Raw genomic sequence first — 288,358 nt, 5'->3', positions numbered from 1 at the left:
AAACTCTCGACGGGCTCCACTACAGCCCCGTCGATGTTAATGGGGGCCTGTTTGGCCCGTCTTTTCCTGTAGTCCACGATTTGCTCCTTTGTCTTGCTCACATTGAGGGAAAGGTTGTTGTCCTGGCACCACACTGCCAGTTCTCTAACCTCGTCCCTATAGTCTGTCTCATCGTTGTCTGTGATTTGCCTCTACCACTGTTGTGTCATCAGCAAACTTAATGATGGTGTTGGAGTCTTGTTTGGCCACGCAGTTGTGGGTGAACAGGGACTACAGGAATGGACAAAGTACACACCCCTGAGGTACACACCCTTGATGTGTTGTTGCCTACCCTTCCCATCTGGGGGTGGCCCGTCAGGAAGTCCAGGATCCAGCTGCAGAGGGAGTTGTTTAGTCCCAGGGTCCTTAGCTTAGTGATGAGTTTCGTGGGCACTATGGTGTTGAACGCTGAGCTGTAATCAATTAACAGCATTCTCACATAGGTGTTCCTTTTGTCCAGGTGGGAAAGGGTAGTGTGGAGTGCGATTGAGACTGTGTCATCTGTGGATCTGTTGGGGCGGTATGCGAATTGGAGTGGGTCTAGGGTATCCAGGAGGATGCTGTTGATGTGAGCCATGACCAGCCTTTCAAAGCACTTCACGTCTACGGATGTGAGTGCTATGGGGCGGTAATCAATTAGGCAGGTTCACTTCACTTCCTTGGGCACAGGGACTATGGTGGTCTGCTTGAAACATGTAGGTATTACAGACTCGGACAGGGAGAGTTTGAAATGTCAGTGAAGACACTTGCCAGTTGGTCCACACATGCTTTGAGTACACGTCCTGGTAATCCGTCTGGCCCGGAAGCTTTGTGAATGTTGACCTGTTTAAAGGTCTTGCTCACATCGGCTACCGAAAGCGTTATCACACAGTCATCCAGAACAGCTGGTGCTCTCGTGCATGCTTCAGTGTTCAGCTTGCCTCGAAGCGAGCGTAAAAGGCATTTAACTTGTCTGGTAGGCTCTCGTCACTGGGCAACTCGCGTCTGGGTTTCCCTTTGTAGTCTGTAATAGTTTTCAAGCCCTGCCACATCCATCGAGCATCAGAGCCGGTGTAGTAGGATTCAATCTTAATCCTGTATTGACACTGCTTGTTTGATGGTTTGTCTGAGGGCATAGTGGGATTTCTTATAAGCACCCGGATTAGTGTCCCGCTCCTTGAAAGCGGCAGCTCTAGCCTTTGACTCGAAGCGGATGTTGCCTTTAATCCATGGCTTCTGGTTGTGATATGTACGTACGGTCATTGTGGGGATGACATTGTCGATGCACTTATTGATGAAGCCGATGACTGAGGGGGTATACTCCTCAATGCCATTGATGAATCCCGGAACATATTCCAGTCTGTGCTAGCAAAACAGTCCTGTAGCGTAGCATCCGAGTCAACTGAGCGAGTCACTGGTACTTCCTGCTTTAGTTTTGCTTGTAATCAGGAGGATATAATTATGGTCAGATTTGCCAAATGGGGGGCGGGGGAGAGCTTTTTATGCATCTCTGTGTGTGGAGTAAAGGTGGTCTAGAGTTTTTTTTCCCCCTCTGGATGCACATGTGACATGCTGGTAAAAATTTGGTTAAACTGATTTAAGTTTGTCTGCATTAAAGTCCCCGGCCACTAGGAGTGTCACTTCTGGATGAGCATTTTCTTGTTTGCTTATGGCCTTATGATTGGTTGAGTGCGGTCTTAGTTCCAGCATCGGTCTGTGGTGGTAAATAGACGGCTACAAATAATATAGATGAGAACTCTTGGTAGATAGTGTGGTCTACAGCTTATCATAAGGTACTCTACCTCAGGCGACCAATACCTCGAGACTTCTGTAATATTAGACATCGCGCACCAGCAGTTATTGACAAATAGACACACATCCCCACCCCTCGTCTTACTAGACGTAGCTTCTCTGTTCTGCCGGTGCATGGAAAAAAGTGTGTGCGAGTGTGTGTGTGTGTGTGTGTGTGTGTGTGTGTGTGTGTGTGTGTGTGTGTGTGTGTGTGTGTGTGTGTGTGTGTGTGTGTGTTGTAGTGTCAGTTTAGTGTGTGTGTGAGTGTGTGGGTAGAGTCCAGTGAGTGTGCATTAAGCCAGTGCAAGAATGTCAGTGCAAAAAATTATCATAAAACACATTTTTAAAAAGGGGGTCAATGCAAATAGTTTGGGTAGCCATTTGATTAACTATTCAGCAGTCTTATGGATTGGGGGTAGAAGCTGTTCAGGAGCCTTTTGGTCTAAGTCTCTCCAAGACTGCTTGCCGTGTGGTAGCAGAGAGAACAGTCTATGGCTTGGTTGGCTGAGGCTGAAGCTATCTGACATTATCCCCTTTTCAACATTGTTTTGTGTTTAGTCATGACCATGTCCAATTGGCTAGCTAGCTAATAACAATATGACTAGTTAACAAACTTTCAGTGGATAAACTAGATGCTATATCCAAATATTGTTAGATTTGCTTGCCATCTATAGCCAGTAGTCCGAATGACAACTTTACCAGGACAAGGACTTGCCGAAGTCAATTGAGCTCTTTCCAAAAGCCTACCCAGCTAGCACAGCAGATATGGGGTGATTCGATGGCATTCGGCTGAGAGTCAGACTCGGCCGACGTCATGTGGCCCGAGTCTTGGCCGCCTTCAGCAGTATCACTTATGGCTAGGATTTGGGGATTGAGCTTGGGCCGATTCCAGTGTGAGTTATCTGGTCCAAATCTATTACTTGGGGCTTGGGCCAATTCTGTTGAGAGTTATCGGGCCCAAATGTATTACTTGGGGCTCAGGCCAATTGTGGCTACTCTCTGGCAGATGATTACACGGGCTGCTTTATATAATTAACATTTCATTACTTATTTTTCCATATTTTCCTCATTGTTTCTGTGATAAAAAAATACAACTAACATTTAAATGAAATTCTTTAAGAGTCCTGTGTAGTATTTTGATACTTGGTGCATGTAAGGGGTGCGTACTGGCGGCAGAGAAGTCAGACGCAGGAGAGCAAAAACTGTGTTTCCAAACAGCGCAGTTTAATAACAAAAAACCCACCGGAAAACAGAACAATCAAATAATGGGTACATGACCCGCCGCACACCAGGACAGACGTGCACAAGCACTTACAAAAAACAATCACCGACAAGCACATGAGGGGGAACAGAGGGTTAAATACACAACATGTAATTGATGGGATTGGAACCAGGTGTGATGGAAGACAAGACAAAACCAAAGGAAAATGAAAAGAGGATCAGCAATGGCTAGAAGGTCGGTGACTTCGACCGCTGAACGCCGCCTGAACAAGGAGAGGTATCAACTTTGGCAGAAGTCGTGACAGTGCAAGGCAATTGATAAGCATTAAAAACTTTGTGGATGGAACTTCCCGAGTGGCGCAGCGGTCTAAGACACTGCATCATAGTGCAAACTGCGTTTCTACAGATGCTGGTTCGAGACCCATGAGGCGACGCGCAATTGGCCCAGCGTCGTCCGAGTTAGGGGAGGGTTTAGCCGGCCGGGATGTCCTTGTCCCATCTCGTTGTAGTGACTCCTATGGCGGGCTTGGCGCATGCACACTGACGCGGTCACCAGGTGTATGGTGTTTCCTCCGACACAATGATTTTTTTGTGGATGGGTATAATGTGTATGTATAAAATGTATAATAGTAATATTTAAAATGACTAAATCGGGTAATTTTGAATACATTTATTAAAATTAGCATTGGGACGCTTTTGGGGGGATTCTGGTAAGATGCCGGCAATGTCGGCTGAATTCTGGTAGACGGAAACGGCCTGATCTATTTGGGCCGATTCCGGGCAGTCATTCATTTTGATTCCGGGCCGAGTCCGACACCGATTCCGCGCCGATTCAATCAGTTCCGGCCCCCCGGAAGAGGGCCGCTTCTGGGCCGATTCCTCATTGCTAGCTGGATAATCTCTGATGAAGTAAGCTAAATGACCCGTTGTTTGCTTAGCTAGCTACATGCCAAATTAACAGACTTCCCTCACGTATCTGAAAATACATGATGAATTGATGTTTACTCATCCTGAAAAGCATGCATTTACTTGCTGTATAAATGTGTAATAATCGTATGCCCTTCAAGAGGTGATGATATTAAAAACAAATAGTTCTAACATTTACATAACTATCCCTTGAAAACAGCATGTGGTTTTAAAGGGGCTGGGGGTCAAAAGCTCTCCACCATATTGTGACGTTTTATTGATAACGACCTATAGGAACATATAACAGAATGTAGGGAATGGCATGTAGGGGAGACCGGGTGCAAATGTTTTTTGCTCAGAGATCACTTGAACTAGGCAAGTCATTTTTTATATAAGAAACTTGCATCTGTCTCCTAATCATTCATACCATTTATATGTCTGTACATAAGACAGTCAGATCAAAATATTCATTTGAATCTGTAAAGTCTGGACATCACATTTGCTGCCATGCCAGGGGCAACTGTACCAGCAGCTGCGGTCAAATGTAGCACCTAAAAAATAAAGCTAATAAACTCACTTAACTTAAAAAATATTCACGTTCATGAATTATCATAGACATGTGTTATGATTTTGCAAGAAATATAAGTATTTTTATGTACGTACCCAATATTTATTTACCCCTGTTTGTGCATGACCATTCGGTTCCTCTCAAAACATTATGAATAGTCTGAAGGTGCCCAGATCATACATGTTTACAACTTATTTGGCACTCTACAAGACCCTGAGGCTATTTAAAGTTAGTATTTGTATAATGAATGTATAATTCATACCATCTTAAAGTTTAAATCACTTATTTTCATAATTTGGCTGCAAGGCTCATTGTGTTACAATTGCCCACAACACTAGCAGCCATGACAAAATCTAGCAAGACATAAGAATAGTGACACATGTCAATGTTTAGCCAACATATAGTGATGAAATGTATGCTAGTTTGAATTCTTGGACATTAATGCTAAGGACAGTATAAAAAAATATACAGCCGGTGGAAAAACTCCCTTCACCTCTAAAAAACTAACATTTGCTTATAAAATTGGCAAATAGTGAAATATTTGGCTGATCATTGTCAAGCAGGGAGAGAACCTAAATGGGCATGTACTGAGTGAGTTTCCTGAGTCTAGCTTGTTTCTGTTTGGAGAGATTCAAGGTGTTACAATTGCCCCGGTCTCCCCTACAGTCTTTATAACTGTTGTATTTCCTTAATAGTATAAAATGATTATCCATGCAAAACAAATGTGCATATTTAGCTCTATCATCAGAGTTATACAGCAACTAAATGCATGCTTATCATGATCAGTAAACATCAATTGATCATGTCATTTCAGATACGTGAGGGTAGCCTCACAATATCTCTCAATATTGGCCACCATTAAATGGATATTTGAGTGATATAAAATAAAAGTGAACTATACCTGTCAAGTATGAGTGGTTTAGGTTAATTTCCCATCCTTTGTGGGCTCCGCCTGTCAAGCAGCAGAAGGGCACATTTTCCAATATACTGTTAGCTAATAATGTTTACTTTGCAAGCTACTGGTAGAAACTTTGTACAGTTCGTTAAACATAGTGGTAAGTAGACCTAATATACTTTTTTCACCAAGCAACTGTCACGTCCTGACCAGTATAAGGGGTTATTTGTTATTGTAGTTTGGTCAGGGCGTGGCAGGGGTGTGTTTGTTTTGTGTTATCTGGGTTTTTGGGTATGGTTCTATGTTTTTGTATTTCTATGGTTTTTCTATGTTGTGTATTTCTTTGTGTTGGCCTGGTATGGCTCTCAATCAGGAACAGCTGTACATCGTTGTTGCTGATTGGGAGCCATACTTAGGTAGCCCTTTTTCCACCTGTCTTTTGTGGGAAGTTGTTTTTGCACTGCTATGGTTAGCCTGCAGAACTGTTTAGCTGTCGTTCGTTTTTTCGTTTTCTTGTTTTGTGTCGTGTTCTCAATAAAGTAAATATGAGTATTCACGTACCCGCTGCATTTTGGTCCAATCCTTACGACGGCCGTGACAGCAACGTAGGCCTACCTAGTGAAGTTAGCTAACATTAACCCCTTTTCAGCATTGTGTTTAATTACGATTTATGCTGACAGACATGATAGGCTACATTGATTGATGGACCACGTGAAATTGGCTAGCTAGCTAATAACAGATCACATCAATATGGCTAGTTAACAAGCTACGTTTCAGGGGATAAACTAGATGGCTGTATATGCTTGCCATCTATAGCGATTAATAGTCCAGTAGTCTGACTGCCAACTTTACCAGGACGAGGACTTGCTGATGTCAAGCTCTTTCCAAAAGCCTAATCTCTGATTAAGCAAATTAAAAGACAGATAGCTAGCTACCCTCACGTATCTAAAAATACATGATCAATTGATGTTTACTGATCATGAATGTTTACTGATCATGAAAAGCATGAAGTTACATGCTGCAATACTCTGATGATAGAGCTAAATGTGGATCAATCGGAAATGTGTAGTTGTGACTATGCTCTTCAAGAGTTGATGATATTACAACCAAATAGTTATAACATTCACTTAACAATACCTTGAAAACGGCACATAGTTGTCAATGGTTTTAGCGGAGCTCCTGTCTCCTTGCCCCCCCAGCAGCCAAATCCAACGCTTTGCACTGTAATGTGACGTTTTATTGATAACGACCTATTGTTGCTGGTTTAGAACAGGTCCCAGCTAAAATGGCTGACAAATTCTACCATTCTGATGAATAGGGGCTCTATGACATCACCCTCTCTATTGTTCTCTCTATGTGTGTAACAACGGGATGGTTAATGTGATCTGAATGGTTACCATGACCTATACCACACATTCTAAAAGCGTCTCTCTTTTTAAAACCTTGGGAAAGAGAAGAATAATGACAGGTTGAAATAGGATGGGCCTCTGGATGATTATTTTTATTGGTGCATGACAATGTAGTAAATAGAATACAAACTGAAGCCGTAGCCCTGTAATATGGTTGTATTTCTTTCTACTCCTCAATCTGTTCTGTGTAGGTTAACCACATGTGATATAATGGCCAAACCTCATGTGAGGGAATGTATCAATGAGACAGACATTAATCAAGCTACACCGCTCCAGCTCTGTGTGAGGTTCACTGCCTCAGCTTCAAATGAAAGGAGAGATCACTGAGCCCAGGGAGCCAGTGCCAGCATGAGAAACATCAGAGGTTTTGGGAAAGCTAAAAAGTAGCGCGCTGTGTCACCACAAACCAACATTTCATCTATTAATCCTTTTCCATTTGGAATGACACAAAGATATTAATACATCTCAGAACAGAAGATAATTATAGATGATGGTGTTTGTATTTCTGTATATACACTTGTTTTTGCTGACCATGAAGCTTTCAGATCTGAAAATATCTATGTTTTGGGAATCTGTTAAGGAACTATTGTAACAACAAGTATGTTATTTACAATTAGTGGTCATTTTTATGGCTTCGTGTTCCTAGGGATGAAGGATCAAGATTGATGCAATATATTGTAATGTAGGGCAATCCAGTGACATTACTTGTTAGGACTTTTCACTTTTTCTTTCTTTCTCTCTCTCTCTCTCTCTCTCTCTCTCTCACACACACACACACACACACACACACACACACACACACACACACACACACACACACACACACACACACACACACACACACCCTATGATCCTATTGGTAAGCTGTCGGGTTTGGACGATGGTCGTCTGATCATGAGGGAAGCCCTGGGAAAATGCGGGGGACATGAACCGACCCTCATGCCCTCATCACCTGCATCCAGCTCACGTTAGTCCTTCTTTAGTCTTTCCACAGGTGATCATCCCCTCTGAATGAAAGGCGTTAAACCCTTTCACCCTCCCTCTACCTGTGGGTTCAGTGTAGATGGGGTATGGCAAACAACTTTGAATCTGCACTTTACCTATAAGCCTGTACTGTTATGACAAGCGGGACTGATCTTTAAGGTGCTTCAATAGCATTTTTCTTTACTTACTATGGTATGGTACATCTAAGGGCCCTGTCTGAGAAAGGAAAAGCCTTGTGACTAAAGCTCATCCACTTTATATCAGCCATTTCAGTGTGTATATTGTGTGCAGATGATTGTTCATTTTCACATTGAAACAGAGCAGGAGCACTGTTCAGAAATATTACTTCATTTGTGGATGAATGTTGTGACAGCTGTCCCAGTGATGCTGACGGGGTTAGTGGGTGTAGGGCAGGAAAGGCTTTACAGGATCTCTAGACAAACGTTCCCTCAGGCAGCTCTCTGAGTAATGGTGGATGACAAAAGCAACCCTGACTACGTTCAGAGCATAGCTAAACGCTGAAGTGGCGTGAGCTGGCTGAGATTGGCCACACACCTGCACTGAGTGAAAATGATGCAACATGGGGCTGCCTGGATATCTGTCTGTGTGGTTCTCCTGTCTCCTTAGGGGGGCGATGAATAAACCTTACCCTACTAGGACAGGCTCACTGGGCTGGGGGAGTAGACTGGGAGGTCTGGGGAAAGGTCTGAGTCTGGTTCTGCTGACCTACATCATGCTGATATATGATGATGAGAAGGCTTAAGAGAATCTGCACAGCTGGGCTAGGGGAAAGGAGTGAGGTATGGGTATCCAGTGAAACCATGTTGTATTATCAGTGTTGTGACTGATGTGGCTTGGGGAAAAGATTGGGGACCAGCTCTAAGTTAGTGAGACAAAGCTCTGCTACATCATAATGAACAAAAACATTTGCTCAATTCTTACTGAGTTCAGTAGCTTTAATCAGTCTATAAAACAGCAATACACATTGTTGTGAGTAATAATAGCAATTAATTAGGGCACGTAAAATGTGTATTTCCTTTAATAAAACAGTGTAATTAGTTTATTTACAACCAAAATGACTGGCGGGAGATTCAAGTAAAAAAAAAATTGTGTGACATACACTCAGAGTTTGTTTTGTGCTTGTAAACAAAGAGAAGATACTTGTTTTTTAAGTCAGGGGGAAGCCCATGGTGACTCATTGCTCTGAGTAATGTTTTGTAAACTCATATTTACAATTGAACTGCACTTGAGTGGCTGTTTGTACCATGTTTTTACCCTAGTGGAACTCTGAGACACATTAGCTATTACACTATATATACACAAAAGTATGTGGACACCCCTTCAAATTAGTCACTCCTGTTGCTGCCAGGTGTATAAAATCCAGCACACAGCCATGTAATCTCCATAGACAAACATTGGCAGTAGAATGGCCTTACTGAAGAACTCAGTGACTTTCAACGTGGCGCCGTCATAGGATGCCACCTTTCTAACAAGCCAGTTCATAAAATGTTGGCCCTGCTAGAGCTGCCAACTGTAAGTGCTGTTAGTGTGAAGTGGAAATGTCTAGGCGCAACAACGGCTCAGCCGGAAAGTGGTAGACCACACAAGCTCACAGAACAGGACAACCGAGTGCTGATGCGAGTTCCAAACTGCCTTTGGAAGGAACGTCAGTACAAGAACTGCTAATCAGGAGCATCATGAAATGGGTTTCCATGGCCGAGCAGCCGCACACAAGCCTAAGATCACCATGTGCAAAGCCAAGCGTCGGCTGGAGTGGTGTAAAGCTCGCCGCCATTGGACACTGAAGTAGTGGAAATGTGTTCTCTGGAGTGATGAGTCACGCTTCACCATCTGGCAGTCCTACGGACCAATCTGTGTTTTGCGGATGCCAGGAGAACGCTACCTGCCCGAATGCATAGTACCAACTGTAAAGTTTGGTGGAGGAGGAATACTGGTCTGGGGCTGTTTTTCATGGTTCAGGCCAGGCCCCTTAGTTCCATTGAAGGGAAATCTTAACAATGACATTCTAGACGATTCTGTGCTTCCAACTTTGTGACAACAGTTTTGGGGAGGCCCTTCCTGTTTCAGCATGACAATGCCCACATGCACAAAGTGAGGTCCATACAGAAATGGTTTGTCAAGATTGGTGTAGAAGAACATGACGGCCTGCACAGAGCCCTGACGTCAACCCCATCGAACACTTTTGGGAAGAATTGGAACACCGACTGCAAGCCAGGCCTAATCACCCAACATCAGTGCCCGACCTCACTAATGCTCTTGTGGCTGAATGGAAGCTAGTCTCCACAGCAATGTTCCATATTCTTGTGGAAAGTCTTCCCAGAAGATTGGAGGCTGTTATGTCAGCAAAGGGGGGACCAACTCCTTATTAATGCCCATGATTTTGGAAGGAGATGTTCGATGACCAGGTGTCCATTTACATTTACATTTACATCATTTAGCAGTCCACATACACTACATGACCAAAAGTATGTTAATCTCTATTCTATAACACTGCTTTGGGTTGGTCAAACAAAACAACCATTGTAACTTGTTATGACATATCACCACATGACATTACCACCACATAATAGACAGGAAAATAGTAAATTGTTTGTCCATATTCTCCTGAGATGAAACACAAACAGTTTCTGTTTCGAAGTGAGTTTCAAATCAGGTAGACAGAATAACAATTTCATTTGAAGAGTAGCAGTACAGAGCTGGGCTCATGGTGTAAATGTCTATCATCAGTGTCTCTTACGTCTTCCCCCTTTTTTTAAGCTCTATCCAAAGATTGTGATTAAATGTTTGATTATGAGTTATGCACATCTAGGTAGAAAGAAAACAAACAGGTGAAAGTCTTTACAGAAGGGAATTCCCTATGGGAAAATAGAAACAGGACTTTGCCAATTTCTATTTTTGACCCTCTGAGAGAAAACCTTTGGTATTCAGAGAGTCAAACTTTATGGTATTATTCCATACAGAAAATACACTGGACAAAAATATAAACGCAACATGTAAACTGTTGGTCTCATGTTTCATGAGCTGATTTGTTTACGTCCCTGTCAGTGAGCATTTCTCCTTTGACAAGATAATCCATCCACCTGACAGGTGTGGCATATCAAGAAACTGATTAAACAGCATGATCATTACACAGGTACACCTTGTGCCGGGGACAATAAAAGGCCACTCTAAAATGTGCAGTTTTGTCACACAACACAATGCCACAGATGTCTCAAGTTTTTAGGGAACGTGCAGTTGGCATGCTGATTGCAGGAATGTCCACCAGAGCTGTTGGCAGAGAATTGAATGTTCATTTCTCTACCATAAGCCGCCTCCAATGTCGTTTTCGAGAATTTGGCAGTACGTCCAACCGGCCTCACAATTGCAGACCATGTGTATGGCGTTGTGTGGGCGAGCTGTTTGCTGATGTCAACATTCTGCATGGACTGCCCCATGGTGGCAGTGGGGTTATGGTATGGGCAGGCATAAGCTATGAACAACGAACACAATTGCATTTTTAGCAATTGACAATTTGAATGCACAAAAATACCACAACAAGATCCTGAGGCCCATTGTGAGGCCCATTTTGTTAAGGTATCTGTAACCAACAGATGCATATCAGTATTCCCAGTCAATTGAAATCCATAGATTAGGGCCTAATGAATTTATTTCAATTAACTGATTTCCTCGTATGAACTGTAACTCAGTAAAATCGTTGAAATTGTTGCATTTATACTTTTGTTCAGTTGACATTTTAAATTGCGTTAATAAAAAAGCTAGTAGACAGACTAGACCGTCTAACTGATTGTAAAGAAAGCCAAATCCAGCTAAGTTTGATGGAGAATAAACAGAATGAGAGGGTGAGTTTTGCATAGAGTTCCGTACAGCCAAGAAGCAAACCATGAAGTGTTTTTACCATCCACTGCCCTCTGTATCTGTTTGTCAATTATCTGAGTATCTAAAACAGCTATTATGAAATGACAATCTATACCCAAACACCCCAGACTGTAATTTAAAACAAACAAAGAAGCAGACTGTGGACAAACTCAAGTGGCTGAGCTCCTGCTGAGCTGGCTTTCAACAAAATGCTGTTTCTCATGATAACCAGTGGTAAACATGATAAGACTCCTGCATCACCAATTGAGAAACAATTTGGTCATAGCAATAAATAGTGTCAGACAACACTGTCAGACATAATACAAAACGAGGAATGTAGACTAAACAAAGACACAGTTTCATGAGATTTGTCAAACCCTCGTTGCCTCCAGACAGAGTACGACCAAACATATTATATCACAGGGCCACTACATCTGTTGAAGGAGGAGCACTAGGCACACTAAAGGCCTACAAATGTCCAATATGTCAATGTTATCTCTAATGCTTGATGCGTAGGGGGAGGGGCTTCTGATTTCCATTGGGGCCCATAGAGTACTAATTTCCTAACTTCCTAACTGTTTTCCGTAAACACACACACAATTGCATGGAGCTGATTTCCCTGAACAGTGTTCCCACATGTGAGGAGTGTAACCTGACCTTGATTCCCATTTGAACCTCGTACGCCTGAGTCCTGAGAAGCTACAGCTACAGCTCCGGGTCCACAACCACTCCCTCCACTTTAGAATTTGGCATTACATTGGCACACGAACCTCTGAACTGTAAAATAAAAATTACAAAAATGTATTCAGCTAATAATTATTTAGTAACTGGTTCCACAGCCTTTTTAAGTTTACTCAACTTTTCAGTCAATGTGTTAGCTGAACTTAAAATGTTTAGTTGGCCCATACTTAACTCCAACTTGAGAAAAAAAGCAAAAAAAAGGGACACCAGACAGTGATTTTAACATACTGTACAATGTTTTCAAATTACATATTTGACACAAATGACAACATTGTGCATTTAAATAGTAATTATCATTCAACACTTCCTCAACTGGGATTTGAACTCACAACTTGTTTCACGGCATTCCGATTTTCCTGCTACTTCACCATGTCTGTGTCAGGTTACCAGTTAATCTGTCTATTCTCTCATCATTGATTTGATTTACTTGTTTTCTTATTTTAGGGTTTTCTGTTTTAGTGTTACTCCTTAATCACTATGATAAATAAAATAGGCTAGTTTGTCTTGAGTGTACTTTTAGGTGCAAAGTGTAGCAACAAAGGTGAAATTAGTAATGACACAGACATGGCGGCATAGCAGGATGATAGGAATGCTGTGAACCAGGGGTTTGTGAGCTCAAAACCCAGTTGAGGATACATTGAATAAAAATGACTGTATAAATGAACATGCATAATGTCAAATACATTATGTAAGTTGGAAATGTTAAATTCACTGTGGGTTTCCAAAGACTTCTTGTCTTCTCAAATTGGAGCTAAATTTGGGCCAACTGAACATTTTAAGTTCAGCTAACACATTGCCTGAAAAGTTGAGTAAACAACAAAAAAAAGGCTGTGGAACCAGATGCTAAATAATGATTAGTTAAATCACCTAGATTTCTTTTACAGTGTGTGGAAGGAAAAGAGGACTTGGAGGAAAAAATAAATGAACTAACTTTACCAGAGGTAAACATTCTACAACCATCCCCTTTACCCCTCTGCCCTACCCATACCTTCACTACAAATTTTTAACTACAAGTCTATTTGATCAGTGATGGGGAGGGGTGGGTTGCTTCTCTCTGTGGTTAAACTATGTCAGAGAGATGGAAGGAAGTAGGGAATAACAGAGAGCAGGAATAAGGAGGAAAGAATGCTCAACATGGTCAAGGATGAGAGGCGTAGAGGAGGGAATACAGGGCCTTCAGAAAGCATACATACCCCTTGACTTACTACAGATGTTGTTTTACAGCCTGAATTCACAATGGATTGAATATATGTTCTCTCACCCATCTACACATAATGACAAAGTGAAAACATGTTTTTAGAAATTTTAGCAAATTTGTTGAAAATGAAACACAGAAATATCTAATTTACATAAGTATTCACACCCCTGAGTCAGTATTTTGTAGAAGCACCTTTGGCATCGATTACAGCTGTGAGTCTTTCTGACTTAGTCTCTAAGAGCTTTATACAACATTTGACCATTATTATTTTCAAAATCCTTCAAGCTCTGTCAAATTGGTTGTTGGTCATTGTTAGATAACCATTTTCAGGTCTTGCCATAGATTTCCAAGAAGATTTAAGTCAAAACTGTCACTCATCCACTCAGGAACATTCACAGTCTTCTTGATAAGCAACTCCAGTGTATATTTGGCCTTGTGTTTTAGGTCATTGTCCTGCTGAAAGGTGAATTAATCTCTGTGTCTGGTGGAAAGCAGACTGAACCAGGTTGTCCTCTAGGATTTTGCATGTGCTCCATTCCGTTACATTTTTATCGTGAAAAATTCCCCAGTCCTTAACGATTACAAGCCTACCCATAACATGATGCAGCCACCACTATGCTTGACATTATGAAGAGTGGTACTGTCACGTCCTAACCATAGTACGTTGTTCTTTTCTATGGTAGAGTAGGTCAGGGTGTGACAGTGGGTGTTTGTCTGTTTTTTGTATTTCTAAGTTCAGTTTCTAGTTTTGTATTTCTAGGTTGGTTTTTGTTTGGCATGACCTCCAATTAGAGGCAGCCAGTTGTCGTTGTTTCTAATTGGAGGTCATATTTAAGTTGATGTTTGTCCCACTTGTTTTTTGTGGGTGATTATATTTTGTGAGTAGTGTTTGTTCCTCCTGCGTCACGGTTTGTTGTTTTGTCCTTCAGTTTATTTTTTGTATTGCATTTAGTTTCACAGTTTAATAAATATGTGGAACGAAACAGACGCTGCATTTTGGTCCGATCATTCAAACAGCCGTGACAGAATCACCCACCGTAAAAGGACCAAGCAGCGTGAGAGAAGGTACCTGGAGTCGTGGACGTGGGAAGAAATCCTGGATGGGAAGGGACCCTGGAGCCAGGCTGGGGAGTATCGTTGCCTGAAGGAGGAATTAGAGGAAGCCAAGAGGGAGCGACGATATTATGAGGCGCTGTATCCTCCAATAGGCAAGGCGGATAGGCAGCCCCACATTTTTTGGGGGGTGGGGCATACGGGGAGTTTGTCGAGGTCAGGGGGGAGCCCTGACCTAACTTCCCGAGCGTATCGGAGAGCACCATGGAGTAAACCGGAGCCAGTCAGGGAGTCAAGCGCGGAGCTCGACGCTAGATTCCGGAGAGAGGTACTGGCGGAAAGGGCACTGCGGAGCAGGCGTGCAGAGGGGCGAGCAATGCAGTATGGTGTGATGCCCACTGTCGCCCATACGCGCTCACAGTCCGGTGCAGTCGGTACAAGCTCCTCAACGTTGCCGTGCGTGAGTTGGCCGGCAGCCAGGAAGAAGTGTGCCGGCTCAAAGTATCTGGTCTCCAGTGCGGCTCTTCGGCCCAGGATATCCTACGCCTGCTCCACGCACGGTACCCCGCAATCCCCAGCACAGCCCAGTATGTCCTGTGCCAGCGCTCCGCCCTTGCCGGGCTAGAGCCAGCATCGAGCCAGGACGGGTTGTGCTAGCCCTAAGCGCCAGACCTCTAGTAAGCCTCCATGGCCCAGTACGTCCGGTGCCTGCTCCGCGCACTCTTCCTCCAGTGCTCCCCACTATCCCAGGCAGCCCGGAGCCTCCAGCGGCGCTCCTCAGCCCGGGGCCTCCAGCGGTGCTCCTCAGCCCGGGGCCTCCAGCGGCGCTCCTCAGCCCGGGGCCTCCAGCGACGCTCCTCAGCCCGGTGGCCTCCAGCGACGCTCCTCAGCCCGGAGCCTCCAGCGACGCTCCTCATCCCGGAGCCTCCAGCGACGCTCCTCAGCCCGGGGCCTCCAGCGACGCTCCTCAGCCTGGCGCCTCCAGCGACTCCTCCCAGCCCGGAGCCTCCAGCGACGCCTCCCAGCCCGGAGCATCCAGCGACGCCTCCCAGTCCGGAGCCTCCAGCGACGCCTCCCAGTCCGGAGCATTCAGCGGAGGTCTGCTGCCCGGAGTCTTCAGCGGCGGTCTGCAGCCCGGAGTCTTCAGCGGCGGTCTGCAGCCCGGAGTCTTCAGCGGCGGTCTGCAGCCCGGAGTCTTCAGCGGCGGTCTGCAGCCTGGAGTCTTCAGCGGCGGCCTTTAGCCCAGAGTCTTCAGCGGCGGTTGGCGGTCCGAAGCCTCCGGCGATGATCCATTGTCTGGTTCCTCCAGACATACAGAAGCGGGGGGATCAGCGGGCGGTGGGGGTACTACGCCCGGAACCAGAGCCGCCACCATAGACATTAGTCACCCACCCTACCCTCCCTTTGTGTTTTTTTTTGGGGGGGTGTTATTTGGGGGGGTTTGTTGTTTTTGTAGGTGCGGTCGGAGTCCGCACCTTTGGGGGGGGTACTGTCACGTCCTGACCATAGTAAGTTGTTATTTTCTATGGTAGAGTAGGTCAGGGCGTGACAGTGGGTGTTTGTCTGTTTTTTGTATTTCTAAGTTCAGTTTCTAGTTTTGTATTTCTAGGTTGGTTTTTGTTTGGCATGACCTCCAATTAGAGGCAGCCAGTTGTCGTTGTCTCTAATTGGAGGTCATATTTAAGTTGATGTTTGTCCCACTTGTTTTTTGTGGGTGATTATATTTTGTGAGTAGTGTTTGTTCCTTCTGCATCACGGTGTGTTGTTTTGTCCTTCAGTTTATTTTTGTATTGCATTTAGTTTCACAGTTTAATAAATATGTGGAATGAAACAGACGCTGCATTTTGGTCCGATCATTCAAACAGCCGTGACAGGTACTCAGTAATATGTTGTATTGGGTTTTCCCCAAACACTTTGTATTCAGGACAAAAAGTGATTTTTTTTGCCACATTTTTTGCAGTATTAATTTAGAGCCTTGTTGCAAACAGGATGCATGTATAAAAAATAAAAATAAATCTGTACAGGCTTCCTTCTTTTCACTCTGTCAATTAGGTTAGTATTGTGGAGTAACTACAATGTTGTTGATCCATCCTCAGTTTTCTCCTATGACAGCCATTAAACACTGTAACTGTTTTAAAGTCACCATTGGCCTCATGGTGAAATAATTGTTTCTTCCTCTCCGGCAACTGAGTTAGGAAGGTATAAGGGCACAAGGCGAGACCCAGATGCAGACACAGGAGGCAGATGGTTTGAGTCTTTGATATTTATTACATCCAAAAGGGGTAGGCAAGAGAATGGTCGTGGACAGGCAAAAGGTCAAAACCAGTTCAGAGTCCAGGTGGTACAGTGTGGCAGGCAGGCTCGAGGTCAGGGCAGGCAGAATGGTCAGGCAGGCGGGTACAGAGTCCAGAAAACAGGCAAGGGTCAAAACCGGGAGGACTAGAAAAAGAGAATAGATAAGGCAGGAGCGCGGGAAAAACACACTGGTTGACTTGGAACATAAAAGACGAACTGCCACAGAGAGACAGGAAACACAGGGATATATACACCAGGGATAACAAGCGACACCTGGAGGGGGTGGAGACAATAACAAGGACAGGTGAAACTGATCAGGGTGTGACAGAAGGACGCCTGTATCTTTGTAGTGACTGGGTGTATTGATTCAGCATTGACAGTGTAATTAATAACTTCACCATGCTCAATAGGATATTCAATGTCTGCACCTACCAATACTGTAGGTGACCCTCTTTTCCAGGCATTGGAAAACCTCTCTCGTCATTGTGGTTGAATCTGTGTTTGAAATTCACTGCTCGACTGAGGGACTTTTACAGGTAAGTGTATGTGTGAAGTACAGAGATGAGGTAGTCATTAAAAAATCATGTCAAACACTATTATTGCACACAGAGTGCATCCATGCAAATTATTATGTGAATTGTTAAGCAAATGTTTACTCCTGAACGTATTTAGGCTTCCCAAAACAAAATGGTTGAATACGTATTGAGTCAAGACATTTCAGCTTTTCATTTTGTATTAATTTGTAAAAAAATAAATATATACACTACCGTTCAAAAGTTTGGGGTCACTTAGAAATGTCTTTGTTTTTTAAAGAAAAGCAAAAAAATGTGTCAATTAAAATAGCATCGAATTGATCAGAAAAACATTGTAGACATTGTTAATGTTGTAAATGACAATTGTAGCTGGAAACGGCAGATTCTTAATGGAATATCTACATAGGCGTACAGAGGCCCATTATCAGCAACCATCACTCCCATGTTCCAATGGCACGCTGTGTTAGCTAATCCAAGTTTATAGTTTTAAAAGGCTAATTGATCATTAGAAAACTATTTTGCAATTATGTTAGCACAGTTGAAAACTGTGTTCTGTTTAAAGCAGTCTTCTTTAGACTAGTTGAGTATCTGGAGCATCAGCATTTGTGGGTTCAATTACAGGCTCAAAATGGCCAGAAACAAAGACCTTTCTTCTGAAACTTGTCAGTCTATTCTTGTTCTGTTTAATGAAGGGTATTCCATGAGAGAAATTGCCAAGAAACTGAAGATCTCATACAAAACTGTGTACTACTCCCTTCACAGAACAGCGTAAACTGTCTCTAACCAGAATAGAAAGAGGAGTGGGAGACCCCGGTGCACAACTGACAAGTACATTAGAGTGTAGTTTGAGAAACAGACGCCTCACAAGTTCTCAACTGACAGCTTCATTAAATAGTACTCGCAAAACACCAATCTCAACGTCAACAGTGAAGAGGCGACTCCGGGACGCTGGCCTTCTAGACAGAGTTCTTCTGTCCAGTGTCTGTGTTCTTTTTCCCATCTTAATCTTTTCATTTTATTGGCCAGTCTGAGATATGGCTTTTTCTTTGCAACTCTGCCTTTCTAAGTGACCCCAAACTTTTTAACGGTAGTGTTTTTATAGATATAAACATAATTCCACTTCGACGTCATGGGGTATTGTGTGTAGGCCAGTGACCAGAAACATCTCAATTTAATCAATTTTACAATAAAATGTGAAAAAAGTCAAGAGGTGTGAATACTTTCTGAAGGCAATGTAATTGAGAGAAGGAAAAGAGGAGTAAGGGATGTCCAACTAGAGAAACAAATACTTAAAACATTTTGGAGGTGGCGGAGGAGGTTCTGTGTTTGAAATTGCTTCTACATCTGCATTGCTTGCTGTTTGGGGTTTTAGGCTGGTTTCTGTGTGGCTGATGTAAAAAGTGCTTTATAAATACATTTGATTGATTGACTCAGTTGGCATCTCAACTTACTGTTGAGAGTTAGAATAGTAGAATAGAATACACAAGGTGCAATTTAGAAATTTCGTTGTGCATTAGTAGTTTCTCTCGTGTTATGTCAGTCGCTGACAGTCACTAAATGTCAGCTAAACATTTTTGGATTGGAAAATTAGTCTAGCCAGCTATCTAAACTTGTAGTATTCATGGTCAAATTGTTGACATATTACTGAGATATCATATTAAAAACTGCAAACATTTATCTTATGGCAAAATAAGTAGAATTGTATTAAATTAGTTATAAAACATTTTCTCTATGCCACATGGCAAAATTCAAGAAAAACTCAAAAACATTTTTTTTCTTTCTATGCTGTCAAGAGGTGGACCATTAAAATGTTTTCCTCGCAGGAGGGGCCCAACGAAAATGACACTTAGTGCCCCCAAAAAGCTAGAACTGCATGTGTGGATGTTGGTACGCAGACCCGCGAACCGATGAGGCCTCTCAAAATGAGTTCCGATTTTTGTGGCCTCCACCCCCATCAAAGTTGCCCATCCCTGAACTAGAGAGATTGTAGCACAAGGGTCCTTGGAACATAAACCCCATTGAAGAGAACAAAGGTCACGACTCAGAGGACAAGCCCTCAGCCCCTTCATCCCTTTCAGCCCTCCTTTCTATGCCGCTTTTTCTTTCTTTCCCCATTTCTCTCTTTGCTACTCACTGATCCCAACAACCTCCTCCCTCCACACAACGACATACGTAAACAAGGAGAAACTGCACAGCGTTCCATGGTGGTTCCTCTACCACGGCCAAACTTCCACATTGACTCTCCCATTCAGATTTTGTTTTTGGCCTCGACACCCCCTGCCGCTGGCTGAATTCTGTCAGCGCCACATACCATACCTCTATCATCACATACTTCAATCGTCGCATACCATACTTCTGTCTTTGTTTTATCACTTCAAAAGACTGCCTCCTCCCACATAAAACCCCAGCTATACCACTGGTTAAAGGGATAGTGCGAGATTTGGGCAATTAAGCCCATTTTCTTTTTACCCAGAGTCTGCATGCTAGTTGTTCCGGGAGACTTCCAGTCACTGCTCTAACACAATGGCTCGCGAAGCTAACTTCAACTTCCTTCAACTGCACACAGAGACATAAAAATGGTATCCATGAGTTCCTCGGACTCTGGCTAAGTATAAAAATGATAAATTATTTAAAAAATCACACTATCCCTTTAATACAGCAGACATCGATGGGTTGTTCCATACTTTTAATATTCAATATAAAAGTTCACCAAAATGCAATATTGGTGCACAATTTATACTTAAAAATATTCAAGGTACTCTTTCGTGGAACGACCCAGATACTGTTCATCTTATTTGGTGGTCCAACAACAAACACAGGCATTGCCAAATCTAGTATAATAGGATTCAGTCTGATTCAGTCATCTTTGATCTGATACCTGTCACAACGGTATTTGGTGTCATTAAGAACAAATTTATAATAGTTTAGAAATTTCAGCTCAGCAAACCAACTCAGCCACATTATGGTGTCAACAAAAATGACCTTAATCCGGAGTTTCCCTGAAGAACAGAGGTAGTGTTGTTCTGGTAGTAATTCACTTTGAATACCAACTTTGATATGATGCGCTAATGATTGTTTACTGTTTAACTCTCCTCCCTTAATGGAGGGTATTATTGGTGAAAGAACAAACAACAAAGGATGGAAGACATCCAGAGGATAAAACAAGAGAGGAGGTGCGACAAGGAGGGACTGCCCTAACCAACAGGTGTCCGAAATATCCTCTCCACTTTTATTGTATTAAAGACATCAAACTGAAATGTTAATTATTTTTCCCAATATCACAGGCATTTCATGACAGGCATTTCTTTCTACAGCAGTGTTTAGTCAGTGTTACTTTGGATAACAAGTTTTCTCCATTCATTCTCATTGACTATACCAGAGTGTTGGTCTGTGTTGGGCTGTGAGGAGAACACAGGAAGCACTGCAGTGTTGCTTATGAGTTCTCCCTGGTCTGCCCTTATCTCAGAGCCTAATCCGATGAGCTCACACTCAGCGTGCTCACTCATGAGTTCTGCATGACTTACGCTGCCCCCGGAGATAAAGGAGGAGAGGAATGGTGTGCCTGCCTGTTCTCCTGGAAGGGGGGAGGAGGTTGGGGAAGGAGGGGAAGAGAGGGGAGGTAGAGGAGAGGAACGGGGTGCCTGCCTGCCTGTCCTCTTGGAAGGGGGGAGGAGTTGGAGGAGGAAGGGGGAGAGAGGGGGTACATTCCGCCCTTGGACAGTGACCTCTTTGTACTGTTTATATTATAACTCTGGCTCTGGAGGTGACCTGGACCACTAATCCCTTGACCTCCAGCGCATTAAAGTGACCGTTTGTGGACATGCAAGGCCAGTCTGTACCTCCACTCCTCCGGTCTGCGCCGTACCCCCAGTGGAAATGATGGGGGGGCTAGGTGGTAGTGAAGGTAAGGTGATATTGGGGGTATTGTGAGTGTAGTGGTTTTGGGAGGTGTTGGGGGGGGGGCAGGCACGGTCAATGCAGAAGGCCAGGCACGGTCAATGCTCAATGTGAGAGTCTAAGGTAGATATTGTTTGGGGAGGGGTGGACTTGAAGTTGCTCTCCCAGGATATCCGCTCCACTCCCTGTCCTCATGATTCCAATTGAACATGTGTGGCGTGCTGCGTAGCGTGCTGGCTTTAGGTTTGTGTTGTAGCTGTGAATGGTATTTGGGGAATAGTTGATTTATTTGATATTTAATTGATAACTTTGAGTCAGCTTTTAACAATCGGTAGTCCAATAACCTTTATAATATTTTCGTAATCTTTCATAAAAAAAAGTATAAAAATAAGCATAAATGATTTTGCTCTTTAATTTAAAACACACAAAACATTCCAAATGCTTTCAGACAATCCCTTGTTGATTCAAGTCAGAGTGGCTGACTTATTTTAGTGTTATAGATTGCAGGGTGTTTGGTAGGTAATGTTTGTAGGGTGTTTGAAGATAGGTCATGTTCAATGACTGACTTACTCACCTCAAAGCACCGGTTTGTTGTCTCTGACCTATGCTCATCCTCGCAGGGCTCTTAGGGACAGTTTTTGCAGTGATTAAAAAGGTACAATAAAACCATGTTTCAGAGCAAGATCAACCAGATCCTCCAGATCCTCTGGCAGTGGGGTGAGGTCATTGTTATTAAACACAGCAAACAGTTGGAGCTCCCTCCTTTCAAAGGGGATTTAGATTAGCGTCAGGTGCATTCAGACCTTAATTGCCCTTGACATAATGTTGGACCATTCTGTTGCCTCCCAGCAGTGTTGGGGAATCTACTCTGAAAATATAGTTTATGAAGCTACCAATTACTTCACACTGGAAGAAGTTAAGCTACACTAAAGCTACCCTTAAGAAATATATAGTTTACTGAACTAAACTTAATTTGAAAAAACAGTTCACTAAATACAATCTAGTTCTTGATAAATTATGATATACAAATCTGAAAAGTCATAAACAATGTTTCCATCCACAGTTATGCGAGTAAAGTCATGGCATTTATAAAAAATTATCACGCAAAGTGTTTTCATCCAACCCTTTCATTCAGATTAGTTACCTGATGCATGAAAAAAGTCACGACCAGGCTGATGGAAACAGGAAATGCTGGTACAATCTTATAAATGTCGACAGACAACTTGTTCAGTCGACATGGTGGGATCTTTTTGTGTCTGTAAAGTTAACTATGTGTGAAATGGCAGTGTAAATGCCTTTATACAGCGCATTCGGAAAGTATTCAGACCCCTTCCCCTTTTCCAGATTTTCTTAAGTTACAGCCTTATTCTAAAATGTATTTAACATTTAACATTTTTTCCTCATCAATCTACTCACAATACCCCATAATAACAAAGCGAAAACTGTTTTTAGAAAAAAAAACTGAAATACCTTGTTTACATAAGTATTCAGACCCTTTGCTATAAAACTCGAAATTGAGCTCAGGTGCATCCTGTTTCCATTGATCATCCTTTGAGATGTTTCTACACTTGATTGGAGTCCACCTGTGTTAAATTCAATTGACTGGACATGATTTGGAAAGGCACACACCTGTCTCTGTAAGGTCCCACAGTTGACAGCGCATGTCAGAGCAACAGTGGCGACCTGTCATTCAGGGCAGGTGGGGTAGAGCCCCACCTGTTTTTAGCCCCACATTTCTAGCAAAAAAAAAAAAGTATATATGTATATAGTTTTTTTTGAGGGGGGGTGGGCTTGCCTATTTTGCATGTTATTTTGTCATTTTATACGTGTCACGTATCAGTTTGCAAACAATGTAAAAAATATATATTTCATTGAGTTAATAAAGCCACATACAAACATGGTCTCTTTTTTGTTTTCTTGAGTAAGGCAGCTCCAAAATGCAGGTGTTTCAGCCTTGCTCAGTGCTTTCTGTCGTGGTGGGGCAAGCCAGGAAAAAATAGGAGCATTGCGCCATGATTGGCTCAGTGTTCTGTCACTCATGGGGACACTACGTCATAGGCCAAGTCTAAGTCCTTAGTAAGGGTAGACATCGAACATTTAAGCCCTTTGGGTCCTGCCATGGAGTTACATTAGAAGAGACCTTCAAAGAAGGCTCAAGGTCATTGGCCACAGATAAAAGGACGTCAAATCCAGTTATATGTACAGTAGCTTGCACATGCAAATTCAGAACACACAACATTCTATAATGGTATTGTGTTATTTGACGTGTGAAATTAAAAGCTTATTTAAACATGTCAAAAAGTGTTATTTGACATGTATCTTTTTTGACATGCAAAGACCCAAATGGCATTCAATATGCCTCACCCTAATAATTTTGTCTATTTTCCCCTTTTAATTTTGCCTACTGTTCTAACTTGGTGGTGCACATGTAGCCTATAACCTGTTTTAGAGAAATGTAATCACTGAATATTGTAAGAGCTTTTATTGTCTGTTGATATGCCCCCTTTATTTATCCTACGGTTCTGACTTGGTGTACAGGGGGTACACTGTAAGAACGGCCAAACTGCTGTTGGGACTCGGCTGTTGGAAGAGCTTTATGTAGGCCTAACAGTTTGTGGGCACCGTTTGTCACCGTTATAGTGCAATTAATGTATTGTTTAGTGTTGTATTGTGTAGTGGGTTTGCTGGCATGAATCCCACTTTTTTTGGGGCCCCACCAAGATTTACATGCTAAAATCGCCACTGTAGAGCAAAACTAAGCCATGAGGTCGAAGGAATTGTCCGTAGAGTTCCGAGACAGGATTGTGTCAAAGCATAGATATGGGGAAGGGTGCCAAAACATTTCTGCAGTATTGAAGGTCCCCAAGAACACAGTGGCCTCCATCATTCTTAAATGGGAGAGTCTTTCTAGAGCTGGCCGCCTGGCCAAACTGAGCAATCGGGGGAGAAAGGCCTTGGTCTGGGAGGTGACCAAGAACCCGATGGTCACTCGGAAAGAGACCAGAGTTCCTCTGTGGAGATGGGAAACCTTCCAGAAGGACAACAATCTCGGCAGCACTCCACCAATCTGGCCTTTATGGTAAAGTGACCAGACAGAAGCCACTCCTCAGTAAAAGGCACATGACAGCCCACTTGGAGTTTGCCAAAATGCACCTGAAGGACTCTGACCATGAGAAACAATATTCTCTGGTCTGATGAAACCAAGATTGAACTCTTTGTCCTGAATGCGAAGCTTCAAGTCTGGTGGAAACCTGGCACCATCCCTACGGTGAAGCATGGCAGTGGCAGCATCATGCTGTGGGGATGTTTTCCAGCAGCAGGGACTGGAAGACTAGTCAGGATCAAGGGAAAGATGAACGGAGCAAAATACAGAGAGATCCTTGATGAAAACCTGCTCCAGAGAGGTTCTCAGACTGGGGCGAAGGTTCCCTCTTCCGACAGGATAACGACCCTAAGCACACAGCCAAGGCAACGCAGGAGTGGCTTCGGGACAAGTGTCTTAATGTTCTTGACTGGCCCAGTCAAACATTCCTCCTTTTGATATATTTTTTACTATCTGTTTTGACATGTATGAATGTTATTCAATGTGTTTCTATGGGATAATAGCAGTAAGACCAAATCCACCGACTGGCGCAGTGGTCTAAGACATGGCATCTCAGTACTGGAGGTGTCACTACAGACCCTGGTTCAGTTCCAGGCTGTATCACAACCGGCCGTGATTTGGAGTCCCATCGGGCGGTGCACAATTGGCCCAGTGTCATTAGGGGTAGGCCATCACTGTAAATAAGAATTTGTTCTTAACTAACTTGCCTGGTTAAATAAAAAAAGTATATATATTTTTTGATACCTACAGGGGTCCTAAAATTCCAAATCAAATAGCTAAATGATCCATGGTATGACCATCTTCAAACAATTACATATGTTAGCTTAGTAGAACCCCCCAACCCCAAGGCTTAGATTCGATAGGTTTTTAAGGGGGCATGAGCCAAGAGGTCATGCAGGGTCGACAAGGTCAACACGGGAGGCACACCACCCTGCGTTTAGTCCAATGGCTGCAGAGTTGACTGTTGACATCGCTATGGCAGCAAGGAGCATGCGAGCGAGATGCGTCCCAAATGGCACCCTATTCCCTATATACTGTAGTGCATTACTTTTGACCAGAGCCCTGTGTGCACTATGTAGGTATTAGGGTGTTATTTGGCACACAGTCTGAGTGAAGTGCTAGGAGGAAGGAGCCATTCCAGCGACTCCAGTGAGTGGTCTGGTTCCATTAATTAAAGTAGAGACAGATTGGATTGGAGATGCTTATCATGATGTGGACATTCACAATTGGTTGGCTAGTTTCTCTGTGACAGCACCACTCTTCCATGACATGCAGTACTGGTCAATATTGATTAAATATCCATGATTGGGTCTGTGTGGTGCCAAATATACCTAAATATTGATGAAAAATGTGAGGCTAAACCAGTAGGATATAGACCATCCAACCATCCAGCAGATTTATACCATAAAATACCATGAGTCCTTTGAGATTGAAGATTTTATATTGAGAGAAATGTACAGAAATAAAGAGAGAAGTTAAAGGACTGAAAGGATGATAGAAATATGATTTCAGTTATTGCTGACCCTGCTATTCGCTCTGTGTTGTGGGAGACTGTTACGCAAACAAGCATGTCCTTCAACAAAGACAAAACACAAACGATATGGCATACAGTATGTCAAGGAAAGCAAGTGTTTATGAAAGTATGCATCTGCACAATCTGTGCTCTCTCACACTCCTGACTATGTGTTTTTATTGGTTCACTGTAGGGATGTACGCACACGTCCCTCCCTACAGTACTTTTGCTGCAGCCATGCAAGAAGTCTGAATTTCTCTTTTTTCTCCAAACAGCAAAACAATGTGTGAGATAGTTGATGGTAAAAAAGCAAACATGTGGACAGCACAGGTTCTGACCAACCAACATCTGACCATCCTCTCTTTGATTTGACCATAATAGGTTAGAAAAACATGTTTAAAGTATGACAAATATCCAATAAAGTCTGTTCTCTGCATTCATATATACTAACTACAGGGCCAAACTGTTCCCTTGACCAGACATACTCCTCTAATCTACAACTTCCACAGAAACACAATTGTTGTAATGCAATAAACCTCTGTCTGACGCAGGTCCACAGGGCAGACAGCCAGCCCCTGTACATTCCCACAGATTACACTTATATTGTGTCTTCAGACAGATACACAGACACAAAACTAGCACTAAAAGGTTTACACATTATTTCAGAATTGTGCGTGAAAAATAGTTGGGTTTGCACTCACTACTATAACATGTAAGGGAAAGTTGGAGAGCTATTGGAGTGTGGTGTGATTTTTATCAGTTTGTTTTATACTACTGTATGAAAGCATGAGATACATGGCACACAGTCAAAACATCACTTCAGTAAGAGGCCCGATATAGTCCCATATAGCTCATTTGGTAGAACATGGTGCTTGCAATGCCAGGGTTGTGGGTTTGATTCCTGTGGGGGACCAGTATGAAAATGTATGCAGTACTGAAGGTCGCTCTGGTTAAGAGCATCTGCTAAATGACTTAAATGTAAATATGCAGTAGGCCTATGGCTTTCAAAGTTATGCCTAGTTGCACACTGCAGATTTTGCCAATGCAACATGTTGTCCTGCTGTTGCTGTTTAATTAAGGACCTAATTTACCAACCGTTATGTCAGTTTTAGCAACCATTATATATATTTTGTTTACCATTATATCAATGAACTGTTCCATCTCTGTTATGTATAGAGGGAATACGGAGCTGGTGGTCAAGAGTCTGAGTGAAAAATTATAGTAGGAAAGAATTAAGGAAAGGAGGGATGTATGCCATGTAATTATGGTGTATTATAAACTGGGTCGTTCGAGCCCTGAATGCTGATTGGCTGACAGCCATGGTATATCAGACCGTATACCATGGGTATGACAAAAACATGTATTTCTCTAATTATGTTGGTAACCAGTTTATAATAGCAATAAGGCACCTCGGAGGTTTGTGGTATATGGCCAATATACCACGGCTAAGGGCTGTTTCCAGGCACTCCGTGTTGCGTCGTACATAAGAACAGCCCTTAGCCGTGGTAAATTGGCCATATACCGCACCCCCTTTGGCCTTATTTCTTAAATAACACAGTACAAACTGCTCTGAGCTATTATGACTTGCATGAAGATATTAGTGAGTATTTCAAGGAGAATTTCTACTTCTCAATATTATAATTATTTGTATTAATTCATGTCTAGTATCTCTATTAACTAAATGGCTAGATAGACATTGAATGACTCACTGAGTATAGCAGTACATAGATACCAACACAGTATCCTTGCATGACATACTCCATATCATATCTGACCCCTGGTCAGCTAGTTATTTGTCACAACAGCAACTCACTGACCCTGTCACCATGTCTGTGTCTCAAATGACACCATATTCCCTATATAGTGCACTACTTTTGACCAGGGACCATAGGGCTCTGGTCAAAAGTACTGCACTATAGGGAATAAAGCTGGCATGGTCTGGCATGAGAGAGGGGCCACCAACACAATCACTTCACACTTCATATCAGCAATATAATACATCATACTGACATGTCTCTTATCATACACTTTTTTCCAAAGCAACTTTCAGTACAGTGAGCTGAGCCACATAGGAAAAATATTGTAGGTCCAGTCTGTCTCCAAACCATTATTGTGTTTAATGCAGTCAAACAAGCCTGCCTGAAAGTTGGCATGAAGGTTTGGGTTGAGTCAGTCGACACCACTAGAGAAATCCGTGGATGAAAATGATGAGACGGATTGCAATTTATTGGGGGGAGGGATGGTCCAAAATTGGGGAGGGTTGTCAAACTTTTTTTTTGTTTTAGGGAGGGTTGTGTGTTTTTTATGGGGCAAAGGACATGGTAGTGTGTTTTTTTCCTGGTTAACATTCGCTCTTTGCAGGTTTTACATTATAATTTCTTCCATCCTAGCTACATTTCCTTATCTGCTTGCATGCGCCTCCTCTATATCAAGGTGTTTTGGTACTTCCCTTACGTACTACGCTTTTCCACATGCTAACTTTTACTATACCACAGGTCAGTATATTCTACCAGTCTAACTGTTTATCCTGCCCAGGTCAGTATAGTCTACCAGTCCAGGACCCAGTTGCATAGGGAGGAGTTCAGACTTAGGGCAGTGAGCTTTGTAATGAACTTATAGGGCACTATAGTATTGAAGGCCGAGCTGTAGTTGATGAACAGCATCCTCACATATGCTTTCCTTTTGTCCAGGTGGGTAAGGGCAGTGAAATAGAGATTGCGTCATTTGTGGATCTGTCAGGGCAGTAGGCGAATTAGAGAGGATTGAGTGTATCGGGGAGGGAGTAGGTGATATGGTCTTTGGCTCTCGAAGAGCTTCATGATGACGGAAGTGAGTGCTACTGGCCGGTAGTCAGTTACTTTCCCTTTCTTGGGCACGGGATGATAGTAGACATATTGAAGCAGGTGGGTATAGTGCCTGAGCAAAGAGAACACAACAGCCAGCTGGTTTGCATATGCTCTGAGGGCATGGCTAGGGATGCAGTCTGGGCTGGCAGCCTTGCAAGGGTTAACACGTTTGAATGACTTACATACGTTCTCAGTGGTAGCTGAGTGTGTAGCCCACGTTGTCATCGGGGGCTCTCCTCAGCAGCTCAGAGTCATTGTGCTCGAATCGTGAGAAAAATGGTACTTAGCTCGTCTAGTAGGGTGCCATTGGTGACCGCGATGTGGCTAGCTTTCTTTTTGTAATCCTTTAGAAGCCCCTGGCACATATGCCTTGTGTCCAACCCGCTAAATTGCTCCTCCACTTTGTCCCTATACTTGTGTTTCACCATATTGATCGATCTGCGTAAGTGAGACACCAGTCTCAACATCAACAGTGAAGAGGCGACTCCGGGATGCTGGCCATCTAGGCAGAATTCCTCTGTCCAGTGTCTGTGTTGTTTTGCCCATCTTAATCTTTTCTTCTTATTGGCCAGTCTGAGATATGGCTTTTTCTTTGCAACTCTGCCTAGAAGGCAAGCAGCCCGGAGTCGCCTCTTCACTGTTGACGTTGAGACTACTGTTTTGCGGGTACTATTTAATGAAGCTGCCAGTTGAGGACTTGTGAGGCGTCTGTTTCTCAAACAAGACACTCTAATGTACTTGTTCTTTTGCTCAGTTGTGCATCGGAGTGTCACATTCCTCTTTCTATTCTGGTTAGAGACAGTTTGCGCTGTTCTGTGACGGGAGTAGTATGAGATCTTCAGTTTCTTGGCAATTTCTCGCATGGAATAGCCTTCATTTCTCAGAACAAGAATAGACGGATGAGTTTAAAAGAAAGTGCTCTTGTTTCTGGCCAACACCTCCACTTTGCTGATCCTCAACACTGGGGCCCCACAAGGGTGCGTGCTCAGCCCCCTCCTGTACTCCCTGTTCACCCATGACTGTAGACCACGCACGCCTCCAACTCAATCATCAAGTTTGCAGACGACACAACAGTACTAGGCCTGATTACCAACAATGACGAGACAGCCTACAGAGAGCAGGTGAGGGCCCTGGGAGTGTGGTGCCAGGAAAATAACCTCTCACTCAACATCAACAAAACAAAGGAGCTGATCGTGCACTTCAGAAAACAGCAGAAGAAGTCCCCCCATCCACATCAACGGGACAGCAGTGGAGAAGGTGGAAAGTTTCAAGTTCCTCGGCGTACACATCACTGATAAACTGAAATGGTCCGCCCACACAGACAGTGTGGTGAATGATAGCAGGGTGAACAGGCAGTGGCTCGGGTTGTCCTTGATCATCTTTTTGGCCTTCCTGTGGTATCGGGAGCTGTACGTGTCCACGAGGGCAGGTAGTTTGCCCCCGGTGATGCGTTGGGCAGCCTCTGGAGAGCCCTGCGGTTACGGGCAGTACAGTTGCCGTACCAGGCAGTGATACAGCCCGACAGGATGCTCTCAATTGTGCATCTGTACAAGTTTGTGAGGGTTTTAGGTGCCAAGCTAAATTTCTTCAGCTTCCTGAGGTTCAAGAGGCGCTGTTGTGCCTTCCAGAAGGCGAGGTCAGTACAGGTGCATCAAAGCTGCGACTGAGAGACTGAAAACCAGCTTCTATCTCAAGGCCATCAGACTGTTAAATAGCCATCACTAGCACATTAGAGGAATCTGCCCTATATACATAGACTTGAATCACTGGCCACTTTAATAATGTTAGCATATTTTGCATTACTCATTTCATATGTATATACTGTATTCTATTATTCTACTGTATCTTAGTCTACACCGCTCTAACATTGCTCGTCCAAATATTTATATATTCTTAATTCCATTCCTTTACTGAGATGTGTGTATTGTTTGTATTGTTGTGAAATTGTTTGATATTACTTGTTAGATATTGCTGCACTGTTGGAGCTAGAAACACAAGCCTTTCACTACACCTGCAATAATATCTGCTAGACACGTGTATGTGGCCAATACCATTTGATTTGATTTGATTTGAAGGCAGTGTGCACCGGCTCTCAAACTGACTCCGACAGTTGAACTTGAGGTGATGAAGAATGTTTCAGGCCTACCAGAGTAACTCCTATAATGTAACAATATAATGCTTATCTTTATACCAGATATTCTGATAAAAAAATGTACACATCTGTGTACACATCTGCCTTCTGTGTATCTCCTTCTGTAAGTCTAAATCTGTATAGCAAACGCAGTAGCCAGCTGTCATAAAGAAATGCATGTCGTTGTCGTAGCATGCCACTGGTATATCTCTATCTCACTCTCTCTCTGGGGATTGGCCTAAGCTTCTGTTATTTTATATAGTCTTTATTTTTTTTATGTTAATATCATACAGCCTATAGGCCTACTTTATGCATGCAATGCCCTGATGCTTCGGGCGCCAAATTTTCCTAAAATGCTCATGTTGTTTTTAGATTTGCATGAAAATCTGTCGCCAATTGAATGTAAACCTAGCTATAGACACCCTAAAGACTGCGGCAAGTGTGCTAGTCCAGAGTCACTTTGATTATGGCTGCTCATCATGTTGCACCAGCAGCCACAAACATCTAAAGAATAAGCTACAGATTAGGGTTGAATATATTCCGCTGTGTTTTACAACTGTTCCATCCCGAGAATAATTCCTTTTCTTCCAGGTAACCAGGTATTTCCTGTCGAAACCGGAAGTGTTATTCTAAAGCATATAAAGCATGCCTGGATTTGATTAAAGCTTTGATCGGCATGAACATTCAAGTCTGATACTACCTGAGCCTGATGAGCCATACATTAAAGCCCTTTAATGATCCATACATTAAAGACATTTTATGAGCCCAAGCCCAAAAAAGTTACAATTATTATGCCATTATCCAATACGTGGTAGGCTACCGCACATTACACACGTCAGAAACACATAAAAGCCCATAGATGTAGCGATGCTGTCTTGGGTATGTAAATGAAACAAGCTCCAGTAAGCTAATCTTTTTGAATATGGACTGTATTACTGTACTGTATTATAGTGTATTATATGTACTGGAATTATGCACGTCTTTCAAACCATGAAACTGGGAGAGAACATGTGATGCTGGTGCCGGACATGCGGCCAACAATGTTACAATTACAGGCTAGTCTCCTGGAATGCATTTCAATTAACCGGTGTGCTTTGTTAAAAGTTAATTTGTTGAATTTCTTTCCTTCTTAGTGCATTTGAGCCAATCAGTTGTGTTGTGACAAGATAGGGGTGGTATACATAAGACAGCTGTATTTGCTAAAAGACCAAGTACATATTATGGCAAGAACAGCTCAAATAAGCAAAGACAAACGACAGTCCATCATTACTTTAAGACATGAAGATCAGTCAATAGGGATAATTTCAAGAACTTTGAAAGTTTCAAGTGCAGTCGCAAAAACCATCAAGCTCTATGATGAAACTGGCTCTTATGAGGACTGCCACAGTAAAGTAACATACACATCTCAACATCAACTGTTCAGAGGAATCAGGCCTTCATCGTCGAATTGCTGCAAAGAAACCACTACTAAAGGACACCAATAATAAGAAGAGACTTGCTTGGGCCAAGAAACACGAGCAACAGACATTAGACCAGTGGATATCTGTCCTTTGGTCTGATGAGTCCAAATGTGAGCTTTTTGGTTCCAACCGCTGTGTCTTTGTGAGACACATGTGTGGTTCCCACTGTGAAGCAAGGAGGAGGAGGTGGGATGGTGTGGGGATGCTTTGCTGGTGACACTGTCAGTGATTTATTTAGAACTCAAGGCATACTTCTGTAGCGATATGCCATGGTATCTGGTTTGCGCTTAGTGGGACAATCATTTGTTTTTCAACAGGACAATGACCCAACACACCTCCAGGCTGTGTAAGGGCTATTTGACCAAGAAGGAGATTGATGGACTGCTGCATCAGATGACCTGACCTCCACAATCACCCAACCTCAACCCAATTGAGATGGGTTGGGATGAGTTGGACTCCAGACTAAAGGAAAAGCAGCCAATAAGTGCTCAGCATATGTGGGAACTTCTTCAAGACTGTTGGAAAAGCATTCCAGGTGAAGCTTGTTGAGAGAATGCCAAAAGTGTGCAAAGCTGTCATCAAGACAAAGGGTGGCTACTTTGAAGAATCTAAAATCAAACACTTTTTTGGTTACTACATGATTCCATATGTGTTATTTCATAGTTTTGATATCTTCACTATCATTCTACAATGTAGAAAATAGTAAAAATAAAGACCGTTGAATGTATGTATGTTTGTATGTTTTTTTTAATGACTAATAAAATAAATCACTAAATTAATCCAAACATTGGCAGTTTGAGGAATGAAAAGACACATCTGTTACAAAACACCAAAAAGTTTAATGACAAATTCTGAGATTGTCAAGACAAGACTATAATGTGTAAGCCTACAATGTAGGGAGGGATGTGTTTTCTGTTTGTCGAGATTGGCATAGTCTATTTATTGTGGCGTTGAAAATGCAAACCATGATATTGATGTGCACGAAGCCAGTATGTTTTGTTTGTTGGTTGTTTGGTGCATTGGCACAGAAACCTGTTGGTGGAAAATTTATTGCATATATTTTATATAACTATAAATATGCCATCAAAATATCAGATTCCCCTAGCTGATCATTGTCTGCAACCAGCTCTGATCGTGAAGTAATGAAACAGGCAGGGAGAGTGAGCTCCTCTGTGGTGGTCGGCGAATTCTCAGCGTTGTGGCCCGTAGCCCTGCGTTGCATTGACTGTGCCACAAAAGCATTGCTGAAGTGGCAAAGTCGATATCCAAATTCGCTACAGTTAGAAAAATTACAGGGTAGCCTACTCTGCTGACACTGATAAACAGATCAATAAAAACAAATTTGTTTGATCCATATAACCGGCTTATGAAAAAGGGAGACACAAATACAGTATGATCTCCATCTAACCTGGAGGAGGAAATTATTGTCCAAAATCTAACAAAAGTGTCCCTGAGCCAATGATAAAGACAGTGAATTGTAACGCCCTGGCCATAGAGAGGGGTTTTTGTTCTTTGTTTTGGTTAGGCCAGGGTGTTACATTGGGTGGGCGTTCTATGTTCATTTTTCTATGTTTTTGTATTTCTTTGTTTTGGGCCGTGTGTGGCTCCCAATCAGGCACAGCTGTAGTTCGTTGTTGCTGATTTGGAGTCACCCATAAGTAGCCTGGTTTTCCTTTGGGTTTTTGTGGGTGATTGTTTTCTGTTTAGTGTGTATCCTGACAGGACTGTTTTGCTGTCATCTTTTGTTTATTTTTGTAGTGTTCTCTTTTTCAATTAAAATTCTAAAGATGAACACATCCTCCGCTGCACCTTGGTCTAATTCTGACGACGGCCGTTATAGAATCACCCACCAAAAACGGACCAAGCAGCGGAGGAAGGAGCAGCACAAGGAGGGGATGAAGCAGCGTGCTCGGGAGGTCATGGCATCCTGGTCGCTGGAGGTGTTGGAGTCAAGGATTGACTGGACATGGGTTCAATTATTTGACCACTGCAACAACCTGCCGAGGGAGAGCAACGGACACGGGAGGCAGCCCCCCCAAAAATGTTTTGGGGGGCACACGGGGAGATTGGCGGAGTCAGGCGGTAGACCTGAGCCAACTCCCCGTGCTTACTGGAGGCAGCGCAGTACTGGTCAGGCACCGTGTTATGCGGTTAAGCGCACGGTGTCTCCAGTGCGCGTTCATAGCCCGGTGCGCTATAGGCCAGCCCCCCGCAAGTGCCATGCAAGGCCCACCCGGACCCTCCCCTTCAGAGTCACCACCGACAAATCCGCCGATAATCGCAACCACTAGTACTAGTATGTTCAACCTCTCTTTCGTATCGTCTGAGATTCCTAAAGATTGGAAAGCAGCCGCGGTCATCCCCCTCTTCTAAAGGGGAGACACTCTAGAACCAAACTGTTACAGATCTATATCCATCCTACCCTGCCTTTCTAAAGTCTTCGAAAGCTAAGTGAACAAACAGATCACCGACCATCTCGAATCCCACCATACCTTCTCTGTTTTGCAATCCAGTTTCCGAGCTGGTCACGGGTGCACCTCAGCCACGCTCAAGGTCTTAAACAATATCATAACCACCATCGATAAAAAACAGTACTGTGCAGCCATCTTCATCGACCTGGCCAAGGCTTTCGACTCTGTCAGTCACCGTATTATTATCAGCAGACTCAACAGCCTTGGTTTCTCAAATGACTGCCTCGCCTGGTTCACTAACTAATTCTCAGATAGAGTTCAGTGTGTAAATTCGGAGGGCCGGTTGTCCGGACCTCTGGCAGTCTCTATGGGGGTGCCACAGGGTTCAATTCTCGGGCCGACTCTTTGCTCTGTATATATCAATGATGTCGCTCTTGCTGTGGGTAAATCTTTGATCCACCTCTACGCAGACGACACCATTTTGTATACATCTGGCCCTTCTTTCGACACTGGGTTAACAAACCTCCAGACGAGCTTCAATGCCATACAACACTCCTTCCGTGGCCTCCAACTGCTCTTAAACGCTATTAAAACGAAATGCATCCTCTTCAATCGATCGCTGCTCGCACCCACCCGCCCACTTAGCATCACTACTCTGGACGGTTCTGACTTCGAATATGTGGACAACTATAAATACCTAGGTGTCTGGCTAGACTGTAAACTCTCCTTCCAGACTCACATCAAACATCTCCAATCCAAAATTAAATCTAGAATCGGCTTCCTATTTCGCAACAAAGCCTCCTTCACTCATGCTGCCAAATATACCCCCGTAAAACTATCCTGCCAATCCTTGACTTCGGTGATGTCATTTACAAAATAGCCTCCAACACTCTACTCAGAAAATTTGATGCAGTCTAGCAAAGTGCCATCCGTTTTGTCACCAAAGCCCCACATGCTACCCACCATTGCGACCTGTATGCTCTCGTTGGCTGGTCCTCGCTACATATTCGTCGCTAAACCCACTGGCTCCAGGTCATCTATAAGTCTATGCTAGGTAAAGCTCCGCCTTATCTCAGCTCACTGGTCACCATAGCAACACCCACCCGTAGCACACGCTCCAGCAGGTATATTTCACTGGTCATCCCCAAAGCCAACACCTCACTTGACCACCTTTCCTTCCAGATCTCTGCTGCCAATGACTGGAACGAATTGCAAAAATCACTGAAGTTGGAGACTTATATCTCCCTCACTAAATTCAAGCACCGGCTGTCAGAGCAGCTTACCGATCACTGCAGCTGTACACAGCCCATCTGTAAATAGCCCATCCAACCAACTACCTACCTCATCCCATATATATATTTTTTTTTCTGCTCTTTTGCACACCAGTATTTCTACTTGCACATCCTCATCTGCACATCTACTTCTGTGTTAATTTCTAAATTGTAATTACTTCGCCACTATGGCCTATTTATTGTCTTACCTCCTTACTTCATTTGCGCACACTGAATACAGATTTTCTATTGTGTTATTGACTGTATGTTTGTTTATCCCATGTGTAACTCTGTGTTGTTGTTTTTGTCACACTGCTTTGCTTTATCTTGGACAGGTCGCAGTTGTAAATGAGAACGTGTTCTCAACTGGCCTACATGGTTAAATAAAGGTGAAATAAAATAAATAAATAAATACTGTGGAGGACCAACAGTGATGGGGGATCGTCTGAAAGGGACTGACATGCAGGGAAGTAACATAGGGATTTTGAGCACTGGCCAACAGACCACAATTTCAACATTAAGGTCCTAAATCTGTAGCATGCAATGTTTGGCACATTTTCTACTAGCCATTTCACTACTGTGTCAGGCTATTTTGGCACATTGTGTACTAGCCCAGTCTGAAAAGTACTAGACTCGGGCTAGCTTAATTTCCATCCTTGCTAACATGTATAACTGACTTCACAGGTCATTTGATTAGTCATGTACAGCAGATGCACTAGTTGAACAAAACCGTTCGTGTTTTGTATGGGAAAACATGAGTCCCTATCAAGTCCTTTGTGAGCTAGCTAGCCAGCTAATTAATGTTAGCTCATGTTCGTGTAGTCACTTTTACATGTGGTGACATGCTAGCAAATGTTAGCCCACAAGGGCAGGAATATTTAGTTAACATTTAGCTACCTAGTTACGTTAGCTCATCATTGGTATAGTCAGATTCCCCAGACCCCACGGTTGGTTACATGCTAGCTATTCCACAAGGGCAGGGATATTCAATGTTAGCTAGTTAGCACTAATCATTAACGTTAGGCACATTTGCTAGCATGCCACCATCTGTCGGTAAAGTACAACTACACCACGATGAGATACGGTGCAACCAATTATTTTTAATAACTAAACCTCTGTGGTGCAACGTTAGCTAATGTAGCCAATGAGCCAATCAAGGTGCCCAACTAGCTAGCCCACCAAGTGAAAAAGTATGACTACACAAACCCTGGGCTAATGTTAACTAGCTGGCTAGCTCACAAAGGACAAGTCAATAATAAGGTCACAATTCATTACACTGGTTTTCTTTTTACTTTTAAGGAAGGTAACGTGCGTTGTACATGTAACTACAGTTGGTGGTTATCTAGCTAGCTACTTTTCAGAAGCACCAGATAACCACATGTCTTTGACCTAACCAAAATACCTTGTTACCAGCTAACAAACAGGACATACCTTATCACACAACTCCAGCAATGCCTCTCGATTACAGGGGCCGGAAAACGCTAAAATGCACGTGTGTTTATCGGACTAGCAGTTACAATCCAGTACGTAGCACAAAACCATCCTGCTTCAGAGACCTAAGATTAGCTAGTTCGCTACAAAGGCCAGAGGAATGACGTCAAAGCTTGCGACATGATGTGTAGTTCTGTATAATAGCCACATTAGTGGCTAATTAACGTTTACTTTTTGGGGGGGTAGTTACAGGCAAATATATTAATAAAAGTTACCTTGTCCGAGAGAGATCTGTGCGGTTATTAAAACGTTATGCCAGGGTAAGTCTACACGAAACACAGACCTTATATGAATTACTGTAGTTCTAAAATCCTTGATGCAAAAAGTGTATGTGAAAAAACGATTGGAATATACATTGAAGTCACTTAGCAGACGCTTTTATCCAAAGCGACTTACAGTAGTGAATGCACACATTTTCATACTTTCCATACTGGTCCCTCATGGGAATCGAACCCACAATCCTGGCGTTGAAAGCACCATGCTCTACCAACATCTTTAGGCCCACCATCTCCACAGCCCCTTCCTGAGAGATGTGAACAAAAACCCATACATTTAGATGTCAGGCCTGACATGACAGACAGGTTTAGTGCAAATTCGCAAAATAAATTAAAATAGAAATGTGTTATTTACATAAGTATTCAGACCCTTTAATATGAGACTCGAAATTGAGCTCAGGTGCATCTTGTTTCAATTGATCATCCTTGAGATGCTTCAACAACTTGATTGGAGTCCACCTGTGGTAAATTCAATTGGACATGATTTGGAATGTGCACACCTGTCTATATAAGTTTCCACAGTAGACCGTGCATGTCAGAGCAAAAATCAAGCCATGAGGATGAAGGAATTGTCCGTAGAGCTCCGAGACAGCATTGTCTCGGGGCATAGATCTGGAGAAGGATACCAAGACATTCTTTGTGGCGTTGAAGGTCGCCAAGAACACAGTGGCCTCCATCATTCTTAAATGGAAGAAGTTTGGAACCACCAAGACTCGTCCCAGAGCTAGCTGCCCGGCCAAACTGAGCAATCGGGGTAGAAGGGCCTTGTTCAGGGAGGTGACCAAGAACCCGATGGTCACTCTGACAGAGACCAGAGTTCCTCCGTGGAGATAGGAGAAACTTCCAGAAGGACAACCATCTCTACAGCACTCCACCAATCAGGCCTTTATGGTAGAGTGACCAGACGGAAGCCACACCTCAGTAAAAGGCACATGACTGCTCGCTTGGAGTTTGCCAAAAGGCACCTAAAGACTCTCAGACCATGAGAAACAAGATTCTCTTGGTCTGATGAAACAAAGATGAAACTCTTTAGCCTGAATGCCAAGTGTCACGTCTGGAAGAAACCTGGCACGATCCCTACGGTGAAGCATGGTGGTGGCAGTATCATGCTGTGGGGATATTTTTCAGCGGCAGGGACTGGGAGACTAGTCAGGATCAATTTACAGATGAACGAGGCAAAGTACAGAGAGATCCTTGATGAAAACCTGCTCCAGATCACTCAGGACCTCAGACTGGGGTGAAGGTTCACCTTCCAACAGGACAATGACCCTAAGCACACAGCCAAGACAACGCAGGAGTGTCTTCGGGACAAGTCTCTGAATGTCCTCGAGTGGCCCAGCCAGAGCCCGGACTTGAACCCTATTGAACATCTCTGGAGAGACCTGAAAATAGCTGTGCAGCAAAGCTCCCCATCCAACCTGAAAGGTGCTTGAGAGGATCTGCAGACAAGAATGGGAGAATCTCCCCAAATACAGGTGAGCCAAGCTTCTAGCGTCTTACCCAAGAATACTCAAGGCTGTAATCACTGCCAAAGGTTCTTCAACAAAGTATTGAGTACCGTAATTTCCGGACTATAAGCCGCAACTTTTTTCCCACGCTTTGAACCTCGCGGCTTAAACAATGACGCGGCTAATATATGGATTTTTCCCGCTTTCAATTTTTTTTTCTCCAAAAAAACACATTCTGTGACGTGCTCAGTTTTTTGGCGGCATGAAGCTTTCATTAGACCAATGAAATTGCCGAACTGGTTAAGGTCAAACAACTTTTTTGTTTACTGTTTAGATTAAATCGAGCGCTCTCAAACTTCCCATCATTCTGATTACGGTAGTCATTTTGTCACCCTCATCATGGCAAAGACACGGAGAAATGCATATGATGCAGCTTTCAAGTTGAAGGCGATTGATCTGGCTGTTGGAAAAGGAAATAGAGCTGCTGCACGGGAGCTTGGTCATAATGAGTCGATGATAAGACGTTGGAAACAGCAGCGTGAGGAATTGACTCAGTGCAAAAAGACAACTAAAGCTTACTGCTAATTTTTTTATTTTTGTTACAAGCCGTGTTTCGTTAAAGCCTATTTATTTTTGTTACAAGCCGTGTTTCGTTAAAGCCTATTTATTTTTGTTACAAGCCGTGTTTCGTTAAAGCCTGTGTAAAGTTAATTTGTTTCAATGTACTGGTAGGCACCTGAGGCTTATTTATGTTCAAAATAATATTTTTTTTAAATTCAGTGGGTGCGGCTTATATTCAGATGCGCTCAATAGTCCGGAAATTACGGTAAACGGTCTGAATACTCATATAATTGTGAAATTTCAGTTGTTGTTTTTTTGCAACAAAAATAACATGTTTTTGCTTTGTCATTATGGGGTATTGTCTGTAGATTGAAAAAATCTATTTAAATCCATTTTAGAATAAGTCTGTAAAATACTTTCCGAATGCACTGTAGGTCTTCATGGTGTAGACTCTGTTCTCTCCACTCTTCTGTTTTGTTTTACACTGTCTTTAACATGTCAGATCAGCCCCAGATTAGATATGAGTAACCAACTCTCCACTTTACTCTCTACATAATGGAAAGGTAAAGGAATTACAGACCCCTTTAGGTTTTCTTTCATAAAAGGTGTTAGCTCTGATTGCTACCGTCAAAGTGACAGCATCTTTTATGAGCTGCTTGATTTGAACCCCAGCCTGGTTTGAATAGCCGGGCAGTTAGGCTGCAGGGGAAGCAGCAGATCCTATTGAGAGGGTGGGGTTTGGCGCAGTATGTAGGGTGAATAGACAGCTAGTGTGTCCATGCCCCCCAGTGCCCTTGGAGTTGTGGGAAAGTTGGTACAGAAATCACCTGTAGCGTCTTCTCATGTCTGTGAGCTTTGTGTCAGGGTTTTGAAACAGAACAAATTCACACTGAAATGGTTGTACAGTACAAACTAACACACAGAAACACATATGGTACAGTGCAAGCATGCAAATATGATAAGGCTATGGATCCGCAAGCAAATAACTGTATATACAAGACATATACACACACAGAGAGAGACACGCATATACACACACACACACACACACACACACACACACACACACACACACACACACACACACACACACACACACACACACACACACACACACAGACAGTAATTAAAACACCACCTGTTGCCAAAGTGCAAAGATAACCTATAGTTACACGCCAACACTCCATGTACTTTATTGATGTTACATAGCATGTCTATAGAGCTCAGATACAGTGATACCTCCTCCCTATCAGAGTCACCAGGGGAATTAAATGTCTTTAACACTCTTTAAAGTGGAACTGACAGCTTTATCTACTTTGCAGATATAATACAGACAATCATAATATCAGTCAAAAATATAAATGTCCCAGTTTATGCTACAAAACCAACTTTATAAGAGGTTTTAAAAATAGGTATATTTGACTCAACATTCCATTACATACACTAAGGCATTGATGGCAGAATAAAGGGATGCAGTTCAATGCATGATTAATATAATTCACCAATACTGTTCTTGGTATTGCGGAAATTATTGCTATCAGGTTGTAAATCACAGCTGGCCTGGTACATTGTTTGCTGCCTCCATTCGGGATGCACTGTTTCAGTTTCCATGACCCAATATTTTGGACAAAAACTGAAGAATGTGACTAAGGCTGGGAATGTCAATACAATCAAACTTCTGTAGCAAGGGCAATGATCCCAAGTCAGTCATAACGTGGCTAATAGGCTAGCGAATCCATTTATGTAGCAAACTCAAACACGGAGCCTAATGTTAGCTAGTTGCTCAGAGGATGTCATGTCATGTCATGTCATTGGAGGAGTGGGTGAGTGAGTGTGTGACTTTTTCCCCTCATATCATTTTTTCGGTGCTATACACAGCTAGAGATGCAAGTGCCATTTGGTTACCTAGCAAGAACTTGAATGAGATGTATCCAGTTAGCATATCTTTTAAGTTTGCAAATTCACTCTGGCTTTCTACTCCGATTTCAGAGCACTCTCGCCTGAGAATAACTGATGAATTTATGAACACGCAACACTGACTGAATATGACTGGTATCAGTTAACGTAAGCAAAAAAGTAATAGTCAAGAACGCTCTAGATAACATGTCAACAGCCTTGCTAACTAGCTCTGCTAGGGCGAGTAAAATGGTCAGAGTGGAAGTAGCTAGCTAACAAGCTAGCCAACTTTAGCCAGTTAGCTTGGTTGCAGACAATCTGCAGAAGGACGAGTAGGCTACAATTCTCCATCATTTATCACTGCAATTTTGACGGCCAACTACCTGAAACAGTTTGAGGGTTTCTCTAATTATAAGGGCACTGGTGGCTCCCTGCAGGGAGACAGCGTGGCAGAGCTGGTCCAAGTCTGCCGGGTCTGTCATGGCCAGTTCGTACTATAAGGGCACAAAGTGAGACCCAGATGCAGACACGGGAAAAACACACTGGTTGACTTGAACATACAAGACGAACTGGCAGAGAGAGACAGGAAACACAGGGATAAATACACCCGGAAAAATAAGCAACACCTAGAGAGGGTGGAGACAATCACAAGGACAGGTTAAACAGATCAGGGTGTGACACTAATGTTCCTTCATTAGATTTTAGCTCATCTTGCTCTATGGCTCACATTATTTGTTGATCTTGTTGTTGTTGATTTTGCATAACTGAGGGTGAGAGAGTCTTCATGGTTATTTGATCAATAGGACTGTGAAGTTCCCAAATGTAAGAGGACTTATTTGCAGAAATCCATTCAGGTGGCTTTTCAAATCAAATCAAATTGTATTGGTCACATACACATGGTTAGCAGATGTTACTGCGAGTGTAGCGAAATGCTTGTGCTTCTAGTTCCAGCAGTGCAGCAATATCTAACAAGTAATCTAACAATTCCACAACAACTACCTAATACACACAAGTCTAAGTAAAGGAATGGAATAGGAATATATACAAATAAATATATGGATGAGCAATGACCGAGCGGCATAGGCAAGATGCAATAGATGGTATAAAATACAGTATATACTGTACATATGAAATGAGTCATTCAAGATATGTAAACATTATTAAAGTGGCATAATTAACATGACTAGTGATCCATTTATTAAAGTGGCCAAAGATTTCAAGTCTGTATGTAGGCAGCAGTGATGGCTGTTTAACAGTCTGATGGCCTTGAGATTGAAAATTGCTTCTGTCTCAGTCCCAGCTTTGATGCACCTGTACTGACCTCGCCTTCTTTGGCAAATGCATTCTAATGATCTAAAGTAGCACTGTTGCAACTACCTGTAAACCCACAGTCCAGTTCAAAGTGAACGATGGCAGGCCTTTGTGGCAAATGGCTTGTTTGCATAAAGGCCTACTTTAGCTCTGATTAGCTATGGTGCACCAATCTGCATCGACTCTGGTCCTGGACTAGATGCATGTTTTTAATCCGGTTTTATTTATTTACTACAGTGGCTATTAATTGTCCAAACGCATGTCTCTTTCCCACTCTATATTGCTATAGAATTTTCACAAATGCTTCTGAGAATTTCTGAAAATGTGAAAATTACCATATCTAAGTGCACGCTTGTATTTAAAAAATGTCACATTCTTCCTGGGGGTGTATATCAACAGATTTTAATAATATTTTATGTTGCTAAAGACTTTAGTGCATCAATAATTATCTCATTTATTGCAGTGTCAAATGTGATGTGTTTGATGTTTTCATTTGGACACTACAAATGGGAGGACCCCATGAAACATGGACCAACATGGGAAAACACAGCAACATTTTAACAAATAATACATTAGTTAAGCATGGAACAAAGCAGCACATGGAATATACTATAATGAGTATTGCTGCAGTCAACTAGAATCAACTCTAAGGCATATGAAGGTTGGGGACCAAAAGTCCTCGACTAAGTAAGGCCATATCAGAGGGTACATTCATATTGTCATTCAGTCAACTCACAGGCTTCTGAATTTAATATTTGTTATATGTTTATTAGACACAGGACTGGAGCGCAGGCCGTAAGGGAAAAGGCACAATGACTAGTCGATTTGGTTTAGGGTAGGGTTGTAGTTAGGGTTAGGGTTGGAGTTACTGTAGGGTTATGCTAATCTTGGTTAACCCAGAACTACAATCTCGCATAATTTGGTCAGATGCACGATTAAGTTCTTGGGGAAGACGTGTTAGAAAAGGTGATAAAGCGATTTTGCGAAGTCTCCACCCTTGCAAATGGAAACTATTGGTTTTGGCCCAATAGGCCTGACATATTACCTATTTCAAGGAGCTTTCCGTTTTGATAGGGTTATTTTGCTTAAAACCCTTTAGGCCTGCCTATAGAAAAAATAAAAAACAACTCTGCATTCCTGCCCAACCTGACAAGAGTGGCCCGAAGGGTGTTTAGCATCCCCAGTGGCTCTGTAAGCACTGATAGGGTATTCTCCACTCCTGGCCACCATCACATGAGCCTGAAGCCACAGAGTCTGTCCTGACTCGTATTTCTGAAAGTGAATTCAAAGGTACTGTAGACTGAGACTAATAAGGCATTTTGTATTTCATTTTTATTTGATTTTAAGTAAGTCACAGCCTATATGCGCAATTTAGTCCACTATTACATTGACCCCCCCCCATTTGTTTTGTACACTGCTGCTACTCACTGTTTATTATCTATGCATAGCCACTTCACTCCTACCTACAGTACATGTACAAATTACCTCAACTAACCTGTACCCCCACACACTGACCCGGTACCCCCTGTATATAGCCCTGTTATTGTTATGATGTTGTGTTACTTTTTATAATTTTTTTAATTACATTTTTTCCTTTAGTTTATTTGGCAAATATTTTCCTAACTCTTCTTGAACTGCACTGTTGGTTAAGGGCTTGTAAGTAAGCATTTCACGGTAAGGTCTACACTTGTTGTATTCGGTGCATGTAACAAAGTTTGATTTTAAATGCTGAGCCCTGTCACGTCCTGACCAGTATAGAGGATATTTTGTTATTGTAGTTTGGTCAGGACGTGGCAGAGGGTAGTTTATTTATGTATTACGGGGTTTTTGGTCACTGGTCTATGTTTGTATTTCTATGTGTATATTCTAGGTTAGTTTTTCCATGTGTAGGTTGGGTGCTGGACTCTCAATTGGAGGCAGGTGTTTCTAGTTGCCTATGATTGGGAGTCCTATAAATAGGTGTGTGTTTTGTTTGTCACTTGTGGGTAGTTGTTTGAGAGCACTGCTTTTGTTGAGCCTGCTTCTCTGTCCCTGCTTCTCTGTCCCTGTTGTTAGTTTGTTTATTGTTTTTCCGTGGTGTTCTCATTATTATAATAAATATGTTGAGCACGCAACCCGCTGCGCCTTGGTCCCATTCTCTCTTCCACGACAGCTGTGACAAGCCCTTAATGTTCCTGCCAGCCTCATGTGCTGCACTTGCAAATGCTTCACAATACATTTTCTTGTAGGCTATAACCTTGTAATAATTTAAATAATAGGCTAATAATATAGACTACATCATTCATTTTAGTTCCTTTTTAGGATACCTGTCTGGCTTCTGACCTAGTGTATTTAGAGTGTTTATTTGCTGTTTAATAAGACATGTAGCATATATGAAATGATGAAAGCTTCTTACAGTCACCTTTTCATGTTTTTGAAAACACTTTTCACTGAAATCATAGGGTTTGGTTTCAATACTTCAAAACCAAATGGTAGGTCCAGGTAGTCACAAAAAATAGATGGGTGTTGGTTAAATGGTGCTTTTAATGAATTAAGCAAATTTAGAGAAGCAGTTTTTTTGGGCATGTGAGCTAGGAGAGGTTTTTAGAGCAGTGGTTGGAAAGGATGTGTAGTGCCGGAGCGATGCTCTCCTAGAGCGATGAGCGGGATTTCTGACCTCTCAACTCGGCTCACATACTTTGGTTGGCATACACAAAGCAGTTATTAACATAATAGTTTAATTAAAACTTTGAAATGATTTACAAATAGAACATTCTCTTACGATCAAGTTTATATGGACATGTTTCATTGGTTATTTTCAACATTTTTCAAATAGCCTATCAAAATGAAAAATGAACGGCCCATCACAGCGGCCGTATCATTTTTGGGAACCCTATTTGATTCTGAGTTCAGACATATTTGTATGTGAAAACTTTTTTTAAGATGCTGCATACTTTCAGATGTTCCGAACTTACTTTCATTCTCTCTTAAAGAGGGAGACTCATGAGGATGTGACATGTTTGGAACACTGCTATTTCGAATCGAGCCGTGTCCATTTCATCCCTTCGTTTAAGCCATTGCAACGGTTGTATTTAAAAATGTTTACTGGCAAAACAGCGGTTATAGCATGCCTGCCAACTGGAAATGGCAAAGGTTTGATATATCAAGCGTGGTTTGTGCAGTTTGCTCTCCGAGGAACAGTATATCCAGAGCAATGGCTGGAGGATGCTATGCTGTTGGTGGTATGCCCAGCATTACTATCGATAATGGAGGAGCAAGTATTGCATCTTCCTAATTCCATCAAAAGCAGATCCACAAACTCGACACACTTCCAGCACTTTGGATGGGGTTGTTCGCAAAGTATTTTTTTTTTATACAAAAAACAGCTATGAGAGCTTGTTGCCTGTAGTCTTACACCACAATGTGTCTGTTGTTCCAGCCCCTGTGAATTACTGTTAACTGGCCACTTCTGGTGCTGCAGGGGGCTTAATGACTGAACAGTGGCCAAAGCCTTCAGCATGGAAACTTCCTAGCCAGTGGCACTTAATTGGTTATGGAAGGGCAGTCTTTGGCCCTTATCTCTTAAAAGGGCATAATAACATGACAGTGACAGAGGAAAACGTATGAGGAGTATTATTTAATAGCTAGGCTAATCTTACTGTGTTGAAGAACATGTAGGCTATGCCAGCCAGTGTTGTTGTTTTTATCCATGAAGTGGTGGAATTGATGTCATTACAACACATTTTACATCCAGAATGACCTCGCTTCAACCATGCAGCATTGCCCACTGGGATCTTGCAGATTTCTTTTATGGACCCCAACACTCGCTGTGTTCAGCTTGAGGTGTACGTAGCCTAAATGTTTCTAACATCCGATAAAAAATTCACAATTAGCCTACAGCCTCTTCATGAATTAAATATTATCTTTGTAAAAGCATATCATAACGCTTTTCATGTTTGTGTGGGCACATGTTGTGACATACACTGTAGATGAAAATGAATTCATATTTGGGATGAAATGGCAAGATATCCGTAAGGGTTTTTTAGAATAGAATCTTGCTAACATACACTACCGTTCAAAAGTTTGTGGTCACTTAGAAATGTTCTTGTTTTTGAAAGAAAAGCACATTTTTTGTCCATTAAAATCACATCAAATTGATCAGAAATACAGTGTAGACATTGTTCATGTTGTAAATGACTATTGTAGCTGGAAACGGCAAATTTGTAATGGAATATCTACATAGGTGTACAGAGGCCCATTATCAGCAACCATCACTCCTGTGTTCCAATGGCACGTTGTGTTAGCTAATCCAAGTTGATCATTTTAAAAGGCTAATTGATCATTCGAAAACACTTTTGCAATTATTAGCGCAATTATTAGCGCACCTGAAAACTGTTGTTCTGATTAAAGAAGCAATAAAACTGGCCTTCTTTAGACTAAACTCAGCAAAAAAAGAAACCCTTTTTTAGGACCCTGTCTTTCAAAGATAATTAGTAGAAATCCAAATAACTTCACAGATCTTCATTTTAAAGGGTTTAAGAAGGCCAGCATCTCGGAGTCACCTCTTCACTGTTGATGTTGAGACTGGTGTTTTGCGGGTACTATTTAATGAAGCTACCAGTTGAGGACTTGTGAGGCGTCTGTTTCTCAAACTAGACACTCTAATGTACTTGTTCTCTTGCTCAGTTGTGCACCGGGGCCTCCCACTCCTCTTTCTATTCTGGTTAGAGACAGTTTGCGCTGTTCTGTGAAGGGAGTAGTACACAACGTTGGACGTGATTCTCAGTTTCTTGGCAATTTCTCGCATGGAATAGCCTTCATTTCTCAGAACAATAATAGACTGACGATTTTCAAAAGAAAGTGCTTTGTTTCTGGCCATTTTGAGCCTGTAATCAAACGCACAAATTCTGATGCTCAAGATACTCAACTAATCTAAAGAAGGCCAGTTGTATTGCTTCTTTAATCATCTGTTTTAAGCTGTGCTAACATAAATGCAAAATGGTTTTCTAATGATCAATTAGCTTTGATGTTATTTTAATGGACAAAAAATGTGCTTTTCTTTCAAAAACAAGGACATGTCTAAGTGACCCCAAACTTTTGAACGGTGGTGTATGTCCAAGCTGGGAGGTGATGGGGGTTGGGGGGTTTTGGAGAGGGATTTAGGAAACCATCTGTTGACCAAAGCTTTTGGGAAGAAGAACACTCATATGGATTTACGATATTCTCTCCGCGGGTGGGACTGGTATAAGGACTCCTTGGGTTTCTCTGAGGGGCAGTTAAGGAGATGGGGTGGGGAGAGGAGAGGAGAGGGGGAGTGTTAAGAGGGAAACAAGAATGAACAAAGGTGCTTAATTATTGAGTTTTTCCTAATCCCTTCCCTCCATTCATATCCAAGACGCAGGTATGTGGCCACCCTAAAAAATCAATACAATCTAAGTTCACTGCAAACACTATCCACATAACTATCCACAGAGCATTCCATTTGGCATTCCACACTGAATCGCAACAACAACAGTTATGTATGCTTTGGCCAGGGTTTGGTTGGATTTTGTATGAACTGAGACCCTATAACAGATGTTGGCTATTCTTATATGAGGCTGAGCAGTAGATATAGTGGAAGTAGAAAGAGAGTTCTTCTCGCCAACCATCCATAAGCCAGGTTTATTCCTGCAGCAGAAGTCTTGTCCTGGCTTAGGGGTGATTTCTCTCTTTTGCTTACTTGTTTGTTTCAGGCTTGTGCAGCGGCGGAGCTTTAAGCCGTGTGCTGCGTTCACTGTGTCTCACTGGGACTTAGAGCCGAGCAGGACAGGCGGTACAGCTGCTCTCACCTAAAGTATTCCGACTGGCTGGCTGGCAGATACAGGACACAGATAGCACATAACATTCTGAGAACCATATTTTTTAAGAGATTGTTGAGAGCGTGGTCATCCTATGTTTTTTGTTGTTGTTGCATACAACCTTCCCACAACATTCTGGAAATGGTGCAAGATAGTTAGCAGTGTTATTAAAAGTTTTATTGAAACATTCAGTGAACATTTTAAGGAAGTAAAAAAAAAAAAACTCAAGCTAACCTGGAATTTTGGTTCTCAGAACGTTAATAAAACCTCCCAGGGAAATGTTCAGGGAACCATAGCAAAACGTTCTCAGAACCTCCCTGACACTAAAGGTGTTAACATTTCCAGAACAGGCGAAATGTTCCCTTCCGTTTTACCAGTCAGGAAATGTATGGCTTCGTTTCCAATGGGAAACCAAAAACGTACATTCCTACAACTTCCAAGGAACCAAATGTGGTAGTTGGAAGTATATATATACGCACATACAGTAGATTTACATCAAACACCTAACAAGTATGAGATTAACGAGAGGGCAGTTATCTTCTTGACAAGAGATCAATATTGTTCTCACTGTAATGTGAAAACAACACTGCTTAACAATATAAATTAATTAAAGAGACAGATGTCTCTTGACCAACAAGCACTCTTAAAATACAAACAGATTTACACTACAGATTTACATGAAGCATTCTGGCCCAAATTAGGTGGATGTCCATAGATGATGGGAAGGTCCTGAAACTAGCTCTTTTCTGGCTCGGCTCCCGATAAATTATACTCTCCCACTAATCCTGTTCCGAATCCCGGGCCATTCACTGCACCAGACCCTCCTCCTTCCCAATCGGAACTAACGAGGGAGCGATCTGATATTCCAGGAAACGCCGATGTTGAGGAACAGATTGCGGCATGGTTGTTGACCTGTCAGATTGGGTAGAAACATGCCACGGGATTGGGATTGGGATTCAGCATTGAGTTAAGCATCGGAGGGGAGGGTGAACATATGCGGAGTCTGTTTTGGACTGTTGCCTCCCTCCTCGTCCTCACAAATCCTCTTAAATTAGATGGGGTTAATGGGTTGAGGGGGGAGGGCTTTCCTTGACCCCTTTCTGTTAACTAAGAGATGTAGAACTTTAGGTCAAGTAACCACACTCCAAGTGAGCTACATGAGCACATTTTGAATATACAGCAGTACCAAAAAACTGATGCTCATTCATTGAATATTATGAGTTGGAACTTGATGGGCACTACAGGCTCATGGTTGGTTGATTGTTGCCCTTTCAGTGATGGGCACGAAAGGGTGATGCTTGTTTGCTGGTTTGATTGTTTGATGCCCTCTTGTATTTAAAAAGGTTCAGACTGGGCACCCCTCCCTGCTCACACTTGTAATTTAAAAGCGTCAGGGATTAATTGATTAATTAGGATAAGGCCCTCAAACAGTTACCCCCCCGCCACACACACACACCAGCTCAGTACCCCCCGTACCTTCTAATCAAAATAGTACCCAACACACCGGCCACAATCAGAGCCGGGGAAAATTCTCCAAGATTAGATTCATTGCTGCAACATTAAACCATTAAAAACTCTGGCAAATTATTTGAAGGGGTCTTCGAATGTATTAATGCTCAGTAAAAAGAGTCTAAAGCCCTTATTAGTGGACTTTAGCCTCTGTCCGTTAGGCGTTAGATAGAAATCCGGTTTGCGGTTTGAGAATCTGTGCATGTGCGCGTACATACACACACACACATAAACATGCCTCTGAAGCCACCGCCCACTTAAGGTTCCGCGATCTGGCTGATTAGTTGTGTTCCTTCCTGATGCTGTCGGATATCCTGCTGTTTTCCTGTAAACCACATTTCTCACACACACACACACACACACACACACACACACACACACACACACACACACACACACACACACACACACACACACACACACACACACAGTCTTGTATAACTAACCTTGTGGGGGGACACAATTCAGTCCCATTCAAAATACTATTTTCGCTAACCCCTAAACCTAACCCGTACCCTTACCCTAAGATTAACCGAAAACCCTAGCTCCTAACACTCTAGCTCCTAACACTAAAAATAACCCTAGCTCCTAACCCTAAACCTAATTCTAACCGTAACACTAACCTTAACCCTAAACCCCCTAGAAATAGCATTTGACCTTGTGGGGACCAACAAAATGTCCCCAGTTGGTCAAATTTTTGTTTGTTTACTATTCTTGTTGTGACTTTTGGTACCCACAGTATAGTTAAACATGTCCACAAAGAGTTAGCTAACGCTAACTACACTGGACAGCTCAACTTTTCCTCAAGCCCTGTTTCCATGAACACAAGATTCAATTGGATATTGGCAAATTACCTGATCATACATCTCTGTTGCTCGTCTTCATTTAAACACATCAAAGTCAAATATGAATGCATTACCAGAAGGGGGGAAATCTTCAATGCACATGCTCATCCGAAGCATATGTAATGGTAATGCTACACAGCATTACGACAACCAGCTCATTCCAGTTTAGCGCTGTAGAATCAGACAAGGAAATACAGTCTCTCACTGTAATTCAAAATAATAGGCTCACTTCCCGTCTCTCAGAAGTTCTTTGATTGTTTAATTGTTTGCAGATAGACTATGTGGGTGAATTGACTGGAATCCTATAACCATCAGTTAGTTATATTTAGTCTTGGTCGACTGGAATTGTATAGCCGTCAGTTATAAATGCTTTACAGGGGATTAACTAAACACACATTGGACTGGAGGAAACGGAAAAACGAATATCCTAGCAGATCTGACAGTCGTCTGAATAGTCAATTGATTTAGCAGTTAATCGATTGATTATTAACTGATTCTTTGTAAGGGCTTGTCCAATCAATTGTCAGATTGATCAATAAATCAATACATTGATTTATACTGACAAGGCCACACGCCGAACCATGATGTATCACTTCAGTGTTACCTCATGAGTAATCAGGCTGAGTGTACAGTGATGAGATAAAGTGAGACAGTGTCAATCTATGTCCCAAAGGGTAATTCTGTCACATGTTCATTCTGTGTCACAGGGATGTTGATGAACATCCACTTGATACAACAAGAGCTTACTTATTGTAAAATTACTCCGATTCCAGGTATGAGTCAATACCAGGGATGGAAATTAAGATAGCCCACTAGCCCATGACTAGTACTTTTTTGGACCAGGCTAGTAGAAAATGTGCCGGCTAGTGAAATGTTGTCTTTTCAAATATTGTATGGCACATATTTTGGACCCGGGCTAGTTACAATTGAATCTACTAGCCCTGCTGGCAAGTGCCCAAAATCCTTAAATTCCATCACTGGTCCCTACCATCATCCCTGTTCTCAAACATTGTGTTCTACCTCGTTAAGTAACATATTATGTCGTTCAACTACAGTACAGAGTAGCCATACAGTATGCAATGTTTTAATCACGTGCTTCTGTCCACATAGAACTCTTTGGCGAAATATTTTGATGTGACCTCATGCATTACAATGTATTATGAGAACATTTAAGCCTATTGAATCAGTGCTTTCACCTTTGAAAGTGAGTACCTCATGCTGGTCATCTGTTGTAACCAACCTGGACCTCACTGTGTGTGCTGATATGGCATCACACTGTAATCATTGTCACTATACGGTAATAAAAAAGGTGACAATACTTGACAAGACAGCAATACAAACTCATTACTTTGAAATTACTAATGTCGGTCACACTTTATTTGCATAGTCACGATAGTCCATCTGTAGATGTTCTACTATCATATTATTATTATACTTTCATACTATCAACAAACTATCTGTTGATAAGTAACTGCTTTCTATGGTTACGGTTAGGGTTAGGCTTAAAATAAGGGTAAGGGTTAGGGTAAGGGTTAGGATAAGGGTTAAGGTTAGGGCTAGGGTAAAGATAAGGGTTAAGGTTAGGGTTAGTAGATAGTTAGTTGAAATGTTACTGATCATCAGTATATAGTCTGTAGAGCATCTACAGATGGACTATCCAAATAAAGTGTTAACCTAATGCATAAGGCTCTTGGGGATCTTTTTTTGATGGGAAAAACATCTGGGCTATACAGATACATAATGTTGGGTCATCTTGTTTGACTATACAGCTTGGCTCTAAAGAGTGGATAGTAAAGGATCAGAGACAAGCATGTAAATGTTAGTATAGCTGTAATTCATGTTGGTTGCATATAGGTTGACTGAAAATAGTTACACTGCATCTCATATACTATTATTTTGCAAACACACACACACACACACACACACACACACACACACACACACACACACACACACACACACACACACACACACACACACACACACACACACACCACACACAGACACAGAGAATGACAGACACAGACACAGCCCACCATAATAATGAGAGATATTGCACTTTTGTCATTGAACCAGATGTGACTGTATTAGATTACTTCTCTGTGCTGTGGTGGAGAAGAAGATGACCTTTCTAAAGTCTCTGGTTGAGTTTCATAAAAGTTATATGAGCAGTAGCATGAAACTGGATATGGACTGGAATGTGGGCACTGAGCATTCCTGTCAGCTACCACAGGGCCCTGGTCAAAAATTATGTACTACATAGGGAATAAGGTCCCGTTTGGGATGCAATCATTGATATTGGCTGTTTTATGACATGATATTCTATTTTAGGCTAGTTGCATATCAAAATATTAATAAAAACCAACAAACTGTACCCCCCCCATCCATTCTGGGTATGGTGACAACAAGCTACTATTTCCACTGAGATATGACCGTCTTGTTGCCACCAAAACATCCCCACTGAGAGCGGTTAACAAGAGTGGCCTAAGGTATCTCACGTTTGATATTTGGCTTTCAAAGAAAAAGGGCATACATGGATTCCTAGAAATAGTATTCCACCATTGGAAGAGACAAAAGTACAACAGCCAAAATACAGTATAATGTGTACTGACTGACTTACAATTTCTCTTTTCAGCATTTCAAAAAACATCAACCGTCCCGTAACTGTACAACTGAGTCAGCGCTCGAGACAGACATAATTACTGCTGTGAGATTTAAAGCTTGTAATAAGTATTGCCTTTTGGCAGTTTCCCCCTCTCTGCCCAAGGACTCAGTCAGAATAGTGGAGGATAGTCTGTAGGGGCTACATTGGCTGTGAGAGAGGTCAAGAAGTCATTTCTGGAGTTTTTGGAGGGAATATTTTTACCTTTTTTTTCAGAGGGGCAGTACCAAGATTTACAAGGGATGATGCATGCCTGCACTTCTTAGCATTCCCTCCTGATATTAAGCAGCTTTATTTTTATAGTCTAACTCATAAACAAAGGCTTTAAAAACATTCTGATGTTATTCTCCTCTGGCCTGGCAGCGGCAACACACTAAAGGCTTACATTTATGACTGCGCAATTTATTTTCCTAAGCAGATTTTTCCCTCATTCCCTATCCCTTTGAAGTGTGAAACAATATAGTTGTTGTACATTCATAATACCATCAGTTCTAGTTTGGTAAGTTTGAATAACAGCTGTTTGTGTAAACAGCTCTTTGCCACTAGTCGTTTAACAGCGGAATAAAACAGGCTTTGGCCTTCATGTTTTTTTATAGCTGCCGTGCAGGCAGGGGCTGATCCCAAGCCCCTGGATTTCAAAGCCCACTGAGCTGTGCAAAAAACTCCCTCCTCAACCCCTCAACCCCTGCATAGGGGCACTCACAATAGGCCCTCATTCAGGCTATCTACTTTTAAATGCCAATAAAATACTTTACATTTCCTCACAAGGCAGTTAAATTCAGCTGACTGCTGTGTCCCACCCCTCTACCCCTCTAACATTACCAGAACCCCCCTTGCTACCTGTCAAGTTTGCGTTTCCTTATTTTATGTCCGTTGCTTTCTCAGCTCAGGTTTTGTATTCCCTTGTATTCTGTTAACCCCAGTATCTCCAGTATCATCTGAATATGTAACTGAACATGTTAATTAACACAAATCGGATAATCATTAATTAATCATGAATAATGATGATTGGGAAAGTTACAGAGGCAAAAAGATTATACCCCAAGACATTCTTACCTCTCACCATTACCAATAACAGGGGAGGTTACCATTTTGGGGAAGGGAAGGATATTAATGGCACTAACTTTCTCACTCCTCATTATTTAGGATTCATTCATGATTGTCCATAATCATGGTATCGTGGCAGGCCCTGCAAACCATTACAGACTACAAAGGGAAACAAAGCCGAGAGCTGCCCAGTGACACGAGCGTACCGGACGAGCTAAACTACTTCTATGCTCGCTTCGAGGCAAATAACACTGAAACATGCATGAGAGCACCAGCTGTACCGGAAGACTGTGTGATCACGCTCTCTGCAGCCGATGTGAGTAAGACCTTTAGACAGGTCAACATTCACAAGGCCGCAGGGCCAGACGGATTTCCAGGACGTGTACTGCGAGCATGCGCTGACCAACTGGAAAGTGTCTTCACTGACATTTTCAACCTCTCCCTGTCCGAGTCTGTAATACCAACATGTTTTAAGCAGACTACCATAGTGCCTGTGCCCAAGAACACTACGGTAACCTGCCTAAATGACTGCCAACCCATAGCACTCACGTCTGTAGCCATGAAGTACTTTTAAAGGCTGGTAATGGCTCACATCAACACCATCATCCCAGAAACCCTAGACCCACTCCAATTTGCATACCGCCCCAACAGATCCACAGATGATGCTGTCTCTATTGCACTCCACACTGCCCTTTCCCACCTGGACAAAAGGAACACCTATGTGAGAATGCTATTCATTGACTACAGCTCAGCATTTAACACCATAGTGCCCTGGGACTAAACACCTCCCTCTGCAACTGGATTCTGGACTTCCTGACAGGCCACCCCCAGGTGGTAAGGGTAGGTAACAACACATCCGCCACGCTGATCCTCAACAAAGGGGCCCCTCAGGGGTGCGTGCTCAGCCCCCTCCTGTACTCCCTGTTCACTCATGACTGCACGGTCAGGCACGACTCCAACACCATCATTAGAATTGCTGATGACACAACAGTGGTAGGCCTGATCACCAACAACAATGAGACAGCCTATAGGGAGGAGGTCAGAGACCTGAATGTGTGGTGTCAGGCCATAACCTCTCCCTCAACGTGATCAAGACAAAGGAGATGATTATGGACATCAGGAAAAAGAGGACCGAGCACGCCCCCATTCTCATCGACGGGGCTGCAGTGGAGCAGGTTGAGAGCTTCAAGTTCCTTAGTGTCCACATTACAAACAAACTAACATGATCCAAGCACACCATGACAGTCGTGAAGCAGGCACGACAAAACCTATTCCCCCTCAGGTGACTGAAAAGATTTGGCATGGGTCCTCAGGTCCTCAAAAGGTTCTACAGCTGCACCATCGAGAGCATCCTGACTGGTTGCATCACTGCCTGGTATGGCAACTGCTCAGCCTCCGACTGCAAGGCATAACAGAGGGTAGTGCGAACGGCCCAGTACATCACTAGGGCCAAGCTTCCTGCCATCCAGGACCTCTATACCAGACAGTGTCAGAGGAAGGCCCTAAAAATTGTCAAATACTCCAGCCACCCTAGTCATAGACTGTTCTCTCTGCTACCACAAGGCAAGTGGTAGCGGAGCACCAAATCTAGGTCCAAGAGGCTTCTAAACAGCTTCTATTCCCAAGCCATAAGACTCCTGAACATCTAGTCAAATGGCTACCCAGACTATTTGCATTGCCCCCACCCCTCCACACCACTGCCACTCTCTGTTGCATCTATGCATAGTCACTTTAATTAACTCTACCTATATGTACATACTACCTCAACTAACCGGTGCCCCCGCACATTGACTCTGTACTGGCACCCCCTTGTATATATTGTTATTTTTTACTGCTGTTCTTTAATTACTTGTTACTTTTATCTCTTATTCTTATCTGTATTTTTTGAAACTGCACCGTTGGTTAGGGGCTCGTAAGTATGTATTTCACTGTACGGTCTACACATTTTGTATTCGGTGCATGTGAATAATACAATTTTATTTTATTTTGATTTGATCCTTCACATTAATTTTATATTCTTATTTGCAATAAAAAGTGACTTGAAAATTACACAATACTTTATTCACCATTCATTTTTATTAGGGACAACATCATCTGGAATACATCATCTGGAATACAACCAAAAACAAACTGCAAATGCATCCAACAAGTTTGTAGTCATATGGGACCAAATACTAAACTTTTGACTAATTTAATATGGGCAAATGTACTTATATCATTGCACATGTCTGAAATGATATACAGTTGAAGTCGGAAGTTTACATACACCTTAGCCAAATACATTTAAAGTCAGTTTTTCACAATTCCTGACATTTAATCATAGTAAAAATCCCTGTCTTAGGTCAGTTAGGATCACCACTTCATTTTAAGAATGTGAAATGTCAGAATAATAGTAGAGAGAATGATTTATTTCAGCTTTAATTACTTTCATCACATTCCCAGTGGGTCAGAAGTTTACATACACTCAATTAGTATTTGCTAGCATTGCCTTTAAATTGTTTAATTTGGGTCAAACATTTCGGGTAGCCTTCCACAAGTTTCCCACAATAAGTTGCATGAATTTTGGCCCATTCCTCCTGACAGAGCTGGTGTAACGGAGTCAGGTTTGTAGGCCTCCTTGCTCCCACACGCTTTTTCAGTTCTGTCTACAAATTTTCTATGGAATTGAGGTCAGGGCTTTGTGATGGCCACTCCAATACCATGACTTTGTTGTCCTTAAGCCATTTTGCCACAACTTTGGAAGTATGCTTGGGGTCATTGATCATTTGGAAGACCCATTTGCGACCAAGCTTTAACTTCCTGACTGATGTCTTGAGATGTTGCTTCAATATTTCCTCATGATGCCATCTATTTTGTGAAGTACACCAGTCCCTCCCGCAGCAACGCACTCACCCCACAACATGATGCTGCCACACCCGTGCTTCACGGTTGGGATGGTGTTCTTCGGCTTGCAAGCCTCCCCCTTTTTCCTCCAAACATTATGGTGGTATAACAATGGTCATTATGGCCAAAGAGTTCTATTTTTGTTTCATCAGACCAGAGGACATTTCTCCAAAAAGTACGATCTTTGTCCCCATGTGCAGTTGCTAACCGTAGTCTAGCTTTTTTATGGCGGTTTTGGAACAGTGGCTTCTTCCTTGCTGAGCGGCCTTTCAGGTTATGTTGATATAGGACTCGTTTTACTGTGGATATAGATACTTTTGTACCTGTTTCCTCCAGCATCTTCACAAAGTCCTTTGCTCTTGTTCTGGGATTGATTTGCACTTTTCGCACCAAAGTACATTCATCTCTAGGAGAAAGAACACGTCTTCTTCCTGAGCGGTATGACGGTTGTGTGGTCCCATGGTGTTTATACTTGCGTACTATTGTTTGTACAGATGAGCGTGGTACCTTCAGGCGTTTGGAAATTGCTCCCAAGGATGAACCAGACTTGTGGAGTTATACACATTTTTTTCTGAGGTCTTGGCTGATTTCTTTTAGCCTATCAGAAGCTTCTAAAGCCATGACATCAATTTTCCAAGCTGTTTAAAGGCACAGTCAACTTAGTGTATGTAAACTTCTGACCCACTGGAATTGTAATACACTGAATTATAAGTGAAATAATCTGTCTGTGAACAATTGTTGGAAAAATTACTTGTGTCATGCACAAAGTAGATGTCCTAACCAACTTGCCAAAACCATTGTTTGTTAACAAGAAATTTGTGGAGTGGTTGAAAAACGAGTTTTAATGACTCCAACCTAAGTGTATGTAAACTTCCAATTTCTACTGTATTTATGACACCTTCAAATGGGGGGACTAGATACATAAAGTGCTTTCATTTCTAAACGGGCAAACAGATATGTATGAAAATACCTTCAAATGAAAGGTGACATTCTGTACTGTTGCCTCATTTTAAAAAAAATCCTAAATGCTCTAGTATAGAGCCTAATTAAACATTTTAGCTTCACTGTCTAAATAAATATGTAGGGGAGTGAAGCTATTAAACTCACAACCAGAGATCAAAAGGGAGGATATTGTTATTTTACAAGCCAGAGAGGCTTTGTGTGCATTGTTTATGTTCTCGGCTTGCCTTTTGGCACGCCCAGGATTCTTTTTGACATGTGAGAAGGGTGCCAGGCCTTTCACAGCTTCGGGGCCATTTGTGCTGCACTTGGTGTTATGAGTGGAATGTGCATGCTGTGCCTCTGTTCCCAGCCCAATCACGAGTGCAGCGCCTTCATGACAGCCAACCTTGCCATGCAGGTGCCCATTTCATACCCATGACCAACTGTTGGGTGATAGACCAAGATCGGGCTATAATATCCATCAACTCGCTCTCTCACTAGGCTGCTGCTGCTCTCTATCCTTAGTATCTACAATACCTGTTTTTACCATTTTTTACAAGGCTCAACTTCCCATTCTGCTGTTCTGTTCACTAGCCCCATCTCACAGTCTTACTAGCACTATCTCAGTCTCAGTCCTCAAAAACTCACATGAGGCTTTACTCTAATTCTTTACAATACCCTATGTGGCTAAAGCCCATAACTTCACAGAACCTTCACACGGGATGGGGTGGGGATGTAATAAATGTTAATGACCTGACATGGCACTTGGACGTCAAGGTCAAGAGCAGGAGTGGATGAAGAGTTGGGGACTGAGAGAGGAGCTAGGCAAGATGTCAGTTTTGAGCACCTCTAATGGTTATTTTGTTCCATAAGACATCCAAAATGACCAGTTGAACATAGCGAAAATAGTTTTACCTGAATCCTTTTAATCCTCTCAGACAGACAGCAGAGATCCTGGACACAGTCATGGAGGTGCTTGACAGGGTGTTGGAGGATTATTTCTCCTCAAGATGGACCCATGACATCTTTTATGACAAGGTCAGGTCACATGGTTGACCTCTGACCCATCAGTGAAGAGATTTGCTGCTGGACTGAGGCTGGCTTCTAGAAGCTTCCATGGGTGAGGAGGCCTGAGGATCAGTTTAGTGTCTGTCAGACTCACCCTATAGATACACATAATCACTGCACATGAAGAACATTGTGGGCCTTGAAAACCATTTTACCCTAGACACTTTGATGACTATCCCAGAAAAACTAAAAAAGGAAAAGAGGCATATGTCTGCAATGATCACATTTTGTTGTGTTAGAAATAATGCATGTTAGGCTGTCCATTGTCAGGGAATGACAGCGCACTTCTCACCTCATGTGGCACAAACTGGTTGAATCAATGTTGTTTCAGTGTAATTTATCAACGTATTGTGACATGGGATCTAAATGGAAAATACATTGGATATGAAAAAAGTAATCAAGGTAAACTGTTGTTTTGAGGGTGAAATTTCAAGCCCAGGATAATGTAACCGTTGTAACCAATTTTCAACATAGACAAACCTTGTATAAAATATGTTGAATTTGTACCTTTGAAACAAATGTCAGATCTTCAAGGTTAGTTCTACTATCCGAAAAAAATAGGCTGGGTATCACCTCCTAGAGAGTTGATCTACAACTATTAATTTGGTTTACCATCCAGGGTTTTAACCAAGCCCAGCATTGTTTAGCTTTTATATTTGTCACTGACTACTACCAATGTGCTATCATGAGAATGATTATTAAGGGATCTCTTAATAAGTAAATATATTCACTGTTGCTATCGAAGTCATTCCAAAGGCCTATAAAGCATTTGCAAAGTCATCAACAGCTATTTTTTTATTTAACTAGGCAAGTCAGTTAAGAACAAATTCTTATTTACTAATGACAGCCTACCCCGGCCAAACCTGGACAATGCTGGGCCAATTGTGTGCCGCCCTATGGGACTCCCAATCACGTCCGGATGTGATGCAGCCTGGATTCGAACCAGGTACTGCAGTGACGCCTCTTGCACTGAGATGCTTTTAAATGGTTGAAAGTGCAGCGATAACACATTTAGATGACAACTAAACCAAAAATCTGACATTGTTTTTCCATTGGAATTTGGTTGTGCCTTTAAATGGTTGAAAGCATAGTGATAACACATTGGTAATTCAACAAACTTCTGTCTTTTTGAGTGGGTGAATAAAGGTTGAAATCAAATAAATCAATGTCTCAACCAAATATTACCCAAAATTCCACAATTAATTTATGTTGTGTTCCCAGTGGGTTATCACTCATATCAAACTAGGATATCATATGTTGATCAAGCATTGTACTAGACATATGTATATTTACATTTAAAATTCCCGATAATGGAAAATGATAATACAAAGTTAAGCCTGAAACAAAACCTATAAGATGAACATGACATGTATTAAGTCTTGGCACTTACTGCCTCGACAATCCAGGGGCGCAACTTTCACTGGGACATGCCCGATTTCCCCCCCCCCCCCTCCTCCCCCACATTCTGAAATTGCAGTTTTGTCTCCCCCGAGTTTTGTCATTGGAATGTGATACAAAACGAGGCAAAGGTTTGCTTTAGGACCATGCGGACGCCTCCGAGCGGTCGGGTAGGCTGTTCGCAGTGTTCATCTGACTGGATAAGAAAATATAATAAATATGTCCCCCCACTTCTAAAACCTAAGTGGCTCTTGAACCATTGTTTTGTCTTTGGACCAGTGGTGTGTATTCACGGATGCTAAGGGAAGCCAGGCTTCCCAAAACAAAATGACAAAGAAAAAAAAGAAAAACTAAATAATTTATCTTTTGTCTCTCTGTGTTTCATACATTCAGCCTCTTGCAAATTGAAGGAAATGTATCTCACTGGAGAAAGCATCAGAGTGAACAATGTAACCCTCAGTGGTTCTAAATCAATAGTTATTTAGTAGTCCGAAAATGTCGGAAACATTAACTTGCTTGAACATGCTGTAGTTCATGTAACAGTTTATTACATGCAATATGTTTTGTGGAATTCAGATGTTGCTCTCTGGTTTTGTGATGAAACAAAGGTGTGGTTGAATGTATTCTGGCACTGTGTCTTCTTATTGTCTCAGCCTTTAGGCTTATATATCCCAGTGTCAAGACATATGAACTAACAGGTTATAGACCAAACAACGCAATTTTTTACCCTCAGAACAGCCTCAGGTCATCAGGCATGAACTCTACAAAGCATTCCACAGGGATGCTGGCCCATGTTGACTCCAATGCTTCGCACAGTTATGTCAAGTTGGCTGGATGTCCTTTGGGTGGCGGACCATTCTTGATACACACCATCTCAATTGGGTTGAGGTCGGGTGATTGTGCAGGCCATTTCATCTGATGCAGCACTCCGTCACTCTCCTTCTTGGTCAAATAGCCCTTACACATCCTGGAGGTGTGTTGGGTCATTGTCCTGTTGAAAAAATGTATAGTGGGACTAAGCGCAAACCAGATGGGATGGCGTATCGCTGCAGAATGCAGTGTTAGCCATGCTGGTTAAGTGTGTCTTGAATTCTAAATAAATCACAGACACCAGCAAAGCACCCCCACAGCATCACACCTCCTCCATGCTTCACGGTGGGAAACACACATGCGGAGATCATCCGTTCACCTACTCAGTGTCTCACAAAGACACGGCGGTTGGAACCAAAAATCTCCAATTTGGACTCATCAGACCAAAGGACAGATTTCCACCGGTCTAATGTCCATTGCTTGTGTTTCTTGGCCCAAGCAAGTCTGTTCTTCTTATTGGTGTCCTTTAGTAGTGGTTTGTTTGCAGCAATTCAACCATGAAGATCTGATTCACACAGTCTCCTCTGAACACTTGATTTTGAGATGTGTCTGTTTCTTGAACTCTGAAGCATTTATTTGGGCTGCAATTTCTGAGGCTGATAGCTCTAATGAACTTATCCTCTGCAGCAGAGGTAACTCTGGGTTTTCCTTTCCTGTGGTGGTCCTCATGAGAGCCAGTTTCATCATAGCGCTTGATAGTTTTTGCGACTGCATTTGAAGAAACTTTCAAAGTTCTTGACATTTTCCGTATTGACTGACCTTCATGTCTTAAAGTAATGGACTGTCGTTTTTCTTAGCTTTTTTTGAGCTGTTCTTGCCATAATATGGACTTGGTCTTTTACCAAATACGGCTATCTTCTGTATACCACCCCTATCTTGTCACAACACAATAGATTGGCTGAAACGCATTAAGAAGGAAAGAAATTCCACAAATAAACTTTTAACAAGGCACACCTGTTAATTGAAATGCATTCCAGGTGACTACCTCATGAAGCTGGTTGAGAGAATGCCAAGAGTGTGCAAAGCTGTCATCAAGGCAAAAGGTGTCTACTTTGAGGAATCTCAAATGTAAAATATATTTTGATTTGTTTAGCACTTTTTTGGTTACTACATGATTCCATATGTGTTATTTCATAGTTTTGATGTCTTCACTATTATTCTACAATGTAGAAATAGAAAGAAAAGAAAACCCTTTGAATGAGTAGGTGTGTCCAAACTGTTGACTGATACTGTATATAAAATGTAACATAAGAATGATTGTTTGTGCTGGCTTACATAGCTCAATAGACTGTCTGAATAGCCCAGGGAGAAGTCGTCCTTCTACAGGTCTGACAATCAATGTGTGGGCGGTGAAACTGAAGACCTTGATGCTCCCACACCATAATGTAACTCCCTAAAGCAACAGACAGCCCTCTCTCCCTCCCTCTCTCCTCTCTCTCTCTCTCTCTCTCTCTCTCTGGTTAATATCTTTTGGATAATATTTGCTTGAGCTGATTGCAAAAATAGAGGAGAGTGAATATGAAAATGTTCCATTATATTTAACTTGCAAATTGAGAAAATAAATCAATACTTTCTTTTTAAATTACAGATATCAGCTTCCCATCAACTGTTTCAACTGTCAGTGTTGTTAGTGTTACATCGTAATTTAGTGAGAGAAATAAAATAAATGCACCCAACATATTAAAAGACAATATATATCCAAGCTTCTGTGATTGTACAGTTTGGCACCACCATCACACTGCATGCTTTACCTCTCCTTCCCCTGTTTAAAGTATAAACAGGGTGACAGCCAGAAAGGAGTAGATAGTACATAGTGCGGACAGGGCCAGTATGGACCACAGCTGGGACTGCTCACTGCTAGTCAGCTACCTCAGTACATTTAAACACACAAAGTAGCAGCCAAAAACTTCAAAAGGCAATGGATATGTTCCAATTGCTTTTAGGAAGTAAACAAATTGTGACGCAGCCGTTCCAAGTTCCAAAAACAAAATGACCATGTTCCTGTCATGGGTCGTACCTTGCATGGTCTTTAGCCAGGAATGTGTAGCAGAAAAAATTACTTTATGTTGATATAAGCTTGGCCTGGGAGCAGCATGCATGCTAGTAGTCTGCTACCTGGTGCCATTGTCTTGGTGAGTGTTGAGTGAGTGTTGGTGTCTTGGAGATATGTTATAAAGTATTTTACAAATAAACTATTCATAACTAACTAAGAATTCAACCCAAAGTGAAAGCTGGAACTGTCTTGTATTACATATACCGTAGAGTTTTTGGAAAAGGCACAGTTAGCCAAAGTGACGTTGCATTTACACTGAAACCCTAATAGAAACCATCCCTGTACTACATAAACCATTAACTTCAGAAAGTATTCATACCCCTTAACTTTTTCCACATTTTGTTGTGTTACAGACAAAATTCAAAATTGGTTAAATATATATTTTTCTAACCCTCCCCGATACACTCAACCCTCTCCAATTCGCCCTGACAGATCAACGGACGACACCACCCTCACCCACCTGGACAAAAGGAATGCATACTGTATGTGAGGATGCTGATAATTTACTAAAGCTCGGCCTTCAACACCATTAGTGACCTCTAAGCTCCCCACAAAGCTCACGGCCCTGGGACTGAACTCCTCCCTATAATCAAATCAAATGTTATTGGTCACAGACACATATTTAGCAGATGTTATTGCGGGTGTAGCGAAATGCTTGTGTTCTTAGCTCCAACAGCTCCGTAGTATCTAACAACAATACAGAAATCTAAAAGTAAGAAATATCTAAATATTAGGACGAGCAAATGTCAGAGTGGCATTGACTAACATACAGTAGAATAGAATAGAATACAGTATGTGTGTGTGTATAAATATATATATATACATACATACATACATACATACATACATACATACATACATACATACATACATACATACATATACATATACATATACATATACATACATATATGTATATGTCTATGTGATGAGTATAGCAGTATGTAAACATTACTAAAGTGACTAGTGTTCCATTATTAAAGTGGCCAGTGATTCCATGTCTATGTACACTACCGGTCAAAAGTTTTAGGACACCTACTCATTCAAGGGTTTTTCTTTATTTTTACTATTTTCAACATTGTACAGTAAGGGAAAAAAGTATTTGATCCCCTGCTGATTTTGTACGTTTGCCCACTGACAAAGAAATGATCAGTCTATAATTTTAATGGTAGGTTTATTTGAACAGTGAGAGACAGAATAACAACAAAAATTTCTAGAAAAACGCATGTCAAAAATGTTATAAATTGATTTGCATTTTAATGAGGGAAATAAGTATTTGACCCCCTCTCAATCAGAAAGATTTCTGGCTCCCAGGTGTCTTTTATACAGGTAACGAGCTGAGATTAGGAGCACACTCTTAAAGGGAGTGCTCCTAATCTCAGTTTGTTACCTGTATAAAAGACACCTGTCCACAGAAGCAATCAATCAATCAGATTCCAAACTCTCCACCATCGCCAAGACCCAAGAGCTCTCCAAGGATGTCAGGGACAAGATTGTAGACCTACACAGGGCTGGAATGGGCTACAAGACCATCGCCAAGCAGCTTGGTGAGAAGGTGACAACATTTGGTGCGATTATTCGCAAATGGAAGAAACACAAAAGAACTGTCAATCTCTCTCGGCCTGGGGCTTCATGCAAGAGCTCACCTCGTGGAGTTGCAATGATCATGAGAACGGTGAGGAATCAGCCCAGAACTACACAGGAGGATCTTGTCAATGATCTCAAGACAGCTGGGCCCATAGTCACCAAGAAAACAATTGGTAACACACTACGCCGTGAAGGACTGAAATCCTGCAGCGCCCGCAAGGTCCCCCTGCTCAAGAAAGCACATATACATGCCCGTCTGAAGTTTGCCAATGAACATCTGAATGATTCAGAGGACAACTGGGTGAAAGGACCCCACACTATAACACTTCCTCCTCCATGCTTTACGGTGGGAAATACACATGCGAAAATCATTCGTTCACCCACAGCGTGTCTCACAAAGACACAGTGGTTGGAACTAAAAATCTCCAATTTGGACTCCAGACCAAATTTCCACCAGTCTAATGTCAATTACTTCTTGGCCCAAGCAAGTCTGTTCTTCTTATTGGTGTCCTTTAGTAGTGGTTTCTTTGCAGCAATTCAACCATGAAGGCCTGATTCACATAGCCTCATCTGAACAGTTGATGTTGAGATGTGTCTGTTTCTTGAATTCTGAAGCATTTACTCGGGCTGCAATTTCTGAGGCTGATAACTCTAATGAACTTATCCTGTGCAGAAGAGGTAACTCTGTGTCTTCCATTCCTGTGGCGGTCCTCATGGGAGCCAGTTTCATCATTGCGCTTGATGGTTTTTGCGACTGCACTTGAAGAAACTTTCAAAGTTATTAACATTTTCCGTATTGACTGACCTTCATGTCTTAAAGTAACGGTGGACTGTCATTTCTCTTTGCTTATTAATTGAAATGCATTCTAGGTGACTACCTCATGAGGCTGGTTGAAAGAATGCCTAGAGTGTGCAAAGCTGTCAAAGGCAAAGGGTGGCACTTTGAAGAATCTGAAATATAAAATTAATTTTGATTTGTTTAACACTTTTTTGGTTACAACATGATTCCATATGTGTTATTTCATAGTTTTGTCTTTATTATTATGCTGCAATGTATAAAATAGTAAAAATTAAGAAAAACTCTTGAATGAGTAGGTGTTCCAAAACTTTTGACTGGTGTATATAAGGCAACAGCCTCTAAGGTGCAGGGTTGAGTAACCGGGTGGTAGCCGGCTAGTGATGGCTATTTAACAGTCTCATGGCCTTGAGATAGAAGTTGTTTTTTAGTCTCTCGGTCACAGCTTTGATGCACCTGTACTGACCTCGTCTTCTAGATGATAGTGGGGTGAACAGGCTGTGGCTCGGGTGGTTGTTGTCCTTGATGATCTTTTTTGCCTTCCTGTGACATCGGGTGCTGTAGGTGTCATGGAGGGCAGGCAGTGTGCCCCCAGTGATGCGTTGGGCAGACCGCACCACCCTCTGAAGAGCCCTGCGGTTGTTGGCCTAGCAGTTGCTGTAATGTAGTTCTGTCAGTGTGGTCACTGGGTTCTTGGTCACCTCCCTGACCGAGGTCCTTCTTGCTCGGTTGCCCAGTTTGGTCAGACAGGCAACTCTTGACAGAGTCTGGGTAGTTCCAGATTTTGTAATTTTCCCAATGTTGGAGGCCACTGTGCTGTTGGAAAATTTCTATTAAAATTGTTTTATACCCTTCCCCAGATATATGCCTTATCACAATTCTACCTCAGAAATCTACAGACAGTTCCCTGGGCTTCATGGTATAGCTTCTGCTCTGACATGCACTATCAACTGTGGAACCTTATTTATACACATGTTTTTTTCTAAATCATGTCCAAACATTTGAATTAGTTACAAGTGGAATCCAATCATGTTGTAGTGACATCTGAAGAATGATCAAAGGAAATTGTGTGAATACTTATATACTTTATATTTTTGTAAATTAGGTATTTCTGAATATCATTTTTGATAAATTTGCAAACATTTCTAAAAACATGTTTTCACTTTGTCATTATGGGGTATTGTGTGTAGATTGGTGAGAAATTGTTTTTATTTTATCCATTTTGAATTCAGGCTGTAACACAACTGAGAGTAAGTAAGTCAAGGGGTGTGAATACTTTCTGAAGGTGCTGTATACGTTTTGTCACAATGGACTGCGGAGTGGGAGGCAGAAACTGCCTGTGTCCTGAAAGCATTGTAATGTTACAGTACAGGAGTTTCTTTAAGGAACCGGAAACCCCAGGGCCAAATCCATAACTACAGCTCTCTGAGAAACCACAGAAATGGCAAGACCCATGGCAATAGTAACTGAGCCAGAGACACAAAGATACCCTGGCTTTTACCTACTTAAACAAGAAGAAAAAACAGTAAAAACTGAAAATAGCTAAAATAGTCTTCATCCAAAATTTAAGAAAGAGGTTTTAAATATGAATATGGCTCATGATTTAACTAAAGTACTGTATCACCAGGGTTGGTAAGTTGCTGATTACAAAACAACTGTAACTGTAAAATTACAGTTAAATTACCAGCAACAATATTGTAATCAGATTACAGATACTTTAGAAAAACGTGATTATTACTTTTTGGATAACTTAAGTAATACATTGACACCTTTCTGTTTTCTCAATGACATTCAATTCAGCATTGAAAAAAGGCGCAAGTTTAAGTTTGTTCCACTTTGTCAAGTGTCAATGTGCAGCAGGTGGGACGGAGTCAGGCGCAGGACACCGAGAATGAGTAATAAAGGTCTTTACTCAACAAAACAACAAAGCATTCCACGTAGGGAAACAAACTCAGCTCACAAACATACGCGACAGCTTAACACGGAACTATCACGCACAAAACCAATGGGGAAACCAGAGGGTTAAATAGGGAACAATAATTAAGAAATGGAAATCAGGTGTGTACAATGAAGACAAAACAAATGGAAAAAGAAAACGTGGATCGGTGGCAACTAGAAAACCGGTGACGACGACTGCCGAACACCGCTCGAACAAGGAGAGGGACCAACTTCGGCGGACGTCGTGACACACTTTGTCTTCTTCTTCTGCCTCTTAAGTAATCCAAAAGTAACTGAAAGTAATCAGATTACTTTACTGAGTTTGGATAATCCAAAAGTTATGTTACTGATTACTATTTTGGAAAGGTAACTAGTAACTAACATTACATTTAGAAAGTAACCTACCCAACCCTGTGTATCACATTAACAAGAACACATATCAGGAAACAGAAAACAAAGACACCAGTCAAGGATATACAATACCATTTTAGTTGCCCAACTGCTACATCAGAGATGTGTCTTCTGAACTTGTCAGTCTCACCCCCCCCCGACCCCCACACACACACACACACACACACACAACACACAAATTACTTGTTGAAGAGAGCCATGAGCACAATGAGTAATCCCTGTGCTTTATGCTGAGTTGGACCAGCAGTTTGCTGTGGATAACATTTGTGTTGTGACAGGGCATAATAGCTCCCATGTCTGCTCCCTGCTCCCTGAGCAGAACATCATACAGAAATCAATATGAATATTTACACACACTTATCTTTGTATTTGTATTTATTATGGATCCCCATTAGCTGCTACTCTTCCTGGGGTCCAGCAAAATTAAGGCAGTTTATACAATTTTAAAACATTACAATACATTCACAGATTTCACAACACACTGTGTGCCCTCAGGCCCCTACTCCACCACTACCACATATCTACAGTATTAAATCCATGTGTATGTATTTTCCGTATGTTATTGTGTGTGTGTGTGTGTGCATGTGTCTGTGCCAATGTTTGTGTTGCTAAACAGTCCCCGCTGTTCCATAAGGTGTTTTTTTAATCTGTTTTTTAAATGTAATTTTACTGCTTGCGTCAGTCACTTGATGTGGAATAGAGTTCCATGTAGTCATGGCTCTATGTAGTACTGTGTGCCTCCCATAGTCTGTTCTGGACTTGGGGACTGTGAAGAGACCTCTTGTGGCATGTCTTGTGGGGTATGCATGGGTGTCCGAGATGTGTGCCTGTAGTTTAGACAGACAGCTCGGTGCATTCAACATGTCAATACCTCTCACAAACGAAAGTAGTGATGAAGTCAATCTCTAATCCGCTTTCAGCCAGGAGAGATTGACATGCATATTATTAATATTAGCTCTCTGTGTACATCCAAGGGCAAGCCGTGCTGCCCTGTTTGTGGCACCTGACCACACGACTGAACAGTAGTCCAGGTGCGACAAAACTAGGGCCTGTAGGACCTGCCTTGTTGATAGTGTTGTTAAGGCAGAGCATCGCTTTATTATAGACAGACTTCTTCCCATCTTAGCTACTACTGCATCAAAATGTTTTGACCATGACAGTTTACAATCTAGGGTTACTCCAAGCAGTTTAGTCATCTCAACTTGCTCAATTTCCACATTATTTATTACAAGATTTAGTTGAGGTTTAGGGTTTAGTGAGTGTTTTGTTCCAAATACAATGCTTTTAGTTTTAGAAATATGTATTGCTAACTTATTCCTTGCCACCCACTCTGAAAGTAACTGCAGCTCTTTGTTGAGTGTTGCAGTCATTTCAGTCGCTGTAGTAGCTGACGTGTATGTTACGGAGTCTAGTTGATAGGTAATCAACTAGCCGGACTGTTCCCCGGACTCCGCGTGTAGGGATTTGTACAATGCATGAACAAGGCTATTGAACTTGACATTGGTGTCTGTCTTTATTACTTTATCCAACATGACATTATCCAACTCTGGCTTTACTCAAAGTCAGTGGCATGTCGTTAGTAAAAATGGAAAAAAGCAAGGGGCCTAAACAGCTACACTGGGGAATTCCTGATTCTAACTGGATTATATTTGATAGGCTTCCATTAAAGAACAGCCTCTGTGTTCTGCTAGACAAGTAACTCTTTATCCACATTATAGCAGGGGGTGTAAAGCCATAACACATACGTTTTTCCAGCAGCAGACTATGATCAATAATGTCAAAAGCTGCACTGAAGTCTAACAAGACAGCCCCCGCAATCATTTTATCATCAATTTCTCTCAGCCAATCATCAGTCATTTGTGTAAGTGCTGTGCTTGTTGAGTGTCCTTCCCTATAAGCATGCTGAAATTCTGTTGTCAATTTGTTTACTGGTCAAACACCAAAAAAAAAAAATCCTGAAGTTTTCTAAGGGTTGGTAACTTAGTAAACCATTCTTTTTTTCTCTCGTTCACTCTCTCTCATTCACTCTCTCTCTCTCACATACTATTACTTTTCTCTCTCTATCTCTTTCTCTTTCACTTTTTCTCTCTCTGCCTCCCTTCTCTCTCTGTGTGTGTCTCTCTCTGTGTCTCTCTCTCTCTCTGAAGGAGAGAGAGGAAAAGACTTGAGTCTTAGTTACACCATGCTGTAACTGTCCACCTCATGCTGACTGCGAGTTCACTCAGCGCAAAACACAATTAACTCTGAATGGGACAAGGCCCCTCGTTCAATACCAGGACAATACGTTGCTCAATGCACAGGATATGCTAAAGAGAAGGAGGATGGTAAGATACACACTACAGACATGCATGAATGAAAACATATCATTGTGGGTAAGCATGCATACAGGCACTCACACATAATGCACACAATCATTTCTGAAGACTGCATCTCTGTGCGTCTGTAAATTAAAGTGTGTATGTGTGTAGGGTGGGCATAATTAGAAGGATGGAGGGGGGAGGGAGGGTGGTGGCATAGCACAGAGGGCTTAGTGGCAGCTGCCTGGAGTGACTGCAGGAGTGGGGAGTGGGAGAGATGGAGGGGCAGGGAGCAAATGAGGGAGGGCTTGCAGGAAGGAGGGTGGGAGCGTGGAATGGAGGGTGGGAGCACAGGAGGGAGGTAGGGCTGGAAAGGGAGCGAGAGGGTCGGAGAGAGGTTTGCAAGTGCAGGAGCGAGTATGGGGCGGTAGGGAGGGAGGCTAAAGAGGGAGTGAGCACAGAGGAGGGAGCGCAGGGGAGGGAGAGCTGGAGGATAGGGTGTGTGGCGTCCGAGCTAGGGCCCCAGCTGCCCGAGTGACAGGGTTAGTGGGTCTTGAGCCTCACAATAATCAGCTTTATTAGCGCTGCCTGCCGCTAAAACCAATTTACCAGCAGACTGAGGGATCAGACGGACCAGCTGGCTGGGCCAGTGCCTCCCTACAGCACACACACACACACACACAAAGAGCTATGTTTTAACTATACTTGTGAGGACTTTTTGGGGACCAACAATTGAGTCCCATCCAAAATCTTAGCTTAACCACAAACCCCTAACCTTAACCCTTACCCTAATTCTAACCCTAACCCCAATACCCCATAATGTCAAAGTGGAATTGTGTTTTTTTTAATTTTTTTACAAATGAATAAAAAATTAACCGCTGAAATGTCTTGAGTCAAGAAGTATTCAACTACTTTGTTATGGCAAGAATAAATAAGTTCAGGAGTAAACATTTGCTTAACAAGTCAAATATTAAGTTGCATGGACTCTGTGTGCAATTACAGTGTTTAACATGATTTTTGGATGACTACCTCATCTCTGTACCACACACGTACAATTATCTGTAAGGTCCCTCAGCCAAGCAGTGGATTTCAAACACAGATTCAACCACAAAGACCAGGGAGGTTTTCCAATGCTATTAATAGATGGGTAAAATAAAAAAGCAGACGTTGAATATCCCTTTGAGCATTGTGAAGTTATTAATTACACTTTGTATGGGGGGGTATGACCATTGTGATCATTGTATGACCATTGTTTTATGATGGTCATACCATGGATCATTTAGCTATTTGATATTGAATTTTAGGACCCCTGTAGGTATCAAAAAACATTGCTATTATAGCCCATAGAAACGCATTGAATAACACATTCATAAATGGCAGAGTAAAAAAAATGTATCATAAGGAATAAGGTTTAAGTGTCTTTCCTATATCAAGGAGATATAAAAAAGATAGGGAATATTTTTGTTTTTTGGACACATTTAACCCCTTTGTTAGGGGGGACACGAAACTACCCCCATACCTTTTTTTTACCAGTACCAATTCAAATCAAACTTTATTTGTCACATACGCCATGAAACGCTTACTTATAAGCCCTTAACCAACAGTGCAGTTCAAGAAAGAGTTAAGGAAATATTTACCAAATAAACTAAAGTAAAAAATAATAAAAAGTAACAATAACGAGGCTATGTACAAGTCCGGTGGCGATTTGATTAATTGTTCAGGAGTCTTATGGCTTGGGGGTAGAAGCTGTTAAGGAGCCTTTTGGTCCTATACTTGGCGCTCCGGTACCGCTTGCCGTGCGATAGCAGAGAAAACAGTCTATGACTTGGGTGACTGGGGTCTTTAACAATTTGTTAGGCTTTCCTCTGACACCGCTTAGTATATAGGTCCTGGGTGGCAAGTAGCTTGGTCCCAGTGATGTACTGGGCCTTACGCATTACCTTCTGTAGCGCCTTATGGTCAGATGCCGAGCAGTTGCCATACCAGGCGGTGATGCAACCGGTCACGATGCTCTTGATGGTGCAGATGTAGAACTTTTTGAGGATCTGGGGACCCATGCCAAATATTTTCAGTCTCCTGAGGGGGAAAAGGTGTTGTCGTGCCCTCTCACGACTGTCTTGGTGTGTTTGGACCATGATAGTTCGTTGGTGATGTGGAGACTAAGGAACTTGAAACTCTCGACCCGCTCCGCTATAGCCCCGTCAATGTTAATGGGAGCCTGTTTGCCCCACCTTTTCCTGTAGTCCACAATCTGCTCCTTTGTCTTGCTCACATTGAGGGAGAGGTTGTTCTCCTGGCACCACACTGCCAGGTCTCTGACCTCCTCCCCATAGGCTGTCTCATCGTTGTTGGTGATCAGGCGTACTACTGTTGTGTTATCAGCAAACTTAATGATGGTGTTGGAGTCATGTTTGGCCATGCAGTCGTGGGTGAATACAGGAGGGGACTAAGTACACACCCCTGAGGGGCCCTAGTGTTGAGGATCAGCGTGCAGACATGTTGTTGCCTACCCTTACTACCAAGCCTGTCAAGAAGTCCAGGATCCAGTTGCAGAGGGAGGTGTTTAGTCCCAGGGTGCTGAGCTTAGTGATGAGCTTTGTGGGCACTATGGTGCTGAACACTGAGCTGTAGTCAATGAATAGCATTCTCACATAGGTGTTCCTTTTGTCCAGGTGGGAAAAGGCAGTATGGAGTGCGATTGAGATTGTGTCATCTGTTGGGGCGGTATGCGAATTGGAGTGGGTCTAGGGTATCCGGGAGGATGCTGTTGATGTGAGCCATGACCAGCCTTTTAAAGCACTTCATGGCTACCGACATGAGTGCTACGGGGCAGTAATCATTTATGCAGGTTACCTTCGCTTCCTTGGGCACAGGGACTATGGTTCTCTGCTTGAAACATGTAGGTATTACAGACCCAGTCAGGGAGAGTTTGAAAATGTCAGTGAAGACACTTGCCAGTTGGTCAGCGCATGCTTTGAGTGAATGTCCTGGTATTCCGTCTGCCCCTGCGGCTTTATGAATATCGACCTGTTTAAAGGTCTTGCTCAGATCGGCTACCGAGAGCGTTATCACACAGTCGTCCAGAACAGCTGGTGTGCTCATGCATGCTTCAGTGTTGCTTGCCTCGAAGCGAGCATAAAAGGCATTTAGCTCGTCTGGTAGGCATGCATCACTGGGCAGCTCGCAACATGGAGAACACCATTGTGTTCGTGAGAATCTCCACTTTCCATATTCGGGTCATATCAGTTTGTAGGCTAAACGGTTCAGATGATACAGACAGAAGATGGCTTGTGGGGGCCGTAGAGCAAAATCGAGAACACCATCGTGTTCGTTAACAGACGTTACAGATGTTTTCGGGAGAAGACTGATTTTCAGGATGTCTCATGGTCTGACAACACCACTGTAGCTCAGCCACCTTCCACTGCAGAATCAGGCTGACATAGGCGGATGCAGTGGATTGAGAGGCAGCCCACACAAAAAAATAGATATTTCTAGCTTAAACTGACAGATTTTGATGGGAATTGTTTTATTATGTTACTTAGATTGACGCACAGGTTCGTCAATAGACTCTTCAGGATTAATGGCTGTGATAGGAGAAAACTGAGTATGCATCAACAACATTGTAGACACTCCACAATACTAAACTAATTGACAGAGTGAAAAGGAAGCCTGTACGTAATACAAATATTCCAAAACATGCATCCTGTTTGCAATAAGGCATTAAAGTAATCCTGCAAATAATGTGGCAAAGCAATAACTTTTTGTCCTGAATACAAAGTGTTATGTTTGGGGCAAATCCAATGCACACAGTACTGAGTACCACTCTCCATATTTTCAAGCATAGTGGTGGCTGCATCATGTTATGGGTATGCTTGGAAGCATTAAGCAGGGTAGCCTAGTGGTTAGAGTGTTGGACTAGTAATCGAAAGGTTGCAAGTTCAAATCCCAGAGCTGACAAGGTATAAATCTGTCGTTTTGCCCCTGAACAGGCAGTTAACCCACTGTTCCTAGGCCATCATTGAAAATAAGAATTTGTTCTTAACTGATTTGCCTAGTTAAATAAAGGTAAAATGAAAATTAAGGACTAGGGAGTTTCAGGATAAAAACAGAATGTAGGCAAAATCCTAGAGGACAACCTGGTTCAGTCTGCTTTCCACCAGACAGTGGGAGATTAATTCACCTTTCAGCATGACAAAAACACAAGGCCAAATATACGCTGGAGTTGCTTTCGATGAAGACAGTGAATGTTCCTGAGCGGCCGAGTTACAGTTTTACATAAATCTACTTGAAAATCTATGCCATGAGCTGAAAATAGTTGTCTAGCAATGATTAACAACCAATTTGACCGAGATGGAAGAAATTTGAAAAGAATAATGGGCAAATGTTACACAATCCATGTGTGGAAAGCTCTTGGAGACTTACCCAGAAAGACGCACAGCTGTAATTCCTGCCAAAGGATTAACTCATGGGTGTGAATACTTAAGTTAATTAGATATTTCTGTATTTCCCTTTCAATACATTTTTAAAATTCTAAAAACATGTTTTCACTTTGTCATTATGAGGTATTATTTGTAGATGGGTGAGAGAAAAAAAATATTGAATCTATTTTGAAGGGGTATGAATACTTTCTGAAGGCACTATATATAGTAAAACATACACACACACACACACACACACACACACACACACACACACACACACACACACACACACACACACACACACACACACACACCCTCCACCCTAAAGTCCAGTTCACCACACAAAACACCACAACAACCTACATTACCTGCCAATTAATGCCCTCATTGTCATACATTAAGTATCAGGCAGGTCCAACATGGTCCGGCAGAAACATACATACACTACTAATCATAATTACTCATATTAATTTACTCTAATGATTGTGATTTACTTGAAGAGTTTGGAAAATAGTGTTCCTTATATTAATTGTCACTATGCGAGACATGTCATTATTATTTCATGAAATTATTTACATCTTTATAGCCTATATTCAATGGTAATTATGAAGTGAGAGTGCTGACCATCACCAATAATATGTTTGGGAACACTAGATAGCCTTGTCCTCATTCAAGCTGCCCAGCTACAACTAAGTAGTTCTAGCTCCAGATCTCCCATTTGACCAAACAAACACACACACACACACCTTGAGGTAATGAGCCCACGATCCTGACAGTGACCCCACATGGGATGACCTCACACTATTTCCTTGAGCGCTGCCAGCCAATTAACAGTGTTGTAGAGAAAAAAAGATAACGCCATATTAGCGAGAGAGCCCAGTAGGTTACATGAGACACCAAGACAGTGGCCCAGAACTTTACCAAGTCTTAAGTCATTTTCCTGTCTGAGAGAAAGGGAGAGAGAGAGCAAAAGAGAGAGAGGTTCATTTCTCTTTACTGCTGCTCTGCCATCTCAGACTCAACCTCAGCTTCAGCGTCAGCCACAACATTTAGATACAGAGCTGCCTCTCCTCTCCCAAGTGGGCTGCAAGGCCAGATTAGCCAGAAAGGGCAAGTGAAAAACAGGACACACATGATCATTCGATAATGGACTAGACTTGACTGTCTGGGACTGGGAAGTTTTCAACACTAGTGTCTGGATGCTGTTGACTCTTATAACCCCAAGGATGAGTAACCCTCTCCTGGTACATGATATATAATGTCAAAGTACAATCATTAAAAAGTTATTGTGGGGAAAGAACGTCATGTTCCCATCCCCCACTCAACCCCAACTTTGTGAAGCAATATACTGTTACAGATCTTGAATATATCCTTGCACAGCTCCTCTGTGTGTGTGTGTGTGTGTGTGTGTGTGTGTGTGTGTGTGTGTGTGTGTGTGTGTGTGTGTGTGTGTGTGTGTGTGTGTGTGTGTGTGTGTGTGTGTGTGTGTGTGTGTGTGTGTGTGTGTGTGTGTGTGTGTGTGTGCTTGTGCGTGTGCGTGCGCGCGTGCGTGCGTGTAATCCCTTGCAGGCAGGGCGCTGCTGAACTGAACAGAGATCCTTAAGGTCTTCAGGAGACCAGATCCCACTTAATCCACAGTTAACGGCTGTTTAAACAACCTCCTAAATGTAACTGGGCTGACTATACCTGTTTCAATGGCAGGCATTTAGTTCATGCAAAAACAGGCTGTGTTTGAGAGCCTCTGGGGTCTCTGAGACAGGACATTTAACGTGTGTAAGAAGGCAGCCATAATCAGCCACAGCACAATGACACAATTCACACTGCAACTACACTGACCTGTGTTAGCCCATTTGGTTCACATCAGCTTCAGTCTATGTGCTGCTTGCTGATGATTATTTGATTGGAATACATTGTTAGTTGAGGCCCCGAAGAGTTTCCCTAGAGCCTAGTCTAGTCAGATTGAGGCAAACTTGATAGCGGTTTTGGTTTCATCCTTCATGATGGTGACTGTTTTGTTATGATTGTGTTATAGTCAGATGACTCCAGTGAGTACACAGTGCGTGAGCAAGGGTAAGAAAGAAATAGAGAAATGCGTGTGTGTGTGTGTGTGTTCACGCTTGGGTGCGCGTTTGTGCTACTCTCTCACCCAACATATGTGTGTCTGCCATCCTCACGCAGCGTGGGGTCCAACCATGACGGCAGCTAGGCCTTGGAGGAGGTCAGGAGGAGTGACAGCAGCCGTAGCAGCAGCAGACACATTAACACGTGGGGAAAGCAAACACAACACTCTGTAACAGTCTGTAACACACACACCTACACTCTGGCGTAACCCCTGCAAGGCAGAGGGGCTCATGCACCTGTCATCTCACGCCTACAGTATGTCTGATTTGTTTTATAATGTTGACAGTTACCCTCCTTTTTTATTTCCACATTTAGGAAGCGAAGTATTTGCGTTGTCCAATCTACATGAGTAGTAGGCGAGTCAGACAGACAATATAGTTGTCATGCATCTAATTAGTCTATTTCTCAGCGGCACACTAATTGGCTATCAAGTTCAAAAAAGTTAGGTTAATCAGCTCGGACTCAGATGGAGAGTGAGTACGTTGTTCAAGATGGATAAACAAAAGGCAACTGCCACCAAGTGGTGCACAAAGATGCTGCAAAAAAGCTTTGTCTGATCAAGCTTGTGCCAAATTACTGAAGAAAACCACATCAGCAAAGCTACCACCTCATCCTGGACTGATGAAACACCATCACAGGTGGAGGCTAGTGGGCCTATTTATGTAGCAGCTAGGACTAGCTGCCTCCCAGTCCTGACAGAGACCTCACTGCCCGGGACCGGCAATGACAGTAGCCTTGCTCCTCCTATTCTTCCTCCCCTCGAGAATAGTGACAGTTCCTTTAGTGAGTGTGCCGGCCCTCCTTCTCCTTCTCCTCCTCCTCTCCCAGAAAACCAAGCTGACGACTACCAGAGACCCAGCTGAGCTCATGAGAGCGACCCCCCTTCTATGAACACTGGTAAGTCTACAAGTGATGAGAAGGGTGATGAGACGTATAGCCCCGACAGTGGGGAGTCCGAGTTCCAATGTGTGTTATAAATAGGCTACCAGCTAAATACTGTATATAGCTATAGGTAGGCTAGTAGACTAGACGGCATTGTCTGCATAATTAAACAATCCCTAGTAAGCTATTGGAATGATTGTAATATGTGGCATTAATAGACTGGTTTTTACACAGCACAAACGTTCTATTTATGCTACGAGAGGACGGCTAAGGTAGGCTATAGGCCTACAGGACAGTTGTATATTCAAAAAATATATAGATTGGTTATTGAGTATCCTGTCGCATTGAACATTCAATTTCCAATCTGCAGTGTTTGAATTTACCACTTTAATTACTGAATAAGTAAATACATTATTGCTGCCAGCCAGCATTCTAAATAGCAACAATGCGAAACCGTTGGCCTATAGCTTGGTGAAATTTACACGTTAGACTTAACATCAGAAAATGACTACCAAATAAAAATAAACACGTATCCATTAAAGCAAAGCTATAGGCTATTACAAGCACTAGCACCACATAATCTGATAGCCTAATGATAGGCAAATGGTCCGCGGATGCTTTGCAAATTCGGACTCCGACTTTGCGGCAGGGGGGGTATTCAGACCCCTTTTTCCACATTTTGTTATGTTACAGCCTTATTCTAAATTGATTACATTGTTTTTTTCCTTCATCAATCTACACACAATACTCCATAATGAAAAAGCAAAAACATGCTTTTAGAAAATGTTGCAAATGTATTAAACATTTTAAAAAAGGAAAATATTTCATTTATATAAGTATTCAGAACATTTACTCAGTACTTTGTTAGAAATACCTTTGACAGCGATTACAGCCTCAAGTCTTCCTGGTTTTGATGCTACAAGCTTAGCACACCTGTATTTGGGGAGTTTCTCCCATTCTTCTCTGCAGATCCTCCCAAGCTCTGTCAGGTTGGATGGGGGGCATCGCTGCACAGCTATTTTCAGGTCTCTCCAGAGATGTTCGATCGGGTTCAAGTCCAGGCTCTGGCTGGGCGACTTAAGGACATTCAGAGACTTGTCCCGAAGCCACTCCTGCATTGTCTTGGCTGTGTGCTTATGGTCGTTGTCCTGTTGGAAGATGAACCTTTGCCCCAGTCTGAGGGCTCTGCAGCAGGTTTTCATCAAGGATTTCTCTGTACTTTATTCCGTTCATCTTTCCCTCAATTCATCTTTCCCTCATCCCCACAGCAAGAGGATGCTACCACCATGCTTCCCCATAGGGATGGTGCCAGGTTTCCTCCAGACGTGACACTTGGCATTCAGGCCAAAGATTTCAATCTTGGTTTGATCAGAACAGAGAATCTTGTTTCCCATGGTCTTAGAGTCCTTTAGGTGCCTTTTGGCAAACTCCAAACGGACTGTCATCTGCCTTTAACAGAGGAGTAGCTCCATCTGGCCACTGTACCATAAAGGCATGATTGGTGGGGCGCTGTAGACATGGTTGTCCTTCTGGAAGGTTCTCCCATCTCCACAGACACACTCTGAAGCTCTGTCAGAGTTACCATCGAGTTGTTGGTCACCTCCCCTGATTGCTAAGTTTGGCCAGGCGGACAGCTCTAGGAAGAGTCTTGGTGGTTCCAAACTTCTTCCATTTTAAGAATGATGGAGGCCACTGTGTTCTTGGGGACCTTCAATGCTGCAAAACATTTTTGGTACCCTTCCCCAAATCTGTGACTCGACTCAATCCTGTCTCGGAGCTCTAAGGACAATTCCTTCGACCTCATAGCTTGGGTTTTGCTCTGACATACACTGTCAACTGTGGGACCTTATATAGACTGTTGTGTGCCTTTCAAAATCATGTTCAATCAATTGAATTTACCACAGGTAAGTTGTAGAAACATCTCAAGGATGATCAATGGAAACACGATGTACCTGAGCTCAATTTCGAGTCGCATAGCAAAGGGTCTGAATACTTATATAAATAAGGTATTTCAGTTTTTTATTTTTAATACATTTGCAAAAAATTCTAAAAATCTGTTTTCTATTTGTCATTATGGGGTATTGTGTGTAGATTAAAGAGGACATTTTTTATTTAATCCATTTTGAAATATGACCAACGTAACAAAACGTGGAAAAGTCAAGCGGTCTGAATCCTTCCCGAATGCACTGTATGTGACTGATGCATCTGTCCACAGCTCTCCCTTCACCCCAGCCTATCCCATATCTCTCTCATACGAACGGCCAAGTTGGACACATGAGTTAGAGTGACAGATAGGCTACAGTACAATGCTGTAACCACTGGCAGAGTGTGAGGTGTGCACAAGTTTGGCAACAGACAGGGAGGCAGGGCAAAGCAGGGCAGGGCTGGCACGGAGGGGGAGGAAAGTGTCAGGGAGGGGGCGGTGGGGCTCACTGCTTACTTAATAAGTATTAGGAGACTGTCGGTGGGGATTGACCTCGGCTGAGGATCTTAATTGTATCTGCTAGTGTGGGTTAGCTAGCAGCTCCAGGAGCTGGGGTACACTGCTTTCCTAGACTGGCCAAGGCTGCATCAAAAAATGTCTCCATACAAAGTGAAATACTTTTGACCAGGGCCAATAGGGTGACATTTGGGACACACCCCATGCCTGGCCTGACCAGTTGTCCTATGGAGTTATGAGGAGTCAGGAGGGTTGGGTCTGAAGGGATAAGGGAGTATTACTGCCCAACATTCTCACTACACAACAATGGAGATTTATTGCTTTCTAGGTAATAAGGGTTTGGTCAAGTTTCCAATTACAATAACTTTGTAAAGAGATGAGAGTGTATCCTATATAAAGCTGAATGAAATACAACACAACTAGCACATTTGGTTCCTTGGAAGTTGTGGGAATTTATGTTTTTGGTTTCACATTGGTTGTGGAAATGAAGCTATACGTTTCCTGACCGATAAAACTGATTTTTTTTTTTAACGTTCTGAGAATAGAAGTGAACGTTTTACTCTGGTTCCTTGAAAGTTTTCCTCTGAGAACTGAAATTATAGGTTATTTGGAGGTTTTTGAATAACTTCCTTAAAACTCTCACTGAATGTTTCAATAAGAATTTTAGTAACACTGCTAGCTTATTTTGAGTTAACTTTTTTGAACTCCAAGCACAAATAGGACACATGGAAATGTATTTCCTTAGGCATTAATCATGGAAACACATACAAAAAATGATTGCCACTCATCAGAATCTTCTGTTTTTCATCCATAGAATTAGTCCACTGTGCCCCTGGGATGGAGCAAGCAAGCCAAGTCTATTCAAACAGATCCCATTTAAAAGGAAACAAGCGGTCAATAAGATCAGGTGTGGCCAATTAGTTGGCGGGGCCACTAATTGGAATGTTGGAACGTTTTCTTAATGTTCTCGGAACAATTTGAGAACATGACTTTAAATAGAACTATGAGAAAAACTGTAGGAAACTATGCTGATGTACTGAAATTCCCGTGGAAGATAGTGTTTTCTTAACATTCTCTGAACTATTTGAGAACATTCCCAATGTCAAACTAGTTGGAGAATGTTCCTAGAACATTACCAAAATGTTTATTAAATGTAACCATTTTTTTACTTTTAGGAAATGTTCTGTTAAAGTAATGAAATACCAAGAAAATAAATGTTTTTGTCCAGTTTCTTAAACGTGCTGAGAATGTTCCAAATCCAAGCAACTATCCCAGAAGGTTGTGGGAAGGTTGTATGCAAAATAACTATAGGACAAACACTCTCTCACCAAGCTCCAAGACAGGGGTTCTTAAACCTTTTCAGCTCGGGACCCAAATGAGAAATTGACCGTCCTCCAACGACCCAAATTGAGAAGAAATAGTGTTTGATTATAGATGTATTCTCATAACTCACGACGCTCCTCTCACATGCCCAGGGCCCGCTTTGGATCCTGACCCATAGTTCAAGAAACCCTGCTCTAAGAAACATATGGTTCTCTGAATGTTATGTGCTAGCTGGGAAGTGACCGATTCCATTCATAGAGGGCACAGATTCAGGCTCCTCTCCTCTCCTGCAATGAAAGATAGATGTCAAAAACATAAGCCTACATTGTATAACACTGTTTGCATAACACTGTTTGTGCCCCAAATGGCACCCTATTCCCTATATAGTGCACTACTGTTGACCAGAGCCCATAAAGGCCCATAGGGTTCTGGTCAAAAGTAGTGCACTATATAGGGAATAGGGTTCCATTTGAAACGCATGAACTGTTTTGTGGATAGAACATAAACTGGGCTGTGTCGACTCAGCCTAGTGTTGGTGTAGTGATACCCCAATGTCCTCAGGGAGGTAACACACACTAGCATGACACATCTCTCAGAGGAGTTGCAGAGTTATAGAAATCCGAAATATGCAGCGTGTCATGACTAAAACCTGGGACAATACCTTTATAGTTCACATGTTATCGATACGACAGGGAAACACAATGGGATGAGTGGCCAAATCACATTATGGGGAGATATAAGCTGGGCGCTGGTTCTCTGCAGGGAAGACCTTTTGGCCTCTTGTACCATTGGAGCAGAGCAGAGAAAGAACACAGTTATTGGAACATAATTTACCATTCGCTAAGCCATGCCCCCTTGGTTACTGTTGCAACCTCTGCCAACATTTTCCCAGGATGCCCAATTCCCATGCAAAACCACTGAAGAACACCCCTCACAATGATCTCAATCTGTGTATGTAATACGTAGAACCTTAGAACCTCTCGGGGACAGAGAGGTCAAAAGTAGTCAAACTGCCTAAGGCTACATTTTAATTGATCTCCCTGTTGTAGATGAGAAACACTAAAAAACACTCAGAAATACTGAGGAACACTGTAGCTCTACCCCACTATCGAATACAGGGCCAATAGATGGCAGGTGAAGATGGAGCTATGACAACATTGCAATAAGAGCCCACCCCTGGCAGCTGGCCAGATCTCTCTCTTCAGTCCCGTTCTGCAAATAAAGTGGTGATACTTAATTTAGTATTCTGCAATGTAAACACCCTAAAGGCATCTGGATAATAATCGAGGGCCAGGGGTACCCTTTCAGTCTGTTCTCAGCTATCAATCAAACAAAGCATGGTGATGAATTGCAAAATCATAAACATGTAAAGAATATAAATACTTTAGGCCTACTTGTTATGTTGTGAGATATTTTGACCTGACTGCATCTGTAGCCTACATCACCATGTGTTGTCAGTGCTTAAGATGGCCTGGCTCCTCGTAGAATATTGGCTATAAAATGTTACATTAAAATGACCAGCACCAAATTGAACTTATTTACCCATATTTTACGAGGTAAGTTGACTGAGAACATATTCTCTTTTATTTCAATGACCTGGGGAAGAGTTACAGGGGAGAGGAGAGGAAATTAAAGATCCAATTGGAAGCTGGAGATTGGGAGTTTAGCCAGGGGTTAATTGCAATGTGATCTTCCTATGATAAGTGCAATGGGATCTTTAGTAACCACAGAAAGTCTGGACACCCATTCTTACGTCCCATCAGAAAGATAGCACCCTTTGCAGGGCAATGTCCCCTTCACTGCTCAGGAACATTGGGATCTCCTTAGACTAGAGGACCTCCAACATCACTTCCAGCAGCATCTATTGTCCCATCCAGGAACCGACCATAGCTTCAGAAGCTTCAGAAGCAAGCCAGCAGTGAGATGCAGGGTGATATGCTGCCGGCATGAGTACTGTTTTTAGAGTACTCTAAATTGAGTATGGTTGTGTACTTTTTTGGTGTACTTTAATAGTTGAGATGATTGTTTGTGCTCATCATAAGGACAGCCCCATTGCCCTCAGTTTGGAGGAACAAACATGTTCTATTTAATCCACGTGTTCCCATCTGGAACATTGTCTTCCTCATAAACCAGACTTTCCAAAATACAAATCAATCAGCTTTGCTCAGAAACAAGGGCCTGGAAAGCAGAAAAATGAAAGTGCAACAAAATCCAGTAAATGCATACATAAATACCAGAATATGAAACAGCTTAGCAGTCATTCATAGTATTTTTAGAAAGATTACCAATCTCTGTCTGGCCAGCAGCCGGCTGATGTTCCGCACAGATTATAGCAGTGATTTTATTTTTGTGGGATTAAGCTTTGGTTGACGGTAGAACTGCTGTTTGAGTGAGTGATGCGCAGTCACACATGCACGCACGGCCGGACGCACACGCGCTAACACACACACACAGATGTTGCTATCAGACACTAAGGAGGTTATTTGTCATCATGGAGTCACAGCTTGGAGGCTGTGAAGAGTAGAGAGATCATGCAGTCTGTCTAGACTCTGGTACCGCTATAATGGGATTTACTGTCATTAATTAAGCTCGTAGTCATAATAGAAGGTAGGCCAGCTACTGTATCTGGGTAGCTTGGTCAACAGTATAAATCTTCCATTCCAAGGTCCATAGGGCTGTGGTCAAATATAGTACACTGCAGGGAATAGAGTGCAATTTATACTGAACAAAAATATAACCGCTACAAGTAAACGCAAAGTGTTGGTCCCATGTTTCATCAGCTAAAGTAAAAGATCCCAGAAATGTTCCATATGCACAAAATTATTATTTCTCTCCAATTTTGTGCACAAATGTGTTTACATCCCTGTTAGTGAGCATTTCTCCTTTGCCAAGATAATCTATCCACCTGACAGGTGCGGCATATCAAGATGCTGATTAAACAGCATGATCATTACACATGTGCACCTTATGCTGGGGACAATTAAAGGTCACTCTAAAATGTGCTGTTTTGTCACCCAACACAATGTCACAGATGTCTCAAGTTTTGAGAAAGCATGCAACTGGCATGCTGACTGTAGGAACGTCCACCAGAGCTGTTGCCAGATAACTGAATGTCAATATCTCTATCACAAGCTGCCTCTAAAGCCATTTTAGAGAATTTGGCAGAATGTCCAACCGGCCTCACAACTACAGACCCTGTGTAACCACTCCAGCCCAGGGCCTCCACATCCGGCTTCTTCGCCTGCGGAATCATCTGAGACCAGCCACCTGGACAGCTAATGAAACTGAGGAGTACTTCTGTCTGTAATAAAGCCCTTTTCTGGGGAAAAACATATTCTGATTGGCTGGGCCTGGCTCCCCAGTGGGTGGGCCTACTGTATGCCCTCCCAGGTCCAACCATGGCTGCACCACTGCCCAGTCATGTGAAATCCATAGATTAGAGCCTCATTTATTTATTTAGTTGACTGATATACTTATATGAACTGTAACTCAGTAAAATCATTGAAATTGTTGCATGATGCGTTTATATTTATGTTCAGTAATATATTTTTAAATATATTCTCTATAAAACTGCTATTAAGTAAAGTAAGTAGCCTTGCACGAGACAGAATGGCTCATGAGAGCAGAAGCCTATCTCCTGTTTCTGTAGCGTGAGGCAGCTTGATGTACAAGTACACCCCGTGAACAGGACGCTTCGGGTCCCATTTTCAGAGTCTTTGGTATGACTCGGCCGGGAATCAAACTCCCAACCTTTCAATCTCAAGGCAGACAATCCACAGAGTTGGTAAAGCCACTAGCCACTAAGTGATTAAATGTGTTATTTAATTGAACCTTTATTTTGACAGGGAAGACATATTGAGACTTAGGTCTCTTTTACAAATGTGCCTTGTGCTTTCAACATACTGTGCAATCAGAAATTATTCAGAAATTATTGACTTTTTCCACATTTTGTTATGTTACAGCCTTATTCTAAAATGGATTAACTCATTTCTCCCTCATCAATCTACACACAATACCCCAAAATGACAAAGTGGAAACAGGTTTTTTGAAAATTTTGCGAATATATTTTTAAAAAGTAGTCAGACCCCTTGCTATGAGATTTGAAATTGAGCTCAGGTGCATCCTGTTTCCATTGATCATCCTTGAGATTTTTCTACAACTTTATTGGAGTCCACCTGTGGTAAATTCAATTGATTGGAAATGATTTGGAAAGGCACACACCTGTCTATATAAGGTCCCATAGTTGACAGTGCATGTCAGAGCAAAAACCAAACCATGAGGTCGAAGAAAATGTCCGTAGAGCCCCGAGACAGGATTGTGTGGAGGAACAAATATGGGGAAGGGTACCGAAAACTTTCTGCAGCATTGAAGGTCCCCAAGAACACAGAGGCCTCCATCATTCTTAAATGGAAGAAGTTTGGAACCACCAAGACTCTTCCTAGAGCTGGCCGCCTGGCCAAACTGAGCAATCAAGGGAGAAGAGCCTTGGTCAGGGAGGTGACCAAGAACCCGATGGTCACTGGCAGAGCTCCAGAGTTCCTCTGTGGAGATTGGAGAACCTTCCAGAAGGACAACCATCTCTGCACAACCATCTCTGCAGCACTCCACCAATATGGTAGAGTGGCCAGATGGAAGCCAGGGAGGTGACCAAGAACCCGATGGTCACTCTGGCAGAGCTCCAGAGTTCCTCTGTGGAGATTGGAGAACCTTCCAGAAGGACAACCATCTCTGCACAACCATCTCTGCAGCACTCCACCAATATGGTAGAGTGGCCAGATGGAAGCCACTCCTCAGTAAAAGGCACATGACAGCCTGCTTGAAGTTTGCCAAAACTATCAGACCATGAGAAACAAGATTCTCTGGTCTGATGAAACCAAGATTGAACTCTTTGGCCTGAATGCCAAGTGTCACATCTAGAGGAAACCTGGCGCCATCTGTATGGTGAAAAATGGTTGTGGCAGCATCATGCCGTGGGGATGTTTTTCAGTGGCAGGGCCTGGGAGACTAGTCAGGATCAAAACGAACATGAACGGAACAAAGTACAGAGAGATCCTTGATGAAAACTTTCTCCAGAGCACTCAGGACCTCAGACTGGGGCGAATGTTCATGCTGATCAGATCGCACACCCACGTGTGTCAACATGTGCCATCGCGCGCAAGTTGATTTTGTCCACCCACATCAGACGCAATCAGGACACGCAGGTTAAAGTAATAAAACAAACTCTAATTTGGGGACAAGTCGAAAAGTATTAAACATTTATGGCAATTTAGATAGCTAGCTTGCTGTTGCTAGCTAATTTGTCATGGGATATAAACAATGGGTTGTTATTTTACCTGAAATGCACAAGGTTCTCTACTCCGACAATTAATCCACAGATAAAACGGTCAAACGAGTTCGTTTCTAGTAATCTCTCCTCCTTACTTCAGGCTTCTTCTTCTTCTTTGGACTTGATATGGCAGTTGGCAACTAACGTTTAGTTATATTACCACAACTGACTGGAGTGTGGACCTCAGTTCGTCTTTCAGTCACCCACGTGGGTATATGCTTCTAAAAACCAATGAGGATAACATGTATGTTTATATTTATTTTGCTACACTCACACACGCAACGCCTCCGATCTGGTCAGCATGTAAGCACACAGCCAAGATAACTCAGGAGTGGCTTTGGGACAATTCTCTGAATGTCTTTGAGTGGGCCAGCCAGAGCCCGGACTTGAACCAGATTGAAAATCTCTGGAGAGACCTGAAAATAGCTGTGCAGCAACAATCCCCATCCAACCTGACAGAGCTTGAGAGGATCTGCAGAGAAGAAAGGGAGAAACTCCCCAAATAAAGGTTTGCCAAGTTTGTAGCATCATACCCAAGAAGATTCGATGCTGTAAGCGCTGCCAAATGTGCTTCAACAAAGTATTGAGTAAAGGTTCTGAATACTTATGTAAATGTAATATTTCAGTTTTTTATTTGTAATAAATTTGCCAAAATTTATAAACACCTGTTTTTGCTTTGTCATTATGGGGTACTGTGTGTAGATTGATGAGGGGAAAAAACAATTTAATACATTTTAAAATAAGGCTGTAACATAACAAAATGTGGAAAAACTCAAGGGGTCTGAATACTTTCCGAAGGCACTGTAAACTAAAATAAATCTAGGTAGTGTTTTGAGTAGTTTTTTGCCATGTAGCGCAATGTAGTTTCTGGGCAATTCGTAGTATTCTATATGTAAATCTGTATGATATCTTATGTTAGGTTACATTATGAATGGAATAGAGGTCGTATAATATCTTACTTCTTACCCGGTCATGCAATAGCATGTGAATTGGATAAAGTAACTTATCATACTGCTTGGAGGACGTATAGTATTATACATCTTACTCTGAGACCAGGTTGCTTGTTGCGTTGTAACAACAAAAGAGAATTACAAGGAAAATTGACATTGATGGTAAGGTGAACTAACGACAAAGTTTAGGATCATTTACATGAAAGGTTAAAGGAACTAAAACATCAAAGGTTAGGTGAATTTACGTAGCAGGTTAGGTGATTTTGGGTTAAGTTTAGAATAAGGGTTAGGGGAAGGGTTAGGTAAAATGCTACCATTGTCCTCGACGTGTCACGCCCTGACCTGAGAGAGACGTTTTTTTTCCTCTATTTTGGTTAGGTCAGGGTGTGATGTGGGGTGGCATTCTATGTTGTGTATTTCTTTGTTTGGCCGAGTATGGTTCCTAATCAGAGGCAGCTGTCTATCATTGTCTCTGATTGGGAATCATACTTAGGCAGCCTTTTCCCCACCTGTGTTTGTGGGTAATTATAATTTCTATGAGTGTTTTGTGTGCGCCACAGTTGCATCACGTTTCTGTCTGTTTACCTGTTTATTGTTTTGTTCGGTTTTCTCCAATAAAGAATGTGGAATTACCGGCACGCTGCGCCTTGGCTGATATATGACAAGGAGTTTGAGAAACAATGAACGTGACACGACGTGACTCGAACATGTAACCTGCAACCTTTGTATTGCTAGACGGGCTGGCATTACACCCAACCATCCTCCCAGACCAACCTCCCTACTTTCATTTATGTCTGAAGTAGCTAGACCATTAGTAGGTACCATACGTCTTGGAGGTGCTCAGAAATACGTAAAATATGGCCAGGCTGTGTAGTGGTGTAGCTAACTAACTTCACCCAAACATTTTTGCACATCAGTCCTGCCTAATTTCACTTGAAACATTAGTTTTTTTGTTTAATTAGCTAAAAGTGATCTGTTTTTGCAATTTGAGGTCTATGATATTTCAGATTTACATATGATAATTTTAGTAGTTTGGATGAAGTGAACTACTTTTTTAAAGTACTTTAGTTTAGTAAACTATATTTTTCTTAAGGGTAACTTTAGTGTAGCTTAACTTCTTCCAGTGTGAAGTAATTGGTAGCTTGGTAAACTATATTTTCAGAGTAGATTCCCCAACACTGGAAGCTGAGACTGTCAACAGCATAGTGGCTGATTCTCTTTCATCCAACCTCACTTGTCTGAGAAGATAGATGACAGCCTTTCCAAAATCTTGTGTAACGCGACATCAAAGTACCTTTGGTTAATCACTAAAGCTGTTGGAAGAGATCACAACAAAAGACAGAGAGAAGAAGATGAGGGACTCGCTGACCTCTGACATTCTCTCTGTTCAGACACCCCCATGAGGAATCACAGCTTTCAGATCTGAACCGGGGTATGTGTGCGTGTGTGTGTGTAGGTGTGTACATGTACGCACGTGTGTGCATGGGCACGTGTATGTGTGTCAGTGTGTGTGTGTGTGACATACTCCCATGAGGACTCATGGCTCTCAGATGTGGCATATATGACCCCCTGTATTATCAAGTCTACCCTTTATTGGCACTAACTGACTGAGGGGTCTTAAGCTAAGGGAGGTGGTAGGTGGGTTCTAAGATATCACAACTGGATCATATCTGAGAGAATGAATATAACAGGATGCTCACCTTATACACCGGGGCTCTCTGAAGAAGAAATTACGAGAGACCTAGTCAGTCTCATTTCCTCATCTGTCTCAGACGAAGGCTTTCAAGACGTTTGGTCATATAGGAAAAACAGACAGGTAGGCTATCCCGCCTGCTGTGTAATATCGCAGGCTAATGTAATGAAAGGCGTAGGAGAGAGAGTGAGGGGGAGAGCCAGGCATGTCAAAGGGGAAATGCCTTGATCTCCAATGTCCGCATAGTGTTGTTTTCAACTGACTCAGAGTCAGCCATGTATGCAGGTATCTACAGACAGAGAAAACAATGACCAACTGAAAAAAGGAAGATATCAATGATCATTAAATAAAAATGTATTGCACTTCTTAACTTTGGCAGAATAGTAAAGAGAGAGCCAGCAGCACAGACAGGGGAGTGTCTGAATCTAAATCTCCTCCAGGCATTGCTTTCAACTCTGGAGCCTCACCCAAAGACACACAGAGAAAGAGAGCGAGAGAGAGAGAGAGAGAGAGAGAGAGAGAGAGAGCGAGAGCGAGAGAGACTGTGTACAAAGGATAGTTGGGAGGGATAAAGGTATGCAAAGACTTACACTGAGTCTCAGAACCATCATGAAAGAGGTAGAGCAAGGGAAGAGTTTCCTCTCCTCTCCCTACATACACAAAGACCAGCTAGAGATGAGTATCAGTATGTGCCTGAGCTGGCTATCTAGATGGAGCCCTCCCAGGGGTTCCTCTAGCTCTCCCCAGTGTTTGGGTCTGCTTGAAAGACAGCAGATAGTATTCAAAGCTCCATGACAAGAGAGTGACGCACAAAGTCGCTGCTCTTTATCTCGGCATCAGCAGCTAGGAGTGTGGCTCCAACACATGCTCATCAACTCACATTTCTGCAGACACAGGCTCACAGCTGCAGGGCCCAAAATATGGTCCATCACGTAACCTCATGACATAACCGCACCTCCTGCACGGCCCTACTGAAGGCATGAGAGAGAGAGAGATCATCAACTAGATTCAGCCATAGGCTGCTTTTTTTTTTTAACGGATGGTCTGGTTGCCGGAACATAATTCCAAATAATTTGTTGACTAAAAATGGACAGCAAGAAGCCTAAACAAATACAGTACCAGTCAAAAGTTTGGACACACCTGCTCATTCAAGGGTTTTTCTTTATTTTTACTATTTTCTACATTGTAGAATAATAGTGAGGACATCAAATAACACATATGGAATCATGTAGTAACCAAAAAAGTGTAAAACAAATCAAAATATATTTTAGATTTTAGATTCTTCAAAGTAGCTGCCCTTTTCCTTCATGACAGCTTTGCACACTCTTGGCATTCTCTCAACCAACTTCATGAGGAAGTCACCTGGAATGCATTTCAACTAACAGGTGTGCCTTGTTAAAAGTTAATTTGTGGAATGTATTTCCTTCTTAATGCATTTGAGACAATCAGTTGTATTGTGACAAGGTAGGGGTGGTATACAGAAGATAGCCCTATTTGGTAAAAGACCAAGTCCATATTATGGCAAGAACAGCTCAAATAAGCAAAGATAAATGACAGTCCATTATTACTTAAAGACATGAAGGTCACTCAATCCAGAAAAACCATCAAGCACTATGATGAAACTAGCTCTCATGAAGACCACCAAAGGAATGGAAGACCCAGAGTTACCTCTGCTGCACAGGATAAGTTTATTCGAGTTAACTGCACCTCAGATTGCAGCCCAAATAAATGCTTTACAGAGTAACAGACACATCTCAACATCAACTGTTCAGAGGAGACTGCTTGAATCAGGCCTTCATGGTCGAATTGCTGCATAGAAACCACTACTAAAGGACACCAATAATAAGAGACATGCTTGGGGCAAGAAACACAAGCAATGGACATTAGACTGGTAGAAATCTGTAATTTGGTCTGATGAGTCCAAATTTGAGATTTTTGGTTCTAACCACTTTGTCTTTGTGAGATGCAAAGTAGAGGTGGAAAGTGGAGGAGGAGGTGTGATGGTGTGGGGATGCTTTGCTGGTGACAGTGTTGGTGATATATTTAGAATTCAAGACACACTTAACCAGCATGGCTACCACAGCATTCTGCAGCAATACACCATCCCATCTGATTTGCACTTAGTGGGACTATCCTTTGTTTTTCAAAGGACAATGATCCAACACACCTCCAGGCTGTGTAAGGGCTATTTAACAAAGAAGGAGAGTGATGGGGTACTGCATCAGATGACCTGGCGTCCACAATCACCCGACCTCAACCCAAATGAGACGGTTTGGGATGAGTTGGACCGCAGAGTGAAGCAAAAGCAGCCAACAAGTGCTCAACATATGTGGGACATCCTTCAAGACTGTTGGAAAAGCATTCCAGGTGAAGCTGGTTGACAGAATGCCAAACTTTTGACTGGTACTGCATATTTGACTAAAACATAATTATTTCAAACCTTGCTTACATTTGTATACGATCACATATATCTCTCTATTATGCGTGGGAGTACTTTGGAAGAGATTTCCAAAATTAAAATGACTTGGAGTTTTTAGTGTTTTATGTCCAACAATTTACTCAGAAACTTGGGGGACCAAATGGCATAGGACAATGAATGGGGGATCAATACATGTAAACAGTGACCCAGTGAAATTATGGTGTGAGCTAAAGTGAGAAACTTTTATGGTTTTGAAATACAACAAACTAATATTCAGACTTTTCAAGAAGGACAACAAAGTAACAACTCTAGTGTGAGCCAATGCATGTCATTGAGAGAGAAACATTTGGTTTGGAAATACTATAAAAAAATATCCAAAGTTTGTTATCCAAGTAGATGTCTAGATTCTAGACTTTTTGCTCCTTGCACAACAAATACAGAATATTATTTGGGGATTTACAGTAAATGACATTCAAAAGGTAAATTTACTTTTGTGACTTTATGAGAAGCCCATGCCCTGAGGTAGTCAGCTGTTTACATTAATTGTCTTAATGTGTTTAAGTGGTTTAAAGAAGATAATTTCAAACAGATATCCAGTTTGAAAACAACAGGATACATGCACTAATTCAGCCTAAAGGGTATTTTTCTGTGGTAGGTAATATCGGGAAAGTCTGCCCATAGTCACTGTAAAATTAGAATTCTGAAAAGTGATCTTGATGTCCTTTTCAAACAGCCGTAGATAAAGATGTTTGTCTATCTATCTCCTTGTCTCGTGTGTGTGTGTGTGTGTGTGTGTGTGTGTGTGTGTGTGTGTGTGTGTGTGTGTGTGTGTGTGTGTGTGTGTGTGTGTGTGTGTCACGCCCTGACCATAGAGAGCCCTTGGTTCTCTATGGTATAGTAGGTCAGGGCGTGACTGGGGGTGTTCTATGTTGTTTATTTCTATGTTGTGTTCTAGTTTCTTTTTCTATGTTGGTGTTTTGTATGATTCCCAATTAGAGGCAGCTGGTAATCGTTGTCTCTAATTGGGGATCATATTTAAGTAGTTATTTTTCCCACCTGTGTTTGTGGGATTTTGTTTTTGTGTAGGTGCCTATTTGCACTTCACTGTCTTCACGTTTCGTTTGATCATTTATTGTTTTTTTCTATTTTGCTTAAGTTTCACGTTATAATAAAGATGTGGAACGCTACTCACACTGCGCCTTGGTCCAATCATTACGACGATCATGACAGCGTGTGTGCGTGCGTGTTCGACTCTTTGTTCATGTGACCACTAAGGATATAGGGAGAACGTCAGTGGCATACAGTAGTTTCGCGGAGCCCCCGTATAGTCTGTGCAAGGGGAAACAGCTGACTTCCTATAATTGTACACATTTTGCCCTGCGGCAAAGAGAACAATTAGCAGTTTTATAGCTAATCTCATGCTATTTTAGACATTTTGCCATGAGGCTGAGAGAAAATATTGCTGTTTTAAAGCGAATTTCCTGTAATTCTATATTTGACAGCTTTTCTAACCCTAACCCTAACCCTCGTACCCCAAGGGGTGCATGTTTTGGTTTTTGCCTTAACACTACACAGCTGATTCAAGTGATCAAAGCTTGATGATTATTTGAATCAGCTGTGTAGTGCTAGGTTAAACTAAACGTACACCTCTTGGGGTCCCGAGTTTGGGGAAAGCCTGGCTTATGACCTGTTCATATGCTACATTATCTGGGGAGTTCTACACATATTGCCATGGGGCAGAGAGAAAAATTATCAATTTTATATATAATCTCGTGCTGTTCTACACATTTTTAAATGTGGCTGAGAGAATTTTTCATTTCTAAAGCAAATTTCCTGCAATTCTACAAATATTGCAAGTGGGCAGAGAGAAAGAATTGCAGTTTTACATCTAATCATGCCATTCTACACATTTTACAGATAATTTTGAATTTTTGTCACCCATCCACACACAAAACTGTAACTAGGCCACTCAGGAACATTCAATGTTGTCTTTTTTACAACTTTTTCTTGATATCCAATTGGTAGTTACAGTCTTGTCCCATCGCTGTGACACAGCCTGGGATCAAACCCGGGTCTGTAGGGATGGCTCAAGCACCGCGATGCAGTGCCTTAGACTGCTGCGCCACTCGGGAGGCCCAATGTTATCTTGTTAAGTAACTCCATCGTATATTTGGTCTTGTGTTAGGTTATTGTCCTGCTGAAAGGTGAATTTGTCTCCATGTGTCTGTTGGAAAGCAGACTAAACCAGGTTTTCCTCTAGGATTTTGCCTGTGCTTAGCTATTCCATTTCTTTTGATCCCCAAAAAACTCCCTAGCTCTTGCTGATGACAAGCATACCCATAACATGATGCAGCCACCACCATGCTTGAAAATATGAAGAGTGGTGCGCAGTGATTTGTTGTGTTGGATTTGCCCCAAACATACCATTTTGTATTCAGGACATAAAGTTAATTTCTTTAAAAAGAAATTGGCAGTTTTACTTTAGTGCTTTAGTGATCTGTTTTTGCAATTTGAGGTATATGATATTTCAGATTTACATATGATAATTTTAGTAGTTTGGATGAAGTGAACTACTTTTTTAAAGTACTTTAGTTTTGTAAACTATATTTTTCTTAAGGGTAACTTTAGTGTAGCTTAACTTCTTCCAGTATGAAGTAATTGGTAGCTTGGTAAACTATATTTTCAGAGTAGATTCCCCAACACTGGAAGCTGAGACTGTCAACAGCATAGTGGCTGATTCTCTTTCATCCAACCTCACTTGTCTGAGAAGATAGATGACAGCCTTTCCAAAATCTGGTGTAATGCGACATCAAAGTACCTTTTGGAATATTTGTATTCTGTACAGGCTTCCTTCTTTTCACTGTGACATTGAGTTAGTATTGTGGAGTAACTACAATGTTCTTGATCCAGTTTTCCACTATCACTGCCATTCAACTCTGTAACTGTTTTAACCTTTTACTGCAGTGGGCTAAGTCAGGGTCACACAGAGTGTTTCTTAGTTGTCTTAAACAAATCTATTTTAAAACAAAAGTTTACACTTCACACACCTATTTATGGGCTTACCAAAAAGAAAACACCTGTACCATGTCAGATATACATCAACAGCATCCTCCCGGATACCCTAGACCCACTCCAATTCGCATACCGCCCCAACAGATCCACAGATGATGCAATCGCACTCCACACTGCCCTTTCCTACCTGGACAAAAGGAACACCTATGAGAAAATGCTGTTCATTGACTACAGCTCAGCGTTCAACAACATAGTGCCCACGAAGCTCATCACTAAGCTAAGGACCCTGGGACTAAACACCTCCCTCTGCAACTGGATCCTGGACTTCCTTACAGGCCGGGTAGTAAGGGTAGGCAACAGCATGTCTGCACGCTGATCCTAAACACTGGGGCCCCTCAGGGGTGTGTGCTTAGTCCCCTCCTGTACTCCCTGTTCAACCATGACTGCGTGGCCAAACATGACTCCAACACCATCGTTAAGTTTGCTGATGACACAACAGTGGTAGGCCTGATCACCGACAACGATGAGACAGCCAGAGACCTGGCAGTGTGGTGCCAGGATAACAACCTCTCCCTCAATGTGAGCAAGACAAAGGAGCTGATCGTGGACAACAGACAGGAAAAGGCGGGCCGAACAGGCCCCCATTAGTAGATGTGAGCAGGATGCAGGAGGATGCAGGAGGAATGGGATGTACACTGTTAAAATGAAGTGCTTTGTAACACCAAAACTACTGGTAACTGAGCTGCCATCAACGTGAAGGAGACCAAACCTTAACTTCTCTGAAGTATTGAAACACATCATCCTGATATGTTTTGAAACATTACATAGTGTGTTGTAATAACACTTAATCAAGTGTTGTGCAACACCTTGCCAGGGACTGAGAGCACTACGGAAAAGGTTTTAAACACTATTTTGGTGTTTTGAGTCCTGTGTAGTGCAGAATTAGATCCCTTCTCTTTTGATGTTGTTTCCTCGCTATAGCTTCTAAACACTATAATGGTGTTTCAAATTGTGTCTAGTGCAGAATTAGATCACTTCTTCTGGTCTATTTTAATGTTTAACATGGATGTATGTATCTGATCATTTGCCAGTTTAACCCATTTTGACAGGCATTGTTGAGCACAGTACTCAATCCCCCAACAGTAACTAACAGTTTTACAGCAGGTATTGCAGGGTAGTGTATTTACCTGTAACATTAAAGGTAAACTCAGCGAAATGGCGTTGCCACAAACAACATCACAGATATTGAGATGAGCAAGATGCAAGACTACACTCTCACACAGTCACACAGACTACCTGCGCATTTGTAGGGATTCGCTTCACGCTGTTCACATCGTGGTAGCTAGAGTACCAAAACAGAGGAGAAGTTGAGCCTTGCACTTCAACACTCTTAGCTGTTGTGGAAATTGACCCTATATGCTGTTTACTTTCTGCACCTACGTCATAACTCTGTGTCTACCTTTAATTGTTGGTGACGTGGGAATGGGTCGTTTCATCATTGAACATAATTTTGTCTCACGGTTTTCATTGTGTAAAATATCATAAATTCAAAAAATGTTGAATTACCCACAGCACTCTAAAAACAGAGCCATTCAAGATAGGAAGTGCAAGGAGATAAAAACCAGACTTGAGTTCAACCACTCAATTTTCTCTATCTATGGTTATCCTCGTAAAATATACTTACATTTTGAGCAACATATTCAATTTGATTTATTATTACATTTTTGGGTCAAATAAAATTGACAAATTATTGAAACAATTTACAAAACTTTTTATTAAGTCTATGTTTTATTTTCATTTTTTTATTCACCCCAGAATTTTTTTTTACAGTGTGGCTGTGTGGTTGTGAGTGAATTTTCTGTTGTTGTTGTTTTTGGTTTACATGTACTTGAACCCCCCAAAAAGTGTTTTCATAACACTCTTAAAACAATTCAGATTGAAGAACCACTTTTGGGTGTTTCAGAGTACTTCTATTCTGCTTTAAAACCCTTTCTGTGTATCATAACATTTCCATTGGGTTTACATTCAAACACCCTCCAAACACCAGATTTCAGGTTAGGTGCTCTACTTTTCATGGTTTATTACACAATCATGGCGTTTGAGTCTTTTTATTTTGACAGAGTGGTATAGGCTGTTGTAACCTGATTCTCTCTCTCTCTCAGACAGTCTCTCTTTCCATTTTCTTAAACTGTGCCCTTTTTCTAACTGGTTTCAAACCTATAAAAAGCTGCATTGAGAGAAGAGAGAATGCCACTCTAAAGGATCCCTATGCCAATACTGAGGAACAGGTACGGTAGGTATTACAGTTAATCATGAAACATGGTGTAGTTTGGGGCTTTCTATGTTGTGCCTGAGGCGAGATAGAGTCAAAGGTTAGGAGCGTGACACACACACACACACACACACATACACACTCTCTCTCATGCCAGAGGAAAAGGTTTCTCATACAAAGTGAGGAGGAGAAAGAGGAGGTAGGGGGTGTAACGTGAGGGCAGGGAGGACTGGTTGTAACTCACACACCTGTCAATGGGTGAGCAAGGAGGAGGTACAGGCCAAGGGGTCACCAGGCAATTTGTTCAGTTGTAGTTTCGTTTCCGAAAATGCTGCGATCAAGGTGCACGGTAATTTCTCTTTGAGTGAAGAACTCCCTGCCTTCAGTCATGAGCTGGGGTCTGACATCATGCCAGTGAGAGAGTCTGCCTGCTCAGCACCGGACTCAGCGGTCACCTGAGTCCGGTGACCACTGATCACTCAGGATCTTTCCTTTTCCAAACACAACCAATCAAAATGCTACACTTATTCACCAGGTCACACAAACACTAATTTCTTAACTGATCACTAACCAATCATTGCTTTACTGTAGTATAGGCCTATAAATAGGTCAAAGGTCAGATTACCTGTTTTGAACAATGGATGCCAACAATGGACAGAGAGCAAGAGGAGTAGGAGGGAGAGGCAGGGAACAACAACGAGGACAAATTCAAAGACGAAGAGTTGGAAGAGGAGGAGTAGGAGGAAGAGGAAGAAGAGGACGAGGGCAAAGAACAGAAGGAAGGAGAGCCATCTCTGATGAGATTAGGGCAACAAGGTTTGACCATGAGAGAGGCTGGACTGAGAGTCCAGCCCAACTTGAGTCGATTTACAGTGGCTTCCATAATTCGAACCTTCAGAAATGAGAACAGGTATGCAACTATCTAATGACTATTTTAGCATTACAGTAATGTACTGTAAAATACGTATGACTGCATAGTATTGCATAAACATTTGTAACCCTAAGCCATCCATTTACTGCACTGCATTGAATGAATGAGGTTGGTTATCATGCTGTACTACCTTTTTTTGTACATTGTTTACAGTTCCTATGCTGAACACATACTGTGTTTGAATTCTGTACAGAGTGGAAAGGCAAAGACATCATGGAGGACGAGGACGCTTGTTTACAGATGTACAAGAGACTGCAATTATAAATATGGTTTTGGCCAACAATGCAATTAGGATTCAAGAGATAAGAGAGCATATCTTGAATAATGACACCATATTTAACAACATCAATGCTGTAAGCCTGTCGACCATACAACGCATCCTCCAACGGCACCGAGTGACGATGAAGCAACTTTACAAGGTGCCATTTGAGAGAAACTCTGACAGAGTCAAGAATATGCGACATGACTTTGTAGAGGTATGTATGCAACACTACTTCCAGTACTTCAGACATACCATATTTACTCATCTGTATATCCTTTTGTCTGTTACAGAGAGTATTGGAGCTGGATGCCCATGTAATTCGCCATGAATTTATTTATGTGGATGAGGTTGGCTTCAACCTCACCAAAACCAGGCGCCGCGGAAGAAATGTAACAGGACAGAGGGCAATTACCAATGTCCCTGGACAGCGTGGGGGTAATATAACTATGTGTGCTGCCATCACTCAAAACGGGGTCCTCCATCACAATGCCACACTGGGTCCATACAACACCGGCCATATGCTCACTTTTCTGGGTGCAATTTACACAATGCTTGTCCCTGATCCAGATCAGGAGCCTGCTAGATTTGTGGTTTTATGGGACAATGTTAGTTTTCACCGGGCTGTTCTGGTCCAAAACTGATTTGCCACCCATCCACAATTTGTAGTTTTGTACCTACCCCATTCACCTTTTCTAAATCCCATAGAGGAATTCTTCTCAGCCTGGCGCTGGAAAGTGTACGCCAACCCTATGCCCGCATGCCGCTTCTCCAGGCAATGGAGGGGACATAGAGGTTGCCTCTGTCCAAGGTTGGATACGCCATGCTAGGAGATACTTCCCTCGATGTTTGGCAAGAGAAAACGTATCTTGTGATGTGGACGAAGTATTGTGGCCAGACTCAGCCCGGAGAAGAGATGAAGCGTAGCTTAGCACTGGTGGCTGCCCCCTACCAATTCCTGGACTGCCCCCCCCCCCGGGACCCCACACACACAATTGTGTTCATTACTGTATTCTAAAGAATATACTTTTGGTTTACATATGTTTATGGTTTTGTTGTATGCTACTGTATACAACAGTAATGTTTGGCCTAATAAATATTTTCTGTTTCTACATTGCATTGGTGTTTACAGTGTACTTGTTACCCCTCTCAGCAGATTACTTTCACTGTAGAACATTGTATTGAAATGTAGATATAAGCCTATGAAAGAGCTTTAGATTTAGAACAGTGTTTACATGGTATATCCAAAAATGTACTATTATGAAAGCATTGTTTGCCATTTGATGCAAATGCTTCATTCTGACATGTGTTTATGGCATTTTGAATGCAGTGTTACATTTTGAAGGCGATGTGAGGCATTTTGCATTTTGTGTGTGCAGTTTTGGGAATTAGTTTTGAAAACTTGTGTAAGCAGTTGGAAAAAACTGTAACATCAAACAGCTCATTGCTGCCCCCTGGTGTTTGTTACCAGTGCTATCAACACCCCACACTTGTTGACCTCTAACAGTGAATCAGTGGAAATCTAAACTTAGCAACAATGCAATAAAACATCATTACCATCACTGCTCTAAAACCGTGGTTTCAAACGCCAACCCCTGCTGATGCCATGCTTTACGGGAACACAGGGTACACTTTACTGGGTCATTGCCAGACTTCACAGAGTTCTGTAGACTTCTACCTCTCAGAGAGACCCAGTTTTTCATTAGTGGGGAGGATGTATGTTACACGGTCCATAGAAAATTCTTTGCACGATACCAGAGGGCAATAAAAGACGAATGGGATGTGAGTCAAAGAGAAAGAGAGTCGAAAGTAGAGTAGGGAGGAATAAAGGTACGCAAAGACTTACACTGAGTCTCAGAACCGCCATGAAAGAGGGAGAGCAAGGGAAGTTCTCTCCTCTCCCTTACCTTGCCCAGCTTATTTCATGCCATGACTACTCTAGGGCACAGCTGCAGGTTGACTGCTACTGTTACTGTACTGAACCTGCAGTGTTGGCAGCCTGTGGCCGGCCGGCTGGGTCTTCAATGTTCACAGGACTAGTCTATGGACCTGAAGCGGGAAGAGAAGGGGGAGAGACATTTAGTGGTTAGTGAGTCATTTGAGGGGACAAAACCCTTCCCCCTTCCCTGTCTTCCCTCCCGCCCAGAGGTTTGAAGTGGTGGCATGTGCAAACAATATAAACTCTTCCCACAACAAACGTTGTGATTTACCACTTACAGCAAAGATCCAGGAAATGGACACAAACCCTGATAACATGGCCTGTTCCACTTAGTTTATTGGGGCATTCTGTAGCTCCTACTCAACCGGAGGACTAAACTGGAATCCCAAAGCGTAGTCATAATCTAGACATTTATGATTCAGATCTCACTTAAAGTCTGCAGGTTATCAAACCTAAAAAATTCTGCCCGCTAGAGTGAGTCACCGTATTCTCAGAGCCCTCCCACTGGGCTCACACTGGTTGAATCATTGTTGTTTCCATGTCATTTTGTCACGTCCTGACCAGCAGGTGGAGTAGGTGTATAAGTTTTGGTCAGGGCGTGGCAGAAGGAGTTGTGTTTTGTATGTTCTGTCTAGGTTGGGTTGTTCTATGTATAGTTAATTGGGGTGGACTTCCAATTGAAGGCAGGTGTGTGGTGTTGCCTTTGATTGGGAGTCCTATATTAGTTGGGTGTGTTTGTCTGTGTGTTTGTGGGGAATTGTTTGTGAGCACTGCGTTGATTGAGCCTGCTACACTGTCTAGTCGTGAGTACTGTTTATTGTTTTGTTTTTCCTGTGGATGCTGTTCGTTTTTTCCCATTAAAAGAATGAGTGTCCACATACCCACTGCATTTTGGTCTTCTCTTCAACACCACGACGAAATCCGTGACAGAATTCCCCACCAAACCAGGACCAAGCAGCGGAAGAATTCTGGCGAGGACTGGGGAAAACGACTGGTAAGGAAGCCCGAGAGGCACCCCCAATAATTTTTTAGGGCGGGACACAAGGGCTGTTTGACGGGGCAAGACTGGAGACCCAGGCCAGCGCCCCGTACCCTTTTTAGAGGTAAACAGACTGGACAGGTCCCGTGCTTTGGGGTAGGTGCTCTGATAAGGCCTGGTATTTTCAGGCCAGTATGCTCAGTACCAGCACCCCGCATGTGCCAGGGGAAAGTGGGCATCGAGCCAGCAGGGGTGATGCCAACCCTGCGCTTTAGACCGCCAGTGCGCCTCTACGATCCGGTGTTTCGCGTTACACGCACTAGCCTTGAGGTGCGTGTCTCCGGGCTGGCACGTCCAGTACCAGCTCCACGCACAAGGCTTCTAGTGCGTCAGTCCAGCCCCGCCAGTCAAGAGTCGCCAGAGCTGTCCGTCAGTCAAGAGTCGCCAGAGCTGCCCGTCAGTCAAGAGTCGCCAGAGCTGCCCTTCAGTCAAGAGTCGCCAGAGCTGCCCGTCAGTCAAGAGTTGCCAGAGCTGCCCGTCAGTCAAGAGTCGCCAGAGCTGCCCGTCAGTCAAGAGTCGCCAGAGCTGCCCGTCAGTCAAGAGTCGCCAGAGCTGCCCGTCAGTCAAGAGTCGCCAGAACTGCCCGTCAGTCAAGAGTCGCCAGAGCTGTCTGTCAGTCAAGAGTCGCCAGAGCTGCCAGAGTGGTTCGACTGCCCGGAGCAGCCAGAGTGGTCCGACTGCCCGGAGCTGCCAGAGGGGCCCGACTGCCCGGAGCTGCCAGAGGGGCCCGACTGCCCGGAGCTGCCAGAGGGGCCCGACTGCCCGGAGCTGCCAGAGGGGCCCGACTGCCCGGAGCTGCCAGAGGGCCCGACTGCCCGGAGCTGCCAGAGGGCCCGACTGCCCGGAGCTGCCAGAGGGGCCCGACTGCCCGGAGCTGCCAGAGGGGCCCGACTGCCCGGAGCTGCCAGAGGGGCCCGACTGCCCGGAGCTGCCAGAGGGGGGCGACTGCCCGGAGCTGCCAGAGTGGTCCGACTGCCCGGAGCTGCCAGAGTGGTCCCGACTGCCCGGAGCTGCCAGAGGGGCCCGACTGCCCGGAGCTGCCAGAGGGGGGCGACTGCCCGGAGCTGCCAGAGGGCCCGACTGCCCGGAGCTGCCAGAGGGGCCCGACTGCCCGGAGCAGCCAGAGTGGCCCGGAGCAGCCAGAGTGGCCCGACGGCCAGGATCAGCCAGAGTGGCCCGTCGGCCAGGATCAGTCAGAGTGGCCCGTCGGCCAGGATCAGCCAGAGTGGCCCGTCGGCCAGGATCAGCCAGAGTGGCCCGTCGGCCAGGATCAGCCAGAGTGGCCCGGAGCAGCCAGGATCAGCCAGAGTGGCCCGGAGCAGCCAGGATCAGCCAGAGTGGCCCGACTGCCCGGAGCAGCCAGAGTGGCCCGGAGCAGCCAGAGCGGCCCGACGGCCAGGATCAGCCAGAGTGGCCCGTCGGCCAGGATCAGCCAGAGTGGCCCGTCGGCCAGGATCAGCCAGAGTGGCCCGTCGGCCAGGATCAGCCAGAGTGGCCCTTCGGCCAGGATCAGCCAGAGTGGCCCGTCGGCCAGGATCAGCCAGAGTGGCCCGTCGGCCAGGATCAGCCAGAGTCGCCCGCCAGTTGGGCGAAGTCAGGTGCGCCTACTAGTCTTCCGGAGCAGCCAGGGGCGCTACCGAAGTGGGCAACGACGAGGGTGGAGCGGGGTCCACGTCCCGCACCTGAGCCGCCTCCAACATAGGTGGGTTGGGGAGGGGGGGTGTAGCACAGTGCCGTCGTTGACGGCAGCCACCCTCCCTTCCCTCCCTGTAGTTAGGGGGATTTTTCGGTTTGTTTTGGGTGTTCTGTGTTTTTCTTTTGAAGGTGCATTCGGGGTCTGCACCTTTAGGGGGGGTAATGTCACGTCCTGACCAGCAGGTGGAGTAGGTGTATAAGTTTTGGTCAGGGCGTGGCAGAAGGAGTTGTGTTTTGTATGTTCTGTCTAGGTTGGGTTGTTCTATGTATAGTTAATTGGGGTGGACTTCCAATTGAAGGCAGGTGTGTGGTGTTGCCTTTGATTGGGAGTCCTATATTAGTTGGGTGTGTTTGTCTGTGTGTTTTTGGGGAATTGTTTGTGAGCACTGCGTTGATTGAGCCTGCTACACTGTCTAGTCGTGAGTACTGTTTATTGTTTTGTTTTTCCTGTGGATGCTGTTCGTTTTTTCCCATTAAAAGAATGAGTATCCACATACCCGCTGCATTTTGGTCTTCTCTTCAACACCACGACGAAATCTGTGACACATTTCAATTAAATTATGTTGAACCATAGATGTTGAATTGACGTCTGTGCCCAGTGGGATGGTCTAGTAAATGATTCACATGTTAATTAACATTTCTGTTTTGTTTTGACTGTTGAAACCATTAATAACCGTCTATATTTGCTTAAGAATTATTTAGGAATAAAATATTTTGTTAGGCTATACATCGTTTATATGAAGGCTTCATGTAAGGTAGAGGACCCTTAGCCAAGGGAGGTGACAGGAAGGCAGACAGGCAGAAAGGAGAAGTTTACCCAAAATCCCAAGTGATTCCATACATTGAAACTAGTTCAGTTGAGTTTGCCCTCCCTCTCTCTCTCTCTCTCTCTGGAGTGCAGAACTAAGACAGCTGCAAAAACGGGTCACGTGACTTGTGATGTTGCTGGATGCAGGCCTTGCTCTGGTCCGTTGTCAGTGATAGTATGATTGACAGATCCGCAAACTGTGGACAAATTCATTGTTTTATTGAAATCGCAAGGTTGAATTAACTATTCTTGTCAAAAGTACTATCGGTTTTGAGTCAGGAAATGTGTACTTTTCCACCTAAAATATTTGCAATGGGTAACAACTGTGCATGTGTGTGTGTGCCCTAGTTGGGGAAAACCCTGTTATGTAGAAATGTCACAATATGCCCGTATATGGAGCATAATGTCAGGGATTCATTTTCATACCATTCATCCGCTGCCATCACCTCATGTTTCAGTATGATAATGCACGGCGTCATGTCGCAAGGATCTGTACACAATTCCTGGAAGCTGAAAATGTCCCAGTTCTTCCATGGCCTGCATACTCACCAGACATGTCACCCATTGAGCATGTTTGGGAAGCTATGGATGGACATGTACGACAGCGTGTTCCAGTTCCCGCCAAGATCCAGCAACTTCGCACAACCATTGAAGAGGAGTGGGACAACATTCCACAGGCCACAATCAACAGCCTAATCAACTCCATGCAAAGGAGATGTGTCGCACTGGATGTGGCAAATGGTGGTCACACCAGATACTGACTGATTTTCTGATCCATGCCCCTACCATTTTGCATGATGCGTTTACATTTTTGTTAAGCGTAGTTCTCTTACAAAAAAACAACCAAAAACATGTCTGACGAGGAATGTATCACGAATGAAGAGGAAAAGTAGCCTACTGGAGGGGCGTCAATGTCTAACCTTATTTTGAGCCAGAGTAGTTTATTGTGATGAAGAATTGAGGCAAGTTGAACTGAGGCTGCAGCAGCAGCTGGGCCGGAGCCCCAACCCATCCCCAGGATCAACACAGACTGGTGGTGCAGTTGTGGTAATTGCACTCCAATGCCGACAGATGAATGTTTTTTTTTATTACTATTATTTACTTACAATCCACCTGCATTGAAGCCGCTCAACATTTACATTACATTTTAGTAATTTAGCAGACGCTCTCATCCAGAGCGACCCATGGGAGCAATCAGGGTCAAGTGCGAGTGCCAGCTGGGCTAAATGGGCAGTTATGCAACGAGTAAGTAGCTAAATTTTACTTTATTGAATGATCGCTTATCATAAACCTCCATAAGCAGGACCGTTAGTGGGTTTATGTTTTCACATTAGCCCAAACACTATATACTGTAGCCTATATTTATTTAACACATTGTTTTTGTGATATTCTATTCTGCAATGTAAGGTAAAACAATGTCTATTGTCTCCTTAACCCCTCTTGCTAACCTGTAGAGCAGCTAGGCCTATGATATGGTGCAATGGTAATAACACAATTCGAAGGATCAGCCTAGGCTACATACCACCGCACACTTGCTTTGTCTCTTTCTCTTCTCAAATGCACCTTTGTATTTTGGCATTGCGTCAGATCAAGTCCATGGAAATACAGTAGCAACAGCTGTATCTTTTAGTATTTCAGATTGCATATCTCGTTCACATGCATCATCGCTGAAGTGCTTGCTACACACAGCAATGTAAGGTTGGCTGCAGGAGTTTGTACATCGTATTTACGTGAAGTGAGAATTTGGTGCCTTCTTCCCTTGGTTTCCTGTATAAAGTGCAGCCAGGGACTGAACAACAGCTTGCATCTTTTTTCCACTTTGCGTAACTAACTTTTCACGTGATAGGCCCACTTGGTCATGGAGGTGACCAAGCACCCGATGGTCATTCTGACAGAGCTCCAGAGTTCCTCTGTAGAGATGGGAGAACCTTACAGAAGGACAACCCTATTTGCAGCACTTCACCAATCAGGCCTTTATGGTAGAGTGGCCATACAGAAGCCACTCCTCAGTAAAAGGCACACGATTCTCTGGTCTGATGAAACCAAGATGAAACTCTTTGGCCTGAATGCCAAGCGTCACGTCTGGAGGAAACCTGGCATCATCCCTTTTTCAGCGGCAGGGACTGGGAGACTAGTCAGGATCGAGGGAAAGATGAACAGAGCAAAGTACAGAGAGATCCTCATTATTTAAAAAAAATGTCAAATTATTTTACCCTTTTTTTCTCCCCAATTTTGTTGTATCCAATTGGTAGTTACAGTCTTGTCTCATCGCTGCAACTCCCGTACGGACTCGGGAGAGGCGAATGTCGTAAGCCGTGCGTCCTCCAAAACACAACCCAACCAAGCCGCACTGTTTCTTGACACAATGCCCGCTTAACCCCAAGCCAGCCACACCAATGTGTTGGAGGAAACACCGTACACCTGGCGACCGTGTCAGCGTGCATGTGCCCAGCTCGCCACAGGAGTCGCTAGAGCATGATGGGACAAGGACATACCTACCCGCCAAACCCTGCCCTAACTTGGACGATTCTGGGCCAATTGTGTGTCGCCCCATGGGTCTCCCAGTCACGGCCGCCTGCGACAGAGCCTGCGATGCAGTGCCTTAGACCACTGTGCCACTCGAGAGGCATACAAAGAGATTCTTGGTTAAAACCTGCTCCAGATCACTCAGGACCTCAAATACAGGTGTGCCAAGCTTGTAGCATCATACTCAAGAAGATTCGAGGCTGTAATCGCTGCCAAAGGTGATTCAACAAAGTGCTGAGTAAAGGGTCTGAATACTTATGTAAATGTGATATTTCCAGGAGGGGGGTTTTCTTCTAAATTTGCAGAAAACTTCTAAAAAACAGGTTTGGCATTGTCATTATGGGGTAGTGTGTAGATCAAAGAGGCAAAAATACAATTTAATCAATTTTGGAATAAGGCTGAAATGTAACAAATTGTGTAAAAAGTCAAGAGGTCTGAATTGCCTGGTCGGTAGCAGGGTTCAATAACCAAAAGGTTGCTGGATCGAATCCCCAAGCTGATATGGTAAACATCTGTCATTCTACCCCTGAGCAAGGCAGTTAACCCACTGTTCCCTGGGTTAGATGTGGATGTCGATTTAAGGCAGCACCCCACACCTCTCTGACACATTTTAGTTGAATGCATTCAGTTGTACAACTGACTAGATATCCCCCTTTCCAAATGCACTGTACATATGAGCGCAGGATGTCAATGTGTAGGTTAGAGTGAGTAAAGGATAAAAATAAACAAATATATGAAGGCCTACACAACACCAAAAAGGTAACTGACATAACAAACAACTGTTAGCTGAATGACCTTTTTAAGATAATTAAACAGCTAAATACAAATGCAACATGGCACACCTCACAGCATGCTTGTTTAGCAACCATATTAGGTGTGCACTGTTCTTTTAACTTCATTAGGTAGGCTAAGGCTATGATTGATTAACACCTCATCATAAACAGGAATTTCCATACACAGTAAATATTTAAGCCTTCAGTATTCATATTTACCAAAAACCAACACAATTATAAACCTAATCAAGGCATAATTGAATAGCAGGTCAAATGGTCTCCCTCAAGGCCGTCACACCAAACAATAACTGTGCACCTCTGGCCAAGAACACCATTTGACCAAGTGCTGGAAAACAGCTGATAAAACCAGGAAGTAACGGTGAGTTAAACAATGGCAAAATAGCTGTAGCCTACATTGCGGTAGTTCTCCCCCAATAAATGTTTGAAAGTAACTGCAACATTTATGTGTGTTTCCTACTGAAGTGTAGTGACTAGTGAGCCAGAAAGGTCTAAACTTTTTATTATTTTCTATGCAAACTTGTCGACAAAAAATCACTGGACAAGTTAATGGAAACATAGCTACTGACTGCATCCTGCCCAAGAGACTGAAAAACATCATGAACGACAAAGTCTACTACAACTGTGGGTGCACAGGTGAGGTGACAGAGGCATATGCTTATGATACATTGTTTTAAGAATGGTCAAGCCTGAAGTTGTGGGGGAACAGAACAGTTATGTGATAGCTGGCATTGATACTGATAGTAAACTGTGTGTGTGTGTGTGTGTGTGTGTGTGTGTGTGTGTGTGTGTGTGTGTGTGTGTGTGTGTGTGTGTGTGTGTGTGTGTGTACATGTTTTACTATATATAGTGCCTTCAGAAAGTATTCATACCCCTTCAAAATAGATTCAATATTTTTGTTCTTTTTCACCCATCTGCAAATAATACCCCATAATGACAAAGTGAAAACATGTTTTTAGAATTTTAAAAATGTATTGAAAGGGAAATACAGAAATATCTAATTAACTTGTGTGTGCGCACGCTTGATTGTGTGACCCTCTTCAGGTCAGTTTGAGAGACACAAACCACTGCTTTTCAACTTGACAATAAATATTGAATATTGAATATTTTGTAGAAAGTTGTTCCGTATGCTAGCTAATTTGCAACATTGCAGAAAAAGGAAGAAAATTTGAATTCTGTTTTGCCAGAAGTGTGCTGTATACGAATCAATGAAGGCATTACAACTCCTAACAATAAGTTGCCCTCAGAACAGAACGTTTTGCCCCCAGAACAGCCTCAATTCGTCGGATGCTGGCCCATGTTGACTCCAATGCTGCCCACAGTTGTGTCAAGTTGGCTGGATGTCCTTTGGGTGGTAGACCACTCTTGATATACACGGAAAACTATTGAGGGTGGAAAAACCCAGCATCTTTGCAGTTCTTGAAACACAAACCAGTGCACCTGGCACCTACTACCATACCCCGTTCAAAGGCACTTACATATTTTTTCTTGGCCATTTACCCTCTGAAAGTCACACACACAATCCATGTCTCAATTGTCTCAAGGCTTAAAAATCATTAATTAATCTGTCTCCTCCCCTTCATCCACACTGATTGAAGTAGATTTAACAAGTGACATCAATAAGTGATCATAGCTTTCACCTTGATTCACCTGGTCAGTCTATGTCATGGAAAGAGCATGTTTTGTACACTCAGTGTATTTTTGATCAACGATTTTATGGCCATCCCAGCACCTCCGCCTAAGCAAGGCATTTGATTGGTTTGATGTGTTGCGAGGCGTCACTTATTTACACCAGGTTCCCAAAAATGTTTTACAGATTTTGTGCCATGGACTTCCCCAGGCTTCCCATTTAGGGAAACCTGGTTCTCGATCAAGGGGCCAGGGTTCGGTCTAGAAGCACGGTTTCGATTGCTTCTTTTGATTCGATACTGCAGTTTAATTGAAGCCCGGCCCAGAAAGACAATTTCCATACACGGCCACATAGAGAAGTCAGATTTTTTAATTCCTAATAAGACACTTTAGTCATCACCTTTGTGCACAAAACATCCATTGAATTATTTGAATAATTGTCACTGAGGCTGATTATTTTTGTCACACCCTGATCTGTTTCACGTGTCTTTGTGATTGCTTCCACCCCCCCTCCAGGTGTCACCCAACTTCCCCATTATCACCTGTGTATTTATACCTGTGTTCTCTGTTGGTCTGTTGCCAGTTCGTCTTGTTAGTAAAGTCAACCAGCATTTTTGTCTCAGCTCCTGCTTTTCCCAGTCTCTCTTTTTCTCCTGTTTTTGATCTTTGCCTGTCCTGACTGAGCCCGCTTGCCTGACCACTCTGCCTGCCCCTGAGCCTGCCTGCCGACCTGTACCTCTGCCCCACCTCTGGATTATTGACCTCTGCTGACCCTGAACCTGCCTTCCGTCCGGTACTGTTGCCCCACCTCTGGTTTACTGACCCCTGCCTGCCTTGAGCTGTCTATTGCCTGCCCCTGTTGGATTATTAAACCATTGTAAATTCGACATTGTCTGCTTCTGGGTCTTACCTTCATATCTGATAGTTGGAACTGGCCATGAGTGACCCAGCAGACCCGGTCCAGCTGCGCAACGCCATTTCCTCCCAAGGAGCCTCCATTGGTAGGCACGAGGAATTGCTTCGTGGTGTTATGGAGGGGGTCCAAACGTTGGCTGAGCGGCATGACCGGGCGTTGGACATGCTGTTGGAGCTATTGCACAGGTTGTCTGAGGGGCATCCTGCCACGGTGGTAACCCCACTGCCTCTCAATAACTTGGTGGTTAGCAGCGCCGCCCACTGGTCACTCCACCTTCCCGGGAGCCCCGTTTACCTCCCCCGGAACGCTTTATTGGAGAGCTGAGCACCTGTCGGGCGTTTTAAGCTCAGTGTGCCCTCATTTTTGAGCTTCAGCCCTCCTCCTTCCCCACGGATCGCTCCAAGATAGCCTACCTCATCTTGCTGATGTCTGGGAGGGCTCTCACCTGGGCTACTGCCATATGGGAACAACAGCCGGCCATGTGCGTGAGTCTGGAGGGGTTTGTGGGAGAGGTGAGGAAGGTTTTTGATGCCCCGTTCTCCGGGAGAGAAGCTGCCAGGAATTTAATCCAGCTCCGGCAGGACGCCCGCAGAGTGGCCGACTATGCGGTGGATTTCCACACATTGTCAGCGGAGAGTGCGTGGAACCAGGAGGTGTTCAGCAAGTCCCGGGCCACTTCCCTTCTGCCACGCTACCCCTATGACTGCGGGACTGACCTTCTCCCTAGCACCACGCCACCCCGGGTACGTCTGTACTCTCTGTCGGGACCAGAGAACAAGGCTATGGAGACCTACATTGGGGACTCCCTAGCTACAGGATTTATCCGTCCCTCTTCCTCTCCTGCTGGTGCAGGTTTCTTCTTCGTGGAGAAAAAGGACAAGACCCTGCGCCCATTCATTGACTACCGGGGAGTCAATGACATTACTATGAAGAACCGTTATCCGCTACCACTCATTTCCTTGGCCTTCGAGAAGCTCCAGGGGGCCACTGTTTTCTCCAAGCTGGATCTACGAAACGCCTACCACCTGGTGCGAATACGAGAGGGGGACGAGTGGAAGACCGCCTTCAACACGGCCAGCGGCCACTACGAATATCTGGTTATACGCTTTGGCCTAACCAACGCCCCTGCTGTGTTCCAGGCTCTGATGAATGTTCTCCGCGACATGCTGAACGGGTTCGTCTTTGTCTACATTGATGACATCCTCGTCTTCTCCCGCTCACCCCAAGAGCACATGCTCCATGTCCGACATGTTCTCCAGCACCTTCTGGAGAACCAGTTGTTTAAGCTGGAAAAGTGCAAGTTCCATCGCTCCACCATTCCCTTTCTGGGCTACATTATCTCTGCTGGGAGTGTCCAGATGGATCCCGAGAATGTGAGAGTGGTGGTGGATTGGCCTCAGTCTACGTCCAGGGTGCAGATAACTGGATGTTTGTGCCTGACGCTCTCCACTCCACGGTCCTGGAGTGGAACCCTTCCTCCAGGCTTGCTTGTCACCCGGGCTCTCGTCGGACCCTGGCCTTCGTGCAACAACGCTTTTGGTGGCTTTCTATGGTTCCAGATGTTGCCGCGTTGCCTGCATGGTCTGGTACAGAACAAGACTCCTCAGCAAGCTCCGGCTGGTCTTCTCCAGCCACTGCCTGTCCCTCACCATCCCTGGTCCCATATATCCCTGGATTTCGTCACGGGTCTCCCCCCGTCTGAGGGCAACAATGCCATCCTGACTGTGGTCAACCAGTTTTCCAAAGCCACCCACTTCATTCCTCTCCCCAAACTACCCTCTGCCAAAGAGACGGCCCAGCTCATGGTGCAGCACGTCTTCCAGATCCACGGACTCTCGGGAGACATGGTCTCCGACCGGGGTCCGCAGTTCTCGTCCTGGTTCTGGAAGGCATTCTGCACGCTCGTTGGGTCGTCGGCCAGCCTGTCCTCCGGATTCCACCCCCAGTCCAACAGCCAGTCGGAGCGAGCCAACCAGGACTTAGAGTCGACTCTGCACTGCCAAGTCTCCGCCAACCCAACCACCTGGAGTCAGCAACCGGTATGGGTTGAGTACGCTCGCAACACCCTTCCTTGTTCTGCCACTGGTCTCTCACCCTTCGAGTGTTCCTTGGGATAACAGCCTCCGCTCTTCCCAGAGCAAGAGGAGGAAGTCTGCAATCCCTCTGCCCAGCTGTTCATCTGCCGCTGTCACCGGACCTGGAAGAGAGCCCAGGCCGCTCTGTTGAAGACCACGTCCAGGTATAGGCAACATGCGGATCACCACCGGACCCCTGCTCCACGCTTTCAGCTCGGGCAGAGGGTGTGGCTCTCCACCCGGGACCTGCCGGGTCCCGTAAACTTTCCCCCATTTCATTGGCCAGTTCCCCATCTCTAGAGTCATTAGCACCACTGCTGTTTGTATTTTGTTACCCCGTACCCTCCGTATTTACCCTACTTTTTATATGTCTAGGATTAAGCCCGTGTCTCACAGCCCTTTGTCTTACCCCACCAGACATGCCAGCAGAGGTATGTTCACAGTCCCCAGGTCCAGAACAAATTCAAGGAAAAGTACAGTATTAACTCTCTTCCATCTTATATAGTGCAAGTGAACAGAAAACCTGGTTTCCAAAAAAAATAAAGCAACAACTCACGGCACAACACCTCTCCCCCATGTGACCTACTTGTTGTGTGTATGTACTGACATGTATGTGTAACTGATAGATGCTCACACACACACACACACACACACACACACACACACACACACACACACACACACACACACACACACACACACACACACACACACACACACACACACACACACACACACACACTGCATGTGCATGTTTTTAAATATATGTAAATTGTAAAGTCTTTTGTATATAATGTCTTTTTCGTTATGTGCCAGTTAATGGGGATCCTAATAATTCAAATTAATCAAAGTACCAGTACCTAGTGTAGGGGTACGAGTTAATTTAGGTAGATATGTACATATAGTTACTGACTAGGCCAGGATAGATAATAATCTGTAGGAGCAGCATATGTGATGAGTCAAAAGAGTTAGTACAAAAGGAAGTCAAGGCACATAGTTTTGGCAGCTATTTAGAAGTCTTATGAGTGGTAGAAAGTGGCATTAGCAGCAGAGACAGAGGAGGAAAATGTAGAGAGGAGGGAGTGAAAGGATGCCAGGTCCGCAGGGAGGCGAGTTTTCCTCCATTTCCGCTCGGCTGCCCGGAGCCCTGTTCTGTGAGCTCGCAGTGAGTCGTCGAGCCACGGAGCAGAAGGGGAGGACCGAGCCGGCCTGGAGGATAGGGGACAGAGAAAATCAAAGGATGCAGAGAGGGAGGAGAGGAGGGTTGAGGAGGCAGAATCAGGAGATAGGTTGGAGAAGGTTTGAGCAGAGGGAAGAGATGATAGGATGGAAGAGGAGAGAGTAGCGGGAGAGAGAGAGCGAAGGTTGGGACGGCGCAATACCATCCGAGTAGGGGCAGAGTGAGAAGTGTTGGATCATGTGCAGCTCATATCATGTGCAGCTCAGTGCTGCCCCCTAGCTCAGTGTTGCCCCCTCTCATTGAGTAACTCAAGTTAGAAACCGACCAGGGTACAGCAGGCTGCCATTAGCAACTTAATTATCCTTCTAACTTATTTTGTGTGTGATTTTAAAATAATCGGTTCAAAGAGGATCAAAGAGGATATAATGAGGATCCTGATTTCTACAAACAATGCCTGCAGAACCGTTGTCGACCTTGAACTACCATGACCTCAATAAAAGGGGGCAGTTCTCCCCTGGTGCAGAGTCAAACAGCCTGCCCGCCAATTCTGAGTTGTCCGCATGGTCCTTAAGCACACCAGTGAGCATTTTTCTTTACAGATTAACTCTTGATCCATCGAATGGGTTGGTGGTGGACCAAAAACATTTGGAGCTGAAGCCCTGGAAGCCCACCCGTAACGACGCCAATGGTCAGCTGCTTGGCACAGGCCTATAACCTGACTACATATCCACATCGCTCTGGCCAAACATCATGCCCACTAGCATTTCTTCTGGAGAGATCGATAAGGTAGCGGAAATTGAGTCATCAGGCAAACACCTGCCCGCCCAGCATCACCACTCTGGACGGTTCTGACTTAGAGTATGTGGACAACTACAAATATCTAGGTACCTGGTTAGACTGTAAACTCTCCTTCCAGACTCACATTAAGCATCTCCAATCCAAAATTAAATCTAGAATCAGTTTCCTATTTCGCAACAAAGCATCATTCACTCATGCTGCCAAACATACCCTCGTAAAACTGACTATGCTACCGATCCTTGACTTCGGCAATGTCATTTACAAAATAGCCTCCAACACTCTACTCAGCAAATTGGATGCAGTCTATCACAGTGCCATCCATTTTGTCACCAAAGCCCCATATACTACCCACCATTGCGACCTGTATGCTCTCATTGGCTGGCCCTCGCTTCATATTCGTCACCAAACCCACTGGCTCCAGGTCATCTATAAGTCTTTGCTAGGTAAAGCCCCGCCTTATCTCAGCTCACTGTTCACCATAGCAGCACCCACCCGTAGCACGTGCTCCAGCAGGTATATTTCACCCCCAAAGCCAATTCCTTCTTCGGCCGCCTTTCCTTCCAGTTCTCTGCTGCCAATGACTGGAACGAACTGCAAAAATCACTGAAGCTGGATACTCATATCTCCCTCACTAGCTTTAAGCACCAGCTGTCAGAGCAGCTCATAGATCACTGCACCTGTACATAGCCCATCTGTAAGCCCATCCAACTACCTCATCCCCATACTGTTATCTATTTTATTTATTTTGGTCCTTTGCAACCTAGTATCTCTACTTGTACACTCATCTTCTGCACATCTATCACTCCAGTGTTTAATTGCTATATTGTAATTATTTCGCCACTATGGCCTATTTATCCTATGGCCTCTGTTATCCTCCCTAATTTGCACACACTGTGTATAGTCTTTTTCTATTGTACTATTGACTGTATGTTTGTTTATTCCATGTGTAACTCTGTGTTGTTTTTTGTGTTGCACTGCTTTGCTTTATCTTGGCCAGGTCGCAGTTGTAGCTTACCTGGTTAAATAAAGGTGAAATAAAAAATAAAACAATACTTGTTTTAAACAGACCTATACCCTGGTAATAAGGACAAACACACTGTGATACTACTTTACAACACTAGATGGCAGTGTTTTCATAAGAATGTACTTTTTCCATCATTTTCCAAAATTCTCTGTTTATGCCTACAGAACAATTTCACCCAGTGTAAATATTCCACATACAGTACACCACGTAAGACTATGGTGTTGGTTTACAATTTGATCACTGGTTTACTAATGCTGCTTCTGAATGTTGTCAGAGACAACTTTGTGTGTGTGTGTGTGTGTGTGTGTGTGTGTGTGTGTGTGTGTGTGTGTGTGTGTGTGTGTGTGTGTGTGTGTGTGTGTGTGTGTGTGTGTGTGTGTGTGTGTGTGTGTGTGTGTGTGTGTGTGTGTGTGTGCGTGCGTGTGTACAGGACAGGGATGTGATATAACAAACATATGCCTTCTCTCAAAGAATCAGACACATCTTGTCGGTTCTCAGTTGAAAACACAAAGAATCATACTGTGAACAATGCAACAAAATACATGAAACGTCATTTATACGCAACTTTTGTAGTATAATAAATGTTGTCTATAGCAGCCAGAAGCATCCCTTCTGCTCCGTAATTAAATAGCTCAACAGAATAGAACAATAAATATGTTGCAATTTATTGTTTTAGATTTCATTAAATGAGGAAAGACTATGTCAAAGTGTGTACACATTTGTGCCTAATGCAATAAATATGAAAAACAATGAATAGTTAGTTCACAGTCCAAAACATACATGACCACAAACACTTTTGATTGATTATGTTCTGGTTAGATCTGCACCTTGAGATGAGGGTTGTGTTATGCTGAAAGAATGCATGAGATCATGTGACTACATCGTCAGCAACAAGTGATTTCATTCACTATCATAACTGCTGTTAGTTTGCCAATGCCACTCATTTGCTAAGCACCTAGGCAGTTCTTATAAAGACTTTATGAAGCATCTGCAGTGCTTATAAATACTTTATGAATGGTCTATGAAGCTCTATAAAGCCTTTCTTCCTTGCCTCTGCTGTTTAGTTCCTGAGATCAGAAACCCAACATACTCATTAAAATTCCGGGCTGTAGGACCCGCTGGCACAGGAGAAAGGCAAGCTGCTTGATGCTGGTGTTCACCCTGTTTTATACAAACAAGCGGGGGCACAGAGTGGGCTCATGTGCAAAGCCTGGTTTTGAGAGGTGGCATCCAGGCATGCTGTGCCCGAAGACAGAGAGTAACAATAGGTGGACACACCACAGGGCCCTAACCAGCCAGGCCTGACACTCACGAAGCGCTATTACTCTCTCTCCCTTGTTTTCTCTTCTCTCTTTCTTTATCTCTCTCTCTCTCACACACACACACATAGCCTACACACATAAGCCCTAAATATACCTTTATTGAATCCAACTGTTGCATTCTAGTTGTCCACAAGAAGGAGCTGTTTACTTTTGCTCAATATCTGCTGAATTGCTGAGCAGGGGTCAAATCCAGACTCCAAGATGTGCCAAGCTTTTGAGTAGTTAGTTGTCTGATAATAGGGAAAGGCTGACATGACCATTCTGTTATTTTTATGAGAATTATGAGACTTAATCTGACAAATAGTCTAGAAAACTAAAAACATCTTTGACACTTCTCTGTTTTCTCAATGACATTCAAATCAGCATAAAAAAGGTGCAAGATTAAGTTTGTTCCACCTGAGAGAGTGATGACACACCAAATGTGTTTGATCGATCGAGGGAAAAGCGCAGGAATAGGCTTTTGTAGGCTACAGTCCAAGGTATGTCGGCATCCAAAGATGATCTAACTTGAATAAACGCTTGGAGGCAGTGGTGTAAAGTACTTAAGTAAAAATACTTTTAAGTAGTACTTAAGTAGTTTTTGGGGATATGTATCTGTACTTTACTTTACTAATTATATTTTTGACAACTTTTACTTTTACTCCAATACATTCCTAAAGAAAAAAATGTACTTTTTACTCCTTACATTTTCCCTGACACCCAAAAGTACTCGTTACAATTTGAATGCTTAGTAGGACAGGAAAATTGTCTAATTCACAAGCTTATCAAGAGAACATCCCTGCTCATCCCTACTGCTTAGACTCACTAAACACAAATGCTTTGTTTGTAAATTATGTCTGAGTGTTGACCCTGGCTATCCGTAAATTTTTAAAAACAAGAAAATTGTGTCCTCTGGTTTGCTTAATATTTTACATTTTGATACTTAAGTACATTTAAAATCAAATACTTTTTGACTTTTGCTCAAGTAGTATTTTCTGGGTGACTTTTACTTTTACTTGAGTTATTTTCTTTTGAAGTGTCTTTACTTTTACACAAGTATGAAAATTGGGTACTTTTTCCACCACTGCTTGGAGGTAAGGATGACAGCAGTGGTGTGGTCTTCGGCAATACTGATATCCCTTATTATTGATATCTACATAGAGCATTAACGTGAATCACACTGCTGCTCTCTCATTTAGAAAATGTGCACTTTACGGATTGTGGTTTCTGTGGATGGCTGTTCACAAATGTAAATGTGTATTTGAACCCAATAATGGTTGAATTCAAGAAGTTTAAACTGACTATCAGTCATTGTTTTTGAAACCAGTGGACAGCCAGTGAAAAATGCATTCTTGCAACAGCTGCATAGTGCGGATCCCAGCCTATGGAATAAAAGTGGGGCTTTTATTGCTCAATCTAATTTATGCTGATAAAAAAAATTCCATATGCCTAATGGACACATGCTCAAACTCACACACTTCTGATAGACTTAGAGTGGCAATCTGTAGTTGTTACATCCATTTTTTGACTAATAAATGATATATCCATTGATTCTTGAAGAATATAACTTATAAATGCCTCATGAGCTTAGTTCAACTGTCATACTACATGAGAACCCAAAATATACACTTGTTTTTCTCCAATGTTTGTAAACATTGTAAATGTAAACACTGTATAGCCTCATAACATGGTTTAAACAATAATTTTGATATCATGGATGGTCAGTCCTTGAATCCATAGTCTATTCATCTGAGAGTGGTTACATTTCTCCAGGCCCATCCCTCATCTTTTTACCAAAACAGAGGTGGGCCGACAATTTTGTTATTGTTTCATCTGTGGATTTGCCCTTTAAACAGCTGCATATTATCAAGATATCAAAGTGTCACCAACAAAAAGGTAAACAATAGACCTATAGCAAATGAAGCATATGGAATTCATTTTCACATGTGAATAGCACTTTTCAGTAGTGCTCAAGGCATGCCATTCCATAAGGGCAGCATTTATTTTTCAATTCGTATCAATGAGCCTAATCAGTCCTCCATGACAACAAAATCATAAACAACAGAGTAGGGCTGGCTAATAAGTCCTTCGTTTGGGGTTATGCTCAGGTAAATAAAAGGTAGCTAATCTATACTTCCATATCTCCAAGTCCTATTCTGGATATCAAGGGCTATAACATTGATTGGAATGACTGGAATTCTGATAGACTTTGGTTTTTAATGTAAAGATATAATTTAATTGTATTATTATATGTAGTAGAAAGCGATTGGTTAGAATAAGCCTACATAGCCAACCCATAAAGTCAAATTTAACATCCATATATGGCCTGCTATGTAAACTTTAACATTGATTTATCCTGCAATAGATGTCGTTCAATTGGTAACATACATTTTTTGTCTTCTTCTAATGCCTCTTAAGGAAGGAAGTAATCTAAAAGTAACTGAATGTAATCTGATTACGTTACTGAGTTTGGGTAATCCAAAAAGTATGTTACTGATTACAATTTTGGACAGGTAACTAGTAATAGATTACATTTAGAAAGTAATCTACCCAACCCTGCCTATTATCCATACAACACCATTTTGCTCAGACAAATTTATCAGAAAGTTATAAAAAAAGTGTCAAGCCCATTGATAATTGCGGAAAGTGCCTAATGTGTAGGGTACATGGAAGGCTTGTTTCCAAATAGATGTTTTTATCAGTGTTGCTGCTGCTATAATTCCAGGCCAAGACAACTGGTGATGGGGAAAGATATATCAATTACCAAAAATATGTGAAGGCCAAATAATTATTCATGGGGAGGGGTTCGGTGGGTGATATACTAATAAATTGCAATGATATCGTATTCTAAATTGATTAACGCAAGTGTCTATGACAAAAACTGTCCTCCCAAAAAACGTTCTGTCCGTGAAATCGAACAATAATTAAACTTTATCTAACTTTTCCCGAAACCCAACTGTTGGATTGAGTTAGCCCGGCCCATCTGGAGCAGCAAATGGCCCAACTCACCAGGGAGCAGGGAGGAGGTGGGGGGTGAGAGTAGAGGGGAGAGAAAGAGGGGATCGGATTGAAAACAGATCAGCCTGAAGATCTCCCACCGCATGTCTAGAACAACTGTCGATTAAAATCGAGTCTTTCAGCGAAAACACGCAATGCGCTTTCATATGAAAAAGCGCAAAAGGGAGTGAGATAACTTTACTGCTTGAAGATGATGGATTGTAAAAGTTAGATGCGAGTATAAATGCGCTCCTCCGAATTAAATTAGTTATCCAAGGGATGCAGTGCCCGTAATTTCTAGTAGCATTTCAAACTTTTCTTGAAGTGCACCTCAATGGATTTTTTTCAAAGGGACATATCCTGTCCAAGCGGTTTTAATTGAAAAAGTAGAGTTTCAGTACTATAGTTCCCGGATTCTTTGCGGAGAATCAACGGACAAAGTGAACCAGAGTACGGGGTCTAAATATATCATTCAAGGTAAGAAAAGTTTTTGTTGTGGTGTAGCCTAGATGACAGCTTTCACAACAGCACATTTATTTGGATACATTTTACAATTCCAATTGTTCTTATCTTCTTATTTGAGAACTCTTGATGTTGAATGTAATATGTGTTTAAACTTAAACCACTATCCTGCAGTCACAGTTTAATATTGCGTGTCAAGGACGGAAGGGGTTTGGGGTAACTCCACATCTCATTTGCACTTTGAAATTATTTTACATAAGAATCAAAAAAATTCTGTCCTGCAACTTGATCCAAATGTGAAGAGATGTGATCAGAAAGCTGCAGCGCCAGTCCTACTGACTTCCAAATGCCTCAGAGTAGAACTATTGTGATCACTCACCATCTTTAACTATGATCCAAAAAGTTTGTTCAAAGTTCAGTGTAAACAATAACTTTTATTTTGCATTACATTTTGTGTATATTTTTTATGGTTGAGATTGAAGGACTCATTGTGAGAGGCTATAACCTCTAGAAGGTTTGTGTTTTCAAATATTGTTGTATTGTCGATCATCATTATTTGTGCATTCTGATAGACGAATATTGCAGAGGCTACATTCCAATTTAAGGTAGTGGCTACAAGTGGATAGTGTCGAAGAAAGTGATAGGTAGGTGCTCAGGAGTGCTCTCACTTCACTCTGTGTACAGACTATTTCAAGATCCCTCTCATTTAAACACTTGCAAATAAAGATTAAAAAAATAAATGCTTCAAGTGCCTGGCATGCTGTAGAATTAAGGCCACCTTCTTGGATCTCCCTGGTCAGTAGGAGTTGTGTAGCCTACTTATTGTTGAAAGATTCTCAGTTAGCTTGTTTGCACTGTAGCCTGAGTAATCAACAAACACTTGATGCTTTTGTGCTGGGTAAAACACCTATATTTGCGCTTGGCTTTTACCCATCTAGTGTGTGTGCTAATAATCCCTAGGCTCACGCCTGAACTAATAATATGAGCACCATTTTCTTCCTTGCTTTGGTCTCAGATCAGTTATAGAACCACTGGTTTTAGGGTTCTGTGTCATTTCATAGGATAGAGCTTAAAGGTCAAATAAATTCCTTAATCAGTGACTTTCATCAACTCTGTTAAATCTGATGAAAGTCATGTTAAAGTTATTTTATGTTAAAACTGCAGGGTTTTTACAAAGGAACAATAGGATTTTCTCTAGAGAATGAAGTGAAAAGAAAACAGTGAAATTACAGAAATTATTAAGAGTAAGAAAAAAGTAAGAGAAGACCAATGTTTCAGGAAAAATCTGACTTTTTCCAAAAGCATTTTTGGTGGTGTGTATTTCTACGTTGCGCATGGTGTGTATCTCTGTGCATGCACCATGAGTGTATTTTTAATTTAATATGATGATGCCCATGCAGTTGGAGGGATCATTAGCATAAGAAAAAAGGTTTAGTGCATTTGCCATTGTGCTGAATGAAGAGTTCCAGCAGTCAGACCCAGAGAGAGTGAAAGGATGTAAAGAAATGATGGGGCTATTCAGCTTATTCAGACCCTGCCTGGGGCTCCCTTCTCTGGGCTCTGAAACCCATGGTGGCGATGTCACTTTCATCTCCTGAGCCAGATCCAGCCTCTCTTTTCTGTTTCCCCGTTCCCCGTTTCTCTCTTTCACACGTCTCTCCACAGCTAGACCCACTTTATTGATCTTCTCCTTTTCTTCTCTGGAAGTCTGCGGAAAATGTAATGAACCGAATACTGGAAAGGATGGGAGGGGGAGGCTTTTTTTAAAGACAAATACCGATGAAGTCTAGCGTGCAGAAGGGAGAAGAGGAAAATAACAACCCCCCCCCCTATGGAGAGATCTCAAAAGTTTAGAAAATAACAGGGGTCTTCTTCTTTCTCCCTCACTCTCTCACCTCATCTCTCACCTCAGTGAGCTAAGACACTGTACTGTACTAATAAAGCCATTTCATTTACCACTGCATGGTATTCCTAGATTGCAGTCCCCCTTAAACTTAAAGGGATTCTCTGGTACTTTTGTATACTTTTTAGCCAGTTTCTGAAAGTAGCACTCACAAGCCAAAAGTGGTCCCTGAAAATTGCATACTACGTCACATACTGTATGTGCAGATATGCGCACCACGTCATTTCTCTCTGTCTGTCTGTTGTTACAAATACATTTTTACAAGCATTGGATTTTATTTACACATTTGCATTGATTATATATATATATTTTTACAGTTTTAAATGTCCGGTACAGATGATATATTATTTACAGTCACAACTATTACAGATTAATAACTAATACAGATTAAATTGCCTTGTTAATGTCCAAAAGCGGAAGGCTCTCTTTCTATTTCCCCTGAAAACCGGAACATCCAGTTTTTGGGTAGCCAGTAGATACTAGCTGTTACTCATATAGCAAGGGGCTGAAGCTCGTTGGTGGAACTCGAATTGCTAGGGGGCTGACCCACGTGGGGGAAAATGTAGGGAGAATTGCACAGCATAGGTTTCAGAAAAACAATTGCTTTCAAACTAGGGATTTTGTGCTAATTGAGGTAAATCTGCTCATAGATTATGCATGTATGAACTACACATTGACACATCCAGCCCAAAGCGGGAGGTAAAAAATATACTTAGTAGTCGCCATGTACCGGAGCATGTCTTTAACTGCACTGTAATCAAGAGAAGGGTCAGTATTTCAGTTATTAAGTTTAGAAAATTGTTGTGCTTAGGAAATAATTGTTGTTGTGCTTGTAAGAGAACTACAGCTGGTTCATCTCTCCATAGATTACATGTTTTCCAGAAGGCTGCTTTCCCACAATTATGTGCTTGTTTTGATTGCCAAAATACATGGTTATATTAGGCCATTATGATTTTAAACCACACAGTTTCGATACAGTGAAAACGTTGATGGTTGAATTGTATCCAAAGTGCCCTACAGTGCATTTAAAATGTATTTTCATCTTTCTATTATTGTTAAGGAAAATGAACATGCCAACATCCCAACTTGTTAGGCCTGCTGTATGTTTTGGAACACGTTATTGAGGTCAACACTATTTCCCTTTTATCTACATGAAGTATATCCCTGACATTGTGTACAACGAGTGCTTTATCATTGTAGACTTATCAGAGACACCACTTTGAGCCTGTGGGACAATACTGGGTGTCTAGCAGGACCTTGCAGCCTTCCTTCAGCCCAGCCCGGGGGGAGCTGTGGAAGGTGGCTGAAGTACACTCATGTCTGGAGCTCAATTGGTGGGAAATTAATGGCCATTTAGGGAGCTGTAAAAAGACAGCTATGTGATGAGTTAGTCTAGTCGGCCGCGCCTTGCTCTTCTTACAACGAGCCTGTACTTGAGATGGGGGGGCAAAGTGGGAAGTGGGGGAGAAACACAGAGACGACTAAAGTGCCAGCAGCCGGCAGAGTAGCTACATTCATTTATTTTCAGGGTCCCTGTTTGAGTTCCTCTCTGCGTTGGCTTGGATGGCAAGAGGACACAATCAAGGCTTTTTAGTGGCTGTTGTCCCACACCCTCGAGGCATCCGGCTCATTCTCTCTCAAGTGTCTGGGGTTAAATAGGATCACATGATATCCGGTCTGGGAGAGAGAGTGCAGTTCAGCCTGCCCTGCCTGGCCTTGTCCCCTCATCCCCCTCTACATCTCCTTCAGGGTTGGCTAGGAGTGAGCACTTAGATCCGACCTCGTCCCCTTCTCCATCTCATAGTGCCAGCCATGAATGAGACACACAGTCACATGGAAAGTGAGGTCTCATTGGGTTGAGAGAATTGACTTCTGTTATCAAAAGAAAATGGGAAACCGGTATGGTCTAGTTCTTTGTAAAAGACATATGTCATTGTAGAAGTAAAGGAGCGAGCCCGATGTGGTTTTAACTAGCCATTTAAGTACTGTAAGGTAAAATCACTGACAACCTCCTTCCATCACGATTGATGTCATCAATCATGGGAGGCGGCAGGCACAGTGAGTCCCCCTCATCAAAAGGAAAGAAGCTAGGCTACAATTATGAAAGACCTGGTTTTCTCGAGGAAACACTATTTCCAGGTTTCTGTTAGTCACGCAACAAGGCCTAATGATCTATTTCCTCTAGGCCTACCCATTTATTTCACCAAATTGTCCCAGTCAATCACAATGACAGGCACTAAAGTGGGGATATTTTGGGGCCTTTTGGACTTTAAGGGAGTGTCCAGAATGGCCCCCTATTCCCTTTATAGTGCATTAGTTGTGACCAGAATCCTGGTCAAAAGAAGTGCACTACATAGGGAATAGTGTGCCACTTTGGGGCCTCTGGACTCCATGACTCTGTAGTCTCAGCCTACCTTTACATGTCCAAGCTGTTCTCTGAGGGAGGACGGAATGAAACTTCAACAGATTAAATAATGTATACTATTTACACTGTGTTATGTATGTGTCAACACCAGAACATCTTGACATGGTACCCAGCCTCCTGCCAGAGTTCTCCAAACACAGGCTTTTAGCAGTGATTCTGCAGGTCAAAGGAAGTTGTCCAGTTTGTGGAGGGGGTGACACAACATTTATTTAATTACTTCACCCTAAAATAAACCATTGGGTTTAAGCTGCAGAGCTATGCACTAGCACAGAAAAAACCACAACTGGACAGGCCTACTTTGCTCAACCCGCTGCATGGCTTAAAAAAATGACTGGTTGCATTGGTATTACATCCCATGTTACCAATACACTACTAGTCAAGCTTTTCTGGTGCACTGGCACCAAAATGTAGCTGAACCATGTGCCTGTGCCTGGTTCCTCTTAGTTCTTGGAGAGACCTGAGCTCATCGTGGCTCATCTGAGGGGGTTGCCTTGATCCTGCTGCTAATTACCTCCTATAGCGGGTTAGCTAGAATAAAACTTGATCTCCTGTTACATCAGGGAAACCTTCTTCCACTGTAGCTGGCAGCAGCCCAGGCAGAGTAGCATTATTAACACCACTGTGTCTTCTCCTATCTTCCTCTCCATTGCCAATGAATGAACAGATTCATTGTGTTGGTTGTTCTTAAGACTGACATGGACTCCCAGACAATGCAGCATTGTCTTGAATGTTTGCCGTCGGCTTTAATCTGATGCAGCAAGAGGCACTGGCAGCACACGCAGCACATTCAACAGTGTGTGTGTGTGCTGTGCATGCATGCTCTGTTTGTGCTTCCAACATTGGGGTTTTGAGAAAGGCGAGAAGAGTCAGTTGTAAGTTGTGATTTATCCGAAGGCCTCCCATAGCTACAAAGCAAAGTTGACTTGTTGACTTGCCCATAGGGGCTGAGGGGCTGGGCGGTTGGCTGGCTAGGCTCTTCTTATTACGTTTCATATAATGATAAATATTAACTCCTTGACTCTCAGCCAGGCCACAGACTCCTCTGTAATAGACTGGGAGACGAGCTGAAAGCATTGAAAGCATTGAGCTGCTTGCTAAGAAACCATGTGGTAGTCTTTAGCAATCTCTCCCCTTCTTCTACCCCTCCTCCCTCCCAAACACATGTCCACTTGCTGTCTGCCAGCCGCCATTGCATCGGCCTCTCTCTGACTCAGAACAAGACTGGTTCTGGATTCAGTCCAGGTTGAGGTTACTCTTGTCTTGGAATCCTCTCATTACAGAGAGAGAGAACAGGATGGGATGATGATTGTATGTGTACATGCTGCCTTTGTCTTCGTTTTCTCTTTGAATGTAACTGGAAACATATAAGACTGTCAAATACAATGCCGTTGCACGATGTGTGCTGGTCAGGGTTGCATCAGCAGGCAGTTATGGCATAAAAGTCTTGTGGTTCTGCTCGACTGAGTTAAAATACCTTATGATAAGCTGTAGGCCGCACTCATAGGGCTGTATAGGGCCATAAGCAAACAAAAAAATGCTCACCCAGAGGCAGCGCTCCTAGTGGCTGGTGATTTTAATGCAGGAAAACAGAAATCTGTTTTACCTCATTTCTACCAGCATGTCCCCTGTGCAACTAGAGGCAAAAAGAACTCTAGATCTCCTTTACTCCACACACAGAGACACATACAAAGCTCTCCTTCGCGCTCCATTTGACAAATCTGACCATAACTCTGTCCTCCTGATTCCTGCTTACAAGCAAAAACTCAAACTGGAAGTACCAGTGACACGCTCAATACGGAAGTGCTCCGATGAAGCGGACGCTAAGCTACAAGACTGTTTCTCTGGCACAGACTGGAATAGGTTCTGAGATTAATCCGACAGCATTGAAGAGTTTACCACATCGGTCACCAGCTTCCTTAATAAGTGCACCAACGACGTCATCCCCACAGTAACCGTACGTACATATCCCAACCAGAATTACAGACAACATCCACACTGAGTTAAAGGCTAAAGCTGCCACTTTCAATGAACGGGACACTAACACGGACGCTTAGAAGAAATCCCGACAAACCATCAAATAAGCAATGCATCAATACAGGACTAAGATCGAATCCTACTACACCGGTTCTGATGCTCGTTGGATGTGTCAGGGTTTGAAAACTATCACGTATTACAAAGGGAAACCCAGCCACGAGCTGTCCAGTGCCATGAGCCTACCAGATGAGCTAAATGCCTTCTATGCATGCTTCGAGGCAAGAAACACTGAACCATGCGTGAGAGCATCAGTTGTTCCGGACGACTGTGTGATTACACTCTCTGTACCCTATGTGAATAGGACCTTGAAACAGATTAACATTAACAAGGCCACAGGGCCAGATGGATTACCAGGACGCATGCGCTGACCAGTTGGCAAGTGTCTTCACTGACATTTTCAACCTCTCCCTGACCCAGTCTGTAATACCTACATGTTTTAAACAGACCACCATAGTCCCTGTGCCCAAGAATGCCAAGGTAACTTGTCTAAATGACAAAAGGAACAAATACGTGAGAAAGCTATTAATTGACTACATCTTAGTGTTCAACACCATAGTGCCCTTGAAGCTCCTTGGGACTGAACACCTCCCTCTGCAACTGGATCCTGGATTCCTGACGGGCTGCCCCCAGGTGGTGAGGGTAGGCAACAACACATCTGCCGCACTGACCCTGAACACATGGGCCCCTCAGGGGTCCGTGTTTAGTCCTCTCCTGTACAACAGCATGGCCGCGCATGACTCCAACACCATCATTAAGTTTGCCGACAACACGACGGTGGTAGGCCTGATCACCGACGATGATGAGACAGCCTAAAGGGAAGAGGTCAGAGAGCCAGGACAACAACCTGTCCTTCAACATCAGTAATACAAAGGAGCTGATCGTGGATTACAGGAAATGGAGGGCTGAGCATGCCCCCATTCACATCGATGTGGCTGTAGTGGAACAGGTCGAGAGTTTCAAGTTCCTCATGTCAACATCACTAAGGACCTATCATGGTCCAAACACACCAACACAGTTGTGAAGAGGGCATGACAGCACCTCTTCCTCCTCAGGAGGCTGAAAAGATTTGGCATGGGCCCTCAAATCCTCAAAGTTCTACAGCTGTACCATTGAGAGCATCTTGACTGGCTGCATCAGCGCTTGGTATGGCAACTGCTTGCCATCCGACCGCAAGGCGCTACAAGAGTAGTGCGTATGTCCCAGTACTTCACTGGGGCTGAGCTCCCTGCCATCCAGGAACTCTATACCAGGCGGTGTCAGAGGAAGGCCCAAAAAATTGTCAGACTACAGCCACCCAAGCCACAGACTGATCTCTCTGCTACTGCACAGCAAGTGGTACCAATGTACCAAGTCTGGAACCAACAGGCCATAAGACTTCCCCAAGCCATAAGACTTCTAAACAAGACTGCTAAATAGCAAATCAAATGGCTACCCGGACTACTGCATTGACCCATTTTTGCACTAGCTCACTAACTTTTTTGCACATATGCTTCTGCTACTGTCTCTTATCTATCCTGTTGCTTAGTCACTTTACCCCTACCTATATGTACAGTACACAGCTACCTCAATTACCTCGTACCCCTGCACATCGACTCGGTACAAGTACTCCCTGTATATAGCCATGTTATTATTTACTTGTTATCTCTATTTGTTATTCACTGTTGCACTATTAACATAAAAATAAAATAAACATGTCATCTTTAACTCTGAATGACTGGAAATGGACCAGTAAGTAATAATTTCACTGTGTCTACACCTGTTGCCTTCGAAGCATGTGACAAAAAGAGGTGATTGGTCTGTCCTCTTCTACACATAGCTCCCCTTTGTCAGTATGGAGAAGTGTGGAAGTTCCTTAAATTGCAGAGATTGTAAAATGTAATAAAGTCACTTGCGGTGTTAAACTGCCTACTACTGCCATCTCGTGTGGGTGGCTGATCTTTATACCTCAAAGTCGTGAGGTCTCAATGCTTTTGAATCATCGCTTGTAAAAGATGGACACATTCTGACAACTGAAAAAGTAAAGTAATCTCTTCTCACTTCTTGGTGTGCTTGGGCAGCTGGTGGTACAGAGCTCTGACCCCCCACACACACAGACAGCAGCAAGGGCTGTCCCCTTCTTGTCACCAAGGCATCCGATCTGAGAAACAGCTGATACACTGACGACTCACACCACACACACAAACACACACTCACTACAGAGATACAGTCTAGTTTCAAAAGCACTTATACTGGAATGATAATCTCTTGTAATAACAATGTGGACGTCACCATTAGATAGACAAACTCACAAACGACAAATGGCAACTTTAGATTTTTGCCAACTTTGATTCAAAGGGATGCACACATACGCTACACACCATACCGCCCACACCACCCACCATGGACTAAGGGGCCTAGTGAGGGTATTGACAGCTGTAACTGTTGAGAGTGAGTGCTAACAACACATTTAGGATAAATGACCAGGCCCCAAATGCTACTGGGAGAAAGAAGACAACTCTGCAATGTGGCACAAACGACAGCTGATCTGAGCTGGGGGTTTCGCCCATAGAATTATATGAGCATCTTTGATTTGTCCTCTGGAAGGGAAGACAAAGGGACCTCCTGTCCTGAGCAGATGACCATACATGAAACAACTTGATAAAGTGCCCAAATGTGCTTGTTACTGCATGGCCAGAGCATTACATAACAAAAACCTCCCCAACACACAAACCCCAAGGTAATTACATAGAGATAAATTGAAATGATCACTGTTAGCGAACATCAAGCAGAAGTTAAATAACCAACAGTTAGGAAATTCCTTGGGTGATTGTGTGTAGGCTGTGTGTGAGTCTCCACATCTGTTTTCTATTGGTCAGGAGACAAAGAGATTAACCACAGGATATTACATTTACTAGCAGGGAGTGGTGGTGAGGAGGGTGGGTAACAGGGAACAGCTCATCCACATGACTTTTCTTTCTGTGTAGATCTTTTCATTATGGGGCTCACTGGAGAAACATGGCCTCTGACTGACTGATTGCTTCCCAGTTACTAAAAACAGGACACAGGATCTAGTGGACCCCAGTCATTGACTGTATGTGTGTACAAAATGTGTTTTTTCATAGGCAAAATCCAAAATAGCATCCTATTTCTTATGTAGTACACTACATAAATAGGGTATGAATAGGGTATATAGTCAACTGCCGGTTCTCTCAGGCTTCCTATGTGAACATGTTACGGCAGTAGTAGTAGTATTTTCCTAGCCTGGGAATCCACACTGAATCCATACTACTTTTCACTGTTTCTCTTCAACTGTTAGTCTGGCCTTCCTCCAGCGTTTGTGCTGAAATTTCTCAATCTACTGTTGGTTCACTCAATCTTCGTTTGTGAACATGTTAAGGTAATAGTTTCCTTTCCCGATTCATTGACCAGGAGGATGCCTATCTATATGACATATCATACAACAGATATTCTTTCCTGGATCTGAGTCAAGCACATGACTAATGAAGGCTCCCAGGTCTTTTTTCACCATATTTAAACAAGCGCCCTTTTTAAACCAGGGCTTCAAAGGTTTGCAGGAGTGTATGTTTTTCTGAAGACAGTGATTCACCCATCTAGAATGTGCCTTTGTCTTAACCCCAGCTTGTCTTGTTTAACAGAGACATCTTCGTGTGCCATCAACCTAATAGGCCTAATGTGAAACATGGCTCCTGGAAAGGCTTGGAACATAGACTAAATCAACTCAGATTTTGAAACTGTTTGAATTAAAATAAATCAAATCACATGTTATAGTAAGACAACACACTTATTTTTGTACAATATATGAGAGAGAGAGGGAGAGAAAATGTGCATTACACATGCTATCTTGAGTGTAGAATGAGATGAAACTCACATAAATGATACAGGGGCTCATCACTAGCCAAACCACTGTAGCAGTGGGATTGAATTATTACGATTGAAGAGGTAGATTATACTGAGAATAACTCACTGTGTGAGGCCTCCAGATGACCAAACCACCACATGCAGTGGGATTGAATTATTACGATTGAAGAGGTTAGTACTGAGAATAACACACTGTGTGAGTGGCTTGACCCCAGATGTTGAGAGAGAGAGAGAGAGAGAGAGAGAGAGAGAGAGAGAGAGAGAGAGAGAGAGAGAGAGAGAGAGAGAGAGAGAGAGAGAGAGAGAGAGAGAGAGAGAGAGAGAGAGAGAGCAATCTGAGCTGTTTGTCCTGCTGATAGATAAGTACTCTGTGGGTTTTAGTGAGTAATGTCCTGTAACGCTACATGTCCTCAGGGTCCAGAGGGCATGCAGAGTACACTGGGCACAAGTGCAACATCTAGGTAGAACAATAGTAAATAGGATAGGCCAATTTCATGTTCAACATTGTGTGGGTCTAAAGGGGAGATGCCTAAACCATTATGTTGTCGCGGTAAAATCATTGCTAAGGTTAGCCAGAGTAAATGTACAGTTGCGACCTTGGAGGGGAAACTGTTGGTAAGTGAAAAGAGGATTAAATTATAGGTGTTTTGATGGTGCTGTATGTCACAAAGTCAGAAGGAAGTCAGCATCGGTCTGGCCAAGGCAGTTAGGTTAGGTCTGGCCATGCAATGGAAAATAAAACAGCTGTATTTTGTCTGAATTAGCCGGTGGCCTTCCGTTTTTTTGAGGAGGAAATGGGTTGGATTTTGGGTTAGCTGAATGACTATGTTCATTCACTGTACTCTGTTAAGGCCAGGACAGGGGAGAGTTTTTGTAATGGCAGGTTGCAGAGAGAGAGAGGGAGAGGGCGAGAGAGAGAGAATCTTACCAGCATCATCATCATGAGATAGGAAAAGGAGTGCAGAGAGGTGTCTGAGGATCTTCAAATAAGAGAGCTATCTTTGATGTCTGTTTGCATTCCTTTCAGTGTTGGTGAAAGAAGAGATGTTAAACGGAAGTGGAAGAGAGGGAGACACTTGAAATTGAAAGAGGCGCTAAGAAAAACACAGGTCTCCGAACAAAAGCAATGGGGAGAGAAAGAGAGGGAGAATAATTGAAAATAAGAGTGTAGAGATCAAGGGATCGAGAGACTTAAGGAAGGGAGAGAGAGCGAGAGTGTGTGTGTGAAAGAGCAGAGAGAGCGTAGTTGTCCGCTACATCTCTGTGCTGTTTTAAGGCTTTGTTGTGGTTAAGTGACACGTCCTGGTGATCCATCTAGCTAAGTAAAGGCTAGCAGTATCAGGCTTAGTCCTAAATTACATCCTATTCCCTAAGTTGTGCACTACATAGAGAATAGGGTGCCATTTGGGACATAGTGTCACAACCACTGTTCAGGGCAAGGAAGGGTTCATAATGGGGCAGAAGTACAATATCTGGGTCTCCTCTCACTTGTTTGCGATGGTTGCTCCCGTCCTCATGCTTTTCTCTCAAATGGGCTGTTACACATGCCTTTGTTTCCTGTTGATTTTCTCACTCAGAAACACTATAATGACAATGTGCATGAAGTAACATGTATACAACTTGTTTATGGCTTTTGAAAAATAAACTTGTGTAATGCAGTATGATAAAAACAGGACTAGAGGACCTTGAGCAGAGGCGGGGAATGACAACACGAAAAGCCTTCTCTCATTGTAGTTAGTGCACAGTAGAGTATGGATGGAAGAAGCTGCTTTTTACTATCCCAGGACCCAGCCTTGGCCAGGCTCAGGCTCGCTCACTGAGAGGTGTGGTATTGGGAATGGGGCAGCAGAGGGACAAATTCAAGGAGGGGGGCTGGGGGTCTGTTAAAGGGGATTATCCCCACCACCCAGCACCGTAGAGTCTTCTGCCTCTAGTACCGTGGGGTGGAGAGGGCCGGGGTGCAGTGATTCTATTGGCACGCTGCACTAGGCTGACCAGCCAACCAGAAGAAGGGGAAAAGAAGAAGAAGAAACGGCCTCTTGTTGTTTGTTCTCCTCGTCCTCCATCTGTCTGTTCAGTTCCTGACACCTGTCCTGTCAGAGCCTGACACCCTGACAGGGGCAGATAGGCCCCGTCTTCAGGGACTGATGGAGGGGAGGGAAGGATAGGGCAGCTAGTGAGACCTGCATGGTGGGGCTGTGGGGGGATGGGATGGGGGTGAAGTTGGGGCCACTTTGTTTCTGTCCCAGCAACACACTTTCTAGCTCTATAACCCAAGCCTACAGTACCCTAAGATCCAAGCCCTACATTTTTTATAATGGACTTAACAGGACAAGCTTTAGTCTGTTAAATTCACATCTCTGAGCTGAATTTGTATTTGTGATAGTGATAGGGAAGGGTAATTGAAAAACCAATACTCGACTTGATTTAAAAGCAGAAAACAACTGCGATTAATGGGTTGCCAGCCAGATGTTCCTATAAAACATGAATCAAATAAAATGTTATTGCAGATGTTATCGCAGGTGCAGCAAAATGTTTCTAGCTCCAGCTGGGCAGTAATACCAAACATAACACACAAATCTCAAGACTAAAAATGTATTAATTAAGAAATATCAGAACTAACAATGTAGCAGTCACTAAGGTGCAGGGTAAAGGTGCAGGGTCTCCGCCTTCAAGATGGTAGCGGGGTGAGCTCGTTGATGATTTTCTGGCCTTCCTGTGATGCTATCAAGAAGAAACTCTCCTCTTTAGGGGTCATTCCACGGAACATAGTTAGACACTGACGTTGAGGGTTTAGTATGTGCTCTGGGGCTCATCCAAGAGCCTTTCATTGTCTTTGATTGTAAAACAAACATCTTTGTTCCAAATTCCTAAATATAACACTTCTTACTACTTTGGATTGTGATCGGAAAAGGAAATGTCTTAGGGTTGAGTTGTCAGCCTTAGTGACAAGATGGCTGGAAGGAAGACAACTTTTATTTGCTTTTGGCATGACAATAAATAAACAGATGCTTTCTAAACCTGTTAGCTGCCCACCTCTTAATCGGCTTACCTTGGCACAGGGACAGGCAGCGGGATGGGCGACTGGCACCTTTGAAGGGTCATACCAATAGCCAGTGGTCCACCCTTCCTCCAATAGAACGTAACATGTTGGAGGACCACATGATACCAAAAAGAACACTTCATACATTAGCACACATTCTATTACTTGATAGAGTTCTGTAAGTACTGCTCACAGTGACTTGTGTATAACGGTAGAGGAACAGAAAATACATATTTAATCAATGTATTACCAAAGCATATAGAATAATTCTTCGAAAGACATCATCAGTTGAGAAGTTCCTATTTGGTCTCTAAAATATCAAAATACTGTGTATGCCATAACTCAAGTGCTCTTGGTTTTCTTAAGCTCTGAACCTATCAAGTCATTTAAACATTTTTAGTATATGACAGTGTAAATTAAACAGTGTAAAACATAGTCTATGTTGCATTCATTTAAAGTTCTGACTGCCAAGTGCCCACGTCCGTTAATAAGTGTGTGGAAACTGTGTCACTTCACTTTGACACCACAGCAGAGCTGTTTTAAGTGTGTTTTACTACATTGAAGAATAGTCCTAAAGAACTACAGAATTGTCAATATCCCACCCGTGAATTAGGTAGCACAAGTTATCTGTTGTTGGGAAATCATGAATTAAATCAATTAGGTTTGTTTAGACACTGTCAATAAGGAAACCCTCATGTTCTCTCACTAAAGAGTAAAACCAGTGTGGATAACCATGACCACAAGCTAGTGCCTAGTGAGGGTGTGGAATGACCTCCCCTCTTAGCTTTAGACCGCTACTTGTTTGCACTTACCCGAGGATAATCGTGTAGGTTCCACAAACTCAAACAAATGGCTTGCTGCCAAGTCTTCTGCCGTTCAAACAAACATGTAAATGTGTTGACGTAGTGGTGTCATAGTGGCTCAGGACAGACTGCTGAGCGTCTGTTCTTGTCACATTTTTACTATGGAGGACATTAGGAACGTATTACACTGAAAAACCTGTATCTACAGTGCCTTCAGAAAGTACTGTACTCACACCTCTTGACTTATTCCACATTTTGTTGTGTTACAGCCTGAATTTAAAATAGATTAAATATATCACTGGCCTACACATAATACCCCAGAGGCTGTTGCCTACATACAGACTTGAAATCATTGGCCACTTTAATAATGCCACTTTAATAAGGTTAACATATCTTGCATTACTCATCTCATATGTACAGTTGAAGTCGGAAGTTCACAGACTTAGGTTGGAGTCATTAAAACCACTCCACAAATGTCTTGTTAAGAAACTATAGTTGTGAGAAGTCTGTTAGGACATCTACTCCGTGCATGGCAAAAGTAATTTTTCCAACAATTGTTCACAGACATCATCACCAATGGTTCTTGTGCTACACCCCCCCCCCCCCCACCCCAACCTCCTCCTACGGAGGTGGCTCAGGCTCTGGCCTTACTCCCCAACCTAACCTGTCCTCCCCCGCTAAATACGTATTAAACTTTACCCTCCCGAAGTCTCTGGGCTATGGCGCGTCGCTGAAGACCTCGGACTGATGTGCATCGCTGGAGACCTCGGGCTGATGCGCGACTCTGGGGGCTCCGGACTGGAGGGCGACTCTGGGGGCTCCGGACTGGAGGGCGACTCTGGCTGCGCCGATTCCGGACTGTAGGGCGACTCTCTCGGTTCCGGACTGTGGGCCGTCTCTCTCGGTTCCGGGGGAACTGTCGCCGGAAGCTCTGGACGAGGCACTGTCGCTGGACACTCTGGACGAGGCACTGTCGCCGGACACTCTGGACGAGGCACTGTCGCCGGACACTCTGGACGGGGACTGCGCACTGAAGGCCTGATGCATGGGGCTGGCTTAGGAAGCGCCAGACTAGGGACACGCACCACAGGGCTAGTGCGAGAAGCAGGAGCAGGACGAGCTGGACTGGGCTGACGCACTGGAGGCCTGGTGCGTGGGGCTGGTAGTGGAGGTACCAGACTGGAGACACGCACCCCAAGGCTAGTGCGAGGAGCGGGAACAGGACATACTAGACTGGGCTGACGCACTGGAGGCCTGGTGCGTGGTGGTCAGCACGTGACAGAAACAGCGTGTGCGGGCAAGGAGGCCTACAAACCTGACTCCGTTACACCAGCTCTGTCAGGGGGAATGGACCAAAATTCACCCAACTTATTGGGGGAAGCTTGTGGAAGGCTACCCGAAATGTTTGACCCAAGTTAAACAATTTAAAGGCAATGCTACCAAATACTAATTGAGTGTATGTAAACTTCTGACCCACTGGGAATGTGATGAAAGAAATAAAACCTGAAATTAATCATTCTCTCTACTATTATTCTGACATTTCACATTCTTAAAATAAAGTGGTGATCCTAACTGACCTAAGAGAGGGAATTTTTACTAGGATTAAATGTCAGAAATTGTGAAAAACTGAGTTTAAATGTATTTGGCTAAGACGTATGTAAACTTCCAACTTCAACTGTATATACTGTATTCTATATTATCTATTGCATCTTGGCCTATACCGCTCTGACATTGTTCATCCATATATTTTTATATTCTTATTCCATTCCTTTACCTAGATTTGTGTGTATTAGTTATTTGTTGTGGAATTGTTAGTGTTGCTGCATTGTCGGAACTAGATGCACAAGCATTTTTGCTACACTCGCAATAACATCTGCTAACCATTTGTATGTGACCTATACATTTTTATTTATTTATTTATTTCACCTTTATTTAACCAGGTAGGCCAGTTGAGAACAAGTTCTCATTTACAACTGCGACCTGGCCAAGATAAAGCAAAGCAGTGCGACAAAAACAACAACAGAGAGTTACACATGGGATAAACAAACCTACAGTCAATAACACAATAGAAAAATCTGTATACAGTGTGTGCAAATGAAGTATGGAGGTAAGGCAATAAATAGGCCATAGTGGAAAAGTAATTACAATTTAGCAATTAACACTGGCGTGATAGATGTACAGATGAGGATGTGCAAGTAGAAATACTTGTGTGCAAAAGAGCAGAAAAACAAAAACAAATATGGGATGAGGTAGGTAGTTGGTTGGATGGGCTATTTACAGATGGGCTGAGTACAGCTGCAGCGATCGGTAAGCTGCTCTGACAGCTGATGCTTAAAGTTAGTGAGGAAGATATGTCTTCAACTTCAGTGATTTTTGCAATTCGTTCCAGTCATTGGTAGCAGAGGACTGGAAGGAAAGGTGGCCAAAGGAAGTGTTGGCTTTGGGGATGACCAGTGAAATATACCTGCTGCAGCGCGTGCTACGGGTGGGTGTTGCTATGGTGACCAGTGAGCTGAGATAAGGTGGAGCTGTACCTAGCAAAGACTTATAGATGACCTGGAGCCAGTGGGTTTGGCGATGAATATGTAGCGAGGACCAGCCAACGAGAGCATACAGGTTGCAGTGGTGGGTAGTATATGGGGCTTTGGTGACAAAACGGATGGCACTGTGATAGACTGCATCCAATTTGCTGAGTAGAGTGTTGGAGGCTATTTTGTAAATGACATCGCCGAAGTCAAGGATCGGTAGGATAGTTAGTTTTACAAGGATATGTTTGGCAGCATGAGTGAAGGATGCTTTGTTGCGACATAGGAAGCCGATTCTAGATTTAATTTTGGATTGGAGATGCTTATTTAATGTCAAAGTGGAATTATGTTTTTCGACTTGAGTCAATAAGTATTCAACCCCTTTGTTATGGCAGGCCTAAATAAATTCAGGAGTAAAGATTTACTTAACAAGTCACATAATGGGGCCTCCTGAGTGGCGCACCGGTCTAAGGCACTGCATCGCAGTGCTAGAGGCATCATTACAGATCCGGGAGACCCATGAGGTGGCGCACAATTGGCCCAGCATCGTCCCGGTTAGGGGAAGGGTTTGGCCAGCTGGGATGTCCTTGTCCCATCGCGCTCTAGCGACTCCTTGTGGCTACCGGGCGCATGAACGCTGACTTCGGTCGCCAGCTGTACAGTGTTTCCTCCGACACATTGGTGCGGCTGGCTTCCGGGTTAACCGAGCAGTGTGTCAAGAAGCAGTACAGCTTGGCGGGGTCGTGTTTCGGAGGACGCATGGCTCTCGACCTTCGCCTCTCCTGAGTCCATACGGGAGTTCCAGCGAGGAGACAAGACTGTAGCTACCGATTGGGGAGAAAAAGGGGTAAAAAGTACTAAAAAAGTTTTAAATTATAAATAAATAAATACAAGTCAAATAGTAAGTTGCATTGACTCACTCTGTGTGCCATAATAGTGTTTACCATGATTTTTGAATGACTACCTCATCTCTGTACCCCACACATACAATTATCTGTAAGGTCCCTCAGTCGAGCAGTGAATTTTAAACACAGATTCAACCACAAAGGATGGTTTTCCAATGCCTTGCAAAGAAGGGCACCTATTGGGTAGATGGGTAAAAAGAAATCAGACACTGAATATCCCTTTGACGATGGTGAAGTTATTAATTACACTTTGGGGGGTGTATCAATACACCCAGTCACTAGAAAGATACAGGAGTCCTTCCTAATTCAGTTGCCGGAGAGGAAGGGAACCGCTCAAGGACTTCACCACGAGGCCAATGGTGACGTTTAATGGCTGTGATAGGAGAGAACTCAGGATGCATCAACAACATTGTAGTTACTCGACAATACTAACCTAATTGATAGACTGAAAAGAAGGCAGCCTGTACAGAATAAAAAATATTCCAAAACATGCATCCTGTTTGCAACAAGGCACTAAAGTAGTACTGCAAAACATTTGGCAAAGCAATTAACTTTTTGTCCTGTATACAAAGTGTTATGTTTGAGGCAAATCCAATACAACACATTACTGAGTACCATTCTCCATATTTTCAAGCATAGTGGTGGCTGCATCATGTTATGGGTATACTTGTAATAGTTAAGGACTGGGGAGTTTTTCAGGATAAAAAATAAACAGCATGGCGCGAATCACAGGCAAAATCCTAGAGGAAAACCTGTTTCAGTCTGCTTTCCACCAGACACTGGGACAAGAATTCACCTTTCAGCAGGACAATAACTAAAACAGGCCAAATCTACACTGGAGTTGCTTACCAAGAAGACAGTGAATGTTCATGAGTGGCCAAGTTACAGTTTTGACATAAATCAGCTTTAAAATCTATGGCAAGACATGAAAATTGTTATATTGCAATGATCAACAACCAATTTGACAGAGCTTGAAGAATTTTGAAAAGAATAATGGGCAAATGTTGCATAATCCAGGTGTGCAAAGCTCTTAGAGACTTACCCAGAAAGACTCACAGATGTAATTGCTGCCAAAGGTGATTCTAACATGTATTGACTCAGGGGTTGAATACTTATCGAAGTTATATTAATGAATTGTTTCATTTTTATGATTTTTCTTCCACTTTTACATTTTACAGAGTATTTTGTGTAAATCGCTGACAAAAAATGACAATTAAATCTATTTGAATCCCACTTTGTAGCACAAGAACATTTGGAAAAAGTAAAGGGGTGTGAATACTTTCTGAAGGCGCTGTATTTAAGTGTACGTTTTCATATTGAGTGACCTCTTAAAACTATGTATAAACATGGTAGTTACTAGTTACAGTACGTTAATGTATTATTTGACCACTATATCCTGAGCGATACTTCTTATGACATACAGTCAAAATGTTTTGTTTTTATTCTCTGCTGAAAAGTTAAATAACTACATTTAGTTTAACTGTGCAAGAGAGAAGACTAGGAAGAGACACGCTAGATGATGTAATATGGTAGCTAGACTAATCTCTCTTGTGTCGTTGTTCCCAGACAGTGCCCGGTAACCAGCAACGCTATGCTTTACCTCAGAGAAGTCTGCTTCATGTCATTGAACTGAATAGTTTTATATATATATATATATTCTTTGTTTTCCTTTTTTTAAACGCAAGCATATTATTCATTTTGTATTTTATACACATTTTTGGACTGTAATACAGAGTGTAAAATCTGTAGAGCTCCCTCTGTTGGCAACTCGGGCACAGCTGGGGGAACTCACATAGGATAATACAACCAGTGAATGTGTTGTTTTTCTGCGTGTGTGTATGTGTTGTGACCAAAACAACCTCCTCATTCCAAAATATCCTAGTATAAAAGGAATTGTGTCAACAACCTTTTTATTCGCTTTCCACATGTTTTGCTTTAATCTCTCCTTCTCCCTCTCTGTTTCCCTAGGTTGACTCTGCCTCCCTGCTGTCCACCATGGAGACCTCTGCTCCGACAGCCACTGAGAAAAAGGAGCATAAGGGATCAGGTCTGGATGGAAGCAGCTTCTCAGACCTGCCAAAGAAACCATCTCCCACTACTGTGACCAGAGGTATGAATGACTAAGCAGTGGTGGAAAAAGTACTCAATTGTCATACTTGAGTAAAAGTAGATGCCTTAATAGAAAATTAATCAAGTCAAAGTCACGCAGTAAAATACTACCTGAGTAAAAGTCTAAAAAGTGTCTGGTTTTAAAAGTACTTAAATACAGTGGTGGAAAAAGTACTACATGTTCATACTTGAGGTATATTTGGGAAAAAACAGACAGGGGGAACACTCAGACATCATTTACGAACGCATTATTTGTTTTTAGTGATTCTGCCAGATCAGATTCAGTAGGGATGACAACGCGTTATATTGATAGATGCGTGAATTGGACCATATTGCTGTCCTGCCTGAGCATTCGAAAACGAGTACTTTTGGGTGTCAGGGAAAATGTATGGTATCATAAATATAACATATTTTCTTTAGGAATGTAGTGGACTAAAAGTAAACTTGTCAATGATATATATTAAAGTATAGATGCCCCCAAAAACAACTTAAGTGGTACTTCAAAGTATTTTTACTTACTTTACAGCACTGTGACTAAGAGCTAACACCTTCAAATATACCTCCAGTCTCTGTCTGTACACTATAGCAGTGCTCCCAGTCAGAAGTTGGCATATTTGATACCCAAATCAAATACATTATAGGTGTCCCCCTGTCATATGGTATCTCCAGAAGTATTCTTCCAATATTTTCATTCTGAAAATATTTTCAATGACTGAAATTGATTGTGCAGAAGATAAAATCTTGCCTTTAGGTATTGTTTTTCTTTTGGTGGTCCATGTTGGTGTATGCTTTACATAGTGTCTTATTTTTTATTTATTTATTTATTTATTTATTTCACCTTTATTTAACCAGGTAGGCAAGTTGAGAACAAGTTCTCATTTACAATTGCGACCTGGCCAAGATAAAGCAAAGCAGTTCGACACATACAACAACACAGAGTTACACATGGAGTAAAACAAACATACAGTCAATAATACAGTAGAAAAATAAGTCTATATACAATGTGAGCAAATGAGGTGAGATAAGGGAGGTAAAGGCAAAAAAGGCCATGGTGGCAAAGTAAATACAATATAGCAAGTAAAACACTGGAATGGTAGATTTGTAGTGGAAGAAAGTGCAAAGTAGAAATAATGGGGTGCAAAGGAGATAAATAAATAAATACAGTAGGGGAAGAGGTAGTTGTATGGGCTAAATTATAGATGGGCTATGTACAGGTGCAGTGATCTGTGAGCTGCTCTGACAGCTGGTGCTTAAAGGTAGTGAGGGACATAAGTGTTTCCAGTTTCAGAGATTCTTGTAGTTCGTTCCAGTCATTGGCAGCAGAGAACTGGAAGGAGAGACGGCCAAACGAGGAATTGGCTTTGGGGGTGACCAGAGAGATATACCTGCTGGAGCACGTGCTACAGGTGGGTGCTGCTATGGTGACCAGCGAGCGGAGATAAGGGGGGACTTTACCTAGCAGGGTCTTGTAGATGACCTGGAGCCAGTGGGTTTGGCGACGAGTATGAAGCGAGGTCCAGCCAACGAGAGCATACAGGTCGCAGTGATGGGTAGTATATGGGGCTTTGGTGACAAAACGGGTGGCACTGTGATAGACTGCATCCAGTTTATTGAGTAGGGTATTGGAGGCTATTTTGTAAATGACATCGCCGAAGTCAAGGATCGGTAGGATGGTCAGTTTTACGAGGGTATGTTTGGCAGCATGAGTGAAGGATGCTTTGTTGCGAAATAGGAAGCCAATTCTAGATTTAACTTTGGATTGGAGATGTTTGATGTGAGTCTGGAAGGAGAGCTTACAGTCTAACCAGACACCTAGGTATTTGTAGTTGTCCACATATTCTAAGTCAGAACCGTCCAGAGTAGTGATGCTGGATGGGCGGGCAGGTGCGGGCAGCGATCGGTTGAAGAGCATGCATTTCGTTTTTACTTGTATTTAAGAGCAGTTGGAGGCCACGGAAGGAGAGTTATATGGCATTGAAGCTCGTCTGGAGGGTTGTTAACACAGTTGTCAAAGAAGGGCCAGAAGTATACAGAATGGTGTCATCTGCGTAGAGGTGGATCAGAGACTCACCAGCAGCAAGAGCGACATCATTGATGTATACAGAGAAAAGAGTTGGCCCAAGAATTGAACCCTGTGGCACCCCCAAAGAGACTACCAGAGGCTCGGACAACAGGCCATCCGATTTGACACATTGAACTCGATCAGAGAAGTAGTTGGTGAACCAGGCGAGGCAATCATTTGAGAAACCAAGGCTATTGAGTCTGCCGATGAGGATGTGGTGATTGACAGAGTTGAAAGCCTTGGCCAGGTCAATGAATATGGCAGCACAGTATTGTTTCTTATCGATGGCGGTTACGATATTGTTTAGGACCTTGAGCGTGGCTGAGGTGCACCCATGACCAGCTCTGAAACCAGATTGCATAGCGGAGAAGGTGCGGTAGGATTCGAAATGGTCGGTAATCTGTTTGTTGACTTGGCTTTTGAAGACCTTAGAAAGGCAGGGTAGGATAGATATAGGTCTGTAGCAGTTTGGGTCAAGAGTGCCCCCTCCTTTGAAGAGGGGGATGACAGCAGCTGCTTTCCAATCTTTTGGAATCTCAGACGACACGAAAGAGAGGTTGAACAGGCTAGTAATAGGGGTTGCAACAATTTCGGCAGGTAATTTTAGAAAGAAAGGGTCCAGATTGTCTAGCCCGGCTGATTTGTAGGGGTCCAGATTTTTCAGCTTTTCAGAACATCAGCTGACTGGATTTTGGAGAAAGAGAAATGGGGAAGGCTTGGGCAAGTTGCTGTGGGGGGTGCAGTGCTGTTGACCGCGGTAGGGGTAGCCAGGTGGAAAGCATGGCCAGCCGTAGAAAAATGCTTATTGAAATTCTAAATTTTTGTGGATTTATCGGAGGTGACAGAGTTTCCTATCCTCAGTGCAGTGGGCAGCTGGGAGGTGGTGTTCCTATTCTCCATGGACTTTACAGTGTCCCAGAAGTTTTTTGAGTTTGTGTTGCAGGAAGCAAATTTCTGCTTGAAAAAGCTAGCCTTGGCTTTTCTAACTGCCTGTGTATATTGGTTTCTAACGTCCCTGAAAAGTTGCATATCACGGGGGCTGTTCGATGCTAATGCAGAATGCCACAGGATGTTTTTGTGTTGGTTAAGGGCAGTCAGGTCTGGAGAGAACCAAGGTCTATATCTGTTCCTGGTTCTACATTTTTTGAATGGGGCATGCTTATTTAAGATAGTGAGGAAGGCATTTAAAAAAAATAACCAGGCATCCTCTACTGACGGGAGGAGGTCAATATCCTTCCAGGATACCCGGGCCAGGTCGATGAGAAAGACTTGCTCACTGAAATGTTTCAGGGAACGTTTGACAGTGATAAGTGGAGGTCGTTCGACCGCTGACCCATTACGGATGCAGGCAATGAGGCAGTGATCGCTGAGATCTTGGTTGAAAACAGCAGAAGTGTATTTAGAGGGCAAGTTGGTTAGGATGATATCTATGAGGGTGCCCGTGTTTACGGCTTTGGGGTGGTACCTGGTAGGTTCATTGATAATTTGTGTGAGATTGAGGGCATCAAGCTTAGATTGTAGGATGGCTGGGGTGTTAAGCATGTCCCAGTTTAGGTCACCTAGCAGCACGAGCTCTGAAGATAGATGGGGGGCAATCAGTTCACATATGGTGTCCAGAGCACAGCTGGGGGCAGAGGGTGGTCTATAGCAGGCGGCAACGGTGAGAGACTTGTTTTTAGAGATATATTTTTAAAAGTAGACGTTCAAATTGTTTGTGTACAGACCTGGATAGTAGGACAGAACTCTGCAGGCTATCTCTGCAGTAGATTGCAACACTGCCCTCTTTCGCCGTTCTATCTTGTCTGAAAATGTTGTAGTTAGGGTTGAAGATTTCAGAGTTTTTGGTGGACTTCCTAAGCCAGGATTCAGACACGGCTAGGACATCCAGGTTGGCAGAGTGTGCTAAAGCAGTGAATAAAACAAACTTAGGGAGGAGGCTTCTAATGTTAACATGCATGAAACCAAGGCTGTTACGGTTACAGAAGTCATCAAAAGAGAGCGCCTGGGGAATAGGAGTGGAGCTAGGCACTGCAGGGCCTGGATTCACCTCTACATCACCAGAGGAACAGAGGAGGGGTAGGATAAGGATACGGCTAAAAGCTATGAGAATTGGTTGTCTATGAAGTCTGGAATAGAGAGTAAAAGGAGAAGGTTTCTGGGGGCGATAAAATAGCTTCAAGGTATAATGTACAAACAAAGGTATGGTAGGATGTGAATACAGTGGAGGTAAACCTAGGCATTGAGTGATGATGAGAGAGATATTGTCTCTAGAAACATCATTGAAACCAGAAGATGTCAAAGCATGTGTGGGTGGTGGAACTGAAAGGTTGGATAAGGTATAATCAGCAGGGCTAGAGGCTCTACAGTGAAATAAGCCAATAAACACTAACCAGAACAGCAATGGACAAGGCATATTGACATTAAGGAGAGGCATGCTTAGCCGAGTGATCATAAGGGTCCAGTGAGATTCAGACAGCTAGCCGGGCCATAGGTAGCAAGCTGGCAGAAGATGGAGGGAGGTCTGTTTTTAGCCACCTCGTGCGTTTCCGTCTGTAGATTAGTGGGGTTCCGTGTGGTAGGGGGGACCAGTCCAATTGGCAAAATAGTTATAGTGGCCCAAGAAAATTGTCCGATAGACCTATTCAGATAGCAGCCGATAAGACAGCTAACGATTAGCGGGCCGCAGATGGGCGTTCAGGTTACGTAGATACGGAGGGGCCAGTTGGATAACTCCCTCGGGCAGATAACATTGGTAGTCCAGTCGTGAAGGCCCGATGGGGCTCCGCATCGGCAGTAAAACGGGTCCGGATAGGTGATTGTAGCCCATGAGTGGCTGATGGAACTCTTCAGCTGGCTAGCTCCGGAATAATTGATGTTGGCTCCGGGACCAACATTAGCCAATAGTCACTCGGGTAGCAGCTAGCTAGCTGCAAGATCCAGGTGTAAATGTCCAGAGCCTGCGGTAGAAATCCGGGGATATGGAGAGAAAATAGGTCCGGTATGCTCTGGTCTGAGTCGCGCTGTACAAAACTGCCGATGGCTTTTCGAGCTAAGGGATAGCTGATGTCCGCTAAACGTGGCTAGCTGAACTCCAATGTTAGCCAGTGAACTGGCCAACCTCTGGCTAACCTCTGGCTAGCTTCTGTTGTGGAGTTCAGATTTGAGGTAAATCTTTTTTTTTTTTAAATTGGTGAGGCGGGTTGCAGGAGAGTGTTTTGAGGTTTGAGTTTTTAGAAAAAAAAATATAAAAAGATATGCGAAGAAAATATGTAAATATATATATATATATATATATATATATATATATATATATATATATATATATATATATATATATATATATACACGGGACACGACAAGAGGACAAAGGACGTCTGACTGCTATGCCATCTTGGAATGAAGATGAGTTAGTGTCCAACGACTGGCTCAGTGCTCAGCATTCTTATTGACCCACTCAGTGGCACGTAAAAAAAAAGAGATATGGACAGGGACTGCATGTTTCAAGGATGTCAGAAACTGGGTGATGAAAAATAACACTATAATGAGGGCGAAAGACCTTGTTCTTACCTCGTGAGTATAAACGTTATAAATTACTAAAGCAGTCTGTGGTAACAGTGGACGGCACAGTGCATCAGAGTCCTCTGACACCGGCGAGGATCGGGAAGTACCTTTTGATATGCTAATGAGCTGTATCTGATATTGTGGCATTGGTAAGTTATATTTAATGATAAGCTTGGTGACCTGCCATAAGCAAAGCCATATGAGCATTAATTGTTTAGAGAAATAGATTTAAGAAAAATAGGACGCTTCTCTCTGCCCTCAATGGCACCTCTTCAAAGAAATCGTAGAAGATTGTTTCCAAACATATTAATTACATTTATTGTACTGTATCCTATACAGGGTACCCTATTGCAATTATTCAAACCTACATAGACCAAATAATTGTGATAGTTGCAAATTATATTGTAAGTAATATAAAGCTGGTATAGTTTATTTTTATGGAAAGTAGCTGGCAGGCAACTCTTATGTGATGATAACTGTAGTGAGTTTCCATCCGGTCTGAGGAAAAAAAAGAGAGTGTGCGAGAAAGAGTGAGAGAAACAGAAAGTGTTAGAGAGGGAGGGAGGAAGAGAGAGATACAGATTAAGGGAGAGAGAGAGAGACAGGGAGAGAGACCTCTCATGTATTAAATATGAGACCTCGTGTTTTCATCAGTGAGTATATGTGATGAAATCTCCCCATAACGAGGACTGAGGACCTTGTTCTTGCCTCCAGAGGTTTAACATTATGAATTATAAACGACTGCATGGCGGAGCGGTTCAACTGGACTCTGAAGTCCTTCCTTCTGAGATGGACAAAGACATCTAGCGAGGGCCCACCACTGAAATGTTAATAGAACTTATCAGTCATACGTTTTTACTGTTTAATGAATGGCTTGGTGGCCTGCCATCGCCAAACTATAATCATCATGCATTCTTTATTCACACATTGGCAACAGCGAAAGTAGAACATTTACACCCATACTGACTTTGTTACATAGTTATACTCTTATGTTTCTCATTTGTTTTTGTCCTTTTGATCAGTCTTTTCACTGGTCCTGCAATTAGTATGAATATTTGACCAAATCTGTTCCTGGAGAGCTACCTTCCTGTATCTTTTCACTCCAACCCCAGTTGTAACTAACCTGATTCAGTTTATCAACCAGCTAATTATTAGAATCAGGTGTGCTAGATTAGGGTTGGAGTGAAGTTACTCACCAGGAACAGGGTTGAAGAGCCCTGATATAGGGCATAATGTGAATAAATCAATATGATAGTGTATTATTCTTAGTACATTTCTCAAAGTAGCCAATATCAATGGCCTCATTCACTCAACTCTATTGAAACTACTGTTAAGTCAAAGGGTAACTAACTGAAGGATCATCAGACCACTTGGTGAAAGGTCTAAGAAAAGCGCCCTAATGTCTGCATTAGCTTCAATGGTAAAACATCCAAGTCATTACAAATGAACAGAGTTCCAACTACGGTACATCGTTTCCCTTCGCTGGCCTGCCCTGGACACGTTGGCAGGTTGAACATCAGTGTCTTACAAAGAAGACTCCATTTCAGTTTCATGGAGACATGCCTTGCCTAGTTCAAGGGATACTTCACCGCTGAACATTATTTGGGGTGTTTTTCCAGTTTCCTACATAATTATGAGTGATGAGGTGTTTCAGACATAATTATGCACCATAGCGGTATTTTAGAATTTTTGCCCGGGAGAGTTCAACCAATGATGTCATTGGTTGATTGAGCCTGCTATCTGAACAAAAAATGGGTTTTGTCATGTTTTGTAGTAATTATTGTGGCCTTTGTGTTTTGCCGATTGCACGACGATCACGCTAGCAGCGAGTAGATATGATTGTCCTTGTTCAATAGATAGGAACGATGTTCCTAGCTGCCACATCATTGCAGGATATCTAGGTTGACTCGTTTTCCCGAGCTTTGTAAAGACTACAGCCTGACAGGAGCCCTACTTCCTTATCCAATTGTGTTCCCACCCTCGAAGGCAGGCTTTTCAAAAATGGGTTTGGTACCAGTTTCTACAGGTTCATGGGAGCTATGTTACCATGCACTGTCTATCCAAGATGGCTAAATAATTACAATGGCTGCTTCTGATTCCTCTTTCCAAGAAAAGCTGGACGATGAAACAGTTTTCGATGTTCTTTTACATAAGAGGAGTTGAGACGAGTACATGAATTGCGAGACCAGCAAGCAGCGATGGGGAACCACGGTCAGACTCTGATGGATTGTGTGTATGTGACAGACCATATCGGTTTCGTTGCACACATGGATAGGAGTGTGCTGTAGACCTCTAAGATCCTCTAAGATCAACTGGTGGCAGCAGCCTAGACCAGCTAGACCAGGAAGGCAAAAGACAAACGAGTAAGTTGTTTTGCAGTTGGTACCTAGCTAGCAATATAAGATCTCTTTTCACACAAGGCAGTGCTGTTCAGTAAAGTATAATTTTGTGATCGATTCAACCATAACAGGGCTTACTAGTAACATTACAAGACAATCTAGCCATGTTGAGCTAGCTTTGTTTGCTTTACCCAAAAATGTACTGTAGCCTAATGTTATAGGTAGTTAGTTAACGTTAGCTAGCTAGCCTCAATGTATCTTATCAGGATTAAAACTGGATAAATGTTTTGATGATGATGACGAAGAGTAATGAAATTACTTTGGCTTTATGACTCGTATTAGTCTTTGAATAACTATACCTGTGTGTTGTAGCTACAGTGAGGGGGGAAAAGTATTTGATCCCCTGCTGATTTTGTACATTTGCCCACTGACAAAGAAATGATCAGTCTATAATTTTATTGGTAGGTTTATTTGAACAGTGAGAGACAGAATAACAACAAAAAAATCCAGAAAAACGCATGTCAAAAATGTTATAAATTGATTTGCATTTTAATGAGGGAAATAAGTATTTGACCCCCTCTCAATCAGAAAGATTTCTGGCTCCCAGGTGTCTTTTATACAGGTAACGAGCTGAGATAAGGAGCACACTCTTAAAGGGAGTGCTCCTATTCTTTATTGTGCTGCAGTACGAATACAGACAGTACACAACAATTGCCCATAATAGTGTTTTTGTAATTATTTTTCAGACAATACCGCTTAGTGGCCATGGGATTATATGTATAGTTTGTTCTATGTGGGGAGAAGCTAGGCACAGGACACCAAATTCCCTTGCCTGCGTGTGTTGTCTGGGCCATTCAAACAATTTATCCTTCACACGATGGACAGTATGTCGGATACAAATAAGTGGATGATTCAAGGAGATGTGAAAGGTCCATAACAACAATCTCCCATTGTATCAAAGTGACTCCGAACATCTCACTGCACCCACCAAACACACCATATACAAATATTCCCTTTGTATACCTGTAGTATTTGTTATAGGCGTTAGTAGAATATTTGTCTTTACTGCATACAGTATATGTCATACATTGCCATAATGTTTCTGTGTACTGCTGTGTAAACTCACCTCGCTCTCCAGAGCAAATTAAATTTGTCTTGAATACAATCCATGTCTACTTATTTGCTACATTGACAGACTAATCTACTGATTTATTCAAACATGTTTACTTACCAACAAATTAAAGTTGAAATGATACACCAACTCCCTGCATCATTTGTTTTATCAGTAAGATTGTAGCTAGTTACTTCCCCCAAAAAATCATGAATATCACAATGAATTGATCCAGAAGTAGAAGTCAGCACTTTATTGGTTTCTGACGCAGCTGGAATCACTTAGTCACTTGTCAGTACACATATACCAAAATATTAAATAAACATTTTATCAAACTCCATTATATACATATGTAAAAGAGCTAGCAATATCTATACCATAATGCAGTTGTGAGTATAGTAGGCATTCTATATTAAATGACAACATCAGTCTAATATGGATGTTGTGTTGGCTGAATATTCCAGGCAGAGTCCTGAAAGTTCTTCAGCTGGTGAACATTGTCTTATGTTAGGCAATGGCACCTTGTCTGACATAACTTTATGACCTTGGACTCATAGACTATACACTTTTACTCTTGCCAGCCCCGTGCAGTCTTTTCCTCTTCCGAGTCAGATAATCTTGAGGTTGTTCACAGCTGAAATCTTTCATCCAATGGGTCTATAGGATCTCTACTACTAAAGCTGGTGTCAAGGTCAGCAGCAGCAGGATTAATCTGTAGTCATTTTGTTGTTGTAAAATGGTAGCCTAGTGGTTAGAGCGTTGGGCCAGTAACCGAAAGGTTGCTGGATCGAATCCCCAAGCTGACAAGGTAAAAATCTGCTATTCTGCCACTGAGCAAGGCAGCTAACTCATTGTTGCCCAGGCGCTGTTGACTTGGATGTCGATTGAGGCAGCCCCCCGCTCCTCTCTGATTCAGAGGGGTTGGGTTAAATGCGCAAGACACATTTCAGTTAAAGGCATTAAGTTGTACAACTAACTAGGTATCCCCCTTTCCCAATACACACTCAAACAAGGTACTATATCCCCTTGTGTCAATACATCATGCTGACTAACCTTCCACACAATATCCACTGCCAGCAGACACCAATCATTCATCCACACCATCCCATTCTTACTAATAACTCTGCTTTACTCCAATTTAGACTTCAAGTTTTGCATAAACAAAGAAAACTACAGTAGAAGTTGTAGCCTACTAATAACACGCCAACTAGAACAACATGACACAGGCCAGCATATTTATTTGCTCATCGTGGAGTCATGGAAAGATTTACAGTAGCATTTGGAAAGTAATCAGACCCCTTGACTTATTTTCTTTTTTTAAATGCATTACACCATTATTCTAAAATTGATTAAATCGTTTTTTTCTCTCATCAATACCACATAATGACAGAGCAAAAAACAGTTTTTTTTAAAATGTTTGCAAATTAGTAAAAATAAAATAAAAATGATAACATTTACATAAGTATTCAGACCCTTTACTCAGTACTTTGTTGATGCACCTTTGACAGCGATTACAGCCTCATTTCTTCTTGGATATGTCACTACAAGCTTGGCATACCTGTATTTGGGGAGTTTCTCCCATTCTTCTCTGCAGATCGCCTCAAGCTCTGTGAGGTTGGATGGAGAGTGACGCTGCACAGCTATTTTCAGGTCTCTCCAGAGATGTTCGATCGGGTTCAAGTCCGGGCTTTGGCTGGGCCACTCAAGGACATTCAGAGACTTGTCCTGAAGCCACTCCTGCATTGGCTTGGCTGTATGTTTAGGGTCATTGTCCTGTTGGAAGGTGAGCCTTCGCCCCAGTCTGAGGTCCTGAGTGCTCTGGAGCAGGTTTTCATCAAGAATATCTCTGTACTTTGCTCTGTTCATCTTTCCCTCAACATGATGCTGCCACCACAGCATGATGCTGCCACCACCATGCTTCACCGTAGGGATGGTGCCAGGTTTCTTCCAGACGTGACGCTTGGTATTCAGGCCAAAGCGTTCAATATTCGTTTCATCAGACCAGAGAATCTTGTTTCTCATGGTGTGAGAGTCCTTTAGGTACCTTTTTGACAAACTCCAAGCGGGCTATCGTGCCTTTTACTGAGGAGTGGCTTCTGTCTGGCCACTCCACCTGATTGGTGGAGTCCTGCAGAGATGGTTGTCCTTCTGGAAGGTTCTCCCATCTCCACAGAGAAACTCTACAGCTCTGTCAGAGGGACCATCAGGTTCTTGGTCACCTCCCTGACCAAGGCTCTTCTCCCACGATTACTCAGTTTGGCCAGGCGGCCAGCTCTAGGAAGAGTCTTGGTGGTTCCAAACTTCTTCCATTTAAGAATGATGGAGTCGACTGTGTTCTTGGGGACCTTCAATGCTGCAGAAATATTTTGGTACCCTTCCCCAGATTTGTGCCTCGACACAATCCTGTCTCGGAGCTCTACGGACAATTCCTTTGAACTCATGGGTTATTGTGTGTAGATTGATGAGATATTTTTTATTTAATTTAATATTTATTCAATTTTAAAATAAGTCCATAACGTAACAAAATGTGGAAAAATGGAAGGGGTCTGAATACTTTCCAAATGCACTGTATACTAGTTCCTGGTGTTGATGACGCTACAGATGTTGATGGGATCGGACTCTGTAAATGGACACATAGGCCAGTCACGTTAGCCTCTGCGGTAGTTAGTTAGCTGGCTATGGGTTAGATACAGTCCGGTAGGCTGTAGCTAACATTAGCTAACGTTTTCTTGCGAAGTTACAAATCATATTGCCAGATAGCAACTGTAAAATTACATTGATTTGCTTTGGAATGTCTTGCCAGCATTTTAAGAAAACTAACTTGCTTCGTTTAGATAAACAAATGTAGTTCACTAGCTACGTTATCTCTGCTCGACTTCTTAGCAAGGTAACCAATGAAATGTTACCCCAGCAGCCTGTGCTTGCTTGTAGTTTGCACATCCATGTAATGAGCACCACACCATGACTAAACGTTACAGTTGTTGTCGACACCACAAAATTATAAATAAATAGTTGTTCGCAAGCTGATGTTCTATGAACGAGTGGCTGATCCAGTGAGTAATTTTAGCAACCTGTTGACACCCATTCTCAGCTGGATCCACCTCGACAAGGGCGGTACTACGTCCTGAAATCGCTATGAATGATGGATATTGTGGTTTGCTTTTAACCAGGAAATTCACATGGCCCGTTTTATACCGGTGTGACGCAGAAATGCTTGTATTTGGATGTAGTGAGGAAATTCTAGATTTTTCTAACACAAATATATGTTAGTAACATATGAATGGACATATACCTTGAAAGAGCAGCAGTGAAATGTCCCTTTTAAATTGGAGTTCATGACTCTTAAACCAGAATGGAAGAATGTGTAGCCCCTATAGCTCTTAGTGCAAGGGGCCCTGACTAGAAGGGGAGGGGATGATGTTGGCTTGGCATGAATCCGCCTGTTCCTTGATATGCATCAGGCTGTTTCTTTAGCCGGGCCTTGTTAATGATTTTAAATGGGCACCCACGTTCTCTGTGACAGCCCGCATCTGTCTGGCAGGGCAGGCTCTTTTGTGTGTGTGTGTGTGTGTGTGTGTGTGTGTGTGTGTGTGCGAGCTGTAAGGCTGCAACACGACCCCTAGCCTGTAGGAGTTATTGGTCTGTCTCTCAGGTTGTGGTTCGCCAGTTGTAGGAACATGTGCACAGATCAGGTACTTCATACTGGGACAGTAAAACATTCAAAGCTAAAGCAAACCTTGCCTGGCTTTAGCAGATTCTCTTTCACACCAGCACGGGAAGAGGGATGTGTAGGCATAGATAGACACAAGCTGTGTTCGAATACCCATACTATCATACTGTATACTACATATTTAAGGAGTGTATATACTATTAGTTCATTTTAGTATACTGTAAATGAACGGTATCCCTTCAGTTGAGTGTACTAGCGCTTTGCCTGTCTACCGGAAGTTGGCTGCTGTTGCTATGCAACTTCTTGCTAGCTTGTTAGCATAGCTAACAAATTACCAGCTAGACATTTTATGTCTTCATTAGCAATGTCCATTAAGAACGCTCAACGACTATACCTTTTAGCTAAGCTAAGAATGCTGTGAAGAAGTCAATAAACGTTGGGTAGTTAGTTAGATACCATTTAGTTAATATACTGGCAAGCAGGGATGGCACTAGAGATTCATGGATAGGGGGGCTAAGCTTCTTTTAGGGGGGGTCTGGGCATACTCCCCCCTATAATAGGCCTAGCGATGACCCTGCTGGCAAGTTTTATGTATTATTTGCCAACTAATGTTAGGTAGCTAGCTAACATACCAGTACATACAAGCAACTGCTGTAATGATATGCTATGTGGTTGGTAAGGTTAGCGTAGCTAACAAAATGTCACCGAACAGAACGTGTAACATAAGTTATTTGAAAAGGCATATATATTTTTTTACATTGCTCAATATTTTCTTAACATTTGTCATAATTAGTTAAGGCAGTGAATTTGTATCCACTCTCGTCAGACTTGGCTGATTATTTTCTGACATTTTCTTCAAATCTGAAAATGTTGTGAAGCCACGCCCATTTTCGAAAGAAATGCATTAAGGGCCCCAAAAGCACAGAAATAATGTCCACTGCCTGTATACTTCGTATTTTGACAAATGTAGTACGACATCCGGGAACCTTTTGGCATACTTTGTCCAATAAGCATACTACATACTCAATTTACATCACAAATAGTACGGTTAGTAGGAGTATTTGAACAGTCTTTCTGTTTTGCCATTTTATTTTAATTGTCCTCTAGTAAGCAGGGTGCATTGTCTTCAATGTTACGTTAAAAAAAGATGTTAGCCCAGAAAACCAGAGGTACATTTTTCTGTCATACTTTTACACTATACACTGTCTTTATGTAACCCTCAGATTGGAATTGAGTTCAACAGTCACCATTGTGCCCTGTTTTGTCCCTCCCCCCACTCCACGTACACTGGCTGTACAAATGTAGACTGTGGAGTGTAACCACTAGCCTAAACTCTGGGTCTAGTGACTACACAAGATGGATGAAGGAACATTAGTTTTGTTAAGAGAGTGGTGAGCTAGTGATAAGGATGGAGCAGTGTGTTAATCACGCCCCTGGTGTCCGTAAAGATGGTGAGTGAGTAAAGGTCAGGGTGAGATGGGTTCCGAGGGGTGATGGGGAGGTTAAGGCATCCGCATGCTTCCAATCTGAAACAGTTCGGGACAGTTTGTGAATATATTATGACAACATTTTGTGAGGTTTTTGTTCATTTTGGTCTTCGGCAAGGGTTTTTTCCGCTGTATGGGCACACACATTTTTCTCTCGGCGCAACCCGAATTTCAGTAGCCGAAGTCTATGCCCATTCGTCGGTCATTGTTCAACTGTGGGGATTCTTCAATGAAGTTTGTTGTTATTCAATGGTAGATGACTAATTTCCATGCACATTTTGTTCACTTGAAAAATACTGCACCAAACATCTTAGTTAGATGTAAAATTGCATAACTAAAATCTCCTCAGCAAAAGCATAAACATTTTACAGATTTCTTAAATTATTTTAGACTTATTCTGACTATTTTGAGGAAGTGTATACTGGCTACGTCATCTCAATATGGACAAACGGTACTATTGCCACCTTTTTCTCGAGTTCGGCTAGGCGCCAGCCAACCGAAGCATGCATAAGGCTTTTGAGGTGTGCGTGAGAGGGGGAGCAAGGTGCGTCTCTCCCATAGACCTCTCTCATGGTCCCTGGGCTGCTCTGCTCTGGAGAAGGTGCTCCGGAGGTTAGGCTGCTGGCAGAGAAAAATGTGACCAGAAAAAAAGGCTACCCGCCTGGTTGTCCACAGGCAGCATCACTCCAAAGGGACAGACAGACACAAATCTTCCTGAGAAAGGGATTTCTGCTCTTTCTTTCTTTCCCACTAAATGGGAATACCTAGTCAGTTGTACAACTGAAATGTGTCTTCCACATTTATCCCAATCCGTCTGAATCAGAGAGGTGCAGGGGGCTGCAATAATCAACATCCATATCTTCGGTGCCATGCTCAGGGGCAGAGCGACAGATTTCTAACTTGTCAGCTCAGGGATTTGATCCAGCTACCTTTCGGTTACTGACCCAACGCTCTAACCACTAGGCTACCTGAGGCCCTTACGCTGCTGTGGTACTGTGGCCCCATGAAAAAGCAGGGAGAGAATAGAGGATCTGTGACTCAGCGGTTAGCCAGTGCTGTCTGACCTCTACCTCCTCCCTTATATGTTGAACTAACTCCATGGTCCCTCCTCTGGTGTTTTAAACTGATCAAATAATAAATATCCTGATGAGTGGAATATTCTCTGTACTTTTTAAGATATTCCTAACGTTACTCTAACTGCACAACGTGGATGAGTGCCTTCGTATTCGTTCCCTTTGTCTTTAAAAAGAGTAAACAAGACAATGCAAGAGATAAATAGTTCTGGTTACTGTCTTGTGCAAGACGCCACCTCCATTGACCTTATTATTTCGAAAACAACTTGACACACACATTTGAAAATCCCATAATATATTTATCTTTAATTTCCCCAGTATATTATCATGTTGGGAAAGAAAGGACCCACTCTATTCAGTGTCATCTATTTCATGACATTGTATCAATACTGCATTGGCTAAGACCCGATACCTGAGAAGACTATACCAGGCAGGTCTTACAGGAAGGCTAAGCTATTGACTGGTTCGGCCCAATTCTGCTTTCCTGTCAGAGCGCTCCTCTTCTATAAAACACAGAGACAGATATCATTACAGAGCGGGAAAGACGTTCATTTTATTTTTATGGTCATGTTCCGTCAAACTGTATAGATCCTCCTAAAATGGTGTCTTATTTTACAGTAAATAGGTTATATTTCATATCTAATATGTTTTAAAATAGGTTCATACAGAGTCTGTCCTGGGCAGTCAGCTCAATACATTTCTTTATACTTATACATTCCCTTGACTCTAAGTCTACATCAGTGTAAAACAGAGCTCCTTGGAAAACAGATTGTTATACTGAGGAGTTTCAGAAGTTACTCTGCCTCTGTCGGTAGTCATTAGAGCAAGTTCAAGTCTGAAAAAGTTGTTGCCTACATAGGCTTCAGCACAGGGTCCGATACACTTCTGTTCTCTTGCCGGAAATTGGACACGGGTTGGGTTTTGCATTTTACAGTTGATTCTCTGGATAGTTGTTACATAAAGTAAATACATTCCTATGCCGAGTTCAGATTAATATTTAAGATGCTGAGAACACTACTGTGATCACAATGAGTGTGTGTGTGTGTGTATTTAATTAATTAAATTAGCACAGTATAGTACATCAAAGTAACAGTATAGTCTCTGTACTGTCTCTTTTCTATAGATTGACAGAGCTGAATACTTTGACAGAGTTATGTCTCTAATGTGGTTATGAAGCATAAATCATTCTGTAATAAAAATACATCTCTGATATTGGTTGTTTCTTTGGAACGTTCATCTGCCTCCTGCCTTTTGCTTCAAAGCTTCTAGTTAAAGTGAAGAAAATAAACTGTGTGCTTTGGGCACCGTCTGCCTAACACACGTAAATCTCTCCTTACAAGATGTCGCACACACACACACACACACACACACACACACACACACACACACACACACACGCACACACACACACACACACACACACGCACACACACATGCACACACACAGTGTCCAAAGACAACATGTTAGGAGTTGAGAGCAATATATGGATACTTTAGGGGATTTGCTGACACCCTTCCTCTCTCTTTCTTTCTCTCTCTCGCCTTCTTCTTTTTCTCTAACAGCACGCCGTTCCTAACATGCTCTGTTTAATCCAGGTCTCCGACTCTGAGATGTATATTTCCTGTTTTGGGTACCTGATATGGATCTGTCGGTCAGCCCTGGATGGGCTGTAGAGTTCTGGTTCTCCCCTTTCCCCCCGGTGCCCCCCCTAGGCAACCCCTGACCTTTGCCTTCTCTAAATGGGGGGGGTTTTACACATCCAAAATAATAACAGTAGCTAGCTGGACAAAACAAGTTCCACTACATAAAGAAAATGTGAATGTTTGCCAAACGTAGACCTCTAAAAAGACCCCCACCCCTCACCCCATGTAACTCTAACTCTTATCAACCTGAACTAAGAGCCTTCCACGCCTGCTTTCTTCCACTAATGTACCCCTTCAAGCTCACAGTTCAAGTGAACAAAAATAAACCACTGAGGAGTTAAACATAAATGTGTGTAAAACTGTAAACACAGACAGGGGTGCTTATGTAAACAGGTCTGTTGCTATAGCTGGGGTAAATGGGCTACAGGCTATTCATATGGCTGGTCTTCTAGGCTACAGCAGGACAGGCTGAGGCCAGAGGAGTCCATCTTTTGTTGTCGGGGAAAGTTAATTCCAATATTGATTGTGAACAACCAGAGATATATTATTGCCACAATTGATCAAATCACAGTTCTTTACTGTTCTTAGCTAATTTGACACTTCACCTAAAAAGAGCTATTGGCCTATAGCCATCGCCAGTATTAGAGCGCTTTGTGACTGTGCTGTTGCAGCTCTGTTAAGCTCACAGGAAATTGACTTGTAGCGACACTAGAATTTCTGCTCAAGCTGGAGGAGTTGGTTTTGCTGGTAATTACAGATCTAAGGTTACACTGCTGACAACGGCTGGTAATACCACAACATTAGCAATTAGTCTACTTATGGATGGCTTTTAGTAGTAGAGAGAGTCACATATCACATGTTCAATCCCCTGCACCTGTAAGCCAGACAGACTTTGTCTAAGTAAAATCCAGTCAAATAAACAGACAAAAGGAAGGGTTTTAAAACATGTTTATTTTGGTTTAAAAAACAAACAGAAATGGTTTAATGTTTTTTCATTATTTGTTGGGGTCGCTTTTGTCCGAAATAAGCATCAGGTCAGCTTAGCTTGACGATGAGTAGGAGAAGAAATTCAATAAACATTGTGTGGTCAGTGCAGCAGTCAGCAGCAGCGTGAATCCTGTCTGAAACAAGAAAGCAGTACGTCCCAAATGGCACCCTATTCCCTGTAGTGCACTACTCTTGAACAAGGCCCACAGGGAATAGGGTGCCATATGGGACAAGCCCAGTGTGGCCCACGGCCCTGACACCAGGGCTACTGGCCTTCCTCCAAGGACAGAACGCATGCAGGCAGGCATGCAGACGGCATGACTACAGTAAACTGTGTGACCAGCAAAATAAGCAGACAGGGTAGCCTGAGTAAATGCAGCAGACCCAGGAATAACAAACAAACAGAGGCATCCCAGACCAAAACTCTGTCCTGGCTGGAGACAAGTATACAGTTCTCCTAGAACAGGGTCAGGAAGGAAGGAACAGCCAATCCAAGAACCAATCTATGCCTTATGTTTTCCATTGTGTAGCGCTGAAGTCTCCTCCATTTTTCTTGTTTGGTGAGTAGTGCAAATGAGGGCAGAATCAGTTCAGTTCTGCACATATCCCCTGCACTATGCAATGGAGTAACAACGTTTCCTCCACTCTGAGAAAGTCCTTTCTATCACTAGTTAAATTACGGTATATACAGTACACCCTGTAATTATACTACAGCCTTGAGACCTCAATGTATGGTTGTCATGGTCCTGAGTAACATGTAAACAAGCCGCTACCAGCCCTATGGATAACTAGTTCGTAATCTCATACATCAGACAGCTCTGGGAAAAGTGTTGGAGGATGAGAAGAAGGATGGATTTGGGAAAAATAAATAGTAATTTTCATAACAACTGGGTAGGAATGGAGTAAGTGATTGAGTGAGTGAAATCCCTTCATGTGAGCTCTTTGGTTAGGAAGTATGGGGATTTTGAGGATTCCCTCATACCTTCTATGTTTCATTAAAATTGAATTTACACTGAACAAAAATATAAATGCAACATGTAAAGTGTTGGTCCCATTTTTCATGAGATGAATTACAAGATCTCAGATATTTTCCATACGTACAAAAAGCTTATTTCTCTCTAATTCTGTGCACAAATTTGTTTACATCCCTGTTAGTGAGCATTTCTCCTTTGCCAAGATAATCCATCCACCTGACAGGTGTGACATATCAAGAAACTGATTAAACAGCATGATCATTACACAGGTGTACCTTGTGCTGGGAACAATAAAAGGCCACTCTAAAATGTGTACACCACACAATGCCACAGATGTCTCACGTTTTTAAGGAGCGTGCAATTGGCATGCTGACTGCAGGAGTGTCCACCAGAGCTGTTACCAGATAATTGAATGTTAATTTCTCTACCATAAGCCGCCTCCAACATCATTTTAGAGAATTTGGCAATGCGTCCAACTGGCCTCACAACCTCAGACCCCGTGTAACCACCTCATGTTTCAGCATGATAATGCGCTGCCCCATATCACGAGGATCTGTACACAATTCGTGGAAGCTGAAAATGTCCCAGTTCTTCCATGGCCTGCATACTCACCAGACATGTCAACCATTGAGCACGTTTGGGATGCTCTGAATCGACGAATCGATGTGTATGACGGCGTGTTCCAGTTCTTGCCAATATCCAGCAACTTCGCACAGCCATTCAAGAGGAGTGGGACAACATTCCACAGGCCACAATCAACCGCCTGATCAACTCTATGCGAAGGAGATGTGTCACGCTGCATGAGGCAAATGGTGGTCACGTCAGATACTGGTTTTCTGATCCACGCCCCTACCTTTTTTTTAAGGTATCTGTAAACAACAGATGCATATCTGTATTCCCAGTAATATGAAATCCATAGATTAGGGCCTAAGGAATTTATTTCAATTGACTGATTTCCTTTAATGAACTGTAACTCAGTAAAATCTTTGAAATTGTTGCATGTTGTGTTTTTGTTCCGTTTAAATGCATCTTGTCCTTATTCGCTGTACATAGTGGCAATGATAGATAGTGTCATGCCCTCTGTATACTTATTACAGTAATGAAGTGTTGCCTTCCCTATTACCACTCTGACACTGTGACCAGTTCAGGTGAACAAGAGGTTAGTGTTGTTAGACTGGACCCATTATTAACCTCAGTCAAATGACATTTATTTTTCCAACGCGTTATGACTTACAATGTAAAGCCTGTGTATTAGCAGTATAGTCTGTGCAGTCTGTGTTGTGGCCTAGGTAATTTCCCACAGTAGGAAATATGCGTGTGCATTCTTGGCCCAAGCTTCAAAGGATCAACAGGGTCATCCCACGGCTGCAGCAGATACAGACTTGTCTCTCTCTCGCTCTTTCTCTCTCTCTCACCCTAAAATGCCCCCCCCGCGCCCTCACCTCACCTCCACACGCACACAAACACACACACATAAACACGCATGCACACGCACGCACACAGACACATGCCTCCACCTCTTCCAAATCTCCCGATCCCTCTGCTTTAACATGGGGCTCTGAACAGGTCCTTATCTTATCAATGATAGTGATGATGGCATCAAACTGTCATGGTAAACAAGGCGGTAGTCTCTGACATGTTGTGGCATGGTTATAGACTGGGATTAATATAAGACCCAGAGCCAACTTTCCACTTCAATTCTGGCCAATAGGGTCTTGACTCTCAATTTAATGACACATACTGCCATGTTGCACACAGCTGCATCTACAGTATCTTACATTTAATTCAGTTATTTCCTAAATACAGATTCCAAACACGTGGAATCCCAAACAATGAGAGTTCACTTACTCAATCTATAACAGTGTAGAAGCAGTCTGAGACATGTACATTTGCAGGAATGTACATGTATAAAGTATATACAGTTCATGTCCTATGGATGTGTACATTGTCCAAGTGTTAGCTTTGGCTCTGAGAGGGTTTGGATACTTAAGAAAGAGCTCAGTAAATCCTTCTTATTCATCAAAGTTGTAGTTCCTGCTCGCTCTGAAATTCCCACGGCTGTATTCACTACACAGTGTACTTAACTGAAGAGGGGGGGAATGTTTACATTTCAAGCGTCCGCTTCTTTAAACTCCCATGAATAACAATAATTTAGCCAGTGAGTTTTTACAGTTTAATTTCTTCATTGTGAGGGGATAAACCTTTAATTATGACTGAGGAAGTTGCTTAATCCACAGACAGAAGGAAGCTGAGCTCACAGGCTGAGAGGTATCTGGGACTTTTTTCTTTCTGAGGCCACAGTTTAGTTCTCTCTCTCTCTCTCTCTCTCTCTCTCTCTCTCTCTCTCTCTCTCTCTCTCTCTCTCTCTCTCTCTCTCATATTATTTGTTCAGTTATGAACATTTTGCCTGATCATTAACACTGATCATTAGCACTTGCAGGGTGTCGGGGTCCCTTGCATTTAGTGTTATGCTCCAGGTAATATTTCCTTCCTCTAGGCCAGTCAGGCCAATCTCTCTCTCCTAGTAGAGAGAGGCAGGCGTCTGGGCCTGGAGGGCCGAGAGGGAACCAGTCAGGGGTTGCCAAGAGCCAAGCAAGCCCCATGCATGCAGCCTGGAGGAACATAGAGCCAGAGCTTTCCCAATACTACTCCATGGCCTGATAATCACTCCATAACCACATACTGGACTGTCCAGTGCAGGTTTGGGGTCAATTCCATTTCAGTTCAAGCCTCAAGGACAATTGGAATTGGAGGTAGATTTTTTATATATTTACATTAGTAGGCCTACAGCAGCTACAAATGACTTACTACACAGGAGATCTGACATTTTAGTGTGTCAAGGAATGTACAAGTGTCAAAGACATTTGTTCTTGTCTGCTTGCCGAAATGTAAAAAGGTATAATATATGTTCACTAACACAGATTTCTTCAATAGTCTTGTATGGTTTTGCCAGACAATATAACTTTTAGCAAGTCAAGAGACACAGTGAATAGTGTTTTTGCAGGTGTGCATGCATCGACTAACACTAGACAAGGCTTTAAATTATTCTTTAAATAGGGCCTTGTGTGCCTGTCTGTCTGTTTAGTTAGCTCATGTTCAGGACAACTCGACATGGCAGCTTGTCAGACCAATAGAGACAGTGTAATTGCCCTCAACTCCCTAAGAAAACCTAGTTTGACTGACAAAATAACATGAATACGAAACCTTTTTGCATTTCCAATTGACACAACTCAGCTACAATGAGAAAAGCCATAACAGTGTAGCCTAGAAATCAAGCCTTACTAAAAAAATTCACAAGCTGTTCCATTATTCCAGTTATAAAACAGTGTGCATACTGCTCGTATAAGAAAAGAAAAGAAACTCTTTGTCGAGAATGTTCTGTATTCTAAAGTTTTACATAAAACGTATTGTGAAATATTTTTCCTCATAAACATTGTGAAATGGAATTGGTCTGAATCGAATGGCTCCAGGATCTCTCCTACAAGACCAATGGAAAAAAGTCCAAATTAACCAGCTGCTTGTTTGTCACGATATTTAGCACAGGTGTGGAGAGGTCACACTTTGAACTGAACAAGGCCCTTTTGTTTGTTAAGGACTGTGTTATTAAGGATAATTGTCACCGCCAGGGTTTTAAATGTACTGCAACATGCAGCCAGGCAGACATTTTCCTGTTGTGAGGCAGAGCATTCAAAAGCATTGGCCTGAACAAGGCACTGTGCAGATCCATTCGACTTGAACAGATACAATTAGTAGTTATTGGGGATGCTGCAGTACTGTAGGTGATTTGTAGATCAGTAATTCTGTGTGACTTATTACTTAGGTTTATCCCCTCAAGCGCAGCGAATGTATTTTCTGTAGGGCGGGGAGGCGGGGGGAGTCTTGTTTCTGCTAGTCTCCCCCTCTCTCTGCCTCCACTCGGTTAATGGATCCATTACCATGTCATATTACAGTACATATAACCTCAGGTGATCTCAGGCCTCGGTGCATGAAAAGTCTCCTGAGACGGCGGGGGCTGTTATGGGGGGCCGGGTGTAGAGATGTGGGGCTATGGTGGCTGGTGGAGGGGCTCAGTTACTCCATGGTTAGGGGGACTAGCACCACTTGGTATCTATAGGAGCTGATACGTGGCAGTCTGCAGGTCTGACAGGTTGCTGCTAGACATGATCCTGTTCAGGCTCAGTGATAGAGCAGCCTCGAGACTCTAAAAGACAGTGAAGTAGGACCTGCACACACCATTGCTCCACCACATACCTTTAATTAGGCTAGTAAATGCACAATGTTTTGATCAGGATCATATATAACTATTTTAACAGGATAAAGCTCTGTCTGCCCAACTCACTCCCCAACTCACTCCCCAACTCACTCCCCTACTCACTCCCCTACTCACTCTCCTACTCACTCTCCAACTCACTCCCCTACTCACTCCCCTACTCACTCCCCACTCACTCCCCTACTCACTCCCCTACTCACTCTCCAACTCACTCCCCAACTCACTCCCCACTCACTCCCCTGTCTAGGCTGTTGCGGTGACCGGATTACCGCCACACTGGCATGAGTCATGACCGCAGTAAAATTCCACATGACTGTTGAGTCAAGGTAATCTCCTCCTTATCATACTCTGGACACGTGCTGGTAGTACCCAACTCGCTAACGACAATCAGGTTCCTAATGGCCTGGTACTCAGGGCTCTATTGTCCCTCTAACCACTCTGACGTTAATGCAAATGTGATTGAAAATCACATCAAACACTTATCATCAAAACAGTATGTGCTTTTAAAACTCACCTCACTGTGATGATCAGTTTGAAGAAAGAAGTTCAACAACAGGTTGAAACTGAGTGGAAAACATGGTTGATGTGGATGTTGTTTTAAAGCCTTAACACAACGAAATGGACAGCGCTTTCTACGGTGATTAATTCAAAACACCCATAAGCATATTAGAGTTTATGCACAGGCCTATGAGCCCAAGCCTGAAAAAACCCTGAATTAAAATAATGATTGTGCATTATACAATACATAGCCTACCGCATATTACGCACGGCAGAATATTTGTATTTATTTAAGATGTCTTTGGTACACACTCCATAATTAAACAAATTCAGGTAATCGCCTTTGAATGTGGACTGTATTATTATGCATACTGGGTGGACTGGTTACCCTATGCTACGCTCCAAACTTTCCATTCTGGGAGAGGACCTATAGGCCCAATCGATGCTGTTGGTTCCTTGATTGTGCACGGCGGCTAAGCCTAGAATTATAGTACATTTGTATTTGATTTTGAATAGAAGGGAATTTTTTATATTTTCATAATTAATAGGCTGACAAATTACCTTTAGCTTCAGAATAGCTCACCACCGTGCGTTTCCATCTCTTCCTCTCTCCTTCATTCCTTTCTCCATTCCTGTCTCCAGCACGTATGAGTTTAATGAAATATGTTTCATTGTGAAAACACGTTACTATCGATGTTCCCAAACAGATTTCTCTAGGTTTCTCAAATGAAGCACTGGGTAAATGCAGGAACGGGGTTGGAGAGCCCATGGCATACAGAGTTTGGGCGGAGTATCACCTGCCGCGCAGCAAGAGGCTGCATGCTCCTCAAACAGTGGTTGATGATGTGGAGTGAAATAACCGGAGTAGTCTGAAAAACGAACCAGTGGAAAGTAGCCTCTATTCACTATTCCAGTGCATATGGATGATGTCTTTCTCCCCTGCCCCTGTTCTTGCTCATTTGATAATGGGCCATTCTATATCAAAACAAATTTTACATATTCGTAAAGATGAGATTTTAACATTTTAAATAGTGAAAACATGATCACTTGATGAGAGAACAGTGTGTGCAGGAATAGAGTACAAGCTTTTTTTGCTACTTTCACAAATCATCAATAGCCTATAGTCGCATCATGCAGCCTATGTGTGTTTTGTATCATTCACAACTAAAGTTGCCAAATAACTCTAAATCTAGCAAATAGAAAGCTCAACATACTCGCAAAAAATATCCTTTCTGTTTTATAAATCCAAGTTAAATTATATTCTTCTTACTATAAAATCATATAAAATAAAATAATGGCACGGGACTTATAAGCATATCTTGTCTGCTAAATGAACAAGCCTACAGCCTGTGGCAATGGATTTATTGTGACGGTGTAGGCCTATATTAAATTGATTTATGAAACTTTTTTTAATGTAAATGTTCCAAAGGTGTGCATCAGAGGCTTGTATGCCTGGGGATGCTAAACGGGTTTATGTTAGTTAATGGTCAATTTCCGTGAGACTGTTAGTCTTTTGCATGACAATAACCGGCTAACAAAATGTAATGAACGCCAAAGCCCTACCTTTGTCCATCCCACCCCACTTCACCCTAGCTATGGCTGTAAAATGCAGGAAATGCCCAGGAGTTAGTGGCGTAAGGGGAAAAGAGGCTGAGGTAAGACAAAGAAAGCAGCTCTTTAGTCAGGTGGTGGTGGTGGTGGTGGAGCTAAGCTGTGTGTGGCTCTGGCAATATAATACGTCTTGGAGAAAAATATGAAATATAAGGCTATCAAAGCAACCACTGGATTTCTGCAACGTCGTCATTAATTTCCCACATCCAGCAGCTATGATGACTTCACGGTCACACGAGAGCTCCTCTCTGTCGTGTCGAGAGAGCAGCATGTGGTCGGCTTATTAAAGTTTTGAGAATTAAAAATAACACGGGCAACATATGGAACTCAGTACAACCCACATGAACAATTTGACAAGTGTTGCGTCCCAAATGGCAACCTATTCTGCCTATATGGTCCAAAGTAGTGCACTTTATAGGGAATAGGGTGCTATTTGCGACGGATACTTGGATTATTTAGGAGACATCTGTGGCACATGTGGATCATCTCATCATCAAGGCGGCAGCGGCGATTGTTAAACTTCAATGTGCTGCTCTTAGATTGAGGGCTTTCTTTGCTTTGAGTGGGAAGGATTTTTTTTTATCAGAGCCTTGGAAAAACAAGCACTGTGCTGTTTTAACCCCGTCGAAACCATCCTAACCAACCAACCTATGTCAGGAGTCCAGATGTTTACCTTACTGTATGTATGGACACATTCCTTGACATTTAGATCTCAAGTGCAGTATGTGAATGTATAGTACTTTACATTACATCGCTCTAAGTTAGGGACAAACCAAAAAGATGGGGCAACAGTCAGGTGATTTTTTTGGGGTGGTTCGCCAGTCCTATGTGTCCTCTACTTAAGAGACTAGAGCTCAAACCATTGACACCTGTTAGGTTCTGAACAAACAGAGTGAAAACTCAAACCAAGTTTATTCAACCCACTGTGTGCTTTAGCTGCAGACACAACATACAATCACACAAGCGTATATTTATACCTTCCGACTAGGCGGAGTCATCTCCTTGCATGTCTAAGATAAACACTCCCTCTTTGTCACTAGGCCAAAACACAGTGGGTTCCACTTACTGGTATTGTCATGGCCCTGCCTAAGTCTAGGACCCTCATGGGCATGTGTGTGTGTGTGTGTGTGTGTGTGTGTGTGTGTGTGTGTGTGTGTGTGTGTGTGTGTGTGTGTGTGTGTGTGTGTGTGTGTGTGTGTGTGTGTGTGTGTGTGTGAGGACTGTAATCAGAGGTTCTTCAGGGTGGGTTCCACATGCTTCATGGTCCTAGTTCCACAGCAACTGGCTTTACTTATCAGGAACTAAAACTAGACGGTTGCTCTTTGCCTACTTCCTTAGAAATATCAATATTCAGCATAACATGTTTGAACAGAATATTAACTTTTGTATTTCCGCTTGTCTCTCAGTAACTTTCCATACACAGAGTTCCTATTCAACCTTAATTGACCCCCCCCCCCCCAACATATACATTTCTTATACATGTAAAGTCATCAATAAGTTCTAGTATGGTAACATGAATAAGTACAGTATATTTCAAGCTAGAATCCAACACACCAAAATTGTCATCCATGTTGTCACCACATACACACAAACAGCCTTGACTAAGTTCCACTTTTCCTCCTCACCTCCACATAAACATTAAGGAGTCCTTTTAAGTCTTGATGGGAAACATAAAACCTCTCTGTGCTCTTTGATAAGTTCCCTAAACGTCTCATTACAACAGTAGTAGAGGAGAGGGTCTCACCGGCTGGTAGTGATTTAGATGTGGGCTGAAGCCTTAATGACATACTCTTCAGTTACACTGCTGCTCTATCACCGGTGACAGCCACGTTGTGTGCGTGAGCGTGCTTGTGTGCATTGGCCTCGTGTGTGTGTGGGGGGGGGATTACAAAGTGCCGGAGCAATGCAAGGCAGCCACAGCCATATAGAAAGTCCTGATTGTATTGACGTCATCACAGTTTAGATTCAATTTTGAATTAACTTTTTTCCAAAGCAACCATGTACCATTTCTGTAATCCAAATTACTCTAGGATAGGGTTTTTATTTTTGACTTTTATATGTTTAGAAATATTCTAATTATGAAGTGTAATGGTATATCTGTACAGTATATAGTAAAAACATACTAGTTAATTTGTTCCAGATGCTGAGAAAGAAATATACAGTATATGAATTCAAAAATCCATTGGTTGCATGTCAACATCAGTTTAGTCACTACGAAGCCTGGCTGAATAGTGCAAGGTGAGGACACACACACACACACACACACACACACACACACACACACACACACACACACACACACACACACACACACACACACACACACACACACACACACACACACACACACACACAGCCTTCCCGCCATCTCTTTTCACCTCTCATTCTCCCAGAGAGTAATTGTACCTGTCATTAACGGTGTAATTACCATATTAATGTGTCTAGTGTGATGCCTGGCTCTTTTCTACAGGATAATGACCCTCCTGTTAGCTGTGACAGCACCTATTGAACACTCCCCTCTCACTGTCACTCTCTGCCTATTCACTCACACTCCTCACCATTTAAACACTTGAGTCAGCTGCAGGCTCAGTGCTCCTCTTTTACTTTACCGTCTCCCCTTACAAATCATTGACTATTATCAATCCTTCATTCTGGATACTTAGCATGAATCTTTCATTGTGACAGTGGGAGGAGGTTTGACTTCTATTAGCAGATTGACGACCTCTGTAGTTGTTAGACTGATTTGTATCTTCTTCCTGAGGACCTCAGATTGACAGACTTGGACCTGGGTCTGACTGGATCAATAGAACTACATTTAGAATGTTTCTGATTCTTAGAAGGCTGGGATTCTATTTCTATGACTGGATCAGGGGAGCAAACAAAAAGTGATTCACATTATCACTGAGTAATACTGAATCATCAATGCAAGAGATGGCAAAAAGTGATGGAAATGCATGAGTACCGGCACACTCCCGTTAACCGAGAGTTACACTCAGTAGCACCCTTTCTAGCACCAGACAGTGCAATGTTTGTCTGGTGTTGTCTTTGCCACTGTTCACACTCAGTCTCTGAATGGTAGCGGGTGAACAGATGGTAGCCCACTCTGGGCTGTGTGCGTGTGTAAAGGGCACTGCTTGCTTAGCTAGTTCCACTTCCTCCTGATTCGGCTCACACCCAGTACCTTTAGCTTTGCTAGCATACGTAACCGCCCTGCCAAAGTGTCTTACCAGTCGTGCCATGCGAAAAGCTAGCTATTCCGGAGAGAAGGTGGGGACACTTCAGGCTGAGGAGTAAGTTTCACACATCCCCATGTGCTACACATGCATGTGTGTGTGTGTGTGTGTGTGTGTGTGTATCTGTCTAAAACCCATGTAGGGTGTTTACCCAGGAAGGCCCGTCCGTTCCTCCCCCCTCACCAAACCACACATACCAGCCTCCCCCAGACCACACTAAGATCAATATGACACTTCTTTGCTCAGCAAGGACTGAAATCTGAGAGACAGACGGAGAGAAGACAGAGGTACGCCATGCCCTCCTCTGACAATATTTACCATGATTTTGAGAAGGCTTATAGGACTGTGTGAAGAAAACTTAGTGGACTCACAAATGACTCCTGGGCTTGACTCCAAACACACTTCAACACATGGACTTTCTTTCTGAGGGGCCTTGATATGTATATTTATAGAATCTTATTAGAGCTATATGGCAAATTGTTTTTTACTATTTATTCTTGCCCCACACAAACTTTTTGGGAAGATAAAGGAGATCCCAGCAGACGAGTTCTGAGGTGAAAAAACTCTCCTCACCTCTCTCATCTGGGACTGTCACACACACTGGGGAAGTAGCAGCTAATTTTATCACACAATGTAGCAGCTAGCTATTGTCACTGGACTCCTGGTGACAGATGATTAGTTATCATGAAGGTTGTTGTTGTAGCTGAGTAATGTCCCAGCCACTCTTTCTCTCTCTCTCCCTCCTTTTTTCTCCCTCCCTCTCTCTCTCTGTCTTTTGTCTCAGATCTTTTTTTCACCTCTATTTTCAGTGAGGAGCTGTGTTGCAACAAACACGGATGGTGCTTAACAAGTAACATCTTAAACAAAAATGTTCCTTGAGTTGTAAATGGACTCCCCAGTTCTACATGACTTCACCCTCGGCCCTATACCACCCTACACGTCAACCCATATCCCCCAGTACTAGTAGCTGTGTGTGTGTCTACGGTCTCTGTAATGGGCTTACTCTCACTACGCTTTACTCAAGTCACTCGCAATGTTGTATGAACTCTCCAGTGCTTGATTTGCCTGCCCACTCAAACTAAATGAAGACTAATTAAGATGGACATATAGACTAAGACAGATTAACCTCCCTTCTCTTCTACCACGTAAATATGCTGTTAAATATTTTGACCTCTCTGCCAGCCAGGAAGGGGCTGAAGAAAGAGACATGTGTTCCTTATATACCCCTGTTTATTTTACTTTTATACTTGCATTACAGTGTAGTAAACATATCAGCTGCGCCTAGTACGTGAAGCCAGCTCAAAAGATGCCGGCTTCTGTACTGTGGCGAGATGGCTTATCTCTTTCCACAAGGCCCTCTCAGTGCAATAGTTTGCTCAAGGGAAGAGAAGCATCTCCCATTGGTGGAATCAAGATGTATTACCTTTTTATTGGATTAAAAACATTAATGTAATCAAGATGATGTAATCTGAGTCTAACTCAGTAAAATGCTAACGATTTTGGTACAGTTCAACATTTCAAAAACATTTACGATAAATCCACTGAAACTTGTATGAAGGGTCCATAAACATACCTTTCTACATCTGGAAAGCAGTACGGTTTCCAAAACATTTAGTCACTATTGATATGGGTACCATGCTGAGCTGTGGGTGCTCTGAGAAGTGTAGGCAGTGTGTTGATGCATTGAGCTCTCAGCTCACCGCTCTCTCTCTCTCTGTAGTGCTTGATAGTGTTGAGGTAAGGAGAGCTCTTCTGCTTGAAGGGTTGGTCTACTTATACAAGCACTCCATGACAGACGACAGAAAGAAAAAGACCACGTTTACTTGGCCGTTCCTGAGGTTAGCCTTTTAATTCATGCCATTGTTGGCTTTGTGCCCCCCTTCCCCGCCATCCCTGCATCCCCCAATCCCACTCCACTCCTCTACTCCAGCGTGAAGCTAGTCAGTGTGTTTATTTTTCTCTTACTGGGCCGAGGATGTTGTGAGAGGACGACTAGCTCCCATTTTGATTTAATGATTACCCGGCCGCATCACCTCCTCCCTCTCACCCGCCAAACCTCCAACACCCTCTCTGTACCTAACCATCACCCACTTCCTATACCTAGCCTAACCCAGCCCTACAAACATCCAAACAAACACCCATGGTTCATCCTCATGCTCCAGAGTTATACAGTCCAGCCTGGTAATATCCTAACCACCCCAGTGAACACCCACTTAACAACCCAAAAATGCACCCCTATTGTCCAGGGAGAAAAGGTCCTCTCCTCCTCCCCCCTCCTCCTTTCCACCCCACTGTCCCCTTTTGAGACCGGGCCCTCCCATGCTGTGCTATTGGACATTCCCTTGGTTTTTCCCCCACCCCTGACTGCCTCACTATAAACCAACCCGGATGTTCCAATTAAGAGCCTTAATCTCTGACTGGGCCCTCGGACAGAGAAAGGGGCTGAGAAAGAGAAAAGGGGGGAGAGAGGGGCAGAGAAAGAAAGAGCGGGAAAGGTTTAGGGGAAAGGTAGAAAGAAGGGGGGGTGTAAGGGAAATGCGTCCCAAAGTTCAGTGGCTTTCACACTTGCTGCGTGGGTCTGTGCTGTAAAAATGTTATAAAATTAAAGCTGGCGATCATCTCACTTTCTCTGTGTGGGAGATGGAGCTGTAGCCAACACTCTCCTGGTTTAAGACCTTGCTTGTTGTTTTTAATGTAAATGTGACATTGATTCCTTCAGTTAGCGTAGCCTGCCCGGCTAGCTGACACAAAAACCAAAGAGTAGTTGCAAGGCACTGAGTTAAATCCCCTACTAGACTAGCAGTAGTATATTCACAAACAAAATGGTTCTGTTTTAGGAAGAGTCAGAGCCTGACCGGACAGCCTGTCTGAATTCTCAGACCCCTAAAAAAGCACCTGCGAACCAATCAGACAGAGGATTTCTGACCCTTACCCAATCACATCAACCATCTCAGATCCTGCACAGCTGTTTCTCATTGCTGTTTTTAAAACTCGTTCCCTGAGTGAGAGAGTTTCCTTCAGACCAGAAATCCCAGGAGAATGATCCTGAGACCAGACTGTCTGTGAGAAGGTGAGTCAAGTTTTTGTTCTGTGTCAGCAGCCTAGTGTTATCAGTGGCAGTTTAATAGAGTCCAGAATATGTCTCTCTCTGAGACACTCCCCGCATCCCCTCTTGGCTCATCCCACCCCTGTCAGGCCCCAGTTAGGGCCCAGAACCCTGGCTACCCAGGAGGCCATCACCCCGGGGTGACCCCCAGCCACAACACCCAACCCCCCTCAGACAATGCTCCCACGCATTGTCTGGCTATGGAGGACACTTCCTCTGTTTCTCCCCCCCCTCTCCCTGTTCCTGTTAAAAAGGGGGGGGGGATGTGCTGAACCAGTGCTGACCATGCTGTCATCGGGCCGTTAGGGTTGTGAGGGCGTTCTTTGTATGCGCTGGCAGCTTTTCTATCAGCTGTGATGCAGAGGTCAAAGGGTCAGATAACGCTAGCCGTTGTGGCCGGGGTTCCCGCACTGGGTTTGATGTGAGACTTTGCTTAGTTGTTGCATTAGGAAGAGCAACAATAAAAAAGACAATGTGCAATCAGTAAGAATAGAGAATAATAGAGAAATTGCAAATCATGTCAACTGTGTTAGAATAAGAAATAATACAAGTAAGCTTGTAGATAGCATTGTGTCGAGGGACAGTTTTATTCACACAATCGTAATTCAACAGACAACCTCGTTTTAGCACCATCTCTGCTGTAGAGACAATAGACTTAGTTCTCTGTGCTCTAAGGTAATTAGTGAACCAGACCCACACCTGGGTGTGTTAACCAGGGTTAGGTCAGCTGATCCAGTGATCCATCAGAGTCTGGTCAGGCAGCTGATTAACCAGACAGACCATCAGTCTTACAGAGACCCTCGCTCCTCTCTGGTCCCCAAAGCTACAGCATGCTAACGGTATGCTAACATACCAGTCATCAGTCTTAGAGAGACTGCACGCTAATGCTAACATCTAGGCAGTGGTGGAAAAAGTACCCAGTTGTTATACTTGAGTAAAAGTAAAGTAAAGATACCTTAAAATGGCTCAAGTAAAAGTGAAAGTCACCCAGTAAAATCCTACTTGAGTAAAATTTAAAAAGTATTTGGTTTTAAATATACTTAAGTATCAAAAGTAAACGTATAAATCATTTGGAATTCGGCACGATTTTCTTTTCTTTTTATTACGGAGAGCCAGGGGCACACTCCAACATAATTTACAAACAAAGCATTTGTGTTTAGTGACCCAGCCAGATCAGATGCAGTAGGGATGACCAGGGATTTTCTCTCTCAGTGTGTGAATTAGACCATTTTCTTCTCCTGCTAAGCATTCATAATGTAACGAGTACTTTTGGGTGTCAGGGAAAATGTATGGAGTAGAAAGTACATTATTTTATTTTGGAATGTGGTAAAGTAAAAGTAGTCAAAAATATAAATAATAAAGTACAGATACTCCAAAAAACGACTTAAGTAATACTTTAGTCTTTTTACTAAAGTACTTTACACCACTGCATCTAGGTTCAAAAGACTTCTTAACAGCTTCTACCCCCAAGCCATAAGACTGCTGAACAGCTAATCAAATGGCTACACGGACTATTTGCATTCACCCCCACTTTTTTTACACTGCTGCTATTCACTGTTTATTATCTATGCATAGTGACTTTACCCCTACCTACTTGTACATACTGCCTCAATTACCTCGACTAACCTGTACCCCCACACATTGACTCTGTACCAGTACCCCCTGTATATATACCCTCATTATTGATATTTTATTGTTACTTTTTTTAACTTTAGTTTATTTAGTAAATATTTTCCTAACTCTTATTTTTCTTTACTGGGCTTCTAAAGTAAGCATTTCACAGTAAGGTCTACACCTGTTGTATTTGGCGTATGTGACAAAGACGATTTGATTTGAACATCACAGGCCACACGGCTGCCCCCCTCAAGCTCTCCTTTCTCTAAATGCCCAGCATAATGTAGTCCACTCCCAGCTGGGTGATGCATGGCGGTCATTAGCCCCTGATCCCCAAGACACGTCTGCCCAACGCTGATATCTGCATTTCCCTTCCAGCCATTGCCCTTCTTTCCCCCACACTACCATAACATACAGGCCCTAATGTTATAACGTACTATATGGGAAAGAGAGGTGAGGTCCTAGTCTTATTACAGTGCCCTAAAGACAATTAAGAGCACCAGAGGACCAGTGGCCCCTCCCTACCTCAGCTCAGGTATAGGTGATGCATCATACTGACTGGTGGTCAAAGAGCAGTCAGATTTGGGGTTGGCTGAAACTGAGTTTCTTAGGAGTGATTGGTTGGATTAGGCCTGTTGTTTGACGGAGACGGATGATGGCAGGGAAAGCCAGCTGGAGAGAGAGAGAGAGAAAGGGAGAGAGAGTGTGTGTGTGTGTGTGTGTGTGTGTGTGTGTGTGTGTGTGTGTGTGTGTGTGTGTGTGTGTGTGTGTGTGTGTGTGTGTGTGTTGTGAGAGTGTTGGCTGTTAAGGCCCATCATGAAGGCTGTGTTTAGGGCCAGTTGCCATGGGCACCCCCAGATGTGTCCGATCTTCATCGGGCGTTGTGTAGCCGTGTCCTGAGTTTGTTTCCTGTACGAAACTCTCTCTCTCTCTCTTACACACACACACACACACACACACACACACACACACACACACACACACACACACACACACACACACACACACACACACACACACACATTGTCTAACATTTAAAATGGTGCTTCTCACACAAAGTTTCCCTGCCTGATATGATTTAATGAACACCTTCCAAGAATCTGAAGTGGAATAAAGAGTCCTCTCTATAAAAAAAAAACATTTTCAAAGAACATTCTCCCATCCTCCCTACATAGTCTCCCTTCAGCCCCCTCAATCGTACTGTTTAACACGGCATATGGATGCCCTAGCCAAGCTGTAACTGTCACCAAATGGACAATGTACCGTTTGAGACGTCAACGTCTTCAAATAAATAATTTAACTCAACCACTTCCCTGAGTCAACAGAGCTGGAACTGAAAACAATGTTACTTTTCCATACTGTATGTTTATTTGAATATTAAAGTGAATTTCCTCTGCCTCTTAGCAGCCAGTCACTGACTTCAAACTTCAAATCAGTCAAAGAAAATAAACACAGGTTCTCTGATAGACATCCGTTCTTCATGTCACGTGTTGCTATGGAGCCCTGACCTAATCTACTTACCTTTAACCCCAAATCCCCTATCAATAAAACATGTATCATTTTACCATCTGCCCCTGAGGGAGGGGTGTGAAGAGAAGAGCACACACACACAGTCTCTCTTTCTCGCACGCACACACACTTAATACTTCCTTTCAGAGGTGGTATGGTTGTTTCGTGCTCTGCTGTAAGCCCGTAATCCTTCTGTCGCCATGGCGAGCCCATGCCTCAGGAGGAGTCAGCACCGCAGACTAAACCTGGGGCTGTGAACTTTAAACTGGTCTTGGATCATTCTTAATACATTGGCCTATTAACCTGTTGTGTGTGTTGAATTGGACTAGGATCTGACTAACCACACAGGCTTATTAACCTGGCTGGTTCATGCTGTGTGTGTGTGTAATAATAGTCATAGGTCAGTCTAAATACACAATAGGAACAGTTTAACCTCTCAAATGGGGCTAAACTGTTGTGGTTGAATGGATGTGCAGTACTATTGACGTCCCAAAAAAAAAGGCCTCTCTCCCTCTATTTCTCCTCAGCTTGGCGTTAACAAATTGCACGCTAGCTACCGAAATCTTTCCTCTAGCCACCGGTAGCCTTAGGCCGGTCAGACTGTTGCTTTGCTTCCCATGGTGCAGTGCAGCACAGGCCAAGACGGGACGGGGCCGTTCGTTCGTTGTGTGTAGAAGTTGGCATGGTGCTGTGTAGTTAGGACCCCAGCCAATTTATTCTGCTGGAATTTCCTGTCTGAATGGAACCCCCTCCTACTCCTCTCCTTCTTTCCCTCCTCCCCTAGCCCCCTCCTCTCCTCCTTCCCATAGCTCCCTCCCTCTCTCAAACCCCTCTCCCCTAGCTTCCTCCCTCATTTTCTCGATATTATTATCACTGAGTACTTCCTTAGAGGATGAGCCCCTTGTGCGTTCCAAATGGCACCCTATTCCTTATATAAAGCCCTATGGGTCCTAGGTCAAAAACCGTGCACCATATAGAGAATGGAGTGCCATTTGGGATGCAGACCCTCTTCACTTCAATGTAGAGCCCTGATCTGATCCTTGCTACTGGTGGCTGTGTCTGGACATGAAAAGTGAATGTTTTCCCTTTGCTCTGAGCATCACAGACAAAAACACACACCAGTGCCCGTTGTTAATAACACATGTCTCTGTCTTTAGGGTGAGATCACACCCGACCACAACAAGAATAAAGGTTGTTGTCTGGATGTTTGACACATCTGAGAACATTATTATGGGGGATTGGATCCAATAATATTTTTAAAGACATTTAGGCAAATGTAATGATGATGGAACATCTACAGGTGTTGAGAGCACACATATGTAAATGAACACAAACAAAGTTAGCACAGTTTAAGAAGCATGTTCCCATGAGGAGGGTGGATCAACTCCACTAAGCGATCCACAGAGATGAAAGGAACTGCCTTGAAGTGACAATGAGCTGCTTCACGGACACTAACTAGAATCTGATGAGAACATCCTGGCTGTAACTAAACCTTTCTGCACTGGAGGCTCAGATTTACATTTTACATTTTAGTCATTTAGCAGACGCTCTTATCCAGAGCGTCTCACAGTTAGTGCATTCATCTTAGGACCGCTAGGTGAGACAACAACAACATTTTACCTTACCATGAAACGCTTACTTACAAGCCCTTAACCAACAATGCAGTTAAGAAAAATAAGAGTTAAGAAAATATTTTCTAAATAAACTAAAGTAAAAAAAAAAGTTACAATAAAATAACAATAATGAGGTTATATATACAAGAGGTACCGGTACCGAGTCAATGTGCTGGGGTACAGGTTATTCGAGGTCATTTGTACATGTAGGTAGGGGTAAAGTGACTATGCATAGATAATAAACAGCGAGTAGCAGCAGTGTAAAAACAAAGGGAGGGTCAATGTAAATAGTGCGGGTGGCCATTTGATTAATTGTTCAGCAGTCTTATGGCTTGGGAGTAGAAGCTGTTAAGGAGCTTTTTGGACGTAGACTTGGCGCTCCGGTACCGCTTGCCGTGCGGCAGCAGAGAAAAGTCTATGACTTGGGTGACTGGAGTCTTTGACCATTTTTTGGGCCTTCCTCATAGTAAGGTGAGGGTTGAGGGGGGGTGCTGTGGGATTATTTTAGATACTCTTTGAAGAGGTACGCTTTCAGGTGTTTTCGGAAGATGGCCAGGGACTCTACTAGCTTCAGGAGGAAATAGAATCCCTTCTATCCATTCAAGTAGTTCTATGTCTATGATTACATGCAGTTTTGTAAAGTCTACACTACTGTAGAGTCTACAGAGAGCAAAGTGACAGGGTGTGTTCTAGACACTTTCAGCATTGTCCTGCCAGAGGAGAGTATCAGGGTGCAAAAGTGTGTGAGGGGAGGCTGGGGCAGTGTGTCCCTACATTGCTGCTCACCCAGGGGGACAGCTGGCAGTCCAGTGCCTGTGGACCCTACCCTGTACCATGTACCCAACCCCTGTACCTGCCTCTTGTTGTCCCTGTGGCCCAGGAAACAATGCAGCTGTCTGGGTGATGGAACAGGCCTACTCAGTCTATCCCCCTAGATCAGAACAGATCCTCTCTCTCTGGGGCTCCTTACTTTGTCTAATAAGAGGAAGTTGTTCCTATTTTCTTGTTTTCAAGTTAGGGTATGCCAACTCCAGTAGACTCAGGGTACCACTGACCTCCTTGACCCAGACCCATTCCATATCACTCCATCCTCTTCAACAGCCCACTCTCCCTGCCGCGCATCCAGAATTGTTGGGAGCCAGGAGACATGTTTGGATAAATGCTGGAACTTCTCCCCACAATCATCCCCCCATTCATTTTTTACAGGGTGGCTTTTTGTTGCTTCTAACATACAAGTTGACTTGTGTCTGAATGTGTCTTCTCTTTCATATAAAAGGAAGAGAGAGGCTCGTTGGCAGACGTCCAAAGTAGAACAGGGTTTCCCAAACAAAGTCCTGCCCCCCCCCCGGGTGCAAATGTAGTTTTTTGTGTAGTGCTAGGGCAAAAGCCAAAACGGGCACCCAGGGGGGGCCCCAGGACCGAGTTTGAGAAACCCCGGCGTAGAACGTTACAGAGACTGAGGTCCTGTAACGTGGAGGGCGAGGATGTTCAATTACACTGACTTGATGTCATGATGAACACTGCAGTTGTGCTACTTGGCAAGCTGTCAATGATGAAAACAAAGAACATATACCTTCTCTTCTTCATTAATGACACAACGCTTGTAAACAATTCCATGCAAGTCAACAACAATCACAGTTGTTGGGACAGTGCATACCTGAAACCATGCATTTGTATGTCACAATAACCCACAAATTAGGGTACGGTACAACAGGCAATCATGAGAACAATAGGCTCAATTGCGACTAAGTACCAGTAATGTCTTGCTTTGTGTTTGCAATTCCCAAAGAAATACATTCAAAACATTCCTGTTTGGCCTCCAGGCAGACAGAGTCGAGTTACGGTGGCATGTTTTCTCAGCCATGGCTTCAGGAGCCTCCATGAGTCTTTGTGCAGTAATGAAGCTAAGTACATATCAAACAGGAGGCTGCCAAGGAAGGAGCCATCATGCTCAGAGAAGAAAGTTGAAGAAAGTTTCCTGTCTTGTCTTCAAACACCACTGCTCAGAGGCAAAGCTCTGCAGTGGGCTTAGCCTCAGTCTTTATAGCTTTAGTCCTTTTCCTCTCAGGTGGGACATGAGGCCACAACAATCTCTGTCGTTTGCCTCAGTTTGTGCTCTGTTCGTGGGCTAAGCTTTGTAGTGTGGTGCCTGTCCATCAAAGTGACAGGGGGCTCTGCTGGGCTTTAGTGGCTTTAGTGATGACCCAGGAATGCTGACTCTTGCAGGTAGAACTTCCCCTTGAAATCACACACACACACCCTCATTGCCTGCTTTCACATCCCCCTATCTCCTTCATCACCCTATCCCACACAGGAGATAATGATCTGTGCCACCTAACCTCTGACCCCTGACCCCTATGGTCTCTACTCCCCAGGTCATCTCCGACTCACTGGAGCGCATGATGCTACACAAAGAATCTTAATACAGAGATCCCAGAGACCAACCAGCCAACCCAAGAGAGCCGGCCTGGCCGCTGCCTCTTTCTCCTTCTTCACTTTCTCCTCACTGCAATGCACACACACTAGCCTGGATTCAGTTATAAAAACATATGCTTTCACTTAATCCCATTTGTGGAGTAGAATCAGGGCAATTGTTGGGGTGGCATGTGCTGCTGAATATCCACGCTTTGATTTTATTCAGCATACATTCAAAAGGGGAGGATGTTAAAAGAGGAGAAACTGAACTGGTTACAACTTAGAAAGTATTCCTAAAGACAGTGAGAGAGGGAGCTAAAGAGGGTCTAAACAGGCTCAGACTCAGATGCATTCATCACACTAATTAATGAATGTCTGTTGTTTTTAACAAGACGTCCCCTGAGCTATGAACCTTTTTATGGCAGGAAATTGTTGATTTGTGCATTTTTCTAGTCTTTCACATAAACACACTCATCGTGAAATAACTGTGTGTTTCATCCCTTTTACACATAGAGCGCTATTAAGGGACACAGTACCCGGGGCGAACGATCCAGACCAGACTGATTGTAATTTAAGGTTTCAATTACTGGTATTATTGGAACTGTAAAAAGGTACAGTTACACCCCATGCTGTGGAAGTATAGAGCAGGAGTACATCATCCTTAGCTAGCTAGCTTGGTGAAAGGCCTGCTGCTTCTCTTTTTTGACTCATTCCAGCACAGAACAGCAAGTAAGTGCTCTCTCTCCTCTTACATGAACCACTACTAGTGTGTAGGGTAATAATGGTTTAGCTGCTGCTTGTAGCTGCTGCCTGTGAGGTGAGCATCTCCAGTATAGCAGGGAGGTTTTCATCTCAATGCTGTTGTTCCTTGTTTATGTCCAGACTGTAGCACTCCTTCACATGGGCACCTCTACACACACACACACACACACACACACACACACACACACACACACACACACACACACACACACACACACACACACACACACACACGCCAAGTTCAAAGGGCTGGATCGCAGAAGGTCTTTGTCATCTCTCATGTTTGAGATGTAGAAGGATTCCTCAGGACCACTCTTTATTTAGTCATTCTTCTTCATGTGTGATAGTGCCAATATTTGACACAAAACTGCTTAGCCAGCCCTCTAAAGTGGTTATGTTTGCTGCATTATAGCTTTTAGGTTTTTAACCTTTCAAATATTTCAGTGGAAAGTCTTTATTGAAGTGGATTTCTTCTCTCCCTGCTTGCCCTGTCTCCTCTCTCTCTCTCTCTCTCTCTCTCTCTCTCTCTCTCTCTCTCTCTCTCCCTCCTCTCTTTCTTCTTACAGGTCCTCACCATCTCTTCCCCACGTTTCACACACCGATCCCAATCGATATGCGTCACCACGAGGGGAGGTACCATTACGAGCCACACCCCCTCCACGCCATGCATGGGTAAGTAAGACTAATGTGCTCAGTAATTCATAAAGCAGTGGTTTGAATTTAAGTTCAGATTTGCACCAGTTGTGTTGCACAGGAGGGCAGAATGAGAGTATTTATGGCCAAGGCATCTAGCTCAGTGATCCCCAAACTTTTTATAGTCCCGTACCCCTTCATACATTCAACCTCCAGCTGCGTACCCCCTCTAGCACCAGGGTCAGCGCACTCTCAAATGTTTTTTTGTTTTGTTGTTGCCATCATTCTAAGCCTGCCACACACACACTATACGATACATTTATTAAACATAAGAATGTGTGAGTTTTTGTCACAACCCGGCTCGTGGGAAGTGACAAAGAGCTCTTATAGGACCAGGGCACAAATAATAATATAATAATAATCAATAACTTTGCTCTTTATTTAACCATCTTACATATAAAACCTTTTGTTCATTGAAAATGTTGACTAACTCACCACAGGTTAATGAGAAGGGTGTGCTTGAAAGGATGCACATAACTCTGCAATGTTGGGTTGTATTGGAGAGAGTCTCAGTCTTAAATCATTTTCCACACACAGGCTGTGCCTGTATTTAGTTTTCCTGCTAGTGAGGGCCGAGAATCCACTCTCACATAGGTACGTGGTTGCAAAGGGCATCAGTGTCTTAACAGCGTGATTTGCCAAGGCAGGATACTCTGAGCTCAGCCCAATCCAGAAATCAGGAAGTGGCTTCTGATTAATTTCAATTTTCACAGAACCGCTTGTTGCAATTTCGATGAGGCTCTCGTATTCAGATATCGGTAAGTGGACTGGAGGCAGGGCATGAAGGGATAACGAATCCAGTTGTTTGTGTCATCCGTTTCGGGAAAGTACCTGCGTAATTGCACACCCAACTCACTCAGGTACTTCGCTATATCACATTTAACATTGTCCGTAAGCTTGAGTTCATTTGCACCCAAAAAATCATACAATGATGGGAAGACCTGTGTGTTGTCCTTGTTAATGCAGACAGAGAAGAGCTCCAACTTCTTAATCATAACTTCAATTTTGTCCTGCACATTGAATATAGTTGCGGAGAGTCCCTGTAAACCTAGATTCAGATCATTCAGGTGAGAAAAAACATCACCCAGATAGGCCAGTCGTGTGAGAAACTCGTCATCATGCAAGCGGTCAGACAAGTGAAAATTATGGTCAGTAAAGAAAACTTTAAGCTCGTCTCTCAATTCCAAAAAACGTGTCAATACTTTGCCCCTTGATAACCAGCAAACTTCTGTATGTTGTAAAAGCATTACATGGTCGCTGCCCATATCATTGCATAGTTCAGAAAATACACTAGAGCTCAGGGGCCTTGCTTTAACAAAGTTAACCATTTTCACTGTAGTGTCCAAAACGTCTTTCAAGCGTCAGGCATTCCCTTGGCAGCAAGAGCCTCTCGGTGGATGTTGCAGTGTACCCATGTGGTGTCGGGAGCAACTGCTTGCACGTGCATTACCACTCCACTCGGTCATGGCTTTTGCGCCATCAGTACAGATACCAACATGAGCAGCAGCTAAATGGACTGTTTGAAAATGTGAAGAAAAAACTGTATTTGGCGTACCCCCGACGGCATTGCATACCCCAGTTTGGGAATACCTGATCTAGCTGAATTGTTGGGCACTGGCTTCTGTTTCAGTTTGTTAAACCTTATCTTTAATTAAATGAGAATCTACTTGAATGTTTTCTGGAGTGTGTCCTGTTCTTTACAAGAATGTGAATGAGCAGGTCAGTCATCACCCTGTAGTGATTTACCCTCGGTGGTCCCGCCATCTCTCCCTCCTTTCATCCGAGTCAGAGAGAGAGAAACCTTTCCAAACGGAGAGAGAGAAAGCCAGGTCCATATTAAAGACAGATGATACTGAGGGAGAGAATGCCAGGTACATATTAAAGACAGATGATACTGAGAGAGAGAGAAAGGAGAAAATAAAGAACCAGTCGGTTTAGCACCAATACAACAGAATGTTAACATTTCCGTTCGTATCTCCCTTCCTTTTGTTTCATGGTGTGGGACTTGGAAAGCTCTGTAGTCCCGCTGGCATGGTGCGCTGAAACGCTAGGGACCATTGCCAGAGAGACATCCTCAACACATTAGAGGAGATCCACAGAGAGGGATCTGTCAGACAGACAGGCAGACAGACAGACTGAGGCAGGCAGGCTATCAAGAAAGAAAGATAGACAGAACTTTGGCCAAATTGGGTTTATTTTTGTCATTCAGACTCCACCCAAACTGACACATTTCTTTCCAGTCCACACCTTTTAATTTGTTGTCCGTCCCAGAAAAGACCAAAAAAGTTTGGTCTGCTTAACATTGCAAGCTCTCCTCTCCTTTCTCCGCTTATCTTAAAAAAAACTAAGAGGTGGATGAAACAAATCAATAGGTTTGTGGGACTTCTATTTGCATTCCCAGATCTGATGGTGATGGTGATACATACTTTGTTCCTGCAGTGGAAAAGCTATTCATCACTAGACAAACCAGGGAGGAGGACGAGTGGAGTTGAAAACAGAGTCCTTACTCCGACTGCCATGATTAATGTGATTTGATCTTGACAGTGCTCCCCTAATTCATCAAGCCCCTGATCTAGCTGTCTGTTCCTCCGCCTGTGCCAAAATCACCCTAATTACATATACCTTGCTCTGCAAATTAAGTAGCGGTGTCATATGTCGGTGGTGTATGTCGCTTTGTTACCCGCACTGCAGTATGTCAGGGGTTCTGCTTCCTGTCTACCTGAACAAGACGGCTCCGCACTGAGACCCTTCATCACTGTTTGCTTGGAAAATAATGAGGGCATGGGTCATTTTGTCAGAGCTGTCATATTTACAGCTATCGGACTGTTCCTACTCTGGTAGAAGGGATGGATGCTGCCTTCATGCCTGGCTGGCAGCGCCTCAGAACAGAGCTAGCTATGGAACAGTTCCTTCTCTGTTTATAACTAGTTTCCATATACACTGAGTGAACAAAGCATTAGGAGCACCTTCCTAATATTGAGTTGCAACCCCATTTGCCCTCAGAACAGCCTAAATTCGTTGGGGCATGGACTCCACAAGGTGTCAAGAGTTCCACAGGGATGCTGGCCCATGTTGACTCAAGCTTCCCACAGTTGTGTCAAGTTGTCTGGATGTCCTTTGGGTGGCGGACCATTCTTGATACACACGGGAAACTGTTTAGCGTGAAATGTGCCTGTCACCTACTACCATACCCCTATCAAAGGTACTTAAATATTTTGTCTTGCCCATTCACCCTCTGAATGGCACACATACACAAACCAGGTCTCAAGGATTAAAAATCCTTCTTCAACCTGTCTCCTAGCCTTCATCTACACTGATTGAAGAGGATTTAACAAGTGACATCAATAAGGGATCATAGTTTTCACCTGGATTCACCTAGTCAGTCTATATCATGGAAAGAACAGGAGGAACAAGAACCAGAACCAGAGTTCCTAGGGAGGGATGCTGCATCAGTCAGTACCTGGCTAGATAGGTCTCTTGGTTACTCATGGATATGGCTAGATGCACCAAAGACATAAGAGTAAAATGCCTGGAGCATTTCGCTGGTCTGGACTGGGGGAATTTGGCGAAGTTCTTTGGAGAAAGATTGGGACATTTTGGGAAAGATGCATTCATCCCTCAACAGTACAGTACAGTGCTAGCTTGCTCTGAGACAGTGTAACAGTACAGAGCTTTGCTTTGAGACAGTGCTTATAATGTGCGGTGTAGGCCTAAAGTGTATTGTGGAAATGGGCATCCTCTGTGTGAACCCACAAGTCAATGAAGAGGGAAGCCAGCCTCTTCTCTCTGCCAACATGTTGGAGGGGGTAATTAGTATCCAAAATCCAGCCTTCCGTTCCCAGAACATAAACAGCAACACAACGAGAGGAAGCGGAAAACAGATCCCCACTCATTCCAGATCAGCAGGACCGCTATTTATTCTTTTTGGGAGTTGGATCCAAATTGCAGCATTGAACTGAACTGAATTCTGCCCCAAGGTTTAGTGAGGTGGAGCTGGAGAGCTGCGGCCTGCACCACCCCTGTACGTAAACACATGCGGTCCAGCTTACCAGGCAATCAGTCTAGGCTTGGAATGTGTTGATTAAATGGATTTACCAGATCAGCTATTTGTTTTTTTCTAGTTTAAAGTACAGTTCCCGAGCGTGCGTTAGAAGGGAAGCCGATCTTGAGCATGCTGATTGGTTAGCGTTGGAAGATTGGGTTGATCCTGAGCATGCTGATTGGATGTCAGTCCATTGACACTCAGTTTTTTAGGATGTTGGTTCTAGCTTTCACTCAGTACTAATGGGAGGATTTAAAAGAAAAGTTCCTGTGAATTATTGCGAGGAATGCATTCATGAAAGGACAGAAGCAGCTATCAATCAAATGGTTTGAAAATGTCAAGATTTATCTGGCAAATTTAGATAATTTGGTTTGAAGAACTGCAGAAGTCACCAAGTTGAATCAGAATAAAAGATAAGTGTGTCTTTGCATACTAGCTACTGTCCCCACTAGGTTTCTAGGTCATCCTCATTCCTTTGTCTGCTGTACAAAGAGTCCTCTTGTTAAAGAATAGTATATCTTCAAAGTTTGAGTCCAAATCCTCAGCATCCTGATGAAGAGTCCCAAAAACAACTAGGAGCTCACTGCAGCCCCATCCCCAGCCCCTGTGGGGTAACACAGCTTGCATCCCAAATGGCACCCGATCCCCTTTATAGTGAACTACTTTTGACCAGAGCCCTATGGGCCCTTGTCAAAAGTAGTGCACTATATAGGGAATAGGGTGCCATTTGACACACAGCCATAGTGATTTATCTCAATGGGAGTGGCTGCCCAGAAGTACAGACGAGAGTGTGTCACGTCGTAATTCATCTGCTGAGCCAGTAGGGAAAAACATGCCAGAGAGGCAAATACTAACTTGTTGGCGGTTCCAGACAGCCAGGCAAAGAAAGTAGAGAGAGAGATCCACTGAAACAGGATGCCTGAATTCACATAACCTTCAGTGTTGGGGAGGAGAGGTAAAGGCTGCTATTTGTCTGTCTGTCTGTCTGTCCAGAGAAAGGCTTCCTTAACTCCTTGTTCCACCACCCTGGAGTTGCAGTAAAGACTAAGGCCACTTAAAAAGAGGTGTTGAATACAGTAGGTACAGGTCCATTTACTGCCCTGCCCCACACCAAAAGGACCGCACAGAAACATCCCCCTCCCCTATCCTCTGTACTCCACATGCATACACACAGTTATGCACTTACTCATATGTTTTTGAAGCTCAAACAAGCAATCCCTTGTCCAAATGGACTTTTTCTCACACTAGGAATCCAACAATGGGATAGCAGAGAGTAGCTACATAAGCTGGTAATCATACAGTGAAGCAAACAACAATTACCTCAAGTGGAAATGTACAGTACTGTAGTTTGTGTGGCTTGTATTCACTCTCCACCTTCTACTCCTCCTACAATATACAGTGCATTCGGAAAGTATCCAGACCCCTTCACCTTTTCCCCATTTTGTTATGTTACATCCTTATTTTGAAATGGATGAAATAAAAAAAATGGACTCATCAATCTATGCACAATACCCCATAATGACAAAGCGAGAACTGTTTTTATTTTTTTTATTTTAGCAAATGTATTAAAAATAGAAACAGATACCTTATTTACATAAGTACTCAGACCCTTTGCTATGGGACTCGAAATTGAGCTCAGGTGCATCCTCTTTCCATTGATCATCCTTGAGATGTTTCTACAACTTGATTAGAGTCCACCTGTGGTAAATCCAATTGATTAGACATTATTTGGAAGGCACACACCTGTCTATATAAGGTCCCACAATTGACAGTGCATGTCAGAGCAAAAACCAAGCCATGAGGTCGAAGGAATTATCCATAGAGCTCAGAGATAGGATTATGTCGAGACACAGATCTGGGGAAGGGTACGAAAACATTTCTGCAGCATTGAAGGTCCCCAAGAACACAATGGCCTTCATTATTCTTAAATAGAATAAGTTTGGAACCAAGACTCTTCCTAGAGCTGGCCAAACTGAGCAATCGGGGGAGAAGGGCCTCGATCAGGGAGGTGACCAAGAACCCAAAGCTCCAGAGTTCCTCTGTGAAGATGGAAGAACCTTCCTGCAGCATTCCACAAATCAGACATTTATTATAGAGTGGAAAGACGGAAGCCACTCCTCAGTAAAATGCACATAACAGCCCGCTTGGAGTTTCTAAAAGGCACCTAAAGGACTCTCCGACCAGGAGAAACAAGATTCTCTGGTCTGATGAAACCAAGATTGAACTCTTTAGCCAGAATACCAATCGTCATGTCTGGAGGAAACTAGGCACTGCTCATCCCTTGGCCAATACCTTCCCTACGGTGAAGCATGGTTGTGGCAGCATCATGCTGTGAGGATGTTTTTCAGCAGCAGGGACTGAGAGACTAGTCAGGATCGAGGCAAAGATGAATGGAGCAAAGTACAGAGAGATCCTTGATGAAAATCTGCTCCAGAGTGCTCAGGACCTCAGACTGGAGCGAAGGTTCACCTTCCAACAAGACAATAACCCTAAGCACACAGCCAAGAAAACGCAGGAGTGGCTTCGAAACAAGTCTCTGAATGTCCTTGGGTGGCCCAGCCAGAGCCCGGAATTGAACCCGATCGAACATCTCTGGAGAGACCTGAAAATAGCGGTGCAGCGACGCTCCCCATCCAACCTGACAGAGCTTGAGAGGATCTGCAGAGAACAATGGGAGAAACTCCCCAAATACAGGTGTGCCAAGCTTGTAGCATCATACCCAAGAAGACTCACGGCTTTAATTGCTGCCAAAGATGTTTCAACAAAGTACTGAGTAAAGCGTCTGAATACTTATGTAAATGTGATATTTCAGTTGTTTGTTTTTATACATTTGTAACATTCCTAAAAACCTGTTTTTGCTTTGTCATTATGTGGTATTGTGTAGATTGATGAGGGGGGAAAAAACGATTTAATAAATTTTAGAATAAGGCTGTAACGTCAAAATATGGAAAAAGTGATTCTGAATGCTTTCTAAATGCACTGTGCATAGCTACAGACAAAGGTAAAGAGACGACTGTCTGTCTTCCACTCTCCCAATGACTTCATAATATAAATAATAATAATAAAATAAATTATTAATGCCATTTAGCAGATGCTTTTATCCAAAGCGACTTAAAGCCAATTTATGCTTGATCTGAAAATGTGGTCGGAGGCTCCGTATGGAGGGGGTGATGCAATTGAGAAGCCTCCGGAGGCATGCAGAGGCCAAACCGAGCTCCGTGCCAAATTGAGCTCCGTACTGCATCACCGTGCACCTCCCAAATTTTGTAACAATGTGGAGGGCTTCGTATAGCTGGTTGACAGTAGGTGGGGCCGGGAGGTCCTGTATAAACACAAATTCACTTTCTTGAAAACTTCCTTCGCAACAGCTCTGCAGTGCAACAGGAAGCGCATGAAGTATGAATGCCCTGAATTCTGCAGAGGCCGTATCGCAGTAAATGCTGTATGGCCACTGCAGACATCAGATTGACCATGCAGGGCCTTTCACAGTCATTCTTTCATACATGTTACGTCAGGCTGGTCCCGGAAATCAAACCCTCTATCCTGGCGTAACTGAGCTACAAAGGACCACTTCAGTTACATCAGTTTAGTCTGGTAGCCACCCATGGCGCTGTGTATGATGGAATTCTCTTTAAATTACAGGTTCTAATGTAGAGACTGCTCTCCCAGGGTCGTTTGTTCAGGGTTGTTGAACTACATACTCCGTCTGTGACTAAGACCTGTCTGTGGAGAAACAGTTCAAGTAACATCTTGTCAGAAAGAGGGCGGATCGACAAGACTTCAATAATAGTAGCTGTCAGAGAGGTCCCTATTTGTTGTCTCCTGACAGGCCAAGGTAGTACATTTTCACCTCATTATCAAAGACTCAAACACGCACGTGTGTGATTAATGGTGTTTTTTAACATGTTCTGTGTCATACCGTGACAGACAAATAAGGTTTCGATGATGATTATGTGTGAAAACTGCAATGTGTTACTGCGGTATTTTGAAGCTCAAAGAACCCCATCGAAAAATACATTCAGAAATGCTTCACCATTGAAACAAAGGAATTCAAGGGATTTAAGAAAGGTATATGTGTCAATTGTATGTCATTTCTCCAGTTGAGCTCTGATCAAATACATCATTCAAGTCTGGGAGGTAGGGCACGACCAATTCATTTTGCACCAGTCAGGTTAGTTGTTGTTCATCATTTTTGCACTTCAAGCTTGTTTAGATTCCATCTAGGAGGGGGCTCCCATAAGAGAGAGCATTCACAGCCTCCACAAACTAGCCAATTTCAATTTCACAGTTTCAATTAAGTTTATTGACTTATATTCCAAATACTTGAAAGGAGTCCAATACCACTGTATATATAAACACAACATTGGCCTCTTATCTGGCTTTAAATGTTTATTAAGAAATGGCACATTTGAAAATGTTCACTTGTGTACTCTGTGTTGATTCTCTGTGGCTGAGGTCGGGACCACAGGTGAGTCAGTCAACGTCCAAAATTGTACCATATTCCCTATTTAGTGCAATACTTTTGACCAGGGTCCATAGGGCTTTGGTCAAAAGTAGTGCACTATATAAGGAATAGGGTGCCATTTGAGATCGCAGCCTCAGCCGGCTCTAAAGGCTCTTTGGGGTCGTCACACCTCAGATCCCACCGCTGCCTCCAAATGACACTCCCCCCACAGCGCAGCGATAACCGGGAACACTGTGGCTAAACATGAAGGACGGTGACCAACCAGCACGGTCCGTAGTAAATTACTCAGACAGATAAGAGCACTCTGGTGCCAGTTTTACGGAACTCGGCGCGTCAGTGAAGCTGAACGCTAATCTGTGGAACTTGCACAGGCCTCTAGACCCGCGTCGTGTGGAAGCTCCAAGGGGAGGGAATCAGCTTGTGTTTTTGTGTATGGAGCGTCTGTTTCTTCTCAGCTCCCCCAGAACAGAACAGAGACCTCTTTATGGGCCGTCCATTGGAGGGGTTGACGGCAGAAAGTTGGCCATCAGACAAGGCTGGTTGTCTGTAGGCGTTTACTGGAAACGGAGGGAGCAGCAAGAACTGGGTTGGGTTGGGTTGGGTGCAGGTTGGCTCCCATACAGAGAGGGGTATAAATGAGAGACTGAGGTGAACCCAGGCCTTGCCAAGAACGCTAACATCTCAGACCCACCTTTCAGACCCACAACCAGCCTCTGCCAGCTTCTCATCCCTATGGATTTCAGTGAGAGATCAGTATAACCAAATCCACAGATTTTACGGCAAGAAGCCATATCAGTATTTCAACTATTTTCTTTACCTCATGTACTCCTGGCACATATCAGCATTTACTACGGAAATGTGTGTTGTAAGTCTAAGTTCCAAGTAGTATCTAATATGAATTCTTATCATTATAACTAATAGATGTTAAAACATCTTTGTGTATACTAACTTATATCAGCTTCAAATACTTTTTTCTTCAAAGCAAGAGCATTTTAGTTGTTTTTGTGTGTTGCCTGCCTGCAACTCATCAGTTGAACAGACTGAAGTCTGGTACGCTGAGCCCCCAACTCCACCGTCCCCACAACCCCCCCCCCACCCCCCCTCCCCATCCCACTCTCCCCTATCCACCCCCATGTCCCGCCCCACTTCATCAACCCTCTCCTCCCCCCTCCCCAATGGACAGCATACTGTGAGTCATTACAGTGGTAATTTGGAGACTAATGAAGTGTGAGGACGTGGTACTGGCCTGCTTCCTTTAAAAACGCCTCCTGACACATCTACTCCTTGGTTAAGAGAAGCAGCCTGTAGTATAGGAGAAGCCTGTAGTATAGGAGAAGCCTGTAGGCCTCTATAGCAGCAGACAGAGAGTGGAGAGGTGAGGACGTGGTACTGGCCTGCTTTGTTTAAATCCTGTTTCCAGGTGCTGCACTGCCTGGCTCACCACACACAGAGGTTTCAATTAGACCCAACAACCATATTAACACAAGGAGTAGCATGCCCCTTCAAAGAACAAGCTTTGCCAAAAACAGTTAAAAGAACTGTGCCAGCGGCCAGCAGACAGCCGGCACGGTATTCAGTGTTCTATTCTGGCTTCAGGGAGTAGCTATCAAGAGTTACAGCAGCCTCCTGGCTGTTTCTACAAGCAGACCTGCTAGTTACCTGCCAACAGATGACACATTTATATCCCACTGACTGTGACCTGTGGGCTATATTATCAATGAGTCAACTTTAGTCACAGTATCTTGTTCTATTAATCTGGTAGCTTGAAGGTGGCCGACAAGACGCCTCAGTTTTTTACAGTTTACATCCGGATGGATGTGCTGACTCGTAACAGGGCTAAGTACTAATACGAGAGACACATTGGCTGTGCCCACCCAAACAGTAGGCTTTTTCATAGGAGTGTAGTCTGAGACCCTCAGTCTCAACTTGCTCAATGCACAAAAATCCTGTTGTACAAAACACTGTTTTGCATTAATCTTTCAAGGTATTCATGCTTGTGCATGGTTGTCTCTTTCACTCGATTTCTGTTACTAACTCATTTTCCCTCTCTCTTTCCAGACATCATGGCCTAGCAGGCAGCCCGGTCATCTCAGACGGCATCTCTCTGATCCGTCTGTCCCCCCACGCAGCAGGGACGGGGGATTCCCCCTTCAGCCCACCTCACTCCTACGTCCACCCCCAGATGGAGCACTACCTCCGTTCCATGCACAGCAGCCCCACCCTCTCCATGATCTCTGCTGCCCGCGGACTCAGCCCTGCAGAAGGTGAGACACACATACAAACTACTGGAAATTATAGGGGAGCTTACTGTAACAGAGCATTAAAAGAAATACAAAATATGAAAAAGTGCATCATATTTTCTACGCCCATATCTGTCAGATTGTACATGATATATATATATACAAATGCTAAGAATAAGACAGAAATATAGTTTGAAAGTTGTTATGTAAGGGTGTGTGTTGATAGATTTACAGACATTCGGTTCAGTTTTAAGGAGGTGAGATGAGAGGATCAGGCTGTGTTTAAGGGAAATAACACTTAATGGATAGTTCTCGCTATAAACACAGAGAGAGAATGTCTGGAACACATCTCCCAAAGCACACCTGGGTATATGTTGTTATGTTGTTTATACACACCATACTGTGAAAATTTGTCTAACACCTAATACACTCTGCTACATTAAAACTTTCTCCTTTCATCCTCTCACGTAATGGGATGTGTATGGTTTATACAACGGGTGGGTCTAATCCTTGACGCTCATTGGTTAAAACCGCATTCCAATCGGTGTCTATTCCACAAGTTACCACCGGCTAAAGCTATGACGTTGAAATGCCTATTTACTCTGTTCCATCTCACTGCGCAATCCACTAGCCAGACAATTTATGAACTTGATCTCCACTGTAAAAAGCATCTAGACATTATCTCCCATTTCTTTTAGACTAGCAATTGGTTTTCAATTGTGGTAAAACTTGCTGTCTTTCCCTTTGATATTTGCAACATTGTTTCAGTATTGAAATTCAATCTCCAGCTGTCCCATAGTAATGAACGTGTTGGGAGTCAGAATGAGACAGACAGACAGGCAGGCAGCTTTTCTCAGCCAGTCGAAATCATGAATCAGCATCATTTTTATGGATATTTACAAAGAAATGTACATTTAAAAACCGGTTAAAACGAAACGAAGTAAAAACAGGTCAAACGAAACGAAGTGCAGCTAGTTTACAGTCTTTCCAACTTCAGTTTGAAGTGATTGTGTTAGCTGTGTTGCTGGCTAGCTCCTCTGAACAACAATGTCCTGACGAGAGAGCACATTATCAATGCCAGGTGAAATAGTGTATCATTAGCTCATTATTATTGATGTATCCAAATAAATATCACTAAAAACAGCTTAAACAAACGCAAATGCAGCTACTTTGTTGTTATTCTGGCTGTGCTGTTTGACGTGACTGTAAATTATCCGTAGTTGGCTAGCTAGCAAGCAAGGGATAAGAACGTTGCCGGCCAGTATAGCAATAGAGCATTTAGAACAAACGTCAGGGTTGCGTCCATAGATGCAGAACAAAAAGACTCAACGACTGGGTCACGTCACCGGCAACCAAACCGATAGAACAAACGACCAGCCGGCTTGGGTAGCATCCCTAGATTTGTGTCGGGACTATATTTTGTGGAAGGATGAAATAATATGAATACATTTAGGTAAAGTTTTTAATGAAAATACATACAGTTGAAGTCGGAAGTTTACATACACTTAGGTTGGAGTCATTAAAACTAGTTTTTCAACCACTCCACACATTTCTTGTTAACAAACTATAGTTTTGGCAAGTCGGTTAGGACATCTACTGTGTGCATGACACAAGTAATTATTCCAACAATTGTTTGCAGACAGATTATTTCACTTATGATTCACTGTATCACAATTCTAGTGGGTCAGAAGTTTACATACACTAAGTTGACTGTGCCTTGAAACAGCTTGGAAAATTCCAGAAAATGATGTCACGGCTTTAGAAGCTTCTGATAGGCTAATTGACATAATTTGAGTCAATTGGAGGTGTACCTGTGGATGTAGTTCAAGGCCTACCTTCAAACTCAGTGCCTCTTTGCTTGACATCATGGGAAAATCAAAAGAAATCAGCCAAGACCTCAGAAAATAAATTGTAGACCTCCACAAGTCTGGTTCATCCTTGGGACAATTTTCAAACACCTGAAGGTACCACGTTCATCTGTACAAACAATAGTATGCAAGTATAAACACCATGGGACCACACAGCCGTCATACCGCTCAGGAAGGAGACGTGTTCTGTCTCCTAGAGATGAACGTACTTTGGTGCGAAAAGTGCAAATCAATCCCAGAACAACAGCAAAGGACCTTGTGAATATGCTGGAGGAAACGGGTACAAAGTATCTATATCCACAGTAAAACGAGACCGATATTAACATAACCTGAAACGCCACTCAGCAAGGAAGAAGCCACTGCTCCAAAACCGACTTAAAAAAGCAAGACAACAGTTTGCAACTGCACATGGGGACAAAGATCGTACTTTTTGGAGAAATGTCCTCTGGTCTGATGAAACAAAAATAGAATTGTTTGGCAATAATGACCATTGTTATGTTTGGAGGAAAAAGGGGGATGCTTGCAAGCCGAAGAACACCATCCCAACTGTGAAGCACGGGGGTGGCAGCATCATTTTTTTTTTACATTTACATTTTTTGTCATTTAGCAGACGCTCCTATCCAGAGCGACTTACAGTAGTGAATGCATACATTTCATTTCATGCATTTATTTATTTATATATATATTTTTTTTTGTACTGTCCCCCCGTGGGAATCGAACCCACAACCCTGGCGTTGCACACACCATGCTGGCGTTGCAAACACCATGCTCTACCAACTGAGCCACCATGCTCTACCATGTTGCAGGGGTGCTTTGCTGCTATCAAATACTAATTGAGTGTATGTAAACTTCTGACCTACTGGGAATGTGATGAAAGAAATAAAAGCTTAAATAAATCATTCTCTCAACTATTATTCTGACATTTCACATTCTTAAAATAAAGTGATGATCCTAACTGACCTAAGACAGGGAAATTTTACTTGGATTAAATGTCAGGAATTGTGAAAAACTGAGTTTAAATGTATTTGGCTAAGGTGTATGTAAACTTCCAACTTAAACTGTAAATCATTAAATGTTGGTTACCCGTTGTATAAAAGTGATAATGCCCGGGCATTATCACTTAAGTGTACACTGTGTGTGTGTGTGTTTGTATGCGTGAGCGTGCATGAATGTGTGAGTGCTTCCGTGAGTGTAAGAGAGCTAGAGAGAGAAAGAAAGAGTGTATGTGTACACATGCACATGCTAGAATGTGTGTATACGTTTTTGAACAAATGTTTGGGTATCGGAAACCATGGAAATTAGCAAAGACTAACAAAGCACATTTCCCTCTCCAATATGGAGCTCATATGATGACAGGCCTGTCCTCACGACCCTGTTACAACAACAGGTTGAAGAGAGTAGAGAGAGCTGCCTGAGAGGCTACAAAGGCTGAGATAGAGCTGTCTTAGAGGCCCAAAGATAAATCACTGAGTGTACTCCCCTGTTGACTTTAATGGCTCTGTGGCTTTGAGAAGAAGCAATGCGGAAGAGATTCTGTCACTGATAAAGTGGCAGCAGTGGCAAAGAAGTATGTCATAAAATGGATGGCATTAAGCTTGAGTGAACATAAATAAAGTTGTGTAAGCGTGGAGCCTATCAGAGAATACTGTAGATAATTCTAGAGATAGAATACCTGTAAAGTAGTTGTAGACAACTTGTTTTGAGTGAGTTTTAGTAACCTCATGCCTAGACACTACTGTTAATTGTCCCAGAGATTATTATTTTTCTTATGTTGTTGTAGAGCTATAGAATCAGTCCATTTTATCAGCATATCAACTTGGTTACATCAAGAAAAGGACAGATCTTCCAATTATAGGAAACATCCACACCCTTTATAGTCAGTGTTGTCAATGTCTACTATATGTCTGATACAGCAGTGTAGGGTCACCCCAAACCATGTAAATGAGATAGAGCCTCCTTGCTCTGCCTTCTGTCTGTTGAATTCCCTGGCTTTATGAGCTGGTTTCACCGGGTCGACTACTGGTTTTATCCTCTACCCTCCACTACCATGCTCCTGTCCTTATGTCTGTCCTATGCACTACCCTGCACCATCCTCAGTCTGTCTGTCCAGTCCACGACCCTCCACCATCCTCAGTCTGTCTGTCCAGTCCACGACCCTCCACCATCCTCAGTCTGTCTGTCCAGTCCGCTACCCTCCACCATCCTCAGTCTGTCTGTCCAGTCCACGACCCTCCACCATCCTCAGTCTGTCTGTCCAGTCCACGACCCTCCACCATCCTCAGTCTGTCTGTCTGTCCAGTCCACGACCCTCCATCATCCTCAGTCTGTCTGTCCAGTCCACACAAAGCAGCTACTGGAAGTGGTTATGTGATCCGGCAGGCGAGGAGAAACTAAAGCTTCTCTGTGGGCCTCCTAGCCAGCACAAACAGACGCCTGTTCTTTTTTGACCGCAGCCAGCCCTAATTAGTCCTGATAGGACCATTTTGGTGTGGCCCATGGTTTAGGCCACCCCTCCTTCCCCTCTCTTTCTCTTCTCCCCAGTTTATCTAACTAACAGTAGTGACATTAGGTCAGGGGTGGTTGGAGTAAAACATATATACTTTAAAATGACTAAAACCAAATGGAAACTGTGTAGAAATGATAATAGACCTACATTCATACATTTTCTTGACTGTGTCCATCTCGCTAATAATCACCCAAATGAAAGCTAGACATTCAGGGAGCATCGGAAATTGTAAAAACTATGGATAGAGGACTATTTTTTGCTAATTTTTACGGTGAGGAAATATAGCACATTTTCAGTGCAGCCCTCCGGACCTCTTTGATGACTGAATGCGGACCCCCGGGGTAAAATTGGTTTGACACCCCTGCATTAGGCCCTTTAAGGGAGTTAAACCTCCACCCTTCCATCCCTCCTTTCTTCCACTCCTCTTTCTCTATCTGTAGAGAGGTTAGCCCCTGATATATCCGCAGGGGCAAATGGAGAGCAGGAAACAGGGGGAGGAGGCCACAGTTATGGCTATAGGCCTCAGTGGCTCGCTGCAAAAGGAAAGAAAACAAATCTACATCTCACTCTTACAGCTTGTGACACTTTTAAATGTGGGTTTACAGGGTGCAGGTGTTAACACGTTCTACATCAATATTTCCGAAATGCTCAAGGGTTTCCCTTCTCTACCACTATGGATGCCATTTTGTGTGTGTGTGTGTGCGTGTGCGTGTGTGTGTGTGTGTGTGTGTGTGTGTGTGTGTGTGTGTGTGCGTGCGTGCGTGCGTGCGCGTGCATGTAATCTGTCTCAATGAATTTATGTGCGAGACAAGAGAAGAGCAGGAATGTTCTATTCCCTTCTTCTTTCTCTTCTTCGTTTACTCCCCGGGGTCATTCACACACCCCAGCAAATCTCAAAGACTTCACCTATCTTTTAGCAAAAGCTTTTTGCCCTCCAGGCATCTTCTGTAGCATAGATCTTCAAACCTGTGAAGCAACGCACCATGTCTGTTCCTCTCTGTCTCTCCGTCTGTCAATTCTACTACTCACTCTTTTGGTCTGTGTCTGTCTCTGCGTCCTCTCATTTCGAACCCCCCCCTGTCTGTTCCTGTGTCAGTCTTCCCTGTTCCCATGTCAGTTATTCATTAGTTCACCTGTGTCTCACATCTCACCCCTCTCTCCATCTCTGTCCGACAGTGACCCATGAGCACCTGAAGGAACATGGTCTGTTCAGCCTGCCCCCTCCACCTCCAGGTGCCAACCCTACAGATTACTACCACCTCATGGCCAGTGGCAGGAGCACTTACGGAGACCTCATCATGCAGACCGGGGCGGCCGCAGCAGCAGCAGCCGCAGCAGCACACCTGCCCGACTACAGCCCTGTGGACGGTGAGTGACCCTGAAATCCTGAAACACACCTTCCTGGGGTGTACCCCAAATGACACCCGATTCCCTAGATCAGGGGTTGGCAACCCTGGTCCTGGAGTGCAACAGCCACTGCACTGCAGGATTCTTTCCCAACCAGACACCACACCTGATTCTACCAATCACCTCACTCAACTTAATTGGCTAAATTCATCACCTGGTCTAAAGCAAAACATGAAGTGCCTGTGGGTTTCCTACCCGTGAACTACCTTAGGCCTGACGCAGCCCAGGTCACACTGACTATCATATGTGGGACTTTCCCACCTCACTGCTAGCTGTGATCAACTTCCTAATATTGAGTTGCACAACCCCCTAATATTGAGTTGCACAGTTCTTGACACAAATGGGTGCACCTGGCACCTACTACCATACCCAGTTTAAAGGCACTTAAATCTGAATGGCACACATCCACAATCCATGTCTCTATTGTCTCAAGGCTTAAAAATCCTTCTCTAACCAGTTTTTTTCCCCTTCATCTACACTGATTGAAGTGGATTTACCTGGTCAATAAGGGATCACAGCTTTCACCTGGTCAGTTTGTCATGGAAAGAGCAAGTGTTCTTAATGTTTTGTATACTCAGTGTACATTGTGAAGTGTCCTTATGCCACACTACTAAATACTAAGAGCCTCATCACCCTTTGTGCTTACCTCCAGGTATGTGGTGATGTGCTTTTCATAGATGCCCTTTCTTCTTCTTGTGGCTTTCTGTGTGTAAGACTTCCCCACATCAAAGCAAGAGGAGCATTCCTGGACTTATAAAAACTCTTAGTCGTAGCAGGGGGTGTCTATAAACACAGAAAGGCCCACCACTGTTCTCCCAACACAGGCCTCTAATTTACACAGCTAGTCGCATAGTGTTTCAGGTGTGTTACTCTGTTATGAGTAACATCCTACAAATCCACAGTGGTAACCTTAAAAGGGCAACCATGTTGAGAGAGGGAGAGGAAAAGAGAGAGAGAGAGAGAGGAAGAAAGAGGAGAGAATGAGATGGAGAGAGAGAGAGAGTGAGTGTGTGAGAGATGAGACAGAGATGAGAGACATAGAAAAAGCGAGAGAGAGAGATGTTTGGCATTGGATGTACTATATTTCAGGCAGCAGCGGATGCCAGGGCTTCTGAATCTGTCTCTTCTCTGTTTCTCAGTCAGTGTTATGGCAGGTATACTGTAAATCTGTGGTCCCTGCTCTGCTCTTGCAATCTAACGGCAGGGATAGAGGATAGTGGCAGGCAGGGGAGATTTAGTGACAGTCTGACAGAACAGACGTGGTGAACAACCCTGCTTTTCACAGGAGAGGTCAGACATATGGTCAGGGACCATAGCCTTGCAGACAGTCCCAGGCCTATGAACAGAGTGATAAGTAAGGCCTAATATTGCTGCTAAGACCTGGAGATTATATCAACTCAGGAACCTTCCAGTTAGCTGTATGAATGGGGAATACAGTGCTACAGAGTGGAAAGCTAGCCTTTCGATGCCTTTCGATCGTCAAACGCATACATTCTCTGCCTGCCTGGCACAGACTCCCGGTTTGGTATCTATATCACTTTTATCCGGTCTCAAACCACCCAAGGGAAAAGAGCGAGAACGAGCCATCTACCATCTAACGGTGTTTGCACCTCCTGTCACGCACTCCGTCCACCCTGCGTGACGCTAAAGCACCAATCCTCATGTGCATGCTAGGAAAACGCTACCGCCATGATCCCTGCCAACGCAGGATCCACCTTGAAATGAACCGTTTAAATTACCCCTCAATCACTAAATCAAACATGAAGAGAGGGAGGAGGAGGGGAGGGCATGCAGATTTGGGCATAGAGGTTGTTGTCTTCCTCCTTCACTACTCCGTCCCTCCATTCCTCCATCCATCCTGCCACTCCTCTCTCCCGGCGTGACCGCCACTGCTGCTGGCTTCCCACAGTTGTTTGGGGAGGCTGTTTGCTCAAACACCCACAGACACCGACTCACACAGCACAGAACTGGGCCTTCTCCTCGCCTTCCCGCACCCCCCTCACCTCCACACCTCCCCCTGGCAGGTTTATTTGGTGTTCTCTACTTCTCAAACCTGGCTGGGTTTGATGTGGTCAGCGTCCTGGGCACACTCTGGCTTGAAGCTCTCCGTTAGTGCGGTTAGCGAGGCTAGCAGCTCCACAGACACACACAGGCTCTGTATTGACCTAGCCAGCCAGCTAATGGCTCAGCGTCTCAGCATACGGCCTGGCTGAATAAAGAGCCTCATTTAACGGCAGAGAGGGCGATACATATGCATCGAGACCGCTACATTTGTTTTGGAAGCCTAGCGCTGATAAAATAAAATAAATTCATATGCATATTTAAAAATCAATTTATGCTCTAATAAATTCATTGGACCTACCACAAGAGCTGAGTCCTCAGTGAACCCAAAGTTATAGTATGGCTGGTTATTTTCCCTTCCCAATTATTCCTATTAGTACTGCAAACATGAGAGAGTGGACTTAAAAAATGGTGATCGTTAATAAAAGGGAGAAATGTGTTAATGGAAAATTCTGCAGACTAGCCCTAGTGCCGGGTGTACAGTAAAGTTTTAAGACAGTCAGGTGTTCTCATAGTTCCATAGGGCTAAATGTATGGATTTACTGTAAGTTTTACCACTGCCATTAAGCAGAGCTATAACCTGGGTCTTTTCTCAAGAACATAGCTAAATGACACTAAACATGGCACGCTGATGCTGTCCAGTTTCCCAGAACTAGCTGCTCAGGACAGACCATGTATCCCTGTGCCCATGCGTGGTACTGTATACAGTAGGTTGACAATTGTATACCGTAATAATCTGATCATTAATCTGACTGTGTGCAAACCCATTCTCAGTTTTGGATCCCTTTGTTGAGGCCTTATGCTCCGCAGAACGTGAAGGGGAGTAGGTAGCTAAGTAGTAATGCTTTCTCTAAGAACACATTATGGGCCCTGGTCAAAATTACTGCACTATACAGTATTGGGAATAGAGTGCCATTTGGGACGCACCCCAGTAGCTCTCTGCTCCTCTCCTCCGCCCACTGTGTGACTGATTGAGGAATGGGTGCCATGTAGGCTACATGCAGTCTGCTCCGACAGGCCTACAAAACAAACACTGACAGATCCTCCTGCCGTCCATCAGTTGGTTGGTTATCGTGGGCCGTGCTGAAATGCCAAGTGTGCCTCCGTGCCAGTGGCGTGCTCTGACGCGTTCATCCACTAAAACAACATAGACCAATTTCCCCCGCTAATAGCAGACACAAATGTTTCCACCAGACCAGGCAGAGGCCAGTTGGGCCTTGTTCCCTAAAGCCCTTAGTAAATCTATTGCGTGTGGCGTGTGATGTTATGAGTGGTCTCACCCAGAGATCTCAGATAGATCGATGGATAGATGGAACAAATCGGTCTGGAAAAGAATCTGTACAGCCCTCCTCTGAATTGTTTAATACCGATGTGGCCCTCAAGACAAAAGGATTAGCCACCCCTGCTCTAGCTGGATCAGCATTTTCACCCTTTTCAGTGTAAACTTAAATACTGTAAATCCTACAGATTACACTTCATCATGTCTTAATAGTAAGCTCACTGAGGAACGCGCCAAACAAGGCTGAACAAGGGGGGAGGGTTGTAGAGCACTAACAGCATAGGACCCTGCTGCCGGGAAAAGAAACTCAAAGGTCCCATGACAATAGCTGCTGCCAAAGTAAATGTCTGCCATGCAGTCAGAGGAAAAAGAGATCTTAGTGTTTGGGGAGGAGGAGGGAGGGAGGGACGGAGAATGAGGGGGGTCTTGTCCAGTCCCTGCGGACTACATACACAAACACTTACTGTATGAACACACATGAGCCCCCGGCAGAAGTGTGCACATACACAAAAACACACAGCTGGCTTTAGCAGGACACTGGGGGCTCATAGGGGAATCATCGCAGTGAGCTCCCTCTAATAAAATGTGCAGTGATGGTATTAGCGAGATTTACCAGGAAAAATAAACATTCCTCCCCACTCGGAGGAGAGCAGAGGGGATCGGGGGTGGCTGGACTTGGCTGGGGCTCTTGGCTGGCTGGTACCCAGGCTGCGGTGTTGTTTAGGGGGGAGAATGGGCCTCGCGCTGGGCCTCTCTCCCTTGCCTCGGAGGACCAACGCCTGACCCTGCATGCTTTACCTCAGTCTGGGGTCATCTGAAAGAGAGAGAGCTAGAGCAGTGGTGGTAGTGGATCCACTGTACAGCAACCCTACTAGAGAGAGAGACCGAGTGATAGAGAGACCAGAGAGAGAGACCGAGTGATAGAGAGACCAGAGAGAGGAGAGAGACCAGAGAGAGAGACCAGAGAGAGAGACCAGAGAGAGAGACCAGAGAGAGAGACCAGAGAGAGAGACAGACAGACATAGCCAGAGAGCAGCGGACGTAGTGAATCAACACTCCTAACTAAATGACCCAACAAAGCCAGGCCCTCCACAGGGCTCCACTGGCTCTCCTGATGGGAAAACAGAGCCCAGATAAAGAGACCCTACATCCCATTGTAATATCATTCTCTCAGGCTAACTACTAACTACAGGCCTCTAAAGCCTGTTGCACTGAACAAAGGGAGACTACCTTTGTGTGCTGTGTGTGGAACCTGTGCCAACTCTCATTCGGGGGGCTTTGGTTTGGGGGCTGTACTGGGAGGGACGGGGGGGGGGTAAAGGATTAAGGATTACTACCCTTCAATTACAGTATTCAGATTTTCCACAAAGCCATTTCCATCAAAACAGCAAGGCAGATGCTTAAAATAATCGCTCAGCCCCCTTTTATTTTTTTTTGTTAATGTGCACTCAAGTGCCTGTAATTATGAACCTATATATCAGTCCAGATCCCCCAATTATAGCCAACCCTCCCTGTGCTCCACTCTGCTCCCACAGAGACAGAGTCCCAGACCTAGAGAACAGGACATATCCCTCGGGCCAGCGCCACGCCACCTCCCTGCTGCCAGAACCTGGCATACCCCTAAATTAGAGCCCGACCATCGATAAAGCACTCTATCACTGTGTGTGTTGCCTGAGTGACCTCAGGCAGCGCATACACAACAATGACCTCACAGGGGTGCTTATATTTGTCCTGTTACGCACGTGTTTTTCTGCATATACCAACTCCCCCTGAGACACCCGCAGGGAGTGGGGTCACAGCCAGGGTCACCATTATACAGCGCCCCTGAAACAATTAGGGTTAAGTGCCTTGCTCAAGGGCACAGTGATATATTGTTCACCTTGTCGGCTCCAGTATTCAAACCAGCAACCTTTCGGTTACTGGCCCAACGCTCTAACCTCAAGGCTACCTGCCGCCCTAATAAATTGCGGCTGTCTTCAGGCGCTGTCTCTCTAACATGGGGGGCCAGTGGGGGAGTGTATCCTTGGTGTGCCAGGTCCAGGCTAGAAGAGCAAACACTGCGCTCTCATGCACACACTGTTGACTAACACATTAACTAGGGACTCCTGAGTGGATAGAAAAAGTTGTAGTGAATTGATTAGGGAGAACCTACAGTTTTTCTGGGGATGGGTACGGATGGGGACTTTGGGGTTTGAGGTATGAAAGGGGTTGAGACAATGTCTGAGGGTTGGGGTGTGGGATGGTGGGTTTAGGGGGTTATTACTACAGTATGTCTGGGGATATAGGGGTGGGTTTTGGGGGGGTGAATCAGTCTTTTGTGAAGGGGTTGAGACCATGTCTGGGGCTAGGGATATGGTGGGTTTTGGGGGTTGGGGTATGAGGTATGAGGCTGTCTTTTGGGAAGGGTGCCCAGGGGGTGAGGCAGGCACCAGTTTCGCCAGGCTGTGAGCAGTACCTCGCTTAGTTTCCTGCTTTATAAAGTGGCACATTATTAAGCAAATCGCCCCTGAGGTTCAGTTCTGTTCTGTGGTGAGCAGAGATGAATAAGACCGCTGCACCACACACACAGACCCACACACAGACAAACACACGGCAGCTCCACAATGGGCCAGCCCAGTCTCAGGCTAGAGAGAAAGAGCCATTACACTCGATGCAAATCTGAATCCACCCCAGCCTTTCTAAAGAGTATACTATAAACCACTGTCGTATCCGGGTAGCAACCCTCTCCTCTCCCCACTCCACCTCCCTCTCTCTCCTCCCCTCTACTCCCCCGATAACCCCCCCCCCCTTTCGCAATATGCCTAATGATACTTGACACATTTATTTTTTTAGCTTCATAGAAGAACATTCCTAGGGACCGATTGTTGTTTTTGCCAACTTTTTCATACATCTCTACAGCTGAGTTTTCATAGAGCAGCCAGAGTCCCTCTGAAGTCCTGCAGCTCTCTAAGTAAGCACATAAGCCTTTTGTTTTACAACTCAGCAACATAATAGTCTTTTTTACACACACCCACACACGTGCGCACGCCCCGACACCCACCCACACACACACCATGTATAAGACTACCGTTTTTACGGCCGTAGGTTTGGATAAGTATAGTGGTCTCTGGATCCATATGGCCTGGAAGAAAGGATCACTAATTTACCCAATAAAGGGTTAGAGGATTGGCTGCAGGCTGACAGTGGTGTGTTTGACATGTTGGCAGGTGGTGGTGTGTGCGTCTGTCCGTGTGTTTTGGGGAGGTGTGATGGGAGCTATTAAGAACTTCCTGTTGCCAGCGCCTCTGATGATGCCCCCTGTTAGGCCTAATAACCCCCCATCCCAGACCAGTACTACCCCCACCACTCTGCCCTGGTATGTGTCCTGCCACGCCACATCACACCAGAGCTAATACTCAGCACCTGTTGGCCCACAACAGCTGGCCAACGCTACCCCCTACCCTTACCCCGTATTCTGCTAGCGACTACCCCCTACCGAAAGGTTGCTGGATAGAATCCCCGAGCTGACAAGGTGAAAGTCTGTCGTTCTGCCCCTGAGCAAGGCTGTTAACCCACTGTTTCCCGTGCGCCGAAGACGTGGATGTCAATTTAAGGCAACCTCCCGCACCTCTCTGATTCAGAGGGGTTGAGTTAAATGCAGAAGACACATTTCAGTTGAAGGCATTCAGTTGTACAACTGAATGGGAAAGTATCCCACTTTCCATTTACCTTCCCTACCACCACCTCTGTCTTTCTCTCCCTAGCTGTCACCCATTGCCACAGGAACAGAGTCAAACCCAATGCCACCAAAGAAAAATTCAATAAACTTTTTGAACAACCCTGAAAGACATCTTTCCAAATGTCTTTGACCACCTGGAACTGTTTTATGAAGCCTGTAAAAGGGACTTTCCATTGCATGTCCCAAAGAGGAAGGTTAAAGTGAACTACATGCTCAATTCAGGTAGAATTACATGCACAGAACTCGGTTAAGGATGTCTACATGATTATAATACACAACCTGAGGGAATTAGTTCCAAAGGGGTCAAAGTTGACACGATACCAAATCAACAGTTCATGGGAAAGAAAGGTAATGTTTTTTTGTTTTTTTTACTGTAATATTCGTGCTCCAAAAACAGCATGACTCTCTGGGTTTACCTTTACCTTTTGTAGCTATGCTTCATTCTTTTAATGGTATTCTCAAATCAATGTGTTTAAATTGCCTCCATTTAACATGCTGAAATACAACTGACTGGGTGAGATTCTTATCACGGTAATTACAGCAAATGATTGGGAGGGATTCATTATGCATAAGAGGATGTGAGCGTTAAGGGGAGGAGGAGGGTTGGGGTGGTGTTAGAGAGATGATGGAGAGAGATATAGGTTGCATCCTATATGGCACCCTATTAGCTATGTAGTGCACTACTTTTGGTCAAAAGTAGTGCAGTGCACTAAATATGGATGGGATGCCATTTGGTACAGCATAGACAGACTGAGGGGGACTGTACCTTAGTCTAGGCTAGACTAGCACTAGAATGACCTCTACTAGAACACCTCTGGATAAACAGGTTTCTTCTGCTTTCATCTTAAAACTGTAACTCTTTGGGGGTTTACTGACTGACTGACATTAGTGTTCTTACTTTTTAGTATGCTGTGGGAGTGTACTACTAGTGACATTTGGTTTTCTTCTCACAATTGTTGTAACACTTAGTCAGTGTAGGGAGAAAGGGTCACTAACATGTTGTGTGTGTATAGGCTTTCTCGTTGGGGTTTAGCCTGGGTACTGCAAAGCACTGCTGATGTTAAAAAGGCTTTATAAATATGTTTGTTTGATTGAATGATTGTGCTCTTGATCTGCAGTGTCCCGGTTCTCCAGCCCCAGACTGACCCCCAGGCTGAACAGAAAGCGAGCCCTGTCCATCTCCCCTCTCTCAGACGCCAGCATCGACCTGCAGACCATGATCCGTACCTCGCCCAACTCCCTCGTGGCCTACATTAACAACTCACGCTCCAGCTCTGCAGCCAGCAGCTCCTACGGACACCTGTCAGTCAGCGGCATCAGGTACAAGATACACTACATGACCAAAAGTATGTGGACACCTGCTCGTCAAACATCTCATTCCAAAATCATGGGCGTTAATATGGAGTTGGTGCCCCCTTTGCCGCTACAATAGCCTCCACTCTTCTGGGAAGGCATTCCACTAGATGTTGGAACATTGCTGCGGGGACTTGCTTCCATTCAGCCACAAGAGCATTAGTAAGGTTGGGCACTGATGTTGGGCAATTAGGCTTGGCTCTCGGTCGGTGTTCCAATCCATCCCAAAAGTTGGAAACAGAATCGTCTAGAATGTCATTGTATGCTGTAGTGTTAAGATTTCCCTTCACTGGAACTAAGGGGCCTAGCCCGAACCACAGCCACAACCATTATTCCTCCTTCACCAAACTTTACAGTTGGCACTATGCATTGGGGCAGGTAGCATTCTCCTGGCATCTGCCAAACCCAAATTCATCCATCGGACTGCCAGATGGTGAAGCGTGATACATCACTCCAAAGAACATGTTTCCACTGCTGCAGAGTCCAATGGCGGCGAGCATGGTGGTCTTAGGCTTGTGTGCGGCTGCTTGGCCATGGAAACCCATTTCATGAAGCTCCCGATGAAAGGCTTCCAGAGGCAGTTTGCAACTCAGAAGTGAGTCTTGCAACAGGACAGATGATTTTTACGCACTTCAGCCCCCGGCGGTCCTGTTCTGTGAGCTTGTGTGGCCTACCACTTCACAGCTGATGTTTCCACTTCACAATAACAGCACTTACAGTTGATCAGGGCAGCTCTAGCAGGGCAGAAATTTGACAAACTGAGTTGTTGGAAAGGTGGCATCCTATGACGGTGCCACGTTGAAAGTCACTGAGATCTTCAGTAAGGCATTCTACAAACTAATGTTTGTTCATGGATATTGCATGGCTGTGTGCTCGGTTTTATACACCTATCAGCAATGGATGTGGCTGAAATAGACGAATGCACTAATTTGAAGGGGTGCCCACATACTTTTGTATATAGTGTACATGTAGTGCACACATATACAGTACACAACAACTATTCTACACATATACACCTCTAGAACTTATGTATTACTTTCAACAATCTACACATAGGGCTCCACATACACCAATCAATCATAGAATAGCTGCACAGTTTTAAAAGTGGTCTTATCTCTATAACTAAGTGATTACAGTTATTTTATTTGCTGTTGTACTTAAAATGGGGTGCATCCGCTAATAACTGACCTGTCCTTTCATCTCTCAGTCCGTCGTTCACCTTTCCCCACCCCATCAACCCCATGGCCTACCAGCAGCTGCTCAACCAGCAGAGAGGCCTGAGTGCGTTCGGCCATACTCCTCCCCTTATCCAGCCCTCGCCCTCCTTCGCTGCCCGCCAGCATGCCCACGCCCTGGCAGCCTCCACCCTCAACACCACCCACAACACCTCCAGCTCTGAGTCCAACCAGGTGAGCAGCATTGTCTTACGTCAGATATCTGCACTTATATGTCTGATATCTCACAAACACTGGTTTAATTGTGACGCGCATGACGATGTAGTCCTAGAGATCCTATAATTCATGTTTTATATGCAATTCTATGAATGGAGTTGTGAATACACAGAGAGGGATACGGATGAATTCCATTCAGCTATAACACAGAAACCAAAGATCTCTAACCTGAATGGAATGTAGACTGTATATTGTCCAAATTATACTACGTAAATTCTGGATAAAATTCTGGCATGCTAAATGAATCCAGCCCAAGAGTGCCATAAACTGCCAGTGTTTTTGGCTAGGGTTCGCTCAGCTACGAGCTGGAGGATGACTCCCTCCCATTAGCAGCAGTTTTTATCTGTCTCAGTTCATAGACGTTGTTACTCTGTCTCCTTTATCAACCTATTGTATACATGGTCTCTATGAATGTAAACTTCCCCCTCATCTACCGTCAACCCCTCACACACACACCCATAAATTCCATCACTATGTCAATTTTAGCATACCAATGTACACACAGAGACACCCATAAATTCCATCACTATGTCAATTTTAGTATACCAATGTACACACACACACACACACACACACACACACACTGAGCTAAATCCCCCCCCCCCCCCCTCACTGACATTGATCAGAACCACATTTCCCTTGGTTTCCAGCCATTGAAGTTAGTGTTAGTGAGAACATGGGGCCCCTGAAGCACAGTCAGCGCCGTACTGTACTGTAGTGGCTGGGTGGGATTTGGAGACTAGAGAGACCCCTCCTCACTGACCCCCAACCCTCACTTCATATCCTTTTTTATGATGCTTAAACACACACACACACTCACACTGAGCGTCTCCTCCACAGAGCCTGTGACTGAGGCGTAAAAAGGCCTGTCTGTCTGTTATGTTGAGAGTTGGTTGGAGGATCAAAGCTCTGAGCGTTGCAGTGTGGATAATAATTTCTCTCTTTTCATATTTCCCCTGGCTGACTCTCATAAAGCAGTCTAAACTGTTTAGTCTCTGTGTCGGGTCGCTATACGAGTTATGGGCCCTGAGCCTGGTGCTTGGCTGGCTCTGGTTGACTCTGAAACCAACCAACCCTCACATCATCACGTTACCATAGAACAGAGCCAGTCAGCCAGCGCCAAGAACAATACTGTGATGTCGCTCTGACTTTGCTCTGAGTTATCTTAACTCTGCCTCTGTCTCTACACACTCCAGAGCACTGCATCTCTGACTCCTTCTTCTGTTTAGCCACTTAGCAGACACTTTTATCTAGTGAGTGCATACATTTAGTGTATAATCCCTGTGTGAATTGAACTTGACACTCTTACCAACTGAGCCATTAAGGACCACTCTATCTAACCTCTACTGCTCTCTCTACAGTATGTCCTTCAGAAGGCTGGTATAGTCTGTGTCTCTAACGTCTACCTCCTTCTCTCTCCTGCAGAATGCTGGTGGGGACCCGGCGGTGAGCAGCACAGTCAACCCCATGATCACCAAGAGGCACAAGGTCAAGACAGAAGCAGAAGGACCCCGGCCCATATCACCATGCTTTCAGGTATGGGATCCCACAACCTATTTTTTGCTTCCCTTATCTTTACAGTGAGATGTGCAAAAGCAATCTTAGATCATTAAGATGCAGATAAGCAAATGCAGAATAGTACAGTATAGTTGGTTATATACACAGTCAACACACACACAAACTGTGTGCTTGCATGCACATAAGACAGTCATGAACCCCTCTCTGACTGAGTCCTCTCGTCCACAGGAGCATGTCCTGGACCTGAGTGAGGAGCTGGACAAAGATGAGTGTAAGCAGGAGCCAGAGGCTGTCTACGAGACCAACTGTCACTGGGTCGGCTGCAGCAAGGAGTACGACACCCAGGACCAGCTTGTTCATGTGAGTAATTATTAAGTGATCTTTAGTAACCACATAGAGTTAGGACATCTGTGAGTAGGGGCCTGCTGGTGCCTCTACAGTCAGGGGGTATGCCTGTGACTTTCAGTAGACAAAAACGTAAGGCAAGAGAGAGGCACACAGACACAGGAAGAAGTCTGAAAGACACCCTCCCATTTCCCCCTTTTTTTAATGTTCAAAATGGCCTCCTCTGCTCCTCATTAAAGCGTCAGTCCAGTCAGGTTTAAGATTTAACCAGTCAAGGCAATAGTAACTGATCCTTTCCTGTGGCGGACACGCGCAGGGTTAATGAGGCCTGTTGATTCCGACTGAGGAGACGGAGCTACTCTAACGCCCCTGCAGATGTGACCTCCAACCCCTGGCTCTCAGCCACCTCTGACCTCTGAACCATAGAGGCATGGCAGTAAATCCATCGTCATACTCAGAGCTCTGGAACTCTGTTCTATTCCTTTCCTCTCTAAGGAACCCCTGATGCAGCGCTCTCTACTCTACTCGAATAGGCTATGATTAACTGGGATTGTCAGTCCAGTACCCAGACTGGGAGTCTCTGAGCTGAGTCTGGAATGTTCTGAAGTCTCTAACTCCCAGTGTTACGGGTCAGAAGTGGATTCACCTTGGAGCCCCTTTCTCGACCCCTTTCCACCCTCCAGTCTGTCTTGACAAAGAAAGTCCAGGAGTTGAGCCACCTTAGAACCCCTCTTTCCCCCCTTTGCTCCCCTCTCCTCCCCCACCCTATCACTTCTCCCCCTCGTCCTGCCACCCAGCCCCCCGGCCCCAGTCGTCCTGACAGAGGGCATGTCCAGACCAGCCCCAGTAAGTTCCAGGATCCATTCCCCCTACACTGCATCTCTGTCAGGGATTGAGGGGATTAGGGAACAAAGCTAGGGCCTGGTGGTGTGGGGTGTGGATGGACATGGTGTAGCAGAACACATACCACAACTCACTGGAATAAGGGAAAGGCAGCAAGGAAGGAAAATAGAAAAATGAACAGTAAATGTCCATGTGTGTGAATGAGTCTCTTGTTACAGTAACTTCTAATTACATACCAACGTAGATGTAGGCATCTGTAGATGTAATAACTGAGAGTCTGCTGCCAAGTATTTGATAGGACTTTATCCCTCCATCTACAGTACACACCCCCTGTACTGTAGTTCCAAGGTTTCACACAATGTTCTCACCAGTCATACAAGTGAAATCACTCACCTTGACAAAAAATACACTCAATTATGGCGTAGAACTTCTAAGTTCTATTTACCCAAAGTAATCCTTCCCCAATAGCCCCAAATTATGGTTTCAGTATGGTATGAAGAGTACATGGCTGAAAATGGAAGCCTGCTGCAGGCCACACACTTCACTTGTTCATCCACTTTTCCTCTGAAAAGGAACTGGGCAGGATCAGGACTGTCAACCACTAACCCAGTCAGTGGGTGGATGGCTACATCCCAAATGGCACCCTATTCCCTATATAGTGCACTATTTTTGACCAGGGCCCCGGCTTGTGACAAAGTGGCCACATTAGTAGAGTATAGTGAGGGTAAAGGTCCCAAGGAAACAAAGTGGTTTGTCTGGCTGTGTGAATATTTTCCATGTGGTTGTTTGTGTGTGTGTGTGCGTGCGTGTGGCTCAGTGGAAATGGAGGGATAGGCACTAAGCAGGGTAATCTTGCCAAGTGGCCTTGCATGCCTAGACAATACAGCAGAATGAGTCTTCCTGCCCTCCTGACCACACACACTTACATGAAAGACAGGCAGTTCGTCTGAAACAAAAACTTTGTGTTTGATTCTCAGTTCGTTTTCTGTAATTTAATGAAATGTAACTCTAGACATTTCTGTCCAATCACTGTCATGTTTTTGAAACGCTCACGCAGAAATGGATGCATGTCTCCAAGGTCCTTTGACGATCTTTCAACCATGTCTGTGACGACTAACATTTTAAAATACCAACTCTAGTTCAGTTTGTACAGTACAGACAGATAGTACAGACAGATAGTACAGACAGACAGTACAGACAGACAGACAGACAGACAGACAGACAGACAGACAGACAGACAGACAGACAGACAGACAGACAGACAGACAGACAGACAGACATCTCTAGGTAGAAAATAAAATCAACCATTCAAGCATGGACATCTCAGTGTAGTGTACACACGGTATGTTACACACCATTGGTTTCCTGATCAAAGCGAGAGAGAGAAGGAGATGTGTGTAAATCTCAGGTGTCAGGAAGACAAGTCAGGATTGTGTGTGTGTGCGTGTGTGTTTAACTATTCTTGAATAGTAAACAAACAAAGATTTGACCAACTGGGGACATTTTGTTAGTCCCCAAAAGGTCAAATGTTAGAATTACGTTAGAGTTAGGGTTGGGGGCTAGGTTTAGTTTTAGGTTTTTGGGTTAGGGTAAGAGTACGGGTTAGGTTCAGGGTTAGGTGTTAGATTAAAATAGGATTTTGAATGGAACTGAATTGTGTGTCCCCACAAGGTTAGGTGTGTGTGTGTGTGTGTGTGTGTGTGTGTGTGTGTGTGTGTGTGTGTGTGTGTGTGTGTGTGTGTGTGTGTGTGTGTGTGTGTGTGTGTGTGAGACGCAGGGCCTGACAAAACAGTCCCACCAATAACACATCACAACCCTTTGTCTACAACGTGACGAATGGAAACTTACTGTCAGCCTTGATGGATGGTGTTGTCACTCGTGGTCTGGCGTGGGGAAGGGAAGAAGGTTGTTCCACTCTGGTGGGAACTCCGAGAGGGATGGTTGGGAGGTCTGCTCTCACAAGCTATTTGCTGACTCAACGTCTCCTCCACACACACAACAACAACGACACACACACCATCCCACCTCAAATGAGCAGGAAGGGGACATTTTTAAAGACATAAACAAATCTGACAACTTGTTGATTGAGAATATCAGATCGTGAAACAGATGAGGTTCATGTCTATCTCCCAGACAGGTTGAGATACATGGATATGCCTGCTCTGTTTTACTTCCAAGTGTTTTATTCCCATGTAACCCCATGTTCCCCTGTTCTCTCTGCAGCATATCAACAATGACCACATCCATGGGGAGAAGAAGGAATTTGTGTGTCGCTGGGATGAGTGCTCGCGGGAACAGAAGCCCTTCAAGGCTCAGTACATGCTGGTGGTCCATATGAGGAGACACACTGGAGAGAAGCCACACAAATGCACGGTAAGAACTCCAACTCCCAACATGCACCTGGGAATGTACACATTCTCCCAATAAGTCCAGAGTCTTCTATAATAGGTCACGGATAAGCCACTCACTTAACTATCTCTGCTTGTATCACACACATAAGTCCTACCTCTGGTTATGATTCTGCTTTATGCACTTTAATAACTATAGACCATAGCCTTAAAATGGTACTTTAGCTTCTCACCAGTAGAAATCCATCCACTCCACATAGAACAGTCTTCTGGGTCTTTACTAAGGGATTCATCTGTTGCACTGATTCACTCATGATAACATTTTTGTGTGTAGTTTCCTCAGCTTCAAAGCTCAATAATGAGGGCTTGTGAGTCCATTAAAAGAGAACTTCTGAGAAGAGAAGACTTCACAAGGCTGATTGACATGAGAGGAGGATGTTTGTTATTCAAGTGTAAAGAGAGGACTAGGGGTCCATGGGTCCTTATTAAGATCTACTCTACTGTATAGTTTAGTTGCTAAATCCCACATGCATCTCATTCACCCTAGCTATCTCCCTCCCTACCAAGTCTTGTGTTTTTGAAAGGGAAGATCTCAGCTCTTTTATGTCCACATTTGAGCTAATCTAGTTTGATCCCATCTCACACTCTCTGTCAATTACCCACAGTGCACAGTACAGCACACTCTGAAGGAATACCAAATCCTACCACATAACAATGCATAGCATACCAAAGCTAAACACAGAACTGCTCAGCTGCTTTGTTTCAACAAAGTGTTCCATGATGTCTGGCGCTTTGCTTAAATAGTTCTAATAGTAATTTTTTCTCAAAGAGCAAATCATTTTTGTGGTATATGTCAGTCTCTTTTAATAGTCATTTTCTCAAAGAGCAAATACTTTTGTGTGATGCATGTCAGAGTCTCTGAGGCTATTGCTAACGCAGACCGTTGTCTGTCTCTCTCTTCTCTCTCCCTCCCCCTTTCCATCAATCAATTTTTCCATCCATCCCTCCTCTCTCTCTCTCTCTAGTTTGAAGGATGCTGTAAGGCCTACTCTCGCCTGGAGAACCTGAAGACCCATCTGAGGTCTCACACAGGGGAGAAGCCTTACGTCTGTGAACACGAGGGCTGCAACAAAGCCTTCTCCAACGCCTCAGACAGAGCCAAGCACCAGAACAGAACTCACTCCAATGAGGTAAGGCTTCTGTAGACACCCAACCATAGCCAATCAAATGAGAGACATACTGTGAACTACATCTATGTATTTACCCACTGCCATTATTTAAATCAACTAATGCACATTTAAGTTCATTGTGTTTACACTTTTCAAGGATTTTTATGTTCAATATGCAGTCAACTTATTCTCTGTTTTATTTGTGTTTTTGCATAATGTATTTTCAGAAGACAATGGATGAAAACAGTAATCAACTTTAACATCAGATAATAAGATATTATGTCAAATTATTCTTCCCAGAAACCCTACATCTGTAAGATCCCTGGGTGCACTAAGCGCTACACAGACCCCAGCTCTCTCAGGAAGCATGTGAAGACGGTCCACGGACCTGAGGCCCACGTCACGAAGAAACAACGTGGCGATGTGCCCCCCAGGGGTCCTCCTAAGGGGAATGGAGAGAACGAGGCAAACGCCAAACAGAGTGGTAGAGGGATGGATGGAAAAATGGTGGCCAACAGCACCATTAGAGGAGCAGAGGACTGCCTGCAGGTCAAGTCAATCAAGACTGAGAACTCAATAGTAAGACTGGATGTGACATTTTATTGTGTCATAACAGATGCTTTTAACAAAGCATTGACTTTGACTATTGTCAAAATCCTATCATCTACTACTAACGACTTAATACTACAAATGCTAATCTTAACATTATCATTCATACATGTTCTATGTTATTTGAGTCTTGTGACGCAAATGCAAGCCTTTCACCATTTATCACATCACCTTTCACATGAACTGATCTGTGATACAACTGCTGATGGTCTATCCTCTTCTTAACCTAACTCACCTCTCTGGTCACTGCTTGAATGTGCTTCTCTTTCCTTAACACTTTCCCTATTGGACAGGCTTCACTGAGGTGAGCACCACCACTGTTTCTATTTCTTTCAATGCTTTTTAACACTGCATGTCAAGCCTGAGTCAACAGTCAATATATTTGAAATTCACTACTCTGTTCCTCCATGTATGAAGAACAGAGGACTTTCCAAGAGCTTCTGGTTTTAAAGTGTACACTAGCAACAGTTAGATGTTGTGATGTACTGTGAAATCTACCCAATGAGTTATACAGTGCCTTTGGAAAGTATTCAGACCCCTTGACTTTTTCCACAATTTGTTACATTACAGCCTTATTCTAAAATGGGTAAAAAAAATATATAAATCCTCAGCAAGCTTGTAGCGTCATACCCAAGAAGACTCGAGGCAGTAATCGATGCTGTCTTCTTGTCAAAGCGAAAACCAAGCCGAAGGAATTGTCCGTAGAGCTCCAAGACAGGACTGTGTCAAGGCACAGATCTGGGGAAGGGTACCAAAAAATGTTTGCAGCATTGAAGGTCCCGAAGAACACAGTGGCCTCCATCATTCTTAAATGGAAGAAGTTTGGAACCACCAAGATTCTTCCTAGAGCTGGCCGCCCGGCCAAACTGAGCAATTGGGGGAGAAGGGCTTTGGTCAGGGATGTGACCAAGAACCCGATGGTCACTCTGACAGAGCTCTAGAGTTCCTCTGTGGAGATGGGAGAACCTTCCAGAAGGACAACCATCTGTGCAGCACACCACCAATCAGGGCTTTATGGTAGAGTGGTCAGATGGAAGACACTCCTCAGTAAAAGGCACACGACAGCCCACTTGGAGTTTGCCAAAAGGTACCTAAAGGCTCTCAGACCATGAGAAACAAGATTATCTGGTCTGATGAAACCAAGATTGAACTCTTTGTCCTGAATGCCAAGTATCCTGTCTGGAAGAAACCTGGCACCATCCCTACGGTGAAGCATGGTGGTGGCAGTATCATGCTGTGGGGATATTTTCAGCGGCAGGGACTGGGAGACTAGTCAGAATCGAGGCAAAGATGAACAGAGAAAAGTACAGAGATATCCTTAATGAAAACCTGCTCCAGAGTGCTCAGGTCCTCAGACTGGGGCGAAGGTTCACCTTCCAACAGGACAACAACCCTAAGCACACAGCCAAGACAACGCAAGAGTGGCTTCGGGACAAGTCTCTGAATGTCCTTGAGTGGCCCAGCCAGAGCCCAGACTTGAACCCTATCGAAAATCTCTGGCGATACCTGAAAATAGCTGTGCAGCAACGCTCCGCATCCCAACCTGACACAGCTTGAGAGTATCTGCAGAGGACAAAGGGAGAAACTCCACAAATACAGGTTTGCCAAGCTTGTAGCGTCATACCCAAGAAGACTCGAGGCTGTAATCGCTGCCAAAGGTGCTTCAACAAAGTATTGAGTAAAGGGTCTGAATACTTATATAAATGTGATATTTCTTTTTTTTTCAATTATAAATTAGCAAACATTTCTAAAAAACAGTTTTTGCTTTGTCATTATGGGGTATTGTGTTTAGATTGTTGAGGGGAAAAAAACTATTTAATCAATTTTAGAAAAAGGCTGTAACGTAACAAAATGTGGAAAATGTCAAGAGGTCCAAATAGTTTTGAAGCCACTGTGCCTCCATCTTGGCACTCCCTCAACGTTGTAAGAAATATTTTAGAAGCTATAGAAATGCGTTTCTTAATGTCAACAACAAAAAAATCCAAGTTTATTCTATTGCACACACCTTAATGCTTACTTTTAAATTATGTTATGTGAGCTAAACATACAAATAAAACATTGAAAAATACTTAAAGTAGAATTTCTTTGAAAGTACTAGTGTTACTGCCCCCACTACAACAGAACAATACTTAAATTCATGTACATTTGTCCATAAAACATTTAATTGAAATACTGTGGAATTCCATTCATTCCTATGGAGGACTGCTCTCCTGGGGAGTGCCAATATGGCCAACAGGTGGCTTCAAACCCTCTCATTGGCCAATACATGGCATCAGAATTCCAGGGTTTATATACTTTAAGGACCCCTTTGTACACACACACACACACACACACACACTTTATTCAGTTATATTCTTCTGTGGCCTAGAGATCTGACAGTAATGTCTATCAGGCCATGATAAAAGTAATTATCAAATTAATATTCAAACATTCCCGTTGACTGTTCAGCATGTGCGCCGAACAAATAGTTCCAGCAATCAAGCTGTGATCAAGACTCTTTCTAGTTCAGTTTGTGTCAGAAATAACCACTGTCAACACTTGACTATGATGAGAATCACAGTATCCCCCGTCCCTCCACTAGACATGTTTCCTTAATTCTATGATAAATAAGATTATGAAACTATGGCTAGGCTAAATAATTCATTTAATTTGTGGTTTTGCAAAGTTTACCTAATTTATTAATCAGAATTTTGCAACTGTATTCCAGTATTTCATCTTGAAGCATATTTTTTATAATAACAATGCCCTGTCTGACAGTGATACCCGTTTCACACTATCATGCCAATCCGAACCAAATCGACTAGAGTAATGTGAAAAGCCCTTAATAGGCTTGATTTGGTGTCTAACCTGAACCACCTATCCTGTCCCCCTCTCCAGACGTACCAATCCAGCCCGGGCGGTCACTCGTCATGTAGCAGTGAGCCGTCGCCACTTGGCAGTGCCCACAACAATGACAGTGGAGTAGAGATGGCCCTGCACAGTGGGGGCAGCTTTGGGGACCTGAGTGCACTGGATGACCCTCCCATGGTGGACTCCTCCACCCTCTCCCCCCGCAACTCGGTGGGGGTGGGTCTTGGGCTTCATAAAGGGGGAGGAGTCACCATCAAGCTGGAGAACATCAAGAAGGAGAGGCTGAAGAATGTGAGGGACTCTTGTCCCTGGGCCAACTCTGGTCCTCAGGCACCTCAGGTCCGAAACACCAAGCTGCCTCCCATTCCTGCTGTTGGTAAGTGTGAAGTTCTATACTGGAACAATATAGTTTTTGATAACAACTGTTTTTAAGAACCTGCAATAATGCTGAAGGATTAGTAAATGATAATAAGGAAGAAAAAAATTATTGTGTAAAAAATATTGCACATCCATAATAGGAGAGATTGAGTTGAGAGGAATATGTGAAGAAGCCTTAGACACCTAGAAAGGGGGTTTGCCCTACAGTGGCTTGCGAAAGTTTTCCCCCCCTTGGAATTTTTCCTATTTTGTTGCCTTACAAGCTGGAATTAAAATAGATTTTTGGGGGTTTGTATCATTTGACTTACACAACATGCCTACCACTTTGAAGATGCAAAATATTGTTTATTGTGAAGCTACCTTTTGCAGCAATTACAGCTGCAAGTCTCTTGGGGTATGTCTCTATAAGCTTGGCACATCTAGCCACTGGGATTTTGCCCATGATTCAAGGCAAAACTTCTCCAGCTCCTTCAAGTTGGATACGTTCCGCTGGTTTACAGCAATCTTTAAGTCATACCACAGATTCTCAATTGGATTGAGGTCTGGGCTTTGACTAGGCCATTCCAAGACATTTAAATGTTTCCCCTTAACCACTCAAGTGTTGCTTTAGCAGTATGCTTGGGGTCATTGTCCTGCTGGAAGGTGAACCTCCGTCCCAGTCTCAAAAATTCTGGAAGACTGAAACAGGTTTCCCTCAAGAATTTCCCTATATTTAGCGCCATCCATCATTCCTTCAATTCTGACCAGTTTCCCAGTCCCTGCCGATGAAAAACATCCCCACAGCATGATGCTGCCACCACCATGCTTCACTGTGGGGATGGTGTTCTCGGGGTGATGAGAGGTGTTGGGTTTGCGCCAGACATAGCGTTTTCCTTGATGGCCAAAAAGCTACATTTTAGTCTCATCTGACCAGAGCACCTTCTTCCATATGTTTGGGGAGTCTCCCACATGCCTTTTGGCAAACACCAAACGTGATTGCTTATTTATTTTCTTTAAGCAATGGCTTTTTTCCGGCCACTCTTCCATAAAGCCCAGCTCTGTGGAATGTACGGCTTAAAGTGGTCCTATGGACAGATACTCCAAACTCCGCTGTGAAGCTTTGTAGCTCCTTCAGGGTTATCTTTGGTCTCTTTGTTGCCTCTCTGATTAATGCCCTCCTTGCCTGGTCTGTGAGTTTTGGTGGGTGGCCCAATCTTGGCAGGTTTGTTGTGGTGCCATATTCTTTCCATTTTTTAATATTGTATTTAAAGGTGCTCTGTGGGATGTTCAAAGTTTTGGATATTTTTTTTATAACCCAACCCTGATCTGTAATTCTCCACAACTTTGTCCCTGACCTGTTTGGAGAGCTTCTTGGTCTTCACGGTGCCGCTTGCTTGGTGGTGCCCTTTGCTTAGTGGTGTTGCAGACTCTGGGGCCTCTCAGAACAGGTGTATATATACCGAGATCATGTGACAGATCATGTGACACTTAGATTGCACACAGGTGGACTTCATTTAACTAATTATGTGACTTATGAAGGTAATTGGTTGCACCAGCTCTTATTGAGGGGCTTCACAGCAAAGAGGGTGAATACATATGCACGCACCACTTTTCAGTTTTTTATTTTTTAGAATTTTTTGAAACAAGTCATTTTTTTCATTTCACTTCACCAATTTGGACTATTTTGTGTATGTCCATTACATGAAATCCAAATAAAAATCGATTTAAATTACAGGTTGTAATGCAACAAAATAGGAAAAATGCCAAGGGGGATGAATACTTTTGCAAGGCACTGTATATGTTATAATGTGGCTCCTTTTGTTGGTTCCTCAGGTTCCCTTCTGGAAAACTCTAATATGATCGCTCCACCCGGGCCCTACCCTGGTCAGCGTCTTGGTGACCTGTCGTCATGTGAGGTGACCATGCTGAACCAGCTAAACGAACAGGGCCGCCGGGACAGCAACACCAGCACTGCCAGCTCAGCCTACATCAGTCGGCGCTCCTCTGGCATCTCCCCCTGCTACTCCAGCCGCCGCTCCTCCGAAGCCTCGCAGTTCAGCAACCGCCACAACAACATCAGCTCAGCCGACTCCTACGACCCCATCTCCACAGACCTGTCCCGTAGATCCAGCGAGGCCAGCCAGTGTGGAGGTGGAAACCTCTCTAGTTTGCTCAGCCTCACCCCTGCCCAGCACTACCATCTCAAGGCCAAGTATGCTGCTGCAATCGGGGGAGCTCCACCTACACCTCTGCCCAACATGGAGCGTATGAGCCTCAGGACCAGGATGGCCCTGTATGGTGACCACTCCCAAGAAAGAGAGAGCTTATCCCACTGTCAACTGTTCCACCCACCTACCGCAGCAGTTCCCAGACGCTGCAGCGACATCGGCTACAGTAGCTATAGCATGATGCCCCACGAGGTCCCTGGGAACCTTCCCCGGCGAGCCAGCGACCCCGTCCGCAGACCTACCCTAGACCCACTGTCCCTTCCACGAGTCCAACGCTACAACAGCATGAACAGTATGAACCCCAACAGTGTGATGCCTCCTCCCTCTGCCGACCGCCGGGGCCTGGCCATGCAGAGCTACACGCGATCCGACGGAAGCCTGCACCACCACCCCTTCGCCCCACGGCCCCCCAGCATCTCAGAGAACGTGGTGATGGAGACCATGGCCGTGGACGGGCTGGACCATGCAGGAGATGAGGACATGGTGCTGCCTGATGATGTCATACAGTACCTCAGGTCTCAGAACACTGGCCCCGGCCAATCAGCAGGCCCCGCCGACTACGCCAACAGCCAATCACAAGGCGGATTTCAGGTCCAGGGGAATATGACCTCCTCCCAACAGCAGTTCTATGGGCAGAGGAGGATGGCAATGGTGGATGCCAACATGCCCCTGTCTGGGTCAGGCCAGGCTCCCCTACCCCCCTACCAGATGAGCCCTGGGTCTGGCTCCCAGCAGCAGCAGTACCCAGCCTCTCACAGTATGAACAACAAGAACAACATGCCAGTCCAGTGGAACGAGGTCAGCTCAGGGACTGTGGATGCTACAGCCACCTCCAGACTCACCAAGCAGAACCTCCTCAGAAACAACAACCTGGCCATGGTCCAGCAGAGACAGAACTTTGGGCATTTCCAGGGTAGAATGGGTAGTAACAGTAACCAGCAGGTGATGCCCATGAACCAGAATATGGCGCTACAAGGCTACACCCAGAGAAGCAACTCCCAGTGGATCAACTCTGTCCAACAGCAACAAAGGCAGCCATGCAGCATGAACTATCCTGAGCAGATGAGTCCCCAGCAAGGATATGGCCAAGAAATCATCCCTGTCCCTAACTCTGGATCTGGGAATGGCAGCCTACGACCCAACTTTAATGGCATGGCACTGCCCAACGGCAGGGTGATGGCTACACACAACAATCCTGATACTCAGATCTACAGGTCAAGGACTCAGGTTGAAAGCTATGTCCCCCACATGATTCAGGTTGACCAGCAGAACTACAGTATTTCTTCTCAGCAGCAAGACGTCAATACTGGGAACAGAGTTGGGATGCAGCCCAGGCCTCCCATGGAGCCCAAGTCTATGAGCAGTAGACAACACTCAGGGTCCAGAAGTATGATGCAGCAGAACCGTTTCCCTCAGTCTGACTTACATCACAACACCAATGAGGCCAGTCCAAAGAGGCCGGGTGGCACCGCAGCACATACCGGCGGACATAACAGAGACTCAAACTCCAATGCTTCAATGTTTTATGCTGGCCAGATCCAGATGTTTGAACCCAATAACAACCACAATGTGAGCTTCAACTCCCCCATGTCCCCCTTCATGGGCCAGACTCCGGGAGGCACCACTGTTACCATGGCATCTCCAGGGGTCAACCAGGTCACCAGCACCGTTGACTCATCCGGCTCCTCTGGATCGATCTCTGGCGTGGAGCATGCCCAGATCGACTTTGACGCCATGTTGGATGATGGAGACCACTCCAGCCTGATGTCAGGGACCCTCAGCCCCGGACTCCTCACCAGCCTGTCCCAGAATTCCTCGAGGCTTACCACCCCCCGTAACTCTGTGACCCTGGCCTCTGTGCCAGCAGGAATCGGTAATATGGCCATCGGAGACATGAGCTCCATGTTGACCACCCTGGCTGAGGAGAGCAAGTTCCTCAACATGATGAGCTAAGGCCTTGGCTGTGTCACAATAATCTCTCCTTTCTCCCGAACTGTGCACTTGTTAACTTCCCTTCTTGGATTTGAAAGAAAATGTACAGAAACTCCCTCTAGCCTAGCCCATGCCCCACCAATCCAATGCTTTTAATTTTGTGGGGAGTAGGGAAAGAGTGCACACTTCGGAAGGAAAGAAAGATTATTGGGATGCCCCATTGTGTATTCAGACCATTTCAATGAAAAATGTACTATAAAAGCACTGATTATATGTAACAATACCTTATGGAAATAGTTACTCTTCAGGAGCATGTCGATCTCCGCTGGCCTGTATAGAGACTTCGCTTATCCAGTAATATGTCATATTTGCTCAAGTACATTTTAAGTAGTGTTTGTGTTGAGAAAGTAAGTATAGTAAAGACATAAGGAACATTTTAAAGACATAAGGAGCATTATCACTGTTTTGAAAAGCCATACTTTGTATCTACGAATAAGAATAGACCAGGGTATAAAAATACATCAGCAAATATGTGTCCATTGCTCCGTATTTGTTGATGTTTGTTACTCTTTAAAAAGCAGTGCACTGAAAGCAGTTCACGAAGTGCCTTGCTAAATAGATCATGTTTGAGGAATATGTGAATTCATGAAACATACATACATGTAACGATGTTGCCAGGTAAAAAGGCATATGGAAATATTAGAATAATTTTCTCATTACGACCTTTGATCATGTTTATAGATATACTGTATGGTACGTGCTTTAAATTATGTTAAAGAGACTTGATTATTGCAAGCTAAGTACAATATGATGCAACTATAGAACATTGTGATGCTACATTGTTAACATCCATCCATGTATAGAGGAGCTTGCAGTGGAACAGAATCCCATGCAAAGCTAGAGACGGTTTTCGTGGACCCAGATTAAGCCTAATGAAGGACTAAAAAACATGCTGAGTGGAGATTCTCAATTGAAAGTGATTTTTAGTCCAGGACTATACTTAATCTGTGTATGTGAAACCAGCCCCTAGTGTGCAGGAGATGGCCACTTGTCATACTGTATAAAATATCTTCCAAGTGCCCTCCAGAAGCTGTACAGTAACCCTCTAAGGACCCTCCTCTTTGTGAGACTGACTGTATGATAAAAAAAAGGACAGAGATCTGCCTCAGTGTAAATCAGTCTGTGGAGACACGCTAACCTGGACTCAGGGGTAGACGTAGCATAGTACATTTAAATACGGGACACTCCTATTAGTATGATATGTTACGTTTCGTATGTTATGTATTAATTTGTGGATGCCCATCATCCATTTCGGATGGTATGTTATGAATTGCAATTCTTACAATATTTAACGAATTGCAATTCGTTCAATATGTTACTAATTTGCAAAACATATGATATGTTACAAATTCCAATTTGTTGGGCTTAGCTAGGTGGTAAGGTGGCTAATGCTAACATTAGCTGGGTGGCCAATGTTAGCTAGACTAGGGGTTAAGGTTAGCAGTTGGATTAAAGGATTAGGATTAGGGGAAGGTTTAGCTAACATGCTAAGTAGTTGCAAAGTAGCTAAAAGTAGTAGGTAGTTGCAAAGTTGCCAAAATGCTAAAGTTGTGAGATTCGAACACTCAACCTTTAGGTTTCTAAACGTTTGTGTTATATGCCTACCCATCCACCCTGACCAAACACCCTACTTCAATTTTTGCCTTAAGTAACCTTCTCTCTTATGTAACCAATCCAAACTAAACATATCCTAATTTGAGTATCCCTGATTTACATTTACTATGTTACGTCTAGTCTATTAGACCAGGCTGTACACACAAACCCTGTGCCTGTCTAGGATGTATCAGATCTCTGAAGGAATATGCTAGTACTCCATGTGTACTCGGTGGACATGATTACACACTAATTTGTGGATTCATTACCCCTCCCTACTTACTGAGCTAGACATGGACTATATGGAGAATCAAATAAGGGATGAATTACTTTGATTACAAATCATATCAAGAACAATGAAACACCGCAACCTCCTCAGTTTTTATTTTAGTTTGCTTGCTGGAATTAAAGTAGCCTTAACGTATGTACAGGTATGCTGCCCATCCATTTTACTATGCTGTGTGTGTGTGTGTGTGTGTGTGTGTGTGTGTGTGTGTGTGTGTGTGTGTGTGTGTGTGTGTGTGTGTGTGTTGTATATAGCTTTTGTACATTTCAAATACAGTATCTCAGTTTTTTCTGTTTCAACCAAAGTGCTGTGTCGTGTCTCCTTTGAAATCACATGGTCTCGTCCCTCTGGGACACATGAAAGCAAAGAATCGTTATTCAAACTCTTCTGCACACACCCTAATGAATTCTAGACACCATGAAAACCATCCTCATGTCAAAGAATTCATCTTGATCAAAAATACACTGGACGTGTCGGAGATTATATTTGTAATATTTTTTTCCTACATCATGTTTACACCGTGAAGAGAGCAGAGTTCACCTGTTCAACAAGTTGAGGGGATCCTACCCATAGAATTGCATAGGATCTTTATGATTCTACCCTCTTATTAACACTGCCCATACGTTTCATATCATACATCATTTTTTCCTGGTCATTTATACCCACAAACTTTTTACTGTTTATAGCTAATTTTTGTGTTAGCTGATGTAAAAAAAATATGCATTTGCTGTTGGAAAAATATCATCTAGCTACAGCATTTGATGCTTATCGGTAAACGATGCCTAATGTTCACTTAGTTCACGTTTTGAAGGGTAATTTTATCATAGATGAAGGTGAGTGGTGGTTAAAAAGAAAAATATAACAACATAATAAGTTACTAGTAAATAATGTTGGGCAAACTTTTTCTCTTTGATCCCTTCTCTTTCATAAATTCACAAAACATATTTACTTAAACAGGCTCCATAGGTATGTATCTTGTGAGGCTTTTACAGTTTTTTTTTTTTACAACGTTGGCGAGGGCAAATATTCTACCTCTGAAAACCCAGACGAAAAAGGATCCTCCGAAAACACAAAACACATAAAGAGCCGTTTCTAAAGTTAGCTGGCATGTTGTCCAAAATCGACAGTGGCAGGCGGGCTCTGAGGAAAGGTTTTTCAGGAATCACATAAAATGCACCAGTGGAGAAAGATAAAAAGAAAGACAGACAGAAATAAAGGGAGAAGGAAAAAGAGGGAGGGGAAAAAGAGTGTGTGTTGAAGGAGAGCCAGAGAGAGGGGGCTGTAAAAGGGATGACGCGTGGAGAAAGTGTAAAGAAAGGGGGAACAAATGATTTTACTCTGACAGGCAGCGGAACTCTGCTGAGGATCCTTTTGATGTTTGTCACTGATTGCTCTTGCCACTGGAATTCCTTATTCTCTCAGAGAAAAGAAGGGAGCAAAATAGCCCGGGGTAAGAAGGGATCTCAGAGAACAAGATGTTAACACGGGAGCCAAGATGATCAGTAATGGACAAGGCACTAACTAATTAGACAAGAACACAAACGAGGTGATACAAGACTCAGAGAGAGGGAGAACTGAAGATCCAAAGAGATGGCCTGCCTGGCCTGGCATGCAGTCTCAGAGCATCACATTCTAGAATAGTGTACTCCATGCTGCTTGGTCCCATGGTTCCAGTGATTCCACACAGAGATGCAGTTTTCTAAGAACAGGGAGTGAGGGGGCTGTGATCTCTGACTTTCTCTGTCCCTCTCTCTCTCTATCCATAACCCCTCTCCACTCAGCTGTCCCCTAGTTGGTAGACTCTGGGCAGCTGGAGGAAGGAGAGAAAAAGAGAGGGGAGGGAGGGCAGGGCTTTTAGCTGCTGAGGGAATGCATGAAACAATGCCACCAGACATTACAATTCGCACTAGGTTCAGAGATCTCACTTTTTTATTTTTTTATCTCAAGACGTTTCCCTTTGTGCATAAGTGTCCTTAGTGATTTATGTTGCTGGCAAAAGTCCACTAAGTAAGCACCTCTTCCTATCCTCATCCTCTCACATGTCAAGATCCACTGCTTTAATAGTAAGCAATTTTCATCAGCTCTCAAAATCCTCCCACTTTCTAATGGTATAAGGGAATCACGTTACTAAGCAGTTAAACTGAACTCAGTCGGGTGTAAACAATAGATCATTGCTTGTGGGGCGGAGTGAGTTAAATACCTCACCATAATACAAATAAATCCACCAGGAGTACTCCATTTGTTGTTGAAAGAGACAATGATAAGCCTAAGAACAATGTCCCACACAATGTTTGATCTGTTGGCTATCTATATATACTGCTAAAAAAAATAAAGGGAACACTAAAATAACACATCCAAGATCTGAATGAATGAAATAATCTTATTAAAGACTTTTTTATTTACATAGTTGAATGTGCTGACAACAAAATCACACAAAAATAATCAATGGAAATCCAATTTATCAACCCATGGAAGTCTGGATTTGGAGTCACACTCAAAATTAAAGTGGAAAACCACACTACAGGCTGATCCAACTTTGATGTAATGTCCTTAAAACAAGTCAAAATGAGGCTCAGTAGTGTGTGTGGCCTCCACGTGCCTGTATGACCTCCCTACAACGCCTGGGCATGCTCCTGATGAGGTGGCTGGACAGTCTGTGGTGCAACGTGGCGTTGGTGGATGGAGCGAAACATGATGTCCCAGATGTGCTCAATTGGATTCAGGTCTGGGGAACGGGCGGGCCAGTCCATAGCATCAATGCCTTCCTCTTGCAGGAACTGCTGACACACTCCAGCCACATGAGGTCTAGCATTGTCTTGCATTAGGAGGAACCCAGGGCCAACCGCACCAGCATATGGTCTCACAAGGGGTCTGGGGATCTCATCTCGGTACCTAATGGCAGTCAGGCTACCTCTAGCGAGCACATGGAGGGCTGTGCGGCCCCCCAAAGAAATGCCACCCCACACCATGACTGACCCACCACCAAACCGGTCATGCTGGAGGATGTTGCAGGCAGCAGAATGTTCTCCACGGCGTCTCCAGACTCTGTCACGTATGTCACGTGCTCAGTGTGAACCTGCTTTCATCTGTGAAGAGCACAGGACGCCAGTGGCGAATTTGCCAATCTTGGTGTTCTCTGGCAAATGCCAAACGTCCTGCACGGTGTTGGGCTGTAAGCACAACCCCCACCTGTGGACGTCGGGCCCTCATACCACCCTCATGGAGTCTGTTTCTGACCGTTTGAGCAGACACATGCACATTTGTGGCCTGCTGGAGGTCATTTTGCAGGGCTCTGGCAGTGCTCCTCCTGCTCCTCCTTGCACAAAGGCGGAGGTAGCGGTCCTGCTGCTGGGCCTACGGCCTCCTCCACGTCTCCTGATGTACTGGCCTGTCTCCTGGTAGCGCCTCCATGCTCTGGATACTACGCTGACAGACACAGCAAACCTTCTTGCCACAGCTCGCATTGATGTGCCATCCTGGATGATCTGCACTACCTGAGCCACTTGTGTGGGTTGTAGACGCCGTCTCATGCTACCACTAGAGTGAAAGCACCGCCAGCATTCAAAAGTGACCAAAACATCAGCCAGGAAGCATAAGAACTGAGAAGTGGTCTGTGGTCACCACCTGCCGTACCACTCCTTTATAGGGGGTGTCTTGGTAATTGCCTATAATTTCCACCTGTTGTCTATTCCATTTGCACAACAGCATGTGAAATGTATTGTCAATCAGTGTTGCTTCCTAAGTGGACAGTTTGATTCCACAGAAGTGTGATTGACTTGGAGTTACATTGTGTTGTTTAAGTGTTCCCTTTATTTTTTTGAGCAGTGTATTTATAGATATAAATGGATAGAATATATATATGCAATGCATTTGGTTAGTAATAAGTCCCCTTGACTTTTTCACATTTTGTTACGTTACAGCCTTATTCTAAAATGGATTCAATAAAAACATTTCCACACGATACCCCATAATGACCAAGCGAAAACAGGTTTTTAAAATAAATATGATTTAAAAATAAAAAAAACAGAAATATCTTATTTACAGAAGTATTCAGACCCTTTGCCATGAGACTTGAAATTGAGCTCAGGTGCATCCTGTTTCCATTGATCATCCTTGAGATGTTTATATAACTTGATTGGAGTCCACCTGTGGTAAATTAAATTGATTGGACATGATTTATATAAGGTCCCACAGTTGACAGTGCATGTCAGAGCAAAAAACAAGCCATGAGGTCGAAGGAATTGTCCGTAGAGCTCCGAGACAGGATTATGTTGAGGCACAGATCTGGGAAAGGGTACCAAAACATTTCTGCAGCATTGAAGGTCCCCAAGAACACAATGGCCTCCATCATTCTTAAATGAAATAAGTTTGGAACCACCAAGACTCTTCCTAGAGCTGTCCACCCAGCCAAACTGAGAAATCGATTTGAAAAAGGCACATGTGACTCAATAAAAGGTACATGACAGCCTACTTGGAGTTTGCCAAAAGGCACCTAAAGGACTCTCAGACCATGAGAAACAAGATTCTCTGGTATGATGAAACCAAGAGGGAACTCTTTGGCCTGAATGCCAAGTGTCACGTCTGGAGGAAACCTGGCACCATCCCTACGGTGAAGCATGGTGGTGGCAGCATCATGCTGTGGGGATGTTTTTTAGTGGCAGGAACTGGGTGGGTAGTCAGGATCGAGGGAAAGAGGAATGGAGCAAAGTACAGAGAGATCATTGATGAAAACCTGATCCAGAATGCTCAGGACCTCAGACTGGGGCGAAGGTTCACCTTCCAACAGGACCACAACCCTAAGCACACAGCCAAGGCAACGTAGTAGTCTCTGAAAGTACTTGAGTGGCCCAGCCAGAGCCCGGACTTGAACCTGATCAAATATCTCTGGCGATACCTGAAAATAGCTGTGCAGCAACGCTCCCAATCCAACCTGACAGAGCTTGAGAGTATCTGCAGAGAATAATGGGAGAAATTCCCTAAATACAGGTGTGCCAAGCTTGTAGCGTCATACCCAAGAAGACACAAGGCTGTGATATTAGTTTTTTTGTTTTTATAATTTGCTAAAATTTTTTAAAAAACAGTTTTTGCTTTGTCATTATGGGGTATTGTGTGTAGAGTGATGAGGGAAGTGCATTTTAGAATAAGGCAGTAATGTAACAAAATGTGGTAAAAGTCAAGGGGTCTGAATACTTTGCGAATGCACAATGTAAATATACAGTACCAGTCAAAAGTTTGGACATACCTACTCATTCAAGGGTTTTTCTTTATTTCTTCAATTTGTTTTACATTGTAGAATAATAGTGAAGACATCAAAACTATGAAATAACACACATGGGATTTGTTAAACGAAACTAAATATATTTAATATTTTAGATTCTTCAAAGTAGCCAACCTTTGCCTTGATGACAGCTTTGCAAACTCTTGGCATTCTCTCAACCAGCTTCATGAGGAATGCTTTTCCAATGGTCTTGAAGGAGTTCCCACATATGCTGAGCACTTGTTGGCTGCTTTTCCGTCACTCTGCGGTCCAACTCATCCCAAACCATCTCAATTGGGTTGAGGTCGGGTGATTGTGGAGGCCAGGTCATCTGATGCAGCACTCCATCACTCTCCTTGGTCAAATAGCCCTGACACAGCCTAGAGGTGTGTTGGGTCATTTTCCTGTTGAAAAACAAATTATGTTCTAACTAAGCGCAAACCAGATGGGATGGGGTATCGCTGCAAAATGCTGTGGTAGCCATGCTGGTTAAGTGTGAATTAAATTCTAAATAAATCACAGATAGTGTCACCAGCAAGGCACCCACATACATCACACCTCCTCCATTCTTCACGGTGGGAACCACACATGTGGAGATCATCCGTTCACCTACTCTGCGTCTCACAAAGACACGGCGATTAGAACCAAAAATCTCAAATTTGGACTCATCAGACCAAAGGACAGATTTCCACCGGTCTAATGTCCATTGCTCTGGTTCCTTGGAACAAGCAAGTCTCTTCTTCTTATTGGTGTCCTTTAGTGGTGGTTTCTTTGCAGCATTTTGACCATGAAGGCCTGATTCACGCAGTCTCCTCTGAACAGTTGATGTTGAGATGTGTCTGTTACTTGAATTCTGTGAAGCATTTATTTGGGCTGCAATTTCTGAGGCTGGTAACTCTAATGAACTTATCCTCTGCAGCAGAGGTAACTCTGGGTCTTCCATTCCTGTGGCGGTCCTCATGAGAGCCAATTTCATAATAACACTTGATGGTTTTTGTGACTGCACTTGAAGAAACTTTCGAAGTTCTTGACATTTTCTGGCTTGACTGACCTTCATGTCTTAAAGTAATGATAGAGTGTTGTTTCTCTTTGCTTATTTGAGCTGTTCTTGCCATCATATGGACTTGGTATTTTTCCAAATAGGGCTATCGTCTGTATACCACCCCTACCTTGTAACAACACAACTGTTTGTCTCAAACACATTAACGCATTAAGAAGGAAAGAAATTCCACAAATGAACTTTTAAAAGGGTACACCTGTTAATTGAAATGCATTCCAGGTGACTACTTCATGAAGCTGGTTGAGAGAATGCCAAGATTGTGCAAAGCTGTCATCAAGGCAAAGGATGGCTACTTTTAAGAATCTCAAATATAAAATATATTTTGATTTGTTTAACACTTTTTTGGTTATTATGATTCCATATGTGTTATTTCATAGTTTTAATGTCTTCACTATTATTCTACAATATATAAAGTAGTACAAATAAAGAAAACCCTTGAATGAGTAGGTGTGTTCAAACTTTGACTGGTACTGTATATGGATGTGTCAAATGTATCATTTGAAAAGTTACTTATTAAAAATGTAGTTATTTGTCACATTTGACTACTACTACTTATTTCTCTGAGAGTGAGGCGTATATAGTGTTTTGCAATAAAACATGATCATTTGTCTTTCTGAAATGAAACCATCAAGTGATAGACGTCAAACAAATACGTATGTCATTGAACAACCCCATGCCATGATTAGGTGGTGAAAAAACACACCAATCTCTTTTAGAATTTCTTTAAACAATAAAAGCTCATTCTGAAAATGGATATAGAGCGTTTTGGAATGAAACTCTTCATATCTACACAAGACCACTAATCATGCAATTTTATACATCCATTACTGAAACATTAGATAGCACACACAAAAAGAAAGGAGATCAAAAGAGGCTGTACATTCACGGAGTGTGAATGAGAGTGGATGAAAGAATCTCATTCTATTTTTAGAAACAACAGTGTGTCACATTTTCACATTTGACCCAAGAGGGCAGGTCATCATAATAAAGTGATGGGACTGGGGCCCTCTCTCTATCTTTATCTCTCCATCTCTCTCTGTTTCCCTCTCTGTTTTTCTCTTTCTCTCCCTCTCTCTCTTTCTCTCACTCTCATCAAAATCTTCCTGTACACAGCCCAGTCCATTGAGATCAGAGGGACGTGACCTGCGTCAAGGGGCACCTTCTACACCAAAGGGGCCTTGGCCTATCACCCAAGCCTCCAGGCAGTAGCCTATGCAACACTATATAGCTCAATCTGACACCATATGTTATCACCCTAGTCTCAGCCCAGAGGATGTGCACGCTCCTCCATGAAGGACTGCATTGTAGCCTGACTCTGGGTAGAGACCATAGAGAAACAGGACCTTGCTATGATCCGTGACCTTTCATATATACGCTGCTACTGTGACGAAGCACTGGAGAGGTCAATGGCTACAAGGGGGCAAGAGCTGTGTGGGCTGTTAAAGAAGAATGCATTTGTGAATGGGGTTTGGGTTGAGGGCAGAGGATTGCTGATTGAAGACTTCTGTGCGCGAGAGTGAGAGGTAAGGAAGAGGCGAGAATGGATGACCCTGTTCGAGCCCTAGCTGGTCAGGGAGGCTCATAGTTCCTTTTTTATGTTTATAATGTATTTCCCTTTCCTGTTGTAATTGGCCTTTGGGATGGATACACCCATCACCACTCCACCCCTGACCACTCCACCCACATAATTTTCCTCCGGAAATTGCTGTTGTAAGGACTTTATAACTTAAGAAAGTGTACTTTTTTTATCATTATGTATGGAAACCTCAACTTTTAAAAGCTTAATTGAGCCAAACATTCTGTTTAATAATTGTTTTATAATCTGAAAGTTGAGGGGGAGTTCAATTGGCAAAAAATAATCTGAGCAAAGAGTTATAAAACGATCAAGTTTAGTACTGTAAGTAGAGGCAGTTCAGTTTTGGCTAACGTTCTACTGGTTTGGCTCACTTGTGTCTTTCTTTACCCAGGCCACTAACCCAAGAACCTACCTTAAACCTCCCTTTAACTATAAAAACCCTCTAATTTCCCTGTTTTTACTTCTGGGGGAATCACACTAATAGGCTGAGCGGTGTCCACCCAAACCCTGACCCTGTGACCTCCTAGTTCTGGGACTGAGAAACAGACCTAAACTAGGGATTCAACAGAGTGGAGCACAGTGGGCGGGGATGGAAACTCCTGCTAGGCTCTCCTGGGTGCCTATTTTCAAAACGTCACCATTGCAATTATACCCCAAAATACAAACTGAAATGACAGTTTGAACAGCAGAACAGCTAGAATAATAGAGAAACAGGGTTTTAGGGTTAGAGGCACCTCAAGTATTTATGTTAGTGTTAAATATCCTCTGCCCTTAATTTACTTCCTGGGCCAATATTCATAAAGCATCTCAGAGTAGTAGTGCTGATCTAGGATCACATCCCCCCCTGTCCATTCATTATAATCTGAAAGTCAAAAATTATCCTAGATGAGCACTCTGAGATGTTTAAAAATACATGCCATGGTCTGATTTTGTAATGTGTCTTTTCTCAAGTCCTCATAAGAATGGGTCAGATGAGGATTTGCAGCAAGTAAATTACCCCTGATTACATTAAGTGGGTAAGGGACCCCAGCATGTCACAGGGATAATATATTCCCCCAGAATCCCCCTGTCTGTCACATGGTACAGGAAACAAGAAGAGGTCATGATGCAGCAGAAACCAGCTGCCCAAACAAAACAGCCTGTTTCCCTCTATAATCTATACCAGGGGAATTCAACGCTTACCCTACAGCCTGCTGGTTTTCTATTCTACCTGATAATTAATTGTATCCACCTGGGTTCCCAGATCTAATACAGTCCCTGACAAGAGGTGAACAATGAAAAACGCAGTGGAACTGGCTTCGAGGTCCAGAGTTGAGTTTGATGGGTCTATACCACAGGAGGTTGGTGGCACCTTAATTTGGGAGGATGGGCTCGTGGTAATGGCTGAAGCGGAATAGGTGGAATGGGATCAAACACATGGTTTCTATGTGTTTGATGCCATTCCATTTGCTCCATTCCAGGCATTATTATGAGCTGTCATCAGCAGCCTCCACTGGTCTATGCAATGGCACAGTAGTCCACCAGGCAAATCATTCATGTGTCTCCTTTAACACCAAGACTTACTGTGGGAGAAGTGGTCTGATGAACAACAGTGACATTGTTGGGAATGAACCAATGTACATATTCTGAAAATAGCTCCATCCCATGAAGGTGTGTATATTTGGCATGGGTCCTCAGATCCTCAAAAAGTTCTACAGCTGCACCATCGAGAGCATCCTCAGTGCCTGGTATGGCATCTGCTTGGCCTCTGACCGCAAGGCACTACAGAGGGTAGTGCATACGACCCAGTACATCACTGGGGCCAAGCTTCCTGCCATCCAGGACCTCTATACCAGGCCATCAGAGGAAGGCCCTAAAAATTGTCAAGACTCCTGCCACCCTAGTCATAGACTGTTCTCTCTGCTACCGCATGGCAAGTGGTACTGAAGCGCCAAGTCTAGGTCCAAAAGACTTCTTAATTAACAGCTTCTACCCCCAAGCCATACTGCAAGACTCCTGAACAGCTAATTAAATGGCTGCAGAGACTATTTGCATTGCCCCCCCCTTTAATGCTGCTGTTACTCTCTGTGTTATTATCCATGCATAGTCACTTTAACTCTACCTACATGTACATATTACCTCAATTACCTTGACTAACCGGTGCCCCCTCACATTGACTCTGTATATAGCCTCACTATTGTTATTTTACTGCTTCTCTTTAATTATTTGTTACAGTTATTTTTTATTTAACACTTATTTTTTCTTTAAACTGCATTGTTGGTTAAGGGCTTATAAGTAAGCATTTCACTGTACGGTTGTATTCGGCGCATGTGACAAATAAAATACAATTTGATTTAATATTTGGAGATATTCTTGTCTTTCATTGTGATTCAATTTATTTTTATGTTTCTACCTCAAGACCTGGTGTGACCAGTTTGCTTTTGTGGTGTCTATACTATTCAGATTATTTTAAATTGTCTGCACACATATCGTATAATTTAGGTTTATGTGCTTACTTTTTATATATGACAGAGAAACCACTGGACAGTGGTGGTTCAACGAGTCCACCAACCTTACATCTCCAAAACCATCAAAAGGGTTCATTAACTATCATAAGGATCGTGACAGAGTGTCATTGGCTCTCTCTCTCTCCATACATCGACCCCAAGTCAGGTTAGTGCCATGCACCAACATGAAAGGCATCTCTCCTGCAGTACACTGAACATCCCCCAGGAGAGGCCCTAGTGGTACAGATGGAAAATCTTCTACGTAATTAAAATTTTACTGAGTGTCAGAGAGCTAGCTGAGTTAGCTGAGGCTCGACGCCTGGGGGTTTGTTCAGAAGGCATTTTAGATCGTGATCGCCTGAGGTGCCTTGAAGATGTTTCTATTGATATTCACTTTAACAAGCTATATGTTCAGACAACTAAGACACCACAGAAAAGAAAAGCAGATGATTTAGCTAGCAACTAGCACATAACAGTGCAAACATAACCCCTTACATGGCCGGTGATAAAATAGTAGAAACCATTTTACATGGCCTTGTGGTTTTGCTTCCAGTTTATATGAGAGTATTATTCTTGTGAAAGTTAGGAAGGTCATTCTTTCAAACCACTTGCATGCGCCCTAACAAATACACAGTTAATTATGAAGTTATAAAACAATGTGTTTGTGTGTGCGTCTCCGCATTCGTGTGCCCATCTCTTCAGTTCTCCACCAGCGTGGCTTTACAAGGAATGCTAAATAAAACGCTGTGCTGTGGCCAGCAGTTCACATTTACCTAAAATGGACTCCAGCTGTACAGCAGAGTACAGCAGTGAGGTTTCCCAGCTGTGGTGCGATGCAGACATGGGTTCAAATACTCTTTGAAATCTTTCAAATACTTAGAGTGTTTTCTTTAGCCTGTGTGGAGTGCCAGGTGGGTGGAATTCACTCTTTTGTGACTATTGTATTTGATCCATTGCGACAGGCAAGATCAATCAAGCCCAGCTAATGTATTTGAAATTATGACAAATAGTACTTGAACCCACCCAGCTGTGGTGCGATGCTGACAGCGCTGACAGGCCTATCCGCCCAGAGCGCCCGCCTGCCTGCATGCCCTCCTGCCCTCACACAGGAACAGGAAACCCATCTCTGTACCAACAGCTCTAGCAGGAGCAATCAGCATACCCCAAGACAGCCATGTTATTTCACAACCAATCAGTTTTCAGGGAACTCTAGGAAGACACTCGTTTGGTATTCTCCAGTGTAATGCCTATCTTGGGTAAAAGTGTTCACTAGTCCTTTTTATTTTTCACTTTTCTCATACATGTCAGAATGAAAATGTACACACACGAATTGATGAACAAATAAAAGACGAACAGTAAACAGATAACTGCAAATAGAGACAGCTTGTTTTACTACTTAAAAAAAAATCTTTCCTTACACACACACACATGTTAACGAAGCTAAAGAGGTCTACCACCGTGGCACTCGGACCATAGATCCCACTGGGCACAGACGTCAATTACACGCCGATTCCACATTGGTTCAACGTCATTTCATTGAAATGACGTGGAAACAACATTGATTCAACCAGTGTATTCCCAGTCGGATGTCACTGTATAATCCACCTGTAATTATTCATGATATGCCCCTTTGCAAATCAGCATCTGTTGTTCAATATCCCTCCATCTGCCTAAGTGACTCAGTTGCACTTGGAGTTTATTAAGACAACATAAAACAAGCTCTGATTAATACACAGTAATGAAACTGATCATTATTTCATCTAGATGCCCAAGACACTGAAATAGCACTGAAATAACAAATCAATAAAATCATAAAATCAGCATTAGAAATGCAATTCAGTTACACTTTAAGTGTTGCTTCTTATGGCGACCTGTGCTGCTTGCTACTAGCCCCCCGAACATGTACAATACCCTCAGTCATTCTGCCCATAGGGATGGAGAGAGGAGACACTTACTAGCCCCTTTTAGTGTAATTTAAGCACAGTGCTAAACCCCACACCAATATCTGGGCTTTTAGCACTAGCAACATGTCAAAACCTTCCATTTTAGGTGGGAAAGGATTCTCACACGTCACATCAACATGGGTGGGGGTGCAGGGCCAAAACAGTTGGACTGGACTGGCATTATCACTAGCTAGAGATTCTGGTGTCCATCACTGCTCCCCATCCAACCTCCATACCCTGCTCCGTTCATCTTTCCCCTCGACCCTGACTACTCCCAGTCCCTGCTGCTGAAAAATATCTCCACAGAATGATGCTGCCACCACCATACTTCAACGTAGGGATGGTTCCAGGTTTCCGCCAGATGTGACACTTGGCATTCAGGACCAAAAGTGCAATCTTGGTTTCATCAGACCAGAGAATCTTGTTTCTCATGGTCTGAGTCCTTTAGATCCCTTTTGGCAAACTCCAAGCGGGCTGTCATGTACCTAATACTGAGGAGTGGCCTCCGTCTGGCCACTCTACCATAAAGGCGTGATTAGTGGAGTGCTGCAGAGATGGTTGTCCTTCTGGAAGGTTCTCCCATCAGGAACTCTAGAGCTTTGTCAGAGTGAACATTGGGTTCTTGGTCACCTCCCTGACCAAGGCCCTTCTCCCCCGATTGCTAGGTTTGCCCAGATCTGTGCCTCGACACAATCCTGTCTCAGAGCTCTCTGACAATTCCTTCGACCTCATGACTTGGTTTTTGCTCTGACATGCACTGTCAACTGTGGGACCTTATATAGACAGGTGTGTGCCTTTCCAAATCATGTCCAATCAATTGAATTTACCACAGGTGAACTCAAATTAAGTTGTAAAAACATCTCAAGGATGATCACTGGAAACAGGATGCACCTGAGCTCAATATTGAGTCTCATAGCAAAGGGTTTGAATACTTACGTAAATAAGGTATTTCTGTTTTTTATTTGTAATAAATTTGCAAACATTTCTAAAAACCTGTTTTCACTTTGTCATTATGGGGTATGGGAAACAAATATGTAATCAATTCTAGATTAAGGCTGTAATGTAACAAAATGTGTAGAAAGGCAAGGGGTTTGAATACTTTCTGAGTGCACTGTATGTTGTCAAACAAATAAAGTGAAATATTTCTGAGAAACCAATCATTCTTGAAAAAATCCACCATGATTGCTATGGGTTTTAGCCACTAATCATAGGCCAGTTTAATGGTCATGAAGACGCCCATTATATTCTGTGGCAATTATGGGGCCAGTTGTTGCAGAGGGAACGTGATCCCCAGGTCCAGGAATATTGGCCTCTCCCACCACTCTCTTTGGCCCTATCAACCACTGACTAAAGACATCTGTGGAAGACATCTTTATCACTGGATAACCAGAGGATATTGTGAGAGCATTGGCCTGGCCTGGCCTGGGCTGTCCCTTAAGTACACTGTTTGAACAAGGTCTCGGAGGATAAAGGGGTTTCTGGTCTAAAGCCAGCTGGAAGAAGAATAAATGAGGTTAGGACATAACTGGAGTGATTGTCCTTTAAACGTGATCCAACTGTGGGGCAGAAAGAATGTGAGGGACGTTCTGTCACAGAGAGAGCATGTGCGCAGCACGCATGCACATGCACACATGTTTACACTTATGGCTTAATACTATCTATAGTTGGTATCAGCCAACAGGCAACAAATGTGAGATACAAGAAGAATACAGCCTCTCCTATCCTAGTAAATCACTTGCCTGGCTACCCAGACTCCTTGCTCCGGCCAAACACTATGGCACGCCCACGGACATTAGTTTCTTGTCTGCAATGAGTCTGGATCTGAGTACCTCCCTGACCCTTCACTGAATGCGAACACGTTCTGGGCTGTCTGATTGGTGCAGACACCAATGGGTTGTGGGCCAGAGCCAGATCACACATGGGTAAAGCGGCGGATTAAAAATGTGTCATTGGCTTTGATACTTTGCTTTAGAGATGATTCAGTCGCCCCTCGTCACTACAAATGACTTCAATGATGGCAGTCTTAGACTAAAGTACGTAGCAAAGAATTTTGCTACGTACTTGTGTGAGTCGTCAGGCTAGTAAATCTTGTGTGAGTCGTCAGGCTAGTAAATCACATACGTGGACTAAACCAATAAAATATTTCATTTTATATCAGTGTAGTCTACACATCTCCTCTCTCAACAGACCATGTTTTAAAATCCATGAATGACAGACAGACAAAATTAAGACAAAATGATGATCTGGCAGTGATACAGACAGGGCTCTCTCTGACTTAGTGACAGTCTGAAAAACCTGCTCTCTCACTCTGAATAGAATAAAAAATCTGCCTGCTTTGTATTTCAGAATTAAAAACCTCACTGTGGTTTTCCATTTTCCTCTTTCCGCCCCCCCCCCCCACTAGCCAGTGGCCATTTTCTTTCAAACTGAAAACATTTATCTCAGCCTCATGGCAAAACGAAAAAAGTGTTGAATTAAAACTGCAACATTTTCTCTTGAAATGCAGTAAGTTAGCTGAGGGTGGTTGGGAGGTCGGTTCCCCGGGGCCCCAAATGCAGTAGTCCGGCCCTGCCACTAGCCTTTGTGACAGCACAGTTCCAGGAGCCAGAATCCCTACTGGGTTTTGGCCATTACCAATCCAGAGAAAGAGACATTTACTGAAAAACAAACAACAACAAAGAAAAGTGAGCGGGGGTTAAAAATAAACTTGCACATGACATAAAATAATTGCCAGTCACAATTTCAAACAGATGTGTGTTTGGATGGAGTTGGCCCGGCTAGGCGGCTCGGCGGCTAGTGTCCCTGTTAAATATAGTAATTTGATTCGAAAAACAAGCAGTGAGTGAGTGTGAGATGGGCTGAGGGCCAATGGGACCATTCAGAGAGCATTCTAATGACTCTGGAGGTCAGGGGTCGTCGGAGTAAAAGCAGATCAGAGAGGATGTGAGGCCGGCGGCCAGGACAAGGCCCATAAATCCACCCATCTCAGCTCCCCTCTCTCTTTCGGAGGAAGCCATCTTTTAGCTTGCCATTAGAATTAAAACACAATCACAAGCCTCATATTGTGCTACAGCCAGGGCCAATCCTAGCGGTTATAATTCAAAGAGGTCAATGAGGTCATGTATTTTAAGAGCGTTTGAGGAGCATTGTGTTGCTGGCTGCTCTCTGGGTGACTGAAGGGTTGTGGGAAACTGGCCTGGACTTTACTTGAATTTACAACTGAGTGAACAGTGCATGCACTCTGTAATGGTGAGCACAACATGATTTGGGACATTTTCTGTGATCATTTTCTGTAATTATTTTACAAATGCTGCATATTACAAACATAAAAATATAATATTTCAATCAATTAGGATTAAAAAAAAAATCAAAAAGACATGAGAACAGTGTTGTATTAAATGTCCTCTAAATCACTGAACCCAAAAAAATATGCGAGTGCAAGAAAATAAACAAACCGTCTCTGGGGAAAATCCCAGAATTAAATAGTTATTCTTCCTATTTTCAGCCAGCCAGTCAGCCATTCATTCAGCCAGACAGCCATACAGAAATGTTTTAACACTGAGTGGACAGCTGCAGTTTATGGCAGAAATGGTGCAAGACGATCAGGGTCATTTTCATGGCTTGGCCCTTGAGAGAACACACACACGCCTTTCAATTCTGCATGTAAAAACTTTCAGCAGGACGGCAAACAATGGCTGAGAAAAAGTGTGAAGAAGGGAAAATGGTTCTTTCACTCAACAACAGCTCAGGCCAATTTGAGTGCTCGGGTACTTCACTGTAGAATAGCTGTAATATGCCCTCTAGTGGTGAAGGAGTAGAATTGTTCCTTTTTAAATTACAAACTGGAGGAAAAAGCAGATTGGGGTTTTGTTCAGATACAACCCATGAGTTACAAAGAGTAGATACAGACACCAAGTATCTCTGAAAAAGACATATAGAACATCCAATCAAACATTTCAAAGAATAAGCTTGTGAAGCTAAGATCAGTCATTGTAGATCACGTGTTTTACACAATATCAGCCATTATCATCATGGACAGTGTGTATATGTGTTCCCTTTCCACATGAGAAATTACTCTCTGAAGCATACTATCCCCACATTCCTATCCCCCCCACCACCTGGCCCACAGGGGCTGACAGAAAGAAACACAGAACAGGGGGCATAATGTTCCACTCTGTGGCCCTGCATGGGGCTGTGTGACCCTTGGACCTGAAGAAAACCTGAGTGGTCAAAACATTGTTAAATAAATCACATGGGAGCATAGAATGCAATGACTGGACTGTAGAGACTCTTTTCACCCTTGGTGCCCCAACCATGACTCTATCTCTAGTCCTCACATCCCAGTCTCCAACCAGCTCCAGTGGATTCACCTCTAACCTCTGACCCCTTACTTCTAACCTCCTGACACTCAGCCCATGACATGGTGTCGATTCCTGTAATCTTGGCGACTCACCCCTGCCCACTGGAACCTAGAACATGAACTCTGGGTAACCAACGTGCTACGGCGTTAATGCTATGTACTGACATCTACCAGGCCTCACCATATAGATAGCTCAACCTAATGTCAGATGAAGATCTGTGAGTTTAGCTAGTGTAAGAGGAGCTGGAGCATCTCTGGAATGCTTTAGAGCTGCTGTGATGTGTCGTTTTTCAGTGGCAGATATTGTAAAACGCAGCTGGACATCTTTGTTTTAGACCCTAGAACGAATCTCGGAAACCGAACAGTCTGTCACACACAAGAAATTACCCTAAAAAAAATACAATATCTCAGGAGTCATGCTGCTAGAAAGTCTGATAACAATTCAATTTGAAGTCAATGAAATAAGGACTTACAAATCCCAAACTATTTTTTGTTGTGATTTTGTTAAATCTAGAGGAATCTTAAATAATAGCTCTACCGTGTGTTAAGTACTCTGATTCAGACTCACACAGCCTAACCCCCCCACCCCTGGACCAAATTTGGAAAACCCTGTATCAGAGAATACTGTCATTAAGAGATACATTTGTCATCATAATATCATTCTGACAGCTCTCAATCCCCTGAGCATGATGGAGACCTCAGTCATGACCATAGACACACATACTTACATCGTTGACCATATTAAGCAGGAGTCTCCAGACCTCCATAAACAGGGAGACCTAGCAGGTGACACGGTTCCCAGGAGGATCAATCACACGCCTGTCTGTCATTCATCCAGTCAGGTACTGAGAGGAGGAAAGTGGACACAGGTAGAAGAATATGGGCCAGATTTACTAAGCTTTCCCTTCGTTTGAATCTATTTCAAAAGGGAATTTAACAGGTGATTTGTCCCTATTGGTGCAAACGCTTAGGACATCTGGCTTTTGTATCTCTTTTTGTCTGATCAGCCACCATCTTCTGTGCAGTGACCCTGCAGACCTCAAAAGTCTGCCACAGTCTACAATGTCCCAGCATGCAAAGGGACATGTTACCTCCCATGAGCTTCTCCGATTGCAGCCATCTGCCACCGTAATGTATGGACTACAAATACCTGCTAATCATCAGGACACGACACATTTGAGTCACTCAGGCTACCATCAAAAGTCTTACCACCCTCTCAAAGCCTCCAACTATATATTGTCCATATTTGGGAGATTGGCTCTCAGTAGTACTTCATTTTGGTCTAGAAATATCTTGGTTCAGTAATGACCGAGGGCACTTACAGTTATCGTTTATTTGTCTTGATGAGTAGTTACTTGCCATAGGTGACTTACTTGTTGTAAAACGCCAAATAAATCATGCATATACAATCCTTTTTGAACACTCACACAAAACAGGACAAACTATTTTCATGCCACATCGATACAGCTATGACCGAAAGTGGTTTTCCTAGCAGGTTACGAGAGCATTTTTTCACTAACCCTTTTCCTAACCTTAACCTAATTCTCCTATAACCTGCTACAAAAAAGTAACTTCCGGTTGTAACTGTATCGAAGTGGCATGAAAAGGGTGTTTGAATCTCTCTTGGATCCATAGAGATAGATAGAGGACTCTTCGTGGATATAACTTGTTTTAGCATTGACATTGCTATTGGACATTGCCATCACCCACCATGTTAAAGTAGTCAATTGTGTGGGGATTGCTATGGGTTGTAGCCTCAATGGTGCTGCTCATGCTGTCACAGACTTTACAATGGCACAGATATAAATATGATTCCTCTATCTATCTCTATGGTTGGTCCTCGCGTATAAGGGGCACACTCTTTTCACGACACTTGGATACAGCGACGACTGGAAGTGATTTTCCTAGCAGTTTAGGAGAGCATTTTCGGTATCCCTAAACCCTAACCCTTTTCCTAGCCTTAACCTAATTCTCCTAACCTGCTACGTTCATTCTCCTAACCGTATGCCTAAATTCTCCTAACCTGCTACAAAAAAGTAACTTCAGGTCTTCTTCTTTTAGGGTACCTGTTATTCCCCTCTTGTGCTTGAGGCGCCATCATCTGTCAGACTTGGGCAGTGCGTCCTTATTCAAAGAAAGCATGATGCCTCCGAGGCCAGCATTATATTGCTCTGTTTTGGATATGTACAAGTTAGATTTGACTCACTTTATTCAATGGGACCACAAAGAACAGTTGATCGCTGCCTGCAATCTTATGCTGTACAATAGGTAAACTGGAGCACCAATGTTGGATACTGTGACATATTTGACAAATCCTCATGTCACCATGATAAACAGGTTCTTTGATTATAGTCACCGCATCAATGTGTCTTCTTGCATTGTTGAAAATACAGAATCTGCCTATCAAATGCAGAAAGGCCATAGTAGCCTACATATATGATCAAACCAAAATAACATCTACTAAAACCTGAGGCAAATAAAAGATACAGGGTTCATTTGGGAGTTACCTTTGGGAGTTCCATTCTCCAGATGTTCTGTCTGGAGAATGACGTTCTGTCTGGAGAATCGGTCATATATTTATTATGGTACTTGCTTGGGGAAAATATCGAAAAATGTTTAGCCATACAGTAGCAAGACATTGAGTGTTGGCCTGATGTGAGAGTGTGGAGGGTAAGAATGGTCTGCAAATAAAGGTCTGAGCTTTCAGCATGAGTGAAATATATCAAGGTTGTACAGTACCAGTCAAAAGTTATTTATTTTAACAAATTTATACATTGCATAATAATATTGAAGACATCAAAACTATGAAATAACACATATGGAATCATGTACTAAATAAAAAAGTGTTAAACGAATCAAAATACATTTTATATTTGAGATTCTTCAAAGTAGCCACCCTTTGCCTTGATTACAGCTGATACGAGAATTCTGTTCTCAAATGTTCTTAAACTGAACTTCAATTAAACTACTCAGTCTGAAACCAGAGTTTGTGAGATTCTGGTTGAATGAAACAGACAGTGTCCCAGTTTACAATAGTCAGAATGTTTATTCACGAGTGCTCTCCCAAACATACAAACACATAGCCTTTTATAACTTGGATTTGGTCATACCATATGTCATACCCCTTATAAATGCCCCTCCTTTTCTTTAACACTGTCAATGCTTATTTACAAGTCTTCTCCAACACATACATTGCTTATCTTATCCTGCAACATGTTACATAGTCTACTGCAAGCCTAACGGTGAAGACCTCTTTCCTGTTATCAGTTTCACAGTGGTCACAAGTTGTTTGTCACAAGTTCCTTTTTCCTATGCACACACTGTCTCGCCTATATTGCTAAATAGTAAAGTCTTAACTTGTCCGACACACACACATTAGAGAATTCTAGTATTATGATTCAAATACATTTCACTCCATTATACAGTAACAGGGTGGAATACTTTTAGTCATTACCTTAAACATATAATTACCTTATTGGCATTCTTGGCATTCTCTCAACAAGCTTCATGAGGTAGCTGGAATGCATTTGTTTGCCACACCTGGAATGCATTTCAATTCAAATCAAACTTTATTTGCCACATGCGCCGAATACAACAAGTGTAGACTTTACCATGAAATGCTTACTTACAAGCCCTTAATAACAGTGCAGTTCAAGAAGAAGAAAATATGCAAATAATAAAAATAGCACAATTGGATGGGAGAATGTAAAACATCAGCCATGTTCTTCGGCGCCATCTTATATAATTAACAGGTGTTCCTTGTTAAAAGTTGTAGAATTTGTTTCCTTAATGCGTTTGAGCCAATCAGTTGTGTTGTGACCTGGTGTGGGTAGTATACAGAAGATAGCATTATTTGGTAAAAGACCAAGTGCATATGATGGCAAGAACAGCTCAAATTAGCAAAGAGAAATGACAGTCCATCATTACTTTAAGAGATGAAGGTCAGTCAATATGGAACATTTCAAGAACTTTGAAAGTTTCTTCATGTGCAGTCGCAAAAACCATCAAGCGCTATGATGAAACTGGCCCTCAGGAGGACCACCACAGGAAAGGAAGACCCAGAGTTACCTCTGCTGCATAGGATAAGTTCATTAGAGTTACCAGCCTCAGAAATTGCAGCCCAAATAAATGCTTCACAGAGTTCAAGTAACCGACACATCTAAAAATCAACTGTTCAGAGGAGACTATGTGAACCAGGACTTCATGGTTGAATTGCTGCAAAGAAACCTCTTCTTAAGGACACCAATAAGAAGAAGAGACTTACTTGGTCAAAGAAACACGAGCAATGGACATTAGACTGGTGGAAATCTGTTCTTTGGTCTGATGGGTCCAATTTTGCGATTTTTGGTTCCAGCCGCCGTGTCTTTGTGAGACGCAGAGTGGTGAATGGATGATCTCCGCATGTATGGTTCCAACCGTAAAGCATGGAGGAGGAGGTGTGATGGTACTGGTGACACTGTCAGTGATTTATTTTGAATTCAAGGCACACTTAACCAGCATGGCTACCACAGCATTCTGCAGCAATACGCCATCCCATCTGGTTTGCATTTAGTGGGACTATCATTTGTTTTTCAACAGGACACCTCGAGGCTGTGGAAGGGCTATTTGACCAAGAAGGAGAGTGATGGAGTGCTGGATCAGATTACCTGGCCACCACAATCACCTGACTTCAACCGAATTGAGATGTTTTGGAATGAGTTGGACTGCAGATTGAAAGAAAAGCATCCATCAAGTGCTCAGCATATGTGGAAACTTCAAGACTGTTGGAAAAACATTCCAGGTGAAGCTGGTTGAGTGAATGCTGAGTGTGCAAAGCTGTCATCAAGGCAAAGGGTGGCTATTTGAAGAATCTCAAATATAAAATATATTTTGAATTGTTTAACACTTTTTTTGGTTACTACATGATTCTGTGTTATTTCTTAGTTGTGATGTCTTTACTATTATTCTACAATGTAGAAAATAGTCAAAATAAAGAAAAACCTTTGTAGGTTTAGGTGTGTCCAAACATTTGATTTACTGTATGTTTGCAAAGTAGATCCCTAGTCTGGATTTCCATATAATTTGTGTAGAGAACAGGGGATAAAACATACAGCACTACATCAACAGTGCATATCCTCTCCTTTCAGATCAGTAGAACAGATGTAGCACTGAAGATGAGGAGATTGAGGAAGCCACTTTTTACGAGTGAGATACACCTCAAATTAAGTTTCGTTTCAACTGAAACGCGCCGAATTGAGGAAATCGAAGGAAGGGAATACAACTTTTCCAGAACAGACGGACAGCTAAAGCCAACCTCCTCATGCCATTTTTTTCAGTATAACACATACTCGTTTAAAATACCTATTTCAACCAAGTCTTTGAAAATCTGTAATATTTCTATACTAGTGTTTCAATTTAATTGGTTTGGAAAGACTTGCTATTGTTTACACTATATTTCAGCGAAGTCAAAAGCTTGACAAATTGCCAGCAGACCGCCCTCCCCATCTTCAGCATTCTTAGGTTTATTCTCTTTCGAACAATTTCCACACCGACCATCCTTTCTGCTTACCAGTGAGACCGGCAAACTATTTCATGTTGCTGTCAGGAAAGCTATAATAATGAAAGGTAAGTTTGCGGTTTAACGTAACGTTATAGGCTACATAGACAACGTTTTACATTATAAAATATGTTCAGTCTTAAGTATTGAACACCTCTTGCAGTTATGCTATACATTATCCGGATATTACAACATTTATATTGTTAATGCCATTAAAACGCCTATTTGAACCGATTTTCGTGCATTATGAAAATCAATGACATGATGCATATTAAACTTGAGAAGCCTAACATATAAAGCCTAAACTATAGTAAAAGTGGTGGCCTACACTACTTTTTAAAAGAATTAAAGCCTCAACACTCTTAGTTAAATAATTAACGCCTCAACACTCTTAGTTCGTGTTTCAGCCAAGATGCAGCCCTGCCACACTTGCTATAAAAGTGAGAAATGGGTCTGGAGAAATGTAACCACTCTCAAATTGATAGATAGAGCTGGTATGGATGCAATGATGGACAGCCCATGAGATCAACATGTTTACACATATTTTGAACAAGAAGGCAGTTTGTTTACATGGGCCTAAATTATATATTTTAAGAATCAATTAATCTTAATTGAAATGACTACTGAACAGCAGTTAAGATTGTATTTGTGTTACATGGTATTTACTTGGTACTTAGAAATGACATGGTAAAAGTAATGCATTTTTTAAATCAGATGTACATTTGCGGTTTTGTCTGTTCTCTCCTGCACCACCTGATTTTCACAACCACATCTTGCCTTATACAGAGTGGCTGCTATAGTAGGCATTCAGAGACTGAATCCAAACTGAATTGCTTCATTTCACTTTTGTTTCACTTCATGATTTAATATATGAATTGAACTGGTTGTGTCTGTAATGAGGGGCATTTAAGCGATTGGATCAGCGAGTGCGCCACACCTTGGTTACAATGTTTGTGGTGGTATCTTTAGACAGTTTCACAGTAATATAATCTACCCCTCCTGGTTTTATGTTTACAGCATGTTGCAGCAACACAGCAGCACAGCAGTTATGCAGAAATGGTGAAGACAGAAAACAAAGTGGTAAATCACGGTTTTTGTTTAATGGTATTTCTCTCTGGCTTATTCAATGGGTGACTGACTATATTGCATTTCATGTACTAAACAATTTTTCAATTTTTCCATCAGTTTGACTGAGAAACCAGTTCAGTGACAAGGATCCAAAGGATTTCAGTAAGGCTGAACAAGTCCAAATGGAGGTATTTAATATCTAATTCATAACAAAAATAAGAATAATATTTACTGTACCAGTTTAACTTTTTTCTGGTTACTACATGATTCCATATGTGTTATTTCATAGTTTTGATGTCATCACTATTATTCTACAATGTTGAGTAAAAATAGTAAAAATAAAGAAAAAACCTTGAATGAGTAGGTGTGTCCAAACTTTGGACTGGTACTGTATATATACACTACTGTTGAAAAGTTTGGGGTCACTTAGAAATGTCCTTGTTTTTGAAAGAAAAGCAAATGTTTTTGGTCCATTAAAATCACATCAAATTGATCAGAAATACAGTGTAGAAATGTTTAATGTTTGGGCGGAGCTAGCATGTTGGAGTGAACGGCTGTGTGTGAGAGGCTCCTGCAACTTTTTTGCGAAATAATCTAACATAACCTACTTTATGGCACTTTTTACAACAAACATTTCTTTCTAATACAATATTTTAACTTTCTATGTGAAAATGTCGAGTAATAAGCGACCAAAGGACAATAAATCCACATCGGAGGCCTACTCCCCGCCAAACAACGAGACAGACATGGCGGAAGGCACAGGTAACAACGTGTCACTTACAGAACTTACCCGGGCTCTGGGAGAACTACGTGTTGCTATAGCTGAGGATCTTAAGGCTACTATTGCTGAACTGGACACCAAAATCAAGAGCACCATTCGAACGGTCGCTTCGCAGAGCCAGAGTATTGTGGACCTTGAGAAAGCTTCTGAATTCAACGTTGGTAGGATCGACGAGTTAGAGAAGCTATGCACGTCATTGCAGGATAGTGTGCAGAGGCTTTCTGTGAAAGTGGTCGACCTGGAGGGCCGATCCAGACGTCATAACCTTTGCGTTGTTGGGCTGGCAGAGGGGATAGAGGCTGGCTCTCGCCCCACCGACTTCTTCGCCAAGCTATTGAAGGATGCAATGGGATCAGATGTTTTGGCTTCGGATCCCCAGCTGGACCGTGCACATCGCGCCCTTGTCCCAGTGCCTGGACCGGGCCAACGTCCTCGCCCAGTAATCATCTGTTGTCACAGTTTCAAGACCAAGGATCTTATCCTGTGCGAGGCTCGATTGAGGGGCAACCTGTTACATAAAGGGCACCCCTTCCATGTCTATGAGGATTATGCGCCCGATGTGGCAAAGCACCGCGTCGCCTACAGAGATGTCATGACCAAACTCTACAAACTCCATCTTCATCCAGCCTTGCTCTTCCCTGCAAGACTAAGAATTATGTGTATGTCTGTTAAATGTGGGTTGATGGGGAGGGGGGGGGGGGGGAAATGTTGGGGAAAGTAGGGGAACAGGGTGGAGAGTAAAGGTGCTTGCAGGGGGGGAGGGGTTGGTTGGATACTGCTCGGGTGTAGGTGCTACATATGCTGATCATGATGGTTTGGTGCGTTTTCTTACCTTTTTATTGAGTTACATGTTATGCAGGCCACCATAGGAACTACAAACAAGAGGAGGGCGGGGCTTACATTCACTTCCTGGAATGTCAAGGGTTTAAACAAACCAATTAAGAGAGGCAAGGTCCTAGCCCACTTGAAAGCAGTCTCGTCTGATATTCTATTTTTGCAAGAAACCCATCTGAAAAACAATTCTCATAGCAGACTTAAATGTAGGTGGGTGGGGCAAGTGTATCACTCTAACTTCTCTGCCAAAACGACAGGCACAGCGATTCTGGTACGAAAGGAATTCCCTTTCTACATAAAACCACTATTGCGGATAAAGAGGGTCGTTATGTGATCGTAATAGGAGAGATCCACTCTACTTCTGTAACTCTACTAAATATCTATGGGCCAAACATTGATAACCCCTCTTTTTTCAAAAGAGTCCTTGCCCTGATTCCAGATATCTCCCATACTAACCTACATTTTTCTTTGATACCAACGACAACACAGAGACTTCCCAGCATTATTGTGGGAAACACTGAAGGCTTATTTGAGTGGCTGTATCATCTCCTTTCAGACTGCCAGGAGTAGGCAAAACAGAGGAAAATTGGTAGAACTGGAGGGACAAATTAACTTACTGGATAGGGAGATTGCTAGCCATCCATTTATGGAGAAACATAAAAAAATGACCTTTTTAAAATTTGAATATAATCAGATTCTCTCAGCTAAAATTGCAAAATCTTTTCTCTATGCCAAGCAAAAATATTTTTAGTTCGGTGACAAACCACACAAATTACTCGCCAGACAACTTTGAAAAAATGTGAGTGACCGAATGATTCGCAAAGTTCAATCTGCATCTGGGGAATTACTCTCTTCCCCCAAAGACATCAATGACAGATTCTGTCAGTTTTGAGACTCTATATACACTGGGGCAAAAAAGTATTTAGTCAGCCACCAATTGTACAAGTTCTCCCACTTAAAAAGATGAGAGAGGCCTGTAATTTTCATCATAGGTACACTTCAACTATGGCAGACAAAATGAGAAAAAAAATCCAGAAAATCACATTGTAGGATTTTTTATGAATTTATTTGCAAATTATGGTGGAAAATAAGTATTTGGTCACCTACAAACAAGCAAGATTTCTGGCTCTCACAGACCTGTAACTTCTTCTTTAAGAGGCTCCTCTGTCCTCCACTCATTACCTGTATTAATGGCAACTGTTTGAACTTGTTATCAGTATAAAAGACACCTGTCCACAACCTCAAACAGTCACACTCCAAACTCCACTATGGCCAAGACCAAAGAGCTGTCAAAGGACACCAGAAACAAAATTGTAGACCTTAACATTTGTATGAACATTACAAGATGAGACATAAACTGAACAAGTTCCACAGACATGTGACTAACAGAAATGGAATAATGTGTCCCTGAACAAAGGGGGGGTCAAAATCAAAAGTAACAGTCAGTATCTGGTGTGGCCACCAGCTGAATTAAGTACTGCAGTGCATTTCCTCCTCATGGACTGCACCAGATTTGCCAGTTCTTGCTGTGAGATGATACCCCATTCTTCCACCAAGGCACTTGCAAGTTCCCGGACATTTCTGTGGGAATGGCCCTAGCCCTCACCCTCTGATCCAACAGGTCCCAGACGTGCTCAATGGGATTGAGATCCGGGCTCTTCGCTGGCCACGGCAGAACACTGACATTCCTGTCTTGCAGGAAATCACGCACAGAACGAGCAGTATAGTTGGTGGCATTGTCATGCTGGAGGGTCATGTCAGGATGAGCCTGCAGGAAAGGTACCACATGAGGGAGGAGGATGTCTTCCCTGTAACGCACAGCATTGAGCTTGCCTGCAATGACAACAAGCTCAATCCGATGATGCTGTGACACACCGCCCCAGACCATGACGGACCCTCCACCTTCAAATCGATCCTGCTCCAGAGTACAGGCCTCGGTATAATGCTCATTCCTTCGACGTTAAACGTGAATCCGACCATCACCCCTGGTGAGAAAAAACTGTGATTCGTCAGTGAAGAGCACTTTTTGCCAGTCCTGTCTGGTCCAGCGACGGGGGGGGTTGTGCCCATAGGCGACGTTGTTGCCGGTGATGTCTGGTGAGGACCTGCCTTACAACAGGCCTACAAGCCCTCAGTCCAGCCTCTCTCAGCCTATTGCGGACAGTCTGAGCACTGATGGAGGGATTGTGCATTCCTGGTGTAACTCGGGCAGTTGTTGTTGCCATCCTGTACCTGTCCCACAGGTGTGATGTTCGGATGTACTGATCCTGTGCAGGTGTTGTTACACGTGGTCTGCCACTGCGAGGACGATCAGCTGTCCGTCCTGTCTCCCTGTAGCGCTGTCTTAGGTGTCTCACAGTATGGACATTGCAATTTATTGCCCTGGTCACATCTGCCTTCCTCAGCAGCATGCCTAAGGCACGTTCATGCAGATGAGCAGTGACCCTGGGCATCTTTCTTTTGGTGTTTTTCAGAGTCAGTAGAAAGGCCTCTTTAGTGTCCTAAGTTTTCATAACTGTGACCTTAATTGCCTACCGTCTGTAAGCTGTTAGTGTCTTAATGACCGTTCCACAGGTGCATGTTCATTAAATGTTTATGGTTCATTGAACAAGCATGGAAAACAGTGTTTAAACCCTTTACAATGAAGATCTGTGAAGTTATTTGGATTTTACGAATTATCTTTGAAAGACAGGGTCCTGAAAAGGGTATGTTTATTTTTTTGCTGAGTTTATATATATATATACAGTTAATATATATATATATATATATATATATATATATATATATATATATATATATATATATATATATATATATATAAACTTATATATGTAGTTGAAGTCGGAAGTTTACATACACTTAGGTTGGAGTCATTAAAACTCGTTTTTCAACCACTCCGCAAATTTCTTGTTAACAAAGTATAGGTTTGGCAAGTCGGTTAGGACATCTACTGTGTGCATGACACAAGTAATTTTTCCAGCAATTGTTTACAGACAGATTATTTCACTTATAATTTACTGTATCACAATTCCAGTGGGTCAGAAGTTTACATACATTAAGTTGACTGTGCCTTCAACCAGCTTGGAAAATTCCAGAAAATGATGTCATAGCTTTAGAAGCTTCTGATAGGCTAATTGACATCATTTGAGTCAATTGGAGGTGTACTTGTGGATGTATTTCAAGGCCTACCTTCAAACTCAGTGCCTCTTTGCTTGACATCATGGGAAAATCCAAAGAAATCAGCCAAGAACTCAGAAAAGAATTGTAGACCTCCACAAGTCTGGTTCATCCTTGGGAGCAATTTCCAAACACCTGAAGGTACCACGTTCATCTGTACAAACAATAGTATGCAAGTATGAACACCATGAGACCACACAGCCGTCATACCGCTCAGGAAGGATACACGTTCTGTCTCTTAGAGATGAACGTACTTTGGTGCGAGAAGTGCAATTCAATCCCAGAACAACAGCAAAGGACCTTGTGAAGATGCTGGAGGAAACAGCTACAAAAGTATCTATATCCACAGTAAAACAAGTCCTATATCGACATAACCTGAATGACCGCTCAGCAAGGAAGAAGCCACTGCTCCAAAACCGCCATATAAAAGCCAGACTACTGTTTGCAACTGCACATGGGGACAAAGATCGTACTTTTTGGAGAAATGTCCTCTGGTCTGATGAAACAAAAATAGAACTGTTTGGCCATAATGACCATCGTTATGTTAGGAGGAAAAAGGGGGAGGCTTGTAAGCCGAAGAATACCATCCCAACCGTGAAGCACGGGGGTGGCAGCATCATGTTGTGGGGGTGCTTTGCTGCAGGAGGGACTGGTGCACTTCACAAAATAGATGGCATCATGAGGCAGGACAAATATATTGAAGCAACATCTCAAGACATCAGTCAGGAAGTTAAAGCTTGGTCGCAAATGGGTCTTCCAAAAGGACATTGACCCCAAGCATACTTCCAAAGTTGTGGAAAAATGGCTGAAGGACAACAAAGTCAAGGTATTGGAGTGGCCATCACAATGCCCTGACCTTAATCCTATAGAAAATGTGTGGGCAGAACTGAAAAAGTGTGTGTGAGCAAGGAGGCCTACAAACCTGACTCAGTTACACCAGCTCTGGCAGGAGGAATGGTCCAAAATTCACCCAACTTATTGTGGGAAGCTTGTGGAAGGCTACCCGAAACGTTTGACCCAAGTGAAACAATTTAAAGGCAATGCTACCAAATACTAATTGAGTGTATGTAAACTTCTGACCCACTGGGAATGTGATGAAAGAAATAAAAGCTGAAAGAAATAATTCTCTCTACTATTATTCTGACATTTCACAATTTTAAAATAAAGCGGTGATCCTAACTGACCTAAGACAGGGAATTTTTTACCAGGATTAAATGTCAGGAATTTTGAAAAACTGAGTTTAAATGTCTAAGGTGTATGTAAACTTCCGACTTCAACTCAAAAATATACACTACCGGTCAAAAGTTTTAGAACACCTACTCATTCAAGGATTTTTATTTATTTTTACAATTTTCTACATTGTAGAATAATAGTGAAGAAATCACAACTATGAAATAACACATATGGAATCATGTAGTAACTAAAAGAGTGTTAAACAAATCAAAATATATTTTATATTTGAGATTCTTCAAATAGCCACCCTTTGCCTTGATGACAGCTTTGCACACTCATTGCAGTAGTATTCACATCTGTTATGTTTGGCTTGTGGGGAGAACTGAATATGCGCTAAAACACGAACAAATGTTGAGTAAACCTGCTCAATTGTGAACGATTTTGTTGTTAACATCTATACAGCTTATGAATTTCAATCAAATCAGCCTATTTTTTTTCAGAATGAAGAGGAAGGCAAACCAACTGACCTGCCAGATGAAATTAAGGATTGGAATAAACATCACGTGAAACAATGGGCTCTCAACGAGGCTTGTGTGGATGGTGAATTTGCAGATATCTTGTTTCAGCAGAACATTAATGGGCCTAGTCTTTTACTTTTAGAAAAATCTGATTTACTAGGGGTGGGTGTCACACTGGGGCCTGCAAAGTTGATCATTCACAAGAGGGATGAACATTTGAAATTTAAGAAAGAGCAGTTGAGTAGCCCAACAACAAATCAGTCTGGGAGACCGTGCAAGCCGTACCCTTTTCATCGACACCATGATGCCTGCAGATACAAGGTGAACAGCGTTCTTGATGTAACAGAATCAGGTGCATCAGACTATATCGAACCCTGTCATGAATATAAAGCATACATCCATATGTCAGAGGCAGCTGTGGAGAGCAAAATGAACAAGTTCACTGATGAGGTTATTCGATTTGCAGCAGCCTGCATGAATAGCCGCACTAATGGCACCATACATTTTGGAGTTGGTGACAAGCCAGACTATGTTCATGGACAAGTTTTGGGAGTTAGCGTAATGGACAAAGAGGCATATGTCAATGCTCTACCAAAAGCCATTGAGGGTAATTTTGAATATAAACATATCCAGACAGCCAAGATGTGCATCAAACCACCTCGATTTGTTGAGGTTCTCAATCCTGATATGACATCATCAGAGAAATATGTGATAGAAGTGGACATCGTGCCAGACTTTGTGATCTGTCAAGAGAACATCTATCACGTTTTCAGCTTGAAGACAAGGAAATTAAAGAGGAAGTCCGAAAACAAAGAAACAGAGAAAGAAGAGAAAAAACGATTCTTCATTCGTGATCACAGCAGCAGCAGGGATCTCCTTGCACTAACCACTTCTGCCAAGCCAAAAGAAGAATACAATAGGTTTGTCGACAATGTGTCACAGCTGTCACAGCTAAGAAAACAAGCAGAGGAAAATCGCCTTAGTGTGGTTAAAAGTAGTGTCCAGGGCTCCAGACTAAGTGAAATGATAACAGGTGGATCCCAATCCTTAGACAAGTCCCACTTTGAGCGGTATTTGATAGTGACCAACAAATCACATTTAGTTCAATTGGAATCCCTGGGATTTATTCCTGAACTGAACCCAACTGCTGTTTTGGACTTTGACCCTGAGTCGACAAAACATGGATTGATGAAGCACTTTGAAGACCAGAGTACAATAAATGTCCACTTGCCAGTACAATATAAAATCACAGAGCCTGTCAAAGACATTGCTAGCAAGCTAAAACTGACTCGAAACACCAGCTGGATCCTCTGCAATGGGGGTATCGAAAAAGAGATACCTTCAGATGTAGATGAATGGTTAATAGAGAAAGGAGCGTCTGTACGAAATGTGATTTCATTCCTGTGCCGGAAAGATGTGCTACCACACAAGAGATTCCTGGTTATTTTCATATTGCTGTCTACTGTGAGTGAGAAAATGGACCCTCTACTTGAGACATTCAGCACATTCTGGCAGGAGCTCAGAGGAACAGAGCAAATACTTTGCATCTGTGAAAATGAAGAAGCATTCACCTGCTGGAGGGACCTGATTGAATCCCGCTATGGATTAGACATTAAAAAAAGATCAATCTATGAGCTCAGTTTTGCTGAGGTTAACGGCACCGTCCTCAGCCTGTGGTCAGACAACCGGAAATCCAGCCGTTTCCTACCCTGTGGAGGAGGCAGCAAAGTGATGTTAAAAAAGAAAGAAGAGGGCAGCCTGGACATCCTGAATATTCTGTGTGTGAATCAGTGTGAGGGAGGAAATGAAGATAAGGCCCTCATACAGGAGAAGTTCTACAAAGGAGGAAAGGTGTCATGGTGGAACTTCTATTTCTCTGAGCAGCCAGGATCCATGCCATTCATCAAACGGGACAAGTTCGACTTCATCATGAACACTGTCCTACCAGCTTTGAGCTCTTTGAGAAAAGCTTGTGTGTCCTTCAAACTTTTGCATGTCCCAGGATGTGGTGGAACTACACTAGCCATGCATATATTATGGGCACTGAAAGACAAGTTCCGTTGTGCTGTTCTGAGGGACAGAACCGCTGATCATGTTGTTGTTGCCGAGCAGGTGGTCAAGCTACTGATGTATGAGACAACAGAACAATCGTCCCGGATTCCTGTGTTGCTCATGCTAGATGACTTTGAGGAGATGGATGACGCATATGATTTGCAGCAGCTCATTGAGAAGGAATGTGTCAAGAAGGACATTGGATCTAGGTCCCCGCAGGTCATTCTACTCAATTGCATGAGGGCTGAGTCTTGGGAGAAGACTGAATCAACTGAAGACACTGTGTTTATTGGTAATAACCTCTCTGAATTGGAGCAGAGGCAGTTCGAGAAAAAACTGGAGGAGATTGAGAAGACCTACAAGAATGCAGACACATTCTACGCTTTCATGATCATGAAGAAGAACTTTTCACCCGAGTATATACAGGGTGTGGCTCGAAACACCCTAAAGAGCTTCAACATAAATCACAAACATGCACAACTCATTGCTGTTCTGGTCTTGTTGAATGTCTACTGCAAGGGTGCAACACTCTCAGTCTCTCTCTGTGAAGAGTTTCTTGGCCTCCAGACCAAGCCACATAGTGGATCCGCCGATGTTAAGGTTGGATTTGGGAAGTTTTCCACTCTAGTGACCTGCTGCACAGAGGAGGCTAAGGTTGTATTCGAGGCAGTGAGAATGATCCACTCAAGCATGGCCGTGCACTGTTTGAAGGAGCTTACAACCACATACAGTGTAACCAAAGCTGAGATCACTGATCTACTGCTCAACACAGACATGCTTTATGAGTGCGTACAGGGCAAAGATAAACTCATGAAGGATGTTCACACCATGTTAGTGAAAAGACATCACTAAGTCAAGGGTGAAGATTCTCAGTTTTCACCTCTCATCCAGGATATTGCAAAGGAAACACCAGGTGTTGAAGAAAATGTGCTATTCAATGCAGCCAAGCGCTTTGACAAAGATGCTGTCATCTCTCAGCTTCTTGCCAGATACCAATACCTGAAGAAAAGGGATTTCAGGGAGGCAAAGGACTGGGCAAAGAAAGCGAAAGATCTTTCCAGAGATAACTCCTACATTTCTGACACATCTGCACAAGTGATCAAGCATGAGCTAAAGAGTGCAATACAAAGTGACAAAGAAGATCCCATGAAACCTGAAAAGCTCAAAGGCTATCTTAGAATGGCCCAGTCGGCAACAGAAGCCTTCAGGGATACACAGGAAATTGCAAAGAAGGAGGCTACTCAGAGAGTACAAAACAAGAGAGACAACAACCCTTTCAACACTGCAGGGTGCCTTGGAGAAATTCAAGTTGCAGTCATCATCATCAAAATACTGGAAAAATGTCCAGTGTTTTCTTTAGGCAATGTCCGTCATGACATTCTCAGTGAAGTTCTCTCTGGCAAAATTACAATCCAAAAAGTTGCGAGGAAAGATTCCAGACATAACAAACATGCCTCATATTACTACATTCTCCGTGAATTTGAAGATCTTCTGTACAACCTTAGACCTCGCATGAAGAGGCACTTTGATTTTCTTGACAGCTTTTATGTCAACTTGCGTCCCAGGTTCACCCTGAAAGACAGTCAAGAGGAAAGAACTCGACAGGAGCTCTTCCAGTGCTTTCAAAGATACAGTGACCTCTTTTGCAAGACAGATTCCACAGAATTAATGAAAAACAAGAACCTGAAAATCAGCATCCACATTCACAAGGGAAGGCAATTTTTGGAAAGTAGAAAAGCTGATACTCATTCTGGGATTCTGGATTGCCTCTCCAACAATACCTCAGGTGACGTAATGCAAGAGATAGTCCTGCAGTATGACTTCATTCTGAGTAAAGCTCCTGAAAGGAGTGTTAGAGAAATGGTCAATTTCATCTATGCCAATGTTGTGCTAAGCTGTGTCAAACCTGAATCTCAACACCTTCGCCCGTATCAGACCCTCATTGATCTTCTTTTCCAAGTTCTTAAAGGTCAAATCCCATATGGTGAAAGATTAGCACTGCACTTCATTGCTGTAGCTCTGCTGTGGCCAAAACAGATCATGTCACAACCAGAATCTCAGAAGTTGGGAAGCTATGCGTCACAGATGAGGATATCATACAGGAACGAGATGAAATCTGTTTACAATGGAAAGTTGCCTGTTGTCCATTTCTTCTTGGGGAAGAAGCCGGGCTATACTGGCCTAGTTTCCCTTAGGGAAATCATGTGGTGTGTAAGACCAGAAGAAGACGTTGATTCACTTGGGACAAATGGCAAAATATGGAAGCATGAGAGAGTCAATGAGCTCCTTTGCAGGGTGACAGGAGAGGTACAAAGGAAATTCATTCTGGCAGATACCAGGAACGCAGGCTTAAAGATAGAAGTCAGTGCAATGTACAAAAGTCAACTCTATGGAAAAGAGCAGGGATCAAAAGTATCATTTTTCATTGGTTTCTCAATGAAGGGCCCACTGGCTTTTGACATCGATTGAAGAAGAGCCCAATTGATACGAAGTCAGACATACACTACCATTTTTTTGTCCATTAAAATAACACCAAATTGATCAGAAATACAGTGTAGACATTGTTAATGTTGTAAATGACTATTGTAGCTGGAAACGGCTGATTTTTTTAATGGAATATCTACATAGGCGTACACAGCAACCATCACTACTGTGTTCCAATGGCACGTTGTGTTAGCTAATCCAAGTGTATCATTTTAAATGGCTAATTGATCATTAGAAAACCATTTTGCAATTATGTTAGCACCGCTGAAAACTGTTGTTCTCATTAAAGCAGCAATAAAACTGGCCTTCTTTAGACTAATTGGGAAGATTGTGGAAGGCTACCCGAAACGTTTTACCCAAGTTAAACAATTTAAAAGCAATGCTACCAAATACTAATTGAGTGCCAATCATCCTCACTTTCTGCTCTTGCTTGTGCCGCACTGTCCTTGTGTCCTTCAAAGTATACGGGAAACCCCATTGTGCGCTCTACTTTGAAGATCTGGAGACAATTTCGGCAACATTTTAGACTTTCTGCCCCTTTTCCTCTAAGCCCTATCTGTAACAACCACCTATTTTTACCCTCAACTCCACCAGGCTTTTGTTTTGTGGCGTGAGAGAGGTTTGGTTTGTTTCAAAGATGTATTTTTAGATGGGAAGTTTATCAGTTTTAATGATCTCGTAGCTAAATCTAATCTTGCTCATTCTAATCTTTTCCGCTATTTTCAAGCCCGTAACTTTGTTCGCTCTCATTTTCCCACCTTTCCTCAACTACCTCCCAAGACGTTGCTAAAGGAGATTTTGTCCCTCCCGTGAAGTCGGCAAGGTCTGACTTCTAGATTATATGACATTATGCTGTCCTCTGAGCCCTCTCCTCAAATCTCCCACTGCATCATCCTTGTTGAAAGATCTGTCTTTTCTACACTTAGAAAAAATTCAATAGGATGTACTGCTAACTTTTTCTTGAGATGGCAGCCTTTAATTTCTTTTTTTGAACAGTTGCCTTCTATTGATCAGGAGTACGAATTTTGGCCAATGGTATACGGGAGGGTGTGGGAAGGAAGGGATAATATGCTGTGATATTTTTTATTTTTGTGTATGTGTACATGTATGTGTGCATATTTATATATTATTTCCAATCGTAAATGTATTTTATTTTTGTATGCATGCTGCTTTTGTTGTTAAAGGGAGGGAGGTGGTTCAATATATGGGGTAAAAGGATGTATCTGTTCAATTTTGTATTTTGTGTTTCTTTATATGTCCAATAAAAAAAAAAAAAAAAAAATTAAAAATAATATATATATATATATATATATATATAGACAACTGATTACTTTAACACACCATATTATTTTACAACACATTTTTTTTTAAATACCCCTTTTTCTCCCCAATTGGTAGTTAGCCATATATATATATACCAATTGGGGAGAAAAAGGGGTATTTAAAAAAAAAAGTGTTGTAAAATAATATGGTGTGTTAAAGTAATCAGTTGTCTCCTAGGGTGTCCCTTATTTTAGATGAGGTAGGGTGAGGTGCCCCATTATCAACAATTGCCATAAAAAGGTGTGCAGTTCAAGCATGCGAGAACTATAATATATTGATGCAATAACTCTGTTACAATAAAATACAAATAGCTTATTAATGGATAACACTAAACAGACATTTTGTCATACATTGATCAAAATATGTTCCTGATGCTTTTGTTATTTGTTAATGTACAACATACTTTCACCACAACTTTTGTGTTGTGCTACAAAAGTGAATGTAGTACTTCACAGGGAAAGCGCTCGAGAGAGAGAGATACCAAATCATGTTGTCAAGTCTGACCTTGAGGCTGGCCAGGCTGGTAACTGACAGCCACCAGCAGGATCTACTTGAACTGGCCCCAGGATCCAAACCAGCTACAGGCATGCTGGGTAAGCTAGAGACCAAGTTAGGGAGAGATTGGTGTAAGGATAGCCTAAATACAGAGGAACACCTTTGGCTCAGGCCATCATCATGGACCTTCTTTCTGTCCACACTCACTTCAGGCCAACAACTTAGGATGCCTTGCTATGGCTATAAGAAAAACTTTTTGGAGGTGTTTTGTCCCAGGTGCTGCTTGTTGTTACTTGGCTACCTGCCAAACTTACTTTTAATAACCGTTTAATCAAAATCTGCATTTAACACAATTACCAACGTCTTAGTTTTTTTCCTCGCTCAATCTTTTTCACCCCAGACACTTTATCTGGACATGGTTCTACAGGACCACCAGTTGAAAAAGCTAAGTAGTAACATTAACACTATGCCATCTAATTGCATTCGCAGTACTCATAATTTCCAGGAGAACTATCGCCTTATGGTGAGGATAGCCATGTTGCAAGCCCAGCTTCAGATGCAATCGTTAGGCATGAGCAAATTAAGTGTAGGAAAGGATGAAACAGCATTTGTGCCACCAGTAAGTACAGATAGTAATAAAAATGTCCCTGCGCATTCGGGCAATTTTCTCAAGGCTTCTGGAAAGAAACGCTGTTGGCATACTCAACCAGTGTCGCTCATTCAGCCTACAGAAACTTTCAACCGGTTCTCCCCATTAAGCTACGATTCGGAGTCTGAGGCCGAGCCTTCTCAGGTCTCTCTTCCATGCGTTACGGGGTCTGAGCCGCCGAAGCCTCCCACCATAAGCTCAGACAAATTGAAAACCCTCGTCATTGGTGACTCCATTACCCGGAGCCATCATCAACTCAGAGATTTTGCCCAACATGTCTCTGGACCTACTCATTGCCACAGTCATACCCTGGGTCTAGTTTTGTCCCATGGAATAAATATTGTGGATCTAATTGTTTTTTCTCATAATCCTGGACTATCGGACCACCATCTTATCATGTTTGCAATTGCAATTTCTCAGACCCCAACCAAGGATCATCAAAAGCCATGCTATAAATTCTCGGATAACCCAAAGATTCCTAGATGACCTTCCAGACTCCCTCCACCTACCCAAGGACGTCAGAGTACAAAAATCGGTTAACCACCTATCTGAGGAACTAAATTTAAACTTGCTTAATATCGTAGATGCAGTCGCACCCCTAAAAACAAAAACATTTGTCACAAGAAATTTGCTCCCGGCTATACAAAAAATACCCGAGCCCTGAAGCAAGCTTCCAGAAAATTGGAACGGAAATGGCGATACACCAAACTGGAAGTCTTCCGACTAGCTTGGAAAGGCAGTACCGTGAATATCGAAGAGCCCTCACTGCTGCTCGATCATCCTATTTTTCCAACCTAATTGAGGAGAATAAGAACAATCCAAAATGTATTTTTGATACTGTCACAATGCTAACTAAAAAGCAACATTCCCTAAGAGAGGATGGCTTTCACTTCAGCAGTGATGAATTCATTAACTTCTTCGATGAAAAGATCATGATCATTACGGACTCCTCTTTGAATCTGCGTATTTCTCCAAAGCTCAGTTGTCCTGAGTCTTCACAGAACTGCCAGGACCTAGGATCAATGGAGACACAAGTTTTTTAATCCTGCATCTCTTGATACATTCATGAAAATAGCCATGGCCTCTAAACCTTCAAGCTGCATACTGGACACTATTCCAACTAAACTACTGAAAAGGCTACTTCCTGTGCTTGGCCCTCCTATGTTGAACATAATAAATGGCTCCCTATCCACCGGATGTGTACCAAACTCACTAAAAGTGGCAGTAATAAAGCCTCTCTTGAAATAGCTTAACCTTGACCCGGAAAATGTAGGAAAAAAATAAAATCGGTCTATATCAAATCTCCCATTCCTTTCAAAATTTGGAGAAAAAGCTGTTGCGCAGCAACTCACTGCCTTCCTGAATACAAATAATGTATACAATTAATCTTTGTACAGTTGTCTCAAATAAAACTGTGGACCCTGATCTCTCTTTTGACAAACATATCAAGAATATTTCAAGGACAGCTTTTTTCCATCTTCGTAACGTTGCAAAAATCAGAAACTTTTGGTCCAAAAATGATGCAGAAAAGCTAATCCATGCTAATCCACTTCCAGATTAGACTACTGCAATGCTCTACTCTCGGCTACCCAGATAAAGCACTAAATAAACTTCAGTTAGTGCTTAACACGGCTGCTGGAGATCTAGAACCAAAAAATTTGATCATATTACTCCAGTGCTAGCTTCCAGTTAAGGCTAGGGCTGATATCAAGGTTTAACTGCTAACCTACAAAGCATTACATGGGCTTGCTCCTACCTATCCGATTTGGTCCTGCAGTACATACCTACACATACGCTACGGTCACAAGACGCAGGCCTCCTTATTGTCCCTAGAATTTCTAAGCAAACAGCTGGAGGCAGGGCTTTTTCCTATAGAGCTACATTTTTATGGAATGGTCTGCCTATCCATGTGCGAGACGCAGACTCGGTCTCAACCTTTAAGTCTTTACTGAAGACTCATCTCTTCAGTAGGTCCTATGATTGCGTGTAGTCTGGCCCAGGGGTGTGAAGGTGAACGGCAAGGCACTGGAGCGATGAACTGCCCTTGCTGTCTCTGCCTGGTCGGCTCCCCTCTCTCCACTGGGATTCTCTGCCTCTGACCCTATTTCGGGGGCTGAGTCGCTGTCTTACTAGTACTCTTCCATGCCATCCCTAGGAGGGGTGCGTCACTTGAGTGGGTTGAGTCAGACATTATCTTACTGTCTAGTTTTGCACCCCCTCGGGCTCGTGCGGTGGAGGAGATCTTTATGGGCTATACTCAGCCTTGTCTCAGGGTAGTAAGTTGGTGGTCTGTTGATATCCCTCTAGTGGTGTGGGGGCTGTGCTTTGGCAAAGTGGGTGGGGTAATATCCTGCCTGGTTGGCCCTGTGTCCCCCGACCCCGCTGTCTCAGCCTCCAGTATCTATGCTGCAATAGTCTATGTGCTGGGGGGCTAGGGTCAGTTTGTTATATCTGGTGTAATTCTCCTGTCTTATCTGTTGTCCTGTGTGAATTTAAGTAAGCTACCTCTAATTCTCTCTTTCTCTACCCCTCCCGGAGAACCTGAGCACTAGGACCATGCCTCAGGACTACCTGGCCTGATGACTCCTGGCTGTCCCCAGTCCACCTGGTCATGCTGCTGCTCCAGATTCAACTGTTCTGCCTGCGGCTATGGAACCTTGACCTGTTCCCAGGACATGCTACCTTGTCCCAGACCGGCTGTTTTTGACTCTCTCTCTCTCTCATCTGCTGTCTCGACCTCTGAATGCTCGGCTATGAAAAGGCAACTGACATTTACTCCTGAGGTAATGACTTGTTGTAGCCTCTACAACCCTGCCAGTAATCTATGAATGTTTGAACATCTTGAAGAACAAACTGGCCTTAATGGCCATGTACTCATATAATCTCCACACCTGGCATAGCCAGAAGAGGACTGGTCACCCTCAGAGCCTGAATCCTCTCTAGGTTTCTTCCTATCTTCCTAGGTTCCTGCCTTTCTAGGGAGTTTTTCCTAGCCACTGTGCTTCTCCATCTGCATTGCTTGCTGTTTGAGGATTTAGGCTGGGTTTCTGTATAGCACTTTGTGACATCTGCTGATGTAAAAAGGGCTTTATAAATACATTTGATTGAAGTGCCATAAGCGTAATACTAAACAGAGAAAGATACATTTTGTCATAGATTTACCAAAATGTGTGTCTGACTCTATTTATTAATGTACAACATACTTTCACCACAACTTGTGGTAGGTGTTTTTGACAAGATATAAAGTGTACAAAAATGAACTAGAGTGAGATGTGCAATCATGTTGTCAAGTCTGACCTTGAAACTGGCCAGGCTGGTGACTGACAACCACCAGGACCTACCAGGACTGGCCCCATCCTAAACTATAAGCATTCTGGACAAAGCTGAAGCCCAAGTTGGAGACAGAGTTATAAACAAAATCAACACATGCCATTGAATAATAAATTGAACTCAGAAGAATAGTGCAGAGCAGTGCAAAATACTTGATGTTGAATGAAATCACATCCTCACAGTCACGGCAGTCAAGTCTAAATTTAAGATGGTCTTTCATAAAAATGTAAGCATTGCTAGTAATACTTTATTCAGGGGCGCAACTTTCACTGTGGACATGTCAAATAAAATTGTATTTGTCACATGCGCCGAATACAACAGGTGTAGACCTGTTTTTTTACAGCAAAATGCTTCCTTACTAGCCCTTAACCAACAATGAGTTTTAAGAAAAATAAGTGTTAAGTAAAAAAAAAATGAAATATCAGTGACAAGTAATTAAAGAGCAGCAGTAAAATAACAATAGCGAGGCTATATATTTCAGAATGTGTCCCCACCACATTCTGAAATTGTATTTTTGTCCCCCCCAGTTTTATCATTGGGATGAGATACAAAACGGTGTGCTTTAGGACCATGCGGACGCCTCCGAGTGGTCGGTCGGGTAGGCTGTTTGGAGTGTTTATCCGACTGGATAAAAAAAAAAAAAGATATATGTCCCCCCCACTACGAAAACCCTCCTTTCCTTAACATATTGGACAATATCAAGATATTTCAATTTCAGGACAGGTATGTGGAAGAACTGATATGCTGTACATAAAATGGGAGATAAATAACAGAAGCATCTATATTATTTGGTAATTTGCCTTATCTGTAGTTTTGTATTGGAGGCTGAAATATTTGTCTGGATTCTTTTAATTAAAATGTTTCAATCGGTAAAGCAATTGTGGTATGAAGCAAACAAAGAGTTTGCATCATTTTTGAAACACTAGTATAAACAGAAACCATGTGGATAGGAAAGATATGATCATTTGAAAACGAAACCAAAGTATAAGAATGAATACTTTAGTGTAACCCCTGCAAAACAGTTGGTCCCCACTCAATTTGTAATACAATATGTACTGATACTGCAGAAAATAATGTTTGCCTTCTAATATGTAACATCAAACAAATCAACAATTAGAGATTGTAACAAAGGAAGGCCAATAATGTAGTATATTTTGGATTTCTCTGAACAACACTATGATATATTTGACAAACTTTTGTGATTTTATATAGATTTTCATGGTATTGACTTAAAAATATGTCAATTTTGCTGGAGTAATAAAGATGTTTAAAAGGAACCATGCTTTATAAATTAATTACACATCTTATCAAAATCTCTTAATAACAAATAAAAAAATACCAAAAGTAAAACGGACAGAAATTATATATAGGGTGAGCTATGAACAATCTATAGAATTGCACCATTTAATGATACAAAGTCTAATGCTCCTCAACAAGCCCTATAGGTTCCAGACACTTGGACAGTGATCTGAAACAATTCACTCCAGAACTTTCCTCTAGTAACTTCAACACAACATGGTAGCCATCATTATTTTCATCTGCAAAAAGAAGGCAAACAGGACAAACTATTAGTCTTTTTTACAAATCTAATAAGTATAAAAATTGCATATCTACATAAGGTTCTGTGCATTTAAGTGAGGGAAATATATTACCTTTTAGAGTTCTGATAACAAAGCGTGTTTCCTCAGTGAAGGTCTGCACCATCTGAGAAAGACGTTTGTTACGTGATATTAAAATGACATACTGTATCTTTCTCTCTATTGGTATGATTCTGGTAGTTCGAAAGAAAAAGAAGGTCGCCACACATTCTATTGCTCCGATCCAATTGATTTATTAATGAATTAACCAACGTTTTGACAGATGGCTGCCTTCATCTGGGTTTTGGTTGATGCTGGTAGTAGTCATCTACTTCACAGTATTATGACCAGTGTTATGTATTCAAGGGCCCTTCTGCTATGTTGCCCCAGAGCTTAGAGGCCCCAAATATCTATCAGTCAATCAGTAACTAGACATCATAATCAAGTGCATGGAAACAGCCATGGCCATAACAGCTAGGCCTGAGCGAGAGTTGATCCTGTTGTAGTTCGCATCTGCATCCATAGGCTTACATTCCTGGGTTCCCTACCAGCCAATGATAAGTGAGTTTCCATGAAATTGCCTTTTACACAGGGCCATTAGAGAGATTTGTGGCCCCAGCCTGAGGCCCTACTAACCTAAGCCAACCCAGGGCACAGGAGGACAAACAACCAACCCAGGGCCTCTGGAGTAGATAACATGACGACCTCAAACCCTAGCACGCACTCCTCACTGTTCCCCACCCGTATCACTACTCACTGATATAAACACACTACCCATGACCGCAACCCCTAGTACTTCTCCATGGCACTATCCCAAATGTCCTTGATACCTTGTGTCCTCTTTTCTTCCCTCCTCCTCAAAATGCATTGGAAGAGAAGGTCCAAGGAGAGGGACCTGTAACAGCCCGATCTGAGTTTCTAAAGCAAATCTTCATATGAATATCCTTCATCTGAACTCTGTACATGTCTTTAGCTGTGTTTGTTTTTAGAAATGGTCTCATAAATAAAAAACAATACAACTCTACTGCCAGACATTCTCACTACATCAGAGACCAGCATGTGGATCCCAGTAGGTCCTTGTCCATAGATGTGGCTGATCTGCTGGGGAGTTACATTTTAAAGGAGAGCCATCTTCTCTGAGAGGTCCCCCAGTGGCAGGTGGTCAAGATAGAGAGCATGGTATATTGTGGACATGGGTGGAAGAGATCCTCATCAGTTCAAACAGATTTCCCAAACATATTTTTTCCAGCCTAGTCCTGGACTAAGAGGTATGTTCAATGGAGATTTTGTGGGATGTATAAGGGATGTAACCTGTGGGATGTGACCCTAATGAACTACCTTCCAGTGCATGCATTATAACATTGGCTGAAATAGTACTCACACACAACTACTTCATGTTTCTAAATGATTTCTTTATTCAGACGAAGGGTACTGCTATGGGATCCTCCATGGCTCCTGACTACGCTAATTTGTATATGGGTTACATGGAGAAACAGTCTATTTTCAATCCTCAAAAATGTTTTCTTGCCTAACATCATTATTTGGAAAGGGTATATTGATGATATTTTTGTTCTATGGAGGGATGATGCAAAACAGCTCCAGATGTCCCATGCTTTTTTTAACTCCTGTTCTGAGCATCTGAGATTTACTATGCACTCTGATACACGTCAAATCAGTTTTCTTGATCTTCTGATCTTGTGTGGAGATAATGTTCTATATACTGAGCTTTACAGGAAACCTACTGATCGTAACAGTTTGTTGAGGGCTGATAGTTGTCACCCACTTTCCTTGAAAAACAGTTTGCCCTACAGCCAATTCTGTCGAATCAAAACAATTAGCAAAAAACTATCAGAAATATGGCTGAGACGCAAAGAAAATTCAAGGAGATGGGGTACAAAAATGGTCAGATTAATACGGCCATTAAGAAATGTCTAAATAAAACAAGACATGACCTTTTTCAAGGTCAGTCTCGCAAAAAGAAGCATTCTTGCCTTTAACTACCCGCTATTCAAAGTGCTCTGAACAAATTAAGGGAATCGTTCACAAACATTGGCACATTCTAAGATCCGATGATAGTCACGGTAATGTGTTTTCGGACCTTCCCTTGGTCGTATTCTCGCGGGGCAGAAATCTCAGAGATCAATTGGTAAACTCTAATTTACCACCTCAAGATATCCCTGCACAACGTCTATTTACGCCCCTACTGGATGGAAACTACAAGTGGAATGGCTGTGCTCAATGCAATGGCACGTATAAATGTAGATCCTTCAAACACCCCCAAACAGGGAAACAGATCCCAATCAAAGGTGTTATCACGTGCTCCACCAAGGCAGTTATTTATCTTATAACTTGTACTTGTGGTAAAAAATGATGTTGGTTAAACAAAGTGTGAATTAAAAGTACAAATCTCGGGGGGCATCGTAGCACCATTCGGTGCAAAAACTCAACTTACCCAGTTGCGGCCCACTTTTTGGAAGCGAACCACTCGATTTCGTCTCTAAGTTATATTGGCATCGAACATGTCACCTTCCCTAGGAGAGGGGTTGACCTCGATAATTTATTGTTAAAACGAGAGGCTGTCTGGATCTTTAATTTAAAGACCCTTGCTCCCTTCGGTCTCAACGTAGACTTTGATCTTAAGCCATTCTTGTGACTATTGTGATTTTGCCATTGTAAATGTTTGTAGGCTTATGTAGACAATTTGTATCTATGATCGTACACTATCCATGTATGTTTTTTGTATGCCATTTTAAGATATGAGAATTAACCAATGATATCAGGCCACACCCGGCCATGATTACAGACACCTGTGTGTGTCTTTTGACACTATATAAACTAGTCACCCCGCAGTGTTTGTCATTATACCCTGATGAAGACAGCTTGTCTGTCGAAACGTTGGACATTACATTTTTGCATCTGAGCTCCTAGTGTGCGGCTCTCCTTTATTTTTCATGTGTTCCACTGAACTTGACACCTTTTTATGGCAGTGATGGTCACCTTACTGATTATATGATTGCTGTAACACACCATAATCTTGGCATTTAATACAGAACAAATAAATATAATTTTATTCAGGAAACATGATTGGAGTATTTACTACATGGTTATGATATTGAGTGCTTTGGAGTTATTTTAACAAATAATATTTTTTACAAACATCAGTGCATTTATAAACACATGAATGAAAATGTTTAACTGGATAGCTGCACTGCACATATAAACATCAAACAATTATATCAATATCACTTTAAAAACAAACAGTAAAACAGTCAAATAAAATTGGAATGCATATACTAAATGGTAAAACTAATTGTAAAAGGAAATATAAACAGTAGCACAGTACAAACAGTAAATCAAAATTGGAATGCATATAGTACTAACAGTAAATGGTAAAACCAAAGAAAAACAGCAAAACAGTAGAAACAGTTAAATAAAATTGAAACACATATACCGTAGTAGTAATAGTAAATGGTAAAATTTCCTTACTCAATTTTAAACCCAAATATTATTGTGCTTGAAAGAAATATATCCTGGAGTCTTTGCTAGAGATATAACACTGCAACAATCTGACAAAAACCCAGATTAGATAATGTATACAGTACATTTTATATTTACACTACCGGTGAAAAGATTTAGAACACCTACTCATTCAAGGGTTTTTCTTTATTTTTACTATTTTCTACATTGTAGAATAATAGTGAAGACATCAAAACTATGAAATAACACATATGGAATCATGTAGTAACCAAAAAAGTGTTCAATAAAATCAAAATATATTTTATATTTGAGATTCTTCAAATAGCCACCCTTCGCCTTGATGACAGCTTTGCACACTCTTGGCATTCTCTCAACCAGCTTCATGAGGTAGTCACCTGAAATGCATTTCAATTAACATGTGTGCCTAATTTGTGGAATTTCTTTCCTCTTAATGAGTTTGAGACAATCAGTTATGTTGTGACAAGGTAGGGGTGGTATACAGAAGATAGCCCTATTTGGTAAAAGACCACGTCCATATTATGGCAAGAACAGCTCAAATAAGCAAAGAAATCGACAGTTCATCATTACTTTAAGACATGAAGATCAGTCAATACGGGAAATTTCAAGAACTTTGAACGTTTCTTCAAGTGCAGTCGCAAAAACCATCAAGCACTATCATGAAACTGGCTCTCATGAGGACCGCCATAGGAAAGGAAGACCCAGAGTTACCTCTGCTGCAGAGGATAAGTTCATTAGAGTTACCAGCCTCAGAAATTGCAGCCCAAATAAATGCTTCACAGAGTTCAAGTAACAGACACATCTCAACATCAACTGTTCAGAGGAGACTGTGTGAATCAGGCCTTCATGGTCGAATTGAAAGAAACCACTACTAAAGGACACTAATAATAAGAAGAGACATGCTTGGGCCAAAAAACATGAGCAATGGACATTAGACTAGTGTAAATTTGTCCTTTGGTCCAAATTGGATATTTTTGGTTCCAACCACCGTGTCTTTGTGAGACGCGGTGTGGGTGAACAGATGATCTCCGCATGTGCATTTCCCACCGTAAAGCATGGAGGAGGAGGTGTTATGGTGTAGGGGTGCTTTGCTGATGACTCCGTCTGTGATTTATTTAGAATTCAAGGCACACTTAACCAGCATGCCTACCACAGCATTCTGCACCGATACGCCATCCCATCTGGTTTGGGCTTAGTGGGACTATCATTTGTTTTTCAACAGGACAACGACTCAACATACCTCCAGGCTGTGTAAGGGATATTTGACCAAGAAGGAGAGTGATGGAGTGCTGCATCAGACCGCAGAGTGAAGGAAAAGCAACCAACAAGTGCTCAGCATATGTGGGAACTCCTTCAAGACTGTTGGGAAAGTATTCCTCATGAAGCTGGTTGAGAGAATGCCAAGAGTGTGCAAAGCTGTCATCAAGGCAAAGGGTGGCTATTTGAAGAATCTCAAATATAAAATATATTTTGATTTGTTTAATACTTTTTTTGGTTACTACATGATTCCATATGTGTTATTTCAGAGTTTTGATGTCTTCACTATTATTTTACAATGTAGAAAGTAGTAAAAATAAAGAAAAACCCTTGAATGAGTAGGTGTTATAAAACTTTTGACCGGTAGTGTACATTTTAGTCATGTAGCAGACACAATTAATACATTGATCTTAAAATAGCTAGATGAGACAACCACATATCACAGTCAGTAAAATTTTCCTCAAAGTAGTTATCAGCAAAGTCAGATCTAAAAGGGGGGGGTAAAGTGTGAGTGTTAGTTAATAATAACAGTAGGTTTATAATAGGATTCAATGTTGAACCAATTTTTAAGACTCAGCCGGGATTGCATCAGTTATGTTGTTCTGGATGTTCAATATATGTCGTAAGCCAGTGGGCCCTTCATTGAGAAACCAATGACAAAAGACACTTTGTCTCCCTCCAATTTTCCACAAAGCTGGCTTTTGAACATTGGAATGACTTCAATCTTTGAGCCTGTGCTCCAGGTATCTGTCCTAATTAATTTTCTTTGTACCCATCCTGTCACCCTGCAAAGGAGCTCCTTGACCGTCTCGTGCTTCCATATTTTGCCATTTTCCCAGAGCGAAGCAAAGTTTTCTTGTGGGCTTACACACCTCTCAAGTTCTCCAAGGTGGATAAGACGGTCATAGCCCTGTTTCTTCCCCAAAAAGAAATGGACAACAGGCGACTTTCCATTCAACACAGATTTCATCTCGTTACAGAATGATGTCCTAATCTGTGACACATAGCTTCCAAACTTCTGAGACTCTTCAGTTTGTGACAGAAAGATCTGTTGTGGCCACAACAGAGCTACAGCAATGAAGTGCAATGCCAAGGTTTCTCCATACGGGATTTGGCCTTCAAGAATTTGGCAAAGAATATCAATGAGGGTCTGATACGGGTGAAGTTGTTGAGATTCAGGTTTGACACAGCTTAGCACAACATTGGCATAGATGAAATTGACATTTTCTCTAACACTACTTTTAGGATTTTTACTCAGAATGAAGTCATACTGCCGGACTGTCTTTACCATCATGTCAGGTTGGGTACCATTAGAGAGACAATTTAGAATCCCAGAGTAAGTATCAGCTTTTCTCATCTCCAAAAATTGCCTTGCCTTGTGAATTTGGAGCATGATGCTCAGGTTCTTGTTTTTAATCAATTCTGTGGAATCCATCATGCAAAAGAGGTCACTGTATAGCTGAAAGCATCGGAAGAGCTCCTGTCGAGTTCTTTCCTCTCGACTGTCTTTCAGGGTGAATCTGGAACCCAAATTGACATGAAAGCTGTCAAGAAAATCAAAATGCCTCTTCATGCGATGTCTGAGGTTGTACAGAAGATCTTCAAATTCACGGAGAATGTCGTAATACAAGGCATGTTTGTGATGTCTGGAATCTTTCCTCGCAACATCTTGGATTGTAAATCTGCCAGAGAGAACTTCACTCAGAATGTCATGACGGACATTGCCTAAAGAAAACACTGGACATTTTTCCAGTATTTCGATGATGATGACCGCAACCTGGATTTCTCCAAGGCAACCTGCAGTGTTGAAAGGGCTGTTGTCTCTCTTGTTTTGTACTCTCAGAGTAGCCTCCTTCTTTGCAATTTCCTGTGTATCCCTGAAGGCCTCTGTTGCTGACTGGGCCATTCTAAGATAGCCTTTGAGCTTTTCAGGCTTCATGGGATCTTTGTCACTTTGTATTGCACTCTTTAGCTCATGCTTGATCACTTGTGCAGATGTGTCAGAAATGTAGGAGTTATCTCTGGAAAGATCTTTCGCTTTCTTTGCCCAGGCCTTTGCCTCCCTGAAATCCCTTTTCTTCAGGTATTGGTATCTGGCAAGAAGCTGAGAGATGACAGCATCTTTTTCAAAGCGCTTGGCTGCATTGAATAGCACATTTTCTTCAACACCTGGTGTTTCCTTTGCAATATCCTGGATGAGAGGTGAAAACTGAGAATCTTCACCCTTGACTGAGTGATGTCTTTTCACTAACATGGTGTGAACATCCTTCATGAGTTTATCTTTGCCCTGTATGCACTCATAAAGCATGTCTGTGTTGAGCAGTAGATCAGTGATCTCAGCTTTGGTTACACTGTATGTGGTTGTAAGCTCCTTCAAACAGTGCACGGCCATGCTTGAGTGGATCATTCTCACTGCCTCGAATACAACCTTAGCCTCCTCTGTGCAGCAGGTCACTAGAGTGGAAAACTTCCCAAATCCAACCTTAACATCGGCGGATCCACTATGTGGCTTGGTCTGGAGGCCAAGAAACTCTTCACAGAGAGAGACTGAGAGTGTTGCACCCTTGCAGTAGACATTCAACAAGACCAGAACAGCAATGAGTTGTGCATGTTTGTGATTCATGTTGAAGCTCTTTAGGGTGTTTCGAGCCACACCCTGTATATACTCGGGTGAAAAGTTCTTCTTCATGATCATGAAAGCGTAGAATGTGTCTGCATTCTTGTAGGTCTTCTCAATCTCCTCCAGTTTTTTCTCAAACTGCCTCTGCTCCAATTCAGAGAGGTTATTGCCAATGAACACAGTGTCTTCAGTTGATTCAGTCTTCTCCCAAGACTCAGCCCTCATGCAATTGAGTAGAATGACCTGCGGGGACCTAGATCCAATGTCCTTCTTGACACATTCCTTCTCAATGAGCTGCTGCAAATCATATGCGTCATCCATCTCCTCAAAGTCATCTAGCATGAGCAACACAGGAATCCGGGACGATTGTTCTGTTGTCTCATACATCAGTAGCTTGACCACCTGCTCGGCAACAACAACATGATCAGCGGTTCTGTCCCTCAGAACAGCACAACGGAACTTGTCTTTCAGTGCCCATAATATATGCATGGCTAGTGTAGTTCCACCACATCCTGGGACATGCAAAAGTTTGAAGGTCACACAAGCTTTTTTCAAAGAGCTCAAAGCTGGTAGGACAGTGTTCATGATGAAGTCGAACTTGTCCCGTTTGATGAATGGCATGGATCCTGGCTGCTCAGAGAAATAGAAGTTCCACCATGACACCTTTCCTCCTTTGTAGAACTTCTCCTGTATGAGGGCCTTATCTTCATTTCCTCCCTCACACTGATTCACACACAGAATATTCAGGATGTCCAGGCTGCCCTCTTCTTTCTTTTTTAACATCACTTTGCTGCCTCCTCCACAGGGTAGGAAACGGCTGGATTTCCGGTTGTCTGACCACAGGCTGAGGACGGTGCCGTTAACCTCAGCAAAACTGAGCTCATAGATTGATCTTGTTTTAATGTCTAATCCATAGCGGGATTTAATCAGGTCCCTCCAGCAGGTGAATGCTTCTTCATTTTCACAGATGCAAAGTATTTGCTCTGTTCCTCTGAGCTCCTGCCAGAATGTGCTGAATGTCTCAAGTAGAGGGTCCATGTTCTCACTCACAGTAGACAGCAATATGAAAATAACCAGGAATCTCTTGTGTGGTAGCACATCTTTCCGGCAAAGGAATGAAATCACATTTCGTACAGACGCTCCTTTCTCTATTAACCATTCATCTACATCTGAAGGTATCTCTTTTTCGATACCCCCATTGCAGAGGATCCAGCTGGTGTTTCGAGTCAGTTTTAGCTTGCTAGCAATGTCTTCGACAGCCTCTGTGATTTTATATTGTACTGGCAAGTGGACATTTATTGTACTCTGGTCTTCAAAGTGCTTCATCAATCCATGTTTTGTCGACTCAGGGTCAAAGTCCAAAACAGCAGTTGGGTTCAGTTCAGGAATAAATCCCAGGGATTCCAAATGAACTAAATGTGATTTGTTGGTCACTATCAAATACCGCTCGAAGTGGGACTTGTCTAAGGATTGGGATCCACCTGTTATCATTTCACTTAGTCTGGAGCCCTGGACACTACTTTTAACCACACTAAGGCGATTTTCCTCTGCTTGTTTTCTTAGCTGTGACAGCTGTGACACATTGTCGACAAACCTATTGTATTCTTCCTTACGCTTGGCAGAAGTGGTTAGTGCAAGGAGATCCCTGCTGCTGCTGTGATCACGAATGAAGAATCGTTTTTTCTCTTCTTTCTCTGTTTCTTTGTTTTTGGACTTCCTCTTTAATTTCCTTGTCTTCAAGCTGAAAACGTGATAGATGTTCTCTTGACAGATCACAAAGTCTGGCACGATGTCCACTTCTATCACATATTTCTCTGATGATGTCATATCAGGATTGAGAACCTCAACAAATCGAGGTGGTTTGATGCACATCTTGGCTGTCTGGATATGTTTATATTCAAAATTACCCTCAATGGCTTTTGGTAGAGCATTGACATATGCCTCTTTGTCCATTACGCTAACTCCCAAAACTTGTCCATGAACAAAGTCTGGCTTGTCACCAACTCCAAAATGTATGGTGCCATTAGTGCGGCTATTCATGCAGGCTGCTGCAAATCGAATAACCTCTTCAGTGAACTTGTTCATTTTGCTCTCCACAGCTGCCTCTGACATATGGATGTATGCTTTATATTCATGACAGGGTTCAATATAGTCTGATGCACCTGATTCTGTTACATCAAGAACGCTGTTCACCTTGTATCTGCAGGCATCATGGTGTCGATGAAAAGGGTACGGCTTGCACGGTCTCCCAGACTGATTTGTTGTTGGGCTACTCAACTGCTCTTTCTTAAATTTCAAATGTTCATCCCTCTTATGAATGATCAACTTTGCAGGCCCCAGTGTGACACCCACCCCTAGTAAATCAGATTTTTCTAAAAGTAAAAGACTAGGCCCATTAATGTTCTGCTGAAACAAGATATCTGCAAATTCACCATCCACACAAGCCTCGTTGAGAGCCCATTGTTTCACGTGATGTTTATTCCAATCCTTAATCTCATCTGGCAGGTCAGTTGGTTTGCCTTCCTCTTCATTCTGAAAAAAAATAGGCTGGTTTGATTGAAATTCATAAGCCGTATAGATGTTAACAACAAAATCGTTCACAATTGAGCAGGTTTACTCAACATTTGTTGGTGTTTTAGCGCATATTCAGTTCTCCCCACAAGCCATACATAACAGATGTGTATACTACTGTAATGAGTGGGCAAAGCTGTCATTAAGGCAAAGGGTGGCTATTTGATGAATCTCAAATATAAAATATATTTTATACACTTTAACACTTTTTTGGTTACTACATGATTCCATACGTGTTATTTCATAGTTGTGATGTCTTCACTATTATTCTACAATGTAGAACATAGTAAAATAAATACAAACCCTTGAATGAGTAGGTGTTCTCAAACTTTTGACCGGTAGTGTAAATATACAGTTGAAGTCGGAAGTTTACATACACCTTAGCCAAATACATTTAAACTCAGTTTTTCACAATTCGTGACATTTAATCCTAGTAAACATTCCCTGTCTTAGGTCAGTAATAGAGAGAATGATTTATTTCAGCTTCTATTTCTTTCATCACATTCCCAGTGGGTCAGAAGTTTACATACACTCAATTAGTATTTGGTAGCATTGCCTTTAAATTGTTTAACTTGGGTCAAACGTTTCGGGTAGCCTTCCACAAGCTTCCCACAATAAGTTGGGGGAATTTTGGCCCATTCCTATTGACAGAGCTGGTGTAAGTGAGTCAGGTTTGTAGGCCTCCTTGCTCGCACACGCTTTTTCAGTTCTGGTCACAAATGTTCTATAGGATTGAGGTCAGGGCTTGCCCTTAAGCCATTTGGCCTTAAGCCATTTTGGCTTAAGCTTGCCCCGTAACCCATTTTGCCACAACTTTGAAGTATGCTTGGGGTCATTGTCCATTTGGAAGACCTATTTGCGACCAAGCTTTAACTTCCTGACTGATGTCTTGAGATGTTGCTACAATATATCCACATAATTTCCTCCCTCATGATGCCATCTATTTTGTGAAGTACACTAGTCCCCCCGCAGCAAAGCACCCCCACAACATGATGCTGCCACCCCCGTGCTTCACGGTTGGGATGGTATTCTTCGGCTTACAAGCCTCCCCCTTTTTCCTCCTAACATAACGATGGTCATTATGGCCAAACAGTTCTATTTTTGTTTCATCAGACTAGAGGACATTTCTCCAAAAAGTACGATCTTTGTCCCCATGTGCAGTTGTAAACCATAGTCTGGCTTTTTTATGGTGGTTTTGGAGCAGTGGCTTCTTCCTTGCTGAGCGGCCTTTCAGGTTATGTCGATATAGGACTTGTTTAACTGTGGATATAGATACTTTACTGTTTCCTCCAGCATCTTCACAAGGTCCTCTGCTATTGTTCTGGGATTGAATTGCACTTCTCGCACCAAAGTACGTTCATCTCTAAGAGACAGAACGCATATCCTTCCTGAACGGTATGACGGCTGTGTGGTCCCATGGTGTTCATACTTGCGTACTATTGTTTGTACAGATGAATGTGGTACCTTCAGGCGTTTGGAAATTGCTCGCAAGGATGAACCAGACTTGTGGAGGTCTACAATTATTTTCTGAGTTCTTGGCTGATTTCTTTTGATTTTCCCATGATGTAAAGCAAAGAGACACTGAGTTTGAAGGTAGGCCTTAAAATACATCCAAAGGTACACCTCCAATTGACTCAAATGATGTCAATTAGCCTATCAGATGCTTCTAAAGCCATGACATCATTTTCTGGAATTTTCCAAGCTGGTTAAAGGCACAGTCAACTTAGTGAATGTAAACTTCTGACCCACTGGAATTGTGATACTGTAAATTATAAGTGAAATAATCTGTCTGTAAACAATTGTTGGAAAAATAACTTGTGTCATGCACAAAGTAGATGTCCTAACCAACTTGCCAAACCTATACTTTGTTAACAAGAAATTTGTGGAGTGGTTGAAAAACGAGTTTTAATGACTCCAACCTAAGTTTATGTAAACTTTCGACTTCAACTGTATATATTTTATTTGAGATTATATATATATATATACACTCATCAAAAAAAGAAACGTCCCTTTTTCAGGACCCTGTCTTTCAAAGACAATTTGTAAAAATTCAAATAACTTCACAGATCTTAATTGTAAAGGGTTTAAACACCGTTTCCCATGCTTGTTCAATGAACCATAAACAATTAATGAACATGCACCTGTGGAACGGTCGTTAAGACACTAACAGCTTACAGACGGTAGGCAATTAAGGTCACAGTTATGAAAACCTAGGACACTAAAGAGGCCTTTCTATGGACTCTGAAAAACACCAGAAGAAATATGCCCAGGGTCCCTGCTCATCTGCGTGTACGTGCCTTAGGCATGCTGCAAAGAGGCATGAGGACTGCAGATGTGACCAGGGCAATAAATTGCAATGTCCATACTGTCAGACGCCTAAGACAGCGCTACAGGGAGACAGGACGGACAGCTGATCGTCCTCGCAGTGGCAGACCACGTGTAACAACACCTGCACATGATCGGTACATCCGAACATCACACCTGCGGGACAGGTACAGGATGGCAACAACAACTGCCCGAGTTACACCAGGAATGCACAATACCTCCATCAGTGCTCAGACTGTCCGCAAAAGGCTGAGAGAGGCTGGACTGAGGGCTTGTAGGCCTGTTGTAAGGCAGGTCCTCACCAGACATCACCGGCAACGACGTCACCTATGGGCACAAACCCACCGTCGCTGGACCAGACAGGACTGGCAAAAAGTGCTCTTCACTGACGAGTCGCGGTTTTGTCTCACCAGGGGTGATGGTCGGATTCGCGTTTATCGTCGAAGGAATGAGCGTTACACCGAAGCCTGTACTCTGGAGCAGGATCGATTTGAAGGTGGAGGGTCCATCATGGTTTGGGGCGGTGTGTCACAGCATCATCGGACTGAGCTTGTTGTCATTGCAGGCAATCTCAACGCTGTGCGTTACAGGGAAGACATCCTCCTCCCTCATGTGGTACCCTTTCTGCAGGCTCATCCTGACATGACCCTCCAGCATGACAATGCCACCAGCCATACTGCTCGTTCTGTGCGTGATTTCCTGCAAGACAGGAATGTCAGTGTTCTGCCATGGCCAGCGAAGAGCCCGGATCTCAATCCCATTGAGCACGTCTGGGACCTGTTGGATCGGAGGGTGAGGGCTAGGGCCATTCCCGCAGAAATGTCCGGGAACTTGCAGGTGCCTTGGTGGAAGAGTGGGGTAACATCTCACAGCAAGAACTGGCAAATCTGGTGCAGTCCATGAGGAGGAAATGCACTGCAGTACTTAATGCAGCTGGTAGCCACACCAGATACTGACTGTTACTTTTGATTTTGACCCCCCCTTTGTTCAGGGACACATTATTCCATTTCTGTTAGTCACATGTCTGTGGTTATGTCTCAGTTGTTGAAACTTATGTTCATACTTAACATGTGTAAATATTTGTATGCTGAAAATAAACGCAGTTGACATTGAGAGGATGTTTATTTTTTTGCTGAGTTTATACACACACACACACACATAGACATTTCCTTGTTTTTGAAAGATAAGCAAAAAAAAGCAGATGCCTCACAAGTCCTCAACTGGTATCTTCATTAAATAGTATCCGCAAAACACCAGTTTCAATGTCAACTGTGAAGAGGCGACTCCGAGATGCTGGCCTTGTTGGCAGTGTTGCAAAGAAAAAGCCATATCTCAGACTGGCCCATAAAAAGAAAAGATTAAGATGGGCAAAAGAACACAGACACTGGACAGAGGAACTCTGCCTAGAAGGCCAGAATCCCGGAGTCTCCTCTTCACTGTTGACGTTGAGACTGGTGTTTTGCGGGTACTATTTAATGAAGCTACCAGTTGAGGACTTGTGAGGCATCTGTTTCTCAAACTAGACTCTCTAATGTACTTGTCCTCTTGCTCAGTTGGGCACCGGGGCCTCCCACTCCTATTTCTATTCTGGTTAAAGCCAGTTTGCGCTGTTCTGTGAAGGGAGTAGTTCACAGCGTTGTACGAGATCTTCAGTTTCTTGCCAATTTCACGGACACAATAGCCTTCATTTCTCAGAACAATAATAGACTGACGAGTTTCAGAAGAAAGTACATTGTTTCTGGCCATTTTGAGCCTGTAATCAAACCCACAAAGGCCAATTTTATTGCTTATTTTATCAGGACAACAGTTTTCAGCTGTGCTAACATAATTGCAAAAGGGTTTTCTAATGATCAATTAGCCTTTTAAAATGATAAACTTGGATTAGCTAACACAACGTGCCATTGGAACTCAGGAGTGATGGTTGCTGATAAATGGGCCTCTGTATGCCTATGTAGATATTCCATTAAAAATCTGCAGTTTCCAGCTACAATAGTCATTTACAACATTAAACAGTTCTACACTGTATTTCTGGTCAATTTGATGTGATTTTAAAAGGACAAAAAAATAGCTTTTCTTTAAAAAACAAGGACATTTCTAAGTGACCCCAAACTTTTGAACAGTAGTGTATATACTCATTCAAGGTTTTTTCTTTATTTTTACTATTTTCAACATTGTAGAATAATAGTGATGACATCATAACTATGAAATAACACATATGAAATCATGTAGTAAGCAGAAAAAAGTTAAACTGGTACAGTAAATATTATTCTTATTCTTGTTATGAATTAGATATTAAATACCTCCATTTGGACTTGTTCAGCCTTACTGAAATCCTTTGGATCCTTGTCACTGAACTGGTTTCTCAGTCAAACTGATGGAAAAATTGAAAAATAGTTCAGCACATGAAATGCAATACAGTCAGTCACCCATTGAATAAGCCAGAGAGAAATACCATTAAACAAAAACCGTGATTTACCACTTTGTTTTCTGTCTTCACCATTTCTGCATAACTGCTGTGCTGCTGTGTTGCTGCAACATGCTGTAAACATAAAACCAGGAGGGGTAGATTATATTACTGTGAAACTGTCTAAAGATACCACCACAAACATTGTAACCAAGGTGTGGCGCACTCGCTGATCCAATCGCTTAAATGCCCCTCATTACAGACACAACCAGTTCAATTCATATATTAAATCATGAAGTGAAACAAAAGTGAAATGAAGCAATTCAGTTTGGATTCAGTCTCTGAATGCCTACTATAGCAGCCACTCTGTATAAGGCAAGATGTGGTTGTGAAAATCAGGTGGTGCAGGAGAGAACAGACAAAACCGCAAATGTACATCTGATTTAAAAAATGCATTACTTTTACCATGTCATTTCTAAGTACCAAGTAAATACCATGTAACAGAAATACAATCTTAACTGCTGTTCAGTAGTCATTTCAATTAAGATTAATTGATTCTTAAAATATATAATTTAGGCCCATGTAAACAAACTGCCTTCTTGTTCAAAATATGTGTAAACATGTTGATCTCATGGGCTGTCAATCATTGCATCCATACCAGCTCTATCTATCAATTTGAGAGTGGTTACATTTCTCCAGACCCATTTCTCACTTTTATAGCAAGTGTGGCAGGGCTGCATCTTGGCTGAAACACGAACTAAGAGTGTTGAAGCGTTAATTATTTAACTAAGAGTGTTGAGGCTTTAATTATTTAAAAAGTAGTGTAGGCCACCACTTTTATTATAGTTTAGGCTTTATATGTTAGGCTTCTCAAGTTTAATAATATGCATCATGTCATTGATTTTTATAATGCACGAAAATCGGTTCAAATAGGCGTTTTAATGGCATTAACTATAGAAATGTATGTAATATCCGGATAATGTATAGCATAACTGCGAGAGGTGTTCAATACTTCAGACTGAACATATTTTATAATATAAAACGTTGTCTATGTAGCCTATAACGTTACGTTAAACCGCAAAGTTTCATTATTATAGCTTTCCTGACAGCAACATGAAATAGTTTGCCGTTCTCACTGGTAAACAGAAACGATGGTCGGTGTGGAAAGAGTTAGATTAAGTCGAAAAGAGAATAAACCTAAAATTGCGGAAGATGGGGAGGGCGGTCTGTAGGCTATTTGTCAAGCTTTTGACTTTGCTTAATTATAGCGTAAAACAATAGCAAATCTTTGCAAACCAATTAAATTGAACACTAGTACAGAAATATTACATATTTTCAAAGACTTAGTTGAAATAGGTATCTTAAATGAGTATGTGTTATACTGAAAAAAATGGCATGCGGGGGTGGACTTTAGCTGTCTGACTCTTCTGGAAAAGTTGTATTCCCCATATGTGTTATTTAATAGTTTAGATGTCTTCATTATTATTCTACAATGTAGAAAATAGTAAAAAAATCAAGAAAAACCCTTGAATGAGTAGGTGTGTCCAAACTTTTGACTGATATCAGACTGAACATAAAACATATTTTATGTAAATTATAATTATATTGGATGCTTTATTATAATGTAAAACGTAATGCAAACTTACCACTCATGATTATAGCTTTGATGACAGCTTTCAACATTACATAGTTTGCTGGTCTTTGTGGTGAGAAGAAACGATGGTCCGGTGCTGAAAAGATTTTGTCGAAAGGAGGAGAAAGATCTGGAAGGATGCAGAAGACACAAATAAAATCACGGAGAGGGCGGTCTGATGGCAAACATCTGACTTCACTGAATTAGTGTAAAACAATATGAAGTTGTTGTTGACAAATTCAATGTAACACTATTATAGAAATCTGAACGATTTTCAAAGACTTTGTTTAAATAGTTATTTTAAACGATTATGTGTAATACTGGAACTGCGTGCGGGTGTGGGCTTTAGCTGTCTTCTCTGGAAAATCCCTTTCCTCAGTTTCCTCCTTAAACATTCCGGGCATTTCAGCTGAAACGAAACTTCACTTGGGGTTTATCCCAATAGTCCGAAGTGGCCCTCTCTCTGTCTTCTCTTTTTCATCTGTGCTGCTGAGTTGAAGGAGAGGATATGTCCATGATGTAGACCTGTACTTTAAGTTAATATTGTTATTTTTGACTATTTCTTATTGTTGTTGTATTGTCGAGAAGGAACCTGCAAGTAAGCATTTTGTTGACAATGTATACCATGCCTATCCCATACATAAGAATAATACACTTGAAAGGTGTACTGTGCCCTATCCCTTTTCTCTACACAAATGATATGGAAATCCAGAGTAGGGATCTACTTGAAATGTATTCAAATGCAGACAAACCCAGCAAACATAGCCTACAACCTTGAAGCTGAAAGCTCAGACCATTATTGTGGATCATTCTTAGTCCTCCTACCCTGGCCACAGGATCCTAACCAGCTACAGGACAGGCATGCAGGACGAAGCTGAAAAACAAGTTGGGGAAGTTGGTGAGAGGACAGCCTACTGTATGCTGCTCAATAACATACCATTAAACCTGATCGTATGAGTAATTTGAACTAGGTTTTGCGACTACAAATGCAGTCCTGGAATACTCTGTAATAACCATAGATCCTATAATTTACTCTGTATGTAATTCTATGGTGATAACGTTATAAATACTTCATACACGTAATGTAAAACACCAATGAGTAGTGTAAATGGATCATCAAGTACAAATTGTTACTGTAGCCCAGCGAATTTATATAAAAAAAAATGTAAAAACAGCTAGGAGTATTAAATGGTATAAGCAATTTTACATTGTTTTTCACAATGCAAAATGTTTATTACAATAATAATAGTAAGCCTTTAATCTGTCACATTCACTAATAAAATGGAGTAAATTTGACAGACTAGATATTTTATGGTGGTCCTCAAGAGCTTTTGATAGTGTTTTGGTGGACCCCGGAACGGAAAAGGTTGAGAAACGCTGGCCGGTCCTACACAAAGTGGCATTGTTACCAAGTTGTCTGGTTCTGGTACTCCCTCTCTCTGTACCCCTTGTGACCAGACTGACCTCACTGCTACCGAGGAACTGGGAGGTTGTGTCAGGGGTGAAGAAAACAGTGAATAGTCAACATCACGATACCTAATGAGTGCCCTTAGACCAGGGATGGGCATCTTTGATGGGGGTGGGGGCCACTGAAAAACAGAACTCACCATGAGGGGTCGCAGTGGCTCGTGGGTCTGCATAACAGACCCCCCACCTACTTTGCGAGCAACATTTATTTTTTGTTTTAAAGTTCATTTCCGGCAATTCTACAAATTTTGCCATGGGGCGGAGAGAAAAATGTACGGTTTTACAGCTAATTTCCAGCAAATTCTACACATTTTGTCATAGGGTGGCATCAAATGTTTGCAGTTTTTATTATGATAGCAGATTATCAATGCGCCTCACCCCGGTCGGTAATTCAACCATGCTTACTACAAGGTTAGATAGCTGGCCGGTAGACTAATTTACCAATCTAAAAACAAAAATGCTGACATGGGCAATTGAGTGAATGCTGATGCACAACCAAATTTCAAAATTGCACCTTGTGTATTCTATTATTCTAACTCTCAACCAGTAGGTGAGACCCTGACTGAGTTCCTAACATAACCCCCCCCCATCTAACATAAAACAAAAAACTATTTTTTCCGCAATTGGTCCACTGGCCTACAAAAGGGGGCCAACATTTGCCCACCACTGCCTTAGACCATCCACCTACTCTTTCACAACTCCTGTGTTATACAAGTGCACCCTGACTTGTGGTTTTAGTAGTTGGACCTGCAGTTTGTTGTAAATCTAATCTATATTAAATGCATTGAGATTCTTTTGTTTATAACACATGCCATCATTTTAGTCATTTGGCATTGGTTGAAGCTCTATATTAAAATCTCCCTACCATCATATCTACAGTAAGCCAATAAAACACCAATGTCGATGAAAATGTGAAAATTAACTTGGAGGTACACAACACACTCCCCTCCTCTCGTTATGATCTGTCCAGCCGTTATCGAGAACCACACCACTAAACCAGATTTTTTACAGTCAAACTGGCTAGACACTGTAGCTGGCTTCATGCCATTTTAATCCAAATTTGAGTTTACTGACAGTGTCAAGTTACTTTTCAGTGTGTTCCCAAAGATCTGAACCCAGTAAGCAAAATTAGGTTTATACTAGTCAGTGCTGAATAGATTTTGTCAAAAGGAGGAGAAAGATCTGGAAGGATACAGAAGACATACAAATAGCTAAACTCATGGAGAAGACAGTCTGATGGCAAACATCTGATTTAACTGAATTAGTGTAAAACAATAAGAAATTGTTGTGCACAAATTCAATGCAACACTAATATAGAAATACAAAAGATTTTCAAAGACTTAGTTAAAATAGGTATTTTAAAAGATGATGTGTTACATTATACTGAAACTGCGCGCGGGGTGGGCTTCGCTGTCTGTCTCCTCTGGGCAGTCCCTTTCCTCAGTATCCTCAGTTTCCTCCTTACAAATTCAGAGCATTTCAGCAGAAACAAAACTTCACCCCCCTCCCCTCTTTAAAGGGAGAATCCATATGTTTTGCATAAATGCAAATAGCCATGTCTATGACGTAATAGCCAGGGCACGTTTTCCCAATAGCGATGGAACGCTTACAAGTGTTTTTTATTTCACCTTTATTTAACCAGGTAGGCCAGTTGAGAACAAGTTCTCATTTACAACGGCGACCTGGCCAAGATAAAGCAGAGCAGTGCGCCACAAACAACAACACAGAGTTATACATGGAATAAACAAACATACAGTCAATAACACAATAGAAAAACATCTATATACAGTGTGTGCAAATGAGGTAAGATTAGGGAGGTAAGGCAATAAATAGGCCGTAGTGGTAATTACAATTTAGCAATTAAACACTGGAGTGATAGATGTGCAGACGATTTTAATGATTCATTGTTTCTATAACGGTCGAAGAACTCACGTTTCTCAAAACACCACGTACAGAGATCGTTCAATGAGTGCGTCTTTAAAGCATGTGTCGATACTGATAGGATCCAAAGAAAGGCAGCACTGCTCTCAGATCAGTGTTCTCCATTCAAATCTTACCTTAACATTAGATACGACGGATCAGCTCCTAGAAATAAATGATCATCTATGGCTGCAAATATTGAGGCAGATTATTCTAATGCTTAGGCTATGCACTAAATCAAATATTTGGCACATCATTGAGCACATGTTGTTAGGCCTACACATCATGAAATTGAGGCAAAAATTAGATACAATAGCCTACAATTAGCAAAATAAATCTACATTTATTGAACATGAAATTGATTTCAATATGATTTAAATATATAGGCCTATGTAGCCTACTGTATCTTTTAATGTAGTCATGTGACAAAACTGCACAGAGTGGCCGTTTGTTGCCAGCACAAGGTGCACCTGTGAAATGATCATGCTGTTTAATCAGCTTCTTGATATGCCACACCTGTCAGGTGGATGGATTATCTTGGCAAAGGAAAAATGCTCACTAAGAGGGATGTAAACAAATTTGTGCACAACATTTGAGAGAAATAAGCTTTTTGTGCATATGTAAAATTTCTGGGATATTTTATTTCAGCTCATGAAACATGGAACCAAAACATTACATGTTGCGTTTATATTTTTGTTCAGTGTACATGTTCATTTCACAGAGGTAATGAACTGCCCATTGATTAGCACAGCATTTTGATAAAACAGGACCACGTGTGCAAAACAAGTGTTTCTGCACTTATGTCAATATTACACAGAAGCAAACAGTTACAAAAATCAGGAATGCAGAGAGCCTCTATAGACCTCTATATATGAGTGTCAGTCTCCCAACACACCACCACCTGTTATGATGGGCCCCTACTGACCCAAGGAAATACAGTCAGGCACCACATTACTACAGTGGCATGATGGTCTTGTAAGTATACAGGAAATCTAGGCTTGCGTTCCTATAATTTAAAAGAAGCTTGAAACGGTAGTGGAACGGGATTAGTGTGATGTGTCAATAATCCAATACTTTAACTTGTATGCAGTATAAATCACATTATTGTTGTTAGCACCTCCTATAAGAGTATGAATTAGGCTGTTTGAGAAGGTTTGAATCCCACGGTACCTACATAAATCAAATCAAATGTTATTGGTCACATACACATGGTTAGCAGATGTTATCGCGAGTGTAGCAAAATGCTTGTGCTTCTAGTTCCGACAGTGCAGCAATATCTAACATGTAATCTAACAATTCCACAACAACTACCTAATACACACAAATCTAAGTAAAGGAATGGAATAAGAATAGATACATATAAATATATGGATGAGCAATGACAGAGCGACAGATGGTATAAAATACAGTATATACATATGAGATAAGTAATGCAAGATATGTAAACATTATTAAAAGTGACTAGTGATCCATTTATTAAAGTGGCCAATGATTTCAAGTCTGTATGTAGGCAGCAGCCTCTCTGTGTTAGTGATGGCTGTTTAACAGTCTGATGGCCTTGAGATAGAAGCTGTTTTTCAGTCTCTATGTCCCCGTTTTGATGCACCTGTACTGACCTTGCCTTCTGGATGGTACTGGGGTGAACAGGCAGTGGCTCAGGTGGTTGTTGTCCTTTTTGGCCTTCCTGTGACATTGGGTGCTGTAGGTGTCCTGGAGGGCAGGTAGTTTGCCCCCGGTGATGCGTTGTGCAGACCGCACCACCCTCTGGAGAGCCTTGCGGTTGTGGGCGGTGCAGTTGCCTTACCAGGCGGTGATACAGCCCGACAGGATGCTCTCAATTGTGCATCTGTTAAAGTTTGTGAGGGTTTTTAGGTGACAAGCCAAATTTCTTCAGCCTCCTGAGGTAGAAGAGGCGCTGTAGCGCCTTCTTCCCCACACTGTCTGTGTTGGTGGAATATTTCAGTATGTCCGTGATGTGTACGCCGAGGAACTTAAAACTTTCCACCTTCTCCACTGCTGTCCCGTTGATGTGGATAGAGGGGTGCTCCCTCTGCTGTTTCCTGTTGTCCACAATACTCTCCTTTGTTTTGTTGACGTTGAGTGAGAGGTTGTTTTCCTGACACCACACTCCAAGGGCCCTCACCTCCTCCCTATAGGCTGTCTCATCGTTGGTAATCAAGCCTACTACTGTTGTGTCGTCTGCAAACTTGATGATTGAGTTGGAGGTGTGCATGGCCACGCAGTCATGGGTGAACAGGGAGTACAGGAGGAGGCTGAGCACTCACACTTGTGGGGCCCCAGTGTTGAGGATCAGCGAAGTGGAGATGTTGTTTCCAACCTTCACCACCTGGGGGCGGTCTGTCAATTTTGTTTGATATACAATAGACCAACATACAGTGGCTTGTGAAAGTATTCACCTTGGCATTCTTCCTATTTTGTTGCCTTACAACCTGGGGGTTTGTATCATTTGATTTACACAACATGCCCACCACTTTGAAGATGCTAAATATTTTTTCTTGTGAAGCAAACAAGACAGACAGAAAACTTGAGCGTGCTTAACTATTCACCCCCCAAAGTCAATACTTCGTAGAGCCACCGTTTGCAGCAATTACAGCTGCAGGTGTCTTGGGGTATGTCTCTATAAGCTTGGCACATCTGGCCACTGGGATTTTTGCCCATTCTTCAAGGCAAAACTGCTCCAGCTCCTTCAAGTTGGATGGGTTCCGCTGTTGTACAGCAATCTTTAAGTCATACCACAGATTCTCAATTGGATTGAGGTCTGGGCTTTGACTAGGCCATTCCAAGACATTTAAATGTTTCCCCTTAACCACTCAAGTGTTGCTTTAGCAGTATGCTTGGGGTCATTGTCCTGCTGGAAGGTGAACCTCTGTCCCAGTCTCAAATCTCTGGAAGACTGAAACAGGTTTCCCTCAAGAATTTCCCTGTATTTAGCGACATCCATCATTCCTTCAATTCTGACCAGTTTCCCAGTCCCTGCCGATGAAAAACATCCCCACAGCATCATGCTGCCACCACCATGCTTCACTGTGGGGATGTTGTTCTCAGGGTGATGAGAGGTGTTGTGTTTGCGCCAGACATAGCGTTTTCCTTGATGCCAAAAAAGCTACATTTTAGTCTCATCTGACCAGAGTACCTTCTTCCATACGTTTTGGGAGTCTCCCACATGCCTTCTGGCGAACACCAAACGTGTTTGCTTATTTTTTTCTTTAACCAATGGCTTTTCTCTGGACACTTCTGTAAAGCCCAGCTCTGTGGAGTGTACGGCTTAAAGTGATCCTATGGACAGATACTCCAATCTCCGCTGTGAAGCTTTGCAGCTCCTTCAGGGTTATCTTTGGTCTCTTTGTTGCCTCTCTGATTAATGCCCTCCTTGCCTGGTCCGTGAGTTTTGGTGGGCGGCCCTCTCTTGGCAGGTTTGTTGTGGTGCCATATTCTTTCCATTTTTTAATAATGTATTTAATTGTGCTCCGTGGGAGGTTCAAGGTTTTGGATATTTTTTTATAACCCAACCTTGATCTGTACTTCTCCACAACTTTGTCCCTGACCTGTTTGGAGAGCCCCTTGGTCTTCATGGTGCCGCTTGCTTGGTGGTGCCCCTTGCGTAATGGTATTGCAGACTCTGGGGCCTTTCAGAACAGGTGTATATATACTGAGATCATGTGACAGATCATGTGACACTTAGATTGCACACAGGTGGACCTTAACAAATTGTGTGACTTCTGAAGATAATTGGTTGCACCAGATCTTATTTAGGGGCTTCATAGCAAAGGGGGTGAATACATATGCACGCACCACTTTTCAGTTTTTTATTTTGTAGAATTTTTTGAAACATGTATTTTTTTCCATTTCACCAATTTGGACTATTTTGTGTATGTCCATTACATGAAATCCAAATAAAAATCAATTTAAATTACAGGTTGTAATGCAACAAAATAGGAGAAATGCCAAGGGGGTTGAATACTTTTGCAAGGCACTGTAGCTACTGTAGTAGGCCAAAGCTGTGTGCTGTAAAACCTTGGAAGAGCATGGGTGGAGTAGTCATTGTAGTGCTCATGTGAATTTCTTTTCTTTTTCAGCTTCAGACAAATATCCTACTTCTCACTTAAAACATTGTTTTTTTGTTCTAATTGAATAGTAAACTGAACTCA

At 42.9% G+C, this 288,358-nt stretch overlaps 3 protein-coding genes across 3 annotated transcripts; 2 read left to right on the top strand and 1 right to left on the bottom strand.

Moving 5' to 3' along the window:
• Positions 1-120,027: 120,027 nt before the first annotated feature.
• Positions 120,028-223,122, top strand: gli2a (GLI family zinc finger 2a). The gene is made up of 14 exons (XM_014173702.2): positions 120,028-120,468; positions 139,918-140,059; positions 180,164-180,269; positions 190,856-191,061; positions 196,588-196,779; positions 204,995-205,196; positions 206,437-206,638; positions 208,106-208,216; positions 208,427-208,558; positions 211,610-211,759; positions 212,760-212,924; positions 213,204-213,482; positions 216,390-216,738; positions 218,553-223,122. The coding sequence occupies exons 2-14, from the start codon at positions 139,945-139,947 to the stop codon at positions 220,898-220,900; spliced, it is 4,557 nt and encodes a 1,518-aa protein (XP_014029177.2). The 5' UTR covers positions 120,028-120,468; positions 139,918-139,944; the 3' UTR covers positions 220,901-223,122.
• A 21,628-nt stretch (positions 223,123-244,750) lies between these two features.
• On the top strand, positions 244,751-258,405 carry LOC106586429 (sterile alpha motif domain-containing protein 9). The gene is made up of 4 exons (XM_014173701.2): positions 244,751-245,104; positions 246,054-246,116; positions 246,222-246,292; positions 252,570-258,405. Exon 4 carries the CDS (start codon positions 255,786-255,788, stop codon positions 257,106-257,108), a length of 1,323 nt encoding a protein of 440 aa, XP_014029176.2. The 5' UTR covers positions 244,751-245,104; positions 246,054-246,116; positions 246,222-246,292; positions 252,570-255,785; the 3' UTR covers positions 257,109-258,405.
• Positions 258,406-269,557: 11,152 nt separating this feature from the next.
• LOC106586427 (sterile alpha motif domain-containing protein 9-like) lies at positions 269,558-281,158 on the bottom strand. Its single transcript, XM_014173699.2, has 4 exons — positions 280,816-281,158; positions 279,242-279,304; positions 279,066-279,136; positions 269,558-274,401 (listed from the first exon to the last, which is right to left on the bottom strand). Exons 3-4 carry the CDS (start codon positions 279,069-279,071, stop codon positions 269,860-269,862), a joined length of 4,548 nt encoding a protein of 1,515 aa, XP_014029174.2. The 5' UTR covers positions 279,072-279,136; positions 279,242-279,304; positions 280,816-281,158; the 3' UTR covers positions 269,558-269,859.
• Between the last annotated feature and the right edge of the window lie 7,200 nt (positions 281,159-288,358).

This window comes from Salmo salar, chromosome ssa25 (assembly GCF_905237065.1).
Source record: "Salmo salar chromosome ssa25, Ssal_v3.1, whole genome shotgun sequence".
Lineage (NCBI taxonomy): Eukaryota > Metazoa > Chordata > Actinopteri > Salmoniformes > Salmonidae > Salmo > Salmo salar.
This window is presented reverse-complemented; position numbering and strand designations above follow the sequence as displayed.

Coding starts and splice junctions, on each gene's coding strand:
- gli2a (XM_014173702.2), top strand. CDS start 139,945: ATGGAGACCTCTGCTCCGACAGCCACTGAGAAAAAGGAGCATAAGGGA. Junction 140,060..180,163: donor TCCCACTACTGTGACCAGAG/GTATGAATGACT, acceptor TTCTTCTTACAG/GTCCTCACCATCTCTTCCCC. Junction 212,925..213,203: donor ACAGAACTCACTCCAATGAG/GTAAGGCTTCTG, acceptor TATTCTTCCCAG/AAACCCTACATCTGTAAGAT.
- LOC106586429 (XM_014173701.2), top strand. CDS start 255,786: ATGAAACCTGAAAAGCTCAAAGGCTATCTTAGAATGGCCCAGTCGGCA.